This window comes from Pithys albifrons, chromosome 8 (assembly GCF_047495875.1).
Source record: "Pithys albifrons albifrons isolate INPA30051 chromosome 8, PitAlb_v1, whole genome shotgun sequence".
In the NCBI taxonomy this organism is placed as follows: domain Eukaryota; kingdom Metazoa; phylum Chordata; class Aves; order Passeriformes; family Thamnophilidae; genus Pithys; species Pithys albifrons.
Genome location: NC_092465.1, coordinates 31783242 through 32030385, shown reverse-complemented (window position 1 = coordinate 32030385; position 247144 = coordinate 31783242). Strand labels below are relative to the sequence as shown.

General features: G+C 41.6%; 4 protein-coding genes across 13 annotated transcripts; 2 read left to right on the top strand and 2 right to left on the bottom strand.

Moving 5' to 3' along the window:
- Nucleotides 1-22556: 22556 nt before the first annotated feature.
- On the top strand, nt 22557-48613 carry NAB1 (NGFI-A binding protein 1). Of its 5 annotated transcripts, none has more exons than XM_071562183.1 (9): nt 22557-22848; nt 24223-24312; nt 28054-28887; nt 34431-34564; nt 35530-35581; nt 40902-41012; nt 43338-43479; nt 44693-44818; nt 45959-48613. In XM_071562183.1, exons 2-9 carry the CDS (start codon nt 24304-24306, stop codon nt 46045-46047), a joined length of 1497 nt encoding a protein of 498 aa, XP_071418284.1. In that variant the 5' UTR covers nt 22557-22848; nt 24223-24303; the 3' UTR covers nt 46048-48613. The 5 variants fall into 5 exon arrangements, with proteins under 5 accessions (XP_071418284.1, XP_071418279.1, XP_071418280.1 ...); XM_071562178.1 differs by having other exon boundaries at nt 44693-44842; XM_071562179.1 differs by lacking the exon at nt 24223-24312 and having other exon boundaries at nt 44693-44842.
- A 49775-nt stretch (nt 48614-98388) lies between these two features.
- Nucleotides 98389-158665, top strand: GLS (glutaminase). Of its 2 annotated transcripts, XM_071562587.1 has the most exons (18): nt 98390-98759; nt 106915-107011; nt 107489-107610; nt 111560-111689; nt 112402-112481; nt 114073-114236; nt 119828-119886; nt 127260-127292; nt 127547-127605; nt 128735-128801; nt 129347-129397; nt 131807-131983; nt 133045-133176; nt 134526-134618; nt 154442-154503; nt 154771-154847; nt 155005-155068; nt 155408-158665. In XM_071562587.1, the coding sequence occupies exons 1-18, from the start codon at nt 98425-98427 to the stop codon at nt 155562-155564; spliced, it is 1959 nt and encodes a 652-aa protein (XP_071418688.1). In that variant the 5' UTR covers nt 98390-98424; the 3' UTR covers nt 155565-158665. The 2 variants fall into 2 exon arrangements, with proteins under 2 accessions (XP_071418690.1, XP_071418688.1); XM_071562589.1 differs by lacking the exons at nt 154442-154503; nt 154771-154847; nt 155005-155068; nt 155408-158665 and adding an exon at nt 135456-138646 and having other exon boundaries at nt 98389-98759.
- A 464-nt stretch (nt 158666-159129) lies between these two features.
- STAT1 (signal transducer and activator of transcription 1) lies at nt 159130-187273 on the bottom strand. Of its 5 annotated transcripts, none has more exons than XM_071561701.1 (25): nt 187186-187273; nt 186403-186535; nt 183215-183343; nt 182448-182592; nt 181090-181188; nt 179009-179104; nt 178209-178287; nt 177019-177110; nt 176271-176422; nt 175849-176007; nt 174437-174529; nt 173950-174009; nt 172736-172765; nt 172561-172654; nt 171647-171688; nt 171101-171184; nt 170469-170567; nt 169836-169971; nt 167982-168037; nt 166735-166829; nt 164324-164463; nt 163101-163286; nt 162470-162545; nt 161916-162018; nt 159130-161359 (listed from the first exon to the last, which is right to left on the bottom strand). In XM_071561701.1, the coding sequence occupies exons 3-25, from the start codon at nt 183340-183342 to the stop codon at nt 161336-161338; spliced, it is 2268 nt and encodes a 755-aa protein (XP_071417802.1). In that variant the 5' UTR covers nt 183343; nt 186403-186535; nt 187186-187273; the 3' UTR covers nt 159130-161335. The 5 variants fall into 5 exon arrangements, with proteins under 5 accessions (XP_071417802.1, XP_071417801.1, XP_071417806.1 ...); XM_071561700.1 differs by having other exon boundaries at nt 187144-187252; XM_071561705.1 differs by lacking the exon at nt 187186-187273 and adding an exon at nt 187058-187079.
- Nucleotides 187274-188573: 1300 nt separating this feature from the next.
- Nucleotides 188574-230464, bottom strand: STAT4 (signal transducer and activator of transcription 4). The gene is made up of 24 exons (XM_071562909.1): nt 230241-230464; nt 227406-227534; nt 225586-225730; nt 213237-213335; nt 212344-212436; nt 210414-210492; nt 208768-208853; nt 207982-208133; nt 206674-206832; nt 206090-206182; nt 205192-205251; nt 204354-204371; nt 204179-204272; nt 203229-203273; nt 199945-200028; nt 199577-199675; nt 198278-198413; nt 197153-197205; nt 196243-196337; nt 195541-195677; nt 194915-195106; nt 193554-193620; nt 192920-193028; nt 188574-190809 (listed from the first exon to the last, which is right to left on the bottom strand). Exons 2-24 carry the CDS (start codon nt 227531-227533, stop codon nt 190783-190785), a joined length of 2250 nt encoding a protein of 749 aa, XP_071419010.1. The 5' UTR covers nt 227534; nt 230241-230464; the 3' UTR covers nt 188574-190782.
- Between the last annotated feature and the right edge of the window lie 16680 nt (nt 230465-247144).

The window sequence follows — 247144 nt, the reverse complement described above, 5'->3', positions numbered from 1 at the left end:
GCATCACTGTTGTCTATTTTCATACCGAGCCCTGCATTTGGCTTTTCCAACCTATTTGCTTTGCTACAATGTGTTGCCTTCATTCTTCGTAAAACAATGCCATTTATCTGCACGAAGGTTGGTTTCAGTTTTATTTTTTATTGTTTAGGGCTGTATCCAGTTCCTGGGGGTGCCAGGATGGGCTTTTTTAACACCTGCAGGGTGCTGCCCACTGCCTCGCACCTTGTCTCGGCACTTACATCTGCAGGGTGGGCGCTGCGGGGCTGCGGCTCTCCCGCCTCACCTCCCACGCCCGCTTGGCGCTGGCTGGGCTCGCGTCTAACTGTGGATTTTTCCTTACAAGTGCTGAGGAAGTGGAGGATAAGGGCAAAAATAGTTGGGATTTGGTAGCGCGTGCAACATCTGACAAACTTCAATCTCCAAAGGAAGCAGCGATTGATTTATATCTTTGTGTAATTTGGGTGTTGTCTGTATGTAAATTCATGCACTTTCTCTAGCAAAGTTGATGAAGAAAGAAATATTGGTGTTTGTGCTTCTCTGATTCCCTGATAAACCCTTACAAACATGTTACCTCTTGGTTGTGTGTCTACACAAGGGACCATCACAGACAAATTATAAGGGGAATTCCTTTCTCCTTTTCAATTTACAATATTTTTTTGTTATATTAACCTTCTTGACAGTATTTTTTTGGGGAAGGGAGGCATCCCACATTCAGTTCTTGCTCGTATTTTCATTTCTAGAGCTCTTTGCACTTCACTGCTAATTAACTTTCAATAACTGTCGTAGGGTTACAGTCAGTCAGCATGAATCAGACAGAAAATGTAGCTTTAGGGGACTGCACTCTGTCAAAAACTATTAGAAACCTTTGCTTGATTTCCAAGGGGAATATACTCACTCAAGCAGGATACAGCAACTATTAGGCAGTGTTCTACCTCAGTAAGAAAGCCTCACTAAAAGAGACTCCATGGTTTTGGCACAGCCATTCTTTCAGTGTGGCTCTGAGTAATTATGCAGCATTTCTTTTCCATTTGTTTGATTTCTGAAATGGTGGAGGTGCTGCTTGGCCCAAAGTTTGGGTTGTAAGATTAAGGGAAATATTTTTTAAACTGTTTGCTCACAAATATAATTCAAAGTGGGGTAGAAGGGGAGCTCACTTATGGGTGCAGGTCAGCTTGTGGAAGCTCTGCCCTTCTGAGGTTTTTTAGATGAAGAGATCTGAGTGAGAACAGTTTTTGTCTGGCAGTGCTCATGGAAAGACAGGCAGTGGTACTGGTGGCACCAGGATTTGGTGACATTCCTGGGATGCAGCATGCAGAGCTCTCCGGCTCCATGCTTTTGACAAATTGTCAGTTCAGAAATTGGGAAGGAGGCAGAGTAGCAGTGCAGAACCACATCCACAACATGTGTTTTCCTCTCAGGCTTTTGGAGCCCTGTGTTATGCCACCCCATACACTCTGACCCCTAAAACACTCCTTAACATCCTCAGCAATGCCCTTGTCCAGCTGACTGCAATGTTAGATGTGATACCAAATCCTCTTTGTGCTGCTAAATTCTTGTTCTTCCACAGAGACTGCAGGTACTCACTGCTGCAGCCATGGGAATGGGCCACAGCTGTGATGTGGGCACTGATGGGGAGGGAGCTCCTCTGTGCTCCCCAAAGCGCTGCCTGCCTTGTGCCCTGGTGGTGTTGGAGGCAGCCCCTCTACCCTGCAGCATCGGCAAGCCCAGGCTGAGGACAAGGCCCCTGGTTTCCCAGTTCCCACCCCACAAGGTGATGCTTATTGCCCACTTGCAGCCTGCTGTTTACTTTCTAGCTGGAGCTGATAGAGGCTTTCAATTTCCAGGTGTGCTGTTAAAAATCTCAACACGTTCTCTGGATGACTAAAGATACTTCATATGGTTTATTCGATTTTTATTTTCCCTCTTCCTTACCCTCCCTTCCCCCTCCTTGCATCAGCAGTGGGTATAATTTGTTTGCAGAGTTACAGGGTATTTTATCTTTCTTTGGCTGGCCTCAAGTGCATGGGGGTTTGTCAAAGCAATGGCATTCTTGATTTTTTTAGAGCTGGTGTGTGGGTGTTGGATTGTGTCATTCGTAGGAGGTGAACGTCAGAGGAAGTGGGATCAACTGCTGGAGGAGGTGTGTAAGCCAGGTACTTAATATTTGGTTTCCTGGAAAAGCAAGGAAAAATAGCAAAACAGGCAGCCTTTGCATTTTCAATTTTCCGATGTAATCAGAGTAACACAATGCTTGAGCACAGTTTGGGTTGGTTTTGGTTTTGTTGGGTTGCTTTTGTTTGGGTTTTTTTCCCCTTAGTTAACTCAGGATGGGGAATGACTATATTTCCTGTTAAATAGTTTCACATGTTTTGGTGGATTCTGTTGAATGTTTATTGCAGTAACACAAATAATTCATGTTCTGTAAGTGCCCTCACAAATAATGCAATTTATTATCAGGTACATTACGTTGTCTTTTTATTTGATGTAAAATGATGTCTTAGAGTTAAAATTAGACAGAAGAGCCATTTGAGACTATTTTGTTCATCTCCAACTGTTTTCTCAGAAGTGCATTAGTCTAAAGTATTTCATGGGCAAAATACTGAGTTATTCTGGGGGGAGAAAAATTATCTGCCAAAAAGTATAGCTACTTATTTTTACAGTAGTTTTATGGTAATCTTTTTTTTTTTTTGACAAGTATAGGTACTGAGCTAGACCATAGTCTGCTAGGAATATTTCTTTGTCTTAAACTGCTCTAGGTTGTAAGTACCTTTTGGAGTCCTTGTTCAGACTAAGCTTAAAAATATAAATAGGGAATCATTTTTTTTAAAGGCTATCTGTGTCCTATCTTATGGATGAAGCAAAAGGACCATAGCAGCTTTCTTGGCATTTAACTCTATGCTCATTTTCCCATTGTTATCAAAGGGATCTGTAGGTCAGGAAGAAGCAAAGCTCAGCCAGCTGATGGTGAAGTGTTCATGGGAGGGCTTTGCAATTGCTGGAATCACAGTCCTTCCCTCTGGCTTTAGCAAAGTATTCTGGTGTAAATTTATGGATCTCATTGGTACTATTCCTAATTTCACAACAGTAAGCAGTAAGTAAGCACAACAGTAGGTTAAGTAGCAGTGGGCCTTAAATATTTATCTGGTTTATTTTTAGAATAGTAGTTGCAACTATTTATAGAGCAAGGAAGCAGTGATACAAATCTGACTGGATTCCTACTTTGCTTTGAATGTGCAATAGAGAAGCAGTTGGGGTTTTTTGACCATGAGCTCTTATTTATTATGTTAAATTTGCTTTTATTAATATGTTACAGACTTCATTTTTCAAGGGCCTCTTAAGCCCTGCTTGTAAGCGTAAGAGATCTTGTTATTTCTCTGAAGGAGATGCAAACCTAAGAGCAGCTCTGAGACTGCCCTGTGGTGCTGTGGAGGCACCAATACCTTACATGGATTTATCCACAGGGAAAGGTCCCAGGAGAAAGCACACTTATGGCTGATCATTTCCTTGCTAATAAACTCTATAATAGATTATATTCTCCAATGAGAAGTCTTGCTGAATGTAAGACAGGCGGATATGGTTTCTGCTGTAAGTGAGCCTGTTTCTGTGCCAGTGTGGTGGGGAAGGACATTCCCTCTGAAAAACGATGTGAGGGATGAACTAGGCTGGTAGATGGAGATGCCAGAAAAGAGCGTGAGGTTATATGTGCTGACTCAGAAATTATCACTTTGGGCTCTTAGGCCACTGATTTATATGTGGCTTAGCTTAGCAGTTACTTAAATCTATTGTTTTCTTTTGATTCCAGATGGTTTGTGGTAAGTGGATTAGTGATCCTAGCCTGGCCTTTAGCTGTCAAATAACCATATTACTGAAGTCAGGCCCTACCACTAATGTTGGCATCCTGACTGATAGTCTCAGACATGTACCCAGGGCTTCACTGCAGCTGAACAGCCCTCACCACACACAGGCAGGCAGGTCACCACCTTGCAGGACCAGTTCTGCTGCTGCATCCCTCCTATGGAGAAAGATTTGCCCACTGTCATGAACTTTAAAACATCATTAATTTAAAACCAAACCTTGAGAGCCTGGGAAGAAAAGAAAACTAAGAGAAGAAGCCAAACCCCCATGTTTGCCACAAGAAACCACAGGAGGTGGTATGACTTTGTAAGGAGGCCATGGGAGCAATGTTTTCTTTATGGATAAGGGTATGACTGTCTGTCTCGTGCCTTCAGATTTATCTATGTATTGGCTGTTGTTTCTTGTTACTACATATATATAGTAGCCTTTAGTAATTGTCCTGGGATTTGAAGAAGCACTCTTGGAATAATGAAGTGCTAGCAGTGTTAAACAAATGGGAAAAGAAATATTCTTTTTCTAACGTTTCTTGAAATTAAATTTTAGCCCCAATGTGCTCAGCTACATTCAGGATTAATCTCTGTATTGTCAAAGGAGGCTATCAAGCTCTTTTAGATCAAAGGAAGTTGTTTTGTATTAAGACGATTCTGGTAAAGACTTCCAGCTCTTGGATACAACACAAAGGCAACATGTGGCTTTCTACTTCTGTTCAATCCATAAGTTTTTTGATGTCTTGCTACTTCCTATTTTCTTCTCTGTGTGTGCTCTGACAGGTCCTGCTCAGGCAGGTGGCCATTAGCACACCCATAGCCAGGCACTTCCAAATTACCTGAAATACCTCCTTGTTCTCCCATAGCCTCTCTGGTCTGTGTTGTTGATAGTTTCTTCTCACAGCTTGCTGTTGCTTACCAATACATCACTGTACACCAGCACCGGTGTGAAATCCACTGGTGCGCAATTCCTGTCCCTGGCAAAGCATGCCAGCTTGGCATGGATCCCCTCCCTTCCCAGCATGCCTGCCCTTTTTTAATTCCTACTTTTTCTCCTTTCAGACACAGTCCTCCTTCATTATACAGTTTCTGTGCACTTATGAACAGGCTGTGTAATGACTTCTCTTTTTTTTTCCTCATCAATTCAGATTTTTTTGACTGCTGCATTTTTCCTATTTAAATATAAACATGGGAGAGCCTGAGAAATACGTGCTATGGAATAATTAGGTAGAGATATGCCAGTGGCTTTGCTTGATTAATGGATTTACATTGTACATTAGCCATAGGCAGCTTTCCAGTGTCTTTCTCTAAAACAAGGTAATTTGCTTAAAGGGCTATCTTTTTTTGTGAACTACAGTTATGCAACTGATGGATGAATGAACGTCTGGATAGGGAGAGCCAAGATAGGATGTACAGTCATTTTGCCCCTGCTAGTCACAGCCACTCCTGAAGGTACTTGAGGAATGCAGGATGTGCCCCAAATAGGTCTTTACAAATATTCCCTGATGGAGTCATTTCAGCCTTTCCCAACATCTGCATTAGCTCTTGCTGACAACAACAGGATTTTCGTGACGGTGACTGCAGCAGAGTACAAATACTTTTACCCTTTCATGCCAGCCGACAGCTGAAGGCAAAGACTTGGTATGCTGACTCAGACAAAAGCTGAACAAGCCCAGACTCCTGCTTCTGACAGTGGCCAGAGAATTTTCAAGAAACTCAAAGAATAAAACAAGCACTTTTCCCTGCTTCATCCTCTTCATGAAGTGTTTCAGGTCTGGTGTCTACTCTGACAGGATAAGAAAGAATAATTTATAGAAATAGCGTGGCAAGGTGAGGAGAGAGGCATTCTCTTCAAAGCACTAGCAGGGTTTAGTTTTCTTATCCCGTGCCAAATACAACAAAGGTACTTGCCAAATGCCCTTGCAATAGGACTTGTCCAGGGGCTTTACAGCTTTTCACCTCGCTGTCTGTGTCCTGCTGCTCTGCTTCTGCTGGAGTCGGTGGGGTTCCTCTGATGCCGAGGGTGCTGCTGAGCCCATGTGAAAATCTTGCTGCTTCTGATTGCAGAGTACGTCTCCAGAGAGTGAAGTAGCAGGAGAGCCCAGTCCATGCCATTAGCAAACCAAGCCATTAGAGAGAGCTGTAACTTCCTCTTGTCTATTTGAGACTGGGGAAGGACTGCACAGGGCGGTGGCCTGGTTTATCTACTGTCTAGTTTATCACAGTGGTCCCTGGGCTCAGATCATCTTCTGAAAGTTAGGGGAAATGCTGGGCTGATTGCTGTGATTCCTACCATCTCCTCATGACCTACTTTGTATCACATTCCCATTTCCTTGACATGTAGAACTACATTCAGTCTTGTTATAAACCTGCTAAAAGTTGTGGCATCAGTACCAGGCTCCTCTGAGGCACAGGTGCCTGGACAGTCCTGCCAGGATTAGGGATGCTGGACTATGTATACGTATACTGCAGAAAATGCACGAGAGATGGAGGCACAAGAGTGACTCCAGGCTGAAAGCCGAAACTCTGCAGTGCCAGCCTTTTTAACTGTGCAGTGCTCCTCTGGCCTTTCCAGTTCTATAACATGGGTATTTTATACATCTGTCCATTTTTATGTCAAAAGGTTAAAGTTAACTGGAGACTGAGCTTCTGACTTGGACATTTTCTTTCACTTCTGGAAAAAAAAAAAAACTAAACACATTTTTAAGCTTTTAATTTCACAAGCAGCATGATCTGGAAGCATCAGCTTCTCTTCTGTGTCATTAAACCTCAAGTCTGTTCCCAGAACTGTATTTCCAAAGGAAAGCATCCATAGGCAGGTGTTATTTGCCAGCTGACTTGGACCTTTGGCAGTTCCTAGGTCCAAGCAAACTTCCTTGGTGTAGAGACAAGCCACAGAACTGGTAACCTGGCAAATACTGTTCCCTGCTTCAAAGAAGGTTCAAGTACCAAACACACCAGGGGATCCTGCCAGCTGCATAAGCCAAACAGACTGCAGTCTGAGGAGGTCAGAAACAACTTAGACACACCTGGAAATACTCATAAAGTATGTGATCCTCATCACTATTGCTCGAGGTGTCCAGCAGCTCTACAAACATTCAAATGATGTCTGAGCTAAGCAGGTGTGGCTTCAGCATCTTGGATCCCCAAAAAAATTTGGCAGGCTATAATCACATAGCTAACACTTGTCTGTTTCTTAATTTGTTCATGTCTAAGTCTCTATAGTCCTTATAGGGAGATAAGATCTTGCCTTTTCTATGTATCTATGCAGAGAAAGGACAGGACTAAAATTACCCATGGATGTGTTCAAAGATGGGGGGTGGGGGGAAAGCAATGCCTGCTGTCATCAGGTCAAGAGAGGCTCAGAAACCTTCTACTGCACAGGCAGGTGGCCACTGCCGGGGGCACAGCCCTGCCCCTGCCCTTCCCATCCACACTGCTTGTCATCAGCAACTGCATCTAACAGCTCAAAATGCCCATGTTCTCTGAACTGATCTTGTGTGGCCATGAGATGCCTTTAGAAGAATGTTAATTTTAGAGAAAGAGTGCTGCCACTTACTGAGAATTAAGACATTTTAAATCATCTCTGAGTGACCCAAACTTGCAGTGCTCAAAATTGTTGGCCAGCATTATGTAACATACATTGCTCTGTGAATGTTTCCCACTGTTGGTTTAACTTCCAAGCCAGGTGCCATATTAATTTCTTCTGCTGTGAGTCATAGCACTACAGCCCTGAGAGAGATCACTGCTGCATCCACTGAAAATGGAGACTTCAAAGCTTTGAAGAGTAGCAGAAAAACAGGAAGGCTGTGAAGGTGTTGCCTGTTGTATGAATAGACCTTAACAGTGGAGGGAAATGGCAACAGGGAAACTGGACAGGAGCAGTGGCCAGACTGTTCCTCAGCCTCTTCCAGCAGAAGAGTGGAACACATTTGGGTTCACTGCACTCCCTTTATTTGAAGGATAATTAACTGTTGAGCTTTGAAGACCTACCTACATTGCTAATGTGTGATTGGGATGCCCAGCAAAGGGACCAAGCACCAAGATGTCCCACACCATTCTGGGTTTCTGCTGCTATGCTACTGCAGTTGGGACCTGCTTTCAGTGGGGAATTGGACCAGCTGCTGCTACTGCTCTTGTTCGGAGCCCTCATAAGTAGAATTTCCTCCCTCTTGAGAAACACTGATGAGATTTTAATTGTTTTGGTGCAAAGCAATGTATTATAGATGTTATTGACGTAGTAGTATTTATATTTCGAATGTGGCTAGCAGGTAGCCAGTGCAAACCTCACTGTTGTTCCTCAGAAGCTGACGTTTCTTGTTCCCTAATGCTTCAAAACACCATGCTCTTTCCAGTGCAAACACAGCATTCCTCCTTTATTCACTACTGGCATCAGCAGCAAAGAAATTCTTCAGTTCCAGTCTGAAATAATTCCTTCCCTGTGGTACCTGTGTGCTTTCAATGTTTTGGGAGCAGAACATCAGACTAGGAATGGACCTTCTGCAAAACTGGCCTTGCAAGGGGGCTCGTTGGCACTCACCAGTAGCAAAGCTGAATGCCACCTTGGCAAGTGAGCTGTTTCACATTTAAAACTTGTGCTTTTACAACTAGTTCTCTGTAGTGTCACATCCTGAAACACTGGTATTTTGTGGGACACAGCATGTGGATCTGCAGGACCTTGTTTGCATTATAGGCTATTAGAGCATCTTGAAGGTCCTAACTAGGGCAGAGGGAAGCTAATGCCAGAACTAGGCAGAGTGAGGGCAAGGCAATGCAGTACTGCCATGGATGGGATACGAGTGAGTTGGGCCTGAAGAGTCTTATTTTGGCTATTTGTCCTCCCAAGTGAGGGTTGACTATGAAATCGTGAACCTCAGGCAGCAGGGAACTGTGATTTCTTGCTTGGCAATGGTATATTCCCTGCCACAGAAACTGCATTAACTCCTTTAGTGACAGTTTGTAGCACAAATCCTGGCTGTTTAATTGGATTTATCATGGCTATTGGGACCATAAATGTATTTACAGATTTGTTGTGAAAGCTTTTTAGTGTGTTTTTCTCATAGCAAGTCAACTTCCATGTGGTGCAATTATGTTCAAGATGTTCCCTGTAGCACTGGAATAATGTCAGATTATACTGTGTGTGCATGTTGTATTTCAAAGGGATTTTATCTGAGGCGCCATGCACTGTAGCGGAAGGAGAAAAGGAGCTTAGTTTCTATTAAGAGAGGCATACAATGCTTAAAACACAAGAAATTCTGTCAAATCCTGTTTGCTTATTATAGGAAATACTTGCCTCTGTCTAGTGAAATGTGAAGATTTTTCCCCATTAACTTCCTTCCTGCTGCATCCAACTCTGCCAGAACTCCATCCATGCAGCTTGATACTCTTGTGCCACTGCCTTTTCAGCACTGAATGGCTGAAGCAAACACAGCAAGATATTTCATAGGCAAGAGTCTAGAGAAAATAAAAGAAATTACTTTCATTTAGTTTGGAAAGTCTCTTAGTTTTTTTTTTAGTTTATAGTTTTGCCTGAAAACTTGCAGTGTGTTTAATGCAGTGGTACCGGGAGCCCGGGGGAAGCCTGCCCGTATTCCCCGCCACAGGGCTGCCACCGAAGGGATGCTGTGGTACAGCAACCACTGTTGGATGTCAAGGGCTACAGCTCTGCTGGGGATGGAGATGGCTCCTTGTGCTTACTGTCAGATTATTTTTTTTTTTAACTTGGATAACGATGCAATTTAGCAGTGCAATTTCCTGTCTGGTAGCAGTTCAGATATTAAATGTCACATTGCCTAATACTTTTATTCTTAACTATGACAAGTTTTCCCAGCACTTCTGAAAGAGACAGTTGTGATACGTTTCACTCTTTGCTGAATGATAGGAAGCCAAATTTCTTCCATAATTCATTATTATTATTGCTACTAATTGTTATTAGTAAGCCTTGTAGAGGAGTTACTGGGAACAGCAGCAGAGAAACTCTCTCCACCATGGGAAAGGTCAGGGTTTTTAGATGTCATCATTTGCATCCTGTAACATATTACTCTGTGTGTCAGTCACAGCTTTTGTTTTTCGAAGTTGCACTGAAGGACAACTTTCAGGGATGTGCCTCTGCTCTCTCTTGCTGCCTCTGGAGTCCATCCCCTCCCCACAATGCCTCTCCGTCCAAGGGAAAGCTGCTGAGCCCTTGGCCAAGGTTGGCAATGCAGTGTACAATGCAGGCATTTGAAAACTAGAAAGCTCAAAACTCATGTTCCTGTGACCAGAGGGATGGATGGAAAGATCAAAGAGGACACACAGCTTGAGAGGATGTAGTGAGCTCTGGCATCTTTGGAAGTGATCAAAAGTCAGGCTTGGTGCCTGTGATGCACAGAGCATTGCTGCTGTGCCACAAAAATATGTATGGAAAGGCACGAGGAGCTTGCAGCTGTGCTTAGTCTCCAGCAGCTCCAGGCAATGACTCGCCTTTCTGTTAAAAGTTCTAATGAGGTAAGGGAGCAGTAGAAAGGATGCAAGCAGATCAGAGCTCATTAGAAAGGAAATCCATTTGGCAAAATTGCACTCTGGAAATAAAGATGAGTGATCTCTGGCAACCAGATTTCTGGTGGCCCTGTGCAGATTCACACCAGCTGAGAGCCTAACCCCAGAAAGGGAGAGTGGCAGCAGAGCTGAGAGCAGAGTAACTGTGCAAGCTTCAGGTAAGAGTTCTCATTGGCTTAAAAAACCCAATCTGCAGATCTACTTTGCTGATTGAAAATTTGGCCTTGATTTTAAAGAAGGAAAAAAAAAAAAGAGAAAAAAGCCTGAAGCTCTGTGCAGGTATGTAAGAACGTACCCAAGAATGTAGAAACACAACTTTGTGGGCTTGACAGGTAGGTATTTGCCAAATTTTCCAGAATAGTTTGTATGTTCGGAAGCAAATCGCCTTTAAAAATCATAAAGTATACTTTATGGAAACCTGATGTCCAGGCCATTTTACAGAATTTGGGTTTTTACTTCAATCAGGTTAAAAATCTTGAAAGATGAGCTGGTTTAAAGTATTTCACAAGACCCATGAGTCATGCAAAATCCCATCACATTTTTCCCTCTGGTTGAAATCACAGAAGTTACGAATGTTAAAAGAGCTATTAGATCATAAATAAAGAATGCTGCACAATGAGTTGGTAAAAATAAATAAATAACCCCCCCCCTAGTCTTCCTCCAGCTTCTAATTCCCCAGGGAAGAATTTTAGAGGCAAAAGTAGAGTATTGCAGCTTACCCTCAAAAAGGAGTGGCATGCAGCTGTATCGCTTGCAGAGTTGCTATTCCTTCCCTTGGTTTCTTTACTGCTCCAGGCAAATGGAGACTTTATTACCACTCCTTTATTTAGGAGAGTTAATTTCCCCACCCTGTACCAGTTCAACTTCTCCAGCAAGTATGTTGGGGGATGGTGGACCCAAGCTTTCATCTGCTCCAACTCTTCTCCTAACAAATTTGCCCATTTGTGATCCCACAGAACCTGCTCCGTACACGGAGAGACCCAGGCAGGCAGGGTGAAGGTGACACCATGGCCATAGAACTCAGCTTTACCAGTGCTGCTACTTCTGTCACGCTGGGATACCTGTATCCCCTAGGTATTTTTATTAGTAGAGTGAATCCTGCCTGGAACTACTGCTGGGATCTGTGGAAAAATGATAGGCTGGCCTTTCAATTTTTTCCCTCATATTTATTTCTTATGCCACTGTAACTTCTGAAATCCTTCTCTATTTAGTTTCTTTTCACTAAAAAGTGGCAGTCAAGTTTCCCAGGTGTGTTCCTTGTTGACCAGAATTTCTAAGGGCCAAGAAGGAATTGCAGGAAAGCATTAGACAGTGGGTCTTGTGTGACCATAAACCATAAAAGCACTTAACCAGAGGGAAAGTCTCACTTTCTATTTCAGTCACTGTGTTTTGGAGCATGTATTGGAGGTAGAAATTACTTTTGGCATAAATAAAAGCGAATTCAAATAATAGAAGAACTATGTGCCATTTTTGTCAGTATTTTGAGGTAAAAAAACCCAAAGCAAAACTGAAGGGAAACAATTATTTTTAATTGCTTACATGACTGAAATCTGTATAATTAAACTCGTGTTTAGCTGAGGGAAAATAGTGTAGTTCAGTGACTTTGCTTCTGACACAGAGAGGAATAATTCTGTTTCTCAACAAACCCAAAAGGTTCTCACTGTTGAAGAGATTTCTATTGATCTCTCATTCCTTCTTTTTTCAGGTTCCCATTTGCACACTTTTTCTTTCCCACAGTGATTTCATCCTCTCTCTAAACAATTCCCACTGGAGAAAAGACAATGGAAAAAAAAAGAAAGGAAATGCACATCTCTGTAAGTCATGAGGGCAGAACTGCACACTGTTTTTGGTGACATCCCTCAGAGCTTGGTCATTGCCACCAGCCATAAAATGGACAGCAGGGAACCCCAAGCCCCAGTCCTCAGTTGGTATGGTGGGGAGCTCAACAAGTACAGCTGATGGGCTCCTCTTCTAGAATCTTGTAGGAATTTTTCTAGAGCCTGATCCCCTTCTCTGTGCCATGTCAGGGGAGGCAGCAGCAACCTTTGGGCATTCAGCTTCTTCCTTATTCCGATCATCTGCCATCTGATCTTCCCTTTAGCAGTACATGTCAATGGTCAGTAACACCTTGGAACATCCTTCCATGTAAAATTAAGTGTATCCAGTTTTCAGATGGCTGCAAAATTCCACACATTGTAAAGAGTGATGATACTGACTTATTGTAAAATCTTTCGTGCATGTTAACGAGCTAGGTCTGGCCAATGCTAAAAATAAGTCTCCATGTAGAAAAGGCTTACAGAATGAGCAAAATTGCTCATTACCACAAAAATCTCATCTGTTGTCTAAAACATCTGATCATATAACTTCTACAGCTCTCTGTTTCTTGTGGAGTAACACCAGACCTACTTATGCCTGCTCTTGTTGTAGGTCCTAGCAGGTCTAGTGAGCAATTTTTAAATCTATAGTGAGGATGCTGATAAAAGACTTCTGAAAACAGGTATGAAGATGCATTGATTTTAAAAAAGAAATTCAAGGTAAATGCGTGACATAGAAATTTTAATCCAAATTATTAAATATTAGCAAGAAGGTTTCATTACAAAAAATGTTAGGTAAGAGATGAAGCTCCCAGCCCTGCTAGTACTCATTACCTTGAGCTGGATCAGCTCCTTAAGAAGAACATATGTTATTCTGTCTTTGAAAAGCTGGCAGTGAATTTTGAGAATAAAAAAGACATTTACAGTGATTATTGGAGTCAACCTTGCAGGTCTCCACACATTACTCAAAGGTGACCATGTCTTTTCTGCTTAGCAAACCCCTTGGAAGAGGTTCTGCTCTGTGCATATTTTACTTGTGTCCAATACTTGTATGTGACCTTTCTCACTGATGTCAAACTTGCACAGAGCAAGCCACAGGCTTGGCTTTTGCCTGTTTGTTGCTAATCCCCAGGTGTCACATGTCTGTCTCGGCCACCAGTCATTTTCTGACAGATCACACTTTTGTTTCCATTCATCCAGCTGTCACTGGTGCTCTCTGAGGCACCACCACCTGGGTTGTATGTAAGGAAAAAGCAAAATTTGCTGCTCTACCTCAAGGAAGCAGCTAGAAGAAAACAGTGGGAGTCCTTACTCTAGATCCAGTGGAGGTGGCCATGAGAGTGATGGCAACTGTCAGAGCTGTCTCAGAGGGGTTTGTTTTGATGGAAGGATGAGAGGGGATCACACATGTCTCGGTGGATTAGAGGAAGAAAAGCTGTATTTTCTTAATATGTCAGTGGCACTAGGATACCCCAAGCGTGGGTCAGAATCCTGTGGTGCTGGATCCCACTGACAGGACAACCCCAGTTTTAGAAAATGAGAGTATGCTGTGGAAATCAGCAGGTACAGATAGTGGGAATCAGTTGGATGAACAGATACACAGTTTAGAAGGAAAAGTAAGACATTTGTAGGTATTATCTCAGGACTGCCTCAAAAGACAGGAAGATGCCTGCTTTATAGCTTTGGACAGATGTTTTGCCACATGAAAAATGCTCTGTCTGAAATGCAAAGGGCACATTTCTTTGGTTTTGTGCAGTGGACATTCCCTGTGCTGGCTTGTCACCATGGCATTGGACTGGGGAAACTGATGATCAAAAGCTTTAGGGAGCTCTGTGGCTGAATTGTTTCTGCTTTCTTCATCCATTAAAGAAAAAAATCTAAATGGAAGATGAGAACCTGCCTGCTTTAGGTTCATATGGAAGTAATTGTAAGACCAGGCAGCAGCAGGGTACTTTCTCAAAGATGAATAGATGGTTCGGCCTCTTCAGGAAATCTGCAGCAAACAGGTCATTTAAAAAACTTTCTGAGGTTATGGGAAGTGAGTGAAAAGAAATAGCTAATCAAAAGGAGAAAACACTGAGGAAAGGAAGTGTTTTATCTGATATCAGAAACTGTTGGCTTTCATTCTGATCTTGTTTTTTTCTGTATGTAGCTTTTAGAGTGCCCTTATGTCTTCTCAAAAGGTTATTGCTTTTCCAGTGGCATGAGAAAGGCTGAAATGATATTTGCAATGAGGGTAAGTGACTCTCTTGAGGTTTTGGCACCCACAGCTCCAGATTAACTGGAAATGCAGGTGTTTAGTAAATTTGAAAATCTGTCTCTTGGCCCTGTGTGTTCCAGAGAAGCCAACCTAAGTTTTGTGATTAGGACCAGAGCAGGTACACAGGATATGCCACACAAGGGACATGTGTCTGGAAAAAATAAGCCACCCAGAATGAATGCCAGCTCATAAGGTGATGGTTCTGTTCTTTTTGTCCAGACTATCTCATCCATGGGAAGCACTGTTGGTTGCACTGATGGGAACAGCAAGACTTCTCTTTATGGTTGTAGTTTTGGCTGACCAGAGATGAAATATTTACAAATTTCTGTAATTTAAAATCACCTTGGGTTTCCAGTTTCCAAAGTAAAAGAGCTCCATTCAAGGTCTGGTGTAGGTTAAAGCAGCAACTGCTAATCCATAACTGGTTCTTGAGATGGTGCACAAGCAGGGAGGTGGCTTCAACCATGATATGATGAAAGGCCATGGAGGACCCCACAATCAAAAACCAGCATAGGAGAAAAAAGGATAATACCAATGAGGTATATATATATATACTGCCGTATACACAGCTATATCTCAATGGCACTGAAATGTTCTCTGCTTCACCAGCAATTACTAACTCACTGTTTTTCTTCCAGAAAGTAAATCCTTGACAGACTTGAAGTGATGAGTAATGACTCCACTTTCCTCCATTCCAGCTGTCACACAGGCAAGGCTGTTGGTCCCTCGTTGACCCAGCGAATTTGATCATCTTATGCTTTTCTTGCTGTCCCATGTCTGCCCTATCACTTATCGGTTGCTTGCTGTTATGGTATGGTAGGGTCATCTTCTCTCAGTAGGCACTGTAATTTGTTTTTACAAGAAGAAAGAAAATACTCTACTGATAAGCAGTGGTACACATCTAGGGAAAATGTCAGCACTTAAACCTGAGTCTTGCTTTTCCCTCTGAGTTGTCATAGCTGGATCCTCTGCCCTTCCTTACAAGTGGGTTTGAGGAGGTGGTTGTTTTGGCTGGAGTTGGAGAGGCACAGGTGGTACCACCAGCTGTAAATTGGAGGAGGCATTTCCTGATTATGACCACTGCCTACACACAGATCACTGCCAAGAGAGGAGCTGGAAGCCACAGAAGCCTTCTCCTTACTTGGAAAAGGAGGGTAGTCATCACTCCTCTGTCTTGTAGGCTTTCACCTGTAGGCCTCAGGCTTCTTTGTGAGTGCTTGGCTTCCCAAAATGCTGTGATGAGACTAACCCTCTGCCACCAGTGAGAGATGGATAAACCAAGGCATAGAGTATTCAAATTCATGTGTCTAACATTTAGGCACTTGGGTCTGTATAAAGACACTGTCTGCTCAGGAGATGCAAGTGCATGGTGCATTCGAAATCCAGCTTACTCTTTTAAGGGACTTCAGCATAGATTCAGATGTCTCTTTAACCACAGCAAAGTGGTGAATAAATTCCTGACCTCTGCAAGGTCAAGGTTTTGCACTGTGACTTTAAATGTCAGTGTCAGGAGGCTTGTACCGATCTGCAGAGCGAGCATGCAGTAAGCTCACCTGTGAAGAGTTTGGGATGTTGCTCTGGGAGAGGAAGGGAATTTCAGAAGGCAGTGGTGGCTACCTGCAGAGGCAGGACTGTTCTGGTCTCAGCAGCAAGCACACACCACCATTTGCACTTATGTATTTTTATGTCCAGGTTACAATTTTTTAATTATTGTCTGGTGCTCATGTCTCTACCTTCACTGTAATGGAGATCTCTGTTTGCTGGCCATGATTTGCCTTGTCCTCTGGAAAAACGTGGTGCTTTATGTCCTCATGTGTTGAAAGCCCTTTCCCTGGGATGTTCCCTTGGCCCATTGCCACCTCACAGTCTTCGTTTTCATTTCTTGTCCTAAACGTGGGTCCACTGCATGGGGAGCAGCAAGTGGGGGAGACGTGTCAGAGGACTTGCCCACCCGTGTGCTCCTTGCCCACATGCCCGAGGAGAGAGCCAGATTAAAAGATTAAAGTTACAAACTGAAAAACCCCTTAGGTTACCAATGTGATCTGAATGCCTGGCTGTGGAGCCAAACTCCTGCTCTGGAGATGTGTTGCTGTGCACATTGTCACTCACACTGGAGCCACCGGCTCCTGCCACCCCCTCCTGCTGCCAACTCTAGCTGGTTTTACAAACCAGGAATTTAATAATACACCAGTTTTGCCCTGAAGGAGGGTCCTGAGTGATGTCTTGTCAATATCTGGGGTTTAGGGGGTATCTTTATCCTCTCCCTCTTTGCAGATCTGAGCTTTTGGGGTTTGTATCCTTCACTGGCAGCTTATTTGCTCATGCAGTGGTGGCTGGATTGCTTCATTTGGGTGGCAGTTGGTAGACACTGATGGTGGTAACCATATGGAGAGGGTCTTGAGTCTTTTGATGCCTTCTAGTCCCTTCTTAAAGGTGTCCTACAATCCTCACCCTAGCAAACCTACCACTAGGTGTGCTCACAGTTAGTGTCTTTTTTCTCTGTTTTACACACACACACACTTTATCTTCATTAGGACTGGACAAAGTATAGGCTTTTTGGAATTATGGCTGAAAGACACAGAGGTAAAACTATCCCAAAGTACTATTGGTGTCCTTCTGTCTGTATTTTTATTTGACCAAAGCTGTGAATCTGAGCAAAAAGGATGATTCCATCCTCATCACGATATTCAGCATACTGAGCTCTCAAAAGCGTTTTGTCTCTGGTTTTGGCTTTTATTTTTTTAATGTTGTTTTTACATTTTTGGGGTGCTTTTTTATCAGGAACTGGTCATTCCAAAATAAGAAGTTTAGCCCTGCTATTTTGAAAACATTGAAATGGTATATTTTGACTTCTCAGCAGTTGCTCCTCCTTCCCCCCTCCCACCCCGTGCTTTTCAGATAAAGCCCTCTGTCAGACAGCAGCTGAACCTGTGAAGACGTCCAGTTCCTCTGCAGCTCCCTGTTTCAGCACATTTCCCAGCTATGCTTTCCCAGGTGCTTAGCTGCCACCAGAGTGGAGTGTGCACCGGCACCTTCTGGCCCTTGCAAGGAATGGTGTGGGAGATTTGTGGTGGCCACACAACCAGTTGCCAGTCTGACTATGAACTGCCCATCGTGCAGCCCTCCCCACCTGCAGCTGAGGAAACATGTGCCAGTTGGGGCTCTCCCTCGAGGGAGGACAGAGGCAGGACCTGTGTTTTCCAACGGACTGAAATGGGCATGACTAAAATACCTTGCAGGCACAACTTGAAAATGGAGTAATTGCCAGGTCTGTGCCTGTTTTGACAGAGATTAAATGTGAAGTTTTAGCAAAGTCTTGTTTTATGAACTATATGCTCACATAGGTCTTTGTGATGAATCTGTATCCTCCAACTGATTACAATTAGTGCACTGTTTTATTTACATAGGATTAATGTAATTCAAATTACTAGATGAAGTTCTTTGATCTCCAGGGTACAAGAGGTGAGACTATGATGATTTATGATTTTAAACAGTTGCTCCTGGCCATAAAATCTATTCATTTGAAAATCAATAGAAAGATATTACTTGCCATGTTGATGAGATAATTTCCTCTGCTACTAAGCCCTGACCCTGTTCTCCTAGTTTTTACCATCTCATCAAGTTTAAATGCCTTTTTCTTTTTCTGGAAGCCCTGCTCTACCCCATCCTGCACAGTCCTTCTGTGTGTCTAGAGTACCCTCCTTTTCATTTGAAGCCACTTTCTGATTTATATGCTCCAAGCATATAAACTCTTTTTCAAAACTCTTTTCCTAACCATGCACTCAGTCAGGTGCTGTAGTTGCCAAAAATACATCCAGCTCTGTATTTGTTCTTTGTTGCACTGGGTGAATTTTTAGGTCCTGTGTTTGGAGACTCTAAACTTTCTGACCTCTAACAAGTGCTGTTGTCTCTTCAGCAAGTCCTGCCCATTGCACAATGGTATGAATATTTATGATGCTAAATAATAATCCTTGTCTCTGACCCAGCACTCTTCATCAGCAGATCTAGTATTGCTTCACTGAGGAAGCAGTCAAATCATTATCCTAATTTCCAGATGGGGAAACTGAGGTACTGCAAGGTGAAATAACTTGTCCAATGTCGGCAGAGAAGATCTAGAAAGGGAATGCAGCAGCCTCTGAACCCCAGCTACATGCTCCAGCCACGAGACCCTGCAGCCTCCTCAGTGACAGCTAGTGTTTTATGCAATATGTTTTCATCTATTAACAGCAAACAATTCCACTGTTTTCTTTACAGGTATTAATAGCCTCCCTGAGAAATATGTTTTTCAACATGCATTTTCAGCAGTACTCTGTGTGTGTTGTGCCCCAGGTAGCAGCTGTGACCTGCTAGAAGGAGGCAGACTGGGGCAAGGTTGTACCTACGCCTCTGTGCTCTGCTCCACCACCCTTCACTCTTCCAGTGACCACCGGGGAGGTTGGGAACTGACCACAGAGACAGTTCTGCATACCAGCTGCTGAGTTGGCAGCCTTGGAGTTGCCTCTGGGTCTGACTTAGTCTCGTCTCCTTGAATATAATTGCTAGCTGCTGATTTTTTTCTTTCCCTTTTGATTCTGTAGCACTCATATCTTACTCAGATTCCTCATCAGTCTCACAATCTGGGGAGCCTGAGGAAATAGAGAACAGATCATCTGCAGACTTCTTCTGTACATTGTGAAAGTGTCCCTATGCCATGTGTGATTCCAAATAGTATTTTTCTTTAATCAGACAGAACATCAGAGTGTCAGTCTATACCAGTGAGGTTTGTGTGCTGGGTGGGGAGTGAAGGAGATGCTTCTGCAGTTACTCCTTGCTACCGGCTCCACAGAGGTGACAGCACATCTATGCTTCCTCTCCTTCTAACTCTGTGCTTTACCTCTTCATGGCCCACACTGCTCAGCCTTACAGATTTTCCATGGCAGAGCATGTTCTGTCCCTTGCTGAGCCCTCTGGGGCACAGCTGCTCGAGCAGCAATGGCTGCAGGGAGTCCTTGAGGAGCAGCAGAATATGTCTGCCTGGAAATCTGCATGTGCCACAGATGAACCCACTTCTCGGTATTTGTAGGTCTCAAGGAACCAAATCACTTCTTGGAATTGGCCTGAATTTTAAGGATATGCACCCAAGACCTTAGCAGGGAGGTAGAAAAGGTAGAAGTTTGAGTGGCTTTATTTGGGTGCAAGGGTGTGTGTGCTCTTTATACACTAAGCTGAAAGTTCATCACAAGCTATTCAGTACTCTGGAGCGCCTCTGTCGTGAATGTTAGACTAGATAGTCCACACTAGGTAAGGGTCTTAAAATTTGGCATTTTAGGAAAGAAAGGACAGCTAAAATAAAGGTGGTCTGAGCTGAAGTTCTGCTCCCTCCGTCATTTGTTTACTGATTTATTCACTTACTTAGTTTTACAATTTCTTGGTTTCACCTACCTACTCTCAGTACACTACAACCATTTCAATACCAAAATATAAAGGCACAGAGCGGCTATAAAGCTACCATCCCTCCCTTCCCATTTGTGCAGGGAAACATCTGAAAGACACTTTTAGCTTCAGATGTCAGGACAGACTCGGACAGACTCGGTGTTTGTGTGTCCTCTGTGGGATGTAAGCAGAAACAGTACCTAGACAGGAAAGTGTTTGAATGTTAATGATAGGACAGTGGCACTTTAAAAAATACTTTAAAAACACTTCCCTGCTTTTTGCTGGGGAAGTCTCAATTTGTTGGCTGCCTCTGGCTTTTTGCCCAGTATTCTCAGATCTTCTGGTGACAGGAGACAGCAGAGCACGTTTGTCCTATTCCTCTTCCCCACCGTGAGATGCCAGACTGGAGCAGATATGCCACCATTCCTGTTCTTAAGGACACACCACAGAGGGGATTACAGTGGACTCGTCCCTTTCCTATACCTGCCCTGGTATATTCAGGAGCGCAGGGCAGGGCTGAGTTACACCTCATTTACTAGCAGCCATTGGAAGCACAGCTAAGTGGTGTGAGTATCTCCACAAATCCATTTGAGTGCTCCCGAAACAGTGATCTTACTGTCTTGTTCTCTGGGATACACAGGCACAGTCCCAGACGTGCAAAATCCCTTCCCAAGTCCTGGCACAGCATCACCCTGGGTGGACTTCAGAGATGTCCTGGAAGCTTCCTGCAGGAGAAAGGATTTGCATCGAGCATCCCTGGTAAAAAATTTACTTCCTATCTTGACATGCATTGTTCTTGTTCCTTTTTTGTATAGGAGTTGCTGCATTTCCTTTGCACTGGAGGCAAGGTATATAAAGCATTTAGGACAAAAAGTCTATAGAAGCGTGATACTAATAATATTTTACAGCTTTAATTACCATGATTGTAGTGCCTAGAGGCGTATGCAAAAACATTTTGAGTGGGAGGAGAGGAGGCAGTGCTGTGAACATTTTTGTGGTTTTGCTGGGCAATGTGCAATGGAGTTTTCTCATGGGAACCACAGCATGCCAGGGAGAAAAGCTGCCTCTGCCTCCTCATTTGCTCCACTGGGATACTGGATCACACCCCAAAGTCGAGGAGACAACCACGGTCACTCCAGTTTTAGGAAAAAGCTGTGCTGACAAACACTCTGCTTTGCAGAGGGGCTCCCGGTGCAGGTGCTGCCTGTTTCTGCAGGCAACAGGTACTTTTTCTCGGGCAACATCCCTTCTGTATAGTGAGCAGTAACTTCACCTGCGGGATGATTATAGGATTGGGCAAGAGCTGATTTGGGGCACAGATTTGCCAGCAGCCTCGGGAGCAGCATGCCTGTTCTTGGTCAGGGTGTGCAATGCAGACAGAGCTGCTCCCGCCACCCACCCACCCATCCCTGCCGAGCCTGCGTGGGCAGGGGCAGAGGGGAGGGCATGGACAGAGGAGCCTTGTGCCCTACAGCAGGCTCCACTGTCAGCAGGCCTAGAGGAACTGAGGGTCACAGCTGATTGTAAAAAAGGAAAATATCACATGTAGAAATTCAAGTTTTTAGGGGTTTGGGTGTTATAGAATAAAAAGGGTATGAAATAAAACCACTTGCGTTTCCCCAGCTCCAGAATGCAGTCCTGCATCCTTAGAAAACTTTAGCGAACTTTGCTCCTAGATCAGATTAGTTTTTAGATGTATTTATGCAGTTTGGGTGATAGTGATTTGCCATGGGCTCCTTATTAAGATGTTACAAAGCCAGCAGCTTCCTATGGGAAAAACTGAAGGTGAAATTCAGTTTTATCTGACATGGTTACCAAAGAGTGAGTTTATGACTCTGCTTCCTGCCTGGCTGGTCCCTGCTCAGACAAACAGACATGAGCTCCAATGGAGCCTTCTGATAGCCAAGGTAGGGATTGGAAGGCAAGGAAAATGGAAAGTAAACCCTGTGTGAAAGGCATTCCTGGCTCTGGGAATAGATGTTGCTCTGAAAGACAAGCATATTTTATTGAGGGTTTCTTTTTCCCTCTCTTGCGATTCCTCACCACCACCCCAATTTCATTCTTTTTTCTATTGTTATCTGCACTAATTATGACATGACTTACTATTTATCATGTAAGCATTACTTACTGAAAAACCCGTAGTTTAATCAACTCTTCAGCAGTAAAATAAATACATGATATCACTTCTCCCCGCTTGAATTTATACTTGGCACTTTGCACCAGTTTTTGCACAGCTGTGTTTTGCACGCCGGGCCGGGTGCCCGCACCCGCGACAGGTCCCCCCGCCGCTCGGAGGTGCCTGCCCGGGACCGACCGGAAAGTTTGAAGCGGCGTTTTCCCGTAGGGGCGGCGGGCTGGAGGTCCCGGGGCTGTCCCGGGTGGTGTCCTGGGGGAGTCCCGGGCGATGTCCGGGCGGTGTCCCGGGCGGTATCCCGGGGGTGTCCCAGGAGGTGCCGGGCGGTGTCCCGGGCGATATCCCGGGGGGTCCCAGGCGGTATCCCAGGAGGTCCCGGGCGGTGCCCGCGGGGGGCGCTGGCGCTGCCGGGGCCGGTGTCGGGGCCGCCCCCGCGGGTTCTGCGTCACGCGGCGGCCGCGCGTGGGCGGGCGGCGGAGCGCGCGGGCTCTCCCCATGTGACCGCGCGGGAGGGGGCGGCGTGTACGGGGGGCGGGGGCCGCTCCCTCCATCCCTCCCGTCCATCCCTCCTCCCCTCCATCCCTCCCTCCTCCCCTCCATCCCTCCCGGCCCCCGCGCGCGGCGAAGGCGCGGCGAGGTGCGGGTGCGGCGGGGCGGCCGCGCCCCCCCGGCGGCGACGGCGAGGCGGTGGCGGGGACAGGGACAGGCTCGCCCACCCGCCCCGTCGATGGGAAAGGAGGAGCCTGGGCGGGGGGGCCGCGGGCAGGAACTTCGGCGGGGCTGAGTCTGCGGCCCCGGGACGGCGCCGAGGGGAGCCCCGGGCGGCCGGCGGCGGCAGCCCACGGCAGAGTAGGTGCGGGGGGCGCGGGCAGCCCGGCCCCGGCCCGGGCCCCGCGGGGCACGGCCGGAAGGAGCGGGCGGGTCGTGCGTGGGTGATTCCCGGAGAAATCCGGTGCGGGGGGGGCCGGGGGAGTGGGCGGAAAGTACAGGAGCGTCCCTGCCGGGTGTGCTGCGCGGGGGGGGGCGGCGGGGCGGGGGCGGCACGGACGGGCCGGGCGGAGGCAGCGCCCTGGGGGCTGTGCCGCTGTGCGCGGGGCACCGGAGCGGGGCTGTGCGGGGCACCGGAGCGGGGCCGTGCCCAAGCCGTGGCCGCCGCTCCCCGCGTCGGGCGCGGTGCTGCCGGGCGGACCCGCTGCCCTGCGGAGAAGCCGCTCCGCGGAGGTTCCTGTCACCGGGTTCGGCGGCTGCGAACTTAGTGCGGGCACCGCAGCCCCGGCCCATGCCCGCTGTGTGAGTTTCCTTCCCGTGGGCTCCGTCCCCTGCTGGGGGACCCCGTATCCGGGGCCCGGCGGTGGGGGCGACCCTCCTCTGGCCGTGCGGGAATCTTGAGGTATTTGTGCTTTCATTTCGTCCTTTTGCAGTGGCGTTTTTGCACGGTTCAAGTTTCTCGTTAGTTAGCGGCGAGATACGGATCTGTACGTGAACGCGGGGCTCACTCAATCGGCTGTATTTTGGCACATCTCAGAGCTAGACAAGACTATTTAATTTGCGAAGTCTCGCTTCTGCAGCTACATGTAATTTTCTCCTCCTGCTAAAAGTCCTTTGGAAACGCTGCAGAAATGTAATGAATATGCAAAGCAGCCAGCTCTCAAACCCAAATCCGGTTTGTCTTCAGAGACTTTTCAAAACGCCCAAAGTGATCAAGATATAATATGAAATAATCACTTTTGCCTAAAATACAGGGATGTGATGTTTCACACTTTCTCCTTGTGCGTATTCCTAATTTAATTGGTGACAGCTCAAATAGAATTCACCTGAAATAAAAATCTCTAAAAATCGGTTAGAGTTGTTCGGTTGCTTTTACTTTTGGTGCAGCCTTAAAAAGCAGGAAAGCTGCTCATGAAATCCTTGTCCCATTCCTACAGCCCACAGTTCCTGAGTTTTCCTTCTTCCAATACTTCACCCACGTCCACCACCTGCCTACTTCTGCCTGCTATCTTCCTGCCACCTCCGGGAAGTGTGCGGCTTTGAACTCGGAGCGGGCAGAACGGGAAGGAAGGGGTGTTTTCCCGTGGCTGAGGATGTTGAGCCAGGCTGCTGCTGCCGCTGCCCGTTGTCTTGACAGAGGGAGTAGGAATAGGTTGAGATTCCTGCAGTAGTTGTTTACAAATATTTAAGAGTGCTCTGTGGTGCCTCTGTGGTTTTTGTTTTCCTTTTTCCCAGGAGTTATGTTTGTGGTCAGAGCTAAGGTGACATCCAGCGTTCGAGAGGAGGGCATGGCATGTGGGGTGATAGGCTGTGGATATGAATGAGGTAATGTGGAAAATCAGAATGCATGGTTGTGAGTTGCAAAGGCTGAGTGAAAACCTAACTTGTGATTTCCTGGTTCTTCCATGCCTGTAACAGTATGGAGCCTTGCATGTACTTTAAACAGCTTTGTCTGCTATGTGGAGTTTCCTGCCTTCTTTGTTTGTTCTATATGTGAAAAATGTAAGAGACGGCTGTTCTTCCCTGTGTGTTCCCACACTTCTCACTGGCATGGACAGTGATCAAAGAAGGGGGAGAAGTAGCAGCTCAAGTGCCATGGTTGTGTTCATTTATTCCTGTAGATCTCCCTGTGCCAGCTTTACATTCCTGCCTCTTGCTGGAAAATTGAATTTGCAGTTGGCCATACTGTAGATCTGCTTGCTCACTCCTAAGGTGGCAGATCCTTCTGGTTGGCTTCATAAGGGTTGTCAGAGGACATGACCATACTGTTACTTCTGAACCAGGTTAGTTTGGGATCACAGATTAGAAAGCCTAAGAGGTATTGAGCAGGCTGCAGAAGAGGGAGAGCACACATGGTGCCCCAATGAGGAGGATACACAACTCTTCTGGCTGTAAGCTCACCCCATATCTTCTCATTGTGTAACCTCTTCTTGTGCTCACCCTTTAGCCCAGAAGCATGGTCCCTGATGTACAAGAAAATGAGAACAGCAGTATTGGCAAGCAGTACTTTAGGTATCTTAGATGCAGCTTAAAGGTCACCCGAAAGATGTGGGGTGCTGAGACTTGAGTGGGTGTGCTAAGGCTTTGCGTAGGTAAGCAAAGCCAGCAGCAGCAGCAGTGCTGTGTGTCCTTTGGGTTAACGGTCTCCTCTGTGCTACTTTCTCAGCAGACCTTGTTGTGTTGCTTGTCCTCTTCCTAAGGCTCATCTTACTCCTCCATGTCAACTAGCACACCTGCTTTCCTGGCTTTGTAGGCTGTGAGCTGAGCTGAACCAGGGGAATGGACTGGTAATGTATGGAGAAGCAGCATAGCTGGCTGCCTGGTGAGGCCATCTGAGAAAGGGGAGGGAGCTGTCCCCCTGTAAAAGCTTAGGAAAACTTGGGAAGGCATTGAGGTGAGTGCTTGAGGAACTTACTTAAATGCAAGGAGAAAAGAGGTCAAAAGGAAGAGTGTTGAAAATGCCTTCTCTGCAGAAACCGGTAGCAGCTGTACATGGAAAATTTTCTTGTCCCTCTCAGGAGTTACTTTACTGAATTTGAAAAGCAGAATGGGTCTTCAAAGTACAAACCAAAGGGATTTCAGTCTTGCTTTAAATGCAAATCTCAGTGCAGTCTGAACTGTGGACTCACTACTGACGCCTCCATAGTACATATTAATCCAGTTTTATCTGTCATGAGGAGATTTGTTGATTAGAAGCCTCTAGGTAAAGGCTGCTTCTGGACGGTTGCTGCTCTTCCAGCCTGTGGGCTGGAAAAATGAGTTCAGTTCCATGGCTTGCCTGGAGCTCCTGGGCTGTGTAATTTCACTGCCACCGTGCTCCCAGGATTCAATTTAGCTCTCTGCACAAAGTCCATTTATGTAGATTTATGTAGATTTTGTGCTAAGATGAATGGCTTTCTGAGGAAATGGGCCTTTGTTTGAAAATTATGTAAGTTAATTTGTGGTATTGATGGTGAAAACTCAGCATCATTTAAAATGGGAGGGTAGGAACAGTTTACTGTAATGCCACTAAACCATAAACTGCTAGTTTTGTTTGTCTCGTCAAAGTTTTTGTGGAATGGGAAGATTTTTGTAAGAAATTTTGTGAAATAGTAACAATTTTAAAAATACTGAATTATGTGCCCTTTAAAGGGGTACCTTTAAGTGATTTTCATCGTTACTTCTTGTATCTTTGAGTGTAGACAGTATGCAATTGGTTTTCTGTAGTTAACTTATTTTTGAAAGCTAAATTTTATTTCTAAAATACATAGCTCTTAAATGTTTCCAGTTTTACCCTGAGTTCCAAAGTATGTAGTTTATTAGCCCATAAGCTCACCAGCAGCAACTTGAGGTAGCTACTCAGGTCTAAACATTTATTGCTGTCCCTTCTGTTTTACAAATACCAGCATACAAGGAATGATATGTTCAGCTGGTGATTTAGAGGTTTTGTATTTTTGGGGTATTTTTGTTTTGTCTTTGTTTTTTGTTGTTGTTTTTTTTTCCCCAGGGCTTCCATCTTTCTTCCTGAAGAGATTCATTGTAGGTATCCTGTTGCTTCACATACATTTCTGGAAAGTTTCTGTTGGTCTCCTAATTTTATTTTTTCTCTATCAGAGTTTAATCAGAGTTTTCTAGCAAAAACCTGATCTTCCAAATACCTCCTGAATAGAAGTTGAGCTCCATTTGTTGCATCTGTATGTTTGAATTGCTGGTGAAAAGGCGCATGTTGTAAAAAAACAAAACAAAAACCAAACAACAAATCCATATGAAAAAGTACACACTGTAAAAATAATACCTTAGTTATACTTTTGATTACCAATCTCCCGCTGCCACATGGCGTGCGTATTTTCTTGCATCATAGTTTTGGATGGAGGGGAGTTGCACATTATTAAAATAGTCTCCCCCCAGCATGTGCAAATCGTTCCGTAGGTGTTGTTTTTTAGGTTACTACTGTGTGCTTTTTCAAGTGCAATGTGATAGTAGAGCCAGAGCAATGTTAGCAGACCTGCTCAGTGTTTTAGTTCTGTTACTTTCCCAACCAACTATAAATTACAAGCTTTAGACCTTATTGATTGGTGGTTTAGCTTAATACAGTAATACTGGAAATTATCCGCTTGTGGTTGTGAAAGCCATCGTAGAGCGAAGAGGTGTGTATGTGAGAGATCTTAGAATTCTCTGAAGAGTTTATTATTTGTCGTATAACAGGATAACAGGGCTTATGAAGGTGAAACTTGTGCAAATGTTTTTTCCTGCAGCTGTAAGGGTAGAATACTGCTGCGATTTGTCTGCTGGGAGCCCTTAAGTGCAATTGCTGTATTGCTGAGTGGTGTTCATGTCATAAGTGCCAATGACATGCAGCCCTGTTAGCAAGTGGGACGGGAAGGTGAATTCAAAGTAAGGGTTTTAAAGTATATGTGTTGGAATCCATCAGTATTTTTGCTTTGCAGCTGTTGCTGCAATAATTAAGATCAGCAGAGGCATTAGATCCTTTCTGTGTGAAATGGGCAAAACTGTAGAAATACTTGGTTCTGAAATACCCTTTTACTGACCCAGCTTCATTAATCCTCTGGGGTTCTGTGAAGCACTTTTTCTTCTTTGCTTTCCTTTTACAGCCCTCCACACTGCTATGGAGGAGAATGATTTGAGAATTAAGAATTGAAACCAAGGAGCTTTTTTCTTCAGGGAACCAAGTATTCTGTAATTCTTCGGAGTTTGTTTTGTTGATCATTTTGATCTGAAGATAAAAAGAGAGTTGAGTAGAAGCAATGAACAATATTGACTGACATTCTTGGGAACAAACATGAAGTGGGAATGTTGAAAACAAGGTGGCTTCATGTTTGAATCATCTTTTTTGTAGGTGCACCACAACTATCTGCCGATTTGTGTATTCACAAATGTTTCCATTAAGTTAAGTAGTCAAAAAATAGAGCTGTCACTCCTTTTTCATTTCCACATGTGTTGTTACAATGACAGAAAGAAATCCTGTCCTCTGAGTTGGCAGTCTTATGGAAAGATGGGCAGTGGGGGAAGTGCATCTGGATGTTGGGGTTTTGGTGCTCATCTTCCCTCTGTTTTTACTGTTTGCAGGTTCTGTCGTCCGTGATGGCGTCAGCTCTGCCCAGGACCCTTGGGGAACTGCAGCTATATCGAATACTACAAAAAGCAAATCTACTATTCTACTTTGATGCCTTCATTCAGCAGGGTGGTGATGATGTCCAGCAGCTTTGTGAAGCAGGTGAAGAGGAGTTTTTGGAGATAATGGCTCTCGTAGGCATGGCTAGCAAGCCGCTTCATGTCCGAAGGCTGCAGAAGGCTTTGAGGGACTGGGTCACGAATCCTGGTCTGTTTAACCAGCCTCTCACCTCCTTGCCGGTCAGCAGCATTCCCATATATAAGCTGCCAGAAGGGTCTCCTGCGTGGCTGGGGATATCCTGCAGCAGTTATGAAAGGAACAGCAGCACCAGAGAGCCTCACCTGAAGATTCCAAAATGTGCTGCCACAACATGTGTGCAAAGTGTGGGTGCAAGCAAATCCGACGTGGTGGGGAGCTTATCCCTGCAGAGCGGCAGCGAACCGAGGCTCTGGCAAGGACACCACACCACAGAGAGTGAACATAGTCTTTCCCCAGCTGACCTTGGTTCTCCAGCTTCACCAAAGGAAAACAGCGAGACCCTGGATGCTGCTGCTGCTCTCTCAGTTGCTGAGTGCGTAGAACGAATGGTTCCCTCCCTGCCCAAAAGTGACTCGAATGAAGTCAAGGAGTTACTGAAAACAAATAAGAAACTGGCAAAGATGATTGGTCACATCTTTGAGATGAGTGACGATGACCCTCACAAAGAGGAGGAAATCAGAAAGTACAGTGCAATATATGGCAGATTTGACTCGAAAAGAAAGGATGGCAAACATCTCACCCTCCACGAGGTAAAGCACCTTGAGCAACACTGGCCTTCCTTCCCCTATTCCTACACCTTCTCTGAGACGCTGTTCACAGGGTACCCTTTTTGTATGGGCACTTCTTGTGGGATGATGAGAGCTGTGTGTTGATTGCTGCAGGCAGTGCTGCCCTGGCACAGAAGCCTTGGGTGCAGAACAAGTCCCCTTTCGTGGGTGGGTGTGTGCATGTGTGTGCTGATCTCAGTGCGGTGTCATCAGACTGCTCAGTCGCTGCTGCGGCCTGTCAGACAGAGGCTTTGAACAGTTTGGCAGTGAAATAGCAAACCAGTGTTGCACTGAGCATGGCCCTTGGGATTCTAAACATTTGGCACATTCTTCAAGCAGTCCTGTATTTCCTTGCGGCTTTGAGAGTAGACTGGTTCTATGGAAGATCCGTAACTAAAGTGTGTCTGGCGTGGTTACACCCTCTGCTGTCACCCCTCACCTTGAGACCCTGCTTATAGCTTGAGCCCTTGAGGTACAAAGGATTCTGCCAGTGAGGTCCCTAAACCCAGTGTGGAGGGGATTTTTTGGTTTGATTTGGGATGTAGCTCATTTATGTAACCTTTGGGGTTTTTTGTCGCAATGGTCTTAAACTGATCAAGTGAAGTTCCCCCTGTGTGAGGAGGAAGGGAAAGGACTGCCTCCAGTACTGATGGATGGCTGTAATTTAAGAGTTTGTCCTTTAATCCCTGAGTAGCATCTCTTCCCTCTTGTTGAAAGTCCATGCAGGCCTCCTTTGCTTCCCTTCTGGCACTCTTGAGGCTCACACTGCATGTGTTGTAATGCAATAGGTGTGTCTGTGTGGGGAATAGTTTCCTAGCGCCAAAGTACAGTACAAGAGGAGAACAAACATTAATTCAAAGCAGTGCCAAAACACTGTTGATATGAATGCTGCATCAGCATTTTCACAGTTAACACTGATTGCAAAATTTCTGTTGGATTTAAAATTTGGCATGTAAGGCTTAGCTCCCAAAAGGAAAGGCAATGTTTATGTTACAGGAGTGCCAAAAAAACTGTGCTGGCTTTAGCCTTTTTTTTGCTTGAAGAAGTTTTGTAGGTGTGTGATCCATAGCATAAGACTGAGTTCTCTTTATGCTTCTATGTAGAAGAGCAGAAGGAAACAAGGTGTATTTCTTTACATTTTTATTTATATATTTACATTTGTAAGGCAACTGCAGATCACCAGCAGTGACTTAACAAGGGCTTTTACTACAGACTGGGGAGACACTTCCACAGTAGTGAGCCACATTTTTACCACACAATTCTGGTTGTGCAGCTTTCACTTACATGCTTTGTGGCTTTATGTTGAACACTTATAATCTGTGAATTCATCCAGTGTACAGAAGTAGATCTCTTCTTGCTCCCCTAACCTTGTGGAAGTCTCTCTTAGAACAAGTTGTGTATGAGATGGAGGCAGGATTTGAAAGGATTAATTGTGTACATGCCCTGTGTGCATTGCTGCAGATTCAGCATTTGGAGAAAGGGTGATCTCCACACCTGAGGATGAAGGCAGGCGAGGTGTACAACGTGTGCAGCTGTGTGCTTTCAGTCTCTGGGGTTGTTTCTGCAGAAAACACTGAAATCTGGGCAGACTTCTTGTAGGATAATTTCCTGGCATCCAGCAGTGTCATGGGAGGTGGGTTCCAAGGGCAGCTTGGGCAGCTTTTGTGTCAGGTGCATGGAAGGCTCAGGAGTAGCTCTGCAAAGCTGGAGGAATGAATACTGGGGTGGTAGTTTGAAGGAGCAGGGTAGCAATGAACTGGAAGAAAGGGTGACTACTCTGCCTTGTTCAGGTTTTTTTTTTTTAGTGTTGCACTACAGATCTTTACTACATCGTTGTATGTTTTAAAATGGAATGAGAGCATGGTTTGGCTTTAGGAAATATTTCTATCACTATTATGATTAAGGGAACAAGATCAAAGGAGTCTGTGGTTGACTTATGCCTCCCTTACGCATGTGGGGCCTCACTGAACTTGATGGGAACTGCACACAAGCAAGAAGAATTTGCTCATAATTGGTTTACTGTTCGCTTAAAGAGGCCAGATTTCATGAAGTTTTGTCTCGACCAGTTTTCTCTTCGTTTCCATGTTAAAGCAGAAAATATACAAATAGCAACGAGATCCTTTTTTTTTGTTTGTTTAAAATCTGCTAAACCAGAGTTTGCCTTTAATAAACTCAACTTCAGCATGTTTTTGGTTTTGATGGGTTAAAAAATTTGCCACTCAGAAGGAAGACCTTAAACAACCAGGGAGGTAAGTTGCTGCTTGTCCAGAGACTGTGTTTCTGCACGTGTTAATACATTCCAAGGCTGTCATTCTGCCTCACAGTTCAAGGTTTTTCCTTGCAGCTGGCAAGGAACAGCTGAATAAACTTCACTATGAATTTAAAAAGTTTAAATAGTGGTTAGTTTGTTAATGTAAAGATCAGGGTATGTCTGGCTCCTCAAGCACAGTGGAGTTGCATGCAAATTAAAATCAAACCTGCTGGAATTATTAGTGGTAAATTAGTGAGAATATTTCAGTATGAACACTGGGGTGTCTCAGAGGGCTTGAGCAGCCATTAGAGGCCTGAGAGAGCTGCAGACACAGAGCTGGTTTGGAAGTGTGTGCTACTGGTAGGAGTATTTGCATAAAACACTAACCTGACATAAAATCTGGTGCAGAATCTTTCAGAGGTGTTTCAGAACTAATAAACATGCTGTCCTTAATCCATCCCATTGTCTCAGTATTACACAGCTTTTCAAACACGGAGAGCACTTGATGTTTAAAGTTGGACTGAAGGAGGGACGAGTGCGAGGCATGCCCTTGAACTCAATGACCTGAGCGTGTTTGAGTCAGATTTGTAATTTCCGTGTTAATATTTCAGTGCTTGTCTCAGTACCTATAAAACCGAAAAAACCCTGTTCAGTAGTGTGAGAAACAGGAATTAGAAATACAAGTAATGAATTTTGTCTGGTTTGGTCTCTTCCTTTTCTTTTGCTGACTCACCAAAACAGTAGGGTTTGGTATTTAATTATGTGTTTTTAGTGGGGGAATCTGTGAACCCTGTCAGATGGGAATATACCCATCCCTCTTCATAGAGACTGTATGGTTATGTGCTGCTCCATATCTTTAAGGCTTCCAGCAAACAGAATCTTTATTTTTAGGCATGCAAAGCTTTCTGTCGGCAGTGTTATGCCTCCTGAAAAGGCAGGAAGCCATGATGCACTTCAATTCAGTAAATCTGGATGTGACCTGAAAGAGGAAAGCAGGAAAAACAAACAAAAATATTTGGCTTTTCTCACATATTAAGATAAACAGCATTTGCCTACAACTACCCAAAGCATTCTCAGTCATTTCATCTCTTTGCAACCTTTCAGCACTTTGAGAGATAAAAAAATCTTCAAATTATTTTGTAAGCATTAGCCATATTATTCATCCTTGGCAAAGTAATAGCTATCACTGTTATAGAAATTAATGCCTGCTTTGGATGGTAGTTCTTTTCATCAGTGTTGTATTAATCTTTTATTGTATCTTTTCCCCCTCTCTGTTCTTTTTCTGAAAAGACAGACATTGTAGTAGAATTTTCCTGTCTAAGGGGAAATAGTTGTTTTAGTACCTTCTCTTGCAGGAGCATAGTAACCAGTTTCACAGATTAATCCTAAACTTTGTGTCCTTGTACATCAGATCTCTGTATGATTATTCTTTTGGTCTCTGCAGAGACCAAAGGATCAGGCAACGTATCTGGTTTGCCTGTTAAAGACATGTTTGGGCCCTGATTAACATTCAGGTACCATAGGCAATACCCTACTCAGATCAGAAGCTTTTAGGCTAAACACAGGAAAAAGTGCTCATGAAATATGAGGAGCAGCAGTTCCGTGTGAGGTTTTACTAGAAATACTGCATGGGCACAGGGCCCTGAGAGAAACTCAGCTTTTCTCGTACATGTTTTTGTTTCTTTAACCTTCCTGGAGAACAGGTGTCACATTGGGCAAAATATATTTTTTAATTTGGATGCCATCCAGCCCCACAGTGAAGGACAGTGTGGTTGTGTGCTGTTCATGTCTTATGACAGCTTCCATCCTTCAGGGATGGAGCGTGCAGTGTTTCGGATGAGTTGCTGGCCTTTGTGATTTAATTCACAAGTAACATTCTGCAGCGTGGCAGACAGCAGGGTAAAAGAGCAAGTTTCTTAGCCTTCTCCTGGGAGACACCCTTTAACTGCAGATCTGCTGCTCTGTCCTTGGCTTCACCTTTGTCTGCCTCTAGGAAAAGTGCTTGTTGCAGGAGCAGTGTTTTTGCTGTCTGGGGTCACATGTGTGGTCCTGCCCATCCTTGGCCACATCCCTGTGCCCTGGGCTGTGGCTGTTCCTGCACTGCCAGATCAAAGGCTGGGGATGGCACATCTCAATCCGTCGTGAATATGCTGACTGTGTTGTGGAAACCGAGCTGCTCTGTAATATTCACTAGCCTGAGACCGATACAGAACATACTGTTGACAGTAGCACCAAAGCAGCTGTGCTCCTCTGCCAAAAGCCAAGCCCATTCAAAGCAGCTCAATTTCTAGAAATAGAAGAGGAGAAGTGTTGTGGGCACTTTGGTGAAAACACCTGTAGTATTCTGTTGATCTCTTGCTGTTACACCTCATTACATGTGCTGGCTGTTCTTTAGCTGAGGAAAAGGTGAAAATTACCTCTTCAGCCCCTGCTTCCCAGGGAAGGAGCATGGATTCACCTCCAGCATCTCGATTTGTGTCTCTCATTGCATTAATAGTTTTGTTGTGTCCATACTGCTGACCACAGGCTTTTCAGACTGTATTGTTAAGCTGATACAATCCATGACAGTATCATGACTTTCTGTAGGCTTCTGAAGAGCTCTGAGCCTTAATTTAAGAGGGTTTTTTTCCCCAGCTCTTTATGAATCTATTGCCAGCAGCAGAGGCACTAGAAATCTGTCCTGGCAGGCTCAGGAAAACATCCTTGAAACAAGTTACATTTGATTCATGTCTGAAGATAGTCTTCACAAACACGAGGGTGAGAAACATAGCTAAAAAAAGTTTAATCATTTCTTAAACCATCACCTTCTACAGAATTTATTCTGTATTCACCAGGGAAAGCCATCTGTACCCACACTGTCAGGGTGGTTTGTTTTTTTTTTTCCCCAAGTCCTGGGCATATTGCATTTATAAAAATAGTATTCCCTGTAAACCAGGCTTTGGGAGCCAAACACTGTGAATGTTCAGTGCTACTGTTTTGTACTGAGATTTAATTAATGCTGGGAGAGGCACAAGCAGCACACATTGAGACAGTCTTACAACGTTTCACTTCATGTACCAGCTACGTTCATACCCTTTCTCTTCCCAGAGGTTTACATGGTTTAGTAAGGGGTCTAAATAAATTGAAGAAACTCTCCAGGGCTTTATATATAATTATAGGTAATTTTATTTGCAATTGAAATTTTTTATTATTTCAGAAGAAGAGGTGCTTTCACAGGCACAACAGGTGAAAGTATGCAAAATCACGAATCCCTGTCTGTGTGTTTAATTTCCAGCTCACAGTGAATGAAGCAGCTGCTCAGCTGTGTGTGAAAGATAACGCGTTGTTGACCAGGAGAGATGAACTCTTCGCACTAGCTCGGCAAATCTCTCGAGAAGTTACCTACAAGTACACTTACAGGACCACCAAGTAAGGTTTTAATTAACTCAAATGATCTTTACTTCCAGGGAACTAATCAGTCTAATAGCATTTCTTCTGAAGCACTAGAGACACTTTCTTCTTGCTCTTTAGCTAGCAAAGTGCTCTTCTGAGGAAGGTAGGAAAATGCTATTTAAGTCATGAAGCTTTTAAACTAATAGGATTAAGCTGTCTTGAATTACCTTTTTATTTGCTCTTGAGTTTTCCAGATATTTTGATGATAGTGCATGTTGAGATGCATCTGAGAGGCTGGTATGTCAAGCATTTGAGGCTTTTGTGTATTTTAAGGTTAATGTAAATAGGCAGAGTAGCCAGAGATGCTCAGTATGTCAATTGCCTTTTTTTTCCATATACAGATTTGGCGTGTTAGCATAAAAGATAAGGTCATAGGGAGTGGCTTATGAATTTGCTTTAAAGGAGATAAAGCCAAGTCCTAATTTCAGTTGTTACTGTTCTTTTAAATGAACTGCTGTTATGAAACAGTGACAAATGCTCAACAGCTTTTAAATACAATTAAAACCTTAGAATTAGTAAGATTGAAAATCTTGATATTTTAAAATGTTAACTCCCTTGCCTGTAGTGTAATAGCCTTTCAATATACACTTCTAAGTTTTCCTTTGCTTCCCTTCCTTCCATAATGATTAATGTGTATATACATCCATTCTTGGTAAGCAATGCCAAAAGCATTTCTGTATTTCGCTGTGCTGAGGTAGTTTTCCTTTGTCTTTGAAAGAAGGATCCATGAATCTCTTGGCACTTCTGGAAACAACACAAAATGCCTGTATTCCTCTATCCTTGAGTGACGTTCACTGCCATGTCCAAGTGAATTGGAGGCTTCTTAACTGCATCTGACTTGTTCATCCCTGATCTAGTTTTTTCCTTGACTGTTTTTCATTATTATTGATAGTCAGGGTTAATGTGCTGTTTACTGATAATTTATGTGTCTTCTCTCCTAGATCTAAGTGTGGAGAAAGGGATGAGCTGTCACCAAAGAGGATCAAGATGGAGGTACAGTATTTTTACTCCTGTATTTTGACCTATGCATGCTAAAATTCACTTTTGTTTTGAAGGGGTCTGTCTTAAGGACATTTGTCAGAAAAACGTTTGAAAGACAGTTGATGAGTGTGAGAGAGAGAGGGGGAGAACATCACCACTGTCTGAAAATGTAAATGCTTGATGGAGAAACCTGTAGGAGCAGGGGAAAGAGTAGGATTTATTTAATAGTAAAGTTACTCTCAGTGTTTTGCACTCTGAGTAGGAGGGAAGGAATGGGACTGACTGACTTCCTGTGGCGGAATAAGCTCGAGCACTGTAGGAAATGTCTTCCCGTAAGGCCTCCTGCTTTTTTAAGTCAGCGTGAGGTGGGGTTTGCTTAATTCACTTGAGTCAGCTCTTGCTCATGTCCAAAATGCAGAGTTCTGGATAAGGATCTCTGACTACGCCATAAGTTATGACACTCATCATACTGAAAAGTCAAAAACTAACTAAAACCTTTGTGTGTCAACACAAATGGTTGTGCCTGTAGATACTAATTTACAGTTTTTTGGAGTGAGTTTTATGTAAAATGCAGATGTATACATGGATGATGTATACACCTGCACAAGATATTGTTTAGGGAGATTCTGGGAATTTCTTCTTAGGAGTATAGGAACAGCATATATGTAGTTTACCTTCTTCTTTAGCTACCACTGCTGGAAAGTAAATTTGAGGCCTTTTAAAAAGTTACTTTAAATAAAAAGATAAAAAAAAATTTAAATGTATGTTTGTATACCAGTACACCTCATAAGAATAGCAGGTCTTCCTTCTTAGTTTATATTTTAAACAAATTACTGTTTCACTGTTACGCAGGTATCCAATTTATCCGTAGCATTGTGGGTGTTTTTTATTGTATTGTCTGCTCCAAAAACTGTAGGTTAAATGTGCATTATGATGTAAGCTAGACCTGAGCTAGATTTGTGTGTGACACAGATGGGAGATGTACTCTTGAAGTGTAGAGGAAAATTGCAACATATTGTGAAGTGTGTTTCTCGTGTAACTCATTCTATGATAAATGCTGCACTGAATGTAGTAAGGCTTTAATTTTTTTCAGTACTGCAATGCTTTTACCTGTGCAAAGGCTTTTCCTGTGAGGCAAACCCTGGTGACAGCAGTTTGTTCTGAAAAGGCAGTTGTGATTAATAAACAAGTCTATTATTCTGTATCAGTCATAGTTCAAGTTTATATAATGCAAAATGTGCATTGAGGATTTCCTGGCAGCTTTGATAAGTCAGTAATGTCATTGACATGTGTTAGGATTTGCTTTGACGTATGCTGGTTCTTTGACTCACAAAAAAGAGCAGGGAAAAGCTGCATTAAATGATTTTATCCATCTTCACCTTGACCAACACACTGCAGGATGGTTGCTTGAGGTTCCCCTCTTTGGTTTGGTCTAGGCCTAATTTATCTGAGCTGGTGGGGAGCTGCTGCTCCTCTGCTTGAAGTAGTATTGCAGTGACTTAGACTTCAGCATTAGGAAGTTTTTCCTTCATTCAGTAATAACTGATGATGAGCAAGTGTCTGAAATGACACACTGCAAGGGAGGTGCTGTTTTCTACAGGATCTTCCTTGAAAGAAAGTGTAAAATTAAAATCCTGAAAAACAGGCTGAAACTCTGGAAGTCCTACATTTTAGTTTAGTAATTCTGAGAAAAGATGTTTTCTTTTTTATTAAATTACCAGCCACATTTTACAATGATTGTAAAAATTTAATGTCCTAACTGTATAAATTACTATTTCAGAAATAGGACATTTTTCCAGAATAAAAAATTGAAAATGAAACTAAATATTCTTTGATAGTATATCATTATTAATTTTGAAGTGACCATTGTTGTTATCAGCAAAAATGTCTTTTTATCTCACAAGTCTGGAAGTCTTCTAAGGAGTAAACCATTGCTTTAGTGCACTATAATTCTGATGTCCCCTGTAAATCATGGATTTTTCTTCAATGAAACAGAAAAGATGCAGTATTACATTGCAGGTCACTTTTACATATGGTGTTTGGGATTCTTGCATTTTGGGGAAAAAATTTAAAAAATAAAAAAATTTAAAAAAGGTTCTTTCTTCAGTCATATGTTTGGGACTTTTGGGGGGGGCTTTGGGGGCTTTTTTGTTTTGTTTTGTGTTGGAAAGGTGAAGGTAAAAAGGGAAATGCAGCAGATGCTGCAAATTTTCCCTTTCATTCTGGTTAAGAATTCCTTACACTGTTTTTGAAGTTGTAATGCTTCACTGTGGCTCTGTTAGCTCACTGTCTTGCTAATACACAGAGGATCTGAACATGGGCAATTTTTTTGTTGTTGTAAATAAGTCTTTCATTTTTCTTCCCTCTGTCTTTTTTTTTCTTTTTTTTTATAAGGATCATTTTTGCCTTTCTGTTTTAAGCTGAACTCTTGTCTTTTTATTCACCATTCCTTTACCCTTCAGTCATTAATGTCTCTGTAAAGCGTGGCCTAAAATACTAGGGCTTCAGTTTGGAAAGACTTCACAGCCTGTTTGCATAGTGTAAAAGATGACTTTAAAAAAAAAAAGATGAGTTAATTTCCTGAAATATAATAACACTTCCAAAAGCCTCCAGAGAGACTCTGAAGGTCATCCTTGAGCAGAGCTGTGTGTGCAAGCTGCAACTCTGTCAGGCTACAGCCACATTGTAAATTTATCCTTTTCATGAATATGAAACTCGCACAAGCATTACAAAGAAACAATATGCCATGAATTACATCAAATTACCTGTAAAAGCCTCTCTCTCCCCCAGCGAGCTCTCCCCCCTCTTATTCCTAGAGTAGGTGGGTGAGCTGTGGGAGTGAAGTGTAAAGAGGAGAAGGCAAAAAATTCCAGGCAAATGACAGACTAAAGGTGTGGAGTGAGTGAAAAAGGGAATGGAGTGAATTGGGATTTGGGAGCAGATTACAAAACAGGAGTTGTAGTTCCTGAATCTGCTCTGGACAAAGAGCAGGACAGGTGAATAGGGATCGAAACGGCACATCCTCCCACAGAGCAAGGATCTCTCCTGCTTAGGTGTTGCAAGGTGGGGGCACCCCTTGTTTTGTCATCTTCTGTGACTCAGTGCCAGCACTGCTCGAAGCAATGAGCTGTTGTGGCACCAGTTTAGAAAGCAAAACAAGTTACAGGTATATCACACAGAATTTGTGGAGGGGGAGGCTGCTCATCACTGTTGGGGCTGAGCAGGTCCCCCTTCAGAGAACAGCCAAGAGAGCAAAAAGAGAGAGTTTTTAAAATGTTCTTGCTGTCTGTGATATAAAGAAATTGTTGTGTGTGTCAGTGGCTTCATTCAGCTGAAAGAGGGATGGGAAGAGCTTTTAAAACCCAATTTCCTGGTGCTCAGTGGAAGTCGAGGGGCACAGGCAGGGAAACTTGAGTGGGGACTGCAAGGAAGTGTCTTCCCTTGGTGCCAGTGTGGGTGGAGGAAGAGGAGAGAACAGGCCCACCTCCACTATTGCTGAGAAGGTTGAAAAGAAAACCAGTGTGGGATTTGTTTTTTTCACAAAAACAGCAAAAGAAATAGAAGCTACTGTTTTCATAGGAAAAATGTCATTAGAGGGAGCAAAAAAGCACATGTGGGACTGGGAACATCTGCTGCATGAAACTTGAAAAACAACTGAGCAGCAGCATGGCAAAACAAAAATGCTGCCCTGCATGCAGCAGGAACCCCAGGCAACCGTGGGGCAGAGCAGGTTCCCACCTGACCCAATGTGCTCCTCGTCAGCCAGTGGTGGGAAAGGGCTCTGGGAAGGTGATCCAGAACCACGTCATCATCTGAGAGTTACCCACCTGACTGATGGTGACAGACACAGTGACAGGCAGCCAGACCCCCAGTTTTGGCAAACAGCCTTCAGTTTTGTATAGGCAGGGGATCACAAATAGGTTATAAAAACCCCTGTTACCTGTTATGTTGCAAAAATAGGATCCTGAGTGATAGCTTTTTGTGTGTTCAGCTTCTCATCTTCCTACACATGATCATTCTCCTCTCCCAGACAAATTCAGGTCTAACTGTGAAAGTGGTCAGTGCTCATGGAAACGTCCTACAAAGCCTTTGTTTCTGGAGCATGAGGCTTTGTGGCAGTTTACCAGGCCATGAAATTTTTGCATAGCTCTCACATTTGTTTGTTCCATGAAGTAGTATGTTGGGTGGATAAAAGCAATATACAGTGTTCAGACAGATTTTAGGTTTTTCCTGAGCATAAAGAATAGGTCTATTGGCATTATGTTCCCTGAGTCTCTGGCAACCTGCCGTGGGGTCAGAGCACAGCTCTGCAGGTCAGTGGGCAGCCTGCCAATGGTGGGAACCTTGTGTTCCTTCCCCTGTGGTTTTGCTGAAAGATCACTTTTATTGTTCTTCAGCTGTAACGCTTTTTTCCAGCTATTGTCAAAAATGTAATTATTGATGTGTATGTATCTTTGGAATCCACAAGGAAGATACACCTAACTTGGTGTACTTTTGGTACCCAGGTCTGCAGATCCTCAGTGACAGATGTCAGTGTTCTCAGATTCGGGTCTCTCTTAAGATCATTGGCTTCCTCTCACATTTTGACAGTGTTATCTGTACTGTGCTTTTGTAAACATTTCTGGATGTTCCTCTAGTGTACATGAGCTTTCCTTTTATAATACCAAGCTGTATAAATTTCTCATCTTGAACCCTTGCTTCGATGATTAATTTATTTTAATGGAGTCTGGCAGGCTTTCACAGGAACTTTATTTGCTTTATTGGTACATATGCAAGCTGGAGAAGAGATTAGCATGTCATAAGAATTTTACACTGGAAGAATTTTTGAATTATGATTTCCCTTAATATATAAATTTTCTACTGTACTTTTAAAATGGTGATATTTAATTTTGTGATATTAGTGTAGGTTTTGTGTGAAATATGTTGAATTTCAGGAGGTTTTTCTCATTTTCACAAGGTTAGTATATAGTCTTGACTACATATAAACTAGATTTCTCAAGAGTGACAGAAACCACAGGCCTAAATCTGCCTGGAAAGGCTGAATGGGAACTACTTTAATATCAGGACTAACGGTAGTCTGGATTCATGAAAAATGAGAGAGATGAGAGCGTCCGTCTGTGCCATTTTAGATGTACAGCAGTTGTTGTAGAGGGGCTGCTGTGTTTTATGCACAAACTTAAATGAAGTGGACAGCACAAACATAAATTGCAGTCCAGAATTTTCACAGGAGTTCAGGAATGTTTCTTTTTTTTTTTAATTTTGAGTGTACAGAGAGTGTGAAGAAAAATTAATAATATGCCCCTCTTGGTTTGTTTCTTCCTATGCTCAATAGGATGGTTATCCTGATTTCCAGGACACAGTCCAGACGCTCTATCAGCAAGACAAAATGCCACTTGCTTTGGCTAAAGGAAAGAGTGAAGACCCAACACCTCTTAATTCCCAGGTAAACCAACTACACTACACTGTGAATAATACAGGCCATGTCTTTGTGCATTGGTTTTGATGTGTTGTTTTGATGACTAAATTAATTACCATCAGTTTTCAATGCTACTGAGCTTAGCTGGGATTGCATCACTCTTAATTTGAGTTTACCTTCTGAAACTGCTGTGACACAGCTTTGCCCTTGTTAGTTCCAAGGAGATAGGAACTAACATAGTAGGCTTGACAATCTGTGGTTGCCTGTTGGGAGCAAGTAGGGTAGTATTGGTACAGTCTGTGCTGTGTTACTTGCGTTCTTTGCTATAAAGGGAAAGCTCAAGTCTAGAGGAATAGAGTAGGCGATCTTGGAGTCCTCAGTTCTGACATGTCTTCTAAGAAGAAAGACCAGTATGTTTAGGAAATAAGTAAACCTCTGGATCTGAGCGGATAAATTGGCTTTCTAAACAACATCTAGCCTGGTGGAAGCCCAGTGTTCTTGAGCAGCCAGAAAGCTCTGTATAAATGAGATGGGTTTCTGACTCTTTCTTTGTCCTCTCTGTAGTGTATCCCATCCCTGAGGCAAAATACATGTCTCCCACTGCCTGTTGTTGCCAAGAAGGGATTTCTTGCTAAGTTGTGACAAATTTGTTTTGTACAGCTGATTTGGGCAAATGTAATCACTGAATTTGCACATAAGATTACATTTAGGAGTCACCCCCCTGTTTTCTGAGACTAGATGTGTTACCCTTTCATTACCACCTTCTATTGCCAAGCAGTGCTCGGTCATACAAATCTGCTCATTGTGGTACACCAAAAAGCAATTTTGCTACATGTTCTCCGATGCCACAGAATAATTACATGAACTTGATTTTTGGAAGCTTATTTTAGTTTTGCATATGCTTTCAAGTTTGATCTTTGACAAATAACAGTGGACTAGAAATTTAATTCAAGCTTAAATGTATCTACAGCTCTACAGTTTTTTCTATAGTGATCAGAAGCATCATTGCAGTTTAAAATTCTGGGTTTATCACAATTAAACAAAAAAAAGATGGCACGAATGAGAAATATTCTGTTTTAAAATTACTTTACAGTTCAAAAGCTGGTAACAAAAGTGACAGAATAGCAAAGTGAAAGCACACTTGAAAGTAAACAGTTTGAAAATAGCTTCTTTTTTACCTACTTCTCAAGACCAAGCTTGAGCCATCAGTGGTCTCCTGCAGAACCCGATGAGCTCTGAGCCAGAAGTAAGTAAGTACTGGCCATGTCGTTCCCCTGCTGTCAGGGTCATCACTGTGCTGGAAAAGCTCAGGTTTTGTTGGTCTGTTACACCACCATTGTATGTGGAAATTATTGAAGTATGATGAGTAAGCAGACTTTTGTGGGAAGTCAAGACTTTCATCATCTCCCAAGAAAAGTGAAATGCTCTGCAATGAATAAGGCTGTGTACTAGTTGAACCAATTAAGGCATTACCTGAAAGAGAAATCTTTTTTTCTATCAATTGTAAACAATAAATTTATACACTTTCCATTCTTATGTTCATTGTGGCTCTTCTAAATCAACTTTCTTGACTTGTGATTTTCTTTTTATTTTCACAAGATGCTTATTTACATTCTCTCAAGAACAAGATTATAGTGAAAATTAGAATTCTCTTGGCATTAAAGTCAATGACAAACATTCAGACGCCATTTCCTCCCACGTTGCACTGGATTGTTTAGCTCCACTCTCTAGAGGTGTATAGGTCTTGTTCTTCTTCTAGACAGACATTTCACACCTTTATCCCCCACAAACATACTGTCATCCTACACTTTCAGAATGGCAGATTTTTAAGCTTGTGTAGTTCTGTTTCCTAAAATAAAGGTTCCAAGATGTCTGGTGAAATCTTGGCATAAGTTTTTAGCAGATGTTACCATTGCTCTTGGAATACTTTCTGGAATACTTTGAGAAGACATGTATTTGAACAGGGCTAACTGGATAATTAAGACATTCTTTTTTGCTTTTCTTGAGATTCTTTTCACGTAACCTGCAGTCCTAAAGTGCAGAAAGTGTATTTTGTGGTTTTGGAGAACAGAACTTAATGTTGCATTTCTATTTGGATGAACTACAACAGCTTGAATTTTAAGTATTCTTGAGTGACTCAGATGTACATTATGAAAATCTCTATGGGTGTGAAAATATTTTGTTTGCTTCATAGTTTTGAAGAAACCGTAAAACACACATCTGTACATATGAGTCAACAAAAACCTCTATCTAGGCTGTTAGTTTTATCATCTGATATTGTTTTCCCCCTGTGTTTTGACTCACTATATGTGTATATATAGAGAAAGAATTTTTTTTGTGTTTTATTTGCAGTCGGAAAAGGTGATGGCAAAACAGATGGAGTTTCTTTGCAACCAGGCAGCATTAGAGAGACGCCTTTCCACGGGGTGTTACAGACAGAACTCGGAAGAGCACAGCCCCAATGGCATGTCATTAGATAATGCTGATGGACAAGGTATGGTAGCTCCCAGGCACGGCGTTGCCTCCACAAATACATTTGATATTATGCAACCCGTGTCAGTGGTGTTATTTATCTCAAATAGAACCCTGAGCACTGAATGGACAAGACAAGATCTCTGCCCTGAAGTGCTTACAGTGTAAATAATGCAATCAGATGTACACTCAGGTTCTGCTCTGTTACCCGAAGGTACTGGGCAAACTGCTTTCCCTGTGGGTAACATGGGGAGGGGAAGAAGGTAGGGTGCACTGCTATTCCTGAGAGCTGGACTTTGCTCTACCTTTATCCTCAGTTTTGAAAATAGAGCAGAATGTTGCATTTCATTTGTGTTCTTGTCTTGTGGAAACTGAAAGTAAGGCAGATAATGTAGTTGGTACTTCTTTTTGTTTACCTATTTGTGCAGTCTAGGAACAAAACCTGAGGAGCTGGCTATGTAAATTACTTAGAACTAAGCAGATTCTAATGATGTTCTTATTAGCTTGTTACTCTTCAAAAAGCTTACAGTTCTGTGGTTCTCTTTGATTTACCAACTGGCTATTCCTTAGCTTGAATTAATTTTAGGAGTGTTTGCTTTGTTGGAGCAGTTTTTGTTTGGATTTCTTTTTTTACTGTTGTGAAATGAGACAAAATGTTACAAACAGACGAAATACAACCAGAAGTTCTTGTTTCTGTTTTTTAAAAGCTAGTTTGTTCAAGGGAAGGCGAAGAAAAGCAGTAGAGGGAGGAACTAAGGGAATCAATACAAGTAAGCATTAAAACATAGGTTTTCATTTGTGTGTATTTGTCAAGCAATGAGGTACAGAAGTATACAGGGAGATTAATGTGTGTGGATCCAGCTTTCCTTGGCAGAGCAAGCTTCTTTATACCATTTATCCATTGTGCAGGGAAAGTGGGAATTTTCAGGATCTCAGAGGGATTGTGAAGTGGGAGCAGAAATTTTTAGTATCTCAAGGGGGTTTTTGAACAGAATAAAGAGATGTTAAATTTCTTTTTCCTATGGCTGAGTGTCTTTTTCTAGCAGTGCCTGTGGAATAGTCTGCAAAAAGCTATTTACATAAGCCTTGTTTTGCTAGAAAACTTCCCTGAGCAGCTGGAATTTAAGATGAACTTTTGCTGATAGAATGAATTAGTATGTCTTTTAAGTCTCTACCTGTGTTTTACTATTGCTTTTCTTTTAACACATCAATCTTTTACTGTGAACAACTCGCAGGTGAAAGGCCGCTGAATCTCCGAATGTCCAATCTGCCAAGCAGACAGATGCAGCACATTTCACTTGATGGAGAGCAGCATGTTGGGAAACCTCTGTGCGGTGATTTGATCCGGCTCTATCCCAGTGGTGAGGCAAAGTCCCAGTCCTCGGGTTAGTGCTGTCCCTTGGAAATTACCCACCATTTCTTACAAAGCCTGTGATGAATTTGCTAACCTGTGATGTCTCTGAGTGAGGCAGCTGGCAAGGCAGCCTGGCATGTGCTGTGTGGAACCACGCAACCAAAACTTTAGAAAAACTTCAGGAGGAGTGTTACTTGTTAATCTGGGGTCAGATCGAATATGATTTGGGTAAAGCCTAGGCTGTGCAGTAACGAGGTTCAGATAAGCAGGTTTTGGCTTGTGTCACTTCTCAGAGAGTGCTAAACTACTGCTGTTAAATGCTTAAACTGCATTACAATCACAGCAGTATGACCCTGACATTACATCATTCTGTATAATGGAGTCGGACTTTTTATAACAACACCTCTTTATTCTGGTTTATAAGGATCTAGCACTGCCTCCCTACTGTGAACTGCATGTCATGCAGTAAGTCTCTTCTACCTGCATTTCCCATTCAGTGACTTCTGCTCACTGGCAATCTTCTAATTTTCTCTGGCATTGGGAGAAACCCACTTTAAGTTTGATAGAAGAGAGCAAGAAACCTTAGTGAAATCTGTGGGTGGTTTCAGTTTAATACTCCTCAGACTGAGATAGAGACAGGAGTTCTTGAAACTTGTAACTTTAGGAGTAATGATAAAATCCCACCTGAGTTGGAAAGATGCAGTGGGAAAGAGATTATTTGAAAGGCAAGAGGTAAAAGTACTTGTTTTGAAGACTGGACAGAATCTCGCATTTTCCACTTTGGAATATTGCAACCTTGGCTCATGTTTTTTGCAGATTGTCCCAATCCCAGTGATAATTCACCTAGTGGAATCTCCAATTGGGGATTTTTACCAGTTCCCTCTCAAAATGCTAGTGCAGAGTGCATCTCCATTAGTCCTGCTCCTGGAGAGGATTGAAGTAAATCTGTGGTGCCTACTCTGTCATCATTGCAGTGTAACTGAGGTGGTTCTAACCCAGCTGGGTTAAAGCCCAGGATGAGAAGGCAGAATTTATTGCTTCAGCTCTTATTATCCATATGGTTCTTGGACCTTTCTCTTGATTTAAGAACACAATATATTTGTTTCCAAGCAGTGTTTTAACATCTTTCTTTCTTTTCTCGATGCAGAAGGCCTTGGTATTTTAAAGGATTTTCCTCATTCGGCTTTTAACATAGAAAGGAAGGTCATAAAAACAGAACCTGAAGACACAAGATAGTCATTCTGCTCTGGAAAACAGTGTCATAGTAAAGAATGAAACTTCACAAGAGAAAAAAACCAGCCTTAATAACCAGTGTTGCCTCATTCAAATAAGAGATTTCAATAGCCAAAGCCTAAGAACTGGTACAGTAATCTGTGGAAACAGGAAAGCAAGAGACACTGCAAACTAAAACAGTAATACAGGTGGATAAACATTCCTGTAAAAGTGGTTTTATAAAGTGGGAAGATTCACAAATTAATATTGTGGGTCTTCATTATTTAAGAATGTATTATGTATTTGTATAACTTATCAAAGTAAATCTAGATGTCGGGACGTGTATTGAGTCCAGTAGATGTGGCTACAGTTCATTTTACTTGAAATTTCAATGTCTACTTTCAGTGTACCTAGCGTAGATATGGTTGTTAAACATTTGAAATAAAAATCATTGGAGAATTAGAAATGCAAACCTCGTGACACAATTAACAGCAAGTTTGCAACAATATTTGTAGAAAAAGGAAAATGCATAAAATATTTCATGGTTAAAAATGTTATGTGGATATAGCATTTGGTAGACCTAGACCCTGATTCTGTATTATAGCAGATGTACTTGACACTTAACTATTGCTACATCACTTTCAATGGTTTCAGCAGCCTTTGTGTTACACTCTTTTAGCATAATACCTACCTACAGGTCAGGAGTGTAGGAAATGCCAAGTGGAGTATGGAAGAATTGATATGATTAGCTCCCATTTCCTTGGGAAAAACTGTATGTTTGATATACCATACAATTACTGAAATCTCATTTGGCAGGACACTCAAGAGACCAAATAGCATGGACATGGCTGCAAAAATTGTGATTCAGACCATTTTAACTTCTTGGACTTCTCTGTGGATCTTAAAAAAAGAATAAGCATCCTAAGTGTGGCAAGGATGAAATACGATGCAGGATTTATGCATCGGTGTAAAAGGTTGCACTTCATATCCAGAAACCATAAGATTTTTTGGGGAGAGAGATAAGGAGTCATGTCTTTGGCATATGACTCCTTATTAAGTGCTGTCCAGCCCACATGATTCTATGAATATACCGTATACTGCATACAGTATGCCAATACGTTTCTTTATATATGTGATTAATTAACATCTGTATTCTTTATTTATTTGACAGTTTTTATTTTTTGTACATGTTCACTTTTGAAGATGTCATTTTATCTAAGGAGAGGTAGTTGGCATATAACTTTGGAATTGACCATGGTGTGTTTGTGTGCATCCATTTCTCCTCTGTGCTGCTCTGCAGTCAAAATAGTTACACGCCTCAGTTTTTGAACACAGTTTTTGCTTATGAGGGTGTTCTAGAGGGGAAAGGGAGAACTGAAGAAACTCAGTTACCATGCCAGTGAGTAAACTTCCCTATTCAGGTGTGCACTTCATGTCTGCAGTTTGCTCTGTGTCATAAGTGTGTATTAAGAAATCAGTCACAGTCTCTGTTGTACTGAAACGCTCAGCAAAATGTGAGCTGAAATGTCTACACTGCAGTCTCTTATCACTGTAAACATACCTAATTATTTTATCACTTGATTTGTGGAACAAAGCTTTATAGTAGAAACACCAGTAAAACAACTTTTTATACTATTAAAATGTTTGGTTTTTTAAAAAAAAATGTTTCTTGAACTGTATGGTACTGTTTCACTTACTGAAGTATCTTACTTTAAGCAATGGAGTTCACAGCTTTGCTGTTAGGAATAAGAGATTGAATGTGTAGTTATATTTCCTCTTTCCTGTTGTGTGAGCTAGTAGTACGGATGTTTCTTCAGTTTGTAACATTAACCAGTGCCCTGGTTAGTATCTGAGTAGCTTTCATGAGACGTGTATGGAACTTGGTAAAGGACAGCTTAAAGTTTGAACTGTACAGCTTGAGCAATAGAAGGTACCAAGCAACAAACCTTTAGAGATGCAGGAAACATTTGGTTTTCTCCAACATCTGACACCATCAAAAGTTATGTGTGGATCACAGAAGAAGCTCTTAAGCTTGCTGGTCTCATCAATTAAAGTGAGGGGAAGGAAGAAGAACTTGCTAAACAGCACGCTGTTTCAGTTGAGTCCAGATTTTATTTTGTAAACACTAATGTATTAAATTTGCTATAAATTAAAGTATATAACAGTTATATTTTTGAGTTGTAAATACAGTACTTTGTGTCACAACCGGTTGGTTATCTCCAGAATGATATTTCAGTTTATAGTCCAACAGGCCATTTCAGTCTCAATAAGCTGAAAGCAATTTTTTTTACTGGTTTGAAGCTGTATGATTTTTTTTAACCTGGGGGGGAGGTGGGAGGTACATTGTGAGATTGCACATGCATTTGGTAATAGCAAATATTCAAGCATTGGTCTTTCCATGACAAAGGTCTTGGTGGACTGCAACCTGGCTCGCCTCTGGAGTCGCAGGTAAAGGCTTGCCCTCGTTGGCTCGGGAAGGGTTGCTGGATCCAGAGTATTCTGGATCAAAGGCCAGCCCTGCAAATGATGCCTGTTTTATTCACATGTTTATATTGTTGCTTACAAAATAAAATTCACCGTGAGAACTCTATATTTTCCCCAGGGTTTTTTCCTTTTTTTGTTTTGTTTTTTAATTGTATTTTCTAAAAGGAGATGTTAATTTGGGGGGAATAGGGGAGGAGAGAGTACCTCAAAGTGCAGCTCTCACTTGGAGGAAGCTTTTTCCTGCTCTTGTGGTTGAATCCTCATTTGCCTTCTGTGCTCAGCCCAAGAGGCTCAGTGGGCCCAGGCAAGAGGGAGGAACTATAACTCAGGAAGGGTCTGCAGCACCGCACTTGTGAGTCCCTCTCCCATCTCCTGTGCTTTTGTGTGTGCTCATGTTTACACAGGATTGCAAACAGCACAGACCTGCTCGGAGGGAAGGCCAGGCGTGTCTGGTTTTTGGGAATTGAGAGACAGAGCATCACTGTTCAGCCCTATTGCTGCCCTTCACAACTGTCTCATTGATTCACCTTGTTTCAATTTGCTCTCTAAGTAGTCACCCAGATCGCTGCTAAGAGACTGTTGGAGGGCAGAAACTGGATGAGGAATGGGGGTATAAAAAGAGAAGAGAAACAGACCAGGGAGCAAAAACTGCAAAGAAGTTGAGTGTGTGTGAGGGAGAGCCCCTCCAAAAACCTTCAAAACATCCAAGTTGCTGAGCTGACAGAGAAGTCAGCAGTGATTTGAAGCAGAGATGGGGTTAGAGTAGGTGCAATCACCCTGCCTTCTTCCAGCCCAGAGAAGATTAAACGTGGGAGTTCAAAACCAGTGGCTCAACTTTTGCTGTCTTTTGTCTGCACTTCAGTGCAATCTTGCCCCATTCTGGGAGAGGAAAGAGAAGGGAGGAGGCAGGCACTGTTGTGTTGAAGGTGCAGGGATGGGGCAGAACAGCCACAAGTGAGTTACTGATCTCTCAGACTGCACACAAGTATAATCAGAAAACCTTGAGACGTTTATTTTTCTAACTTGACGTGGGCTGAGCAGGGACTGGCCGAAGTTCAGTAGGAACACAGTGGTGCTGCACAGGCACAGTGCTGCCAGAGCCCACAGGCTTGCAGGAGGCCCATCGCATACTGTGTCTCGTCAGGTTGCTGTGAATCTGAGTGCTGCAAGGTCCTGGGGCTGGAAGGCACTGTTGGGTGGAACAACTTACAGAAAGGTCATTAATGTTTGTTTGATGTTTCAGAAGGTGCCTGTTTCTCATGCAGCCAAAAAAAAGGTAATTTAAATTTTTATTCCTGGCTACCTCCCTAGAGCTCCTGTGTCTTTTTTAAATAAGCAACTGATACGAGGGTCAGCCAGGAAAGCCTTTGTTTATGGCTAAGCCTCTACTCATGATGATCCCTTTGCCCGTGATGACAGCTTCAGAACTCATTTCCTCCCCGTTCTCTTCAAAATAAAGAGAACTCAGAACACCAGTTATCAGACCTGGTGGAAGCATATTCATCGGCCCCTAGTTAAAGCACAAAGGCTTGTTACTGTAAGTGGGATTGGTAATACTTTGGCTTGGACCTGGGCTCCTGAGTCCATGGGGAGAGCAGAGTATGCTCAGGGCACCCTGCTCTGCTCCTTCCCTTTAAGTGTGGAGCCATTTTCCACCTGAACAAGCAGCAGAATCCCAGGCACCTTCATGCAGGCATCAGTCAAGCTGGGCTATGTTTTTGGGGTGCCCTCCTAGCCAGCAATATACCACCGGGGCTCAGAGGGCTCCTGCTGTTCCCAGCCTTGAGCTGGGATGCAACTGGGTCACAATGTGGAGCTTGCTGGGTGTCTCCTTAATCAGGAAAATGAGGAGAAATGCCATGAGGCTCTTTGTGCTGTACAGAAGGGTTGAAAAGATGTTGTGCTGCAGTGATTCAGTGGGGAAAGGATAAATCCCTCACATACACCTACGCAGCACCACGAGAAAGAACTCCGTGGGCAGAAAAGGAGCAGAACATGAAATATGAATTTCCTCGAGCTGCTCAGGAGGGATGGCTTTCCAGAGCCCTTCCCCCGGCAACTCTTCTCTCCTGCTGCCCTGCTGTGCTGAGATGAAGGTCGGCCCCTTCCACGAAGGCCCCCAGGTGGGCCTGCTTGCCCTGCACTATCACCTGCACCTGCAGCCTACAAGCATGGGTTTGGGCTGTGGTTCTCAGCCATGGAGAGGGACTGAGGTTGGCTGCCCACCACTGGGTGAGCTGGCAGTGCCAGCAGGCAGCAGTACCAGTGCTGAGGGAGGCAGTGAAAGTGGCTTCCACTGTGGAAAAGCTTGGGAAGCCCTAATGTAGACTACTGCCAAGTCCTTGGGTCATCAGATCATGCCTTGGACACCTGCTCACCTTAAACCTGCCCCTCGGCCAGATTCCTGATGGTCCTTTCTCCCTGTTCTTTGGGTAAGCCCCCTGAGAATACTGCTTTTGCCTGTTTAACAAATTATTCAGATGTCTTCAAAGCATGTTTACTTGAAGAGTGCACCACCTGTGAGGGATGCTGGTGGGGCAGGGGCCATTTGGGCCTGGGACACACGTGAAGTCCCCAGAGGGGCTGTGGCAGCAAATGTAGTTGCTGCTGGTTTGAGTAGATTTAATTTACATTGCAAGAGGTTTTAATCAATTTTATTTGCTTTCTTAAATATTTTATATTACTCCTCAGTAAATTTTAATTCCTCCTGTCTTTGGATTGTATGTGGATGCAGTTAATTTCCTGTTACCTTGGGGATTTCAGACAGCTTCACTCTCACAGCTATTTAGAAAATTATTTAATCACCTTGGAAAATCCTATGTAGCCAAAAATTCTTGTATTTACTTACTACTCGGTTGTAAATTTGTGGTGCAAAACATAGCAGTACTGGGTTGTAAAACTGCACATAAGCCTCCATTGAAATCCAGTGCCAAAAAAACCCCCAAACTTAAAAAACACATTAACTCTCTGAATGCAGTGACATGAATTCAGATGAGTTTTTTCATCAGAAGGTTGGGCAGGAATTTCCGAGGTTTCTGCGGAGCACAGTAACCCCGCAGATGCAGGGTAGCTCAGTGTGACACACCGAATTAGGATGTGATCATATTTACGCATTTTGAAAGCCCATAATGACTCATCCCCACGCCGTTAGAAGTTTGCACGTCGTAAATGTGTGTTTGACTGCTGCGAAGGGGCCATGTGAACGCCCACGGGACCTGGGTAAGGCAGCCCTTCCTCCCGCCGGCCCTGGCGGGCAGGGCACGGGGGCTGGGATGCTGCTTGGTGGTAGGTGTCTGCCTGCGACCTCGGCTTTCCTCCCACTGGTGCCCAGAAAGAGATTGCACAGACACTAAACTGCTACCGGAGAGGCCCGTTGGTTCAGCATTGCCATGCACAGAACTGTGATCTGGTCCCACTCTTAACATGGAAATCCTGAAGGACACATTCTTATGTTTCACGGAGACCTGCTGAAGTCCCCCGTCTCCGTGTTTGGCACCGCAGTTTGCTGGACCCACCAGCACATGTATAAGACCGCCTTGTTTCTACGGGACAAAACCCAGCTTTTTCCCCGCACACAAAATGAAGCTGCCCGGGTGTCTGGCGAACCCTCTGCTGAGCCTGGGAGGGGGCAGAGCCCCAGCCGGGGGTGACGTGGCCGAGGGCTCCCGCTAGTTTTGGTGAAGTGGTGTCAGCCTGACGCCCACACGGCAGCCTCGGGATCCGCCTTGCGCTCATTCAGGAGCTGCAGCTTCGCCGCCACGCATAGACTGAGCTCAGCAGCATCCCTGCCGTATCTCCCCTCCCTGGCTCGCTTCCAGCCGCTCCGCGTGCGCCTGGTTATTACCGTAGCATCCAGCATGTTTTACTTCATATTCATCTCTCTTGCACATACCGGCCCACTCACGTATTAGATCTGAATCTTTTTTTTCCGCCCTTTTTTTTCTTTTTTTTTTCTTTTTTCCTTTTTTTTTTTTTACTTTTTGCTCGACAAAGCAGTGAGGCACGACACGCCGCGTGTTGTGACATATTCTGACAGGTCTCGGCGGCAGGCGTGGTACGGCATGGAGATGAAGCAGCTGTCTCGGCTGCGCCCTCCTGCCTCTCTGGCCGGACCCGCTGGCTCTCGCCTTCGGGGAAGTCAAGGAGAGCTTTGGGTGTTATGGATGGTGATGGCACCAAAGGTGTCCTGTCTTTTAACCTTCCTCTTGCCAAAGCAGGGAGAAGGGGAGGGAAAACTGCAGCCACCCAGTATGCCCAAAGCCTTGTTGCACTCTTCCTGGATAATATTTTCATTCTCACAGGCAAGGTGGACACGTTCACTGAAGGTGACTCCGTAGCACCCGTCAGGGTCTTATTGGGTTCCTTGCTGTATTGCTAGCACTGAGAGGTGACCCTGTGCTTCTCAGAGGCTAAGAAAGCTTTTGAAGCTTGATAGGGACAATGAATTGCAAAGGGAAGCTTGTCTGGCTGAGGAACTGGGGAAGGCAGTGCCAGTGTGTGGCTGCCGTGGGGCCGGAGTGCAGCTCTGTGGCTGCATTTGTCTCTTTTTTCCAGCTTCTGAAATCTCGTTTTTTGCTTTGCTGATTTTCTTTTTCTGAAGTGACCTACTCAAAAGACTAAAAAGCACTTCTGCTGGCTCGTGGAGTCTGGGTTTTATTTAAATCTGTAGAGGAAAAAAATTGGAATAATATTCAAAGTGGCCATTTTAAAGTATGAATCCACTGCAGTAGATCCCTGGTGTAGCTATAGATGTTTTAATTATGAGATAGAGCAGAATTCATGTAAGTACATGAAACCAAGTTTAAATCTCATCCTCATGAAAATGTCTTTCTCTTGGTGTCTGAAACGCCAATCCCCTGGGTGCCCATGGAGTCGGGTCCCACCCCACTGCCCAAAGGCACTTGGTTTCTTCCCTTAAACAGAGCTGAGCTGGTCTGGAGAGCTGCAGACACCATGGAAATCACCTTGCTGGCTCCCCACTCCCCACAGCTGTTTCATTTCATCCTTTGCTGTGCCCAGAAGCAGCTGGACAGTGCTAGGTCTCAGGCCAGACACTGGTTGGGGTGGATTTGGTTTTTTCCTATTTCCAAGCATTTGGGGGAATTCAAAGAGGATTGTTGTGAACTCCACAGCCAAGACAAAGCTGGTGAAGCAGGTGGCGAGCTGGCATTGGATGCAGGGAGGAAAAAACCTGCAAACCAAACTGAAAGGCTTTTAATTAAAACAAAAGATTAGATCAACAAGGTATTACAACAGGTGGTTAAATCCTGCGGCTAAACAGTCCGTGCTTTGTTCTCCAAGTCTGATGCATGAAGAGAAACTTTCTACAGGGCAAATAAGGGATCCTGAATATGTGGCATTAAAAGTTTATTACTGGTAACACAGCAAAACTGGCACCCACCAGTTTTCACAGCAAGAGAGAAGAGACATGTAAATGCACAGCTTACATCGATGGGGCCTCTCGAATGGTGTCAAAAGTTTGCATTCCCATGGGATGGAAAGAAACTGATTTGTTTTGCTTCTCACTGTGTCTGTGCTGGAGCTGCTGGCACCCCTGTGCACCCAGGAGGCATGTGCTGCTGGCAGGGGACACAGGAATGTGGGTCTGATGGTTTCCTTGTGTCTTGTCCCTGGCTGGCAGCGAGGCTGGCACAGCCATCACTCCCCTTGCTATACGCCCTCTTTGTTAAATTAATGTGAACTGGTTTGCTCCTTGTGGGCTGTGGTGTTTGCAAAGCACTTTGATACATGTGTTGTTGGCCAGGCTTCTGGGCAGTTGTGCAGACACACTGGGGAAGAGGTTGGATATGTCACCTGTTGTTGCTGCTGCCCCTGACCTCTGGAGGCGCTGCTAAACTGCCTGCCAGAGGTGCTTTGTTTTATGTGGATGAACTAGATCTTGATTTTCAGAGGTGTTAAGCCGTATTTCAGTCTTCTATTCCTGCACACTTAAACCTCGGGATGTGGACCTGATAACAATGAGTCTAGAGGAGGGCTGTGAAGGTGATTAGAGGTTTGGACAACCTCTCTCGCTGGGAAAGCTGGTCTTGTTCAGCCTGCAGAAGAGGAGGCTTCAGGGGGGCCTTATAGCAGCCTTTCAATACCTAAAGAGGCCTACAAGAGAGCCAGAGAGTGACTTTTGACACAGGCATGCAGTGACAGGACAAAGGGGAATGGCTTCAAACTGACAAGAGGGCAGGTTTAGATTAGATATTGGAAAAAAATTCTTCACTGTGAGGGTGGTGAGACCCTGGCAGAGGTTGCCCAGAGAAGCTGTGGATGCCCCATCCCTGGCAGTGTCCAAGGCTGGCTTGGATGGAGCTCTGAACAACCTGGTCTAGTAGGTGTCCTTGCCCATGGCAGGGCAGTTGGAACCTTCTAACCTAAATCAATCTATGATTCTATGATATACCTAGAGGGAGAGATGATGATGATGATAAGCTGTGTGCACCCAATGGTAGATGTGTCCAGTCTTCCAACATCCATGTAGACGTTGCCTACAGCTTGTTGCTTTTCAAAGCTCAAGATGAGAAGTCTCCTGGATCATGCTGGACAATGTGCTCTGCATAACAGAAGACACCTGGGCCATAACCATGTGCTTCCCCTTGACCATGGCAGTAGGTTGGTACCCTCCTGAAGGACATGTCTGGGTCACATCCTCCTCACTCTGGAGCTGCAAGTCACCTCCATGGCTCAGAGCACAAGTACCTGTCATGGTGAACACAGGCAGAGTGAGGGCAGGTGATTCATGGGGTGTTGACAGCCCCAGGGGATGAGGTCAGTGCAACGGGGACATGCCCTCACTGCAGCTGAGCAGCACAGACCAGCCTGAAGGCATTCCTGCCTGTGAGTCCTCCTCCAATGGTGCCTGAGCTTGAGGACTTAGGAAAACAGGTCAGTGTTCTGCTTGCTCTCACAAACACAAATGATACCAGGAAAAATGATCATTATTGATTATTCAGAATTGTTAAAATTTTCCTTTTAGTTAAGGCTGGAGGGGGAAAAAAAAAAGAAAAAGACCCAGCGCTGAACCGTCTGGTTGCTTTGCTCTGCCGTGTGCATTCAACAGAATTTGGGGGAATGTCTGTCTTTCCAAAAGGCAACCTTTCATCAGAGAAAAGTCCAACCCAAAACCCTCATTAAAATGTTCCAGAAGGAGGAATTGGATTAGCTATGGCTGTGCACTGAGAACTAAAAACCCTAAGCTATCATCTGATGCTTTTAAAGAGTTAGCTAAGACACCATTTTAGGAGTCAGGTAAGTATGGCAGGTCCCATAGCAGGGTTGCAGCTCTCCCATGGAGTGGGTACCAGCAGGCACAGACCCAGCTTGAAGTGTAGCTGCCAGTGCAGGAACACTGAGAAGTGGTACCATTCTGAGGCTTAGCACTGCCTGCTATTTTTCACAGGATGAGGAAAGCGCTCTTGCCTGACCTGGAGGCTCCTTCCCTCTGGGAGAGGACAGATGGTCTCCTGGTGAAGGTGTGGGACTGGAAACTGGGAGCTCTGGATGCCTTTCCCGGCTACATCAGAAACTTGCTATGTGGCACCACCTACTTCTGCGCCCACATTTCCTCCTACTGCTTCCCTCTCACTCATCGCTTTTTCCAGACCTTTCACCTTGCTGCTCGAATGTGGGGTTTTTTTTTTGCTTTCGCAGAGTGCTTTTCACAGACTCAAAAGCCTCCTGGCATGTTGTCACCAGTACCTGGACCAGACACCCACTCCTGCCCAGGCTTCTCCTGCCTCCTCACCCTTCCCATCCATCTCTCCCTTCCCCTTGCAGAGCTGCTGCTGTTCAATGTCTTCTCCAGACACTGCTTGTGGCCAGAACTTCTCCTTGCTCTACTTTGGGTGCATCACTACCAGTTTTCAGCAGATAGTGTGCTCGGGGGCGCGGTGATGCAGGTGCCAAGGGCAGAGCTGCCAGCAGCCAGGCTGTAACCCCACCTTGGACAAACCTGCTGGGAAATCGATGGATGTGACTCACAGCCAAGCAGCCTGACTCAGCTTATGGGTTTTCTGCTCTGGACTAAACAAAACCCTCAGAGCTGGGTCCCGCTTGTCTTCTTGGCTGCATTTGTCCCAGGGCTCTGGGGTTTGTTGTAATTTGCTGCTTCACAGTGATGTTCCCCATTTTTGGCTGGAAGTGTGTGCTTCATGGAGCCTAGCTAATAAGCCTGGGGCACAGGTTTTTTATTCCTCAAAGATAATCTCTATGACATGACACTGTGCCTCCCCATCTCCAAGAGCTCGTTGCAAGGGCTTCACTTTCCGTGTTCCACCCAGGCTGTTGTTGTCAATGTCGATTGATTTTAAGTGACTAATCACAACATGTAGGTTATTTATTGCTGCCTCAAAAGGATGAAATGCCCACTCCAAAGTCAAAATATCTACAGGATTTCTCAAGTTAGGTCCAGTCTGGGCTGCCTGGCACATGCTGCTGATTCTGGCCACCATGGGAACGGATCAAGGTGATGAGCCAAGGTTAGCAGTGCTCAAATGTAAGTGGTGTCAAACCCTCCAGCAGCATCCTGCGCGGTTTCTGTCACAGCTCACTACCCACAGCGACCAACAGGGACAGCTTTGGGCTCAGCTGGAGGTAAGCCATCTTTTCACTGCTGTTTCCATTTGGAATGAGTTTGCAGATGAGACTCGGGCTCACTCCTTCTCAACCCATGTTGAAACTGCTCGTGTCCCTCAGAGCACTCTGTCCTGGCAGCCCCATCCCTCGAGGTCCCACTTGGTCAGTTTCCACTTGAACACACACACAGCAGTGACTTCACCTCTTCAAATCCTGGCAGAAGCCTCCCCTCGATGGAGTGAGCACAACTCTGCTGGGGCAGAGCTACTGCCCAGTTAGTTTGGTATTTTAGTGGAGGAGTATGGGAATGCAATAGATGCTGTAGTCCTTGTCTTCAGCCAGGCTTTTGGTGGGGCCCTACTTGGCAGACTCATAAGGAGCTGGCAGGAGCTGGAGGCAAATGCCATGGGGGTCTGAGAATGCCAGAGCTCCACTCCAGGTAGGATTGTGCTTTGGAGTGGAGACCAGAGGCATTTTCTAGGACCACTGACCCTTCCTCCAAAACACAAGTGTGAGGAAAACTGGCTCCTCTAGTCTGCAGGGAAAAGCTGGTGATAAGGGAAAGAAGTGATGCCAGCGTGATAAGAGGATGCCAGGATACAACTCTTGAGCCTACAGCTCACAGCTTTAGTTTTTCTGGAGCAAGGCAAAGGTGGGATGAGCCTTGTGGTGCTGAGCGTGGGGTCTGCTGCTGGTGGCATCCCCACATGCTGCAGAAAAGCAGGAAGAGTTTGGGAATGTGTGACAGAGCAAAAGGTGAACCACAGGACTGGTTGAAAATACCTCTTCTTTTCATAACCCAGTAATCCATCTTACATGTAAATTAGGTGTCTGATGTGTTCCCACCACCATCAGCAGAATTTTTATCTGCCTGCAAGAAAGGGAGATGGGTAGGAATCTTGTCTTACTGAATAATCCAGCAAGAGGAGAGAATATAAGAAGTAATTAAATGAAATCTTATTTAATACTTGGCTCAGGGTTAGGATGGTAATAAAAGAAGAAAAACTGTTTCCTTGTTGTAATATGGCAGAGAGTTAATTAAAAAAATAAAGGGCCCAAAATGGTTGTGAAGCCAAACTGCATTAATATCCAGCTGTTGTGCTTTGCATCTGCTGGAGTGCTGAGACACTCCTTTAAAATGTGCAGCTTCGAGTTTGCATAAAAAAAGCAACAATCAAAGCTGTAGGACAGCAAACCAAGGGGAAAGTAGAGATGCTCTGCAGTAGAGGAGCAGGAGAGAGTTTCCTGAGGATCTCCAGAGGAGAAAACAGACTCCTAGTCTGCTGGACCTCTCCTGCTGCCACTGCAGCCTTCAGCAAGGAAACACTTCTGCACAGCGGAGCTGATGTGGCTTTTCCTTCCCCTATTCAGCAAAAGAGATGGTCAGTACAGCTGATGAGAAAACTTCATATCTAAACTTGTAATTTTATAATCTAGAAATTGTGGATTCAGGAATGTCTTTTCACCTTTTAAAATTTTTTACTTTATAAAATTCATCCATAAATATTTTCATCAGAATAGTTTGATGATTTATTTTGCCATTTTAATTTATAAACGCATCATAAATTTGAAGGAAAAGCTTAGATTATTTATTTTGGACTTTCTTGAGGAGATTGAAATGTACTTTTGAAATGTTCTGGATTCATTAAATCTTTTTTTTTTCCCCCCTGGAGATCTGCTGGTTCAGAATGACGTCACTAAATTTGTGTGATAATACATTGCTAAACAAATTAGACTTTAGCAGACGTTATTTGAAGATGATGTTTTGGAAAACCAATACATGACATACATAAAGTTCATTGGATTCCAGGATTATTATGAAATATTACAAAAAAAAAATCTGTATCTGCTGATTTAGAACAAACCCAAATATTTTCAGTTTACCATAAATGGGAATTTTGGTGGGTTTGGGTTTTTTTTAGGATTTTACAATTTGTTTGAGGAAAATTTGGTTTGTGTGCATGGATATTTTGCCATTCCATCTTTTCATGTCATCCCTGTGAAGGCAGCATATTATGAGCCTTACAATTACAGACACATCATAGTATGACGTAAGAGCTTCAGCTACTTTTAGTTTCTATTTTTTTAATTAAGAGTGGTTTGGCTTGATACTGATTAATCTCCCTTGCCTTTGTTTCTAGATCAAAGTGCCTCATGTTCATGTTATAACGAAACGGTTTGACGGCTTCACTGGTGCACAAACAGCAGCCACTTTGATCTAGAACAAAGAAAAGATGTCTCGAACAGTACCAGATAAGAGCTGCTCTTTGTGATTGTAATGGCAAATAAAAGGAGAATATTTCAACTATTATTCTTGTCATAATATGACATGATTCAGTAACTACTTCTGACATGTAATTTAATAGGTAAAAATAATATTATTAGAAGGAAACTCCATAAAATAGGAATTTTTTAAATGGAGAATCTTTCTTTTATAAAGTGGTGGTTTTCATTAATATGCACATTTCATCGACAACTGAATTCTGCTGCAAGTTCCTTTGTGATGGAAAAGAGTTAGTTTGACCAAAAATTAAGAAATGGCTGTCATTACCTTGGGGTCTTCAGTGCACAGTCTCCTGAGATGCAGAGATCCTCTTGCAGATGTGCCCTGTGCCAGGGGACAGGACAAGAGCTTTGCTCGCTGGGACCAGAAGGGGGATGCTGACAACCACTGAAAAGTAGGGAAGCCACAGGATTTGTTCCCAAGAGACAGACTTGCTCAGGTTTTTTCCAAAGTTGCATGCAAACAGCCCTTGTGGTTTCAGTATGTGACTTTGTGACTTCACTTTATGGCTCTGACTAACATCTAGACCTCCATGCAGTGGAGAGCCGGTGTGGGAGCAGAGGTTTCCTTGGCCCATCACAGCTGGGGTGTCTCTGTCCTCACTCCAAACTCAAGAACTCCACTTTGTCAACAGCCATTGAACATCCTCCCTTGCCCCCTGACAGGTGCCAGGGTGGCAGAGACTCAACATGGCTCTTCCCCTTGCCCTGCAGCATCCCAGTCCTGCAGCCTACCCACCAACACACCTGGAGGCACAGCAAGGACCAAAGAAGCTTTCTGCGATTTGGGGAGAAAGCCCAAAGTCACAATCTGCTCCCAGTCAGCAGTCAAGGTTTGCTGAAACTCCAGGAGCTGTCAGCAGGGTTTCCGGCCAGCCTTAGCTGCAGGTGCTTCAGTGAGGAGCAGCAAACAAAAACTTAATTATTTTGTGTATGTAAATTGTCTCCTGAAACAGGCATTTGGCAACCCTAATGGTTTTCTGCATGCCGGGGTGTAGCCAGGCACTAAAATAAGTCAGTCTGTAGGAGGGGTGGGAGGTGGGAGGTAGAGAAAACTCTTTTTATATTACTCCCCTTGCTATATTAAGAGGTACTGTTCCCTTTCCTGGCTTGAGAAAAAGCGCTCCCTCGCCTTGCAGACAGTCTCCCATTCTGGTTTAACTGCTCAGAAACCAGGATTTACAGATCCTTGTCCTTGACATTGCTATTTGCATTCCTGTGACCTGCAGGGATGTGAGGAGGTCCTAGGCAAGCCTGGCTGCAGGATAAGGCTGGGGCAGTGCTGATAGCCAATGCCAGGGTTTGGGTTCTGCCCTGTGTCCTGACTTGGTGACTTGTGTCCTGGTAGATGGAGAGAATATGGGGAGCTGGGAGTAAGAGGGAGGTCCTGCTCCCGCTGGAGAAGGGTAGGATGGCCAAGGGGGTTGTTTCTTGATTTTCTCACTTTTTTCCTCCCCTTCTCTTCCCCGCCTCCACTACAAAGCTTGCAGCTGGGTGTTAGTGGGGGTTAGGCTGACAGGGGGTGGATAACCTTGGATGTACGTGTTTTAAATCATGGCGCTGAGCCCAGAGCTTTTGGAAAGGTGCCGTCTCAGTATTGTGGAAATCCAGGGAAATAAATAACATAATTGACTCTGACATGAAGTCTCTGCTCATGGCTGGGTACTATTGGTGAACTTCATCCTGTAACAATGACAATTTGCAACCTCTTCAGGCCCTCTTTAATGCCCGTCCTTGAAAATGAATCAGTAAGATGTTTAATCCGTGACTTCCCCACATCTCTAGAGCTGCATCCGCTCGGCTGACATGACTTCTTGCCTCCTTGGCAGGCCAGCACTGCTGGAAGCCGACAGAAGTGAGGAGGAACTGAGAGCAGGCTGTTTTCTTCCTGGAGTGAGTGGGAGTAGGGAGTGGGCGATGCTGCTCCCCCGCTTGTCACGGCTGTTGTTTTCCTCTCAAGCAAGGGGAAGAGATGCAGACATGGAGAAAGCTGGATTCCACCAAACTGTTGTTTCTCCCCCGCCCCCTCAAAGCCCAAACCCATTCCAACCCATCACGCTGCTCAGAGTAGTAATTAATGAGTGCTACAGTGTTCTCAAAGAGAAAAACTCAGGTGAAAGTGGAGCAGGAACAGCGATTTCCCCAGGTGTCCATGCAGAGCCTGGCATGTTTGGCATGGCTGGCTGGGAGCCAGGGACCGCTAGGCTCCTCCCTGCAGAACAGATGGGAGCAGAGGCTGTGCCTGGGATCAGGGAACGATGGATAACACCCTGCCCTAAACCATTCCACCTAATGTAAAGATTTATTGTTGTTTTTCCACAAAAGCTAAATATGGAGTTTCAGTGAAGGTGACTGTACCTTTTAGTTCACCAGGGCTAAGCATAAAAAGCAAGTCAGGCGAGTGATCCCACAGGGACATGTGCATTCACCCTGCTCATGAGCATTGATATTTGCAGGGTACAGCTTGAACAGAGCAGCTGAAATTACACTCTTTGTCTAGATATCGCTGTTAACATCTACCCATAATGAAAAGTGTCATCATTCCTAAACAAACCTACTTCAGTAGAGAAAATGCAGAGGGTCCCTGCAGTGTAAGGACCAGCTGCTCTGGCAGAGCCAGGTTCTGCATTTCCCAAATGTCCTCCTTTCCTTGAGTCGTGCAAGGGAGTAAAACATTAGGGTCAGGGGGCTCTGCGGTTCATCCTCATACCAGGATGCAGTGGGAATCCTCACCTTTGTTTTTTTTGGCATGTTGTGCTGATAACTGGGCTGTGAGGAGGAAGGAGCAGGATGCTCCAACTCTTTTCCACAGAAGTGAAAGCCCTTTGCTGGGGCTGTCTACTACAATACATCACTCCTGGGGCTGGTGCACACCCAGTCCCTGGTAAACTTCCAGGAGTGCAGGAAACACACCAAGGAGCTTCAATCAAGACTCAGTAATGACAAATTAACTTTGTATAGCAGGGCTTTTCCAATGAGCTGATTCCTCAGTGGTGTTCAGAGAATTTCCTCCTGTGCTCTCATTGTGTAAATGCTGGTTTATTCAGGAAACCCAATGCATATTTCATAGCATAATATAGCATTGTATTGACTTTGAGTCCTAATTCCAGAAATTATCCATCCCCATTGCTGGAACAAAGGCACACCAATTTTTCACCACAGGGACCATGTTTACCTTGTGTTTTGTGTAAGAACAAGGGATCCTGAAGAGCCTCCAGTATTGGGAGACAACTGATCTTTTTTTTTAACAACAGGAATATTTCTACAGGTAGCAAGTAAGCCACTTTTTAGCCATTATATCTATGTGTCTTCCTGTATTGTATTCCATTTTTCTTCCTTCTTACCCCACTCCTTCACTTTCTTTTAAGCTCTTTAGAAACAGCTCCCAATGCTACATGGAGCCCCAGTCTGACAATGTGACTACTGAGTATATCCAAGACTTCTTCCTGCAATATCAGGTGTTCTTTGCAGGTTAGACAGCAGAGTCCTCACCAGATGCCTTTGCTGTAAAGCCTCATGAAATCTGCTCTGATAGGGGCAGGCGATCCCCACACAGAGCCTGCTGACAGGGCTGCCTGCCTTGTGATGCTCAGCTTTATTTTTGGAGCACTTGGAATCTTGAATGTGTTAGGTTCTTAGATGCCATTTTGCTTTCTCCCAAAATAAATTCACAGTCTTTGTGGTTGAGGGCAAAAATGCTAAGTTTATATTTTTATTTCCATTGTTAAACAGAAAACAGAATAACTATCCTTTAAGGCTATTGTTTATATTTAAAAGAACACAAGACATGAGGTCTTTTTATGCTCTGCAGATCACCTTGGATTCCCATTTGCGATTCCCACAACCACCTTTTTGGTCCTGGGTGAAAGGAACCAAAAGTCAGTGATTTTTTTTTTTTTAAATCTCTGGAAGTTGTTAGCAGAAGGTAAAGGCAGGTGACACTGGTTTTTGCTTTGCAGCTTGTGTGAGCTTTGCCTGTGTGAGGCTGATCTTCAAGTCAGCAGGACATCAGCCAACTCAGCTCTGCTTGTGGCAGAGGATTCTCAAAAGGGAGTAGTTCTGCTTTCTGAGCTGAAAAGCCACCTAATTTTTTGTGGGTACAGCTGGGTTGTGAACCATGTCTGCAGGAGATGTTACAAGTTTCCTCGCTGTTGCAACTAGATGGGAATTAAGAAGGTACATGGCACTTAGGGACATGGTTTCATGGAGGACTTGGCAGTGTTAGGTTTATGGTTGGACTCTGTGGCTGCAAGGGTCATTTCCAACCTAAACAGTTCTGCAATTCTAAGGTAGGAGGGAGCATTCAGGTATGAAAGAGGTTGTTTAATACCGAAAACTGTGTAAGCTGCCAGTGGGGTTTAACCTAAAGGACTGACTCAGTGTGGCTGTGCACAGATCGATTGAGGTGTTTAACTTAGGAGTGTTTTACCAGGCTTGCTCTAATCAGGTTTATTAGTGTTGGTGCAAAAACCTTTCTTTTGGCTTTCTTTGTTTAGAAACAGGATTATTGATGTCAATTAAACAGACCAGGATCACATTCAAAGTGAAAATAGCCATTTTCTCAAGGTAAATGTTTGAGACAGGGTTGGGCTAACACAGCAGCGTCTGGGGAGATGCAGGGAGCTGGTGGTGGAGGGACAGCCATAAGCCCCATCCCTACATTGGGTATCTGTGGGCTGCCTTCCCTCTGCAGGGTGATGCTGTGGCCCTTATGGCCTGGGGCTTCACAACAAGTGTGTTTCTGCTCCTCTGAACTGATTTAATTCCTACTGCGAGTGGAGGCAGCAGTGCTGTTAAAGGCTACATTGGCTGGGTTTCTGCATGCTGTACCAGCGTCATTCCTTGCCACACAGCTTTCTCCCTGTGCCATAGTGAGTGGGAACAAATGTTCCCCCATTCAGACACAGCCACGGTGCTTTCAGCAGCTCTGAATGGAGAAGGAGGGCTTGCAGTGAGAGTGGTCGAGTGCCAAGAAGCAGCACCGAGGCAAGGTTGAAAATGAGTGTTTAAAGACCATTGTGGTGTGTGAACCTTCACCAAAGGGAAACAAGTATCTTATCCCATCCCAAGGGATGTTCAGCACCAAGCCACAACAACAGGCATTTTGATCACAAAATTCACAAAGAAAGGATATTTAAGCCAAAAAGTTAATAAACAAACAGGGAGTGTTGTGCAAGCCCCTGGGAATGCTCTGAGTTTGAACATTCACCCTGGCTTGTTCCAAACCTCTTCTCCAACAGGCAAACACCCACCTCTGTGCCTGCCCATGCACGTGGCTGTCACGTTCCTTCCACCTTGTGCATCCCTGGTAGCCTGGGATGCAGGAGATGATTAATGCCAGCAGAGCAGGCATGTGAGTAGTATTTGTCTTGATCTTAAATAAATAAGAGGCATATGGAAATAACTGAATAAACAACCATGTTTTAACTGCAGGTCTTCTGGGATGTATTGTTTAGAGCTGATGTGTTGGGAGTAATGGGGTAAATCAGGTGGTTTCCATGTGTTTTTATGATTCATTTTGATTCTACTAATATATTACATACCCTTTACAAACCTGCAAGACAAAAATTCTCCCTCTTGAACCTTGATTGCCTTACTGCTTCCCACTCAGAAGCACTGCAAGGGATTGCCAAGGGCTGTGTGCCACTTTCTGAGTGTGATGTTCAGCAGTCCTGATGGCCATCAATACCCTAAAAATATTTGAAACTCTTAAGACTTCAGTTGCCATATAATATCTGTTTTCTTGGAACCCCTGGTATCACTAGTGGCAGCTCTGACTATTCAAAATACTTGATTCAACTTCCAGTGAAACTGATGAAAATTTGGGTTAGGCCAAAGGCAGTACTTTTCAGGCTGGAGAAATGTGCTGTTTTCCCAGACTTGCACGCATCACTCCCATCAAGCATAAAAAAAAAGCACAGGGAAAGTGCAATGCAATTCAAATCAAATCACACAATGTTTTTTCTACCTCTTTCTCTTCTTCCTCCCCCGGTTCTCCTGAAAACAAACAAAAACAAAATGAAAGAAAATGAACAAAAACAAGCAGGAGAAAAAAGAGAGAAGGGGTTGTTCAGTTCTGAAGTGCTACATAATTGTAGGCTTCCTGGAAAGAACACCCAGGGAGTGTTACCTCTTGCTGCTGAGCCTTGCTATGCTTCCTGGGACACTTGGCCTATTTTTGACATCTTTTTGAGGTGTCCAGGAATTGGACATAGCTGTATTTTGCAGTAAGGGCTGGTCACCCTCTTGATGTAGATGTTATTCCTGGGACAAATTATCACACTGAAATTCATGCTTCACTAATTCAAGGTGTTTAAAATAATAAGCATCATCCCTCCAGGCCAGATGAGCATTCCCTGTGCTGTGCAGTGCTCACCATGATGAATCACGGGGAGATACAGCACTGCCAGGGAGAGCTGAAACCAGCTGTGCTTGGTTTAAATAAACCTCTGGCTCCCAGAGGTCCTTTACAGCTGGGCTGCATTTTGCAGGGGGAGATGGATGGCCACAGGTTCTCCCCTCTCTGCTGGTGCCAGGCATGATGGCAATGCTGAGACCCATTAAGAGGATAGATGGGGAAAATAAAAGGGTGAGCCCAAACATCAGCCACCAGGAAGCTTTGACTGTGGCAGAAGGATTCAGCATTCAGTTACTCATCTACTGTGCAGAAGGGATTTAATTGGTTTTATACCCAGGGAGCAAAAGGAAGCAATTTGGCCCTGGGTTTCCCATCTCTAATTGCATGCCTGCAGCTCTCTTCTTGCAGAGAGGTGGCAGAAGCTTTGCCACTGACTTCAGGAAGCTCAGGTCTAGACTTCAAGTTTCACATCTTTATTTTTTTCTTAATATTTAATGTTTTAGGCATGTCTTGGAATGATCCTTGTGACAACTTCATGCAACCCATCTGGCTCCTCTATTTTTTTAATTGTTTTTCAAATGCATCTATGCAAATCTAAATAAGCTATCAGCAGTGATACACTCTGTAAAGCGTGAACTCTGTGTGCTCAGAGCTTGTTGCCACCAAGTGCAAATCCACTAAGAAGGTGTTTCTAACGGGGCCTCCTGTCCTTGATAACTCAGGTGGTGTTTGTGCAGATAAATCAGGGCACCAAAGCATTTATTTGCTTTTAGTGACAGGCACCATCTGCTACTTGCTTGTGAAGCATTTAGGAAAGGATGCTGCCTGCCTGCCATGCGCAGAGAGGCTGTGGAATGGGAATAATGCTGGTGGCTGCAGCAGCAGTGCTTGAGGAAGGTATATCTGCAAGGTCAAGTGCCCACACAGCCAGTGGTGCTGGCCGTGGGAGAGGAGGGGCTGGCAGGTAGCTCAGGTGCAGGCTGGCTAACAGTGACCTGGCTAACAGCCCCCGGGGGGAATTGAGCATCTCTGACTATGCACACTCACCCATGACAGCATCCTCCACTCACCATATCATGCTTTGAAGAGATGGCAGGCTTAGAAATGTTCCCCCATGGCTTTTGTGGATCCACCCACAAGTGCTGGATAGATCACCAGGAGAAAATACCCACTTGGGAGGAATTTGGGTATCCCTGGGGCATAGCTCTCAGGGTTTGGGATAATGAGGGACCACGGATCTGCCAGATAGTAGGCGTGAAGTCTTTGATGAGCTCAGCACCTTGGTGGTAGCCTGGGTGTCATTACTGCCTTCCTCTGTGACAACAGCCAAATTGCACTGCCCCGAGGTGCCCAGGACTGATCATCCCTGATGCCTTAATTAAGCTGCGCTGCTGGTGGCAGTCTGGCTCCCACTCCTCCTGAAATGCACCTTAAGGTTTGGCACCACCAAGTTGCCATCTGCAAAACGAGGAGAAGATATCGAACTGGTAGGGGTGGGAAAAGGCTGTGAAGGGATTTGATGGTAAAGGGTTCTGAGCAACACTGTGGCCTTATATCCTAGAATAATGGCATCCTCACTGTAATATGGCATCCTCACTGTATATATATATAGCACAATAGGACTTTTTAATAAGAAATAATTGCTTTTCTTTTTGGATAAATATGCAATTCCCTGCTGGAAGAAGTTCCCAGGAATTTTCTTCTCTCTCATGCCTGTGCATTACAGCAGGGTCAGCTCTCTGTGCAAGTCAAATTCATGCAAAACACCATACATGTAGGCTCTAGTCTACTGGGTTTAGATCAGAGACGGATCAGATGACTCACAGGAATCTATGGAAATAGATCAAAGTAGCAGCACACATTTGAAGGGAGTGCTTGCGTTCGGCGGGGAGCGGGGTTTTGTGAGCACGGCTCGGAGCATGAGTCAGAGCGTGGGCCGCCGTGGGTGGCTGCGTGGGCGGCTGCAGCTGTGGGTGTCGGACCGAGACAGACGCAGATAGATGGCTGCAATTAAGTAGTTAGTGAAATGACTGTAATAGTAAAATGAATTTAAAGGCGCAGATTGCAAACGCGGCACTCCCAGATAGCTCCTTCCCGGCAGCTTGAGGGCTGGTGGGCATTTCCCGTTGGATGCTGTGCTCCAGGACCCAGTTATCCCTGCTGATATGGGAGGTAAATCAGGTAGTTGCTTGTTGGAAATGTGCTGGTTTCTAGCTGTTGTGCATACCTTGACAAGGGAATGGGATGGGTGGTGAATCCCTGCCTGGGGCTGCAGGCTCTGAGTCCATCAGAGTCCTACTGAGAAAGGAGAGCTGAGAGAAGGAAGGAAAGCCAAGCAGAGATGGTAAGGGAACAAGGAGAGGAGAACAGATCTACATTTACCGGGAATAGTTGCAAAACACCCACACACTTCTGTGGGACTAGGATCATGCCCAGAGCTCACAGAAAAGCTAGAGCTGGTGGGGATATTTTTATGGTGCCCATCACTGTCACTTCTAAAGACTGGTGCTGGATCCTACTTGTGATGTGACCCCACTAATCCAGCTCACAAAACCTGCTCTTGGGCTGTCCTGCTGCCTTTGCAGCCAATGCAAATCCCTTGCAACCAAATCCTCCAAGGAACCTGGGTTTGGTTCCTTTGCTGTTGACCTTGATGTCCCTGCAATGGCAACAGCGCCCATATCACACTGTCTGGCCAACTCCATCCCATGGGACCCATCTCTCGGCAGCCCCAGATGGCAGATTCTTGAGAGGAGGGGGAAAGTAGAGCAAGACTCTCTTCCTCGCTCCTATTTTTAGGTATTGCTATTTCATGCCCTGCCACTCAGATTTGATAAGTGTGCATGACATGAGAGAAATTTGATTAAAATACATAAATCAATAAAGCCCTCATTCAATAAGTGATGAAGGAAATTCAAATCTTGTGGCCACAAACCTGCATAACCAGCTATACCTCTGGGTATGTGTGACCTGGGCGAGGGATCAGTGGAATGACACCTGCTTTGGGCTGATGCCTAGGCTTGTGATGTTCAAGGTCTGCTTCCATGTAACAGTGCTGCTGACTTAATTCATAGCATCAATTTACTTGAGTGTCTTAGTAATTTTTGTATATTTTGGGGAGCAAAAATTTAAAAAGTCATTCTCTGAGGCCAGCTTTGCCATTCTATAACAACAAGGAGATAGAGAAATAATTCCCTATATGTTTTCCTGTCACATTTAATGATCAACTGTAACTAGATTTGCTTCCAGTAAGGGCAAACGGCTTTGGCACCTCATGTGCCATGATGATGTTGTGTGCCAAAGCACAGCTCCCAGAAGAGATGTCCTCCCAGGTCCTACAAGTGAGGTCCTGCATGATTCCAGGTCTGCCAGTCTTGGATTGCTTGTATGCTTCAGAAAACATTTTAACTTCTGATGGAAACGGTGTGTTTGTTAGTAGTATTTTAATAAAGTGGCCCTGTGAGGAGACTTGTACAGTAGGAATTTCCTTCTCCATGTAGATGACTGTGAAATTAGGCTTTGTAATGTGTTGGTACTCTTTTTCTTTTTTTTTTTGAGGTGTTTTTTGTTCTGCACAAAGCAGGGACCAAAGGATAACTTTTCACTTTGATTGATAGTCAAAACAGATTTTAGCAGGGAGAAAGGGTGTTATTTTGAATAATTAAGAAAAAACCCCCAAACCTCTTGAGGCAGTGTAAAATTAATGTATTTTTTAAAGTGTCAGTGTAAGTGCTTCTAAATGTGACCACTGCAGCATATACAGTCCATGCAATTGCAGCACTTCCCAGCATGTATGAGCAGCCCTGAACTCTGTCCCTGTACAGAGCTAAGCACTGTCACCACTGACATGGCCACTGCCATTTCCAGCACCCAAATCTCACCTGGTTTATAAATCTAGTCCTTTGTTTTCTACACCAAGTCCTGAGAGCACAATTTGCTTTTTGTAGCTAACCAAGGTCATACTGAAACAACAGCTGGTTATCTCTGCCCGCAGGACTGACAGGCACCTGCTAACGAGTTGGGAGACTTTCAGGCTGGGTAGTGGATGTCCTGTGCAGAGGGGAGGAACTGTATAGAGGTGAGATGAAACTGCCAGTTCTAGCCACCCTGGTGTTCACCTTACTTGCTGCAATTCCTGGGACATTGCCTGCAAGCAGTTTCATGGAATATAAATTACTGGAAATTGCTTAAGTTTACTTATTACATAGTTTTTCATTTCCAACACACTCTGGTCTACAGAGGTATTGCCCATCATAATTTGAAATACTTATATTTCAAACTATGGATTAGAAAGAGAGGAAAATATAAAGCGATATTACTTTTTTTGGAGGCAAATTTCTATTCCTGCCTGTTCTCAGATTGGGGTGCAATTACAGTGTGTTGGAGCTCAGAGTTTCCTTTATCCTCTTTGATTGCCAGGCAGTCAGACCCTCGCCTTTCCCCACCTCCCAGTCCTGTAATTTAGCTGCTGCTCTGCCATGGCACTTGGCTCTGGTATAATTATAATCACTCAGTCTGGAAAACTGTTTCTTGGAGGCTGAGGGCTGGGCACTTAGAGATTCTCCTGCTTGAAGGCTCTCCTGGAGCCATGGCTGCTCCCCAAAGCTCTGCCCAGCAGACCACGCTCTGGCAGCCCTGCACACAGGCAGGATGGTTTTGCATCTCATAGAAGAGTTGTAGGCTTAAACCAGGATGAAGTCACTGCAAAGGTGCCTGATGTGCAGGGTGCAGGAATGAGTCCAGAGCCATTAACCATCATTTTTCTGCTTTCTAGTTTTGTGTAAAATCAGGTCTTTGGTGTTTTTTGTTTTTGATTTTTCCCTGTGGCAATCAGAACCTATACAATCTGCAGGGGCCCCAGGCAGGAGCCCTGTGCCTGCCCACATCCCTGCTCCCCCAGTCCCACTCACAGCCCTCACCCCAACCCACTCACACTGACTCATCCTCCTGCCCTGCTGCACCTTCACATGCTGCTGTTGCTGCTTCTCCGCTCCCTGCATTGCTCTTTCACTTTTTCCTTCTTTTTTTTTTTTTTAAAAGCCTTTTGAAGCACTTAAAAATCAAAACTAATTTTTCTTGCCATTCCCCCTGGCCCCAGAGGATGTCAGTGAACTGCAGCCTCTTGCCATGCTGGTTTGTCACCTTGTACTCCCTGCGGTTCAGTCTGGATGTCAGCCAGCTTGTGGATCTGTCCAGGTGCTTCAGGGGATAGTGCCAAGATTACTGAGATCTTGAAAAATTTGTTCCCCCTGAATACTGGGTGCCACAGCCCAGCAAGGGCAGCACCTCCCTTGCTTTTGTTTTCCTGAAGAATGTGGTGGGACACCAGGTAGGAGTGTAGCAAGTTTTATTTTTATGCTGCTTCTGCTAAATGTCATAACTGCATAGTTGTTGAAATGTTCAACTTTCAATGTTTTCGGAATCGTTGATACCAAACTGCCCTTCTCATCTCTTTTCCTGCATCAAAAGATCTCCTGCTGGGGCTTCCCTGGTGCTACCCTGTCTGTAACTGCAACAGGACCTAGTGGCAGCACAGCTCTGATCACCCCTCACTACCTGTGGTCCCCAGGCAAAGGGACTTTGGGCTAGAGAAAAATATAACTCCAGCTGGAAAGGTTATAATTGAAAGGATTGAAAGGGCTATTGATATGAAGGGAAGAAACAGGATGGGGGATACGCCATGGATGCAAGAGGATAATTCATTCCCACCAGTCACTGTCCCTGTGCCAGCCCTGACACAGTCAAGCAATTTGGCTGCAGCTGCCCTGGGCACATAGCAGACAATGAGTCTGTGAAGAGGGTAAAACTATAAGAATAACAAGGGTTTTTTCACCTAAATGTACAAAAAATGTGGTTTTTAATGATTGCTGTTCCCCACCTGTAAGGGGGAAAGGGGTAAGTCATTTCATGTTCAGCAGCCAGGGACGTGTTTCTGGCAGTTTGAACTTTGGTAAAGAAAGACTAATATGGGGCAAATTGTGATCTGGTCTTTCTACAAGAGAAGGACAATTTGAGGAGCAAACCACAACTGTGCTCCTCCTGGTGCCTTTCCAGTGGCGATTCACAAGGATGGCCAGAATGGAGTTCATTTGGTGCAGCAGCTTCCCAGTGTGGGCCAACCGTGGTGTCCTGCCTTCAGAGCAAGGGCACTTGAGTTTTCCTGGCCCCACTGAGCCCTTCTCTGCCCCCTCTCCCACCCCCATGCTCTCTGAGCAAGAAGAGAGGGGTCCTCTGGGCCCTGGGAAGGGGTAAGTGCTGGGACCTTCACTGATGGTGCTGCACTGGATGGAAAAAGCACAGGGTAACACTCAGCCATTGCACAGATCTGTCAGAGTACTGAGCACAGCTTCAAGGCAAAAAAGCCTGCTTTGCTGTTTGGTGTAACATTAACCTCTGTTCAACACCCATTAATGTGCAGTTGAAAAGATGACATTTCATTTTTGTCTGATTTTTTCCTTTGCCCTCCTTCTTTTACTCCATTCCAGTCACTTTTATCTCTACTCTGTCACGAGGCTTGGCTTTTGCTCCTCAGGGCTCTTCTCTCTGAGAATATATCCTTTATTGACACACTTTGTACCAGCTGTGGAGCAGCTCCGTGTGCCTTGTGAGATCCGGTTTGGTCACAAATAGCATTTACAGAGTGAATTTGTTTATTTAAATAACTTCTGTATTTTCTCTCTACACGAGCATTGGTAGATGTTGGGATGTCAAAGCCAGTTATATTCTGGAAAGGAAGATGGGAACAGCTGAGTTTTTGCTTGCTACCTGTAGCCACTGTAGCAGAAGTGCATGAGGATACGTTCCCTGCCATAAGCCTTCCAGAGCTGCTGGTCCAAGGATGAATGAGGGCTGGAAAGGGAAAGTGGAAACAGTTTGCAGGGAAGTAAATGGATGGTGAGGTGATGTAAATGATGGGGCCATGCAGCACTGGCAATGCCATCAGGGCCATGAAAAAGCTTCTTTTTGTGTGTTTTTGGTCTGCTTCTCTCCCTGTTGAGTGTGTGCATGGGAAATGCCACCCTTCACCCCTGATGGAGAATCTCCATCCTGAGACAACAACTTCAGTTGTGAGCTTGCTTCTTTTCTGACAAAAATGAGTGTGTGTTGTTTCAGTCTCGGTGCTGTGGAGCAGGGCCAGGGCCACGTGTGTTTCTGTGCCACTTGTGCTACTTGAGCTGGGCTGTTTGCTCAAAGCTAGTGAAGCACAAACCTCTTATGTTTTGCTTTCCTGAGCTGTACTGAGTGTGTTGGTCACCCTATTTTATTCTTTAGTTTTAAAGCTTTTCTGAAGCATATAGTTTCAGTAAAACTCGTGCTTTTCTTGGTCTTTTTAAATTTTATTGAAGTCTCCTCTCTTGCTCATAGAAGGGTGATGGAAGCAATGCTTGCCACCAGTTCTTACAAATGACTCATCTCTGTTTCAAGGTATTTCAGGTTAGCATAAGCCCATAGAGCCTGTAAGCAGTAGATGGACTTGAGGATACCTGAAGCTGTGCAGAGGGATGTCAGACATTTGTACTCCCACACTTACACAGAGCTATTGAAAATGGATTTTTATAAAAGCCTCCATCCCCCCCCTTTACATTTGTTCCAGGAGGGGAATAAAGTACAAGGCTGTATGGATTCTGGAAAGGATGCCTGCACTCCTGGCAACAGTTGGGAGCAAAACCTGTCTCCAAAGCAAGGCAGCATGGCATAATTCAAGAAGACTCCTGACTTTATGAACCACAAAAATCAATGTTGATGTTTAGTAGAGTTATAATTGCCTTGATTTGGTTCACTGCTAGTCATGCAGCAGTTGAGACTTTGTGATCCAGCAGCGGCACATGTGGAGGGTTTTCACGGTTAATGCCTCCTTTCTGGGTGTGATGGACGTGAAGCTCAGATCTCCTTTTGGGCTAGCAATGGATGTCACTCCTTACCAGTGGTCCAGCAGAGCCAAAGGCACCCAGGGCCAAATTCCTGTTATCCTGCTGTCCAGCTGAAGATTTCCTCCACAGAGCTGAGGTGTGGCTGTCACCAAGGTGACCCAGGCCCTCTGTGCAAAGCCCCTGCAAGAGGGGATTCTGCAGTGCAAACGGTGGTAGAGGTTTGAGTGAGTTCCTGGTGGTTCCATGACACTTTTCCTCCTGTAGATGATGCTCTGAAAGCAGTGGGGATTAGTGGAGCTGCTATGCAACATTGCTGAGGCCCACAGTGTTTCTGGTGGGCTGATTGAGAAGAGACTTGGGCTCCAGATCCCACTGAGTGAGAGCAGTTGTTGGAGTGTTTTTAAAAATTAACTAGACAGTGTTTTCCTGGAGCTCAGAAATTGCTGTAGGATGAGAAATCACTATTTGCCTGTATTTTTTTGCTTATCATTCACAACTCATATCTTTGAAAGGGATGCTTTGGGAATCTCAGTGCTGCTGAAAAGAAACGTCACTCAAAGGTCTTTGCTTGTCCTGCTCAAATCTTCCGTCTGTGTGTTTATACTGTGCTGGGAAATGGGGCGGTCTGGCATCTGGCAACCTGGAGGACCTGTCTTTTACCCAGTGCAAAGAGCAATGCAGGATGAGGTGGCATAAAATAGTGATAATTCCTGGAAAAAAATAGTTACAAGGCAAATGTAAGGCAAAGTTAGTGCCCCTAATGAAGCATCTAAGGGTCAGTTGTCAGGCATCCTTGCCCTATATCAGTAATTATTTATATGAGGAAGAAGGGTTGTGTGTCCTGTTAGAGAAGTGCCCAGTTAGAACTGGGTCCTGAAATGCTACCCAGGTCCCCTGTGTGGAATGTAAGGTATCTGTGGACGATCCCTGACCTTGTTCAGGTGGAGAACAACTCTTCTATCTCCTGTCCAGGACCATACACCCCAGACACCTTAATCTATATACCGGCTTGTTGGCCTGGGCAGGGGATGCAGTGTCAGCTGAGATGACAGCTTATTTCCATGTGACACCTGCTGGTAAGAAAAGGCACGGCTGCTCTTTGGAAATCTGCTTGTGCCCTTTTTTTTTCCCCCAAAAGCACGCATCTCTTATCCCTTTCCTCTGTGGGGTTTGTCGGTGCTCACGGTTGGTGTTCTCAGCTCTTTGACTGGTTTTGGCAGTTTGGAAAGTATTTCTGCAGGGCACTTATATGTACAGGATGTATCTCTTTAGGTGTTTGATTTCTTCGATTCTGAAGAAAATGGGATTTCAAAAACCCCACCAATCCTAAACTAATATAACTTCAAATTATTTCAGTGGCAACAGAAACTGATCTGAATATGAACCAATACAACGTAGCTTAGTGCCCTTACCACACAGAACACTGACCATACTTTCACATTCAAACAGAGATCTTGAATGTCACCAGATTTGATTTCATGCTTTATTATGTTGCTGTTAAAATGTTGTCAGCTTTGCACAACCCCTGCCCTCTGTGTTACCTTACCTGCCTTCTGTGTTTGTGGGGTGGAGAGCAGGATTGTGGAGAACCTGTGGCGGCGAGTTCCATGGCTCCCAACACAAGCCTGGTGGGCTGCTCAGGTGCAGGAGGGGCCACTTAGTCAAAGTGTGCTTGAACAGTATTTTGCAGAGCCTGGAAGGGCACTGGATCTGCAAGTGTATTTACACACCAGTTTTCTCTCTGGCTGGAGAGGTGAGGCTGGAGTTGAGCATGGATTTCAGGCTGCCAGCGCTGACCTGTAAGCAGTGAGCATCTGGCCTGCAAAGGCTGATTTTACACTGGTCTGTGTCTGATGGGGAAAACTAAATATGTTGGCTGAAAAGAAGATGTTCTGTGTGCAGTACTTGTAAAGTTTGTGGTGAGAACTGCTCCCTCGCTACAGAGCAAATACTGACTTCCTGAAGGCCTCTCTGACTATGCAAATCCCCCATCCTGAGCTTATCCTGAAATCCAGCATCGCCCTGAGAGCACCAGTAAGTTTTGGACATGGCCCCAGGTGCTGCTAAGGTTGTGTAGCCCTCATTTACAGTGTCACTACAATCTTTGGCTGGCTGTTTAAGAAGAATATCTTTCAACAAACAGTAGTTGAATGCATTCATGTCAAGCAAAATCATTCCTTTAAGAGGTTTAGTTGTCAGGTATTCATTAAAGTAGGTTTCACATCAAAATGATAGTCACTAATACAGTGAAAACATCTTTTAGAGCTTTCAGGATTTCTGTGCTGCATTGTATAAATCCTGGATTTCCACTGGTGTGGAAATGTTTTTCTGGGCCTAGGTATGAGACTGCATTCCACTGGTCCCCTTCAGAAGAAAATGAATATAGTGTGTCAGTGTGGCAGAAACAAGACATTCCTGAAAGCCCTTTATGTAAATAGGGTACAGTGCATTGTAGCTAAAACTTTAGCTTAGAATTCCCATCACTTCTGCAAACTGTTTTCCACCTTATAAATACTAAAACTTAGACTTTGTATTTTATTATCTCTGTAGGGTGAAAATTATCATCCTTACTCTTTTTAAAGTAACTGAGCTTAAAGGTAGTTTTGACTTAAGGAACGGAAAGTCAGTGGCAATCTGGTCGTTTCAGACTTTGTTTGTCCGGATGCTGTGGAGAAATTCGCTCATCAGAGAAACTGCTAAATCAGCATTTAGTACAAACCAGTCTCTTTTTGCTACTCTCAGGCTGGAGAAACCCAGAGGACACTGACAAGGCTGCAATGGCAGGGGGTACTGAATTCAGGTTAGTGGGAGCTGCAGCATGCCCAGCTCTCCCTGACAGTCAGGCAGGTGCCTAAATAAGGATTGAGGCATCTCACTTCAGACTAGCTATTTCTGAAGCTCCTGGCCCTGCTGTGTGAATTGATGGCATTTCAGTTGCAAAGAGCAGATGGTACTCGCTAGTGATCCAGGACAGCTTTTTTGCATTAGTGTCAAAAATAGATCGAGTCCCAGCTGTAGCTCTTTTGGGTCAATGGAGGTGAATTCACAGTGATGTGCACAATATTGCAACGAGCAGCAGCAGGCAAAAATCAGGTGTTCATTTCAGTAGCACAGAGTGCTTTTAAATGGCTTAAACTGCTGTTTTTCATGTCTTTTTACACAGATCAATTCCTTGTGCATTTCACTCAGCAGTGAACGAAATTGCCTGATGCCATAAAAGTATTATTCTGTATAGATGAAGCTTTCAGTGTGGTGCAGTGTAGCATTTGCATCCAGTTCCTGGAGGCTGCTTTGGCTGTCCTGCTGATGGGGTACTTCACAGCAGCACAATCCCTTCCCAGCTCCATGAACTGGAGAACTTTCTGTGCTCAGAGGTGCTGAGCAGGGGCTGCAGGACCAGGGAGGAAGGAGGAGCTGCTATGCCTTTGATTGCTTTTCCAGGAAACCTAGTTTTAGAGGTCCTGGAGGGAAGGTTGCCAAGCTGATCCACCTAAGAGCAGGCACCGAAAGGAGGAGTTTGAGACTGTTCCACATTTATTAGAAAACCAGAGTGATTCTGTTTCTTTTTTTACTGCTCATTTTATGTATTGCTGAAGTTTAACTGTACTTTAATAAGAAACTATGGAAAGGTGGTGTATCATCAGTAAAGATGATCCCTTTTTGTTAGTTTAATTGGGCCATAGCCTTTCTTTCTTTCTTTTCTTCCTTTTTTTTTTCTTTTGGGTTGTTTTTTTGGGGGTGGGTTTTGGTTTTTTTTTGTTTGCGGTTTTTTTTTTGTAACTGAGAAAGCTATGATGCATAAAGAGGAGAGTTTGCATCCCTTAAGGCAAAAAATAAGTTGTGTGTGCGTAAGAAAGGTGGTCCACAGGCACACCCTGCTGGTTTGTAGGGAGACTGCAAAGTAAATACTTAGATATACACTTGTAAAAAAGGGCAGTTTTCCTGTTTTTTTATAATCTAAATTAAATTTCCTTTTTTTACATGATATCTTGCTCTTGGTTTTCATTTCTGAAAACACAAGCAGTGATGCATGAGATGATAAGGAGGGACCTAAAGAAGTCAGGGAGGTTGCCTGGCTAGGAGGGCTCCAGCAGCAGATCCCAATGCTTTTGGAAATCTCTGCCTGTTCTGTGTGCCTACCAGAATGACTTCCTTGTGTAGCTGAAACAGCTGCCATCTAAAGTAAGTTGTATGAGACACCCCTGCATGCCCTAAGAGAAGTAAACAACACTCTGAGCTTGACCTTTATTGGGCTTTTTCCACATGAAGAAAATTACTGGAATAGCAACACAGAGAAAAAAACCCTGTTCTTTGATTCTGCTGGGGAATCTCTCCCAGATGCCCATGTGATGATTGCCTCCATATGACTTTCCACCCAAAAAAAGAATGTATGTATGTATGGCCAAATTTCGTGAACGAAGATTTGGGAAGGGCTGTCCCCACGTGGGTGTGCCCTTCCAGCCTGCGCAGTGCATTTTAGGTGAGGCTCAGCGTGTGTGCGCAGAACTGGCCCCACCGTTTAAGTCCTGAGGTTCATCTGCCACGGCCGAGTGAGCTTGGACAGTGCCAGTGAAGTCCTCAGGACTAGAACCTACAGCACCCGGCATTTCCCAGGAGGTCTCTCATCCAAGTACTAATCCGGGGCTGACCCTGCTTAGCTTCCGAGATCTGATGGGATCGGATGTCAGGGAGGCATTTAACTGCCCACAAAAAAAGCATAAAGGGGGAAAAAAAGGAATCACAGAAATAATGCTCCCTTTATCCCTGAGCAAAATGTCTGCAGTGATTTGGAAACAGTTAGTCCAGTTGATTTCCACATGCAGACCTGCTGCAGTTAACAGCATGACTGAATTACCTGGGAGCAGCAAGGGTCTTCAAACTGTAGCTGGCCTTCACAGGGCAAGTATTAAGGCTGGTATTTTGAAGAGTCATAGGCAGTGGTTGACCATCCCATTTGAAATGTTTCCAAGTGGAGCCAATTTAGAAAAATTGCTATGCAGCTGAAAACCAGGGTTTTTTAGAGACGTCAGTCCAGACACCCTTGTTCATTAGTTCTAGGGTGGCTGAATACCTGCATTTTTCAAGACACAAACTGCAGTGTTCATATATTTGGGAATCATAAGGCTGATGGAGAGAAAGCTACCTTGGGAGGGGGGAATTGACAAGACCCTTTTCTTCTGGTGTATGACCCCCAAGGGATCACAGCTGTTTGAGCATCATCACCTGCCAGGGGCTCTCCTGCCCCTGCTCATGATTTGAATAACCTCGGCAACCTGGTGCCAGCACAGCCCTGCATGTGACAGGTGGGTGTCCTCCAGTCTCTTGGCTGCAGCTGGAGTTACGCCTGAACTCACTGACTCTGGGTATGCTGCTGAGACCAGGGGAAACCATTGCCTGGGGATAAAAATTATGTCCTGGGGATGCAGAAATACTGAGTTGGGACTATCACCCTGTGAAATTGTGGCAGGAAAGGGAATGAAGACAGAAGGGGTAGCCAACAGGGTGAGCAGGCTGCCTGCAGAGCTGCTCCAGAAACCCTCTGAAGACCAGGAGCCTCCCCTGGAAGTAAGCCAGCTTTCCTTTTGCCATTTCTCCTCTCTGTATCAGTGTAAATAGTGCCTGCATGGACTGTAAATCTTCCTTACTTGTTGCAGAAAGAGGTGAAACTAATTACAGTGACTAATTCACTTCAAGGACAGAAGAACTTAAAGGAAAAACCATCATTAATCCCATGATTCAACCTTCATTCATTCATTTACTCAGTATCCAGTTCTTGTATTTGTAACAGATTGGCTTTTCCAGCCCCTTGCCCAGAAAGGGTAAGTGCAGGATCTTGCTCTAGGAAGGGAACACTTGGATGCTATGCACTGGGAGCCGTGGAACATGTATCCCTTTCATACCCATTACCATTTTCATCCTGGCAGGAGGGCTTTAGTCCTGCCGGACAGTTTTTCCACAGGCATGAGCCCGGTGGTTGCCCTGCAGCCCAAGGTGCAGTATCAGCTCGTACCTCTAGGCTGTGCCTCTGGACAGCTTTTCCCATCAGCTCCAATTGCTCTCCGAGCCCCGTCCCGGAAAGTGACGCACTTTCTGTCTTACTGGTGGCAGATTATGTTTGTTGGGGAAATTATTAATCACTTGCGTTTGCTAGATTACCTTTGCATCTCTATAAACCTATCATGAGCTTATAATAAATCAGAGCGAGATAGCTGCTGCATGGTAAAATAAGAACAAAAGTAGGAACAGCCTTACTAATAATAATCTATGCAGATATATGCTTGAGTATGTTTTCTGATACTTTCACATGACGTCAGCAGTGCTCTAAGCACTTCAAAGCCGTGGCAGACAGATCTTTGCCCCACAGCACTTTTGGAGCAAACAGCCATTCAAGGGAAGGGCAGTGAGGAAGGGCCTCATTTAGTTGGGATGTTGGAGCAGTAACATTATTTATGTGCATAATGTCAGTGGCATGAGAAAAATGCTGGGGTTGATATGTTTTCTGTGGTCGATGGGAGTTTTTTTGGTTGGTTTGTTTGTTTTTCATGATGAAATATCCCTGTCAGTGACCACGCCTGATAACATGGCGCTCCTCAAACTTTGTGAGATGCAGTGGAAAGCCTGAGCTGATTTTGCTGTTATAGTACAGCAGGGCTATGCCTTGTGTTGCTAAAAGGAGAAGTAGCTTGGATACGGCAGGCGCAGGAGGAAACTGGCAGATTGGCTCAGAACAAGACAAATTTAGTTACAACAGGTTTCATTTTGTTTTGCTTAATGAATCTGTAGAAGAAACAAAAATATCCCTTGTTTCTGCATATCCAGTTTGCATTGTTTTTACAGCATGTTCCTTTCTCAGCTCTCCTCCTCCTCTCACACATAAAAAGATGTTATTTTGGATTAAGCCATCGCTGTGGTATGCATGGTGGTACTACTCAAGGAAGTAAACAAAACTAAGTGCACCACAACTCTTCCTCTTGCACTAGAAACCTACCAGTCTAAAACATTTTGGTTGTTCTCTAGTAACTTTTATGATCTCTCACCTTTATTATGATTGCTGCAGTAGATTTGTAAGATCAGCCATGATGCTTAGTGATCTGCCTGACAGACAAGCCTCCTGTGACAGAGTGGCCCTGGTTGTTATCTACAGCAAAGCACACATTGATGTACAAATCACTTGGATTATTATGAGATTAATTTTGGGTGGAGCAGTAAATCCCCATTGACTCTGCACATGCCTAGGCAGCCATTCAGCAGGTCTCAGTGCCGTGGCCATGGGAGAACAGGGCAGCAGCCACTCTCTCCCCACTGCGAGAGGGAAAAGGATCATGGGGTTCTGGAGGGAGAGCCTGTTACGTGCTGTTTTTGCAAAATGCTCTTTGGTGTCCCTCCAGAAAGGAAACAACACTTAGTAAGGCAATGTTCCATCAGGCAGGTAACAAATAAATTAGGCAGCAGCTACAAGGTGACGAATTTCATCTTCTCACTTCAGCCGACATGACTTTTTCCAGTGACATTATTCCAATTGAATGCTCTTGGGGTTTGAGAAACCACCACGTAACTAATGGCCTTTCAGTTTTTGGAAGTGAGTCATCTGCAGGCTGAGGAGCACACAATGATGCCTTTCAATGGGAGGAGGGTGAGTTGCATTTACAGTTCCAGTTATGAACTGTTATCAAGTAGGGCAATGGTAGTCATATAGGAAAATCAATGGGGACACTGCTAATCACTTAAAAAGAAAAGATAAATTCTGTTGGTTTTCTATCCCAAAGTAATTGCTGTTGCTTAGGAAGAGAAGGCAGACTTTTAAAGATACTCTTGGACACTGACTTGATAATTGGCAGCTCACAGGGCAGTTGAGGATAGCATCTTTCCTGTCACCTTGATTCAATACTTCATTGAATCTGTGCCTGCATCTGGATCTGAAAAATAGATTTGCTTTATGAAAAGCACATTTTTTTAAGCAAACGTGTAAGCCAGTTTATGCAGCAGTGAGGTGTTAATTGCTAAGGCTTTAGGTGTTAGGATGGTTGACACAGAATAACTTTACCCAAGGCACAACAATCATGGTTCAAACTTGCATCTCTGCAGCTCCTTTGAAAATTTAGGACTCAGGATCTGGGCTGACCATTATCAGTTCAAGCACAAACACAACCGGGCTTAAACTTGATTTCCAACTTGAGTGTAGTATAAATACATATATCAGAGTCTGAATATTCTTTAATCCCTTCTGTTCTCTTCTTATGTTTGCTACTGCAGTAACTGAACTGCTTATCATCTTGAAATCGCTTTGCAGTCCCTGGATTTGAGACAATAGCTGTTTTTTTCTGGCTAAGGGCTCAAAAGGGAGTTAGCTGGGCTGGCACGTTTGTTATTACTGACTCTCTGGTACCCTTTGTGAGAGGGCTCCTGGGAGAGATGAGTCATGGCCCAGCGAGTCTCCTGGTAACTCAAGTCATTGTGGGACATTGTTTGATGGGGCTCTCCCTATTTTCTGTAGTGCTTACATGACAGTGATGCCCAGGGATCAGGGATGAGGGGCAGAGTTCTGCGAGTTAAGCACTGTATGAACATGTGATGAAGAGTTTGCAGGCTATTGTTGGTGGGCAAAGCTCATGGTACAAACATTACACATTCTCTGAGCTGATTGTTTTTGGGGGGTGGGGTGGGTTTTTCAAATGGTGAAGTCAGCTGGTATTTAGCAAAGGGAAAAGAGGAATTCTGTTTTCTTCTTTCCTGTATGATACTGGTACAATGGCTATCAGAGTGCAGGACTATTTTTTTGCACTGAAGACTAAAGACTAAGGGAATAGCTAAACCCAGCTGTGTCCAAAGCTTTGCCTTATATGGGAACTGCCAGAAAGCACAGATCTCCAGCAAGCCTCTCCTCGGGAGGGAAATCCAGAAAGCAACACAGCGATGTGTCAGACAGGAGCTTGCAGAAATGGCCAAAAAACCACTCCTCTAAATAACTCTGCAAAATTTCAGCATGAAGGAGGCCACCAGCTTCCTTCTGAGGAGCAGTGTGTGCAGTCATGCCAAAGAAACAGCAACAAGTTTGTCTGAACAAGAACCTCTTTTATAACAGCCAGTGCAGAGTGTCTGTTGCAGGCTGGTGCTTTTTTAATTGCTCATCAGCTGGAAGCTACAAAGATTTTCTGGCCACCAGGCACTTTGAGCAGGATGGAGAGAGATCCTTCCCCTGGTTTAGGAAACAGTCCTGGTTTGTCACCCTGTCTGATCTGTCCTCCCATTCGTGCTGTGGTCTGTAAGAGCCTCACCTATCTGCAGGTGTGCCCAGGCAGCTCACTGGTTCTGAGAGAGGAAATCAGGCCAATGAGTTCTCTTCTTGTGGCTCAGGTCCCTTCCTGAGTTAATGTGCTGTTAGAGAGACAGCAAGGACTGCTGGCTCAGCAACGAAGGTCATACATTTTTTAATTAAAAGGCTAAGTGATTATGAAATGTTCCTGAAACAGGAATGCGGGTAGACATTGACAACACCAGTTTTGTTTGAAGCATAATCAATTTAAATAGATCTGCTAATGTCTGCCATGCAGCCATGTGACTCCCCTGGGTTTCGCTGTCTCAGCTGCGAGACAGTGGTTGCAGAGGGCTCGCTGGAACGGGGTGAATGAAGCACAGCATTGGTGGGAGAGTATAAGGCTTTCTTTGTACAGAAGCCTCCCAAAGCAGAGCAGAGGCAGTGGTCCAGCCCTCGGCGCCGCTTGTGCTGCCCTCGTAGGCTGTTGAAGTGTACTGTCAGATAGAAACTGAATTTGCAAATGAGCAGATGTGGGGAACTTCCCTTCCTCGTTTTAGAAGACAAGGGCCAAACCTGAGAAATCCCCGACAGCTTGCTGTGCACAGGCTGTCATCCAACAGAGAAGTTTCACCTGATCCATGTGCTGTTGAGCCCAGCTTTGCAGATCAGAGCACAGGTCAGGGACCTCCAACACTTTGGGAATTAAGCTTGATCGGATCCCTGCTTTGGAGGTAAATGGATCCTTCCTGAAGGGGAGGGTTACCTCTGAGAAAGGTGTTCAGTGATGTTTGTCAGGAATGCCATGAGCCTGGTTATGACTTCTGGGAGAGCAGGTTCAGCTCCAGAATATACCTTGAGGGCAAGTGCTCATGTGTAACACGTGAAACCTGCGTGTGAGGCCATACACATCATACATCATCCACTGCTATTCCCAGGTATGTGTGATGTGTAGCTGTAAAGCTGGGGTGAGTTTTAGGTGTAAATGGTAAAAAGCTGGTGTTAATAAGTGGAAGCTTCAGGTCCAGTCACTAAAGGATTGACAGTATAAAAGGGTGAAATAAATATGCATACATACACACACACAAACATACTGTGTGAATGGAAAAAATGTTTGTGCAGAAACATCTGATACCCAAGAGCTCAATTAGGCCTTGATAAATGCGTCTGAAGTCACACTTCAAGAGCAGTCTTCAGAAGTTCAAGGATGTTTCCCCACATTAATTATGCACATACATAAGTGGCTCTGTAGAGATCTGAAACATCATCCACTAAGCACAGGTGCAGGAACATTGAATCATGTCCAAAACTCTTGACAGATTTTAGCAAAACCTAAGACCTAGGAATAATTAGGAATAAAAAAATCCTTTCACAACATTGTTTCTATTAGTAATGTTAAAATTAAAATTTCAATGAAACTAATCCCTACCATCTCCCCCTCAGCACACAGTGTGGTGTCCTTTCTCCCAGAGAACCACTTCACTGTGTGCTGGTGCTTCCTCTCCTGCATGGGAGCAAGCCACACCAGAACCAGTCAGATCTAGAAACACAGCAAGGAAAGTTAAACCTGCACACTTTCATCTCAGGCTGGAGTTAATAATTGATCCTCCTCAGATCTAAGCTACATGCTTCTGAGAAAATAAAAACAAACATACATTCCTGCCACAAACAAACATCTCTGTCTGAACGCAAGCTGTTGATGAATAACTTTAGCGTGTATTTCAGGAAACTGGATATACACTCTTCTGTTTAAAACCCTTCTTGGTTAAAATCCTTGGCTTTGCCTCTTGAAAGTACTGCACACCTAGAAAAGTATACTTGAGCATCTTTTTTTTACCCTGTGATTTCTGTGTGTGCTTTCCTTAACCACTGTTCTCCCTCTGGCATCTATCTCTAAATGCATAATGTAGCTTTTTGAAGTGGACAATCATACAGATGTGTTGTTTCAGGTGTACAGTATGACTTGCATTTGACTCATAGACTCATCTGGACTGATTTTTCCACTCAACTCATGCTCTTTCAAACAACATCTGCCAATGTGATGGTGGTGGCCCCTTGTGCTGTCCTCATGAGTGTCACTGCTATGCAGTCCAGCAAAAGGTAACAGCTGATGTACCTCTGGCACCGACCAGAGATGCAAAACACCTTAGGTTGCAAGTTCCTTGGCGTGGTGGTCTCCAAATACTTGGAATGCACTTGGCAGATGGCACTGCCACTTCCAGCAGGCCCAGGGCAGTGATTGCACCAGTGACAGCACTAACCTCAGGACAAGCATGGTCACAGCAGCCACTGAGGTCCTGCTGGTGGCACTGCTCCTGCCACAGGCTTCCAGAACAACCAGAGCTGGTGTGGCTCATGCTGAGCACTGTGGCCAGTAGCCTCGTGGCTCAGAATCTCTCTTAGCTTAGCACAGCTCTCACAGACATGCAGCACCTCTGCAAGGGTCTGGAACAGCTTTGGCACTTTGCAGCACTTCATCCAGTGCTGCAGGATGATAACTTTTAGCTAAACACTGAAATGTAGGTTATATTTTCTTTCACTGCAGAAGAAAAATTCCAGCTTCTCTCAAGGTGGTGTGGGGTCATCATAACCTTTGGAAAAAACACACCTTAGCCTGACAGAAAAACCCCCATTTGACTATCACTTGCTCTGCTTTTCATGAAAAGCAGTTTGTTTAAACACCCAACTCAAACGTCTGGCTGTATAATGAACAGACTGCACAACCATGATGGCTATTCCTTCTTGCATCTGGAAAGATGTACTCTGCATGATCTGTCATAGTTTTCTCATTAGAGCTACCTGCCTATTAACATAATACTTTCCTTGTCATTACAATGACAAATTACATGACAGGTGCTGTTGCACTCTACAGCAAGGCAGTTTTCCTTCCAGACATGGCATTTACTCCTCCAGGAGAACTGTCAGTGCCTGCCTGGAAGGGATGGAGTCACACCTGGCATGCTAGAGTGTCCTATCTCACCACATTTCTGCTGTCTCTTTTCCTGAAATGCAATGTCTTCCCTTTAGTGTATGCATTTTTTTCATTTTTAATTTTAGTCAAAATTCAGGGGTCTCAGGTCTGACTTTAGTCTGAGAAGTATAATTTTTATATGCACAAGACAGGGTTTTTTTGTTGTTATTGTTTTCTTCTTCCCTTTTTCACAAACCCCTTTGCTTCATCTCCTGCCAGAAGATCTACTGCATCTGAGCTTTCTGCCTGCTCTTCTATGTGGTTAATGTACCCTGACACTTTTATGTGTGTCTTTGGTTCCTGCTTGTCCAGCTGACTCCAGCCAGCCCAAGCAGAAACAGTGGTTTTGTTGGAGAACAGTAGATTTGACTGAGAACCTGTTTGATGGAGAGACACTTGGCAGTATCCTAGTGCTGTCAAGGTGCTAGTTGAGTCTCCAGTGCTTTTATAGTTTGGTTGGGGAGTAGACTCAGAGGTGTAACAGTGCAGACTGAGCGAAACCTGTATTACCTGATGGGCCTGACTCCACAAAGCTGTGGAGATCAGGGACCTGTCTTAGTGTTCAGTGAAGAGGACCATTGTTTCAGCATGCTGAAGATCTGCACACATTCTCATATTTTAAGCAGAGACTTCAGAGAAGGTAGATCAATTAATTGACCTGGGCTGTAAATCTTCATTTTTGGTGTGGATGGGTGTATTTTGGCTGTGCTGATACATATTTCATCTAGACAACTTGTAAGTAATGTTTGTGTTATGAATCTTGTCTGGTGCTGCCACTCTAGGAGGTGATGATGACTAACAAAATGGTCAAGTTGCCGTACATCTGTCTTCTGGCAGCTGTACTGTCTTGTATGTTCTGTAGGGCAGCAAGAAAGGAGAAGGAACTTCCCTCGGTGCTGCCAAACCACATGAGTTATGCTGGACACAGGCATTATCAGGGAGTGAATCATAGGATGATATGTCAGCTGTGTGACCTTCTGAGCTGAGGCCTGGAGCCAGCTGGAGAGCACTGACCCGCTCACTCAAGATAACTCGTGCTTTCTTTGTTACTGCCCTGCTGTCTCGTCAATGCTACAGCTGATGTGGCCTGCATGTCCCAAATCAGCTGATGAAGCATTGACAGCTGCTACTCCTCTCAGTCCTCTGGCAGAGCTTGAGTATTGAAATAAATGTGGAGGGATGGGGGTGGGATTCATCTCCAGATGACCCAAAAAGTCTCTTCCACTTACCTTGTGTCAGAGCTCTTGGGATGATTCAGCATATCAAAAAATGCAAATAGTTAAACACCATCCATGCTTTCCAGACAGAAGACTTTGCATTTGTCTAATTATTTGCATAACACTATGACTACAGTATTATTGCCTCTTTTATCCTGCTCCTTTGTTGGGGCACGGAAAGCTTGCTTTGTGCAGTTGTGGCACTATCAGGTTACTGAAAACCCTTGCTTCATTTATCTTCAACTCCTTGGAAGTGCTGACGGCCGCCAGCCAGGCTGTGAAAGATGACTGCAAGGTGAAGGCAATTGCAGCCACCGTTTCCAACAGCAGCTAGGAAGGATGTTTTTGTGAGCTGGGCGTGCAGCACAGGTACATGGACCCTGATTTTGCACACCTGAGAACATGGAGGGAAAGCCTTGCATGCATCTGTATTAATTTTCAGGGTTTAAAGACAAATGACTGCATGCGTTCACAATGAGTGTGTCAGTCCTGCACACGGGAAGGCTGCCCAGAAGCATGGAAATGTGCCAGCAACTATTATTGCAAGTGCTTGGATAGGTCATGGCTGTGCTGTGCTGACTGAGCCGTGCACCCGCTCCCTCCTATATCTTCCCTGTGTCTGACCACACTGCCAGGGGCATTCAGGAAATCCTTTCCACTGAGTCACAGAAGGGATCCTGTTGTGTAACAGGGGTTCACACTCCTTCATGGCTTCAGCACAGGATTAGGACAGCATCTGCACTTTCCCTAAACTAATCTGCAAGTATGCCAGTGGGCCCGTGGCAGCCAGGCTTCACAGGGCTATCCCCAACAGTGTAAAAGCAATTAAAGGGACACCAAAGCCCCACTTTGCTGCGATGAGCAGCAGCCACAGAATTTGCCAGGGAGAGCCAGCAGGCTTCAGCCCACAGCTGCTCCCCATCACTTCCATTTCCTGGATAATGGTGTTCATTTCCTTCCAGATTTTACTTGCCTGAAAACACAATAACATCTGTTCATCCAGGTTTCATGAAAGATGAACTTCCTCATAGCAGAAAAAGCTTTTAAAAGTTTTGTCTTTTTCTTTTCTTTTTTTTTTGTTTTGTTCTCAGAACAATGACTTCAAATGAGGGGTTTTTTCTAAAAGACAATTTTTAAAATAACAAGCTTCCCTTGTCTCTGTGTTTTGCCTTTTGCTAAACAATTTCTGCTCTGACTGGCTCATGACACCAGCTCCAAGTGCCCCTCTTCCTGCTGTTCAGGGCAGCAGGCACCTGTGTCTGTGCCAGGAGCACTGCCTCGTGTCACACAAATGCTGGACAGATTGGTAGTACCACTACCATATACTGTGCTGTAGCCAATTCTACTGAGGCTACATGAAATGCTATGGAGAGAAATCTTTCCCATGCACAGATACGTTCAATCTGGTGCACTAAGGTGAGTTAAAACCAGGAAGGTTCACAATAATGAGAATTAACAGATTATTAGCTTAGTAAAAAATGCCTCTTTAAATGGCCACTTGTCTGTGTAAGCTTGCACTTAGGTTTCTGGATTCTTTTAGTAGAATATGACATAGTTATCTCTATAGGATCACTTATGAAACTTAGACCTTTTTTTACCCCATAAATCCCAAACCAATTAGCTTTGTTAAAAATGCCACGTAACTCATGGTTACCAGTAGCATCATTCCTCATCACTTTTTCTCTTTCCATCACTTTATTAGTATATGGTTAAAAACTATGTAACTCTTTAGGAAGACTGAAGTAGTTAAGCATCATTTTATTCTCATCCAATTCTAAAGCATTTCAAGCACTGAGCCCTCTTACTATTTTCAGTGGACAACTTTGTGACACCTTTGAGGAAGGCATTTATATAAATGACCTCTGTCTCGGGGCATCACTTGGCCTTTGTACACATGCAGACCTGACCCAGTGAACTTAATATTTCCCAAGAGATCCTTTCTGTTACAGATAGAACACATTGACTTCATTCTGCCCACTCTGCTTCAAGATAATGTGTAACAGACTGCCAGCCCATTTGGGAATAATATTCTCCATTCATTTGCAGCTCTGATCTGAAAGCCTCTGAGAGTTGAAGGTTAAACAGTTCAAGTTCAGGCTCGAAGACACAGCTGACTTTATACTTGAACTCTGAAACAGGCACTCAAAGGTTACATCTGTAACTTCCGTGGTACAGCTGCCTCTTACCCACGCCCTTGACCTGAGAGGACCAGTAGGTATGGAAAAACTAGCTCTCTCCTGCTGTGGGCAAGCTGAAGCCAGTCTGCTCTGTTGCTGCTCCTTTTGGAGCACAACATTCCCAACAACACTGAGTTTCAGCAGTACTTAACTTCAAAACTGGTTTGTGACTCTGTGTCTTGGTGACAGCTGCCCGATGACTCTACTGCTTCTACCCTTCCTCTCATGCATATAATGCTCCTCCAATTATTAAGCTGCAAATCTCACTCAATGTGCCAATAAATGTGGCCTAAACATTAGAAGTGTGCAAGGGACAGAAATAAGCAGACAGAAAAGCACTAATAAAGGTGCTCACTGTTTTTCTCCTCCCTGTAATGTTTACATGACAGCATTGGAGCTGATCCCATGCAAACCATTTGGTCATGCAAAAAAAGGCTACCTATCTTTTTTCAGAACTACTGTGTGGGAAGAGCACTTGTTCCTCATGGTTTTCTTTTTCCATACAGTCACTTATCTTGAGCAGGGATGAATGCCATTCAGCTGGGGTGTGCCAGGCATCCAGAACCCAGCCAAAGCCTCAGGAAATGATCAGCAGCATTCCAACACACACATATCTTTCTGCTTCTCCCGAAGTACAGGGTCACTGGACTGAGCCTGTGGATGTTTCAGCTCATTAACCTCATAAGTTAATGGTTCTCGTTACTCAAATTAGTATTTGAGATGTAAATTAACCTTTTCCCTCTTATCTGATAAATAAAGGGTATAATCTCTATATGCAGGATGTTTCTAAAAGATTATTGCTCACTAGCATGTGGTTTTGATTGATTATTTCCAGTTCTAGTAATCATTAACAACTACTGGTAATTTAAGAATTACTTTTTATTTCAAAGGGTGGAATTTTTTTGGCTTTACACCAAGGCAGGTTAAGTAAGCTCTGCTGAGCAGTTATTACCTTTCTCTTCAATCATACTGTTGTGTAAAGAGGCAATACATTCTACTGCTTTTGCTTTTTCAACTCTCAATTTCACCTTTACTGTTAAGAAAACATATTGGCATATCAAACAATGTAACAGGCAAAGCAGAACAAAGTATTTTTTCTCTTAGATTATGCTTTTTCTATTACAGTATATTCATCAAAGGACAGAGATACAACTTAGAAGGAGGATAACCAGAGGAAAAACTTGCACAAATGTACAAGGTGAGATAGGAGAATTACATCAAAGTATACATAATGAAACTTCAAGACATAAAACAAATGTAACTTCTTGATTAAACATGACCAATAGGAAGACATATGCCTGTCTTGAGAGTTTGTAACTCTGCTGCAGCCATGATGCAGTAAGTCAAAGCTGGGGAATAAACAGAAAGGTGGCTGGAAGATGTTTTCCTGACCATAGACACGTGAATAATTACATGTGTCTGTTCTGCTCACCTTCTGGACCAAAATACTCAACATTTTTCATTTGTTGTCTTAAAGTATTTTTAGCCCAAAACATCCTCCCTACCACAGCCAGGTTGCTGGACTGTCACCGTTCTCTGAGGCTGTTTTAGTAGAGCTGAACCCCAAGTGTCCAATGAGACTTTAGTCTAACACAGCATGTGGGTACCTACGAGCCTGAAGACAATACAAAAATTCCTATTGAATGGACTACCAGTAAGGGCTACTAGATTTGTGCTCAAAGTAAGCCCATGATGTCTTGGGTGATTAGGGTAGGGTATTACAAGTTTACTTTATGCACGAGTATGTGGCAGAATAAGGGATGGTCAAGTAATTTCAGAACTGTTTATATTTCCTCCTAAAAATCAATATAACTGTATAATCCAGACAGGCAACTGGTTTAGCTTCATGTTTTATTATAGCGACATCTAATTGCCTGAAGTTCTGGTTGTCGATCAAGGAACCAGATGAAACTTTATCTAAATAGTCCAAATGACCAAGCACTTGGTCATGATTTAAAAATTGCTTATGACAGGAAGGCTGTGAAGTCTGTTTTCTGAAAACATCCCTTTCCTGTGGTACAAGGCCAAATGTACAGAGAGAAACAGAGTTATCAACATTTCTTGGCTGCTGCTCTTTCTTTGAGCCATCCTACAGCATGTCTAATTTGAAGTACCTCAAGACATGTTTTACAGACTCATTATGTGAAACTCCTATTTCTCAAAAAAGAGAATGATGACCTGTCAATTTTTAACGCAGGTTTTTTCACTTATGTGTTTTACAGCGTGATCCAGTTCAATAGTTGTCTCTGGACAACTGTGAGGGAGTGACAAGCCATGGCATGTGTGTGGGAATGAGTGATGTTGCCACCAGAGATCATGTAATGTTAGAAACACTACCAATTTCAATAGCACAACCCAGTCAGCTGAGGTAAAAGCCCAAATAATTGGGTCTAATACTGCTATGGAAACTATGATAAGGGCTAAAAATACTACTTAAAAGTAAGAGTTTCTTTTCTTGTACGTTTTTCCATCAGCTCCTGACTTCCATGAGGGTTGTTTAAAGCCCTGTCTGAAAAGATGGAGCATTATGGAGCAGTTAAAGATTATGTGAAGAAGTTCTTTGCAGCAGTTAACTCTAAAGAAGTATAAATATTGGACTTTCACTAATGTTTCAAATGCACCAAAAATTTTGAATTGTCCTTGGAATTTAGGATGAATATACACATATTTAAGCACTAGACTAGTTATTAGCAGGAACACATGCTCAGTCCAGTATTTTACAACCTTGATTCCTCTACTTCTTAAATCTTTGAATACACTTTTGCAAATCTTCAGTCCCTTGGCCTACTGTTGTGGAACTGTTCAAAAGTCCTTGTCTAAACATTAAATACCCTTGGAGTGAGATGGTACACTGTGTGCTACTGGAAGTCCTGTTGGTCTTACTCCCTTTCACCTCCTTAAGAAAGTTAAATGTTTATAAAGAGAGAATTAGATGTGGGAGGAGGAGGGAAATCTTTCAAGGTTACATCCTTCAAGAATTGAAAAACATTGTCTGTTTTCCCATTAGTCTTTATGGGACTGTTTGTTTTTAAGTCAACAGGAGATTTAAACAGTCTTGCAACTGGCAAGGAGACCTGCAACTCATGACAGTTGCAAAGGAGGGCTGAGCACTAAACCACCTGAAATATACATACCTCTTCCTTTAGTGCAGCAACAGAAATGAGAGGGTGCCAAAAATATCAGGGCAGAAAGAAACCTGGTATTGCTGACTAGTTTGCCATTTCAGAGGCAGTAGGATTTTGGTGGTGCTAGCACTACACCCTGCACCTGATCAGAGTGGTTCCTGTGTACTCCAGAGGAGCTTTCTGGAGGTTGGAGACTTTGAAATGGTTTGGATTGCCACTTACATTGAGACAGTTTCCTTTACAGTCTGACAGCTTGTTTTGCTTGATTGATTTTACCTTGTTTGGTTTTGCTTTTCTCCAGGCTAGGTAGCTCTGCTCCTAAGTCTTGAAGTCCTGTTAAGCTTAAGCTTCTACATGGCCACAAGTCATTTCAACCTGAATCTGTGAAAGGGTAAAACAGGGCTTTTCCTGCATGGGACCATTAAACAGGTTTCAATTAATCCTTTGCCTGAAAGACTGCACTTCCTGAAGTGTCTTCTTACGGTTCTGGAATTTAGAGCTGAAAGCAGCCAGTTTAGGATGAGGGGTGGTTTCAGCACAGACTGCCTTCTCCATCACTTCAGGCCTGGGGTGGCACATGCAGATTGTAGAACGCTTTGAGGTTTGAAGGGATCTTAAATATCATTTAGTTGCAACCCCCCTGGCCATGGGCAGGTACACCTTCCACTACACCAGATTGCTCAGAGCTCCATCCAGCCTGGCCTTGAACATTGACAGGGATGGAACATCCGCAACCTGTGCCAGGGTCTCACCACCCTTACAGTGAAGAATTTTTCTTATTATCTAATGTAAACCTACCTTCTGTCAGCTTGAAGTCATTGCCCTTGTCCTGTCACTGCAGGCCCTTGTAGAAAGTCCCTCCCCATCTGTCCTGTGGGCCCCTTTAGGTACTGAGATGTTAATGGTCAGCCAGTGACTGCCCAGTGCTGTGGAGCTTTGTACATGATGAGCAGCTCATGGTCAGCCCAAGGGCTCTGACCTTTGCTCAATGCAGGCACCAATTTTACATGTCCATTCTCAAGAGCAGCGAGACATGAGTTCATGAGCTCCCCTGAGCTCTCTCATCCATGCTCATCACAGACATCTGGAACATGATGGAGCAAGTCAGATGATGTTGTCACTTGTTTCTATTTGCTTGCACAAGGTTACCAAGGCTAATATTTGAGGACTGGGAACACAAACAGAAGATCCAAATTTACTTCCACTCCATGGCCTCCTGTAGTACCAAGACCTGGACTGCAGTTTGAGAGATGTCATCAGAATTAAGCATTAAATATGACTGTGGGCCGAATGCATGGGGTATGTAACACTATAATTTAGGTGTATTATAGTGCAAATAATGTGCAGTGCGCTGGATGCAGCAGAGGATACATCTCCAGTAGGTAAGCTGTTGGCTTCTGAAGATGAATGTTCTGATGCGCAAGGAATTTTGCATCTGAAAAATGCTATGACTGATAATGAGCATGAGGAATGATGATGCTGTCTCACTGACCAAGATGAAAGGAAAGAAGTTAATAAATACAGTAATAGGAAAAAAATTGTGCCAGACTTCACAGATCATCCTCAATAACCCTACTTCTGTGATTGCTTACTCTGTTATATACACCAAAACATAACATATATTGTCTGTTAACATTGCTAGGAATGACGCAGGTCCTTGAAATCTCTCTTCTTGTCAGACTCAGAAAATCATCCAAATATTCTTCCCTTTGAATTAATTCCTCACTTCCTTTGTTTGCCTGGAATGTGAGTGATGAGAAATGACTTATGAATTCATCAATGCACTGCACACAGGGAGGGCATTATTGATTTTATTTTTTTGCTTGTCACTTGAGGTCACTCCCTCAACTATTACCTTCCAGTTAAAACCTCTGAATGCTTTCCTCCTTGTTGTTTTTCTGAGATGTTATGCCCAGACATTTGAACCTTCATTTTCCTAGATTAAATAGTAACCATTTACTGCTTATGCTTCTGTGTTCAGAGGAAGCTGTTCTGTATCCTCTGTACAACCCAACGGGCACTGTTACTTGTGACTGACCACCTTTCATTTGTTTGTATCAAATGTTACCCAAATGTGCAGCAAGTTAGCCTTACAATAGAAAAATTATTTTTAGGAACTGATAGATAGAATCAGTAGAATGCTCAAATAGATAATGGCAGTATCTGGTCCTTAGTTCTCTTTTGCAAAGCATTACCCAGCAACAAATGAAATGGAGCCAACATAACCATTTAAAATAGCAAAGTAAACAGTTCATGTCGTAGTCAAGATAATCCTTAATTTCTGCTGCTTATCTGAGATCTGCCCTGCTGATCTGATGGGAGGATTTAACCTTCCTGAAAGCTGTATGTGCTTGAACTGGGAAGACCTCCCTCCACCTGCTTTTCAGATCCCTTTCTCCTAGGAGATTAACGCTGCTATGCCTTTTTTAGAAACGAAAATCTTTGAAATATGGATTATTTTTCCAGGGAGGCACTAGGAATATTCTGCCACAGTACAGCTTAAGCAAAATACTTTAAAAATAATGCCTATTTAAAATATCTTTTTTTTTCCTTTACAGAAGAACTTTGCCTTAATTTTTTTGTCTTACATAAGAACATGTATAGTTGTGGAAATTGAAAGAGAATAATTGGCTCATGGTTACTGCTGGTTGTATAACCAACTCAAAAGCTCCAGGGAATTTTAATTTCAAATTTCTTTGCACTATGTTGGAAACCATTTTGTAATTTTCTGTTTCTCTTGGGATACTGTGTGAAACACAGAATGGCAGAGCAGATGGCGTGTCTTCTCTTTCCAAAGAGATAAGTAACATCACTCTGTTCAAGGGGGAGGTCTAAGGGGGGGGGGTTTCACTGGGATATGGGAAAGCCTAGTCTAACATCTGGATCAAAACAAAAATCAGTGTTGGTTTAGCAGGTTTAATGTGTAATACTTTTCACAAGAAAATAGCTCTATTTCTGATGCCATCCATTTTTACTATGATCCTTATGGCTTATTTTCAAATAAAAAACCCCTAGATCCTGTCTTTAGATTAAGACTCTGGTATTTCTGTGCCATTGGGAGGAGGGGAGAGAATCACTGGGCGAAACGTCTCAGGCTTAGTCATAGTAGGAGCAAGGAGTGATGGCCTGAATTATGCAGCAAAAGTTCTCAGAATAGGGAGTGAGTCACTATTGCCCTTGAACTTTGTGGATCTGAAACTATATTTATCATTTCACATTGTTCCCAAGCTGTGTATCTGTAGTCCCACACACAGAGCAACTTGCATCTTCTGCCCTCAAGAGCTAAAACACACACAAGAGAATTTCCAGGGAGAAAAGTTGAGGATTCATTTCTTTAAGTGAGTTTTAAGAAAAGCTTTATTAAATAATACTTGCACTGGAAGACAACTGATGTGAAGGTAATACTCAAAGGTTAAATAAGGGAATAAAGCAATAGCATGCAAAGCAATTAAAAAAAGGAAGTGGGTAAAATTAAAGAGTTCCTGTAGGGTCATGAATGTGTAGCATTGGGTACTGTTACAAGAGGCAAACATTTCTGTGAATGTTCCAGCTTTTTCTTTTCCTTTCCCACCTCCTTATCTGCAATGTTTTGAACACAAATTGGAGCACTAAAATGAAAGATCCAGATAATTACATTTTTCATTCTTTCACTTCTTCCCCCACTTACAGTGTAAGAGATGAATTAAATGAATTTTGAACCACGTTGTGGCTGGCTAAACACCAAGAAAACACCTTGGCACTGAAATTCAGCAGGAAATCTTGTAGTGTCTGCAGAACTGTGTGTTCAATTAGCGACCTGGAATTGGCACATCCTGGAAGCGTGTTTGCTGTCTCTGGTCTTACAGCAGCAGCCTCTGTAGAGAGAATGGAAAAGGTGCTTGAGAGACTTCTATCTTTAGAGTATTTTACATATCAGAATTTTTAAAATGAGAAATATTATTATTGGGTGGCGGGATAAAAGAGGCAGTGTTGGCTTGCCAAAAAAGACTTAGCAAATGGAAATCCAAAATTAGTTCCAGGAAATATAATAGGTAATGTAATAAGTATGTGAGAACTGCAGGTACTTTGCATTTTTGTATGTGAAGTAAGTGCAGCCCAAGATTACACATCCCACACTGGTATTTCAAGTTTTCTTGTTCAGTGGGAAGAAAAATCATTTGTGCGTGGAAGTTCATTTTATAGGCATAGATTATCAGCTATCTTGAAATCTGCTTCCCAAACCCCTCATGGCTGTCGTGACAATATATTAGCATAGGGAACTCCTGTGGGTATTTGTGCTGTGCTGTAAGTATGAGCATAAGCAAAGACTGCTCTCAATGTCTATTTGTGATTCTCAGAGTACATGGAAAACAGGTAACAAACCTCTCTTTTTTATGGGGGCTTTAAGAGCAGTTTGTGATGTCCAGACAGCTGAAACTTTCAATCTAGGACATTTTGGAAAACAAAGTATCAGTATCCTCCAAGTAAAACACTTTCAATAATGTGTGCAGCAAGATCTTTCTAACTCAGAACGATAACTTGTCCACCCCCACCTCTCCCAAACATAATAAACATACCAGAAGAAATAAACCTCATGTATGGGGAAATTGTTCACAAGGATATTTAGCACTAACAGGCTCACAGCTCCATAAGTATTTACGTTTTTGCTCAGAAAGTGAGAAAATCAGGGACAATTTAGAAACTGGTTTGCACATTGGCATTACCGTTGAAGTAGATGATGAGCGATGTCTTCTGCTGTTACCCATAATGGATACAATTTGCTAATATAGAATTGTACTCATCTAGGACAAATTTAGCAAAATTGAGCCAAAGGTTTCACCACGTAACAGCAAAATCTGCTACTTCCCAAATGCTATATACTGGCAGCTGTGACACAAGCTTGAGTGTATATAAGGAGTGACATTTACACCTTGTGCTGAAGCTTTGCAGCTATTTTCTGCTGCTCTTCCCACTTTGCCCTTCAGCATTGCACTCCTATGGGCCATTGCCTCCCAAACTGAGACCTGTAGATGAGCAGCAGCAAAATTTTCACACTGACTAAATGTTTGATGAACAAGATGTGAATGGCCACACCCAGTTCACCTTGGTGTACGGGTGGTTGACTTTCTTTTTTTTAATAAATAAAACCCTTCAGACATTTGACCAAGACTTACAGCCTCCACCATAAGTTTTGGCAAGGAGTTATGGAGTCATATTTTTATTGAATGTACGTGGAAAGCCCTTAGTAGCTCTGCTCACTGCCAGAAGCATTTGGGCCAAAGAATTTGGGAACTTGTGTTCTTCCTGCTGCGGGTATTGCCAACAGGATCCTGTTTTTCGAGCCCTTTCCCAGGGTGCCTGCCGGGCAGGATGGGGTGGCTGATGCTGGCCCTGAGCATCCTTCTCTCTGGTGGCCAGTGACAGGACCCAAGGGAATGGCCGGAAGTTGTCAGGGAAGGCTTAGGTTGGATATTAGGAAAAGGTGCTTCCCCCAGAGAGTGGTTGGGCACTGAACAGACTCCCCAAGGCAGTGGTCACAGGACCAAGCCTGCCAGAGCTCAAGAAGTATTTGGACCATACTCTCAGGCACGTGGTGCGACCCTTGGAGCAGGTCCTGTGCAGGGCCAGGAGTGGGATTCTGATGGTCCTCGCGGGTCCCTCCCAACTCAGAATCTCTGATTCTGAGATCCTGCATTCACGTACGAAGCGCTGCACTTCGTAATCAAAAAAACACACAGTTTAAAAAAAAATGGCCATATCCATGGCAACCTGACCCCGACACGGCGGCAGCGCAGCCTCTCGCAGCTCTCGCAGCGCCTTTACACGTCGCCGAGCGGGGGCAGGAGGAGCGCGGGATGGAGGGAGGGCGCGGCGGCACCGCCCGTGGTGCCCGCTGGGGGCGCTGCTGCTCCCGCCGCGTGCGGCGCACTGGGGCCGGGGGGCGTGGCACTGCCAAGAGTGGCGTCTCCACTGGCCAATGGACGCGCCGACCGCCTGACAGTTATCGGGGCGCAGCCAATGGGACGCGGCGGGGGGCGGGGCCGGCGAGGCGCGAGGCGCGGCCGGGCGGCGCGGCGCGCAGTCGGCGCGGTGGCGCAGGATGATGCGGCTGTGGCGCTCGGCGCTGCTGCGGGAGCTGCTGCTGCTCGGCCCGCCCGGGGCTGCGGGCGGAGGGGCCGCGGCCTCCGCACCCACCGCCGGCACCAGGCGCCTCCCGCCGCCGCTCGCCGCCCTCGGCGCCAGCCCGCCCGCCGCCCGCCGCGGCCCGGCGGCGCTGCCGGCAGCGCGGGGGCTGTGCACCCGCTCCGAGGGAGCCTTGGAGGAGCCGGGCAAGGGGACGCAGGCGCCGGCTCCCGGCGAGCCCCCCGCCGATGGCGGGCACAACAATAACCACGGCGGCGGCAAGGAGGTGGCCGGAGGCGGCGGCGTGGAGAAGTGAGTGCGGAGGGGGCGGCGGCCGCGGGGGATGATGCGGAGGCGCCGCGTGAGCGCCGCCTTCCCTCGCACGCGTGTCCTGCGGGGTCCGGGCCGGGCCGGGCAGGGCAGGTGAGGGGACGGGGCCCAGCGCGGCTCCCCGGGCGGTGCGGGCCTGGCAGGTGCGGGGTCCGGGGTCCGGCGCGGCTCCCCGGGCGGTGCGGGCCCGACTGCGGCGCCGGAGGGAAGAGCAGACCCGGGCGTGGGGACTGTGCGTCCCCGGGCCCCTCGCACCGCTCCGGGGGTTCGGGCGGCCCCCGGTCCCTCCCGCCTGTGCGGGGGGTGCCGCCCTCGCTGAGGATCGGGCCAGGCAGCTTTTCTTTCTAGCGCTGCTGCTTGTCTGAAAATATTTCCCAGGAGAAGCCAAAGCTGTGTCATCTTGCATTAATTATTAAAGGCAGTGTGCGTGGTGCGTAGTGCTTCCTTGGGAGTTTTGCGGCTCTGTCTTCTCCACGTCTGCGTCCACCTGGACGCGTTCCTGTGTCACCTGCTCCAGGTGACCCTGCCGTGGCAGGGGGTTTGGACTGGATGATGTCCAGAGGTCCCTTCCAACCCTAACGATTCTGTGACCTAGCGCAGCCAGGGACAGGTATTGCCACCCTGTCCGTGGGTGCTGCAGGATGTGTGCCTGTGCCAAGAGGTCCTTATTTGTCCCTTAGTGACAAAGGTATGTGCAGGTAATAGAATGATAAGGCTGTATATGTTTATGAAATTAATATTCCTTTACTCAGAACCTGAAACATTCTAAAAAAAAAGGTCAGGCACAGGTGCATCAGCTCCAGATTTTATCCGTGGTAAGGACTGGTAGTGGATACCAGGGATAGAGTATAATGATGAGGTAAATGGATTGCTCTCTTAGTCCTCAGTATTATGCAAGTCTTGAAAGTTACATTCATTTCCTACCACCCCCTGTCTGACGGTTTCCCCGTTACTTATTTGAACCTAGATACCTTTTGTATCTCTGATAACCTTTTAAAAGAAGTTTGACAGCTTAACTGCAAGCCCCTTGAGGACTCATATCCTTTTTTGTGTGTTTGAGACGTGCCCCATGGCTTTCCTGTAGGCATCCTGTGTGGGGGTAACGGGGTGGCGTAATTAAAATGTAACCCCAAACTGCTTTCCCAGGATTTGCTGTGCTTATTACCTCGATGAAAAAAGCAGATGACAGAAGAAATAGAGCCAAGAAAGGAGCACCGTGTTTTACACAGTGCAAAGTCTCTGTTACTCTAATGCTACAAGAAAGTCTGGAAAAGATTCCACAAGGCCTGTCAGGAAGTCTTCAGCCCTTAGCTTATTAATAGTTCTGCTTTTGAGTTGTGGTTTGTGGGATTTTTTTTAGCATGAACTTGCACTCCTTCAACATGGTAGGTGGGGAAGGAGACTGTCCCTTCTTCTTCTCCTCTTTTTCCCACCAAATGCCATAACTTCTCAGCTTGGTTTAATGGGATAGAGCCTTTAGGCATCACTTACAATTTCTGCTGTCAGACACCTTAAAAAAAATGCATGCATGTCACGTTATGTAACCATGTACAATATAATGCACAATCATATGGGTATTATATTTATACTATTGTTCAACAAATATGAAGTCTCCTTTTTTAGTTAGTTTTAGACATAATGTTTTGGAACAAAAAATTATTCAGCTGTGGCTCAGGTAGGTGTGTGGTTTATGAAGGCCACATTTCTGTTTTCAGTAAGAAGTACAGACAGTACCATTAAAAACCTTGGAAAAAACCAGCCTGCCAACTGTGATGGGTTTTTGAGGATGTTGCAAAGGTGATTTGTTAAAGAGGTAACATTTTCTTTAACCAAGCTGTTACCAGCTTCTTGGAGCTACCATCACTTAGGAAAATTCTATAGTTTTTAATAAGTGTGGTAAGGCTGTGTAGTCACAAACCAGTTAAACACTTCTCATCATTTTTGGCTTTTGACAAAAGGGTGTATTTGAAAGTCAGATGCTTGTTCTTTGAGCCTTACTGCAAAAGGAACAAGGAGAAATTCTGTAAAACATCTAGTGTATAGTTAAGAACAAGGAAGAAGCTGGAAACTTTCTTGTCAGTTCAGGCTGTGCAGGAATTCCTGGTGGCACATTAGTCAGGCTGCTGGATTACTTTCATTTTTATTTTTCTTACTGCAGAACTATGAAAATCTTCCTTAAACATTTGTAAATGGTACATTACATGGGGAAATCATTGCTACATTAAGACAGAGTACAGGGTCCAGAAGAAAAGTGAAGTTCTTCAAAAGACAGGTTTCTGGAGTATGTTGTCAGCTGGGCTAAGTCAGTGCAATCTGTATTCTGCTTATTTCAGCACTTTGCCATCTGGAGTATCTAACATTTGAGTTGTGTTTGGCACGTGGTTTGTGGACCCAACTGGAAGGGCAGTAGTCCTTTTTGCACTTTCTTTTTTTGTTTTTTAGTGTTGAGGGATTATTTTTCTCCATTTGGTTGTAAGGTCGTGGTTCCAGGATATTGGTATAACCCATGGTGTCAAAAGGCAGAACTAAGGTTTTCTTACTTGACTAACAGTCCTTGTGTACAGAGAGCAGGGGTTGCAAGTGAAAACCTAAAATGTTTTGTGCAAAACAGGCAGTCAGCAATAGGACAAGGGTTCAAGCTCTGCCAGGGGAAATTTAAGTTGGATATCAAAAAAAAATTCTTTCCAGAGAGAGGAATCAGGCACTGGAATGGCCTGCCCAGAGAGGTGGTGGATTGTCCATCCCTGGAGGTCTTTAAACTGAGATTGGACGTGGCACTGAGTGCCATGATCTGGTAAAGGGACTGGAGTTGGCCCAAGGATTGGACTTGATGATCTTGGAGGTCTTTTCCAACCCAATCCATTCTGTGATTCTGTGACTATACAGAAATTTAGAACAGTTTAATTCCTCATAGAGGGAATAATTTATGAGGTTTGTGGCTTATGAAATAACTAGTATCCCATTGCATAACCAGGTCCCCTTGTGCATTTTTCCTGAACCTCTCCACCACCTCCTCATCCGTGCTATCCAGCCTTCACACTCTGCATCCAACTGAGACTTAGTATATTTTGGAGAGGAAAAATAATTGACCTTAAACTGAGAGTGGTCGTAGACTGGTAAATTTATTTAATGGAGACTCTGGATTCAAATGCAATCATATCTATGCTCATGCCTGAGTTAGTAAAACACTGTAACCTAGTACAGTCCCCAGTTATAGACGTGTATTATAGTTAATAACATTTGCTTCTACTTTCAGTATAACTGTGCATTGTTCACTTTTACTTTCAGTGTAGGTGTGCGTTGTTCATCGTACATCTCAGTAAAAGGATCAAACACTTTACCTTGGTATAAGCTATTTCTAAATTACAAAGGCCTTGATTAAGGTGAGAGGGAGTAGCAAAACATTTAAAAGCTAAATTGTAACATTTTACATCTAACTTGCAATAGTGGCTGTTACCAGTATATGGAATGTGGCAAAATGGTTAATGGAAGTGTTTCATTACTTTCTTAAATGACAAGGGTGTGGTAAAACTCTTTTTTAAGGGCAGAGGTGAATTCTGGAGATACCTTTAAAATATTTTTTTTTTTTGCAGGCAGACCACATTCCAGAGGAATAACTGTAGTAACCAGGCACTGGGTGTCATTTCTCTGGCGCTCCCGTTGGAGTGTGGAATACTCAGAGGTGGAAGTCACTGTTAGAAGTGCACTTTCATTAGAGCTTTCAGAACTTCCGTAGAGCCCAAGGTTTTGAAGCAACAGTTCTTCGTTTTATCATAAACACTTTGAAAATTACTAAACATGTCTATCTTTGTTCTAAGTTTATAAATATATAGTTTTTTCTTGAATCTTGGCAAGTTCTTGGGTAAATAGTTACCCACCACTGTTACCGGATCAGTGTCTCACTACGCAAGTGGATGGAAAGTAGTTCAATGACTTGGCAAGTGTTTGTATCTCTTGGTTGGAGACATTTGTCTGTATATTGTGACAACTTCAAAGTGCCTGTTTTAGACAGAGTCCTACTGACTGTCAGTTGCAGCCCTTACAGCTTGCAGAGAATCACAGAATAGTTTGGGTTGGAAGGGACCATTAAAGGTCACCTAGTCCAGTCTTCTTTGCAATAAGCAGAAACATCTTCAACTAGATCAGGTTGCTCAGAGCCTCGTGCAATCTGACCTTGGATGTTTCCAGGGAAGGGGTGCCTACGACCTCTCTGAGAAACCTCTTCTAGCATTTCATTAGCCTCACCGTAAAATTTCTTCCTTACATGTAATCTAAATCTGCCCTTTTTTAGTTTGAAACCACTATGCCTTGTCCTGTCACAGCACACCCTGTTAAAAAGTCTGTCCCCATCTTTATTTTAGACCCACCTTTAGGTATTGAAAGGCCACAATGAGATCCCCCAGGAGCCTCCTCTTCTCCAGACTGAACAACCCCAACTCACTCAGCCTTTCCTCATAGGAGAGGTGCTCATCCCTCTGGTCACGTCTGTGGCCTTCCTCTGGCCTTGCTCCAGCAGGTCCATGTCCTTCCTGTGCTGTGGAGCCCAGAGCTGGATGCAGCACTGCAGGTGGGGTCTCACCAGAGTGGAGTAGAGGGGCAGAATCCACTCCTTTAACCTGCTGCCCATGCTGCTTTGGATGTGCCCAGGACATGTTTGGCTTTCTGGGCTAAAAGTGCACATGGCTGAGTCAGGTCCAGCCTCTCATCCACCAGCACCCCAAAGTCCTCGGCAGGTCTGCTCTCAGTCCATTCGTGACCCAGCCTGTGTTGATACTGGTGTTTACCCTGACCCAGGTGCAGAACCCTCCACTTGACCTTACTGAACCTCGGGAGGTTCATAGCTGGACAAACTTCTTGAGTTTGTCCAGGTCCCTCTGGATAGTATCCCACCCCGACCCCTGAGGGACCATTGTTTGACTATTGACCTCATATTTTTATGTCTGGTGTTATATGGTTTGATAATGAGTCTGAAACTATTATGAGCAATATCATATCTATCATTTGTTGCTCTGTAAACCCTGGCCTGCATTCTGGCAGTTACATCTGGAAGTAGAAAGTAGGAATGTTTTGCACTATTTGAAATTTAATCTTGCTTCTATTGTAGAAATTATAATTCAGCATTTGTTAAAATGAAATCCTACCTGGAATCTGCTCTTAGAAGAGCTGAAAGAAGGAATGATATGGACTGCAAAGTCCTTGTGCTTGGAATTCCCGTGTTCTTTGTTTTCTGTGTATTTGAAGAGCAGTGTGGACCATCCGCCAGTGTTTTAGTCCACAGTTAAGAATACTGTCAAAGGAGTGTAAGTGTGTAATAGTCTGGTGCTTAATTTTTTTTTAAAGAAGGGAAGTAAGTATCAAAAAGCATTATTCATGAAATTGGGTAAACTGGACTTTCCGCTTAATTTGACTGTGAAAATTGCAAGTTCCCTGACCTGAAAAACAGCTTTTTTACCTGTGCTGGAGAGAATAATCTTGCTAAGTGTGTTCGTGGTGCCAAAACACACATCTTTTAGGTTAAGCAAACATCAGTTACTGACATCACTGATCTGATAAACTGCAGAGCAAGCCTTTTCACCTCTATTTAGCTGATAAACTTTATCAAAAGATGGACTATTTGACAAAGATGAATTTTTCTGTAAATACATTGAATATCATCCTCTTTGCTTTGGTAGTCAGTGCAGATCCATTGTTTAATTCGGCTGAGTGACCCAATATTAAACAGCAGCAGATGTGAAAGATAAGGAAACCATGTCAAGAGATTCTGTGCTGTGTAAAATCTTATCAAGGAGCAACTAAAATCTTGGTCAAATGTGCGAAATTTCTTCCTGCACCTTTCCACATAGAGATTCCATGCTTGGAACAGCTGTAAAAGTCTGAGTAATTGCTCAGAAATGTACAATTAAATAGGCTATCAGTCAAAATTTCTTAATGTGTTTGCCAGCTTTTTTTGCCAGAGTGAAATAGGAGAGTTTCCTCTGCCACCCCTTCAGCAGTTCAGTGTCGAGCTGTGTAGCAGAGACATTCCTTAAAACATGAAATCTTGACACTTTTGGGACCTTGGTTAAATGCTTTCTGTAAATGGTGAAGATGGAGGAGTGAGAATGATGTAACTTAGCATAACTTTTAGAATTAGGTACCTGCAGAGTTAAGGTGCAGAACAGGGCAAAGCTTTAATTGGTATGTTGGGTGGTTCTGGTTCTGTTGGCTTGACTGGACATACAGGTCTCAAAAGGAGACCTGCCTGGAAGGAAAAAAGGGTGTTCAGTAATTTGCTTGAGGTAGTTGCAGGCGTTTGTGTTGGTTGAATTGCCAGCCTGTCTGTGCATTAGTCAGCCAGCATAATTTAAAAAAAATCCAGACAAGGAAAGTTCTGTTGGCTTACAAAGCTGTCTTCTGTTCTTAGTATGTAAGTACAGGGTTTTAAATTGGAAAATGAGAGATGATATTTTTTACTACTGGTTTTCACAGCTAGTTATGAGGGAAGGAGGGAGGCAAGGGCAATCTAGAGGTCTTAAATTTAAAAGTGTATTTGGATATAATCAGATTTTTATTAAAAATTATCATAAATCCACGTTGTTTAAGTATTGGGAGAGGAGAGAGGATTAAGCATCAGTCTCTAAGACTGTGTTGGCCTACCTGGAGTCTGGGCGTAGTTGTAGCATTTTAGTTTTGCAATTATAACCCTCAGTTCTGTTATGCAAAGAATTACTAATCTTGTGAAAACTTCAGTGACTGGAATTTGGACCTGCTTTTTGTACACACATGCATTAATGTATAAAAGCTCATAAATTGCCACTGGGCATTCTAGTTTCAGACAATAACTTCTATTACAATATAGTAACAACGAATTGCCAGTATTATTAGATTATAAGATTGACCTTTGAAATTGATGGCTAAAATAATGTCAGACTGCACACTCTGCATTTTAGGTAATGGCTGCATTTGCTACAGAACTGTTTTGGTTTGGTTTATTTATTTTTGCTTATCAGACATCAGAGCATTGACTTTCTCCAAACTGACTTTGTCTACAAACAAGCCTGAGAACTTCAGGGGACTAAAAGAACTGATCTGAATCCCTTTGTTTTCACTGCCCTTGCAGTTTGGAAGTGTCCATTCCTGCTGTGTGCTACGATGCCATACTTATGGGGGAAGTATAAAGAGCTGAGCACAGACTTTGGCTCCTGCTTGCTGCAGGGTGCTTTGGAACATCCGGGAAAGGTGGAACTTCTTCTAGGTTAAACCTATAAACTCCAAAGGCTTTGAGGGAAAGCTGTCATTATTGCAGCTTTTCTGTCTTTGCAGGAATCTCAGTGCTTAATTGGGTAGGTTTCCTTCGGATTTCACATGAAATGGAGATGTAAGTTACCATTTCCCTGTGCCGGCAGTTTTTTGTATCTCCCAGTGAAACAGCCAACACCTGGTGTGTTTACATTGATAAGCACAGTGACCATTAGAGGGGTATCTGCACCGCACGTTTACTTTGCTAAGTATGTGTGATGAAAATCCTGCTGCTGGTGCCCCAGCTGGTTCAGGGCACTGTGTTGTGCTGCAGATGGCTTTGCTTGCTCTCACGGTAACTGATGCTGCTTACATAAGCTTCCAGGAGCACAAGGGCTTCAGGACTCCTCTGTGGAGTCCTAAAACAGGACTGTTTTGGAGAAAATACTACACAGCTCCTTCTCTTCGCCATCTTCTCTTGCTTGTGAAACAATTGGGTCAGTATGCTCTTATAACTTTATTATGAGGCACGTGGGGCCTCGAATCCTTCAAATAATTTATCCTCTGCAGGGAGTGTGTCCATCCTGTGTAACATCAAGAAGAGGGATACATGATTAATCTGACTCCCCAAAAAAATTAAATATAATCTTAACATTGACTGTATGACAGTAAGTATATGACTGTGTTCAGTTAAGAGTGTTTGCTGTTGTAAAATCTAGGTATGCTACTTTTAATATTACCATTTTTTTCCTACTTAAGGCTGAATTAAGCTTTGTGTTCAGTGATAAAACTGTTCTTTGAAAGTACTGGGAGCAGTTAAGTTGGTACTGAAAATTTGTCTCCCTGAGAATGCAAAAATGTGTATAAATAGGTACTAAAATAATTATACTTTTTTCTTTTTTTGTTTTCTGTTTTCCAGTAAAATGAAGCAAGGTCTCCTTCCTAGCTTAGAAGATCTACTTTTCTATACTATTGCAGAAGGACAAGAAAAAATACCAGTTCATAAATTCATAACTGTAAGTTTGCTGTTCCAGAGTACTGTATGAAAGCTGACTGCTACAAGGTTATTTAACATTTGAAATGCAAGAATGCAAAGCGTAGAATTTCTGCTGTACATGTTTAGCTGTGGGAAGGAATGTAACTACTTTTTTTCCCTTAACACTGTTTCTGTAGTTAACTAATAGAATGAGTGTATTAGTAGTACTACCCACTTCTTTGATATGCAAAAGAGTATGCTTGAAAGCATCCGTGCCTATGGCAGGATTGGATACCATTTGTACTTGTGTAAAACATAGTTGGACCATTGTGGATTTCAAATTACATTAATGCTTTGACATAAAATGCAGCCAAAATGGCCAAAGGATCAATACGATGTCAGAATGTTGATAATGCGGTGACAGATGTCTCTTATTGTGATAAAACACAGAGCAGTAGATAATTTGATTGTAATAGCATATCTTTTCACTTTAGTAATTATTGTTTTATTGTAATAGGCACTCAAATCTACAGGATTGCGTACATCTGACCCTCGATTGAAAGAGTGCATGGATATGTTAAGACTGACTCTACAGACAACTTCAGATGGTGTTATGCTGGACAAAGACCTTTTTAAGAAGTAAATTTTCTGTCAATAATGTAACTGTATGATTCTGAATGAATGTTGTCTGTGTGTTACTGACTGACTGCTGTCTTAAAGAGAGAACTGGGGTATATAAATCAGTGTATAATTGGAAAGGGAGTCAAACGTACACTCCTGATGCTGTTTTCATATGGGTTTGTTCTCAGGTTTCATGTAGCAGACAAGGCTGTGTGATCTCTTTAAGAGTTTAATGTATCAGTGCTCTTTGCTTGTGTGTCTGACCCGGTACTGCAGCTCTTGGTCAGATGCCAAATAAATTAATTGATGCCGCATGGAGTGTTTAGTATGATTACATAAAATTGCTCTCTCTCTGCATCATCAGTCTAATCTGAAGTTCAGGATGCTCCCTCGGTGTGGTGAGATATTCAGAGTACGTATGTAGTTAACTCAAAGTGAGTGTGTGAGAAACAGTAAGGCATGTAGAGGTGAGAGGAGTTAGGGTTGCAGACGCTCCTTTGATCTGTTTTGGGAAAGATTTGTGTGCCATGTCTTAGGGTTGGTTTTTGGTTTTTTTTTTAAGCAAAGTCTGTGGTCAATTGGCTGAACAGTGTAAGCACTGTTCAGGTCGTCTTCTGTTCATTCCAAGCACACTGCTTTGCTCCTCTACTTAGAACTTTTGTGTGCCAAAAGATTGGAAGTTCAGAGGCTCTTCAATCTCAAAATTAAATTTTTAGGCTATTTTTTAGTCTATATTTGTATTCCATTTACATGCTATATCATAAAAAAGATATCAGACACTTGCTTCTTTCATAAAGAGCATACTTTTGTAAAATTGATACATTTTTGTTGATCGGTAGCATTTTTTTGGATTTGTGAACTGATGCTGTTTAATGCCTTTCTCTTAGACAGGAAAAAAGGTGTTCTTTTATCTATGTAGTCAGCCAAAGAATTCTTTGGGATTGGTAGTTAAGACTGTGTTTTTAGCAGGTCTGCATTGTGTAGGGAAGGAGTTAATCAACCCTTTGAGCCAGAAGTTGAAAAATAATGGATAAATGAAACGAGTTGTATGATAAAGGAAACAATGTGATCCTCACTTTCTGATGGACAGAGAAGATGCTGTTTCCAATAAAGGAAACAAAGTGATTCAGACTTTGTATGAGAAAGACCAAAGATACTGTTTCCAAAAACCTCTAAGCTGTGGGAGGTAGGAGCCCCTCTACGGCCACATAGGATGTTTTCAGTGTCCCTGCCGAACACCACTAAAGCCATGTAGGGCATAAGAGCAAAGTTTTTTGTAAAATTTGACCATAGAAAGATTTCTATTTATCAATACATTAATTTACTTAAATTCCTCCCTGTGATCTTCTTCTGCTGCTCCACTTTCTCTGTGTCTGAGGCCAGCCATCTCCGAAGGGTTACCTGGACCATCAAGCAGTTGGATACTCTGGTGGGGAGGAAGTGTCAGTTGCAGAATTTTAGTTTCAGAGGCTATCAAGACTCTTGCCTCTGTTGGCTGAAAATACTATGCCCTGTTAGAGGGAGCATTCTAAGACCGCTCTTACTTTGTCCATGCAGTAATTGCTCTGAATACTCCTGTAGATTACTTGAGCCCTTGCATTTAATTTAGTCTGTGAATTCATATGATTTTCCTGGGTTAAGGAGTACCAGGATAAATAACCAGACAGTGACCTTGGCAGAGTCTGGGAACAACTGGTAAAAATGGGCAATGTCCTTAACCAGCATTGCTGTTTCTGCAGTGAGTTTCAATCTCTAGATTAAAATGATTATTCTACTGAAGTGAGCATCATAGACTTGGTGTGGGTGGTCCCATGGTGTAAAGGAGAGCACTCCGGACTCTGAATCTCAAGGTTCTGAGTTCCAGTCTCAGTGGAACCATTCCCTGGCAGTAAATGCCTCCCTGCCATCCCATCCCTTCAGATCTCGGATGCTGAGCAGGGTCAGCTCCGGTTGGTACCGGGTGCTGTGACGGTCCCGAGGACTTCCCTGTCACTGTCCAAGCTCACTCAGCCAAGGCAGATGGACCTCAGGACTTAAATGGTGGGGCCAGTTCTGCGCACGCTGGGCCTCACCTAAAAACTCACTGCACAGGCTGGAAGGGCACGTGGGGAGAGCCCTGCCCAAATCTGCGTTTGCGAAGTTCGGCCATGCAAGATTTTATGTTAAGTTGTAGGTGTATGGATGCCCTTCCTGTTTCAGAAACATGCTGTGACCTCAGGAAACTGTATTTCAGTGTATACTGCCTTCTCATTGGTTTCCACACTTTATATGGAGTTGTTCTAATTGGTTTAGTTGAACTTCAGATACTACTTTTTTTTTTCTTGTAAGAGTAATCCATGCTGTCCAGGTGGTACAGACAATGTAGAATTGCATCTGGAGTTTAAATCTAGTGCATTTTATGTTACTCCTTTGGCACACTGAGCTGTCATCAGTGTTATTAATTACTTTTAAAAGGGGTGTTGCACCTGGAGTAAGTGGCTGTAGTTGGAAGCTGCTGGGAGCAAAACCAAACAGGATTTTTTGCAAGATACAGAAAGAATATGAGAGATTGGAACAAAACCAACTCAACTGCAATTTTAATGTAAACTAACAAAGCAGCTTATTACAGATAGTGATTTTTAAGGTAGCTGTACAACAGAAACTTCTCTAGCATTTCTCTTTCACTTTTGGAGAGTAGTGCCTGGTAGGATTTGAAATGGCTGTCAGTTGACTTTGTGATAAAGTCATCTAAGTACAAAGTAGTTAAAACTAAAGGTTTAAAAGAAGAGGGGATTCAAAGGGAGGATAACTCTGGCTCTTCCTTGGTCTTTATGCCCCTTCATTTTGAACTGATGATGACACTTAATAATAGGATTATCGGAATATCTGTTCCAAGTGAAAGTATGTTCCTAAAAATTAATTTTTTACTTTTCTGAATAAGTCTTCATTGGAAGAGGATATGTTCTCCTTTATAGCACGTGCCCAGATGTTCTTGACTTTCCATTTGCCTGCTTTAGTAATATGTTTCTGCTTTTGTCAACACTGCCAGAAAGCATCGGTATGAAGGTGTTAACTGGTGTTAAACCTCTTTCTCTTCTTTGCAGTGGGATAGGGCTGTTAATACCCTTTATCAGGTCATATTTCAACTGACAGATACTGGCTCCCAATTCCCACCCCTGTTCCTGCTCACCCTCCCTCACCCATGGACACACCACTTTCAGTATATCTCAGCTTGTGTTTTCATCCTTCCCTTCTTCTGTTTGGCCTAGATAAGTCCTTTCCTTTTTACCTCATCAGTTTTTTAAATGTACCAGATGGCCTGATGTTCAGAGGGTGTGGACGATAGTCTAACTGTGTTCTGGGTTCAAAGGCAGCAAAGATTCCTTCACTGTCGGTAGTTTGAAGCAAGAGACTTGCAGAACTGCTCACTGGTAACTTTTGCTTAGTTAGGAGATGTTATCAAGTCTTTCCACAGGATTTTGTTCTTACTGAAGTGGAATCACATTCCAGTTTGGTCTGTTGGCAGCGTTCTCACTTAGTTCACAGTGAAACAATGAAGTGAGAGAAATCAACCCTGAACCTCCCAAGTCCAATCCAAGTCTGAAATTAGCACTTCTTTGGACAAGGTCTGGGTTAGATAACCTTCACATGGCTTGATCCTGAGAAATGGGTGGCTTAAATCCCTTTTGCAAGCTGAGATGCTGCTTGAAGGGAAAGAGATACAGTACAGCCTCACAGCTGAAACTTCAGAAGAGAGATTTAAGTAGAAAGGAATAAAAATTACTTCAATGAAATGATGGTAAATAATATTAAAAATACAACTTAAACTGGCAAATTTGAAAAATTTTCTAATAAAGACTTGTCCTTGTAAGCATATAACTTCAAGGGACTGACAGTCCTTATTTAAGTAACATGTAATTGCTACGTAAGTAGGCTTTGTGACAGTACATTGTCCAAATACTAATATACTTTTAAAACTTTTTTGCAGGTGTGTGCAAAGTAATATTGTGTTGCTTACTCAAGCTTTCAGGAGGAAGTTTGTCATTCCAGATTTTATGTCGTTTACTTCCCATATTGATGAGCTGTATGAAAGTGCTAAAAAACAGTCTGGAGGAAAGGTAACCTGTTTGTAAATTCAATTTCCAACTTCAGTAGATTCCTTGATATTAACCAAATACATTATTTTCTTAAGTAGAAAGATTTTTCTTAACATTTTTAGAAAAATGTTAGATTGTTACCTTCATTAAAGAGTTTTGGAAGTTCAGTTATGTCTATAACTTGTAAACTGGGTCAGAAATACAGCTTACAACCTCTACCAATCTTGTAGAGTTTTGATGTTAGATATGAGGATAGTATTGTTCTTTATTTTACATAAACTCTAAAGTAGCTGTATAATTTGTCAAACTAAGTCTGTAGAATTATGCAACTCTATATAACTAGCTGGATTGTGTGACAGAAATAATTGTCAACATGGGATCTTTGTTAGTAAATAAAGTGTATTCTAGTGCTTGTTTTCAATAAATTAGTTGAAAAATCTGACTGTTGCAAGCAAAAATTTTACATGATTTGAAAATGCTGAACATGCTGTAATATACAACAAAATTACCTCTTAGAATGTGCTGAAATTTTTAGTTTGAAAAAATGTTTTATTTCATAATGATTTAGTGAGTATAATAATTTGTAATGAAATTTTAGATATACCTGGTGATTATTAGTGGGATAACTCAGTTGTACCTTGAGTATCCTTTCCATTGACATTTATTTTAATTAACATACAGTTAAATATTTCAGATGTTTTAATGTCTCTCTCTTTATTTCACACTGTGACAGGTTGCTGATTATATTCCACAACTGGCCAAGTTCAGCCCTGATTTGTGGGGTGTGTCACTTTGCACCGTTGATGGACAGAGGTATATTGTAACTTCTAGGTTTTGTTGGAATATTTGAAGGACAGGACAGACACAATACTTCTGTAGTATTAATCTTTTGAAAACAGAGCTTTGTCTAACAGTACTTGTGCATCAAGCTGTATTACTTTCTGTGTAGGTCAAGATGTACTTAAGCGTTAGTTCCTTCTCTGCATTTTAATGTCTTTACTGTAGCATTGTTATATAATCTGTATGTGTCACCAAAAAATGCAGATTCATGCTCTTAAAAAGAAAATGTGGAAACTGGACAGAACTAAATATGATTTTGCTTTTCAGGTTTATTAAACTTTCTCCTGTAGGGGTGTATGTAGGTCTTAGATATAGTCAGAGTGATCTTACTTTCATTTCTTTCTTTTAGTAATTCAGGGGAGCAGAGACAGGAGCCTGGATGTAAAGGAGCATCTCACACTGTATGTCTGAGCTGAGTGAGATGAGCTCTGTGTCTAAATTTGGGACTAGACTGTGAGATGCTCATCATCTCATCAGGTGTCCCTGCTGGCCTGCAGTTTGGTCACTGCATGCTCTCAGAACCATAATTTGTAGGTGTTGAGTTTGCAAATGGGACATTTCTGAGAGAGCATCAGACTTCCATATGGTGACAATGGCCTGGAGTTCATTTTAATGTGATCTGTTATGATCTGTATGTTTGTTTCTATTTAGCCCTGTAATCTCTAGGGGAGGAGCTGTACAAGTGAGCTGGAGTGTTTTTTCATCTCCCTGTTCAAGTGTCTGAATTATAATCTATTCATAGTAAAACAACTTTAAAAATAAAAGTGCTCATTCTTTTGAATATATTAACTTGGCATTTTGCTTTATTTTCAATATTATATCATGTACCAGTGAAAGTTTTTATAACATTTATTTTGATAATGTTTAATGTTACGCAGTGCTGGCTTTTATAATGTGAGTTTCTCTGAAGCCTTCTCGTGTTTTCTGCAAAGAAAAGAGTCAAATACACTTCTGATTTTGTCACCAGACAAGTGATTGCTTCAAGCCTTTTGCTCTAGATGTGGCATATGCTGCCTGTGTGAGTCATGCTTTGATGCAGTCTGGCTGATGCTGAAAGTAAACTTTCCCAAAGACAGCATTTAATAATTGCTATAAAATACCTATGCCATTATCAAAGGGGATGTAAATACAGCTATTTAATTATTGTTCTCAAATTCCCTAACCAGATTGTATCTCATCTTTATGTATATATTTGGGTCAGCTGCACCCTGCTGAGTGTATGTGGTTTACAGTTGTGTAGGATAAGTGTGGTACTAGAAATGTGAGGTGATTTTTTTGCTCTGGTTCAGACCCATTTCTGACTTTGCTCTTTCTTTGTTAGATCTGCAGCAATCACTGGCAACTGAGTTTGTTGTGCTTGGCTTATGGAGTCAGTTGTTAAAACCTTTAAATTCCTTTGTTATATTCTTTAAAATGAGACTTAGTAATTATATGCTTTTGGTTTTTTGGGTGTTTTTGTTAATAGTCCTTGTATGTTGAAGAGTAGATGTAGCATATAATAGTCTCCTACCACAGCTGACAAACAGGAAATTTCAAACTACTTCTTCTGTGGTTTTTTTCCCAGGCATTCCATTGGTGATACCAAAGTTCCGTTCTGTCTTCAGTCCTGTGTGAAGCCTTTGAAATATGCCATTGCTGTCAATGATCTTGGCACAGAGTACGTGCACAGATATGTTGGTAAAGAGCCTAGTGGACTAAGGTTCAACAAACTGTTCCTGAATGAAGATGGTAAGAGATATATAATACTTAAGAATGGAAATAATTTTAGAAAATTATAAAAGAAGCAGTACAGTTTTTTCAGTGTTTTCATTTTACTGTACCCTCTTAAATCTTATTACTCAACAGTGTCTCAAAATATTTTGCCACCAGCAAGGTAGACCTAATCTTTGTCAGTCACTTTTGCCACATTTAAAGTGCTTATAAAAGTTGTTTTATTGCTTCTGTTCTCTTTATAAGTAGTTGAGCTGTAGGAAAACCCAAAGAGTTTTGACAATGCAGGTATTTCAAGTCTCTATTTATTCAGTTGAGTTGGTAGCAAGTATTCCTCAGTCATACCTTCTCTAAAATGGTGACAAAAATATCAAAGATGTTAAAATGATTTTAAGAAACATGTACATCACTTCCCTTCTCAGCCTTCTGAGGAGCAGGTGCTGGTGCCAAAGGCCAGCTCTGACTGGTTTCCAGAAGGAGACATCGAACACATCTTCCCACAGATTGTTCTAAACAGAATTTGGCTGCTGATTCAAAACAATGTTTTTTACTCTTTTTCCCTTGGGCAGGAGTGTTTTAGCAAGAATTTCTAATACAGTACTTATCTAGATTTTTTGTTTTTAATATTGTGTTAATTCTCAAGTATGGGTATGGGTATATCATTTTAAAAAACATTATGGCAAAAATCTGAGAAGAATGACTCATGTAGCCTTAGAGGAAATACTGGATGTTATCTCTGAAACACGAATGTTTCTTCTAGCAGATCTGTCTCAGTAAGAGAACAGACAATGTTGCTGTTGCCATGGTATTGCAATTAATATTTAATTAACAGCATAGGACTTGGATGATATTTTTGTCAAGGACTGTATTGAATTCTGACTTAAATATCTTTATTATTAATATATTAATGGCATGTAGTTATATTTAATATATTTACACATATATGAAAATAATTTTTATATATTAATTTATTTATACCTTAAAATAATCTTTCCATACTTAAAATTTATCTGGACAATTTAGTTCTTTTTTATTATGTTAGTAAATGATGATGAAATACTAACATGTGAATATATTGCCAAGAGGAAATTAAGCATTTTGTCAAAGCTTTGTTGTCTTGTTTTTGCTTTCCTTGTTTTTCCAAATACAATGCTGGAACAATGTGAAGAAGGCTTGTCTTTCATATCCTATGAAAGATTAAAAAAGTTTTTATGGTGCTGAAAATTACCCATTTAGTCCTTTGGACTGATATAGATATTCTGGTTTCTTTCTCTTTTTACTAAAATGACAGAAATTATAGTGAATATTTTCTTCTTTTTATTGCTGCTTGTAAAATTGAACTGTAGGAGATAATCTGCTGGGCTGTGGTCTTTTACATTAATGTTATTCTTTAAGAGTGCTTATAAGATTGTTATGCATTGTTATGTTTATTTTGCTGAAGGGTTTTCTTAACCAAAAATGGAATGTTTTCTCAGAGTTGTTTTATCAGACAAACACATTTTCATGTCATTTCACAAGCTTCTGTGATGAACTGTTCTGAGTATTAAACTGCCATATGGTGTATGGGTGGCAACCTCTGCTTGCTGTGCTCAAAAACTGCAGGCCAGTTGTTCAAGAACAGCCTAAGGCCAATGATGCACCAAAAAGGTCAGAAGAACTGGCAGAGGAAAAGTGTTGTTAATTTGAGTTTATTAGGGAAAAGGTCTAGTTTGCATATGTCATAATTGCCTGGCAGGTTGCCAGAGCAGTTGTCTTAATTGTCAGGCAATTTTGAGGTCTTAAATAAATATGTGTTTTTCACCATTCATGATGTCTGGTGGAGAAGTTTCTTAGGTAACTAAATAAATTATATTTTCTTCCATTTAGGTTTAAATATACCTGCTAAAGATATTGCAGTTCTCTGTGTAAAAGTTAAAACCACACTGTATCAGTGAAGATTATATTTGCTGTTAGGTGGGTTGTTTATGCAACAGACATGTTGAATCAGAGCTAGACTTAATTAGGCCACCCCAGTTAAAGACAAAGACTTATTATGACTTGTGCTTTTCATTAAGGATGGAAACATGAATTTACTCTGAAGTATAATGATAGAGCAATATAAGTGACTTGCAGAGAAGCTGCATAAAATTTTTTTTTCAGTCTGAGCTGATGATTGCCTTTGTTATTTGATAAGAGAGTGTGTGTGTATCTGTTTGGTTTTAGTAAAGTGTGTCAGTCAGCTCTGCAGAGTCGGATACCTCTTTCTAAAGATTAAGGGATGAATTTGTTTACCTCTTTGGCAAACTTGCAACTACAGTATCAGTCTTCATGCTCTGTTGTACAATGTGGAGTCCCTTTGCTGATCACACCCACTATGAGGTACATCAGTAGTTGCTGCTGCTTCAGAAGTAGACCTGTGTATGACTTTCCTTAAAAATTCATGTAGTGACAGAACCTGTATATCCCCAAGAGGTGAAAAATTGCCTGGGAATGGAAGTGTTATTGATGGGAGTGGAAGACATCTCTTATTGGAAATTAGCAGGAATCTTTCAGAATGTAAGATTGTATTTAGGCATCCTAGCCCTTAGAAAAGGCCAATGTATCTTAAGTCTGTGGAGAGGTTCTTCGCTGTAGAATAGAATATTTCAGTTGGAAGAGATCTACAGCAATCCTCTATTGAGGGCATTGTCCAAGTGCCTCTAAAACACTGACAGGCTCAGGGCATTGGCCACCTCTCTATTCCGCCTGTAGCTGGTTTGGGGAGATAGAAGGTTTTCTGTCAATTTCAGATATCTTTGTCTGGGAAGCGCTTGGCTGGTATTATCTGTTGCTATGTAGATAATAGGGAAAACTGCTTTCCTGGGACCTGGATACCTTGACAGGGTTTATTCGGCTTAGAAGAGGCAGCAGTGGGTTATTGAAGGTGTCCTGTGGTGTGATGCTATTGGGAAAAGGGAAAGGCCCTCAAAGAACAGCTTTTGTTGGTGTGTGGAGAGCCACACTGCTGAGCCTCCCTCAGCTCTGGGGGCTCCCACAGTGCTGGCCCTTGCTGAGTCGTCAAGAGTGGAACAACACAAAACTTCATTTCAGAAGCACGTTCAGGAAGTCCATGTTTTGTTTTATCAGGAGGTTCTTGCCCTTCACGTTTGTGCAGCACATGGAGATATGTTAGTTGTAAAGTGGCCAGGAGAAACATGTAGCTTGAGATGTTAAGCAGTGAAAGACAAGAATCTGCAGAGTAGAGGAGAATGTAACCAAGAATGCCTTGTGATGTTGAAGGTGGGTGGTGACATCCTCAAAGAAATGAGATGCAGCAGAGTTTCTGAGGGTGTATTCTGTGTGTGCACATATCACACTGATAAGCTTTTGAGTTGCTGAATGCTAAATAAACATTGCACATCCTTTTTATTCAAATATACACATGGTGCAGATATTGGTGGTTTGATTTTTATTTTGTACCGTGTGGCATGTTGAAACTATACTGATGTACAGAAGAATCAAGAGCAAAATAATTCTGAAAAGACTTGTAAAATGGGATGGTAAAGTCATTAGCATGTTTATGGACTTGATAAGAGGAAGCTGTAAAGAAGAGAAGCGTGTCTAGAGCAAGAAATGAGTGTATTCTGATCAGGCATGAGACAGTGCTGTGCTGGACTGTGTGTCCAGAGCTGGGATTCCCAGTTCAAGTAGAACATTGAAGAACTGGGGAGGGCTCCAGTGAAAGGCTGCCAGTGCTGTGCAGTCCAGGGTTCCTGTAACTCCCAAGGAGCAGTTGGAAGGGGAGGACAGGGCGTCCCCTGGAAACATGTTAAACTCTTGAGGAGCAATTGCAAAGATGGAGAGTTCTGTAACTCTTTTAGTAGGGGCAGCTGATGTAACAAGGACCAGCGGCCCCATGCTGTGGCTTGGGAGGTGCAGTTTGGATATCAGGGTAAGCTTGTCCTCTCGAGGGAACAGGATTGCTGGAGAGGTGGAGGATTTGCCACATTTGCAGGTTCTCAGGACTCAGATAAAGGTCTGACTGACTTGATGTAACCTGGGCTATAGCCTTGCATTGAGTGGGAGGGTGGAGGAGATGAGCTCCAGATCTCCGTTCTGACCAGCAGTTTGTGGGGCTGTGAGCGATCATTTGACTTGTAATGTCTTCTACTGGTATTCAGGTTTCTGCTCCCTAAGGAGCTATGAAGTGCCACGTCTTTCCTACTTGCAGTCTGGTTTTAATCAAAACTTAGATATATTTGACCCCAGTTGCTTGCATTAGTAGAGTAGAACAGGATGTTCGATATAGGTGGATCTTAAGTACAATCATATTAAATTGTGCTCACAATTTATGAGTCTGTTTTAGGGAGATAAAGAGTGACAGTAGCAATTTTAAAAGTAGTATCTAGACAATAAGTTTGTATTTTAGGGGAGCTTCACTTTTTTCAACAGAAGGTATTGGTTTTATATTTCCACTAATAAAAAACTTGATATTTGTAAATTCCTTTTAATACTGACTTTCTGAAAAATACTAAAAGGAACTAGATGATTAGTTTTTGAAGGTTATCTGATAGTCATAGATGGCTGAGGGCCATTGACCATGAGCAGTGTAATGTTCCTGGGAAAGTGTGTGAGTGTCTGCTGTGAATATCAGACTGATCTCCAGAAAACCAGTTGTCTCAAGTTCCTTTTAATGTGCATGTGTGTATATCATACATAAACATATCATACACTTTTTGTGTGGTTTTTAAATTAGTAGGTTTTTTTTTTATATGGAGAGAAAGTTAACAGCAAAAAAAGAATCCAGAGACTCGGTTGAGGTTTTCAGACACCAGAACCCTCAAAAGTCAACATTCCAGTTAAAAGGCACAGCAAAAATGTCATTTAAAAAAGGAAAAGGTAACTGTGGGAGGTAGATGTTATATTTGGGAAAAGTACGACAGCTGATAAGGAATGCTTTTTTGGAAAAGATGAAAAAGAAAGTGATTCATTCACATGAGCAGCCAAGAATGACTTGGGAATGCCAAAAGATGTAGATTGGTGATAAAAAGGAAAACTTAAATTTAACAGGTATATGAAAGTCAGCTATGAAGTAAGTTAAGTTCTAGCGAGGATGAGTAAATTGTTATTTGCACTTCAGAAGCTGACAGGAGAAACCCCAGATTCTTACAAACAATCAGGATTTTGTATTCATGTGCAGCAATAAGGGAATTCAAGAACTGTATTTGGTTGTTCTTTAAAGGTCTTGTTTGAACAGTTTTAAAATCACTGAGGTTTTGTAACTTGAGTGAAAAGTTGGAAGGTCCTTTAGGGGTTGTTTCACTTGTTGAATTGATCAAATCCTGCAACACTGGCGGGGATTCATAATTTGCAAGAAAACAAATGATACAAACTGAATAACTTACTGGATTGTTAAGTAGCATAAGGCTTAATGTGTTCTCAGCTACAAAATACTTCGCTCAGAGTTAGAAGAAATTGTGTGTAGTGTTGGATTACAGTATTTAAAAAAAATTAGGATTATATAATAGCTAATCTGTAAGAGCTTCAAGTCATACATGAATGTAGAATAATTTTTCACTTAAACACTTGCCTGGTTTTGTTTGACAAACATGTCTTGAAATATATTTGTAATTGAAAACTTTATTTCACAGACAGGCCTCATAACCCCATGGTGAATGCTGGAGCAATTGTGATCACGTCCTTAATCAAGGTAAAAAGTCAATTTTAGTTTCTCTTGGAGTATCTTAACAGAATGTAGAGAAATTATATTGTACAGATTATGTACTGAATTTTTGTCTGTAATATCTGATGGCAGTTTACTCACTGGCAGGTAAACAAGCTCTGCTATTTTGGAAATAGTGACCCAAACAAATGTAGTGTTAGACTTGTAGTTTTTAAAAAGTAATAGTACAGCTGAAAGCCTCTCTTTTTTTCTTAGTGGTAATGTTTTTGTTTCCTTCTTTAGCTGCACAAGACTTGATATTCTCTTGAGAGTATTGCCTCATACTTGTTAAATGCTGTGGAAGTGTATTCTCAGGAATAGGCTTTATAGCACTCAGAAAGATGTTGCTGAATGTCTAATGCTCTCACATAGCATCAAGTTACAAGAGTATTTCTTGCTGTGCAGAAGAAATGGAAGATACTGTCATTTGTTCAGGAGCAATTTCGCTGTATCTGAATGTCACTTTTAATACTGAATTCGTGTGCTGTTAACATACTGTACAGAATTGTGTTTAGTTTCTGTGTTACACAGTTGCTGCTGGGATGTAAATGTACTTTCTTAAGAATATTTGGAAACAGTTACTCATTTTTCTGAGAAAACCACAGCTGAGTAATGACTTAAAATCTTTAGTCCATGATCTTGAGACTTTTGGAAAGCTGCATTTTATTTTTTCCATAAATAGCTGTATATATGTCTTGAAGTTGTTAATGGTACAAACTCCATACTAATGTTTGCCAGATAATTTACTTATATTTTCTGCTTTTTCGGTAGCCCCAGGTACAAAAAATAGGTTTTTTTATCTAAAGGTACCTGCTTAGAGTTGTGGGGAACATGTCAGTCCCCTGGAGTTTTTAAGTAGTAAACTTAATACTGTTACTGCAGAGGTCTGAAAGTCTTGTTTACTGCTTTTTTCTTGGTTACATTTCAAAATCCATTACTTACAGTGTGTTTCCTACCTCCTATTTCCAAATTGTTGGTTTTAAAATTACATAGATCATGATTTTCTGTTATTTTATATTTAAAGAAGGTGTAAGAACTCCTGCTTAAAGACATTTATCTTTAATAGCTGTAGGTGAAAGAAAATGGCCTTAAGTATGACAGGTAAATTTATTCACATTTAATATTCTTTGAAGGTTGACTGAGCATTGAAATTCACTTGGATAATAGTGAATTTTAAAATATGACTTAACACATGTCTGAAATGTCAAAATGTTAGTTCAGCTACAACATGCCCTACTGATCATAAGGCAGAGCACAAGCATGTGCCTCTTGCAGGAGGCACATAGTTCTTGATAAATGGTGTACTTCTGAACAGATAGCACAGATTTGTTTACTGCATGCAATTGTGATATTTGTTAGAAGGTTGGGGGGTTGGTTTTGCTGTTTTTTTTTTTTCTGTAATGTTCCTATAAAGAGTATTGCATTGCACTAATGTTTTTGCATGTGGTGACTGCACGTCTAGTGGACACATATCTTGCTTATCACACTCCATTATTTGTTTTCAGTGTGATTAAAATGTAGATTATTTTATGTATTGCTGTCACTAAGATACCATTTATCATTTGAATAACTAACCAAGCTAAACATATTCCGAAAAAAATTACATAGAGGGTCATAGGTACAAAATTACTTAATAGTTGTATTTTTTGTGAATTAACTTACTTAAAATCTGCAAGTTACCAGTATTCCACTAACCAGTGATTTAAGTAATTCACCTTTATATTTGACATAATATCAAACTCTTTTCCTGAAAAAGGTGGCTTCATTAACTCGTGTTTTGCACTCAATTCCTCTGCATTTATTCTCTTTATTTAAGATGCTGCTTATATGGCTTGAAGACTGTGTGGCTCTCAGGGTCCAAGAAAGTTAAGAGATTAACATGGTTGAATTCACTATGTATGACAGATTGACCTAATGATGGCATGTTGGTAGCTATGGAGAGATGTGTTGCTGTATTTGATGGTGAAGAATGTTTTATCTCCTTTCAGATTCATTATTTTATCTGAGAAATTGATCTTAGAAGTTTTTCAAAATTCTCATACTGAATTTAGCAGCTGATCTGTCCTAAAAGTCTGACACAGATTATGATTACTTATGGATAAGAGATGATGCTTGGAGTAATCTCTCTGTCACAATATGTTAGCATGTAATATGTTAACGTTGTAGGGATGAAAAGGGCTCTTAGCATCACATACCCAGTTCTGACTGCCAAAGAATTTGCTATGTGGGCCTTGGAACAGAGCTTGGACCTAAATTGTAATGTTACATTTAGTCCTTGCTACTCATAATAATAAATGATTAAGCGTATATTAATGTGCCTGTTAAATTGCACATTTGTTTGAGTTAGGCATGACTGTGTTATACCTCTGCCAGCTTAAATGACTGGGACTGTGATGTGTTTATATTTTGGTGCCTTAACTCATGGCTCTGTTCTAATTCCACTTGCATTACACTCCACAGACTGTCCCACCAGTTTAAAGCATGTATCTGCAATAAAAATGCATTAGCAAAAGTGCATTTTGTGGGTCACTTTTAGTGAAATAACATTAAAAAAAACCCCTATGGACCTTTTCCCCTTGATATTTATGCAGCTATTTGCCTTTATTACTAGTTATATAAATGACATAGTTACAACAGTTCTCAAATAATTGTTATAAAAAGAAAGTTGTATTGATGATTACAGGAGTTTGTGGACGAGTGATATTAGATAAAATAGTAAATTTTTCCATGTCTCCAAGAAAATACAGGTGCTCGAAAGAAGATGATTCAGCTTCTGTGCAGATTTAATACAGATTCAGTGCAGCTTTCTGTACATCACATTGACTGGGAAAAGGCTTTATTGCCTGTAGTATGGATAGATTATACTGCTTTCATCTGCTATATTTTATCTTAAACCTTAAACTCACTTCTCAAGGCTTGTGAACTCCAGGCATGGCAGTGGTTGTGTCAGCGATTGCCAATTCCTCGTTGCTTTTACTGACTGGCACATTAGAGGTGCAGGTGAGATGGAGAGGAAGGGCGTGGAAGAAGGCAGGTGGCTGTGGAAGGAATCACCAGAGGACAAGGGAATAATCTTAAGTAGTTTTTATTGTGTGCTTGAACATTCCATCTGTAGGTAAAAGTTTTCCTAATACAACAGCAAAGTGTCAGGCACATAAAGCATCTGTAACTCCTCAAGTGCTGACAGCCACATGCAGGACCTTACACAGACAGTGTAGACATTGGAATGCTCAGTGAAGGGAAGTGTTCTGAGGTCTTGAATTACCTGGGAGGGCATTTTGGGAGTGGGATAGCAGTGTTCATAGTCCTTAAAAAATTTGGTATATGAGAAAATGAAAGTAATGATTTTGCTGATCCTAAAAAGCCACTTAATTCAGTGGGAGCTTTTTTTTATAAACTATACAGGTGTATGCAATATACTTAAGAACTTCCTACATATGCTGATAAGTCGTAAAATAGAAGAGGCAAAGAGTAGTGGGGAAAAAAAAATCTGTGTAGCTGTGCCAAGGGTCTGTTTGCTGTCAGGATTCAGTTATTAAGAAAGCTATGCAGTTAGTGTAACACTTGAAGAGTGGGAAATTGCATGGTTTATTTGGTTTGACAATAAATTTATTTTTTTATTTACAATAAATAGTATTGATTTAGCTTAATTGCTCTGTGCTACCACTCCAGTTATCCTTCCTGATCGACTGGTGTGTAAATGTATGTACGTACTGTTTTAAGACATGTGTTGGTGTTGTGATCTTCTCTGCCAGATATTTTGCTCATGTGTCCTCTTTTCCTAGGTTATTAATCTTCTTGTAATCTATTTTGGATAAAACATACATCCATGTTGTTCTGCACTTGCTTTTTATTATAAGTCAAGTGTATTGGATGATGATGATTGGTTGTTATTAGACATAGAATATGTGGTAGAGATTCTGTGAAATTACATGTATTCAGTGGTCATATATGACTGTCAGTGAAGGACACAAAAATAATTTGTGTATGTATTGGAAATAGTGGTAGGATTGGCCTTAGGGGATCAAATACTGTCTGTGACAGTGCACTCTCAAGTGTTTTAGTGCTGAAAATGGTACACTAAACAGTCAAGGCACCAGTTCTCACAGAACAGGACCAGATTAAAAAAATAAAAAGTGTATTAAGTACAGAAAGCTAAAATAAAGGCATTAATAATTGAATTTAAAATGCACAAATGTAAAAAAGGTTTTGCGCTCTGACGTAGTATGATTTTCTGTTTGTAGATGTTTTCATCACAGTTTAGAGTTAGATTATAAATTTGGCTTTAAAGACTCCAGAAATTAATTTTTGCATTAGCTTTGCTTAGATTTTAAATAAATTACTGTAAAAAGAGACACATGGTAAGAGCTTATGTGGTCTAATCATGTAAACACTGAATAGTGATCAATGAAAAGTGGCTCATATTAACTACTTTTCTAATAAATACTGCCTAATGTTGTTGTTGCAAGCTCTGATAAGTATCTGTGAGTCTCTTTGCTATCTAGGCAGGCAGCCTGTGCAACTGTTTATATTTTTCTGGTAGAAATACAACTAATACCATACAAGTAGCTTGTTTGAAAAAAAAAGGGGAAGATCACTAAAATCTAACACAGTCAAAAAATTCAAATTTATGATTGACAGCCATAGTGTCCATTGGTGTTTTAAGTGTTCACACAATTGTATTGAGGTGTCCTCTGCAAGGTTTAATTTTCTGCTTATCAAGCTGATTCAATCTTAACATTCTAAATTTAATTTTGTATTCATTCAGCAGTGTTTTCATATGTATATACACACGAGCATGTGTAAGTAAGTGTGTATATGAACATACGTCCCAGCAAATGTACTGAGTGTTTGTGGAGTTAGTGCATGGAATGTTTTCATTGATGTTCTGGACAGGTGAATTGCATCTCAACTTTAAAAATGCTTTTTAAGAAATACTGTCACAGTCCCCCCAACCTCATAAGTTTATGTAGTCAAGCTAAAAATAAGAAGCTCTTGTGGAAGAACGGAAGTTTTCTTGTCTCTCATATTTGTTTAAATTATTCTGGAAAAGTTGCTCAGTGTTCTGAATGTCATGATTTTATATTTGCAATTGAATTTTAATCACAGAATGTGTGTTGCCACTGTGTCTCTTTAGATTTTTAGGAGGAGCAGCAGCTCTCTGTCAGCTGCTGAGGGAGGGTTGCGGTTTTAGTCATCATGTGTGTGGCAGCAGAGTTTTCTATTTCAGTTCCATGTTGTACTAAATCTGTACAGGTGGTGATCATGTGGTTACTTTGGCAACCTCGGTGTGTGATCAGTCTGATTTCAGTAACAATGCTGTTGTGTCTGATATAAGGTACCTATACAAGTGCGTGAAACATCAAGGACTAGGAATGCATCATTTGAGTTAATATACAGATTTTCTTCCAAAATACGACTTCAGTTGTAAATTTTAAAAAAGAACCTTTTTTATAAAAGGTTAATGTGGAAGAAGTTTACATTGAATCTTTTTGCCCACTAATTTTATGTGCTGCTGGTAAAGCCAGGCTTTTGTTGAAGGGATTTTTTTTCATCTGGGCAAAACAAGAAAGTGAAGTATTGTGTATTTATATTTTTGCAGAAAGCATGATCCCTTTCTCCCTCTGTCTTTTTTTTATAGCAAAAGAACTTGTTTCAATTTATTATACATGTCTAACCATACAATTATCAATGCAGCATCCCATAACTAATGCTGACCCACTTTCCCAGAAAAAGATGTTCATTGTGCATTTGAAAGGTTGAAAAGGTTTTTGTGGTTTAAATGTTGTTACATATTTTACAGCATTAGGATCTATGGAATATTTTGACAACTGCAACAGTTCAATGAAGTTGGTAATTTCTTCTTTTAATTATTTTTCATTGAACAGATTTGGAGTTAAATTTTTAAGACTTGTGTTCTGGTATATTATACGGGAACATTTTGATGAAATGTATCGTGATTTTTTTATCTTACTGCAAATTAGCTAGAGTTTATAAGAATAAAGTTATTAGCCTTTAGGCATAAGGTAACCACTGGCACATAATTTTGACAAAACAGTGTGGTGTTCCTTTCACTAGTGATTGTACGTGTATGGCTGCACATCCTTTGGCAGATGAGCTGATGCTTGGGCTTCAAAGATTATCTGCAGCACCCTAATCCACATACAGAGTGGGAAATGAGACTGGCTTTGTGCATTTCATTAAGTAAAACACTGGTTGATTCAAAGCTCCCATTTCTCCACTTCCTTCCCCATCCCCACACCAAACACAGTGCAAGAAGTGTCTTGAATTGTTTGAGATTTGTTAGTTTCATTATGCTAAGTAGAGTATCTTTAATATTAAAATTATGTATTAAAACATCTTCTCCAGATATATTGTCTCCACTTGTGTATGTGATGCCACTATTACTTAAACTTCCTCAAAAAATTCTACTTGGCTACTTAAAGAAATTATGGAGTTCTCCCAGTAGACCATGCACTACTTTTTTACCTCCCACTCCTCTTTCAATCTCTTTCTATAGGAATTTGTGAAAGGTCACCCATCAGAGCCCTCTAAAGAATTAATACATCGTTAACTGGCAGCTGCTAAATTGGAGAATGTTCTTAAATGGTGGGAGGGGGGAAGCAGAAAAAAAGCCCCAAGGTAGTAACACCCCTTACCCTCCCTGAAAAACCAAACCAACCATAAGAATTAAGTTGCACTATCATCCTTAGTAAGTTGGATTTAGATTTTCCTGTACATTGTTAGCACAATGATGTGCCCTATGTTGTGAAATTCTGTTTTTCTGTTTAACAATTTTTAATAGATAAGACATAATTCAGATTTTTTATTACATGCATTTATTTTCTTAGTAAGGAAATTTGAAGTCTTCAATCTAAATTCTTAGCATGGGCACTAGCCATGGAAAGGTTTTAAGTTCAGTAGCCTGAACCTCCCTCTGCTCAGCTCTGCTGGTAGTATAATACCTTTGGATTACTAACCTGTAAAAAGTTAGTGTTTTTACTATAATTAGCTTGATTGTAGTTACTTTTGTGTTTTTTGCTTTAGCTACTGCATTTGCTTATGCTAAGCATATAAAGTTGAATAGAGAGCACTTAAAATAAAGCATACATTTTTCAGTTTAAGTTAATTTCCAACATACAGGTGTTTGATAAGATTCTTATAGGATTATTTAAATGATAATTAAAGATTTACTTATCTAACACTTTAATTTTTTCATTAACATATGAAATCATTGTAGTACCTTATTCTCAAATAGCCTCATACCTTAGTTATATGCATTAAAATCCTAATACTGTTAAGTGAACTAACTTCCTTTATATGTTAACAGTTTTTGTAAATTATTTTTTCTTTTCTTGCAGCAAGGAGCAAATAATGCAGAAAAATTTGACTACGTAAGTTAATGTTACAACATTCCTTTTCTAATTAAATTCTGTGGTAAAAGTTTCAAGATGGTGAAGGAATTGCAAGTGAAATGTTAATATTATATGTTATGTCTTTGCAGCTGTACTTGGTTGTTTAAACGCTGTGGTTTGGATTGCATTTGTAAAATTGTGTTACAAGATTTTAGGGTAAGGCTGGGTTGAAAGTTCATAACTTTTTCATGTGTGAAAATGTTTGCATGTTTTCCCCCTGTTGTCTCTAACAGGTGATGCAGTTCATGAATAAAATGGCTGGTAATGAGTATGTTGGCTTCAGTAATGCTACGTAAGTATTTTTTATTTACTTAATGAAGTTCAGGGGAAGTCTTTCAACTTAAAATTAGTATATTGAGCTTATGGTGAAGTCCAGTTAATTACATTGAAACCAGCATTTTGTCACCAATATTAGAGGGTCTCTTTGGCTTCAAATTTACAACTAAAGTTGTGCATGTCTCTGACATCAGTGTGGCTGAATTTCACCTAAAAGTGTTGGTTACCTCTTTGAAATGTCATTATTCTGTCTTAGTGCTCTGTTGGTGCTATGGCAGTGAGAGCTGTAAGTGCAACTTCTCTTCCTGGCATTGTATTAAAAATTAAACTCTGCATGTTGATGGCTGCGTATCAAATGTTCTAGAAAGCATAGTTCATACAACTGGCCTCGTTCTGATTTTTTATTTTGCATATTTAAATTCTTTTCTCAAACAAACAGTTCCTGTCATCAAATTGGGGTATAGCATTCAAGAAACACTGAAAGCTTTTTAAGGCAACACAGGGAAAATTACAGATTCCATACAGCAGAGTTGGTTCCAGGTTGCCAGCTGGAATGTGTGTGCAGAGGGACAGAATGACATAACTGGTGTTTTTGCTGAGCTTTGTTACTGTAAAAGGTGTGGACCATGGAAGGAACCAGGCAGGAGAGAATTACTTACCCTTGTACTGTATGTATTCCTCCTTTAGGTTTCATCCTTACCTCAATCACCATGATAAAAAGTGCAGCCCTCAGTCTGCTCATTGTCTGACCTGCCTCTTGTTCCTCAGATTCCTCTGGTTTGGTCAGTGTTGTCAGGGAATGGCCCTTTCACTGCATCTCACTGTGGGATGTTTCATTCCACTATGGGCTGTCTAGAGAGGCCTCCAAGAGGAGGATCCTGCCCTTTTTTGCCTTATCTCCTAGTCAGATTATGTGTGTGTAGGTAACCAGTCCTGTGTGTATTTGGATGTCAGAGCTAATTCACTCCAGCTGGGTGAGCTGGGATGAGCCTTCACGGCAACATTAATAGAATATTTGTGTTCAGAAGTGATGTATCCTTTACATGGAGTTTTACTGAATTACATTGTGCATCTCGAGTTCAGCATGTTTTTTTAAAGTTTGACATGTTACCTTGTGGTTTTTTGTTTTGGTTTTTTTCTTTTAGGTTCCAGTCTGAAAGAGAGAGTGGAGATAGAAACTTTGCAATCGGCTATTACTTGAAAGAAAAAAAGGTTAATCTCTTTTTCTGTTAAATATATTTTGAAGACTGTGTGGTCAAGTTTCTCCACAGTCTGTGAAGATTTTTAATTTATTTGATGTACAGTATGGCACAAACTAATACTATATATGTTTTCTCACTGTTACTCAAAATGCTGTAATTTAAAAAGTGAGATTCTTATGCGATTCTAGTGGAACACCTCTAAACTTTTTTTTGTATGATAGCCACAATAATTTGTTTTATTTGTTGTAAAATGCATAATCTGTGCTGTCCAGGTGACTTTATAAAACTCCTAGTTGTATTTTTCAGATTACTGACTTAAAGATCTTGAAAGCTGTACTGAAAAATATTTTAATACCTAGCTTGTTGATTGCACTGCACTGTCATTTTTAAAGCTGATTTGATTAAATATTTTTACTTGTTACATTTAAATATTTATTTAAAGTATGCCTAATGCTTAGTATGCTGACAAAAATATAGCTTAATTTATGTCTTTCTAAAAGCAATATTGTAAAAAGGGTAATAATTTTACATAAAGACTCTGTTTTTCTTCCTCAGTGCTTTCCTGAAGGCACCGATATGGTTGCTATTCTAGACTTCTATTTTCAGGTAACTGACTTTAAAATTGATATTCACTATAGACTTAGAATTGCAATTATTAGCAGTGGAAGCCGATTTGTTCCTAGATATGAAAGTTTTAATGACTTAGAGTTAAACCTGTCAGCTTCTGTCCAACTCTGGAAATAATGAATGGTGTACGTTTGATGTATCCAGATTTACTTTTGTTTAGGGAATGTACTTAAGTGATTTTATTGCTAATGGAAACTACCAACAATCTTTAAAAGACTAGTAGGTAGAAGCTTAAAAGCTCTTGTATTACTTCAGTGACTTTGACAAAGCATTTCTGCTTCTTTGGGTTGTTGCTTCTTATTTGTACTGTGAAGTACCTGAAACTCCACATAACTGAAGAATGCATGCTCTTTTGTAAGCTCAAGGGTAGCATTGCAAGTTAAGTAATAGGAATATCTCCTCATTTTTGTTTATTCAGTCTTTATGAGTAGAAGATTCCAGTCATATATATTCTCCCCTCACCCATTTTTTTTCTTTTTGACTTTCACCAAGTGATTTGCAACTGTCACAAAATGAGAACTCGACAAGTGTGAGATATTTCCTCCATAAGGGTTTCCTAATGTTCAAACGTTCACAGCTCAGTCAGCTCTGCTGTATAGAGTTCTCAAGGGGCAGTTCAGTTTATCTAAATGATTCAGTTCATTTGGGAGAGTTTGGGAAAAAAAAACGGAGTTCTGTTCTGGAAATGAATCTGTTTTTGACTCAGACACTTGCTCTTAATTATGCAAATTATAAACCATTATTTTAAAAATGCAAATTTTATCTGAGTTTTTTCTACTGAGATGCACCTGCTTTTATCTTTAGATCGGGTGACTGTTTATGAAAGAAGATATGTGTGATTAGCCATAGTTGACCTCATGTTGAGTTAGAAATTAGGTACAAGCTAATAGTCTACTCTGAACAATTGTGACAGAACAAAACCCATATTTGAATTTGATATTTGAACTGATACTTATTTGAATTTACTGCTGAAAATGCTTTTTAAATGCTTCATATCCCACTGCCTGAAGTCCTGATACACTTTGAGACAAAGCTATTCATAAGTTAAGAAATGCTAAAGCCAACTTTTCTGATGTGCTTTAATTTGGCCTCATTTTTGTGCATTCTGATCTCTAATTTAATGACTGTGTGTCATTGTTTCTGTCTTCCTTGAAAAGTCAGAAAAAGGGTGGATCATACACTAGTGGCATTTCTGTTTTCTTGTTATGGTACAACACTTACTTTCCAACACTCAGATTCTGTTTAAGTCTAGTTATTTCTTTCTTTGGGTTTTCTGTAATGTTCCTTCCTCCCTGTGTAACTGGGAACTTTCTGACCAGGAATAAACTTAATTTGTGTATTATCTCTGTATAGTGAGGATGGATTATTCTCAGTTTAGAGAAACAAGGTACAAAATGCAGGTGCTTAAACTGAGAACCTAGAAAGAATTTTTTTTCAAAGTAGGTGATATTATGTAATACTTCATATGTTTAAAACACAGTTGCCATTTTAGATGCGTCTCTGACAATCTCTTGATTTGCAACTCCAGTTGATTGGACTAGGATGTATTGAGTTTGGCACCCGGAAAATAAGAATTCCAGGTAGTAACTACTCATGCAAACGTGGCTTAGGTAACTTCATGAAGTATCATGTAATGACTGTTTGGCAAAAGCAAGAATACAAGCAGTAGTTTGTTTACTTTTTAGAGCAGCATTTCAGCTTCAGGTTGAAACCAACTTATCTTTTGGTTTCTGCAGAAATGAGGCAGCATCAGGTGATGGCATCATATCACATTTCCTGATGTGTCACCAAAGTATGTATAGTCTGTACTGAAGCAGGGATCCTGGGAAAAACTATCGTGTGGTTGTATCATTAGCATATAAAAAACTATATATGAGAAAGGTGAAATAAGGCTGCATCAGCAGGAAGTGCTGGCATTAAGACTTGCATGTGCTAGAATTTGCAGCTTTAAAATGTACTTCTGGTAATGTGTGGGATCTTCTAAGGCTTTTGAAAAAAATCCCACACAAAATAAGCTCAAATTGAAAAAACAGTCATTCTGTGGCTTTGCCATTTAAGCAGATGCAAAATACTGAGATTGTTTTACAGACCTCTTCCTCTCAAAGGAACATAAGGGGGGTGGGGGGAGGAATCCAGCAGAGTCACTAACCCATAAAAAATACTGTCCCAAACTTTTTAAGAGGGCTTACAAACACTGTCGCTGGGATCTTTGTAGTAGAAAGATTCAGACTGTAGTAATTGATGCTGTTAGTGTCATCTGTAACAAATGTTATGCTGCAGGTGATTTTGAGATGTTATTTCTGTAGAGTCATATTGTTGATCCTGCAGTAGTTGGCCTTACTGTGCTGGAAGTATCAGTGCTTATAATCTTTATTTCTTTTTCATAAGCTTTGCTCAATAGAAGTAACATGTGAATCAGCAAGTGTGATGGCAGCAACTCTGGCTAATGGTGGCTTTTGCCCAATCACTGGTGAAAGAGTACTGAGTCCTGAAGCAGTCCGGAATACCTTGAGTTTAATGCATTCCTGTGGCATGTATGACTTTTCAGGGCAGTTTGCCTTCCATGTAAGTAGTTTTCAGATACTAATTATAGCTGACCAGGAAGATTAACCTGTGCTACTGTTTTCCGTGTTTATGGGTTGATTCCTTGTTTCTGAGGGAGAGGAGAGGGTGTTGCATGAATTGTTTGGAAAATGAGCACACCATAAGGGAAAATCTCACGGAGGATTCATGGCACTACTACTGTCACATACCTTATAGCACTCTGCCACTTCCATTTGGGAATCCTTCACTTGGAAAGGCTGTTCATGAGAGAAATGGGTCAGGATGCAGGTGTGGCTGAAAACATAAATCCTGCTACATGGGAGTAAAAGGTGGCAGAAAGTCTTTGCAGGCAGTTGTCTTCTTCTTCACTAACTCAGGCTCATAAACTGCCCACGTGTGTCCTGGGTCTATTTTCCAGCAATGTGTTCCTTACATGTAAGTATTTCAGGATGGACTGCATCTTACTTGTGCTCTCAGCTTTTTGTTTTGAGCATTTCTAGTTTTTCCTTACTGCATACATGTAAAATTGATTATGATGCTTTGTGTGACCTAAAAGTTACTGCTTAGACAGCTATGAGGACATTGATTCTTACTGGAAAGAGCTAATGCCTTTGTCCAGATTGTAAATAAGTAGGTTATTGTGTGATTTCATAGACAGACTCCTCAGTTTTCCTGTGGTTTTGTTTTTGACCTTTTCCAGTCAAGATTTTAAAAAATTTACACGGCTTTGTGTTGCTACATTGTTGCAAGCTGCTCATGAGAGATACACTTGTGCACCACTGCTTAGTCATAATTGCTTTTTTATAATAGAATTAAATTATCTTTTTCCATGGTGTTCCTGACTCACTGTATTGCTGAGAGCAAATAGTTTTATGATTGTGTACCTTGGATTGCCACAAGCTGTCCTTCAGGTTATTGTCTATCTAAAAAGAGATAAGTAATAATGCTTTCCCAGCTTAAAGTGCTTTCCAGATCTGTGTCTTACAAATACCTCATAATAATCTTCAGTAAAATGCTGATGCATTGTGTTATAATAGTGCAGAATGTTGGCAGAGGCCAGTAATTCTCTACCTATTCTGTAGGTTGGTCTTCCTGCAAAATCTGGAGTTGCTGGTGGGATCCTTCTGGTTGTTCCGAATGTCATGGGTTTGATGTGCTGGTCACCTCCTTTGGACAAGATGGGCAACAGTGTTAAAGGCATTCACTTTTGTCATGTAAGCTGCATTGCTTTAGATTTTTTTAAAAATTGTTATTTTCTTTTGCCTCCCCCTTTTGCAGCTGATATTTGCTGAGCTTCAGCTGGCATAGCTGAGATTTAAGTGAATTAAATTGTGATTTGTAATTCTTCCCTATATAGCAAATTTCATCTAATTCAAGGGTGAAAGTACAAGAATAGACATTTGCATTTTAGTAATGAATAGTACTTGAATTCAGTGAGCATTAAGAAAATATGCCAAAAATACTGCAGAATTCTGTTGTGGAAAAGCTTTAAAAAGGAACACCATGAAGTAAGGAAGTGCTGGTCTCTTGTATACTGCATTAGAAGCTGTAGAGCTCTATTTATACACTTTTTTCCCTCTCCTATCATAAAGTGAACAATTTTCAAAAAACTGGAAATGCAACTCTTATTTCACTGCAATAAAAGAAAAAGATTGTAATGAAAACTGCCATTTGATGTATTTTTAAACTGATTTTTGTAAACCATCTGACATAAAAGATGTCTTTATGGATCAGTCTCAGCTGTTTGGGCAAGCTCTTCCTGGCTTCATCTCTTGCCAGTGAAAAGGCTGTGGACAGTCTGTTGATAACAGCATTAGAAGCAGGAGAGATTTTGTAGAGTGCTTTGTAATGATTTATAAAGATGTTTTGTGGGAGAGGAGAATGTGAAAATGTTTTCTTTTTTCTTTTCTGCCTAAAACTACCTTGTAATACCAATGACGTAATTATAAATTGGAGGTTGAGCGACAGTTAAAACTTTTCATACTTGTATTTATTTAACATTCATACTAATTAACTTTAAAATTGTAGAACAACAGGTAGGTGAAGGATTTACTGCATTGATTCTGTATGGTAATGAGACCCAAAAACTGATACATGATCATAGAGTACAAGTAACAGGAATGTAACACTCACTTTTAAAATCAGAACAGCATAGCCAAGTTTTGTAATTACAACCCTACATGTTGTAATTCAAACTGAATTGTAATCCATTATGTCACACATTTTCTTTCATCCTTTTTGTTGAAGTTTGATGTATTGAACTAGTCCAGACTATTCTTTCTGTTCCTGAAGTGTTTTGTACAGCTGGAGTAGGAAGTTATTAAAGTAGATATTTTTCAACTTGTTACTTGTTTAAGAAGGATTTTTAAGGTGTAAGTGGAACTCTCTTGTGTAACTGTGCTCAGAGGGCCTTGTGGACATTGATACTGACGTGTTAAATAAACTTCTCTTATTACTGGTTTAAGTAGCTAAGATATCATGGGAAACATAAGTGGCAGTATTACTGTTATCTGATTTGTCTATCATATGCAGATAATAATGTATGTTCTCTAAATATTTGCAGGATCTGGTTTCTTTGTGCAATTTCCATAACTACGATAATTTGAGACACTTTGCAAAAAAGCTTGATCCTCGCAGAGAAGGTGGTGATCAGCGGGTAAGTTACTGTCTGTGTTTGGTGAATATTGCTAGTGGACATCAGGAGAAATACAGGAAGTTCTTCTCTAAATACAAAACTGCTCAATGACATGTATTGCATCAAAGCTTTCAGATAATCTAATTAGTTTACATCATTAGTGGACACTTACCTGGGTGGACCACACTGTCACAGGATTTTATATAGTAGAATTTCATACTAGATTTGTAACTCCATTTCATGCAGTTCATCTTCCCTGCTAGGTTAAGTAGATGGTGTCTGATCTAAGAGTTTTACTGTACTGGTTGCTTTTAATAAAGACTTGACCAGCTGGTGGCCTCAACCTTTCTTTTCTGCGCTGCAACACACGAGATCTGTGTTGAGCTGTATGTTTATGGGGATGTCTCTGACTGCCTGACTTGCTGAGAGTTGCACAGGCAGTGAATTCAGGGGTGAACAGTCCTGTAGACAAGCTCCTGTTACTTAGAAAGCAGCTAAAGCAGTGTCTGGGAATGAACTGAATCCACTCCAGCTACATGTACAAAAGAAAAAATTGTGAAGGTAATTGAGATAAGGAGAAAACTTCTTTGTTTTTGTTACCATTAATGTTTTGACTAAGGCCATGAAGATTTCAGTAGGAGAAAAATGCAGTAGAATGGTTTTTAAAGCGCTTCTATTTGCATGTCTGCATCTAAAAAATTCCCAGTTTTGAATTTGATTTTTTTGTAATTGGAAAAGAGAAAATAACAGTTTATGTGAAGAGCTGAAAAACTTGAGTCTGTTAGCATTGACTGCAAGAATGGATTTTTTTTTCCTTCAAATACACTAATAAATAATGTATGTTGCTTGAACAACTAGCATTCCTTTGGACCAATGGACTATGAGAATCTCCAGCAAGAACTTGCTTTAAAAGAAACAGTATGGAAAAAAGTGTCACCTGAATCAAACGAGGACATCTCCAGAACCGTAGTGTATAGAATGGAAGGTCGGGGAGAGCAGAACTAAACGAATGGGTTCTAGTTTCATTCAATTCTTCATTTTACAAACCCTCAAGCATCTCTAGATTTAACTTTGGTTTGATTATTGTTTGCCTGGTGTTTCATTTATATATACATTTTGTGTAAATTCTGTATGCTATACCAAAAAGACTGTCAAGGTTGAAGAGGGTTGGGAAAAAAGCACGTGCAAACAACAAACCCAAAGCTGTTAACTGACTTTTGTAGTTACTTAGAACACATTTCGTTAGGGGAAAAAAAAGTAACTCCTACTGTGTTCAAAGATATACCATTTCTGTGTATATCTGTTTATTTTTGTTTATATCTCAGAATTTTAAGTAAATGAACTTTAGAGCTAAGCAAGAAGTTATGTGTCTTCTGAGCAGGGTCAGCATGTAAAGATAGGAGAACATTAAATAAAATATAAAATAGTGTCAGCAAAATACAGCAATTTCCTGAACCTCTAAGTAGTTGTATAGTAAGTGGAGATAGGTTCTGAGTCATGTTACTATCATATCCCTTCTTTTTAAGTATGAGCTTTCAAATTGCTTTGAATAGAAATGGACCCTTTGCATATGCCATGCTAGTGAAGATTATTTTTTTTTGCTTTTATTCAGATCATTAATAATTATTAATACTAATATTTAAATAAAAAGAGCAAAAATGGGTCCCAAGGAATGGGAGAAGTGGGGAGGAGGAGGAAGAAACCTGTCTTGTTTGCAAGTTAACTAATGCAGCAGAAAGATTCCTGACCTAACTGTTCTCTGGCTGCTGGTGCTGCCAGCTGGTAGTTATGACTCAAGTCTTCCTTACTAATAGTGCTGTGCTCCACCCTGGAGAGGAATGTAAGCAATCTGGGGTTTAGAGTGCTAACCAGCTGAGCAGTGAGCAGGAAATATGTTCAGAGTAAAGCAGATAGGTAGATCTTACTAAAACTGTTTACAATTAACTTACTTTTCAACCATTAATGTGTGTGCATGTTCATACATGAAGTTCAGAGCTTTCATTTACTTGAACATGAGCAAATTCTTAAGAACTTACAATTAATTGATTTTTTTAAAAATTATTTTGAGTTTGCAGTTCTGTCAGTTTGCTAAGAAACAGGACTTTCATTTTTCTGCAGGTTACATCATCTGTTAAGATGCATAATTTGATAATTTGAGTATCTTGAATAGGGTGTAGCTTGAAATGATATATTTGAGCTTCAGATAGGCCCAATAGGTAGGACTGGACAGACGTCAAAGATTTGTTAAAATTCTTGACACTTGTAGGTATTAAATTCTTAATAATGCTAAAAATCTTAGAAAATTATTCTCTGTATCCCTTTTTTAAGTTTGCAGATAATCTGATACATCCTCAACTCCAGTACACACCATGGAGAGTCCTGGTTTATAGAACTGTGGAAAACTTGTCCAAGCAGTGATAAATGGTATTAGCTGGTTGAGGATTTTAAGAGACACTGCCAGACAATTCCTTAGTAACACCTTCACCTCTTTTCACCTTCCCCAGTCCCACTCCCTTTTTAGTTTATCTAAAAGGTGTGTGTTTTGCTAAAAGGAGAGTTGGATTTTTCGTGCCCCCTTTTTTTTTCCATCTGGATGTTTATGAGTTCAGGAAGATGCATAAGGCAAAGCTGATGTTCTCTGAGAAAGCAAACTTTTCTTAATTACTGTGTTTAGGTAGTTATTTTTGCATAAACATTTGAAAAAAGACTGACTAAACCCTGAATAATCTTCATTTAGCAGAGTATTGTAAAAGTCTGGGCTTCCTGTCTTTGAAGCCTAGAATGAAAATGTTTAAGCAACAATTTTCAATGAAATTGAAACCCTGCTGGGATGAAGAGGTAGATCTGTGGTGCAGATGTCAGTACTAAATGTCAGTTATAAATTGCTGAGAAATAACTGTTTTATAAACTTATCACTGATGATAAGGTTGTTTGTCAGTGCTTATTCTGAAAATAAAGTAAGTGAAGGCCAAGTCTTGAATGACAAAAATGTCTCACCCGTTTGAGGATTTTACAATAAATTAGTAGGTACAGAGACATAACAAGTATTCACATCCTGCAGAACTACATGTCTTTAACTGAAATACCCTCAGTTGCAAGAGGGAATTTAATGTGTCTGTGCTGCTAATGAGAAGTATTTACAGTGATGACATGTTGCTGGTTAAAGTACTGATTCAATTAAAAATGTAAAATGCATGATGCAGGATTTGCTCAGTCTGATTCTACCCATCTTTATTTTTAGTACTATTTGAAGCCACTTCTAAAAATGTGGTTGAAGATGGAAGATTTTTCCATCTGTGTTTCAACTTGAAAATAAAAAGTTTTACCCTATTTATGTTTGTCAGTTGCATAAAAAACTTGTGGTAGAATCAAGTCCTGCATATGAAATACAAAGATAAAGAAACTGCTAGATCTATAATATGCATAATAAGAATATTTAGGGTACAGCTTAAACAATCTTTATATATATATATTTATATATTACAGTTCTGTAATATATGCTTTTGAAGCCTGTCTCAGAATTGAAGGCAGCCTCTAGGTAGGAAGGGTCAGGAGGAGACTCGCTTGAACCAATTATTTTGTAACTTGCCCACACTTGTAGTTTCTTGTCCTGCTCTGCCATGACTGCAGGTGGCTCTTGTTCATGGCAGGGCACCCCGGGGCCAGAGTTGGGTCTGCCCTGGCAACCCAGCCCCTCCTGCCCTGCGTGTGCTGAGCGGGTCCCAAAGGACGAGGGACAGAGGTTGGTCATTCCATGTGTGAAGTCTGCAACGGTTTTAGTGTTCACCTGTGCTACAGTAATAGCAGTTCTTGATATTCAAGCATTTTAGCTGTTTTGTTTGTTTTTCTTTGTCAGCATCATTAACATTTCATTAGAAATGTAAATGCTTTTTATAGTTTTATTTTGGCATTTGTGTTGTACCTTTTGGCTCAGTTGTTAAGTTACCTGTCTCATTTTCCATTTTTCATTTGCATTGTATGTTATTTATGTATCTTGATTTCCAGCATGCTTATTTTTGTATTGTTTAATAAATTTATTTTAAGCTGAATTTTATTGTATTTTTTCTCTCTCAATGGAGAACAGATTTGTTCAAACACATTTTTGAGACTGAAGTTGAGATAGTGAGCACTTCATTCTTAAAAGGATTCTGGAAAAGTAGGTGGAATAAGTAGATTTAGTTAAAACAGTCATTGAAAACCTTCCTAAGATTTCTTAAACATTTTGTACAATAATCTAATTATTTTTCTCTTTGAAGTGTTATCTTAGAAAGTTGAAGCAAAAGTCAAAGTAGCAGAACTTTCTCACTGTGACTTTTTAAATAAAAAAGTCCTGGTGCAGTAGGATATTATAATGTCACTGTGGATTTGTCTGGTTTTGAAGATACGGATTCAGTCACTTGGAAAATATGTGGCTAATGGTACTAGTGCCAGGGTAGTAACTGCTGATCCTGAGCATTATGAGGGGAAAAATACAGCATAATAATCACACGTAGCAATGAAGGTGTTCCAAACCCCAAATTATCTTGGTAGCAACAGTGGGTTCTGCCTATACTGAGGATGGCCGTAATTCTTATTTTAGCTTTTCTGTAGGCTGGTTTATAAACTGAAGTTATTTGTTTAAGGTTGTAAAATTACCTATATGTTCACTGTACATAAAAATACCACATATCAGTAGTTTATTTTTATTACTTTTAGAGAATAATGAAGGGTAGTAGAGTAGTAGATACAAAGAGAGAGCCACAGATGACTTACTGTCTTGGCTCTTACATTTTGGTTTTCATTGTGTATTTGTGTCAGGAGACCAGTGAGTGGGTAGATGAATAAAAAGGCAATGGAGAAGAGGGTGGGTTGGAGGGGGGTCAGAGAATGTTGGTTTTTCATTGCTGTTTTATCTCTTGGTCTTGATACATACATGTCATTGATGCACAGTAGTTAGCTGTGAACAAAGCATTTAATTATGAGCTTCATAATTCATGTATGAATTATTTGTGGGCTTTTACTGTTTAGTGTTTCTTTTTTAATTTAAAAATTGTTTCTGCAGTTTTCTGAAGGGAGTCAGAAGCAGTAACTGCAGTGAAAGAAGGATAGACTTGTTTCAGTAGAGTTCTTACTGGGATGACTAAATACACCTCATAATTTGCCTTCAGTGCAGAGTCTCCTTGAGAATAAGTATTGCAAGTGTTTGTAGTAGTTGCAGGGATGGCAAGAGATCTAACTAAAGCTTAATTTTTTTTTTTTATCATGCTGATGTCTTGTCTGTTCCACAGTTCTTGTCCAGTCTCGAAAGCACATGACTAACTGGTGTGTGTAATGACATGCTTGGGTCATGCACAGCCCCATTTGCTTTCAGGAATTTGTCTCCTAGTATGTTGAATAATTTAAATAGTCTAAATTATTAAACCACCTACCTTGATTCAAATGTGGTTTCCGATCTGCCATTTGCTCCTTCTAGAGGATATTGTGTGCAAAATAAAAATGCCCTGTTTCCTTTTGGTTTTCATGCAAGTAGAAGTTAATTTTATTATCAGTGTCTGATACTGCTTTATGCAGACTTTTGGTATCCTTTGGACACTCAGCACTTAAAAATTTTTTTCACGCTGCAGAGTGACACAGCTCTGCACATAGTTCAGCTACGTCTGGAAATGCAGGTGCATTTCTTCTGTGTGTAGCAGGAGTTCGCAATGGTTACATCTGAGGCTGCAGTTTAATGCCTAGAGTAGAGTTCAGACTGACAGGAGTGTGGTGGGGGCACTAAAGCTGATGAGGAAACAAAGTTGAAGGAAGGACAAGGGGAAAAGGAAGTAATTCTAGAATGCTTTTCTACTCTGAGAAGTGTTCCAGCCAGCCGTACTTCGATGTATTTCATGTGCTGAGCAGGCGTGCGGGGGAGCGTATCTGCTGTAAGGTACCTCTTCCTGTTTCAGCTGCTGCTCTGACCCAGTTCTGACCCAGCTCACACATAGCTGTGCCTTCACGTGTTTTTACAAAATGCACGTGCACTCTGCAGGTTGGAAATTTATATTCATCCTGTATCTCAAATCAGGTCAGTTTTACTTAGCTGGGTGCAATCATCATTACCCATCTGTATGAATTGCAGGGAATTCTAGTAACTAAGCAACCTAAGAAGGAACTCACAAGGTTGCAGAGCTTGGAAGGGATCTCTAGAGATCTTATAGTCCAGCTTCCTGCTCGCAGAATGATCTCCTGTCAGATCGTGTTGCTCAAGGGCTTTTGTCAGTCTAAGTTTTGAAAAGCTCCAGTGATGAGGTTTCTGTAATCTGGCTGAGTGACCTGTCCTAGTGCTTTAACACTTTGACTGAAGGATTTTTTCCTAACCTACAGTTGGAATTTTCCCTTTCTGCAGCTTATAATGGTGACTTCTGTCTCTTCACTGATCATGATGAGCTTATCATCATGCTGTAATCTGTTGGCCTTTAGGGAGTCCTAGAAATGGTGTAGGTAAAAATGGCTTTTGGTCAGCAATAACTAACATTTTGACTTCCTGCTGCATCTTCCTACTGGATTCTAAATATTTTTTCATTAAATCATTGAAAATAAAGTGGTTTAAGGGTTTGAAAAGACCATATTCCCTTTATTTATCTGTTAAAAGTCTAACAGGCTAAATGCCAACATGGAAGTATGTTATTTGCTGAGGGATGGCATGTTACTGCTGGGATCCCTTGTGATCAGAGTGCTTATCAGAACAATGAACTGAGAACACAAGTGGAGTGATAGGAAGAGATAATGTTGCTCGCTTCCCGTTGATGTCATTCACTAGCCCAGCTTTTTCCTTGGGGCAGGCAACTTTATTGTTTGTTCAGGAATTACTCATTCAACATCAGGTTTTTTGGACTGACAGACCTGCTTTTGTTTATATGTGTAGCTTTCGCTTTCTGAATGGGAAATGCATTTCACACTTCTTTTTAAAGGACTTGCTTGCCTTTTGAAGTTCTCCAACCTGTAATTATTGCACATCAAATAATTAAAATGTAATCTTGATGTGAGAATAAACTGATTAAACATGTTTTTTAAAAACCAGTAATGCTATTGCAGAACGGGATTAAAAATAATGTTTGAGGACATAGATAAACAGGCTAAAACAGCTGAATACATTTTGTTCCATATACCAAGGCTGTTGGGAATAATATGACTGTTTGCAAGGTTTGGAGATAAAAGCATGGAGGCAGAAAATTTGCTTAAGCCTATAAATATTTCCAATAAAAAGAGAACTGAATACATAGTCCAAAAATCAGAAGATTTATAGAAACTTGATCCTAATAGTTTAGAAACAACCTTCCCAACAAGTGTAGAGTGCAAATTTCTGGGAAGTGTATCCCATTCTGCTTTCAGCTTGTAGGGTGGAGTCAGCCTATTGCTGGTGCAGTTGCCCTAAATATCTTCTGAGAACAGTACTAAGTCCTGTATTTAAGGGTAAATTGTCATCCATAAATTGTGAAGTAACCTACAGCCTGGAAAGCGGGAGCATTGCTCCACGCTGCTCTGTTGAGTGGATATCAGGCCTGTCAATAGGTCCTTGAAAAGGCAGACATCCTTTTGTCCTGTCTGCTTAACACAGCTAGGTCACTAAAGCACCCATCAGCATTCCACTTTATTCATGTGACTGTCGTTGATCCCAGTCCTTTGGTCCCAAATCTTGCAGTGTTAGTAATGTCTGTATCCACTGCTTCAAAGGCTCTTGTTTTTTTCCTGCATCCAGAACCAATGGCTCAGCGTTCATTCCCCTTGTTAAGGTTTCTTTATGTATTCCCCCTGCTCCTTTGTTGCAGAACTGTTAGCAGGGGGTTAGTTTTTGAAACAGTTGAGCAGGAACTACCAAAGTCTGTAATGTGAGATTCCTGTGGAAGTTTACTGCGAGAATTTTTATTTTACCATTTTGCTACTTCAGGTCATCATAATGAACTGATAAAACATTTCATTGCTGATGAGGAACGCTGAAAAAGTTTGACAGCAGAGTAAACTGAACTTCTTGAGAGGGTCGCTTTTCTTGATAACTTTGATGCTTTGGACATCATGGCAACTTTAATGTATTTCCATCCAAACTACTGATGGCAAATTCATGCCACCCAGAACTGAAACTTTGCCTGGTCTTCATCTTCTCACTTGAAGGGTGGAAGTCTTTATGCTTTAAACCTTTCATTTGATCTAATAAACTTTTTGTTGAAATAATTAGTCTACCTACCATTCCTTTATGTCATACTGTTCAAGGCCAACAGCACAGCTGTAACACCTTTGGTCATCAGGACAGGACCCAGGTTGGATTGTTCTGTCGCTCTCTCTTGTGTGGTTATGGTTCTCTGGAACTGCCTGATCCACTATTAGTCACTATTGCTGTTTTAACTTGGTTTTCTTTATTAGGTATTCAAAAATTTTGCTTACTGGTTCAATTTATGGGTTTGTGCATGCCCATAAAAGGTTTATTGGTTTTGGTTTTTTTTTAATTGTATGGGGAATTATCCAGCTTTAGGTCTAAGTCTAGTGAAAGATGACTAAATCTTCACTTAATATTTTGGGAGTCTTTTCAGTGATACACTTAATTCAGCTGCCTCCAAAAGTAAAAAAGTGTGTTAATTCATTGATGCCAGCACAAGTTGGAAACAGCAGATGGAACCAAGCATGGATGGCCATGTTCATTGTATTCTAATCAAGGCAGTTTTTGGTACTCTTTTCTCTCCTCTTCCCAAGTACTTGCACCTTCTGAAATCAACATAATCATCCCCAAAACACAGGGATGAGGATGGGTATACATGTACCCTACATGGGTATCAAGCAAAGGATAAGGCATCTGTCGGTAATTGTTAGTGAGTAGCACTGCAGATCAGCTCCTCTCCTGCCAGGCTTGCCTGTTAGTCCAGGCACACGTGCACGGGGAGGGAAACAGCATCTGAGCACTGGAGAAGCTGCAGCTTTAGGTACTTGTAAGGCCTTCTGTGCTCAAAAACTTGGGATGAAGTGTTCAAGGGTATCTTTGACATCAGTATTTGTTGTGTCCATCCTAGTACTTGTTCTTAATGCTTTGTACCAGGCATTTTTTCTGGAAATTTCTTCCAACTACAGAAATGTCTGTTCCTGAGATCCTGTAATCTTAATGTTGATGGAATCAATGGCTCTCGAATCTTGAGCTCTGACTTGTGCGGATTTTTTCCTGTGTACCCCTTGAATCACTTCATCTTTATTATTGGTGGTTTTATCTGCTAGAAAGGGGAAAGACAAAAGCAGTAAAATGCAGTTTTCCACAATGTTTCAGGCTGTCCTGCTTCTGGTGATGGTACTGGAAAAGAGAAACTGCCCCATGTACGCACCCTGTTATGATACTGTGCAATATTTTCTAGTAAAATTCTGTTGGAATGCTTGAGAGGAGAGGCTTGTATGAAAGGATTCAACTACACTTTGCTTTGTGTGATTCACTCTTCACCTCTTCAGATCAAGTTCCGGAGCTGGGATTGGTGAGGGGTTGTTTCTTCTGCCTCTATCGGGGGAGGCAGGGGTGGGAGTGGGGGAGTTCAGGGACATGGCTGGCCAGAATAGCCTCTGCTCATCCCAAGGGGTTTGCACATCCTCAGGAGTGGAATAGATGGGGCGTGGTCTTTCTGAAAGAATCTCAATTGCTCAAGGTAAGTAGATGTTTCACTTATTCTAGTAAACGTTTTGTTTAGTTACTTAACTCTTAATTCATCTTAATTAAATAGTCTTATCTGTAATTTAAATAGCACCAATTTACTGTTACTTGAGAATTAATCAATAGTCAGAACTGTAAATAATAAGGCATTGCAGATTCTCGGTGTTTGTTGCCATGAAACAAGGTCTTTGCTACTGTTGCCGTCGTCAGGGGCAGTTCTGTCAGTGCTGTTGTTGCTTTCAGGCACTTGAGCAAAAGCAAACTTAGTATGAAGCAGACTGTTACGGATTCACAAACTATATTTGAAATATTGTTTTAAACTTCATTTGTAAGATGCTAATCTCATTTAGTGTTTAAAAATTAGAATAATTCAATGTGATCAGCTCTGAGCAAGCATTGGCTGAATTAATTGTAGAACTGAGCTCAGCCCTCTGTATGACCCTTGCTGTGTTCTGTATGAGTCAAAGGATATTTTTGTACTCTTAAGAGTTTGCACCTTCTGCCTGTTAGTATTTAAGATTTATTAGCCTTTTCCACATATAGGGAGATGTTTTGAGGAATACGAGTGTTACAAACTCTTTCATTTTATGTCTGCTTGATGGGCCATCTTATGAGGAAGAGGTTGGTTTTGAAGGAGGTGAATTCTGGTTTAGTCTTTCATGGCTCCAAATGTGATTGGAGGAAAAGTACCTTTTGTTCACAGTTACTCCTTCCTGTGTCCTTAAGCTTTTAAAATTTTATGCAAAATAGTTCATTAACAGAGCAGGGAAAAGAGGACAAACAGTTATAGTATTGTGCTTGTTTGTAGCAAGTACGATTTTTAAATGCTTTAAAATACTTAGAATAATTTAAGTATTCTGACAAAAAAGGCCTTCAGGTAGCGATGGGCAAAAAAAGTCCTTTACTGTAACATGTGGTATCAATTAATTATGTGCCATTTTGGGTGGCATAATCTTGTATTTTAGACATTTTAACTAATCTCCAACAGGTTTGAATCATAGGGAAATATGAATGGTAGAAATCCATTTCAAGCCAGTAGGTGATCAGGGGAAGAGGGGAACAAACCATCTCTCTACTCAGCCTTCCCTCCAGGAAGGCTCCACTTCTTCTTTTGCAGCCTTAGCCTGTAGGTTTTCCAGGAAAGCAGATTGACAGTTCTTCTTAGGTTGAAGGAAGGGCCTTATGATGTCTGTTTTCCCTGGTGTCAAGAGAAATGTTTGGTGTATATATTTGGTTTAATTAAATATTTCTTGCATTCAGTTGCATGCACAGCTTCTGTGACAAGTACCAAGACTGAGCTACTGGTACACACTTGTTTGTATGTTCCTGCTCCTGTGTCTGAACTGAACATACCGAAAACTCTTTGCTCAGTTTCTGGATTGTAAACAGACAGTATTAGAACCATTGAAAATATTTTTGTCAGTATGTACCAGCCAGTTCAAAAACAGGAAGTCAGAAGGAGAAAATTACTAACTTTATTCTAATGATTAAATTTGGATTTGAAAATGTTAATAGTTGAATTGCAGTAAGACATTCAAAATCCTATTGGGATTTTGTCCAGCTTTGAAAAAAGATAATAGCTAACTGGCTTGCCAGAAGGTTTTGCAGCTGTAGCAGTACAGTTGCTTTGGGTGTGGATACATGAAAATGCAGCCATTTGTGTGGCTGCAGTCTAGACATCACTCGTGGGAGAAGCAGCTTTTGGTATATGTGTGTATTCTGTTTGAACATGGCTGCTCTAGGAATAAATAAATGTTTTGTGAGTCTTGTTAGTTTTCTATCAAGAGCACAAGCTGTATGAATAAATGCTGTGCAAACGACATTTCAAGTTAATTCCACCAGGGAGACTCCAGAAATAAACTCAGTGGTAGCAGCTTTGAAAGTCGCTTGTGGCAGCTTTGAGTCCAAAAATAAACACTGCACCCACAGCTCGTAAAACTGAAGTGAAGGAGCTGGGTCTCGTCCTCTGGCCACAGCTGTGAAAGAGGACCTTGCACCATCTTGAGGACGAGGAAGGAATAGTCAAAGGGTTAGAAAATGGACTGGGGAAAAGAATTGACAAAATCCTGTTTCCTGTGTTAGTTGCAAAACACAGAAGAGTAAATATTGGCAGATTCTAAAGTTATTTTTGCACTTTCTTCCAATTACGTGAGGGAACAAGGATAGATGGTGCAGCAGGTAGGGAAAAGGCTTGAAGAAAGGAAAAGGTCTATGGAACAGCTAGCCTTGTTTGTGTTTTCAAATATTTCAGTGTTTTACTGGAGGCAGTCAGTGTTGGATTGCTGTAGAGGTACATAGATGGGTTGATCACTCTTACTGAAGCCAAATGCCTTTTGTTTCCTTCAGGAAGTTATTTAGATGAACTACCTGTTCCTATGTAATGTAGCTTTCTGTAGAATAGGGTAGGGTTGAGGCTTAATGCAGAGGCTGCTCTGAGTTCCTTCAAGGACTGTGTAACCTTAGAAATACTCGTGGGCAGAACCAGCAAGCTCTGATGCTGCTTCCGAGCCAGCCCTCACCTGGGTGGGCACTTAAACTAGTCTTTGGTGAAAAGAGCTGGGACTGAAGGCCAGGAGTGGTGTCCTGGCAGGCTGCTGGCACTGCAGTGGGGCAGACAGGCTTCTGTGTGAGGGGTGTTACAGGTGTGAGCTGCTCCCACTCTGACACTGAGGGATATAAATACCACTTTCAGCTCCTCACACACGCTGGGCTTTAGAGATCTGTTTGTGCCAGACTCAACACCAGCAGTTCTAAATGCTGTACCAAACTTCAGTGTGAGGACAGAGCAATACCTACCTGCTTTTGACAAATCCATGTTATTTTGGTTTACAGTTCAGTCTTAGTTTTTACTTTTAAAAGTAAATGCTTTACTTAACCCTTGGGTAGTAAATTCCACTTTATTTTATGGGAAACAGCAGCAGCTCAATTGCACAAACAGACTTTAGACTGGGATTTCTTTCCCCACAAAGTACAACTTATTTTAAAGGAAAATGTGACTATCTCTTTTAGAATTGGGCAGTGATTTTTTTTTCCCCAACACTAGCCTTGCTTTTTTTTTCCCCAACACTAGCTCTCTTTGAAGAGAGTTTCCAGTTTATTGCAAATAGAATATAAATACAAAAATGGCTAATTTTCAAAATAAGTGGTCCTGTCTTGTATGTGAACGAAGAGACATCTGCATCCTCTCTCATATTCATCCCTGGCTTATTTTTGTCCTTTTAGGGACTACTTGCATTCTGTGTTTAATTTCAAAGTTTAAACTTCAAAATTCATTTTGAGCAGGTTTGAAGGTTTTTTTGGTTTGTTTTTCAGTTTGATTTTGAAACCTTACATGCAGGGGAAAAGCCGTTTAAAGGCTGCATTTCAGGATAGTTGAGTTACAAGTTTAGTGCAGAAAAACTGGATGACTAAATTGTTTACTTTTTCTGGTTTCTGTCGGTCGGCACTGCTGTTTCAGAATATATATTGGCATCTTGGATTTCGGGATTTTTATTTTCATTAATAAAATAAGTGTCTACAAATCTGCAGTTCTTCTGGAGAGCAGGAGTGGTTGCTTTTTGCTGCGTACCCGGATGACCCTCGTCAGGGGATCAGCTTTGGGAAAACAGCTGAACAATTCCACTGTGTAGTTGAATTTCTGTTGTGTCTGGAGCTCTTGTTGCTTTTTGCTCGCGGCTCACATAAGCTCTTTGCTCCTGCCTTCCTGGTCCGTACTTGGCCCTTTGCAGAGGCCACGGCAATAGGCAGAGTTGGAGTAGCCGGTGTCTTTCCGCTGGGAAGCCTTAATCCCCGTTCGCTAGACGAGTGCTCACCTTAGACAGCTTAACAGTCTATTTTTTGCGTTTCCGAGTTAATCCCGCGCTGAGCCGGTTTAGCCGAGCCGTGTGCTGTGAACAATGGGTGCAAAGCTGAGCCCATGGGCAGCGGCTGCCGCCAGCCCTGGCTCGTGTGTGCCCTGTGCCAGTCCGGCCCCGCCGCCAAACGGGATGGGTGGCCGCCAGCGGGGCGAGGAGGGAACGTGTGGGAAATCACTCCTCCTTTTCCTCCTGGCTGTAAGGATGTGCTGCCAGGATCTGCAGTGTGGAAGTATGACCTGACAGGCTTTTGGTGAAATGAGGAATGGGGCTGTACCACCCTTGCTGTGGGTGCAGATGCCCCAGGAGGGCAGCCAGGGTGCTGTGCATACAGATTAGCTCATGGGTGGGTGTCGATGGTGTGGGTGAATGTGCCTCAGGACACTCCAGACAGACCCGGCTGATTGCCCAGTTGTGCTCTGTGCTGGTGAAGAGCTGCAGGACTTGATTCTCATTGCCATGCAGCTCTCCTACAGCTGGGAGTGTTGTCAGGAGGGGCTGGGTGTCCTGTACCACAGCCCTGCTCGCCTGGGATCCGCACTGGGATCCCAGTACATCAGGCCCTGGGGTTGGTGTGATGGTTACCTGCCATTAGGGAGGTCCTTTGCTGCAGGAGCTTAAGTTTATATCCCTGACTATCTCTATACCCCTGTGATGTGCAGGGAACATTTGAAACTTTGTTCTTCAAGCCAGTTGGCCGGGAGGTCAGAGTTCCTAAAGGGAAACATTGTGTCCCATTTTAAGCAGAAAAAATGGGACATGAGGGAAGAGTGTGCTGCTCATTTTCTCTCATTTAGTTTTAACTCTCTTTTTTTAACTCCCCATGTTGTATTTGAAGGTCTTCTGTCAGCACACTCAATCGGGTGCATAGTAAAGTTCAGATAGGGCAAAGTTTCTGAGAAACAATTTGCATTTAAACCCATTTTGTCTCAGCATTTTGAACACCTCCTCTGATGGCTAACCTGTGACATCATCCATAGATATTATGGAAAGAGCATTGGAAAGTTTAGGGAAGTTTATTTATCCTTGTTTGTTTTGCCTTGAGCAGCTCTGTTATAAATTATTGGGCTTGACTGTATTGCTCAGCCACCTGGAGAAACAGTAAAGCTGTTAGTACTATTTTTTTTAGAATGTAAACTGTAATGTTTTCAAAGAAACTGGGGGAGGGAGATGTTCTTAGGAAGCAGGACAGAGTAGGAAATTAAAATCTAGATTCAATGACCTTTTTAGCTAAGAGCTTCTCATGGAATTAATCCAGCTTTGAGGTAAATTAATTTTTTCTAAAGGATTTGTTTTCCTTGCCTGCACAGCTGTTTGGCTTTTCTCTCCTGACCCAAGTGCACTGCAGAGCAGAGGCTGTCCCTGCCATGCTGGAGGTGTTGCAGCGATACCAGAGCGGGACAGAGCCCTGTAGAGATGGGGACAGAGCACAGGGCTGGTGCTCAGCTGCTTGGGTTTGGTTCCCACTTGAGCTTTGGTTGTTTTGTATTAATGCTGAAATGTGAGAACCAGTGGGCAGGTGTCAGATCACTCTCCCTTCACCATGAGACTGTAGCCGTTTGTTTCCATTTCTGGGCCTCAGTTTCCCACGTTAGTGCCAAAAATTATGGCAGCGTTCTCTCTTTGAAGTGTTTAGAGTGGTGTTCTGTTGATGGCATTAGAGCCAGGCAGGGACAGACACAATTCAGTAGAAAAAAAAAGACCTCTGACCCAGTCTGTGTAAAGAGAGAAATGATTCCATCTCAGTCTTTCATGGGCATTTGCTGTTAGCGATCAGGCTATTTAAATAAGTCTGGATTTGGGTGTGCAGCTCAAGTAGAAAAGGCTTCTCTTACAAATACTCCTCCAAGGCAATTCACACATTCCAGCCAAGCCTTTCAGATTGGTTAGAGGTGTTGAAATTTCACTTAAAGTAAGTGACTTCAGCATATTGATACTGCAGTTAAAGTATTTTTTTCATTAGGTTTTTCCAGTTGGTACACTGAGAAATCGAAAAACAAAGGAAAAATTGTCATGTCTTGCCCAAGTCCTTTGACAATGTGCTTGCAGAGAAACTGGGAACAGCCGTGCCCTTGCCATGCACTGGGCACGTGCTGAGGCAGCCCTTGTGTTCTCTGTTCCTGTGCAGTCAGTTCACATCTGAGCACTGCTGCTTAGAGGAGACTTCTCTGAAACTTTTAACATAACCAGGCTTAAGATGTATTTAAAATAACTGTAATATGAAGCTTTGGACTAGGAGTCACATTAACACTGAGTTTCTCTTTGCTGTTGTCAGTGCCGTAGAACACTCTGTGCTTTTCGGGTTTTGGGTTGGTGCTTTTTCCTTTTCTTTTTTTGCTTCTTGGCCCCTCATGTTTATCTGAAGTGTCTGCTGCAGCGATGTGACTTCCTGCCGCTCTGAACTCTGGGTGTTTCCTTCCTTTAACGTGACCTCGGTGTAGTTCATGAGCAACAACAGTCTTGATTTTGCTTTATGGTGCTGCTCATGTCCTCACCCACAGACTTGCAGAACTATTAGTTGGAAAGGACCTCTGGAGGTGGTGGTGGTTTGGTCACCTCTGATGTGAAGCAGGACCCGAATCCTTCATAGCTTCATCCAGCCGAGTCAAGACCTCTTAACCTGAAGGTGAAAATACAAGATGTGTTTCTGACCTTCAGCATTGAATGACATAGTATTCCTGAGGAACCTTTCCGTGCTGGTCTCACTGCTGGGATAACCAGGATTATACCCAGCACTGAGGAGTGAGTGTTGTGCAAAGAGGGTTTCATTGTGGCTGAATGAGCAGCGCTCTGTATTGGCATGGTGAGAAGAAAGCTGCTGAGTTCCTCTGCTTTGGTGCGTGCAGGTTTTTCCTTCCATTTGGCAAAGGGAGGAACAGTTTCCACTCTGGGTTTGATCCTGCCATACAGCTGTATGGTGATGTGTGATCCAGCTCATGTATGGCAGAGGATCTCCATCCCCTCTCCTTTTATTAAATTTCCATAGTTAGGGAATTATGTGCAGTAGGAAAAGGTAGTGCATGGCTCTTGGGTTGAAGGTAAACTTTCTGCTTCTAAACATTAGGGAAAATTGTGTGCACCAGTGCAGTTGTAGAAACAGCAGCACTGAATGTGGCACATGGAGGATTGTGAACCACTTGGTGAGAAACCCATTGAGAGTCTCTAAACACATTTTAGTTGCCTTTTGCCCTGCTTAGTTTGGATGGACACACCCCATCTGTAATCTTTATTATTTACAGTTAACCCCCAAAATCTTATGTTTGCCACTCCCACTCTGGAATTCCTTTTGTCTCTTGATTTTTTGCAATGGACCTGTTATTCCAGACTAGTTTGTTGTGAGTTTGGGGGTAAAGAATTTGTACTTGACTTTATGGCAGCTTAAGTGAGATTCTGCACAGATACAAAGCTTCTGGCAGCAAGTGCTGTTCACATAGTAACTTTTTCTCAATGTAAAGAATAGCCTTTTACATGGCATATGCTGCTTGGATTAATATTCTCTTGAAAACTAAGGAGAGATCCTTAAGGTGCTCATGGCATATTCTTACTTTGAATTCAAAATGTGTTTTGTATTTGCAGTTTTCTTAATTTTACTGAGTTCACTTTTTTATGTGAACTCAATAATAACTTCAGTTGTTTATGGATGCCTTTTGAACAATTTAATTTAAAACTTTGTTAAGTTTTTGGCCTGGACTGTGCTGCTGATAGAGTAGGGTTCAGTTACAGCATCCAGGTATGTTTTGTTGCTAGCAAATCCAGCCCAATTCTTCCATGAGATCTTTGAAGTCTCTCTAGCAGCAGGAGGGATCCCCCAAAGGGATTGTTTCAGCTATGATGGCTACACTGATTTTTTTTTTCAGCTTGAGTTCATTCCTGTCCAGCTTTGGATAGTTTCTCTGCTAATAATTATTCTGCTGAATTTGTTGGTTTTCTCCTGCATTTGTCTCCTATTACTTTTACTGTTGTACAGAGAGCAGTTGTGTTCCTATGGAATTTACTTCTGCTGAACTAAACCAACAGATATTTTTTTCTGTTTGTCTAGATTTGTATTTCTTTGTTTTGATTGGTTAAGAAGTTCAGATTTATAATAGTGTAGCCTTGGATTTCACATGCTGTATCTTAAGAAAGGAGCAACTTTAACCTCTCCCAGATTGCCGAGTGACCTGGCCTAAGATGGTTGTGTTAGAAAGCCTCAGGAATCTCCAAATTACATTTTGTCACATCATTATAAAAAACAAAAACGGCTTCTTAGCAAAATGGTCTGCTGAATCCAGAGAGATTTTGAGCCCTGGCAGTACTTGGAAAGCTGTTTTCTGAAGAAAGGAATCTGTGTTATTTTATTTATTACTTTACTACACATTTACATTTCCTGGAAACACCAAGAAGCCCAACCAAAATGTCAGTTACCTCTAAAATGGTTTTTATGAAAGACAAAGGTGTTCTCTGCCCATCCTGGATCCTGAAAAGGGAAAGTATTCAGCACCTGCAGGACCTGAAACGGGGGAGTGCAGCCAGCCTGGGGCCCCAGCAGCAGAGCAGTGCTCAGCCTCTCCTTCCCCAAGGAAAATGCCTGAATCATCCTGATGAAATGTAGAGATTATCAAATGAAATTCCCCTTTCACACCTGTGTTTAAATACAGTTTGCAGCCCAGTGTCTGTAAAAGATGTGCACTCTGTTGGAAGGTTCTGATACTTTGCTGTGGAAAGCCCGGTGGGAGTGTGTTTGGGTGCCCTGGGCTGGACGTACTGATGCAAGTCAGTGCATCTGTGACAGCTGCAAACTCACCCCAGAAAGGTGGAGACCTTGCAGGACGCTGCAGCAGCTCATTCCCATGGTCCTGCAACCCCAGTGCTGAGCCAGGGCTGGAGAGGAGGCAAACTCAGCCATGGGGCAGCTGGAGGGGCTGCCTGCGGGGTGGGTGGGCTCAACCAGGTGCCTGGCTCTGCCCCCGAGCAAAGCCCCCACTGACCTTCTGTGGGAGCCCTCGTCACTGGTTTTTTTTTCACAGAAGCTCTAAACAAAAAAAAAATCTTTATGGAAGGAGTGGAATCACTTGAGGCCTGTCTGCCTTAATGCTGATGAGGAGGGTTTGGGGCAGGATGTCAGGTTTGCCACAGTTCAAGTGATCCAGATGCTGTGGAGTCAAGAGCTGAGAGCCTGACCAGGAGCCCAGCCTGTGCAGCTTGTCTGGTTTGTAGACAGCCCAGGGGTGCTGAGCCCCCTGAGAACAAATGGAGTCCTGCAGATCCTATGCCTAACAAGTCTCTTAATGCGAGCTGAAAAGGAGCAGCAGTAGTTTGTGGGTACTGGAGTGAGGATGGCTCTGTGCCCCTTTGTATTTCTGTCCTGGTCTCTGCTCCTCCTTCTCCTTCCAGTTCAGTCTCTCTTTGCGTCAGTGCATATTTGAGGTGTATAAACCAACAAGCAATTCCACAAGTTTGGTTTATAGGAGGCACAGATGTTGGCTCATCTGTGGCCTTGTGAAAATGTGCCAGTGTTCTTGCAGGAATCTGTGGGAGACTTGCTTGTGGATGGGGATTTTTTGTTCTGTTTGTCTCTCCTCCTGTTATAGGAGGTTGTTGCAGCATCAGTTTCCTCCTTTATCTCTGTTACTTGGCTGGTGGCAGAGACAGAGCTTTGCAGACTCAACTTAAAAAGCAAAGCACCACTGAGAAAGTTTACTGGAAATTACTGTGAAATGGTGCCTAAAAGTGGCTGTGTCAGTTTATGAAAGAAGCTAATGTGGAATGCTTAAAACCCTCCAGCTTGCCATTTTTGGCTCTTGCTAAAACTTGTAGAGTTGTTACAGGCAGGACATACTAAAAATGTGCATGGGACAAGGTTGGTGTAGCCTGACAGTATTCTTTCTTCTCTTCTGTTGACATAGATTTCTCCTGGCATAAGGAATCTACCCGGTTAATTTTAAAAAAAGAAATCTTTGTTTCCAGAATGAGTTTATTTTATGAGGAGTTCATGGTTTTATGAACTGTTAAAGTGATACTCTGTGCAATTCAATACTTCATGTCATGGTGCAATCAAGGAGAGAAATATGGTTTGTCCATACAATAAGGCTCATATTTTTTACCACAGTAGAGCAGAAATTAATGTTTTATAGTTCTTTTACTGTCTTTAATGACATCAGCCTTGGAAAGACAGACCTTACAGCACTGGTAGCAAAGCAAGCTGGAGTGAATTCTTCCAGTGTTCTATGCTGTACTGCAAAATGTGGCCAGGCAAGGGGATGATACAATTAGCAAGTTCATAAGCACTGGACCAACTGGCCATGCTGGGCTTTTCTGGCTTACTTTTTTTGAGGAAAGAAGATAAGTAAATTGGACTTCATCTCTCTTTGTAGGTGAAGTCTGTGATAAATCTGCTGTTCGCTGCCTACACAGGGGATGTGTCTGCACTCCGGAGGTAAAAATCCACAGGGGGCTGGGAATAGGAATGCTGCTTGTTTGGTTCCTGCTGTTGTTTATTTGTGAACATGCACATGCGCTGATTCCGTGTTGGGGACATTGAGCTGCATGAGCCAGAGATTGTGTGTTCACCCAAAACCCAACCAAAAAACTCAAACTTAACCATCAAAAAGGTGCCCTCTGCAGAGGGATATTGTTCCATGGTAGTTTTGTAACTTGCTTTAATTATGTAAGACTTTTCTCTGTAATCCTTTTTTTTTTTTAGATTTGCTCTGTCAGGAATGGATATGGAGCAAAGGGATTATGACTCACGAACAGCCCTGCATGTGGCAGCTGCAGAAGGTAATGTCTCCCCACATGTCATTTGCACGCTCTGTCAGTGGGAGGTGGTCAGCTTGCCTTGGAGTATCTTTGCTCTGCCTGTGTATACCTGCTTGTGTCTGTCTGTACCTGGGTATATGTGTAAGTGCATACACTTACAAGCCTGTATTTCTTATAGGACATGTGGATGTTGTTAAGTTTCTGCTGGAAGCATGCAAAGTGAATCCTTTCCCCAAAGATAGGTGAGTGGTTTTATTGCTCATTTGGAGGAAAGATGCGCCAATAGCATCTCCCTTCTCTCTGTGAGGAGAGATGTCTATCAAGTAAGAGTGAAATATTGAGCCAGTCCAAAGAAGCAGAAAGAACTGGATCCTTTTCTGTAGGTTCTGCAGAGCAAGCAGGAATGAAAACAAACCCTCTCAAACCATTATTTAAAAGGTTATGCTCAGCTAAAGAAGTAATTCCACAGTTGCTGAACTAAGTGTGGTTTGTGTGCTGAATTATTAGCACAGTATGTAAAGAACTAGATTTTTGGTGCTTTCAATGGGCTGATCCTAAAAATACTGTGGTGCTTCTTGTAGGTGGAATAACACTCCTATGGATGAAGCTTTACATTTTGGACACCATGATGTTTTTAAAATTCTTCAAGAATATCAGGTCCAATACACGCCATCAGAGGATTCCAACGACGGGAAGGAGAACCGAACGGTTCATAAAAATCTGGATGGCTTACTATAATCATCTTCAGCTAGATCCTAAGAATCAAATCACTTACCTATTTAATTGTGATATACATAAGTAATGAAGAGCGTGTGTGTTTCTATCTGATAGTGGTATATATTTTACAGAAGTCTCTGTTACTTCAGTGTTACGTTACAGGAGTTTCTATACGCACAGGACAAATCCAATCTCTTCAAAAGAAACAAAACCAACTAAGAATCTCCCTCCATAATGTGAGCAATATTACCTCATGCTGCATATAATTGATGTATAAAAATATTTAGCTGTTGTTGGCTTTACCGTGCACTACTTAATTTATTTTTGTGTTCTGTGTGAACTCTAGTCTGTGGTCAGGAATTTTTCTGCTGAATTTTTGTTTCTCTAGCCCTCTGTTTCCAGTATGGCCAAGATGAGCCAGAGTACTGTCAGGTATGAGCGTCAGTGAGGTTTTTTGAAAGCTGAGGATGCTGATACAGATTTAGGCTGGGTGTGTTAAGTAAGGATCTGCACTTATCTTTTGAAAAAAATAGAAAAAAAAATATTTCCACACAACCTTGTTTACATAATATAAATATCACAAGAGTCTATAGGTGACAGTTGTCAGTGGTCTAGGCTTGTTCTTAGAGGTAGTCTTGTCAGGGAATGTGTTTAAAGGTTTGTTTGACCAAATGGTGTAGGGGAATGTGACTTGTAACACCGGGGTGTAGTGGGGTTTTTGTTTTGGAAGTGTTTCCCTTTGTCTTGCCTCCCTCCTCTCTCTCCATGTTCAGCTGCTAAAGTACTTCCCTGTAACTGGGGAAGGTGGGTGCTTCCACTCTATGCAGGTGTTCCTTGCAGGTCTATTTGCACTATGGCAAGTCTTGGCAAGCTGCAGGTGCCCTTTTGGGCTGCCGGGGGGTGTCCTGGGTGGGTGCCCCAGGAGGCAGTGAGGGGAATGGAAGTACATGAAAGGCAAAGAACTAAACCAAATACTACATGTAAATCTGAATTGATTTAGGCTTGTAATAAGGAACGCGGATGGAGTGAAACAGCTTTAAGGAGCATAGAGCCAATCAAAGCATGAGCAGAGCAGGAGATAAGCCAGGTTTTGGGTATGTTCTCTCCTTGCACTGCCATCAACCAGGGAGCAGGATATTTCATCAGTGGGATTCCAATGCTGGTGTAGAACAGGGGTTCAGCACCAGGAGCACAAGTAGGGTAAATGCCTTTTGTGGTGAGCAGTGGCATTCGTTGTCTTGCCACTGGAGCCAGCATGGCATGTGCCCTCTGGTGGGAAATGTAGATGCAGATATTTGTTGTTTGCAGAAGTACAATGTTACCACAACAACCTGTCCCACATGCAATTGTTTCTGCCAATGCATAAAACCTCAGAAGTGAGCAGTCAAGATATTCACAAAACACAACAGTTGTTGGATATAGGCAAGAATTTTAGCACAAAAATTTTAGGCAAGAATCATTTTAGCACATGGAAAAGGAGATTGTGCTTGAGAATTGTGTGTATGGTGGCTTTTATCCTAGCACGTAGTGTACAAGTCATTAGATCTTAAAGTTCAAATTTTCTGTGTTTTGGCACAAAAATCCTCCTGAAATAATTCCCAGATTTTTTCTAGAATGGCCCAAGCACTTTATAAAGATGATCTGAACCACATTATCCTCCTTTAGCAATGAGTACACTAAGGCTTAGAGAGAAGTAACTTCTCCAGAGCAACTCAGCAGGTCAGTATAGTTGAGAATAAATCCTTTCTAGTTCCTGTACAGTCTCTAGTCGATATGCCCATACTGCCTCCCTGCAGGGAGGACAAATCACATGGAAAAGTGCTTGGTACTCATCACAAGCAGTGACTGTCTTCATGATGATGAAATCTTGGAAGAGTCTGAAAGTCTGAAGCCCTGAAATAGCATTTTGAAGCTGGCTGGCATGGTTATCAAACACTTTTTCTCAAGAGTCTTACTGTTCTTAAGCTGGTTGGATTTGGGGTTTTTTGTCCTTCTGGAGATCAGCTATTTTTCTGAAGGCTTTTAGCCTGTTCTTTTCATGTCCTGCGTCACAGCCACCTCAGTTCTAACCAAGAAATACATGAAACGGCCTCTGGCTCTTTGTTGAGCCACCTTGGTCACTGAGGAGCACAAGGCCTCTTCTCTGCTGCACCAACATGTTTTCTCTGGCAACAGATCTGTTGGCTTTAATGTAAAGGAATCTAGTTTAGTATTCTTAATCTCTGTGCACAATCTGACTTCTCTCATGTTTTTTTCCCTATTAAAACACATCCTGTAGCTTCTCAGAAAAATACCTGATTTTGCTTTATTTAACTGACATTGCATTGTTCTAACTGGCATTTTTAAAAGATAGGTATGTTATACAGTACACATACATGAACAAACCAAAACCAAAAGGATTTTAACTGAGTTAACACTGAAGATCATAGCTGTCCCTAAACTTAATGCTTTCATACCAAGTGCTTTTAGCCAGTCTTAGCTTCAGTGCATTTTTGCTGGTTAGTTTTAGTCTTTTCTCATTGTGAGAAGATGGATTATTTTGTAATGTCCAATTCAGCGATGCAGCTACTTAGACATGGCGTTATTTATAAATATAAATATATGCAGTACATTGGTTTGGCTGTTTATCATTCATGACACTGACATGTAGATTTTACCGTAAATAGCTTTTGGTTATCTTATCCAACGCTGACTTCCTTATGCTCCAAAGAGAATTCCCCCACTCCTTTGTTTTTATGTCATATGTTTCTTCTGTATCACAACCTGAAATCGTTAAGCTAACTTAATGCTTTGTACTCAGAAATATTGTGGTAGTCTTAGCATTAATTAGCCATCTTTGTGAACAAACTGTATTGTACCAGATTTTTTTTGCTTCAGAGCTGGACTATCTGTGACTATACTTACTGGCCGTGTACTTCTGGTCATTGTAACTGACTGGGCTGATCTTGACTTTTAGATTCTGTATTGTGGGGACTAGACAGTGATGAATGTATTTCTAGCAGTTTCCCATGAATGAATCTAAACTTGAGCTGTACTGGTTCTGAAAATGAAAGTTATTTATTTTAAGAAATAAAATCCAGATAGTGTTGCTTTTTACAGCATAATAAATGGAAATACCAAGATGATGATGGTGGGGGTGAGTTTTGTTGGTTATCTGTGTGACTGCCATTGAAATAAGTCTTCAGTCATGGGGAAGACTGTCCAGAAAAACCTACTGTGGTCATTTCCATTGTGCAAAGCTTGCAGGAAATGAGAATGAATTTATCTAATCTAGCTTTTTTCTGATTTTACTATTTACTTTGAAACCTACTCTTCCAGAGCTGTGTCCTTTCACTGGTTACCTTTTGTTTATGCTGTAATTCTTAAGTGAATTGGCCAGATACTCTCAACACCTTTTTGCCTGCTCTTCACTCCTGCTGTCCTTCATCACACCAACAGTTTCTTACCTTTATTATTCTTCTGGCTGTTTGTATAAAAGCCCAACAAGCATGAGTGAGACAGGGGATCCTGTCACTTAATAGCTCCAGGGAAAAGTGATGCAGCAGCAGTCCAGCTTGGTAACTCACAAAGTTTTTGATGACTCAAATTAGAAATTCAAGTTCAGTTTATTGAAGTTTGGGTGGGGAAGAAAACAAATCAGGGAAGTGATACAATCAATAATAAAAAAAGTTAACAGCCACCTTCTAAAAACTAGTGCAGACCAACCTGCTACAATGTAGAGGATTAAGAACATCAATGGCTTTAACTCTTTAGTTCCACAAACAAGTTTAAAATGAGATACAGAGTAGTAAACTACTGGCAGACATATCATCTCTATAATAAAGTAGCCAAAACACAAGAGATAGGTCAAAAGTGTCAACTGACAGTACCACTTCTTTAAAATGGCAAAAGAATATTCCACTGGGGGAAAATTGCTGCTCTAGAATTAGTGGCTGTGGAAGGACCAAGCTATGATATAAGGCCACTGCTTTAAATCTCAGAAGGATGTTTCACTCTGGTTGATAAAACAGAAGTATAAAAGTAATGAAGATAAACTGCTGCATACAGAACATGAGTGGAAGGTGGAGCTCAAGAAACAAATACAGTTTTTGTATTAACAAGATACACATTCAGCTAACTACAATGAAAGCATTAAGTCACCAGTTGTGCTATCCTGTAACACTGTTAACCTCAGTAACCCAATATAAGTCAATTTAGCAATGCTTTCATTAAAATAGACATATAGGTCCTTCAATTTTTCTCCTGAGCTTTGGCAGGCAGCACATAGTTATCTTGGGCACAATACACTAAACAGCTCCAGTCCTTTATTTCCCAAAGAGCAGACAGTGGATCTAGAGAAGGAACTCTGTGAGTCCCATGGGCTGCTGCTGCCCTCCCAGGTGACAGGAGTAGAACAGGCAGCAGTGAGGGGAGAGGCTGCAGTAGCACCTGAGTTGCAGCTGGGCTGAGGTTGGAGGTCACCTTGTCCAAGCCCCTGCTCAAGCAGGGCCACCTATAGCAGCTGCCCTGTTCCTGTTGCTGTTCACCTGAACAGGTGCCATCCAGCACAAGTGCTCAGCTAATAAGTGCTAATTAGCAGTCTGCACTAATAGATACCCCTAGTGCAAGAGACCAGCTGCCTCAGACAGCCTTGTCTCTTAACTGTGTTGTTAATTTCTTCAAACATGCTGGGAAACAAACCTGGTCCTCCTGTGGTGGAAGCACAATTTCATCCTTTAAGTACCACAGATTGCATGTCCTGCAGCCATCGCTCTGTATAAATTTTAAATCCTTCACTTCCCTGTGCCTTATCCCTAACTGCAAAACTTCTCTGTTATCAAAGCCTGTAGGATCTTCTAGCTATTCAAATTAACAGTTAAATAAATGTCCTAGTTCATCATGCATAAGAAAAATGAGTTCCATTCCACCCATTATAACCTAAATGGGGTATGTATTATTGTAAAAGATAGAGCGACCAATCCTCCCTTGGTAGACTAAGCACAGTGAGTAAAAACATACTTCAACTCCTTCTGCACTCTTTTCAGAGTAGGTTCTCCCTTTTTCTGATGCTCTGCTAGACAGCATGACTGCAGTCTGCAGAAGCTTTAGTTGTTAGTCTTGATTGTACACCTTGAGTTGCAAGCTCAGTGTATGCCAATGGAACTTTAAGGTGGTGTCCTAAGAAATGCTCTTTATATGAAGGATTGCGCTAAACATCCTACACAAGGTTATGCCTTATGAAAACTGCAAAAATGAAACACAGGTAACACTTTCTGTTCTCTGAATATACCATGCCTAGAAAAGCTAAAACCACAACAAACTTCAGCAGCACATGGATTTGATGTGCCATGTATCTGTAGAGTGTTTCTCTTTTCCTTTCTGTGATACAGATGAAAATTCAAAGCTATGGAAATTCTTCAGCAGTAGTTACACAGAAGACGCAAGCTTTCTGAGCAAAACTTCTGCAGAAGAACCAGATTTCCTTTGAAGCCTTCTATGTACAGTCCACTGTTTTAAACATTACATTTAACTAATTCCCTTAAACACAAACGCGTGTTTCTTCCATCACTCTCATTGAGGTCCTCCCATTCCTATCCTCCTCTCTTCCTCCACTCTGGCACAGTATCTTGCTAATAAACAAAGAAGTGCCCGTAAGGAGGCTACTCAGACTGCTGCTGTTGATACTTCCATTAGCTAAAAGTTGAGAAACCAAAGAGTGGCAGTGACGCGTTGTCACCAAGGCATGTGCTGCAGCGCGGGACATGTAAGCAAATCAGCCGTGCTAATGATGCAGTAAAAAGCTCAACCAAAGCTCAGAGCTGAATATGTGTACACATCTGCAACAACAGAGGGAAACGTCCATTAAACAACCCAAGTAAAGCCCTAATAATGCTCAAGTCTTTGCTAACCAAAGCATGACCATGTCCTCCCCAAATAACATTAGATTCACAGGTTAGGATCCAACTACCCAGGGTGGGGGAGAAATCCCATACTTTAATTTGCAATTTTTCTGAAGCACACCCTGCAAGGACAACACTGCTCTTTTAACAGGCAGTACCTCGCCAGCATTGGTGGAGCAACACTTCCAAACTTCCCTCCCCACCCACAGCCCACAGAAAGGACTACACCGATACTCCTTCCTCCCTTCCCGTGGTCCCTCCATCTGCAAGGTACACACAGGAAGCTTTGCTCTTCTGTTCTTCACCCCTATCCCCAGACACAAGTGGAAAGCACAACTTATGGGAGTCCCAGGCTAACTCTGGATCCCCAGCTTCCCTACACATGTGAAGGGACATGTTCTGAAGTGTCTGAGGTATGTCTGAAGGAGGGAAAAAGTGGGAAAAGCATGTTCTGGCTCAACCCTCCCGCAAAAGGCTGGTTCATGATACATACCACAGTATCAATCTCTGCTGGGCCCACCATCCGAGACACCTCATCAAACTCCTCAGGAGACATGGGCAGCAGGTTTTCTGGAGACTGGAGCCTGGAAGGGTGGCTAATGGAGAAAAGCAGGGATAAACCCTCACTAAAGAAATCAGGCACAGCTGGGCTGCCATGTCTGACTCCAAGACAAGACGAGCCATAATGAGGTCTCTTGAGAAGACCTCACCTGGGAGCAATAAACCAGGCTTTGCAAAGCCAGCAAAGTGGCTTTAAATGAGAACTGGGACTACTGAGGGATGCACGTCCTAATAGAGGAAGTCCAACAGGTCTTTAAGAACATGCTTTTCAATAAATTATTTGCCAGTACAACTACCTGCAAGTTTCTAGGCTTTTTATCTGAAAAGAGTGTTTTAAACACAGCACTGCATGAATGTGGTGTGGTCAGATCCTCAAAGAGGAATAATTGACAGGGGCACGTACACCTTAAGTACTGTGAAAAGATGAACTACAGCTAAAAGCTTATGATCAGTTCTTATAAATCCAGCATTTTTGTGAAAACTTACACTTCAGATACAGAGATTAACTCAGTCTTGATGTAGCCGTTTCCTTTGGGACCATCTAAATCCATTGGCTCTGGTGCTTCAAGGAGAGGAAGAGAAAACATCTTGGGTTTTTGTTTGGGGTTTTTTTTTAAAGTTTACTTCACATTGTCATCTTTATTGTACCAAAAATAAAGTCTGTGACCCAGATAATGTGCAAGTCTCTCATCATGCATTTTACAGCACTATGGTTAATTTAGTCAATTTTTAGTCAGATTTTCCTCTTTCCTTTTCCTCTATAGAAAATGGGGGAAAAACCCCTCCCATAACCAGTCATGTTCCAGCTGTTAGTGGGCACCTATATTTCTGAAACAGCTCATGGGATCACATGAAAGCTGAATTGGAGGGCCAGTGACAATCAGGTTTTCAGTTTCTGACCTGATTAGATCTCATATTGTGCCTCTCAAAACAGACCTTTCTTTAACCTATAAAGCTAAGGTGCCTCTTCTGACCTTTAAGCTCACCATGGGACAGGCTGCCAAGAAATTCAGGCCAACTGCTTCCTTTCTTTCCATGCCACGGGAATTACGCAGGGCCCAAGGACCTCAGGAACAACCACACAATATACACGGTATGAGCTGTTTATAGCACTCACCCTCCTTAGGCCTGGAGTAATATTTGCCAAAGGCATTGTCTTTGGGTATATCTGGGTACAGAAATCTCAGTGGATTTTCAGGAATGTTTTCAGCTGCCATCACCTTGTAGTTGCGGATGATGTCAGGGAAAGTCACAGCAGAGAGCTCCTTCTTGGTGTAGGGCTCTACTGAGTGGAACTGCAGCTCTGCAGAGGAGAGAAGCAGAAACTCTTAAAGGTGGTTTCAAAGTTATTTCTGAAACTGTCCAGAAAAGCTGCAGCCACTTCTACAAATTCAGGTCACACGAGTAAAAGGCTTACCTGGATGGCACCTACTGTGCAGCAGGTAAATATTTAATGCCTGTCAAAGGGAACATAATTGTTCTGTGGGGTAGGGAGGCATATGGGGGGTAGCACATAGTGGTGGTTCTTAATGTGTTTTGTATTCAGAATGACTGGTCTGACTTGTCCATGGAAATTAACTGCAATATTTCATTAACTAAAATAAGTTGTGCAACCTTTTCAACCTTCTTCCAAATTATGTCATTCAAACTCTACTGCCTGTTAGGAAGCTTGATCCACCACCTGAAGCTCCAATGAATCACAGAGATAGATAAAACCTCCCTGAGTGCTCCAAATACTATCACCCTTCTTTGCTTAACTTTTGCATGTCTCAGGTATGAAGGCAGCAAAGGGAAAGAAGTCATGCAAGTACATTCAGCAGTTTCTCTTCCAGCTGTAGGAGGTTACCAAAGGAGAATGTGGGAAGGAACAAATGTTTGATGGGCCATGAATTAAAGAAAGCAGTTTGAGAAAGGAGTGTTGCACAGATGTGCTGGGAAAGCACAGTAATGCAGGGGGATGAATGTGGCTGTAGTGGCCTTTTCTTAGGAAAGCACTCTCTGACGAAAATGGTGACATGGGTTGGGAAAGAGATGCAGGTGCATATGTGCTAAAGGTGTCTTGCTAGGACAGACCCTAAGGAGGCAGGGGACACAGTCTGGCCAATTTTTCCTGTCAAACCTCCAGGCCAGAAACAGTACCTGGAAGTGTAACTAGTCCTAGCTGAAACCTTGAACACTCCACTGTGTGGCTTGAGCTACACCAAGTATGGCCTGTGCCTGCTATTGCTCGTGGCCTGCTGATGGGGTGGTGTGTTGTGCTGGTCCTCCGTGTGGAGAAGAAGAGCATAAAGACTCCTTGTTCTGATGTAAATAGATCAAAAAAGAAGTTCTCTGACTTACCATTTTGAGATCCCTCTACCCAAGTAAATGTGATTGCTCCCTCTCTGCTGCTTTCACTGAATCTTAGTAAAAATGTTCCTGGATTCTGGTCCTTCAACAGAGCACGTTCTCTCTCTTTGCTGATGAAACCCACAATGCAGCTGTAATGTTGAAAAGAAAAAGCTGAGTTACTCCTCAACATCAAACCCAAGCTGTGCTGGGCTAGCTAGGGAAACTTAAAAGCTTTTGCCATTCAAGAGTTGAAGTACTTGTAAAAGCCTCACAGAAGGCTTTGTCCTGTGAACAGCTGGAGTCAGGTGGTGATTCATGCCCTGTGGAAGCCATGAATCACCACAGCCTCGCTCAGCACTCTCACTTAGGCCTGGTGGCTTATAAAAACATTTTTTTGAACTTGGAGTAAAAGAGATTGTCCTTTTTGCTGTCAAAGCTGGGCTGTGGGAGCAGAAGTGAAGTTGTATGTGCGTAATATGGTCACATCCCAGCTAGCAGATAGTTTTAACTTCAGATATATTAAGGAACAGTTATTTATCCTCTCCAGCTGATGAAACAAAGTTTCCTTGCTACCAGATTGCATTCGTACAAGTGTGGGGCTTGCTTTGTTCCTTGTGCACATTTTCTAGATGAACTGTTAAGTCTGTGTAACTTTACCCCTAAATTCACTATGCTCAGCAAATGTTATTGCCCAGGCAAGGAGGCCAGTGTGGCAATTATAAGAGATTGACTGATCTAAACAGGTACAGTTATTCAGGTCAGTGCTAGGGCAGAATCCTGGCCAAGCCCCAGCTGTTTGGTTTTGGTTGATTTGTTGGTGTTTTCTTTTGCTCTTTTTTTCCCCTCAAAGGTCAAAACATCTGAGCACTGCTTCTTATTCCTCAAAATACTCCATCAATAAAGAAGTTTTGAGTAGCACTACTGTTCTTGTGTGCATTAAGTTAGGGAAAGTGGGTTTTGCACAAAAAATACTAAATAATAATGATTTTGCTTAGAATTTCAGATGCTGTAAGCTGTCCTGTGTTGTGGGGGTTTGCTTCCTGAGTTTTGTTTTATTTGGTTGAATACCATGCTTTAGGTAACAAATGTGGTCAACAGTCAATTTCCTGTGCATAATGAAAGTCTTTTGCCTTCATATGTCTCAAGTAAGAAGAAAGGCAAGTGTTCTTGAGGCTCTAATGCTTACTCTTGTATACAAAGGGGTCTCTGTGCTAATAAATATTATGGATTTGTCTCTTTCCCACTGAAGTATCTTTACAGTTGGACAGTTTTCCCTTTGGTTTCGGTTTCTGCCTTTCTAGGAAAAAATATTTTTGACTATCCAACAAAGCCTGCTGAGAGGAAAAGCTAATAGCATTAATCTCTGTGTTTGATTACACTCAGGATTTAACTTGCACCTCTTTCTGTTAAACCCTAAATTAGGGATTGCTCTTACAACTGAAAGCAGAGAGTGATGCTGCTCAAGCCTGTATCAAAGCCACATGCAAAACCAATCCTGTAAGCAAATCACCACACTGAGGTGGAACACCAAACAGGACAGAACTGCAGTTCTGCTTCAACGATGGTATCAAATGTTCCCACTGCACTACAGCCAACTTAGCAAAGAAATAGGCAGGGTTTGGGCAGTGAAACAAGGCTTGTAGTACAAAGTGCTTTGACAGAACTCATCTGGTGCTGGGGGGTAATAATGTGAAGCCTATTGCTGAATGTGGCAAGACAAAGCATTCCTGCGTTATAGATCCTGAAGACCTGTGGGATACCAGGATGCTCCACTGTGAGTGTGCTGTTTGATGGGGTTTCAAAATGTGGCTAAAGGTAAAATGAAGGATTTTACTCTGGATAAATCTAGTTTTGACAGAAATAACTTTATCAATTGGAAATCCCAGAATCAAAAGTTTACTAAACCAGCATTAAAGAGCTGTGCTTCCATCTGGCAGAGTCCTACTTGGTAATACTCTTAGAATCAGTGAAGACTGCTGTGTTCTGGGTGCAAGTACAGGCATTCAGAGTCTGGCTGCTGCCACCTCCAGGCAGCTCACAGTAGTGTTTGGATAGGAGTGGGGTTTTGTTTTGAAAGATGGGTGATTACTTTATGAATTACCTTTCTTCAGTTTTCCTTGGATCTCCCTCTAGGGTGTGGAAAGAACCAACTGACAGTGGGAGTGAGGGCAAAACAAAATATAATCTAACACAAAAAACTCTGCTCTGTAACTTAAATGGGATAACTTGGTTGTCTGATGTGCCTGCTTTTAGCAGTTGCCTCATCACAGGCTTCCTCACTACTAGAATTCACTTGCTTCAGATTTTTGTGGTTGAAGTTCCACTATCTGCACAACCTCATATCCCGAGGACGCAACTGCCAGCCTAGATATGAGAGGTCTGGGGCAATGACCACATTTTAAACTTCACTCAGGTCTTACCCATCATTCCAGAGACACAGGAGATGTTTCTTAATAAGCTCCAGGATTCCTTCGATCCACAGCCAAAAGGGGAAATTTTTATCGTTTATATTTTCCTGAAATTCAGAATTTGGAAAGGCAGGGGTGGGAGCACAGGGATAATAAGATAAGAGTTTTGTTAAGCAGCAGAGTGGAAAATAAGGTTTCAATCCTGCTAGTATCTACTTGTTCTTGCATTTTTCTCTTCTCTTTCTTATTTTTTCCCACCCTTCCCATATTCTCTTGTGACTATTTTCCTTTTCAGTCTCTCCACTTCAGAAGGACAGGGACTATTGGTAATGAAGCATGCACCGAATTTTAAGGCAAGAAGCAATGAGAGAGAAATGCCTGTCTGAGCCTACAGTACCCGCAGACATGTAATCCATCACCTCTCATGTGCAACAACACTGGTCTAAGAGCAGATAAAGACTCTTGTTCCTGCCTGGGCACTGTTCTTATTGAAGTTCTTGGACATGCAAACCATCCCACGGGGCTTTTGACCAGACTGGCTAGCAGATGAGCTTAGAGATGTTTTCTGTTTCGACTTGGACCTCATTTCTCAGGAGACTTCCATATTAATGAACTTGAGTGCTTGTAGGTCAACAGAGCTTTGCTCTTGCCCTGGAGTCTGCTCCTGTCTCTGTAATCTCTGGCTTATCTATACCAGTTTAGGGTCTAAAGCCGAAGAAAACGTGAAGAGTCCTCCTGCCTTGCTACAGCCAGGGTTTTGAAATCTCATGATGTGGTTTTCGGTCATCATAATGATCCTCCTGGACACCTTGTGCCAATCCTCACCCTAATCCAGTTGCCCCTGGTCTGGGAAATGGCCCTCACTACGACACAGAAGAATCATTCATCTTGCTGGTTGCTTTGCTTACATTTTCTGTTATAATCAAAATGGAGAATTATTCTACTAATAGCCACTCTATTAATAATAATAAAGATGCTGTGTTTGAAAGATGCATTTTTTCCTATAGAATTTACATGGATCTAAGGCAATCTCAAAATCACCTCCTTGCTATTGCAAGCCATTTTTCCTCCCTGTGCTGCTACTTTAACCTCACCACCAAAACCTCCTTACACGACCATATAAGCTTCAGAATAATTAGGGTATGTTACTAAAATAATGGCACCTTGAGAGAAAAGCAAACAAAAAAAGCCCAAACAAAACCCACAACAAACTAAGATGAGCTCCCTTGTCCATCTCAATTTTTGAACTGTGTTCATACCTTGCAGAATCTCGTCCAAGGAATGAGGCCATCTTGAGTTCCTCCACTTGTTTGCCCTGAACACAACAAATTGATTTCAGTCATGTTCCATGAGTTACTTAGTAAGGCTTAAAGTACTTAAAGAACAAGGTTCTGAGTCTTTATGTAAAACTCAACTGTTGCACTAAAAAAGAAAAGGAAGGAGAGGCTACTGTGCTTGCAAGTTCCCCTGCAGTAGCCATGAGAAGTCCCCCCTGATGAGGTTTTCCGATAACCAAATCTGTCTAAGGAGACCTTGCAGAATGGGAACCAATTCACTCTGCCATTTTCTATGCTGTGCTACATGTAACACTTGCCAGTTTCAAAATGCCTCCAGGAAGGAGACTGAATTCTTGCACAGTTCTTTCCAGCAAAGTAACAAGACTGCAGCCCATAAGCCCTTCTGTAGGAGCTCAGCAGACCTTAGAATATCTTTCTGAGATTAAGCACTTTCCTGTCTCTATTCTGGTGCCTTGTAGGCCTTTGCCCCAGAAACTCTTGACTCTAGATCAACCCCAGCTCATTTCATTCCTGTTCCAATCATTTCCCCCAGCCTTGTTTTTATGTCAAGTGTTTCATAACCACATCCAAAACACAAAGAAAAATCCCATGCTGTGACTACAGTAGCTGGAGCTTTGCAGACCCCAACTGTAGTTGGAGCCAAATTTTTTCCATCAGAGATCATGTTACGCCTTTCAATAAATATACTTTTCCCTCTCATCTTTCTAAAAATAAACTGGGTTAGGGAGCTTGTTTCTGATGCTGCTAGTGTTAAGAGATCAAGATTCTGTCAGCTTTCACACTGCAAAAACAGCAGGCAAGTTGTATCCTGGCACCCTGTTAATTCTGTGTTTCCTTGCACTAAGGAACCCTGAATATACAGTGTTCAACTACCAGGATTTTTTTCAGCAATGGGATATTTTTATCTATAGAGATAAATGTAGCATTCCTACTGTTACCAGAGGTTGACAAAGTCTCTGCAGTTCTGAAATGCAAGCTGACCATAGAAATCTGTCATTGGTCTCTTTGTCTCCGTATTTATTAATTAAACAAAAATATTCTCCTTCCATAATTCTGAAAGGTAATATATTAAATCAGTTGCTTTTGTCAGATCTTATGTCTTAGGGAAATTAGAGGGAGTTAGAGATTGGAATGCTCTACTTGCCACCTAGGCACACTAATGTCAAATACCTTTAAATATAAATGCTTTCTGAAATATAAGGTTGCTGGAATATACTGAAGCAACAGTATTTTTATCTAGTCTACTCTACAAAACCAGTAGCAGCATCAACTGCCACACCTATTAGGCAAACTGCACAGAGCCTGCAAACAGAACTCATGGCTGATGAGATTTTACCAAGGTCAGTCATCTGGGAGTTACTCAATTTGATATCCTTCAGCAGTTTCATACTGTTTGCACTTTGATATTGCAACTGGTTTTATGCAGACAGAGTAAACCCCCACTGCAGTTTGGGGCATGCTTGAAGCTAAGATGAATGGAGGTGGATTTAAAAACAAAGCCAAAACGATGCCAAGGAACAGCCACTTCAAAGACTGACTGCACATGAGTGTAAGTTAAAAAGGCAGAAGCAGCCTCAATCTGCCTTGCTGCAACGCATAAAGCTCCTAAGTTAGAACTGCAGATGTTTTTTCATGACCTGATCTCATTTACAAACTCTATCATAATGAAAAGTGGAAAATGCTTCATGGCTACAAAGTGATGTTGTATGAGGGAAAAAGGTGCAGAAACTGTGTGAAAACTTAAAATGGATTGCAGAAAAGATGTAGAATTAGTTTTAATTCAAACAAGCCATCTGTGATGAAAGCTGACCATACCAAGTAGCTTCTCTCCCAGCATGCTCAGCTGATCTGCATTAAGTCCTCTCTTTGTTACAGAAGAAAACTGCCAACTCAGAACCTCAGAGAGTTCTGACCACTTTGCACAAGGTGGACTCAGAAAAAAGGACAAGTTCTAGAATGGAAAAGAAAATACAATGCATAGTTAATAAACATTAATTTCAGAATGCCACTTGAAATTTAGAAGTGTAGTGCCAGAACAAAATACAGATTTAAGAATGGACATCAGCTTGAGACAATTATGCAACAGCAGGCTCCTGTTCTGACAGGCACTCTTTACAAGGAAAAGCAATCTCTGGGGCTCTGCTTTGGACATGTCTTCTCCCAGAGTTGCTGGACTACTCAAATGCACCAAATTTGAGTTCTTGAATGTTTAGTTGGCTTCTCACTGTGTTATACTGAATACATGTATACTACCCTTGTATGTGGGTTTCAAACACTGGCTCTGTTTAGGACAGGGAAGGAAGTCACTGTGCCTCTTTCTCTACACTTGAAAGCCATTAAGAGTCATCTGCAGGGAAAAAAAATGCAGCAGCCCCCTGCATAGGGACAATGATTGAAAATTACATACAGTACATACACTTGATGCAATTTCTTTTTTCTTGCAAATACCTTGGGGTCAGTAGACAGCATGTTGAACCATAAGATGGAAGCCCATCCACTGGGAAGCTGGCTCACGTTTGAGATGACAACAATTGGAAGGGATGTGGTCTGAAAGGGGCACAAAAGGAAACTTGTCAGGCTACCCTGTGTTCTGCTGCAATCTTCCTTGAGATTACACACAAACCCATCTCCATTTTAATTCTCTGCTTGCACAGTCTTAACCTTTTCCATAGAAGTTTGTACGTAGGGGAGAAAACGTCAGTATGATGAAATACTAGAAAGACTTCAGTGATTTTTATCTAATAAAGACTTTAATTTAGTGTCAGTTATGACAGCATGATGATAGTAACAGCAGAGTTCATAGCATATTGCTTCTGAAATAAATGGAAACTGATACCTAGAGGGTTTAAACTACAAGGTTGGTTATCAAACACTTTGCAAAGCACATCTAACTCTTATCTACCCAGAGATCTGACAGCATTTTCACTGTATGTGTCTATACAGAGGTGTGAAGTGACATTTACATACTTTGAAATAACTCAAAGTGCTTGACATCCCAGTACTTGGAAAAAAAAAGTTTACATTGTCAGCATGAGTGACATATAGGAATTCAATCCATCCCTGTTTCATTTAAGACATACCTCTAGGTCTATTACCAAGCCAGGCTGGCACAGCTGTGTCTCAAAACTCAGAGAGTGAAGCTCTTCTGTTACAATGAGAGGACCCTTTAAAAACAAAAAGAAAACTTTTCAGGGACTGCAAATTCCTAGGGTGAAGGTAATGGGGTTTTAGCACCTTTCCTGCCCAACGTTACCTGCTCTAGGCTTCAGTAACAGCTTACAAGGGAAAGTCAAGTGATAATGCTGAATCCCTAAAACTGCCTCTCTAGATACCTTTTTTTTCTGGCTACTACCTAAAAGCCACAGAAAACAATCTGTGCTTACCAGAAAGTCCTGTTAAAGCTAGATGGCAGTAAGAGAGATTCCCTCACTGCCATTCTGGAAGTAGCTCTCACTTGCAGACACCTCCTACATGGCTCACGTTCTAGGAACACTGAACTCCTCCCCTATGATCTGTCATCCTGTGTGTGTCTTCATGGGGCTGAGCAGAGAGCATTGTCTTAAATGCCTGAATGTCTTTTTAGAATTGAGCAAAAACTTTACAAAAAGAAGGTTAGTGCTACTTACCTCATTTGTTCTGGTTCCTGCATTTTTCTGTTCTTTCAGTTGCTGCAAACAAACAAAACCCTTGTCACTCATTTACATCAGCCACAAATGGAAGTGGTACAGAATGGAAATGTTTGCATGCTCTAGTTGCTCAACTGTATGCAAACTTGCTGCACTAGTGTCTGATTCTATTTGGTTCTAAGCTGGGGTAGCCAAAGGATTAAACTGTAGGTAACTACTACTCTTTTATAAACTATTCATCTGTGAAAACAGATATTGCAGTTATGATGCAATGCCTGTATGTTAGAAGTCTTTTAAGAACAGAAGCAGCTGGAAATCAGGATCAGATGCAATACTGGTTTACCTAAGTGCTCCCCTGAACTGGATGATAAACTCTAGACAGTCTCTGTTCTGGACAACGAAGGGAGACTTCACGTTCAGTGGTTCTACACTTGCATTGTTCCTTTCCTGTTTTAATAATGGAACCAATCTGCTATCTCACAATCTGCAGGTCAGAAGTGTTGTATAGTCTGCTGAAGGCACTGACTCCCTTGTAGCTGTGCACTACTAGACGATTTTCATCTTCAGGTTCAGAGCTCTTCAAACCTTCCTGCCAATGGGCCTTTGCCTAATAGGCCCAAACCAACATTTCTGGTTTCTTTTTCCTTCTTCCTCTAAGGAGCCCATTGCAGCATAAGCTGAATGTCAGCAAATGCTCTTGTTTTCATTTCTGTCCCTATTTCAGTGACAAGCAATTGCATTTCTCTTGCAACAGGCCAAATATTTCAGAAAGAACAAAGAAGACAAAATCACAGTTCCTCTTACACAAAAGCAAATAATTACTTCAATAACAAAAGCAATTTGTTTCCTTCCTACCACACTCTCTAGCCACAAAATTAAATGCCTGTATCAATAAAAGAAAAAAAATACCCTACCAAGTGCCTGAATTCTGCTGCTAGACTTCCATTAGTGGATTCTTCCATGTTCATTACTTTTGTGTTTGTTCCCAAAATATTAAATTTCCTGAACCTTCATAGAGAGAGAGAAAAAACCATTAAGTCTCACATTCATTGAAAGAACATTACTATACCAAACTATGATGCCACGTACCCTTTGACTGAGTTCTTCTCAGGTACATCTCTGTCAAGAAAGAAAAAGAAGGCAAATTAAAAATCTCTTAAAGATTCTGCCGCAGATAGAAAATGCATGTGTTTGTTTTAGTAACTGACAGAACTGACTGAGAACTGGTAAAATGCTTTTGTGAAATTTCCATATAAAAGAGGAAGCAATTGGTTCATGCGGTCAAAATAAATCTTGTGTTACAGAGTGTGTTTGTTACCAAGGATTAAATGTTGCTTAAATGGGGCTTTGTAATCAAAGGAAGTTCTTTCACTATGTAGATTTCAAATCTTGCTCTGAGGACAAAAAATACAGTTCTGTCACTCTAAATCTGCTTTTAAATCACCTAACTTGTTGAATAAATTGCTGCATCACTTGAATCAGTTTTTCCACCTCTTGGGATTTTGCTGAGTGGCATTCCATCTGGTGCACTTCTCAAAGCCCCACCTCCCACATTCACATAAGAATTTTTTTCACCTTTTTCCCTATTCCATGTAAGTTTTTGGACCCCAGAGCCACATCAGGAACAAAATTACTTGAATGGGAACATAAAAACCCACTTGCTTTCTTAAAAGCACAGTCGATTCTGTTATTTTGGAGAGCCTGTCACATTTCTTTCCCTGCCCTTAAATGAAGTGCTAAATTCACCCAAACTTCTTATGAAAATACAAAAAATGCTATTAATCTGTTTAGAATGCTGCAATTTTTTTCTTTTCTAATTCAGATCATCTCCTATGATACAGATAGACTGCTTATACTTCTACTCAAGGACAGTTTTAGGATAACTACATTCCTCACCAGATGTTACCCAAAAAGCAAGATATTTTAGAGATATGACCGGAAATGGTGGAGTTCAGTTTGAAGCTTTCATCTTGTGCTAATCCAAGTGAAACACCCACACCAGTTGCCTGGGTACTGCTCTGTGCCCAGCCTGGTTTAGCAGTAGTGAGCTCTCCTTGGTGCACCCGAGTGGAGCCGGTGGCAAGAAGCTGAGGCCACCTGTACTTTGTGACATGTCGCTCATGCAGAGGGAGTTTTAGAGCAAGGGCATGGGTAAGAAAAAGCAAAGGATGTAAAACCTGCTGCCATGGAGAACAGATCTGCTTCTGGCCTACTCAACATTTACAATATGACTACCCTTTGATTTCTGAATGTGGGGATTGTTTACCATTAATGTACAGAGGAATGAAAAAAATGCAACATACTTATCAAATAAAACTTTCACTTTCAAGTTGTAGTTCAATTCCTGCAATTTCACCAGCAATCTGGAAGAGAAACAATTTTTTTTAGTGTCAGCAATTGAACAGGATGGGTTCTCTTCTATTGCATTGCTTATCACAGATATTTAAGCAGCACTCAGGATCACATACAGGCTTCAAGCTTGTTCCACACAAGACAGCATTTAGAGATGAAACTAAACGGGCAAATGAGTTACTCTTAGGCATGACAAAGTGGTCTGCTAGTGCCTTCTGCTGTTTGGCTGTGCTTCTTATACACCCCATTTCTGGTAAAGACTAAAAGCTGATTGTGAGTTAAGCTCTGGTAGAAGAAAGCCCCCTCACAGGGCACTTTCCTCTTTCTGACCTTAGCACTTGTGCTGCAGTGCAAGCTGTGCAACCCTCTCTGCTGTGAGAGGCCAATGACATGAAAGCCTTACCACAAAACAGGAAGAGAGAAGGGGGGGAAACATACCTCAGCTTTACAGTAAACTGTACTCCTGTCTTCAGGACTAGTGGCCTCTGAGGATGTGTTGGCATGCAAGGCTGCCTCTCCACCACAAAGGAGCTATGAATGAACAGATAAAAGGCACTTTATATTCTCAATGTTGTCCTTAAGAAATAAGAAATGATGTAAAAAGTGAACTTTAAACGAATGGTAGTAGTACTATATGCTTTATTCATTCAGTTTCCATCTACAGAGAGGAGTGTGTGTGTCTTTTTCTTTCAAATGTCTCAATGGGGCTAAAAATTTTGCAAGTATGAAGTGATTTCATATGGGTTGGCTTTTCTTAAGTACACTGATGGCTTGAATAGGGAGATTGCTACATCATACTCCTCTGAAATGAACAGCAGGTAAGCATTCTGATGTCATTAGTCCAAGTGAGGAGTGGTACTTTATATGTCATTCCCACAGCTTGCTGAGCTCTTATGGTGACACTGCTATATAACAACACCATGCCCAAGAGAAAGATAATGCTAGCTGGGGATTTGATAAGGGCTAGCTAACCCCACAAAGCAAACTTGTGAGGCTAAACCTGTTCAGATACATCCCCAAACTTGCTGTCTTGGGCATCTTTTGTGTAGCACTGTGTTGTGTAGACATAAGTCTTGGTAGCATGAAGACTTTTCTTTCCACTGTATTCACAGGCAAGAAATGTAAACAGCAGCTGGATTTCTACAGCTCTTCCTCATAGCCTTCACTTCACTGAAAAGCAGCAATGTGTTTTCTAACTGAAGATCAGTGATCAAAGCATCTGAATGGGGCTCTGGAAACCTCATCTAGCCCCAGACAGAGGCTGTTTACTGCATCTCAAACCCTGCTCTTACCTGCTAGATTCAAGTCTTCCGCGGCACTGATTTTCGTCTACTGTATGTTTACAGACTGGGACTCTGGTCTTATGTGGGGCAACTACCAGCTGCAGTAACATGCACCGTAGAGAACGTACAGACAGGGCTGGCCTCCCTGTCCTGAAGGGAAAGAGGATGTATCCAGAGACAAAGGGTTGAAGAATCTAGTGTGTATTTATCTTGGGCATAGCTTGATGTGGATTGTTTCCTGCCTTTCTTTATTTGAACTTTGCAGGGCTGAAGCTTGAAGCAAGTAATGGCCTAACAGATGAGGAGTTTTATTCTGTAAATCAATGCATCCTGTAACAAGGCTCCTGCCAACTTCAGTAATGACTGACCACAAACCCTTTCCATGGGCCTCAACCTCTGGAAACCCTAGACAGCACAAATCTCAAAACCAGTAATTTAATGTTTGTGACAAACTTATGAAACCCTCATAAAATGCCAAGTTAGCAAGCAGGACATACTGAGGGAACAGTAGGGAAGATGCATTCCACCTATTCAAGCAAATACAGAAAGATCCTTCTGGTCTGTTACCTTTGAATGAGTTGTTTGAAAAGACTGTATGTTAGGTCCTGAAGAACTTGTTTATTTTTTGTGATGGGATCAGAGTCATAGGTAAACTTCTGTTCCAGTTCCTCAAGCTTTTTGAGCTGCTGACGAACTTGCTGTAGACTTTCAGCAACAATGGTAAACCTACAATTACACAATCTTATTACTTTTAGCACGTTTTTGTATTGTAATAATGCAGAGACAACAACCAGGTGACTGTCCCTAAGAACAAGACAGAGCACAGAGAACAGTTCATGCTCTTTGGAGATGTGGTGAGGTAATAAAATGAATGAAATGTAGTTATGCTGTGACAGAATGAAAATTCATAATATAAATAATCAGTATGTTTCATAGATCTGGTGTTCCTTCATAACATGCTTTAATGTAGTACCTGACTAGAGACTTACCAGTTCTGAAGTTGGTCAAGACAGGCATTGGGTGGGCCACCAATACACGCTGTTTGTTGCCTGTGCTTCCACTCCACCAGCTCCTCATTAATAAGAGCACTCTGTGTGTGCTCTGTGTTGTGCAGCAGCTGTATTATCTTGTTCACCACTTCCTACAGAAAGTATGAAATTACCCTGTTTATTAAAAATACAAAAACTAGGTACTGTTTTAGTTAGTGCTCATCTGTCTTGCAAAACTCCACAAAGACCTCAATAATATTCTGTCAACAGAGGATATTTTCTGAAAATACCTGGTGGTTTTTTTTAAGCTGGAGCATTTGCTATATTAAGTGGAGAAACAAAGCATATTCAGTATTGCTGAACTCTGAACAGGCCAGTGTCTTACATCCATGTATGTCCCAAGTGTATTTGCGTACACCCAGTGCTTGCTGGAGATTTGAGCACTGCAATGACAGTACATTTAACATAGCTGAAGACTTTCAGTAACTTTTTTCCTCCAGAACATAATTATTGGTATGACACATTTTCCTTCGGATTGTTCTTTCAGCCTTACCCAACAGAGTTTGATAAAGGTTGCTAGAAGAGAAATAAAATTGCTTACAGAGATTCTAAACTTTCAAACAAGATGGAAAGAACGAAATCTCAGTTCAACGTTTTCTACTGCTAGTTTGTTATGTCAGCCCAATGAAAATGAACATGTATTTAAAATGAAGACCTGTTAACTTCTGAAAGAAATTCTGAACACTACCTTTCTCTTGCGGTCAAGTGATAAAAACATCTTCTGGAGATTCATCTGTTCTTTCTTATATTCCTCCTGAGACATACCATTGGACTCATGTTCTGTAAAATAAGTCCAAATTGTGAACATGAAGCTGAAGGAGTGCTGAAGTATGGGTGGAAAGAAATGCTGCAGGGAGAAAGGGATCTGCCTGGCTAATGTCAAGTGAAGTACATTGTTAAAGCTTAATGAAGGAAATGTTTACTGTCTCCCAGATTTTTTTTTGATTCCTCCTTTGCCCCTGCTGAAAGGGCAGAGTCTGCACTTAAAGCATTAATGCAAGGAAAAAACACTATCCCAGTGAAGTAATTGAGATGTGAATTTGCTTGCTTTGCAGAGCAAGAACCTGATTTAAAACAATGATTATACTGTGTAAAGATACATACAGAACAATTTGTTATCATGCTGACTTCAAGCCTGTATCACATCACTTGGCAACAGAAGTTAACTATTATTTCAAGGGAGGATGTTTGCAGCCTCCTGAGCTTGTTCACAGCCCAGGCAGACAGATTCTGTGTAACTGCCCTAGTTACTACTCATGCTTCTACTGACCTTAACTTAGAGGCTCTCATCTAACTCATGGAAGCACCACCTGCCCCCAGGTACAGAGCAAGATCATGGCTCAGTGCTTCCCTCAGTATCTTCTGAACGTGTCCTTCTTCTGAGGGACAGTCAACTGCCAATTTTTGTTGGAAACTGAAGCCTTTTCTAGAACAAAGAACTCAACAACAGAGACAGAGCTGTATAATTAAAGCAGTGTGGACTACAGCTGCACGTGATACCCTCTGTACACAAAAGCCTACATAACCTGAAGCAGGAGGGCATTTCTGAAATACAAGATGGCAAAGAGAAAAATAAACTACACTAATTAGGTGTGTAGTTCAATGGTCAGAGTCTACAGGGTTTAATACTTCTAGTGGCAAAGGGATGTAAAGGACAAAGGAATGCTGTGTTAACAAGGAGGTTCTCCTATTTGTAAGACAGATGCAGAATATGCATTTTCAGAAATTTAGGTTTCAGTGTAAAGGGAAATTTATAAAGGATGGCCATTACCAGTAAGTTTGGCTGTGAACCATTAGGTTTAGTATCCTGACATAAGAGAGCAGAGTTTACTCTGACAAACGATATGCAATAGGGTATGTCCTTCAAAAACTACTCACCTCTATTCTGCAAGGTTTTACATTTAAAGTCATATTCATCTTGCATATCCTCCAATGTTTTGATGTCCTGCTCCACGTCCTATAATGCACAAATGAAGGTGGCCACAATTATTCCACATTTTCAAATAATGCAAGACTACATCTGATTAGGAACTCCCTGTTATCAGCCCTTTACAGACATGAAGTCCAATTTTGCAGCAATGCTTTTTCTTGGAACTCCCTAACAGGAAATATCTCCAAACTTCACCTCCTTCTCAGCTAACTGAAATCTTCTAATTATAAAATATAGAAAAGCCCTTGTTGTCTAGCCATGTAAGTTCAGAGAGTTTAGGAGAACCTAGGGTACGGTGGAAAAACTTGGAACAGCACACAACATTTTAAAGTTTCAAATTTTTAAGTATTGTTCAGAGAAAAGCCTTTTGTTGTGACTGTATTTGTTAAGACAATAAACATCTATATGCTCAAAAAAACCAAAAAGATACAGCTTCTGGTTAATAACAAATAGGTCAGTACATAATTTAGGAGCTTTCCCTCAGTTGCTAGTATTTCAGAGGGGTAAAATGTTTTTGGAAAAATTAGGCACAAGAAATTTGACCTTGTTAAAACAGTTAAATACAAATCAGAATAATGGTGCTACTGACAAATAATTACTTTCAGTCTTTAGACAATCACTGGTCACAGACTTGAAAAACAGACAATTACCTTATTTTTACTTGTCATTTATGAAGTCTTATGTAGTGAAAGCTTTTCAGCATTTGTGAATCAACAAACACTAATACAAAAAGTTACATTATACTTACTGTAACACTGACTTTTACAGCCTTAACTTTGGCATCAAGTTCCTTCTGTTTGTCCAGCATCCCAACCACAGTGTTCTGCACACCCCCCACTTCCATCTGAGGGAAGAAGCGAAACAACAACAAAAGTCAAACCAGAGTAAACCATGACAGCAAACACTTTTTTGTTTATGTAGGTTAGTGGCTTTGCTGGCAAACAACCAGGGTAAGCATGGCTTGTTCTGGCAAACCATACCAAAGTTTTATAGTATAAAATCAAGATTAGGTGAATTTGGAAGAAACAAAACAGGACTAAAATTGCCTGTTGTGGGGTGATGCTGCACTTTTTTCATCACAGCAATATATGGTTTTCCTCTGCACAACCCATTCTTTTGCTTGCTTATCTTCATGAGTCTCCTAAATGTATTTCAAGAAAACCCCCTGAAGGCCGGATGACATCAAGTATTATATTCATCCCTACAGGATATGGGGAGGAATGGGCTAAGAGCAAGAACAAGATAGGTCTGTGTTACTGTTGAAGCGAACAAGATAGGTCTGTGTACAGGCATAAGGGGTAACTTAGTATGCAACTCTCTTCCTTTAGGGTATTCAAGCACACTCTACAACTATGTATAGTTTCTTTGAAAGTTGACCTCAATATAATTCAGGAAGCTTGACATCACTGAGCTGCAGTAATACGAAACACAGGATTTTTCATTAACAGTACTACTGGTGTTAGAAACTTGCTGTTCCTCCAGTGCAGGACAGTCAACTTTGCATTGCTGCTCGGATGAAATCTTCAACTTAGGCTGATGTCATCTACAGTATTTATTTTGGTAAACTGATAAAGGTTTACCCCCTTTAAGTCAGACTATTGCAGCAGTCTTAGCATCCTCTAACATTTGGGGCTCTCCTTTGGGTTTTATGATGCTTATTATTGTGCTTGTTTTGTATTTTAGCTTCTCAGCTTTGGGAAATATGAGCAGTTACAAGAAAGCAGAGGTGTTGTATGGTGTTGTACCTACTGTCAACCACAAACAGTGATGGAAGTGATGGCCAGGCTGGAAGGAGCTAGTGAAAGGTGCCCCTGCCCACGGCAGAGGGGTTGGAAGTAGATGATCTCTAAGGTCCCATCCAATCAAAACCATTCTAAAATTTCCTTTCCCTTTTTGATGACTCAAATTTATTGCATACTGGAAAAGCACTAGCAGGTGCTTCACGTCATGAGGCAGAACTGAGCAGCTGTGCTGCAGCTACCAGGGCTCTGCCAGAGTCACACTCTTAGAGGAGCTGTTTTGGACACTGTTGCACTAGACCCCATGCCTGAGTGCTCCTCCCTCACTACTAATGCACATTCAAAAACTTGATATAAAATGAAGTATTTCAGTATCAGAACTTAATATGCTTGGTCAGTTATCACTTTATTTCTACATAAATGAATGACAACTATCTGTATATTTTGCATGCCTTTCCCAGCTGCAGAATCTTTACTGCAAAACAGTTCTGGCACAGGAAAACAAAAATATAAGTTGGAGAACAGATGAGGAAGGACAACAATATCGCATTACCCATGATGCAGAGGGAAAAAAAGGCCTTAATTAAAAAAACCTAACAAAACACCAAAAATAGAGAGAATCACTTGGAAATAACTGGGAAGGAAAATGATGGATCATTTTCCCAAAGAGACAGTCCAGAGAAGCATCAAGGTTCAGCTGCTTCACTCAGAAGTAAAATGCGAAAGAACAAAGCTAAAATATTGCAGGATAAAGAAGATAAGCACTGATTATTGAAATAAAATCCAATGAGCACATCAGGCTACATCATACTACAGAAGCATTAAAAAAACAGCGCAGCTTTTACATCACTCAAGGAATAAAAATTATTTCCAGGCCATTTCTCCTCCAAATGTTTCATTGAGCAGAAACAAGCCATGCTGTCCAGCTGGTGTGTCCCAGTGTTCTCCAGCCGGTACATATCAGTGCTCACTCTTCTGTCTTTAAGAAACATTATTTGGCATGTTTCCCCTTTCACTCTTCATACACTCCCCCTGTCCCAAACAATAGGGAAGTGTAGATATAATTGCAGAGATGTTTCAAGACTGTTACCTCATTTGACAACTGGGCACTGTTGAGTATTTTCCTCTCTTCTTTCAGACAGTGCTGGATGATCATCGCCATGTGTATTGGGTCTTCTTGGAAGTTATCCTACCATAAGAGACAGTCTACTGTTTAAGTTCTACACATAATTTCATGCCCTTCAAATTGGCAAAAAAACTATGAGTGACCATGTGGTCATACCCTGCTCCAAGACTACAGGGTATGAGAGGTGCAACCAGCGCTAGGAGTGAGTTTCTATTTTAGTTCATTAGGATTCAATGGCATGAGACTGGCACAAAACAACAGGAAAGGGTCAGAGACATTATTGGGAGAAGTGAGGTACTACCCTACAGTCCTAGGGAGTGCTCATCTCTCAGAGCTGCCTTCCATCCTCTGACGTATGGCTGCTGGTTTTGAAGGGCAGCGTGCTAGTCTGGCAGGTACAGCTCTTGCTCAGGGATGTAAAGCAGGAATGTTAGCTCCCACTTATGAACACATGGTCAAGGCTGGATGCAAATTCAACCTTATTGTTTTACATTCACACGAAGTTGAAGCATTCTGTGCATTGACTATTGTCCTGCCTTGCTGAGGATGGTGCTGCCGTGGGGGTTGCTGAGCTGTACCAGCCTTCTTGACTGATCTTTCATTGCTGATCTCTAGTTACCATGGTATAAATACAGTCAGGTCACACTCTGTTCTCCTCTCCTCAGAAAACAGTCCCCTGGTCATCAGCCTGTGGTGAGCAGAAGGTCAGTGTGTGGGAATTAGGCTGAGGTGAAGGTGACACTATGGAAGACCCTCTGGCATAGAGTTCTACAGGGAAGAGCAGAGGACTTACTAATGAAATTAGTAAGTCCACTGGGGATATGTCCTGCACTGCCACTCACTCCCATTTGTTTTGGCCCTTTTCTTTGTCAGTGCAATACAATGCAGAGACCTGTCTAAGGACAAATCCTTTGCTGTTAACTGCAGTTCTGCAGTTTACACCTGAAGGATTTCTTTCCCCGTGTTTCTTCTGCATCAAAAGCTTATTAACACACTGAGGAAACTGGATGGGAAAGGGGTGGGGTAAGTGAAACTGCAGCTGAGTAAGTGCCCCAAACACATGTAGTAAACACCTCACAAACTACAACTTTCTTTTTCCCAGAGCTCTAAGAAATTGTAACCATACCTGTAATTAAACTGTAACTTTCTAACTGTAGCCAATTAAAGCAAAAATGGAGCAACACTTGAATTCTAGCTTTTAAATTAGGATTCTCACACTTTTTTTGTGAAAATCCCTCATGGCAGGGTAGTTTGCTTAGAGGCATCCAACTGCACTACTGAAGCAATGCAAGCAAATGTACAGGTATAGAACCCCAGCATACCTGAAGATTACGTTTGCTTTTCCTTATGTTGTGTTGCAGCAAAAAGTTGTTTTCTATCAAGAATCTACTAAATTGGTCATCAAGCTGTGACAACAGGTCATGGAATAACACCGTAGCAAAAGATACGTTGTTGGCTGCATGTTCCCTAGAATAATTTAAGGCATGCTTGTGTTAAAAACACTTCTAATAAAGCATCCAAGAAATGCATACAGGTGTACTTTATTTCTAACCCCTACCTCCAGCTGTAGAATATGCAAGCAGGAAGAATTACTTTCAAATGTAAGCCAGTTTCATTCTCTTTGACTTTATTTTCCTTTATACAGAAATGTTTTTTAAGTCTGTATTATTCTTGCCACATTCTGTGCAAATTCATTTGCTCACTTCATGTACACCAAGGATCTAAAAATGAACCCGATGCATGTGCATGATGTACCACCCTTCAAATAGAAGATTCTCTACAGAAATCTTATTAGAAGTCCCAAGTGAGAGACCGAGCTACCAAGACAGTAACTGATAGGTCTTAAACCAGCTGCTTTTGTTACAGACCTGCTGAGAGCAATACGAGCCAGGATACTTTTACTGCAGGTGTCAGGCCCCTCTAGAAAGCCCTGAAGAGGGGCAGAAACACGGGCTGTGGCACCCACACAGCTACTGAAACATCCTACCAGCAAAGGTTCAGCTAAGCAGCGTGCCTCCCCAGTATCTTCCTGCTGCCTATAAGAGAATGCTGCTTACCACACAGCCCAAGGGCAAATTTCTAAGCTTACCAATCCTGGTTCTCCAGCCACTGTGCCAGGTACTGCCTAATCTCCATGGGAAAGCTGTCATCATATAGCTGGTGAACTTGCTCCAAAAACTTGGAATCAAGTTGCTGTAGCTGATACCACTGAGTCATCCTGCAGAAGGGGAGAAAAAAAAATCAGTGCAAATGTTTAAGTAGTGTTTGGACTGAACTAGTGAAAAACAGCATCTGTAAGTTTTCATGAGCATTGATAAAACTGGAGGATGTGCTGATTTTGGCTGGGATAAAACTAATTATCTTCACAGTAGCCAGTGTGGGGCGGTGTTTTGGATTTATGCTGGTAAAAGCATTGGTAAAACAGGGATGTTTTTGTTAGTGCTGAGCAGGGCTTACACATCGTCAAGCCCTTTTCTGCTTCTCACCCCACCCCACCAGTGAGGGGGTTGGGGGGTGCACAAGGAACTGGGAGGGGGCACAGCTGGACAGCTGACCCCAACAGACCACAGAGATATTCCACACCATATGGCATCATGGTCAGCCCATAAACGTGGGGGGAGAAAGAAGCATGATGACATCTGTCTTCCCAAGTCACCATTAGGTGTGATGGAGCTCAGCTTTTCCGGGATGCAGTGAATTAATTCCTCGGTTTGTTTTGCTTCTGCACACAACCTCTGCTTTACCTGCTCAACTGTCTTTATATCTCAACCTACAAATTTCCTTTTATTCCTCTGATCCTCCCCCAATCCACTGCATGAGGAGGAGGAGGAAGTGAGCGAGCAGCTGTGTGGTGCTTAGTTGCTGGCTGGGGTAAAAGTATGATGAGGATTAGGAAATGAAAGGTGTCCATCAAACCAAAATATTTTATTTTCAGCTGTATCAGATACAGATGCTAGTCAATAAAACACAATACAACTTTTTCTGGGCTTAACTATAAAAAAAAGATTTAACAAATTACGACAGGGCACTGTTCTGTGAAAAGTAATTCCAAAATAGAATCACTCTTTCCCATGAAAATTTGCCTTTTTCTTTCTTGTGTGAAACTCCCCTTTTCATGGCATTTAGGGTACTGGTAGTGTTACTGCTCTCTTGGTTAGCAGGTGTACGGGAAGGAGGATCTGTGTGTTTGATACCTGTACTCTGCATGACTGACATCCTGCATATGGAGTTTCACCTTCTGTTGGTCGTCCTCATCTAAGAGCATGAGTGAAAAATCAAAGAACACTCTATGCACCCACTTTCAGTTGCTTTTTGTGTCCCCACTTACCTGATGTGAAAATGGGCTAGATCTCAAATCCCTTTAAATGGAGAAGTACTGGAAAGATTTTTTTTTCCTGCTATATGCTTTAGTTCTCATGATCACATTCTCAGGCTAAATTCAGGCAGTCTGTGTAACAAATACACAGTACTTAAATGTATTCTACAGCATGGCTTCTGTTGGCCATACCACTTGTATGACAGAATGTCTTTATATTCTGGTTTATGGTCTCTAGCAGCAGATCAGTTAGTTTTCTCATTAGGCTGCAGGTTATCATCTTGTAGTGGAAATGCCATGTAAAGACGTGTCCAAGAACAGTCCAGGCTGCGAAAACAGGTGGTGAGATGTAAGTCCACTCACATATGCAACCTTTAAAAAAAGGGTGATGGGACCTATCCAAAGAAAAGGGCATCATCAGGGTGAAGGACTACCTTGAATGTGCCCTCCTACTAAATCTGTTAGTGTTTGTATGCTGGTTCCCTCAGCTGCTGAGTGGCATATGCTATGTGAGAGAAGCAAATGAGAGTTAAAAATGCTACTACCTTTTAAGTGAGGCCATTGAGGTTTGTGCTATTCATATTACAGGCAACACAGCATTTACTGCACCAAAGCAAACAGTTACACATGACATGGTTGAGGAAAGCTGGAAGGATTTGTCTAAGTGCGTGAAGTTTGTCTGCTGCTTTCCCCAATGCTTAAATGAAGATGTCCTCCAAACTTCCTGTGTCTTAAAGCAACCGGCCTGAGAAAGGACTTGGGAATGGATCAGAGAACTCTCCAAAGTGGTTACAGAGCAATCTAATAATGTAGCAAACACAACCCTTGGGGGTGCAAGCAGGGAAACACCAAAAATAGGGGTAAGTCAACACCGTTTTGTGGAGAAGGCATCAGAGAGACCCACAGTGGGGTGCACGGCTCAGCCTGCCACTGACAAACTGACAAGTGAGGTGCTGCAGAATGGACAGCCTCTCTTGCTGTTCTAACCTTACCCATGGGAAGGGGAATATGACTGACTGCAGCCCACAGGTGTGTCTGGAGAAAAGGAGCCCTCTTGGAAGCCCCTAAAAGTTTAATGTATTTGCAGCTCTGTGGGTCTGTGTGCCTCATAACACCCATGCTTGAGGGTGCCTTCCACAGCTCAGCTCAGTCACAGAATTGTTAGGGTTGGAAGGGACCTCTGGAGATCACTCAATCCAACCGCCCTACCGAGGCAGGGTCACCTGGAGCAGGTGACACAGCAGTGTGTCCAGGTGGGTTTTGAATGTCTCTAGAGAGGGAGACTCCACACCTTCACGGTGTAGCCTGTTTCATTCCTCTTCCACCCTCAAAGAAATTCTTCCTCACGTTGAGGTGAAACTTCTGTTTGAGTTTATGGCCATTGCTCCTCATCCTATCACTCAGCACCACCAAAAAGAATCTGGCACCATCCTCCTGGCACCCGCCTTTGAGATATTTATATGCATTAATGACGTTCCCTCTCAGTTTTCTCTTCTCTAGGCTGAACAGGCCCAGCTCCCACAGTCTCCCCTCATAACAGAGATGCTCCAGAGCCCTCATTATCTTTGTGGCCTCCACTGGACCCTCTCCAGTAGCTCCTTGTCTTTCTTGTACCAAGGCGCCCAGAACTGGACATGGCACTCCAGATGTGGCCTCACCAGCGCCCAGTGGAGGGGGAGGATCACCTCCCTCGACCTGCTGGCCACACTCTTCCCACTGCGCCCCGGGGCTCCTTCCTGGCCACTCCAACCACTCTCACGCCGTTCCCGGGTGATCGCGGCCGCCCCACGCGGCGCAGCTCGGGAGCCAAGAGGGGCGGACGGGCCGGGCCCGAGGCCGGGCCCTCGCTCGGCTGCGGGGCAAGGTCAGCGCTCCTTCCCCGTGTTTGCCCCGCTCCCCGCCGGGCTCGGCCCCGGCCCCGCGGGCGGCAGCACCGCCCTGTACCCACGGAGGGGTCGCACCTGCTCGGCAGAGGTTGCCCCGGCGCTGCGGACGCGGCAGGAACAGGAGCACCGGCCCGGCACAGGCGGTCGCTCCTGGGGACTCCCGAACGGGCAGCGATGGGAGTCTGAAGACGCGCAGGGGTAGGTGCAGCTGTCAGGAAGGAGAGAAAAGGCGTTCAGACAGTAGGATTTGGAGCAGACGCAACAGGTGACGGAGCAGCAGGGCTGGTGCCCGGGAGGCGGGAGATGCCCTGATGGTGCCCCTGCCAGGAACGAAGACCCCGAGGAGATGCCTCCCGCTGCCACAGCAGGAGCGACACCGACGCGTAAGGCTCGGGGGGCGATGCCCGGGAAGGGGCAGGGGCTGAGGACGCGACAGCTCCAGCCGCCACCCCGTGAGGTGCCAGCACCGCCGCAGGAGCTCCCTCCGCTCACCTCCCGGCTTCGGCTCCTTCCTGGAGGCAGCTCCCTCACCTCCAGGTCTCTCCCAGCCCCTCTCGAAGGCAGCTCCACTCACCTCCTGCTCTCTCCCAGCCCTTCCCGACGGCAGCTCCTTCACCTCCCAGGTCTCTCCCAGCCCCTCTCACCTCCTGCTCTCTCCCAGCCCTTCCTGGAGGCAGCTCCACTCACCTCCTGCTCTCTCCCAGCCCTTCCTGGAGGCAGCTCCACTCACCTCCTGCTCTCTCCCAGCCCTTCCTGGAGGCAGCTCCGCTCACCTCCTGCTCTCTCCCAGCCCTTCCTGGAAGCAGCTCCACTCACCTCCTGCTCTCTCCCAGCCCTTCCCGCAAGCAGCTCCCTCACCTCCTGCTCTCTCCCAGTCCTCCCCGGCTCCGGCCGCCTCGGGATAACCCTCGACGCGCAGTGCGCATGCGCGGCGGCGGGGGGCGGAGCGCGGCAGGAACAGCCTCCCCACGTGAGTTCTGGGAAAGTCTTTGGAACCGGGAAGCCGAAAGCGAAAGCGCAGCGGAAAGGGGGCGGGCACCGCCGGCTGTGCAGTCCCGGCAGCCCGGATCTCCATCCAGGACACCAAGAATGCCTTAGAGTGCTGGTTCAGGCGGCTCGGCGTTGTCAGCCTTCCCATTCCTTTATCCCGCTTTTCGTTCAAGGAATAGAGTAGGGAATAGGAATAGCGGCTCTGTTGCTGCCGCCTCGGACGCGCGCGGTCTGTTTGGGGTTTGTCTGGTGTCTGAGGCGTCGGCACAGACCGGGGTACCAAAGTGCAGCTTTGGAGCGAGTCTCCAGGAGGGTCCTGGGATGTGTTTCGGTGTCCTTTGTGTCCCCCCACCCATTCCTCAGACGGAGGAGGCAGTTCTTACTCCGCGAAAGAAACAAGGAGAAGGTCTGTTTGGCAAACTTTGTGCCATGAGATGCTGTGGAGCAGTGGCTGCAGAAACACGGCTGTAAAATAAAAGCTACAGCAGGAGGTAACTGGTTTTTTCGCTGTTTTTTTTTAATTAGCATCGTCACAGCGATGCACCGAGACCCAAAGCACTCAACAGTCGCGTTATTTTTTAATTTGCTGCTGCAAAACACAGCGGTCGCTGCTTAAGCACAGATAGGAAAAGCTCTTCAAAGCAGATGTTTTGTTTCTTCTGGCAGTGCCTGAGGCTCCCCTTCTGTGTGTTACCCCTTTCCCCATCGTTTTACTAGAGAACCCTATTCTTACTTGCAGTGGCATAAGGACAAAATTCTTACTTTTTTAATGGAAGGAGGCTTAGGCTTTATATATTTATCTCATAGAAAATTGCTCCTTTAAAGCAGTGAAACAAAGTCATACACCTTTCAACGAAATGTTCAACCTACCCCTTGCAAAATCTGTTCCAAAGCAATAGTAGAAACGGTAATGCCAAAACCCGATCCACAGTGCTGCTCAGTGACACCGATTATATCCTGCTGAAGTTAATACTGGAGGGTCTTGAAGGGTTGCATTGCCCGGGGAGCCAGGAGGAGAGAGGAGACTGCTTCACATGTCGAGTTTGGTCCCTTTTCACAATACTTCTCATGTTTAGATGGTCAAAAATACAGGATAAATCCCATTTAATTTGTATTAAGGTTTGAGAAGAGGTTAGAATGAAAACAGCGTGATGCGAGGTGAAGTTACGTTTGCTGCTTTAGAAGTTACTGTTTGTAGTGCAGACTTGAGATCACAAAAAGGCAGCAAGACTATTTTTGTGTGCCTTGAAATAAATTCCACAGAGGTCCAGGTATACAACTTGAAGCCAAAATCTGTTTTTATTCACGCTGGTTATATAAATTACAGATGTTACCAAACTATATACAGAATTGCTCTTGATGTTTTGGAAAATTATTTATACAGGGTTCCTTTTGAGAGAAAATGACTTCTTATGTGCAGTTTGCTTTAAATCACTCCGGTCAATGAACAGATGTGTTTCTTTCTTTGAAATCTACTCCCATGTATCACAGAAATAACTCATTACTCTGTTTCCATTCACTTGCTTTCAGCTAACATAGATAGTATGAGTGAAAGGCGCGAGTAAAAAAGGAGAAATGAAGGTAAAATCTGAGTATTACTGATTCAAGGAGATTCTGTTTTCATCTCAGATGTCTAACTTGTACCAGCTCAAAAAAACAGTAAGGTGCAAGTGTTCAAGGGCTTGCATTTTAAGATCTTTGCATGCATTAACCATGCATTCTGTGGATAAGACTTAAATCTTGATTAGACCTGCAGATGTGTCCTTGGAATTGCCTGTTTATAATTCTATTAACACAGACATCAGAGATAATACCGAGAGGAAAAAAAAGGCAACAACAAAACCAAACAACCCAAACCGAGCACTAAACAGTGACTGGAAAAAAAGAACTAAAAAAAAAAGAGTATTTTAAAAAGGCAATTTGCTGTTTATATAAAAACTAAGTATTCTGCTTTTTAAATGAGCCTCTGACAGATGTGTAATAATCTGTCATGTAGCACAAATTTCCAGTGGTCAGCAAATGCTGCAACTCTTCATTTTTTTAAAACTATGCTTTCCAGTTGGTGTTTACCAGATAGTATCTAAACTGCATCAGATCAGGATTTTTTATTTGTAGACTTTCTGGTAGTACTCGCTGGAGGATCTGAGTGCTTCATGCCCAAACAGATTTACTTTTGCAACTGTTTTGAGAGGGGGGAAGTTTTACTAACTCCCAATGGCAAAATGGAGACAGCCTTTCTGACACCACAAATTTTGTGTCTGCTTCCTTTCTGGAACTCCTTCTCTCCCCAGCTTAGCCTACCTGCCTTCCACAACTTCTGCTGTGGTGTCAGATAAAGATCTGTGCTGAAGGTACTTCTGCTTTGGAGAAAAATGTCCCAAACACCTCTGGGACATTTGAACTCAAGGGAATGAGAATCTGCTTTGAAATAGATCAAAAAGAGCGTGGCCAGCAGGCCCAGGGCAGTGATCCTTCCCCTGTACTCTGCATTGGTGAGGCCACACCTTGAGTATTGTGTTCATTTCGGGGCCCCTCAATTCAGGAAAGATATTGAGGGGCTGGAGCGGGTCCAGAGAAGAGCAACAAGGCTGGTGAAGGGACTGGAGCACAAGCCCTATGGGGAGAGGCTGAGGGAGCTGGGGGTGTTTAGCCTGGAGAAGAGGAGGCTCAGAGGTGACCTCAGCACTGTCTATAACTACCTGAAGGGAAGTTCTGGCCAGGTGGGGGTTGGTCTCTTCTCCCAGGCACTCAGCAATAGGACAAGGGGGCACGGGCTTAAGCTCTGCCAGGGGAAATTTAAGTTGGAGATCAGAAAAAAATTCTTTCCAGAGAGAGTAACCAGGAATTGGAACGGGCTGCCCAGAGAGGTGGTGGATTCACCATCCCTGGAGATTTTTAAACACAGATTGGCTGTGGCACCGAGTGCCATGATCAGGTAAAGGGACTGGAGTTGGCCCAAGGGTTGGACTTGATGATCTCGGAGGTCTTTTCCAACCCAATCGATTCTATGAGTCTATGATTCTAAACCAGTCATGTACAAGATTATGATTAAACAGAAAGTATTTAACATAATAATCCCAATTTCTCCAACCACATTAATGTCTTTAGTTATCTTTATATGTCGTTTTCAGAAGCAAAGCATTTTGTTCTTATGCTCTAATATTTACAGCAATTCTATAGATGTTAGTTAATTCTGCAAGTAAAATTTGTCTCTGCTGGGACCCCACTTTCAAGCCAGAAAGGATTTGGCCTTCTATGACTCACAACAGCAAATCTGACTTGCAGAAAGCTATCTGAATCCCTAGGGAGAAAATTCCTTGTTTACATGTTGATTGATAGCAGAGGCCTAAGAATAACATAATGGTTTCCAGAAAAGCTGATTTACAAAGATGGTGGTAAAAAAATTAAGGCATCTTTAACCCATCCAGTATTCACACAATTACTTATTTTTCCAATACGTGAACTTCAGTCAGTTGAGTAAGGAGAACTCAGCTAGAAGAGAAGAAGGAAAAGATTAGTCTCGTGCACTTAAAGCTGTTCATTCAAGAGTAACTGCAGATGTCTCTGGCTCAAGGTAATGCAGGGTCACCTTGACAATGTAATACAAACTCAGAAGGATCTGCAGATCCTGTTTCTAGTTCTCTACAAAATACAGGAATGCCCATCAGAAAACACTGCATGGGGAACAGTTGCAGTAAATATTCATTTTTATATGAACTTTTGTGGTTCTTGCAGGCTATGGATATGTATAGCAGGGTTCTTCCTGAAGTCTTTTCCTGATGGGTAAGGGAATCTGGAGAGGGAGAAATAAAAGGGAATGCAGCAAGACTGCAGCAAGTATATCTTGCTAAGGCTGAGTTACTGAGTTGTAGGATATTTTGTCCCACTGCAGATTTCCTTCTTGTTTTCTGTATCTCTCACAGTGCTTTTTTTATTGGCATTGGAGAAAAAGTATTGCTTTAATAATGCAGATTGTCTGCTTACTGTACTTAGCCAGCTCTTCACCAGGGTAGACTGTTGTGTGAATTTGGGGGGATATAGAAAAAACTTCCACATTTTCCTCATTTCCATATAGCAAGGTAAATAGAATGGAAGAGGAAGGAATTCTTTTAAAATCTTCTAAAACTATTTTTCTCCTGCAATTTCTAGCAGAACTTGAAAACATTTCTAGTAAGAGTCTACAGAAATATCTCCTACCATCTAGCAGCACTGAACCACTTTTCTTAGTACCTTTAAAAACCACAACTTGATTGTATTTAACTCTTCCAGTTTGCCACCAAACACATTCATTTGGTTTCGGCAAGACCCTAAAAGATGGAGATGGGTCACAGCTTGTCTTGAAACTGTGAACAGAGCTGTTTTGAGATTCACTGTGCGTGACAAAAGAAATGTTTGGAGCCTGATGTTAAACGAAAGTGAAGCCAACTAGTCTCTACACTGCCAAAACTGTGGGAAATGCAAATTCATACGTACTTCACAAGAGCAGTTTTAGAAGGTCAGAACAGTTTTCATGTGTATAAACCAACACAGAAATGAGTGGGGACATGTCTTGGGTTGGGTTTAGTAGGTTTTAATACAGAATTTTAATTCAGGCTGGTTATTTAATTTTCAGCTGAAGAACTAGTTTGTCACAAGTGCTGTCAGAGAAAAAAGTGAAGAAGAAAAAAGAAGATACTTTGCTCTTGAGTAGTTCAGAAACTTGATGCATATTAAAGAACTCATCTATTTGTGTATAAAGTCTAACTGTGCTTCCAATCATCTACAGTCAGGATCCTAATTTAGTTTTGTTCTGTTTGTGGGTGAGAAGGACTGTTTACAGAGACACTGGAAGGGGAGTTGGCAGGCTTTTAAATACATAACTATTTTAAGATCATAAATCATTGGACATACAGGAAACTAAGAGCTGGTATTAAAATAGGATTTTTTTTTTAAACTGCTAAAGCCAAACCACTGCTGTGTTTTCTGAGAGAAATCTACTGGACAAATCCCCAGCTTGGTATACAGCAGTGTGCTAAGGACTCTAAGGCATGATGATTCAGAACAAAATTTCTAGTCAGTAGGTAAAAAACAAATTTTTTTCAAATACAATGTTTATAGAGTATTTTTCCAATCTTTCTATATGCTTAGTTAATATTAATTTTATTTGCTGAAAGTGTTTTAGTTGACTTTTAATTGTGCACTTTGGTACCCCTTGTGAAAACAAGCATCATGAAAAGGTTGTGCAAGTTTGCTGGACTGAACATTTTTTTGTTCCTTGTGCAGCTCCTCTGAGCAAGTCCAGGCCTTTTTGCTATCTACAGAATTAATAGAAATGTCATGTATTTGTCAGTGCAAAGCCTTTGTTTGTGCAAGAACTCTTTGTGTTGTGACATTAATGGTTCGTTGGCCAGTGTGTCAGGCAGTTCCATATCACAGCCCTTCCAAGATACCTGCAGGATCCTGTACCATTTACAATAGAAAACATCTGCACCATTGTTTCAGAATGTAATACAGCAAGTGATAAAAGAGCTCTGATTCCTTCATAATTGTACAGGCAGCCTTTTTATAACCAGAATCTCTGTTCTACTCTGTTTGCTTAGGAATGGAAAACTTCACAACTTACAGCAGTTTCAATGGCTGTGGGACTCAGGTGCTCTCTCAGCACAGCATAAACACTTGGAGACATTGGAAGAAGATCTGATGGAGAATGTGGTTCTATGGAATCATTTAAGCTAAAAAAAAAAAAAGAAAAACAAGGAAAAACAAAATATAAAAAATAATCTTAGAAAAAAATCCTTTTACCTTCATGCATATCAGTGGAGCATGGTGAAGGTTTTTTAAGTTAATTAAGCCTGTACTTGGGCTTGCTGGTGGCCATGTAAGCACATGCCAGCAGCCTGCTATACACTTAAAAATGTAGGAGATAAGAGTCAGGTTTATCCTTTCTTCCCTTGGCCCTAATATCAGCTGCTGGAGATAAAGACAGTGAAAGATAAGTAGGTCAGAGTACCATAAAATCTGCATTCAATTTTTACAAATGCTTTACCACATGAATGGGAAAAGCACTGTACAGGTGAAGTTCTTTACTTCCCTTTCTTGTGTTTAGCAGGCCTTGGCCAAATGAAAACACACTATGTATTTTTGTGCCAAACTATTTTCACATAGTTTGGGGAAAAGAGGCAGGGGAAACTCTGAAAAGGGATGTAAGTTAAATAAAAATAGCAGTTGAAATGTAATATATTTGTAAGGATACTTACATTTTTGAGACCGGAATAAATACAGAAGGAACATAACCTTTGACTCCTCCATCTGAGGGCTTTGAGACTAAAATAAATATTGGAGAAATTAAATATTGTCTAGTAATTTTATTATATTTATATAAATAAATATAAATAAAATATATATAAATAAAATTATTTATTTGAAATTGATTATTTGCTTTAAGGGCTGTAGGCCATAATAAGTTGAAAAGGAAAGTCCATGTATCTACATAAATAAACAGCCATAAAAGTGAGGGGAATTCCTGAGATTAGTCCTTGACTTCAGGTCTTAGTCACATAATTGTCTGTGCTACCTTGATATGAATCACCATCTCAGAGTATAATACCTCAACTGATGAAAGAGATCTCGTTGAGCCTTCAAAAGCAAATACACAATAACTCTATAAATTTGGTCCTCTGAGCCTCTAGATTTCAGTTCTGCAAAGGCTTGCATGGAGCTCTATCTGTACAGATACAGCTTCCGCAATGACTTTGGCATGAAATTAGGCATATAAAATTTTAGAGGATTGGAGTACTAGGCAAAGCCCCCCGAATTATAGCCTGCAAGTATTTTTGAGCTGTGTAAGAATTTAAATTCAAACAGAATGGTAACCCTTGATACTGAAAGTCCAGAAGAATGTGTGTTATTTACTAAAAAATTATGGGTTTGAGGGATTTTTTTTGAGAGAATGAGTTTGATCTAAAACTGATCTGACTTGTAACTTGGACAAAAGAGAGCATGGGCCTGAATGTATTTGGAGCATTCTTGTCTAGCCTTTTTGCATTTTCCAGTGCAGTTGTGGGGGGTTTTCAGGAACATTGTCTGCCATAATAACTTTGCAATTGTGCAGTATATCTGCAAAAGGCCATGCAAATAAATGACCATTTTTGTATGGTTCCACTGAGTGAAATGAAATAAAGTAAGTCTTCCAAGCTTTTTGAAAAATACTGAATTTTCTTCGAATTAAAAAGACAGCTACACCATAAAACAACTATGAAGCCAGTAAGCACAATGACTTTTCATTTTGCTCACCTTTGAGCAGCCAAGCATTGAGCTTTGTAATGCATCAATCAGGAAAAAAACCCTATTTTTTTGTCTCTATCTACCCTAAGATCTATTTATTAGATTCTTTTAGATATTGTTGTCTTCACCTCTACTGTAACCTCTAAGACCAGGGATGTATTTGCAAAATGAAGCTGTCCAAATGATTGACACATGTTAAAACAGTTCTCTTAAAGATGACTATTAGAGAAGGCATCTTAATCTGTCTTTTTCCCCCTCTCCCCACATTCCTCAAATTGCCTCTTGACCGTGCAGCTGCTTTGCAGAAAGGGTAAGTAGAGAAGTGGAGCCCAACCTTCATTTGGCTGACAGCTGTAGTGTTTGCCAAAGGCCTTATCTTTGGGAATATCTGGGTACAGATACTTCAGAGGGTTTTCAGGAACGTTGTCTGCCATAATAACTTTGTAATCGCGCAGTATGTCGGCGAAAGGCAGGGCAGATAAGCGACCTTTGTTGTAGGGTTCCACTGAATGAAATGTTACATCTCCTGTAAAAACAAAAGTACCAGAACCTCTGATAATTAGTAGATCAACATCTGCAGTTGGAACACATCTTTGCCTTCCTTTTTGAAGTTTACACTTGCATGGGGTTTACCTGTTCTTACCAATCTCAGTATGTTTCAATATGTAATTTCTGCACATATGGAAACAAATTTAAAGCCTGCAGTAAGCAGGTGCACCTCCTAAAATGCTGAGTTAATATAAAGAACTGAGGGATAGTCTGCCAGAGTTTTGGTTTTTGTTTGGGAAAATATGATAACTTGTATCTTGCCCAAAACCATATTAAGACATGATACACATGAATTTTACTTTCAAATGAAAGCAAACTTAACTCCTGTATTAAAGGTATATTGCAGAGTTTGGGTTGGTTTGGGGTTTTTTGTTTGTTTGTTTATTTGTGTTTTTTCTTAATTATACTTACCATTTTCTAGTTGATCCACCCAAGTAAACGTAATTCCACCCAGATTGCTCTCACTAAACCTTAATAAAAATGTCCCTGGTGTCTTGTCTTTGAGCAGAATTCGTTCCTTCTCTTTGCTTACAAATCCCATTACGTACCTGAAGTGTAACAGGAGATCATGGGTTTACTTTTGGAAGAAAGTACAGACTTCGATCTGTGTATTGCATAGAATTACAAAAGCACCTGGGTTAGAAGGGATCTTAAAGGCCATGCAGTTCCAACCCCTGTGCCATGGACAGGGACACCTTTCACCAGCCCAGATTGCCCAGAGCTCTAGTCAGTCTAGCCCTGATCTGGCCAGACTTTGTATAGCTGTTCAAAACCTGATTATAAAAGTGTTATAAGGCCTGGAGACTATGACCAAACTTCATGTGATTTATATGTGGAGTATGGCATTGAGCCCAAGGTACTAAGAAGCCTGATGAAATTTATCACAGTTCTTGACTGTATAGACAGAACTGAAGAATAGCTTTAAACCTGCCTTTCTAAGAGATTCAGTGTTGTTCCCCTTTGGCAAAACTTTCCATAAGGTATAAATGGAAGAAGGGAGACAGAAGTATTACATTCGTTGCAAATTCTCTTCTGCACAGCTAAAACTGAGATTAGTAAAGGACAGAGACAAAGTGAGGAGAGATCAATAAACAGCAGTTCCTTGTTGCTCACCCATCAATCCAAAGAGGAAGAATGTGTTTTTTAATTAAGTCCAAGATGGCTTCAAGCCAAACCCAAAAGGTGAAAGACTTTCCAGGCAAATGTTCCTAATGGTTAAAAACAACAAAACACAAACAAAACCAACACACACAAGAAAAGAATTGTGAGAGTGTTGTTACCCAACATCCATGTGACATAGCTATCACAGTTTCTGAGGAATAAGCTAGTTTGTTCAAGTGAGAATGACAATTTGAACTGCAGTTTTGAGTAATGTCTTTCTATCAGCCTGACATAAAACCAACTGCTTTTTAACATATGCATTGGAAGCATCTCATTTATCAAGAAAAAAGAAATCACATTTATTGTTGCTTCCTGGTTATGAAATGACATTTGGAGTGAAATGATAACAAGAAAGCTGAATGTCCTTCCAAGGTTCTATACTTATTTAAATAATGTAGTTAAGATGAATAAAATGGGCTTCCCCTTCTTTGTCAATGAATTCTTTGCTCCTCATAAAATTTATTGCATATATTGACTGTCTTGAAATAATTTAGGTCACAACTAAGCATATGGAAAAATTAGTTACGCTTTATGAAAAAATTAGTTATGCTTTATGAAATTGGATGCTTCGATAAGACAACCTATTGATCATTTACAGAAATATGTAGGGCACACGAGGCGCACTATATTGGCAGTTTCTGTTATCTCTGGCAATATAACTAAGTAGATCTCTTATCCCACGCTTTAAACTTCTGAAGTGTTATTTTCATAGTTAAATTTTTACAAGGGATGTGATTGTGCTGAGCTGCACATCACACATATGGCGAGTGAGAATCTTATCAGTAGCAGCAGGGAAGCAGAGTTAGGCACGTGTGTCGGTGACCAGAAAAATAAGAGTTTAGTTTTACTTTTGGAAGTGTACCTTGCAGAACTTTGCCCAGGATAGTTGATAGTCATTGTAACCGACTTGCTGTCCTGAAAGAAATAAAAAAGGACAAATGGTGCATGTAATTCTTCCTGAAGATTTTAAATAGATAGAGTGTGATAACTGTATAGTTGGATGGAGTGTTCAGAGAGAAGTACAGGACATCCAGACTTGGAGAGGGGCACGCAGATCAATTTTTCTGTATCATTTTGAAGCAGCTGATGGTAGTACTTTTGGGATTATTTGCCTAAAGTGTCTGGGACTTGGCGTCTGCAACACTACGTGCTCAGTTTCAGTTTTAAGCCTGAGTGTTCTCAGCGTTCCCTAAGGCCTCTCCCTTCTGGGACACAATTGGGTCAGGGTATTCAATAGTGCATCTTGCTGAGGTTACAGGGCCTCTTTGCTGTGCTGGCACCAGTGAAGGATGGGCCCCCAGAAGTAAACAGACCCACAAGGACAGATACTTAAAATGAAACCAAACTCAAACCAAATTTCATAACCAAGCAAAAAATATACTTCCTTTTGATTTCAGATGCAAGAGATAATTACTTGCTAACAAAGCAGAATAACATCACAGTTCAGTGCGATTTTGATGCCTTTTTTACAGCCTGGAAGTTCAAAAGTTGAATTACTTTTTGATAAGAACAAGCTGATGCATGCTTTTCTGTAAAGAAAAAAGTGTTATTGTGACACGTTTGACATTAGCTCTAGAAGTGTAGGTCATGCCATGCTGGTTTTGGCTGGGGTAGAGTTCATTTCCTTCACAGTAGCTAGTGTGTTTTGGATTTGTGCTGGAAACAGTGTTGGTAATACAGAGTTGTTTTAGTTCTTGCTGAGCAGGGCTTACTCTGAGCCAAGGCCTTTTCTGCTTCTCACCACACCCCACCAGTGGGGAGTCCCAAGAAGCTGGGAGAGAGATCAACTGGGACAGTTGATCATAGCTGGTCAAAAGAATATTTCAAACCATAAGGAAACATGCTCAGCACATTAACCAGGGGAAAGAAGAAGGAAGGAGGGGATGTTTGGGGTGATGGCATTAGTCTTCCCAAGTAACATGTGAGATGGATCCAGCCCTGATTTCCAGCAAAAACAAATAAAATTGATGTATTTCTACACCCTCACCTGTAAGTTTCTCTGCCAGCATGTTGAGCTGTTCAGAATTGAGCCCACGACCCACGTACGATGAAAATTGCCAGCTCAATACTTCTAAGAGCTGGCTTAAAGCGGCGGCAGGGGGGGAGTTGAAGAAAGACAAATTCTGCAACAGAATTAGTGCTTTGTTTAGACAGTCAGCAATCATGAAATACATTGCAGGCTGTAAAGGGAGTCTGCAGGTACTTGAACAGAATCTGGAGGTGTTAAAAGTGAGCTCTGTCTGCGTGGGAAATATCAGGGCAAATATGCATGGACCCTCCCACCTGCAGCCACCCAGCAAAGTCCACTTGGTGCCTGGGCAGAGCTGTAGGGCAAGAGTGCTTGTGTGCATCTTGGATGATAAAATACCTTGGTATGTTCCTGGGAGTGTTGTGTGTAATGGCAATGAAAATATGCTCAGTTCCTGTCAAAAAATGTAGACCTTCTCACTGTATTTTAATGTTTGGTTACATGCCGATATAGAGATATGTTATTGCATCATTTGGCTTATCTTAGTTTTTCATTTGGTGTCCAGACTGTACACATAATGAACATACTGAAGACTGTGCAAAAAGTTTTTTGAGTATCACAGAGACATAAAGCAGTCCTGACATCATTCTTAGGCACCTTCCATGGTAAACTGTCTGACCACTTCTCTCCTCCCAACATTTATGTGGCTGCCACCGATCCCTGATTGAAAGCCTGAGGGCTGTTGACAGCACTATTCTACAACCTGCAAATACAGTGACCACATCTAAAATACATACTGAGACAGATGCAGCCTGAGAAAGAATGATTCTGCTTTTGTTCAGGGTTAGAGCCACCAGAGGTTGTTACTTAACATTTATAATCTTCTCCTCAGAAAGAAAAAGCCCCTGTAAAATGCATGAGGGAAGTAAATTACATATCCACCTATATGCCTGCTTTGATGGATTTGAATTGTACTGGTAGAATTATTTTGTTACAGGTCTAGTTATGATCATCCACACCCAAAAAGATGAATTCAAGCTAGAGAAGTTGTGGAGAAGGGCTGTCACCTTTCTTAGTTTAAGAACTACTACTTTAGCATGCAAAAAGGAAAGCCAATGATGTGTGTGGTTTTATATCTGGGCAGAGAACAAAAGATAAAGAGAATAACAATAAAGTGTGATGTTGATAACAGTGTATGAGAAGGAGATAAGGCCCATTTAAGAGGAAAACACATATTTTTATAATGAATGTATTTAGTAACCAAATAATAGAAAAGTGAAGAAGCATAAAGTTGGTACTTGCATATTGAAGACCTACCTGAGGATCATTGGTTGACAGATTGTACCAAATAATAGAAGCCCACGCATTGGGAAGTTGGCTGACATTGGAAATCATCACCACAGGCAAAGAGCTGGTCTGGGGGAAAGAATGAATGCAGTATGCAAATGCTGCTGAGGAAAAGTGTTAGTGCTGTGTTATGCTTTGGTTTTGTATCCCCCTCTTCCTTCCCAAAGCTTACACTTCTTTTCCAGAAGTCTGGAAGTCTTGCATCTGTGTGTGGTTACTGCTGAAGATGGGATCTAGGATAGATAGACCTGTGCTCGGGCCCAGCACCGTTGTTCTTCTACAAACTGCTGGAAAATGCATTTTATTTTTGCCCCAAAAAGTCTGTCTAGAATACTCACTTCCAAATTTATAGTCAATCCGTACAGGCAGACCTGTGTTTCAAAGCTGATGGAGTGCAGTTCCTCAGTCACCATGTGAGGGCCCTGAGGGAGTGAGGAGGTTATAAAAACTGAGTTTTGTAACACAGTTGGCATTTAATACTGTTTTAGTGATCCAACTGCTGAGATTACACTTGGAAAGAAAACACATATCAAATATATAAGTAGAAAAGGAAAAGAAGGAAGTGAAGGAAATAGTTTGTTTGTTAAATTCAGATATTAAAGTAGTCCAGAAGTCTGGTATTATTTCCTGATGAAAACTTTTAACTTTTTCTAAAATGGTATTTTTAAATGCAGATTTGCACGCAAAAAGTTAACAGATAATTTTGCCTGTCTGATAAAGATTGTTTCCAACTTTCCTTTTCCTAAAGTTTCTTTACTGATTGACAATTCTACTTTAAACAGAGATGTTAAACATCAAGGAGAAACAAACTGGAAACAAAAGAAAAAGCCACAGCTTTAATGACCAGTAGGCCTTCATCCAGGATCACAGGTTTGTTGTGTGTACTTAGATGGTACTAGTTGAAGAAGTAGAGGTCTAAATCATTAATCCTAAGTAAATCTGGTATTAAACCCCCAAAGCTTTTCTTGGATGGGAAAAAAATCTGTTTGTCATCATTGATTAAAGTTTGTAGTACAAGCGTTTGTTTTGATTACAAACCAGCACAGCTCTGTAAAGATCCAAATCTCTGCCCCTTAGGAAACAGATCTTTTGAAATACATTTTCATCCCCAGAACTCTTAAGTATAAAAATGTTTTTGTCCTTTTCCTCTTTTCTTTGTTGTTGTTCTTTCCCTTCCCATCATGTGTTTGTCAGAGTTTTCTCAAACTTAAAAAAAAAAATTGCGAAACAAAATGCTCTCATTTACTGAAATACTCTGCTTTCAGTCAATGTAAATTAGAACTATTCCTTGGCAGAGTGCCTCGTGCCCTTATCTTTCCCATGGACCATCTCCTCCAGGACATGTACAGGCCAGTGCAGCAAAAGATACTGAATAAATAAGGGATTGAGACCACAGGAGATCCTTAGGCATCTGAATAATAAAAATCTGCCTTTTAGAGGGGAAAATCCAGCTTAAAGCTGAAGGCTTTTACCTGAAATAGTCATCCATCAAATGAGCTCAAATGTTTTAATACAGGTAGAATCAATCCAGCTTAACCTGTATTGCTGACACAGAGTTGAAAAGGGTCAGTGAAATTACCCTTCTTGCCTTACGCCTCTGTCCCATTACAATTTTGCAGAAATTTAGATTTTTCTCCTGGAAAAATAATCTGGGCAAAAAGGTACATCTACATAAAAGGACAAATATAAAATAGAGAACTTCTACTTCAGTTTTTATAAGGCAAGTTGTATTTAACTACACTTTTACTGTACACATCCTATAACAAGCCAAGTCTTAAAATTGTTAGAGTTGCTGTTAATAACCAAACCCCAACCCTTGTTCATGCTAATAATCACTCGACAGACTGACTTGACCAAGGAGAAGCTCTGTTTGAGGAAATCAGCAGCGAACCAGGTCACAACCCAGCTGTCCTAATTTTCCACAGCTTTATATAGTTTTGAAGGCACGATGTGTAGAAGTAGGAGGAAAGTGCTACCAAAAGTAGAGCACCAACATTTTTTAACCTACATTTTTGCAGTTGCTTTTCTTGATGTAAATGACTTTGTAAGTTGCAAAGTAACTGGAAGGCAAGCCTTGAGTTTCAGTCTTGCTAATCGAGTTGTGAGTTACTCAGTTCAGAAACTGTGTGAAATGGGCACAAGTATCTTCTGCTTTAGGTTTTGGTAACATTCTCCATACTGATCACACCTTTGCTTTGTACGTAAAGACTACTTTAAATAACCATTGTGCTTGTGTAACTACAGCTATTTGGGCTGTGATATGAGTGATTTTTTTTTTTAATTTTATTTTTTAAACTTGCCAATACAACCTTACCCTCAGGTATGCTGGTGTAGAAATGCATTAAACCAGTGAAGGTTATTTAACTTTCTAGATAAGTAGGTGGCATTCATAGAAGCAACTTATGACTTTAGTTACCTTGAGAGACAGTAATTGTTCTGGTAGCATTGGCAGAGACTGACTCATTGGCTGCAAGCTTCTGACTCTTGCTTCAGTCACAGATATATCTGCAGATAATTGCTGTTAAATAGCTGTGCCAAATTTACGGTAATGGTCGGTGGCCACCCTAGAGTTTGTGTGCACTCCTGCCTTTCCCCACCCTGCCCCCTGCCTCCAGTTGCTGGATGAGGGTATTGATGCCTGAAAAGTCTGTAAAAAAACTCCAAGCCAAATTTCGGTAGCAGATAAAAATCAAAAATCCTTCCTGCATCAGTATCCTGCCTTTTCCCCTGCCACAGATGTAGAAGGTGAATGGATGGAGACAGTAATTTCCTTGCCTGAGATTCTTCTTTTGTCTGTGACACCTGGGGCACTCAGGGGAATCACAGTTTGTAGGAAGCCAGAGCTGAGAAGGGTAGAGGGTAGAGCTGTGAAGGTAGTGAGGAAGGGGAAGGGGTGAGAGGTTGGGCAGGGGAAAAAGAGAGGGTGGTGGTCTGGATGTGAGGGGTGCTGGAGAGTAGCACAGGTATGGAAGGAGTGTGCTACAGGTGAATGCAGGGCTGGGCTTAGCGCCGATGTTAATATTTGTGTCTTCTCCACAAAGCAAGGATGTAGGGATTTTAAGCTCCTCTGCCAGCAAGCAAGCACCTCTGACACCTTTTCTTAGGGCTGACGTGCCATAATCAGTGCCACCACGAGAGGGGAACCTACGACCGGATTGGGACGAGTGTTGATGAACTAAGCACGCTTTTGGTCCTGGCCGAGTCAAGCAAACTCCTTTGCTGCAAAACTAATGACACCTTTACTTTAGCTGTGAACTTGGCCAACAGAACCCGTATCTAAAGAGCTGTCCCTACAGGAAAAATTGTTTCAACAAAAAAATTTAAAAGCTTGCTATTTTTCAAAATGTAAATGACCAAAAAGTTGACCTTAGAATTTGAATTATTTGTTACTACTTTCTATTATAACTTTTTAATATACAGATTTAAGGCATATAATTAACATTTCTGTGAGTAGTACTGAGCAGTTCTCATTATGCTTCTACCAGCATATGATCATTCGGTCCTGTACTTATTATAAGAATAGTATATATTTCAAAATCTTACAACTCTTTCATTTAATAAAATCAAATCTGAAATACTTCTGAGAGTAATCAAAAACAACATGTAAAATAAATGCACAAACCTCATTTCCTTTGCTTCCAGCACTTGTTTTCATTTCTTTGGGTTGCTGTATAAAACAAAACAATATTTATGTGTCAGAGGAATTATAGAGAAGTACATATAAAGAAAATCATTTGTAACCAGGATGCTCTTGGTATAATAAGGCTTTGTTTGCAATATAAAAATACACTGTAATGAAGGCTCTGACACTGTGCCTCAAAAATTCTATTCAGTGAGGACTCTTGATATTTTTCAAGATTTTTCAAAGAAACTAACTTAATGTAACAAAGCATTAATTAAGGTGCCTGTGAAGTGCATAACAGAAAAAAAACAACACTAAAGGCCACTGATCTCAATCTCCTGTTGCAAAACGACACTCATGCACTGCATCTGTGGTTAAGCCCCAGAAATACCATAGGTGGGGGAGTCTAGTCAGAAAGTAGGACTCCCTGGGCTGTTACAGAAGTTACCAAACCAGAACTGTAGCCTCTCAAAAGCCACTTATCGTAGCTATTAATTTTCACTAGATATAAAGCAATCAATTCTATTTCCCTTAAACAGTGTTGGTGTGGTTTGGTTTTTTTGTTTGTTTGTTTTGTGTGTTGGGTTTTTGGTTTGAGTTTGTTTGGGTTTTTTGGTTTCTTTGTTTTTCATTGATTTTGGTTTGGTTTTGGTGTTTTGGTTTGGGGTTTTTTTAACCAAACTCAGTTTCTGAAAAGCATGATTAGTCTTTCCCTTCTTTAGTATTAACTAGGATTTGCTTTGTAATTTCTGTGAAAATATATAGTCTTATTTTATCAAATGGATGAAGTATGGAGCAGCATAAAGAGGTTCTAGGAGTAAACTTCCTGTATAAACAGAAAGAAAATGAGTGTAGGCTTGACAGTAAGACAGTTCTCCATCCAGAGTTTCAAAAGAATCTTTTATTTCTTTATCAGAAGTGCACACCAATAGAAGAGCAGTCAAACTTACCAAATGTCGAAATTCTACAGACAAGCTTCCATTTGCAGATTCATCCATGTTCATTGCTTTCACGTGTGTCCCACACAGAACAAATCTGCGGTTACTGTGAAGGACATTACACTTACGGACTCAAATACTGCCACATTGGAGAATATTAGAGAAATATGATATTTTATTGTCTTACCTTACAGTTGAAACGTTCCTAAAACAGAAGAGCAACAAGAGGGAAGAAACAGATTGTGAATCAGTAAATATGCAAGTTGTAACTTATACTGAGAAATGTATCTTGAGATGGCAGATTTTTGCCTTGTCAAAGTTAGTGCATATTACCAATACAACTTCAATTTTTAAAATGAAGAAATGATATTCATATTGTCCAGTTTGACTTTTGCATCTGGCCATATGTGAGTAGTGTATCTTATCTCACTATTTACTGTCAGACAGTTCATGGCTTTTGAGAGAAACAATCCTGGCTTCTCCCTTACTCCTTCCTCACTGGGAGTGTTTTCCTTCTTTCTTGTGGGCCAACATCTATGTCCATGCAGTCAAGGTGTTTTCTGGGGGCTTGCAGAAGCACAACAGGCAGAAGAAGGGGGTAGCTGGTGCCTGTGGCTGGGGATGGTGCACAGCATGGGCTTGGAGATAAGTGGAATTTCAAAGTTAACTATCCCATAAATGCAATAGAGTCTGACAAAGTATTTGTGTGATGCTGCTATAGCAGACTGATGAATTTTGTCTCAGTCTTGAGACAAATCTTAAATGGATTTATTGCCTCTAATTTGAAAATATTAATTAGATTGAACAGGTATTTTTAAAAAAGAACAATCTTATGCATTAAAAAAAGTGTTACTCTGATCTTTTAACTGCTTCAGGGGTTTTGCTTGTGTTTGGGTCCTTTTGTTTGGTTGGGTTTTTTCTTTTCCTTTTAAGAGCAACTTTAAAATCAGATAGGGTAGCCATTGAAAAAAACTGTGTTGTCTCTGTAGGGAGAGAGAGAATATATTCACTTTCGAGTTTCTTACTTGTCAATAGTTGCTTTCACTCTGATCTGGTAGTTCAGCTCTGGCAATTTAATTAGCAACCTTCAAAACAGAAAATGAGAAATTGAATATTAACAGAATACATTTTTCACCAGAAAACCTTAGAGACTGGCAACTCCAAACTGAAGTATCAGAAGTTACTATAATCTGAAAATAGATTAGGCATCTAGGATTACAACACAATTTACAGGGTTGAATCCTCAGAAAGAGGAGCTTGGCTGTTCCAGTGGCTGGTGTTCTACTCTCCCTGCAAGTATGTGGGAAAGGTATGTTTGAGGAGTGGCTGGAGAGACATCAAAGAAGTAATAATTAAGACATGGATTTGTACAATCTCTGGCTGCACCACAGATGTATGTGTACTTTCCTTCATGTGCCCTTTTTCACCCTGCCTGATCTCCACTCATTCATTTTGCTGTGAGGTGGAAATGAGTGTTCCTCTCCAATCTTTGCTTTCACAATGTCAGGCAAGGAGCAAGTGGGAGAGAAATAACTTGTCATTATTCACCAGAGACCAACAAAATGCACAAGTTTCTCTTTCCTGTGTGCAGAAGTGGCTCTGAGTATTCTGATGTCAGCTTGTATGATATGGATCATTATTTACTCAGTTTGTAAAGTCATTTAAACAAGAATTCAATACCCACAGAACCCCAAAGGTGCTGACTTGTAGCCACAATCTGCCTTTCTTCCTCATGCTGTTTTACTCTTTATTGCCACTTGTTCTGCATGACAGATTCTGTGGACTTTATATCCCCATTCCAGAAAACCTCCCTGGCATTAAAAGGATCCTTAACACAAGTTGGTCTGCTTTGCTTTGTAGATTCTCCTAGGATAAAATGCTGGACACAAATGAAGGAGTTTATATCAGATTTCCTTTCCTTACCTTAATTTAACAGTGAACTGTATTAACGTTTTAAGAACCAGTGGTCTCTGGGGATGTGTTGGCATGCAAGGCTGCCTTTCAACCACGAATGAACTGTGTGAAAAGAAGTGAAACAAATAGATTTTTAAGAATATATATCCACAAACAGCTGTTTCAGTGGGCAGGGAAAGGGGCCTAGTATCATTTAAAGACTTGTTTTTCTGCAGATGCTGCCATGGAAGATGTGTATTCTAACTCTGAGTTCTCAAAATGAGAATATCTTGCTGGGGAAGAGGAAAGACAAGGAGCACTTACTTTAAAAAAAAAGCAAAAAAAGAACCACAAAACCCCACAACTTTTCGCGGCAGAATGTACATAGATCCTACTAAAATAAGTGGATTTCTGGCATTCCCTTGCAGCCAGAACTTGATCACAAACCCCCGACTGCTGCCCACAAGAAGCTGCTTGGCACCTTCACTTTCTAGGAGTGTTCATGACAGCTGTACATGTTTCTTAATTTTTATTTTTTATTAATTCTTAACAGTATAGTCTCATTGTTGACTCAGTTGAGGTAAAGTTGTGTGCATTGACAGTGGCTTACGCACTTCCGGAAAAGATTGTAGAGCAGAAGGTTGACTTTCTCCAACAGCTGAGGTCTTTGCACGGGAATAGGATCCCCATCATAGGTCAGTCTGGTCAATAGTTCATCCAGTTTTTCTAGTTGCCTTCTAACTTGAAAGAGGCTCTCTGCCAGCAACGTAAAACTACAGCAAGACAAAGAATTAATTTGCAATCTTCTGTGTAAACCATTTCTTAGAACATAAGAACTCATGAAGTTCTTGCTTGGGGAGGTCAACATCAGTATTGATTGGTGTTTTCAAGATTTACCCAAACTCTTTTGTTTTCAGGAGTGTATTAATACATCTGGCAAATTACCTACTTTATTCTCAAATATAAATATTTTTGCAACAACATAACATTGCCTGTGACAATTTGGAAGAAATATGTAGGTGGTCCTAATGTTTTACACGCAGGGCACTTGTGCCAATTTTAATTATTTCCTGCAGCTCAGTAGTTTGCAAAATATATTATTTCAATGTATAATATTTATATAAAAGGAACAAGTTTCCAAGACTGAGGAAGTGTAAAAACAGTAAGGAAAAATAAATCCAAACACACTTTCTAACAGTTCAATAGGGTATATGCGTATAAAATCACATTTTTAAGCTCTTTTTAGCATTTTCATTGGAAAAAAACCTCTTCAGTTAAAAAAAATCAAAAAACACACACACAAAAAGGAAAAAAGAAATTAAAATATCTTTTTTTCTTCAAACCCTAAAAAATTCTTCTTTCCTTTTTAGTTCTTAATTTTTACTTCACTTTTTCCATAAGAGAAGTTTGATGAGCAAGAAAGGACCTGGATGCTGACATTGTCTGACTGCCTTATCCTTTAAATATAATGCTATTTTCTTTTTGTTTGCAAGCCCTTTAGAGTTGCCACCACACAGACTATTGCCATTCAATTCCTGCATAGTTTGAAGTCTGGAGGGGTGATGTACTTAGTGAGTCAAAGCATAAAGTCTGCACCCAGCTTTTGCCTAGACAAAACTCCCACTGTCCTCAATGACGAACTCAGTCAGCACCATTCTTACTCAAGCAAAACTCCCAAGAGAGTATGTATCGTGTATCTGGAACGACGGGCAAACCCAAAATTGAGTGGCTCAGCAGTTCACTGTGAAGTTATTAATTCTGAATAGGAAATATTCACCAAATCAAATTGTACACTTAGTTATTTACTTGCTTAGCTGCTAATAAATTTGCTGCTGTTGCAGCTGCTCTGAAGGACTAATCATTTCCAGTGCAGCAGAATTCCTGTGATTGTCAGAGGAAACAGAAGCTCAAGGCAAGTTTACCAGTTCTGGAGCTGATCGAGCCCACCGTGGAGAGGACCCCCAATGCAGGCAATCTGTTGCCGCCTCTTCCAGTCCAGCAGCTCCTCAGTCAGCATGTTGCTCATAAGCATATCGATTTCATGAATCACACGCCCTATTTTACTGAGTACTTCCTGTAAAATAGGAAAGGTGTCACAAAACTGACCACAGGCCACAGCCACAAATTTCAGCAATTATCATAAAGTGCTGATTACATTTTTTCAATTATTGTGAAAGTAACCATATTTAGTTCCTACTGCTTCAGTAACAGGATTCATCACCCACTGTACTTGGAACTAATCCTGAATCTCTATGAACCCTTCTTCAGTAAAATTTCTATTTTGCAGTGGTGGGAGGGAAGATTGTTGCATTCTTTGTGGGCATAACACCTCTGAGATGTTAACACTTGCAAGCATTTTCAAGTTCAAAGAGTTCTTCTCTTGTTTTGCATCATATACAGTGCATTGGGTTTTTGTGTGCTTGTTTTAACCATAACAAAAGTTCCATGGACTCAAACAAATTGCCTCACTTCTAAAGTGTCCAGAACCATATCCTTGATTGAGCTGTTTTTTTAATTGCCAGTTTCTTAACTGCTAGTCAAAATCACCCATACTCACCCAAACATTTTGTGGATTTTTAAATCCCAAGTAATTTGTCTGTTCTTCTGAGATGAGAATTGAAAAAGACACACATACACATTTGAGTATTTGGTGTGGGAATAAGAGGAGAAAGCAGATGAACCACAAATGACAAAACATTGTCACTAACCTTTCTCTTGTAGTCTAAAGTATTTAGCATCGCCTGCAACACCAACATTTCCTGTTTAATGAGAGCGCTGTTTTTTTCATTCTGCTCTGCAGGGTATGAAAAAATCAGTATAAATATGTGTGTGGGTGCAGGTGCATGTTTATAAGGGGAGGAGAGGAAAAAACCACGACCGGGCTGCAGCATGAACTGGTGAAAAAATAAACTGTGCACATCAGTAGATTATGTAACAGCATATTTAATTTGAAAGTACTAACTTTAGAAGAAGTTTAACATAAGGTTTTTTGGCTTCAGTCTTCACATTTGTATGTGGAACACCAAAAGGCAGAAAAAACATGGATGATACCTAGAAATCTCTAGATTTCTCATTCATGTTCATACTCCTGTTTATTATGCCCATCTAGCTTGGATCAGTGATTGATCTGTACACACAGATATGCTCATGGTGTCAGCAGTTAAAAACTGCTAAAGCTCTTTGGACTTCGTGTGAATTATGATGTCTAGCTAAGAGAATGGAGGTTAGGCATTTGAAACAGAGATAAATGGTCATCCCCATGGGGATTTCAGCAGCCAGGAGTACTGATCATTGGCTATTTTCCTCCTCTGTAACTTGTGTCCTTATCTGGACCATGCACTACTTTCAAGTGTCCCCAAGCTTTACCCCATGCTCTTTCATATGCAGCTCTTCCCCAGCCTCACCTTTCCCAACCTTTTACTCTTCTTACGTCTTTCAAGCTACATTGAACAAAGAAATTGGTGTCAGCTGTGTCTCTGCTAAGCTCTAGATTGATGTCTTCCCTCTTTTTCAGCAGGGGCAGATCAGTAACCAATGGTCAGCTCAGCCACAGTGATTGCTCACACACATTGTAAGCTGGCTGTGTTGGTGTAGAGCAGCTGTGGCACAGTGAAATTTGAAGCCCTGAAAGTCATTTTTGTAAGCACGTTTGATTTTGCGAGTGGGGCAGGCTTCAGCCATCTGTATGGTCAGCAATTACAATTGGTCTGATGATTAACAACTCCTTAAACTGTGGCAACTTGAACTCTTTTGGTTGTTGGGCCATATCCAGCCCAGTATCTTTGCATATTAAAAGGAAGATAACATAAAGATATCTGACCAGAGACAAGCAGACCCCAGTTTCTTTTCTGAAAGAGACCATGCAAGAGCTGTCACCATGTGCAGACCTCAACCATCATAGGCTGCTGAAACATGCAGTCAGAGTGCTCACCAACTGGCTATCCCCACTGTGGCCAAAAGAGAACAGAAAGCCAAGTTAGAGGCTAAAAAGATCAGTTTTGCACAACTCTACTTTGGGAAATAAGAGGCTCTTCCAAATCCTGCCAAGGAAGTGCCATGGCATAGGTAAGGAAATTGAAAAATAGATTATTTAAATGAAGAAATTTATTACTTTTCATGCCCTTATGCAGCTTATCTATAGAAAATAACTATATTTGCTTGACAAGTTCCTCTTTACCCTTTCAACCCTAAAAGAGTCATAATGTTCCAGGATTATAACTTCATGCAAACTAAAGATACGTTTTTGTGTTTACATATACTATTTGGGTAACACACAGAACCACTTGATGTTGGAGTCTAGCTGCAGAATCAGCCATTTCCCAGAGGATCTAAAGATAATTATAATGACTCTTACCTAAGCTTTGTATTGTTTTATACCTGAAGTCAAATTCCTCTTGCAAGTCTTCCAAGTATTTCACATCTTGATCGGTCAACTTTCCCCGGAAAAAGAAATGAACAAACGTATAATGTAGTATTTTTACTTTCCTATCATTTGAAAATCTCTGAACAGTTCTAGGAACTCTGGTTTACTATCTTGTAAATGTTAAAAAAGATGATCAAGTTATAAATTCACATTTATAACTACAGATTTATTTTACTTGTTTAGAAAGTCAAGTATTACCCTCTGTCCTGATACAGCTTTACTCCCTTTATTGTTTACTAGTTCAATGACATCCTGAAAGCAGGAATGATTATGTTTAGCCTGAGATTAACTGAAATTACTATACCAATAATGTTACTCTCTTATTCAAATTTTAAAGCAGGGCAAATGAATAATTTTGAATTGACTTAAATGGAATTTGCAGTGGGGTGTCCAAAGCCGAAAATGGTGGAGGCAGAGACAGGAGCAGAACTCACAGAATTTAGTTACAGAATTACTTAAGAATTTAGGTAAAGAAACAAAATGTTTTTGCTGCTTTGGCATTTTCTAAAAGTTCTTTTTAGAAGGTGTTTTCTAGTAACAAGTCAATGATAATTCAAAAAAGCACATCAATAGAAGGAAAATAAAAATTAGGAAATCTTCTGTTTTACTTTGAAGTTCTATTTCCGTGCTGTTTATAGGAAGCCTTGATTTCGCCAGCAACTCAGAAGCAATCCTTTTTAGTTTCCTGAGACATGCATGTTAAATGTCCATGAAAATACAAAAACTCATTTGCTAAATTAGGACACACACAATTAGCCATTTTGGTTTACTCTTTATTTTGGAGGCTAAAGTTTTAAATTATATGTGTTAAGTATGAAATTACATATACAGGGAGCTGGCTAATTTCTGTGTTCAACTTAGTTACCTATTAAAAAAAATCTTGTATCTAGGAAACATTCTCATTTTCACTGGTCTTTCAGGGGTGGCTTCGATTCCCCACACAGGCAGAAGGAGCAGCATGATAGGCTGCTGCTTTGTCTGCTTCCGCTCTGCAACTCTGATCTTACAACTTTATACATAGATAAAGATCTAGTATTGCATTCTTCTAAAACTAGTTTATCCTTTTAAGGTTTTGATCACCCTAACACTTCCCCACGAAATGAGACACTGATGAGAGAATGCTACTAGCACCTCTTTACAGTATGGCAGAACTGTTGCTCTTAAATGAAATATGAACAGGCTTTTTGAATATAATTTCTACATTGAGACTGCTGCAAAACTGAAAGTGGTGCTGGGATAGCAAAAGCCATAGGTAATACGAGTCCTTCTCCTGCCTTGAACTATGCAGACAGGTGTTTTCTGAGTGAACTTTCAAGGTCCCTGTGGGAAATAGCTACAAATTTGACTAAGCCCAGGTCTGCCCTGCAATGGTATGAGAAACTCCTGGAGAATGGTTACAACCAGCTCCCAATGTTCTTCTCCCCTCACGTCTCCAAACCACATATTTATGTCATGTAGCCTTCAGCTTTACAAAGTTCTTAGTACGTGACTCAGAGGTCATGAAGGTTAGTTACTGCTGACCCAGCTAAAGGAGGTGAAGTTGCAGAAATACTTTTACTGAACCTCACATCTCTTTAGAGACAGTGAGTATGTTCTTGCTGCACTCAGTGCAACTTTCATTGAGAAGAGTGTGATATCTTAAAAATAGGCAGCTCTCACACTGCACCCAGAGCAGCTGTTAACTCCTGAGGGTCCAGGTATGTCCTGGGCAGTTAGTCTGGGTAGAAGTCCTTGCAATAATGGAAGATGGTCAGTGCATCTTGTTAGCAGAATTCTTTGTGGTACCCAGCTTAAAGATAGTTCAGGTATGTCTGTATGAAATCATGTCTGCAGAGATGGCAAGCAGGACAAAAAAAGCTACCTGAGCACTGTTCTTGATGGCTGATACTTTGTGTTCAACATTTCTTTGACGTTCTGAAACCACAGAGTTCTGCAGAGACTTTTCCAGTGGCCCCTGCAACACATTGAACGAATAATTGGTGGATGAGTAATAATAAAGACTGATAGTAACTGTACTGCAAGTTCTAGCATAGAGAAGGAATTCAGAGGCTGGTGTTCAACCAGCTGGAGACTGGTGTAAACACACAGATCTGTTTAGTTCCACAGATTTGAAAAACACAAAGCTTTAACTCTGAAATCCCGAAGGTCAAAGAATGTAGGTACACTGCAGTCATTAAACATCTAGTAAATTAAAGAAACTGAAGCACAGATTATAGGTTTCTGAAAAAGACCTGTGGCACAAGACTCATATAGAAATATGTATTACATCCACAGTTGATTGAAAAGAAGACAATTGCCTTAAAAATTTTTTCTGCGTTATAAACATGTAACAATTTCCCAAAAAGGAAGTTTTAAATGTAGATTTAAAGTTTGGGGTTTTTTTCCTTCAAACAACATAAAAATCATCAATGCCTTTGCAACATATTAGATGGAATGTCTTTTGCATTCCGCAATTAATATAAATTCATGCATTGCATAATGTAAAATACACACATCTGTTTTGCAAAGAATAATCTCTTTATAACCTTTCCCACAGATTAAAGCCTTTGAAGATTAGCTGTGACATAGAAGTCCCTTATAGCAATGTTTGCAGCAATAGAGCTGCTAATGAAGTTCAAACACGAGTTTAAAGGGCAACATTTGGCAACCCCTAGTGCATACAAATCACTCCAGTGGAATGAGGGGGCAGGATTTGGTCTTAAAAGCATATGAGCAGATTAACATGGAGCAGATTAATGAAATGTAATTCATTACCTGTACAGGCATGCTAGCTGCAGCCAGTATTCTTCTCTCCTCTCTTAAGCAGTTTGAGATGATCACTGCTATATGCATGGGATTACCATGATATTTGCCCTGCAAGCACAAGTAAACACAACTTAAAAAAATTCAAAATTGTCCCTGTGGAAGTCACAAGTTGTGTACTTTAGTGTCTGTGAGCTACATCCTGGTGCAGGTGGAAGAGACTCCCCTGTTGTTTTTGGCCTTTGATAGTGCTGATTCAGCCTTGCAGTGCAGCATCAGTCAGTGTCATTATCATAAAATAGTCTTAACAATGTGCTACAGAGATTATAAAGATACAATTCTGAGATGTATATCATTTGAAGATCAAATTGCTCCACTGCTAACACAGCTGTTTTGAAAGGGCTTTCCTGTCAGCCTTTCTGTGCATGATTTTATCACATCTTCGATTTTCAATAGGATGTTGCTGTTTGCATGTAGCACTTCTGCCAACAAAAGTTTGTAAGCATATCAATATGGTAATGATGCAAGCAGAAAAGCTTCCTCAGCATAAAGTAGAAGGCTTAAATTTTAATGTCTATGAACAATTTTTCTCTTTCAAAAAAATAATGTGCCTAAGATGAAGGCATAAGCAACTCTTGTCCCAGGCCAAAGAACCAAAATGTCTGTATTTTTACACCACCAGAAATAAGGTGCAGAATTGCTAATGTGGGACTGAGGACTGGGCACAATATGAACTAGTATTGGTTTATGCTGTATTTATCAAATTGGAATGATTGAGGACTCTCAAGCAGCTTCTTTCATCATGATGCATCACTATCTGTCATCACAGATATCACTGTGTGATCACTGTCTCAGTCCTTCGTGGCTTTCATTCAGTATCGTTCATTCAGGTTCCCTTCATTCAGTGCTCATACAGTTTATGGCCATTCATCAGAATTAGTCCAGTTCATATCTCTTCCTATGCAGTTTATAAAACTGGATTCTAGAACTTCTGTTTCCCCCTCTTTATGATTAGTCTTTACTTTCATATTTTTCTGCCACTCAGAACTTCTGTTACTCTAGCTTTCTCTGAATGTGGCACAGTAAGTTCACACATACTTAAAATGTTGCTGTATCTTCCTTTGCTATCTCAGGCCAGTTGTATTAAAAACAAAGGTGTGAATGCAGCTGATAGAAATGTGAACACACTGCTTCTGTATGCCAACAACTACCAAGGCAGTGAACATATATTTCTAAAGCTTTTTACTAAAAATGTCCATTTATGCGTGCTTCTGCATGCAATCTATGTAATCTGAAAGACTTTTTCATAATATGTTTTGACTTCAATTACAAGATAAAGAAATACTATTTTAAAAATGGTAATTTTGATCATGGCAACTTGGTTTGAGCTGCTTGGTATTAAATACTGTGTGTGGGTTATAGCTGTGTTTCCAGGTATCACAGAATATTCTGAGCTGGACAGGACTCACAAGGATCTTCAAGTCCAGGTCTTCAGTGAGTGGCCCCTGCAGGGACAGAACCCACAGCCTTGGCATTGCTAGTACCAGGCTCTAATCAACTGAGAGGAAGGCTTGGAGAGGGGAGAACAGTTCTGTGTTGTTTCAGCTCCAGTCAGTAGTATTGCTAAGCCTGTCTCATCCATCTGTACCTTGGTTAGAAGGAAAAACAGTCCTATTATTAATAAAGCTTGGAATGAAAGCTGTGGGGAGAAATCTATGACTGGTGTTGATGGGCACATTAATTACTCAGCTAAGGTCTGTTAATTTCTCCTTGTAGCTGTTATATTTTTTTTCTCTTTTGCACTTTGGTAGTAAAACAGGATTCTACCTTCTCCACAGGTGGCCAGTCAATGAGGACCATGCCACAAGTTGGTATGTTAACCTACAATGCTTGAGGAGTGTAGTCCTGGCTCAACACCGTCTGACAGAATACAAGAACTGCAAGAGTTTAAAGGACTCAAACAAAAACTATTTAGCAAAGTCAAGAACAAAAAAAATCCTCTCTTGGAGCTAGAGAAAATACATTTATGTAAAAGAGGCACTTAAAAAATACTCTGACAGTGGGATGTGTTAAAATCCCCCATAAATGATGCCAGTTATTAGGGACTTTCCTAAGCATTTCTTGACACTATTCATATGCAAAACTTTCAAAAACTCTTCCTCTTTCTATTTTTCTTTGTTTCATTAAGAGAAAACCATCTGAATCAAAAGATAAAATGGAAATTCACTCTTTTAAACACTTCTTCCCCCACTAACTCATAAAGCTCTAGTAATAAGCTGCACCTGTAATGATTCCTGTACTTGTGCCTGCCTGTCACTTCTTCAACTTGATTCAGTTTGGGTAGACACCAAGAAGGTCAACAGACAGCCTGTCCTGTTCTCCTGGAGCAGGATCTCCTCAGACAAAGCTGGAATAGTGGTGGATCTGCAGTACAAATGCTTGTGACCAAAGGCTGGGAACAGGCCTTGCCTTCCTGCTGGGGAGATGCTCTGAGCTGTGGACAGCTGGTGTGGAGCTGAGCTGTGTGCACAGCCTGAGTGGGCATCCCCTGCTGCCAGTCCTAGCTCCCTCTACTAGAACAGCTATATTTGTATGATGTAGGCTGTATCAGAAGCTCTTTTTGCAGCAAGCTAGCAGGTGCAACACAACTCAACAGTAATAAATTGAAAAATAATAAATAAACTGTAAGTTTAAATATCACAATAATTGTAACTAATAAATAAAAATAGCTAATAAAAGTCACAATAACCAATGTATTTGTCTCTGTCAAAATAATAACACTAAAGTTTTTCTCTCTGTGTTTTATATTTCTCAGCAGTAATTATTTGGAATGCACCACTTAGTATTCCCTTATTATCCATTTACTGCCAGCTCCTGCTGTTCTGCATGTCCATTTTGTCTTTGTTTAGGGCAGAATTTGCTCAAAATGACCTTGGTTTCTGAATGTCTAGTAGAAAACTCTGTTTTATCATCATAAAAGTAGTAGAAATATGGAAATTAAGGAATTTTAACCAAAAAAAGCTTCAGGTGGAGGAATCCTAACTTAGTGTTACATGAACATTAGCAGCCAGAAGAGGAAGAGTGTGAATTTTGTAGTTAGGCAAAATTATATTATTAAGTTTAAATATTTATAGAGAAAATTGCCTTTTGATAAATACCAACAAAGAGAAACTGAGGATTCACTTTTCATCTGAAGTTTCAAAGAGAAACCTGCTAATATTACTACAATTCTGTTGTTCTTAAAAGATTTCTTTCTCTTTTCTTCTGTTCTGATGAGGTCTTTCATATCATGACTTACAACAAACAACAAATGATTGTATTTGGAGAGGCTTCTTCTCAATAACTACCAGCATGATGCTAAATTGAAACAAATAGGGGAAATTAAACTTTCATTCTGAACAGGTGAAAATTTTCTGTGAATGCTGATGACATTTCCTTGGAGAAAACCTTCCTACCACCACCCAGCATGAACTCTTTCTACTCCAGAGACATCTGTTGTGATAATATCTTACTAGATCATGGGGAAAAACAAAGACATTTGTGCAAAAACAATTTATATGTTATAGCATGCAGAGTTTAAACCCTTTAGCCAAATTTTCAAACAGCTTGAACTAATTGGGGTATGTTAAAATGCATGAAACAGGGGCTCGGGAAATGCAAGATTTGATTCTGTAAGTTGCAAGATCAGGGAGAAACTTTAAAATATATGTGCTTTTAAGAAGAACACCAAACAACTCTCAGTTTTATTATCTGAAATTTACTGCTTTGTCTGAGACAAATGAAAGAAATCTTGGCTAGAGATTAATTCTCTTACTCATCTTTTCTTCCACTTTTTTAATTTTTCAAATTTTAGCTGATTTTCCTGTGGGCAGCTCCATCACAAAGTGGATCACTCCCAATCACACCAACAGTGGCCAGCGTGCTTTCCATGTGTCAAAGGTCTCTGTGCCCTGTACACACCTTTCCATAACATGGGATGTGCAGTACTTGCACAACTGACTCAGTTTTCAGTGGTCAAAGTAAAGGATTAGGTATTAGTGCCTGTTGGTCTCTACTTGCAGAAGGATGTGCTGTGCAACCTTTAGAAAGTCAGTCAGGGGTTTACCTGGTAATCTCCTGGTTTTCAAGGTGACATTAAAAAAGCACTTGAGTAGGTTTTAGTGCTTTCCAATTCTGAAAAGGCACTTCAGAATTTGCTTATTTTTCTTCTGTTTCTGTGGGTTTTTTTAAACTATCAAAAATATCAGCTGTATTATTTTCTCATTTCTGCTAGAAGAATGCTTCTTGATCCTTTTAATTGCATACAGTAGGAGCTTTACTTGGAGGCCTGAAACCGTCAGATAGTATGACCATTCATGTATTTGTTCTTATTGAATGAATATTTAAAGAAGCAGATGGGAGGGAGGTGGGACATGAAGAGATGGGAAACAGGATTATGAAGTCAAGGAAAAATACATTTCCTTCCCTATTTCTCACTTGTGATATGCTTATTTTATGAAGTCTGATACTCAGCATCTTTCTAGATAAGCAAATATCTCAACTTTCATGAAATCATATAACAGGAAGGAAAAAAAAATTTTTGTCTATAATTTTATTTTTGAAAGAAAAAAGATTTGGTTTAGTTGTGTATCTCAAAGAAATGTGTGGGTGGGGAGGCATAACCGTACATACTTATTTCCCGTTTTCACCTTCAAATATGACAAACAACATGTTGCCTTGATTTGTTTTCTACCTCTGTTTATGCATCCAGGCAGAAAGTCTAATGAAGGCAGTAGTAGAATACTAAGAAACAGTCAGTCCTTGTGTTACCCTGATAAAGATGAAGTCCTTGAGAGTTTTTTGAAAGCCTGCATTTAAACAGGTAGTATTCTCACTAAATAACATTTCTATTAGAAAGATGGCTCTATTTTATCTAGGTCTTTCAGAGGAAGTACCTGTGACATTATCTATTTAGACTGCTCTTGTTGTACTTTTATTTTTAGATTTCCCCTGCCCCGTCTTAAAATATGTGAGAGAACTTTAAGGCAACCTCATTGTTTAAGAAAACTCCTATGGTGTATGGGAAGTCCTAAAACATAGGTCTGTAGTCTTGTAATTCTGCTTTTCTCACAGTGTATGATGCATAACTTCCAAAAGATCATAATTTTTGTGCAACCAAATTGCAATAGGCAAAGCTGTCTGATAAAGCAGTGAATGAGCTGCGAAGGAAGAGATCATTTTGTTCACCTCTTCAGTTCCACTGTTGAGTCCCTCCCAGCAGCCACTAAAACCAGGCAAGGAATAGTTTGTAGAAACAGGAGATTTCTAAGCAGGTAGGGTGAGATACAGGTACAGAAACTACTTGTCTGGGAAACTCACCATCAGACAGCATTGCTGTAGAGTCAAGGAGGGATGGATATTGTAGTGATGCTTCTTATTTAAATGAGATTTATTTGAAAATAAATAAAAATACACTGTTCCCTATGCAAAAGGGTAAAACAGCAGAGGACAGAGAGGACTGATCCCCACCTCCCCCTCCCCCTCTGGACTCAAAGCCCTGAGTATTATTAACTAATCTCTCAGGCAGATGTTCAACTGCAACTGGGCTCTTAATACTTCAGAATGAACAAAGCCCACAAGAGGTTATTTAGTTTGTTTCCTTGTATTTTTACTACTGTCTATAAGTTAACTATTATTCATTCTACAAAACTAAACTGAAACATTTTTAAACAGTTAGAGTTGTGTTCCTTAAACAATAGCTAGAAAACCAAAATTATTTGACTTCTAATAAGTAACCTCTTTCAGTGTTGTATCAATCACTTTTATGATCTTTGTTAGCTGACATGCAGTCAGCAGCCTGTGATTGCTGGGAGCAGACAGCTAGCTGCTTTAGCAGACAGACTTCTGTGCGGGGCTTCCCATTTATACGCCAAAATTTTTTGTTAACAGCTTTAATGTTCGAATTGGAAAACTCACTAGGGGCAATCTAACACAATCTCGATTGTGTTATACAGCAGGACACACTGGTTCGAAACACATGTCCTACTTTAACATGTTGAGTTGTTGATCTGGCAGGCTGTGTGAGTACTAAATATATGTAAATAACATTTTGAAATGGATCTTCTGTAGTTTATTAGGAACCTTCTCTATTTTGTTCCATTCTTACCCTTTTGTGAGCTTTAACAGGAAACTGCAACTTAAACATCAATGGCTGTTTCCACTCTTTGCAACTGTTTCTCAGCGCAGAGCTTATTAGAAGTGTTTGTCAAGTACCAACTGGAATGTTCTGTTTCAGCTCTCATGCTACTTTGTCCACTTTCTTTGATGAACTGAAATAAATAATCTCAGGAATCCTCATGCATGTACCTTTCTGATACAGAGGCTTATGAATTAAAACCCTTTATGTATTCATTTTAATTCTATCTGTAGAAGTGCAGTGGTGTTAAGTTCCCATTATAAATGAAAACAACCTGGGCAGTATAACCAAGAATGTGACACAGAATCAGGAATACACTACTATGGTACTGTGTTAAGTAGCATCACATGAAGTAAGATGCTGTTTGTTTGCACTGCATAGAAACAGGGTGAATTTCATATGGAAAGAAGTGCCGTAATGTTAATATATGTAGTTTAAGGTGACAGAAGATACTTTCAGATGCTGTTCCAGATTTTCCTATAAAAATGAAAAAACAGAGCTGTGTAGGAGAAAGTAATGTAATTAAACTGTTGTTTCCCAGTAACTTAGGATAAGTTCCAAAAGCTTGGTTTTGTATAACTGGTTGATGTGAATCATCAGATCTCATGATTCTGCCTGACCTCTCCCTTATGAGCAGACCCCAAGGTGCTAGTGCTGTGTGTATACACAGACCTGCTCATTCAGGCAGAATTCCATTGCTTCTCTCCCCTTCCCTTATCTTAGACTCTAGCAGGGCTGGTGATTGGGTAAAGTTCACCAATACTGGAGAATTTCCTGTATTAAATGAATTTCATGAATATACATAATTTGCAATAAATTGTTCCCCAGAGCACACAATACACTAATTAACTTGAGATTCAATGGTAAATGAGCAGAGCAGCCTCTCTTCTTACTCCTGAAATCTTCCTGCACTTTTATAAAGGAAGATTTATGTAATCAGATAATCCCTCTGAATACCATAAACAGTGATGTGACACAGGTGCATGTTGCCATTAATGAGAAAGGATTGCTTTCACAACTTATCTTGAGACTAGAGCATAAATGAGGGCTTCAATTATGAAATGGATAATTCTAGGAATTTCTGCTCTTTTCCTGATGTGGTTGTCCTGCACCCATTGCAGTGCACAGCACAGAACATGGCTCTTAAGCTTGTGAGAGCTCACCTGAACTCATGGTTCTTGAGCTACTTCTTGTCTAGCAGGTACCTGATGAGTTCCCCAGATTTCCAGCTTGGAGTGTAGAGGGGAAGGTCATCCCTGAGATGAACATCACTGAACATTGCTAGAGACCTACAGGCAATTGCCCACCAGCATCATTCCTAAATGGAATGGTGAGACAATGGTGCAGAGTGACCACCTCTGATTCCCAGCCTACTCCAAGCCTTCCTGCCTTGGCTCCTCTGCTGCACTGCAGGATTTTGGCATGTGAGTTGGGAGTGTGGACAGTGCCTGTTTCACATGAGCATCTCTGCATTTCACCAGTCGTCTTTGTGTACTAAATCTACCCATGTATTGCACAGGAACTTATATCAGGGACAGGTACACTGTCATGTAAAAACATTCCTTTTGAAAACTAGGATGGCCAAGGTCATGCAGACTGTTAGATCTGAAGTTTGTTTCCTAGAAGTGCTAGGCAGTTCTTGTGAGCTTAACATCTGCCCTTTACTATTTGCTGTCATGGCAACAGCACAAACCATCTCCTTGTGACTAATCTGCTTTGCTTTTATCCATCTAGGTTTTAAGAAGGAGAAAGAACCATAGGCATAGTTTTCCCACTCTTTCCTCTGCTCCCTCTGACCATTTTTTCCCTCTACCCTTTCCAGAACCACTGCTGGGCAGAGCAGCAGCTCTGTAGGAAGTTGAACAGAGAATTTGACTTTAGAAAGTGACTGTGCTGTTCAGTCTCCCATTGAGGAGCACAGAAACAAAAGGATGTTCTGCTGTAAAAATGAATCTGATTTACGAACTAGAGAAGTAATAATAATGTAATAGGTAAATATGAAGGATTTTAATATAAAAATGACCCTGATTTTGATGCAGTATATGCATTTATACCAGATTATTGTCAAGAAATGATGTTTCAATGAAAACAAGAAATAGAGAAGCAAATTGCAGAGAGCTAGCAGTAACCACAGCTGCTTAACTATTTTCAAGTGCTTATACCTTTTACAAATTGCATGATTCCTGGTCAGTCTTTCTTTTTGCCATTAAATAATTTTGAAAATGCAAGCATCTGAGCAGAAATGCCACACTCCACCGTTATTTCTCTAATGGTGAGAGAATAGAGATGGTCCCTGTGGCATAAAAGCAAAGGTGCCAGACAGACCCACCTTTCTACTAAGGCTTCTGCTCTTTGCCCTTCACAACACCCAAAATTGCCCAAAATTTTGTATTGCAGTTATGAGGCAGGAAAATTCTCTCTTCTTTCACTAGTTCTATTGTTATTTTCGTGGAAGAACTAACATGTTTATGTAAAGACGATTCAGGTGGTCAGAATAGAACATTTTCTCAATTTTATGACGAAAAGAAATCCCAGGGAGATCTTTCAGGTGAGGTATGCTTGGCTGTGGCACTGGAAGCTCCTAGACACAATTCTCTTTAGATTCAGTAACAGCACCAGGAATCCTAAGGAGTCCTCATCTGTCTGGCAAACAGCTGCACAAGCAATTGTAAAGTGTGCATTGCTTCCTCTTCTAAGGTTGCTCTTCACTAATGCTCTAATTATATTTCTGATTAAACATTAGTCCCTCATTTTGTGTTTTGTCAAGAACGGCAGATTGCTTTTGAATAGCTTCTGTGTGTCCTCTAATTTATTTGTACTTTTTATTATTACTATTGTCATAGTATTTAGGAACCTTTACTATACCTCAGCATGTTATGCTGTGTACATAGTGATAAGTGCTGATTTCCAGCATTATCTCATTTGTCGAGTATTACTCAGTATGGTAACACAAGTTGGCTCCAAATAGTGAACAAAGATTGTACTCAGATCATATATTGAGGTTGAACAGCCTTGTGTGAGTGCTCGCTGTGTGTGTCTCTGTATGTCTCTGTGTGTGGTAGAGAGAGGAAGGAAGAGGAGTGAACTGTGAAATTTCAAAGAAGTGCCTGCACTAGAGAGCAAGGAAGAGATAAAGGTGGGCTCCTGGTAACAAATCTTCAGAGAAAGTCAAACTAACACTGTTCACAGAGTCACCAGAAAGGAAAAGATGTTTACAAAAGCAGCTTCCTCTCCTATTTAGGAACCCAGTCAGTGAAAAATCTCATTAGTTGTGCAGTGTACCCTTCCAGCCTCCCTTTCTCTAGGTGGTATTTTGGCCCAAAAGGAAAACCATGACACTCTGCTGTGTATCAGTCACATTTTTCTGGTGTTATCCCATGAAACTGTTGCAAACTGGCTCAAATTGCAGGAGTGAGGTGTCTGCAAGGGCTTCCAGCTGTGGGTGGGAAGCCAAATGCCCATTTCCAAACTTCTCACATATTCAGCAATAGAATGCAACTGGTGATGCATTAAAAAATTAGACCCATAATTTGCATACTCAAATTTAAGAGCATTGCAGCAGGTACTGTCCATGCTATGTGTCGTGTAGTGTTCATAGTCCATTAATAATACTTGACAGTTAATAACAAGCATAGGCTGTCAGCTGATTTCAACTACTATAGCATTTCCTTCCTGATGTACTTACCTAACCAATGAAGGTACATTTTTATCACCTGAAGCCAGGAGACCTGTGCAGCTCTACAGGACATGCAGCCCATACTTTGACTGAAAATACATTTATCTTTTATGTTCTAAAAATTAAAAGTTGTAACACTGTAGGTTACACAAACATCCAAATTATTGGTGTTATAGATTTCTTAAGACAGTTTAATTTCTTGGTCTTATTGAATAATAATAACAATAATAATAACAACAACAACAACAATAATAATAATAATAATAATAATAATAATAATAATAATAACAACAACAACAACTCTGAAACATTGCAAGAGCCTGGTCCAACTCCAACGTACATAAATTATTCTGGAAATCAGAATGTAGACTGTGGGTGGCAGTGCTAAAGATCAGGAAAAACTCCAACATAAGTATCTGGTGGGTCACGTGTAATTTGAAACTAAGTAGCTTTTTGTGTAACTACAGATTACATGCTGTCCTGATGTAATGGAGAAAGGCCAGCATTATTAGTGATGGGTTTTTTGCTCAGCTGGAAACATTCTACTACAAAGCTCAAGACTAAGATCCTTTTTTATTAAGCAGCATAATTGCAGCATCACACATCCTCTCAAGGAGTTTGCAATGTTTTAGACTGCAAATCTACAGACCTTAGCAAGCCAAGGGAGCAGAGGGCCCTGGATGCTTGAGAAAGCTTGCTAAGGCAGGGCCTTGCAGTGCTATAGGGTGATGGAGAAAAGTTGGTGCATGTGGCACATTGTGGGGCACTACTTTTCAGAGCCAGCAATGAAGTTAAATGATGGGCCAGGCTACTCCACATGGACTTGACTGTTGCTTTGTCCAGGAAAGGAAAAGAGCAGCTCTGGTGGTGCTGCTGCTGTAACTAGTCCATGGTGACTGTAACCTAACTTCAGCATGCCTAAGCATTTTGGGTTCTTCTGGAATTGTGACTCAGACCCTTGCCATCTGAGAAACCAGTTAATCACAAATCACTTAAAACTCCCTCCTTTTGTCTGTCTGGAATAAACCTCCTTTGCTTTGTTCTTCACAAAGCATATCATGAAACAATTTCCAAACATGCCAGGACTTAAAGGACATGGTTTTTTCATTCTGTCCATGTTCACACTGGCTATTATGTGAACTCCCATGTGTAAGACCTGATTGCTTGTCTGGGTGCACCCAATTTCCCAGCACATGCAGAGCTGATGCTTCAAGTTTCGGTAAAAAATTGAGAATAAAATAAATGATGTGAATAGCGGAAGGAATAATGACAGACTTCAATTTTGTAGAGCTTGTCTGTAGGTATACACTGGTCTTTCTACACAGAATCATAAATGTACTATCTTTTAAGCCAGGACTACACCAGTGCAACTGCTTGCCCTGAAATGCTCTTCCCACACATATGCCACTGTGAAAGAACTCCTTAAAAAGGTGAGATGGTTCTGGTGAAATGCGCCGAGACCATGACAGAAATTACAGGGTTAAGCTTTCTGCAACCAATGCCAAAAGCAGTTCAGTAAATTTGGTGGTTGAGTTTTGAGTAGTACTGAAATTATGAAAAGTGCTGCTGCATAAACCAGGAAAGAAATAAAAAGCGACTTTATTTTTAAGCTACAGAAGCTTACTTGCATAACACAGGATGAAAAAGTGGTAGTGATGGAAATATTGTCATGTTTATAAGAGGCTACAATTAGGAATAAAGAAAAGAAAAACATAGCCATAAAGAGAACAAAATAATTGGAAAAGTCATGCTATGATTTTCCAGACCAGTGTGCATGTGTGTGTATATTTATATGTATACATATCACAAATAAAGAAAATGTTTTGCAAGCAGAGAAACTATCACTTAAGTACTTATGGAAAACACCATCAAAGAAGAGGAAAACCCCCAAACTTTCATTAAACTCAGTTGCATATCTGCTTTATGCAGAAGACTGATAGATGTCAGGAAGTAGGTGACTAATGAAGTGGAACCCTGAGAATTCTTGCCTCAGATAAACAATTATTAGAGAAACATTCAGCTAATCAAAATAAATACCATTTTGCAGAAGCCTAGTGGAAAATCTTTTAAGCCATTCATAACAAGTAATCCTAGCTAAGCATAAAACAGGAAACATGCTAATGATTTACAGGGATTCCTACTTCATGATGCTGCCTTAAGCCCCAAATATGTATTTTTATTCCGTAGTTAAATATCTGTATGTGGCTGAAAGGTGTTACAATTGTAATAAACATGAACCTCCATAAGCACTACAGTCTTATTTGTACGAGGTCAGTGAAATGCAGGTACAGAGCTAAGGAGTCACAGCACTTGTATTCAAGCTGCATGCATTAAAATATGAATTATTGTTCCACAAACAAACAATGAAATTATTATTTTGATTTATCTTGTTGAAAGCTCGGTCTTCCCATAGCTCCTTGGAGTCTATGGCATTCAACAGAGGTTGGGCACAACCTCTAGAGACCAGTGAGAGTGTGCAGTGCAATTTGTCATCTGAAATAATGACCCACCTGCAGCAGCTTCCTGATTCTTTTCAGGTTGTGTATCAAGAGGAGATTCTTCTCCTGTGAAACCCGGTCCAGCTGTTCATCCACTTGTATTATCAAATTCTGTAAGAGGATCATTGCCATCGCTTCATTGTTGGCTGCAGCCTCCCTAAAGAATCAAAGAATGAGAACCATACATGTTTAAAATGTGTAATGTGCCAATCTATCAGTACAAAAAACTATAATCTGTTCAGAAATCTAGGCAGAAAAAAAAGGTTTTAAATATATGGTGACCTGCATATAGTTAGAGGTTTGAGAAAATTGATTTTTAAGATTTCATGGCTTTTTATACTCACATAGATATGCATCTATAAAAACAGGGTGAGGTGTTAGCACAGGCAGTCGAGCCAGCTAGAGGAAACAACCAGGGTTTTTTAGTCTCTACTCCAGTGAATATTTAAATACTTCTAGCTCACTTGTCAGAAGAAATAGGGCTTATGCAAACTGTGCCTCTCACTCAGTCAGACAGATATAACTTCTGAATTTGCTGTCCAGTTTCAGACAAAGCTGACAAAAGGCTTGAAGTCCAAAAAGATAGTATGTTCTTTCAAATTTCATGGAAATCTGGCATGTTGGTAGAAGAGAGGAATCCAAATTAGTGCCTCCACTGAGGAAAATGGCAGTAATAACTTGCTCCAGGAGGCAACAGCCAGATGGCCAGTCAGCAGATATATCTCTGCACACCAGGCACCAGATGAGCCTTTGCCTGGCCAAACTATTTGGGGATACAGGAAGACTCTGAAGCTACTGGTGAAGGGTATATAGGGGACGAAGGACACAAACACCGACAAAACCAGACTTTACTGGTTCTGCTGTTCATGGTACAGCTTGGACGTGAAGGACAATAATGTTATAGAGCAAAAAAAGAGGAAAACAGAGGTTTTATCCTTGTCCTTGGGATAGCCTCTTTCCTTGCCCAACAGATGGCAGATGCCTGTTTGAGATATGCCTGATAAGTCTAAGTCTAGCAAAATGGAGATTTTAGTGTTTTCCACATTCCTGCAGTCCCATAAATACTGAGCTATAAACTGTAAGGAAAGATTATACTCCTGAGCAAATTTTTTTGGGTTGCTGGGTTTTGTTTCTTTGTTTTTGTTGTTTTGGGTTTTTGTTTTGTTGGTTTTTGTTTTGTTTAGGGTTTTTTTGTTGTTTCTTTGGGGTTTTTGTGGGATTTCTTTTGGGGTTTTTTGTTGTTTTGTTGTTGTTGTTGTTGTTGTTGTTGTCATTTTTTTGTTGTTGGTTGGTTTTCATGCAATACTCCTCCAATAGTTCTGTGAGTTTAGCTTCAAAAATTGGGATATAAATTTTTTTTTTTTGCATTTAGTTTGGAATTTTCTTACAATAATCATCAAGTGAATTCAATACAAATCTGTGCATAAATTCACATTGTAGAGAAGAGTCTCTGTAAATAGCTGGCTTTCCCCCCAGATTTATCCAGCTTTAAGTGCAGTTTTGGACAAGTGAATAATTTACGCTGCAAGAGGTAATTGTAAAACACTTCCATTGAAAAGTAACTTGCATTTTTTTAAATGAAAAACCTGTAATATCATTAATGTGTTAGACCATCTTTATTGAATTTTGTTTAAGAGTAAGTTCAAATGTGAAACCTTGCCTCCAGATATTCCTTAAGTTTAAACAGCTAAATCCATAACTAGTGGAATACTATTCCTGGAGTGCAGATGTCTGCACAGTTAATAAATGAGCATCTCCCAAACTGCCAGAAATCAAAAGAATTGTTCATAATTGAAATAATACGAAAGGAAAGAAAAGAAATGTAATCCTACCAGTCTTGACTTTCTATCCACTGTGCTAGTAGGTGCCGGATTTCCATGGGGAAGTTATCATCATAGAATTGGTCTACCTGCTCCAAAAACTTTATTTCCAGTTGTTGAACTTGACTCCACTGGGACATACTGCAAAAGAAAAGATGCAACATGTTTGCCCTTGAAAAGTGAATATGAATTACTGATCCAAAGTCCATAAATCACTTTTTTTTCATTGTAGTTTTTATATACTTTAACATTTCTGTCTATTCTGTCTTTCAAAACAGTTGGTACTTGAATAAATTTAGTCAGTTAAGAGGAAGAGGGAGAAAAGTGGGCAAGACCATTAAGAGAACTTCTGGGGTTTACACTTGCCCATTCCTTTCCTTAATGTAAATGTTTTGGGGTACTTTCTGATGCTTATGAAGTGGTGAGATTTACACAGCATCTCTCATCAAGAGAAGTAGTTTAGGATTGTACTTTTCAAATTCAGGTATAACTATTCTAATTGAAGAGTAGTAGAAAGCAAGGAATTTGTTCTCTTGGTGAATACATACCACTCAAGTTTTTCCTAAAGCCATAACTGTTGTGTGCTACTGTACTGTTCCTAAAGCCCCTCATCTTCTGTTTCAAGAATACTGCTTTACAATCTAGATTGTTTATCTAGTACATCTCCATTTTAAATTGCCATAGAATTGTATTTGATGTCACAGAAAGGAAAAAAAAAGGCAAGTATAAAGTTATATGAAAACGGTAAGTCAAGCAAAACTAGCACCACCTGATGACAGGCTCTGAAATTCTTAGTGAAAAAACTATCCCAAGTAAGTTCTGCCTTTTTTACTGAGATCCTGGATGTAGAAGCTTTGTTGTTCCAGATTTTAGGTGGGCTGAATGAATACCTGCCCCTTTCCGTGGTCTAAAGAGATTATTTTGGGTGAGCTGACTCTCCCCATGGACACCCTCAGTGACTCTCTCCACTCATGAGAACATTAATTTTCTGATACCTGCTCTCTAGGGTCGTACCCCATCATCAATAATCCCACTGGTGAAAACACCATTTTCATTGTGATGTTTTCAGTGTGGGACAGACTAAAGATAAAACATTGCTTCGGGGCAGTGTATGCCAGGCTGTAACCCTAGATATGGCATGTGGATAAAAAGCCAGAGGTGGTCTTCCTGTTCATCAGAATGTTTGTTCATGTTAATGAAAGACACAAAAGCCAGTCAGGGGCTAATGGTTACATTACAGTAGGTCAATAAATTAAAGGTCAGTTTGAACATTTTTGATAGAAACTTTTCCTGAAAAAAAAAAGATGAGATTTCATGCAAAATGGATAATTTTGTAGAAAACCAACCTTTTTATAAGCAGCTTTTCTATTTCCAGTTCTGAACTGTAGTTTCAGAATTTCAAGTTTGAAATAGGAAAGACATATTTTTAATGCTGTGGTCTTTCTTTTTGCTTTTTTTCTCAAGTCAGAGTTAAAAAAAAAAGGATTAAATATCTCAAGGTGTGTAATGGAGTCCTGAATACTTACTCATGCAAAAGTAAAAGTGACAGGGTTTAGTTTCTCCTTATCAAAGGCTGATGGGATGATTCAGTGCGTGGCATGAAGGACACTATATAACGTCAGTGGAAATGTGCCCAGGAACATTTCCCTCATCTTTTATTTCTTCCATTCTCAGAGGAGAAAATATTGCCCAAATATTTACTTTGTTTCTTTAAATTGTGGAGGAGGAGTAAAGGCACAGGAGTGTTTCACTGTGTTGCTGTATTGATAGTTACACAGAGTCCCAGATCTTGTTTCTGGAGATACATACAAAGAGCCAAATCATGATGCATTAATAACTTACAGAATAGAATCACAGAATTGTTAAGGCTGAAAAAGACCACCAAGATCACTGAGTCCAACTAACTTTTTGCCTGAACTTACACTAAAGAATAAAAAAATCAGATTTGTAAGGCTGTTCACTTTCAATGGGACTTTTTAGTGCAATTTCTAGTGAATTATGGTGATTATGATATCCTAAAAGAGATTAGTAAGGAAACAAAATTTTTATCTAAAACCAAACCAACCAAACAAAAAACCTCAAAGAAAGGAAAGATTTTGTGCAGCCTGCAACCCCCTTAGGCACTCCGTGTAGTGCAGAGATGCTCACAATGCCTAAGTGCTTACAAAGCACTTGGGTACAGTTTGTTCCTGAGATTTTTGTGACATGCTCGGTACAATACACGTTCCTTTTGTGCAAAAGGAGCTGCAGGGAAAGCTGATCAGCAGATGTAGCTCATTGTGGATGGCCCCTGAAGGGAACTGAAGGGAACTTACAGGATGAAGCAACAGTATTTACAAGAGTGTGTCGTGACAGGACAAGGGGGAACGGGTTCAAATTGAAAGAGAGTAGTTTTAGATTAGATATTAGGAAAAACTTCTTTACTATGACGGTGGTGAAGCACTGAAACAGGTTGCCCAGGGAACTTGTGGCTGCCCCATGTCTTGAAGTGTTGGATGGGGCTCTGGGCAACCTGATCTGGTGGGAGATGTCCCTGTCCATGGCAGGGCGAGGTGCACCGAGATGATCTTTAAGGTGTTCTCCCAACCCATTCCATGATTCCAGGCAGGAGCGGGTGACACGTGACGGCGGGTTTGAAGATGCGTCCAGCTGCTCCCTGGACAGCGCAGACCAGGCACGTCCCGCTTTCCGAGTGCGCTCAGGTGCTCGCCCGGCCGCCGTCGGGTTTGCCCCGGAGCCCCTCTCCAGCGGCCTCGCCTTTGCCGAGAGCCCGGTGCGCCCCCGTCCCGCCCGGCGCTGTGCTGCGCTCCCTCCATCCCTCCATCCCTTTCCCGGCGCCCCACTTGCCTTTCCCGCGGGTCCGGCCGAGCGCTGCTACTGCTGCCCGCGGCTCCCAGTGTCCCGCCGCCCCGCTTTAAGCGGCTGTGTCCGCCCCCGGCCCGGGCTGCGCCTTCCTGTGCGTCAGCCCCGCGGGGCCCGGGCTCTGCCGGGCGCTGCGAGCCCAGGGCGGGGCGGCGAGCCCGGCGCGGCCCCGCTCCGGGTGCTGGGAAACGTGCAGGGACCAGAGTCGTGACAGCTACCTGGGCAAAACTCGGAGCAGGAAGGAAGTTGTTTGTCTTCAGGAGGCTGAAAAATATAAAGATCTTTCCAGTTCGTAGTGTGGCAGAGCGCTGGGCCACGCCACGCTAGGGACCGGGGCATCCCTGGGCAACCGGGCGCCTGCTGCTCCCTTGGGAGCCACGGAGCCACCGGCGTCCCCAGGCAAGCATCCCCTGCCCGACCTCTGCTCAATGAATGCCCCTGAAAAGGCAGAGGACACTCCTTCTCGGAGCTGGGCTGTAGAACACGGAAACAAGTGTCTTGTGGCTTACGATTGTAGAGGTTGGAAAAGACCTCCAAGATTTCATCAAGTCCAACCTTTGACTGAACCCCACCACATCAGCTAAACCATAGCACTATGTTTCTTGAACACCTCTAGGGAGGTGACTCCACCAGTTCCCTGAGGCAGTCTGTTCCAAAGCTGAACCTCTCCCTCCATGAAAAAATTCTTTCTGATGTCCAACCTGAACATCCCTTGGCACAGTTTAAGACAATGTCCTGTCATACTGTCTCTGGTTGCCTGGAAGAAGAGACTGACCCCCCACCACTACAACCTCCTTTCAGGTAGTTGTAGAAAGCATCTTTCTACAGCATTCCAGGTAGTACCTGGGATGCAGGAGCTTCTCTCCAAAAGATTTTCTCTCGGTCCTAAGGGATTAATAATCCAGTATCTTTATCTGTAAATGGGAACAGAGATGTTCCAAATATCTTTTCCCTTAAGTACATTATTAGAAAGAGGATTTCTGTAATAGCAGGTGCAACACTGCTAAAACCAAAGTGAGTGGAAAATGGTAAATTATGCCCATTTCACATCCATCTTACCTTATCAGACTTAGAGCGGTATGTGAAGCAACTGCAATCTGCCCTAAAAGCAAAACCTTTTGACTATTGTTTTATTTGTCATATTTTGTATTTTCTGGAAACCCCAGTTTTTGAGCAAGGCATTTCTGTGCCACACTGTGCAAACCTGGAATAAGAGCCAGGCTCTCAGATCCTGCCAGGGAGCTGACCAAGCAGTATTACACTGTCTGTGCACTGCGAGGAACGTGCAGCCTTGCTCTCGGGAAAAAGCCAGGTGCTGGAGATGCAGTTCAGAGCAAAGTGTGTCACTGCTGATGCACAATTACATTTACTAGGCAGAACAAAGGGAGAACTGAATGTGAGGTGAGACCTTCGATACAAAGGCAACTTTTACAAGATTGCATACAGGTGTCAGCAGCTGACCCATGTCTGAATATTGGCTGGGTAGAAGGAATCATATGTATTGTACAGGTGTTTGAAATGACATTTGGTATTATCTTTAATAGCACTTAGCAAAGTTTCAGGTGCATTTGTATACAGGAAGACAGGATCATACCAGAAGTCTGCAAAAATCCTGATTTATAGATTTGTATGGTTCAATCCATATTTCAGTATCAGCTCTCTAGTTCTGTTACTCTTTTTTTTTCCCTTTTTTTTTTTCTTGTTATTGTGGTGGTGGGAGTTTGGTTGTTGTTTGTTTTTTGTTTGTTTGGGGTTTTATAATGTGAGATGAGGATATAAAGTACTAGATCATTTTCTTCAGCCTCTTATTCTTTTACTAAATTACCACAGTGCAAAATCACATCAGCTTTACAACCCAGAAATGAAAGCTAGATGTATAAGGTTGAAGGAATGATTTGGTTTCTTTTCATGAGCAGAAGCACATCTAGTCCCAAATAGCATTTTGACTTCTCTAAGTGGCTATTTTCAGTTCTGATTTAACCCAGCTGCCACTGGCTCACAAGAGCTGGCACTAGAGCAGAATAACAATATTTTCACTGCTTTTTGTTTGGAATTGTGGACCAGACTCAATATCAGACTTGCTCTTTGTCCAAAGAGGTCAGTCCTCAAATACAACCTGAGTTTTGCAAGTCCCTGCTCAGACATGCTATCTGCCCTTTAGATTTCAGCAAGCACAGAAGTCAATACAGTAAAGTTGCAATTACGTTTCTGTTTTTGCTGATGAATATCCTGGTGTTTCATTTAGAATACATAGACTCACGTTTTATAATCTTTCCGTAGGCCTGTATGCTATTATTAGGCATATGTGATAAATAATCAAATGGATCAACCAAATTTTGTTCTCTACCATTGAGTAAATCTTATTTATTTTCCAAGACAATTGATTTTCATATGGTTTACTGTGCGCTGGTAAGTAGTGGGTACCATGTTAAGACACTGAATTAGTAATTTGAGGACTACCCAGAAATAACATTGATTAGTAATTTGATTTTGGGCTGTCAGTAGGGGGAACTATTGCACTGTATTTCTTTTAAATAAATACTGGTAACTAGTTATTTTCCTTTTTCTATTAAGTACTCGTTCTCTGAGCATCCTTATGTAACTGCTGTCCGTAATTATAAAAAGACAGGTAGTTCATAGCATCCCAATAAAACAAGACAGTAACAAGTTTTCAATCCCCTTTTTGCTTGCTGTTTCTTTGCTTGATATTAAGACAGTACAATACTTCCTATTATCTGATGAAGTATCTATTCAGAGTTGCTTCAAGAGGCCATGAGCAAAATTTCAGTTAGGTGTTCTCAAAATCTAGGGTAAATTCAGAGGTCATTCTTCATCTGAGGCGCAGAGGTCAGTTTCTGGGAAGATGGTTTCTGTTCCCTTCTTTCCTTCTTCTTCCTCCTACTTTCTGATAGGTAGAGCAGAGACAGCAGGTCAGCCGCTGGGATGGAGAGCAGCTGTGGAACCAGCTGTTGGGGGTGCAGGATGCTGGATATGAGCCATGGCTGTGGAGGCAGGAGAACAGGGGCATGATCCTCACAGCAAGGGGTGCAGGAAAATGAATGGAGGTACTTATGGTGAGTTGGGGAACCCTGGGGCTTTACAGAAGCTCATTGGGGAAAGTGGAAGGGAAGGGCACTTTGTCTGGAGAAGGGGAATAAACAGGATTGTGGTCCTAGGGCATTAGAGTTGGATTGTCATAGGCACTGAGGTATGGCTGTGCATGAAAAGGCCTGAGGTGTGCAGGGGGAGGAGGGGACTGTCTGAGGACCACAGGTCAGAGAGGAGGGTGTGGAGCCACAGAGTGTACTGTCAGGGTGGTGAAGGCTAAGGGGTTCCTTTCTGAGGCTGAAGAATAGCTCAGGTCTCTGCTCTAGGAAGAAGGGTCAGAGGGGTGTGTTAGCACACTGTGAAGGATGTGATGGTGCTTGGAGAGGTGAGGGAAAGTGCTGTGGAGCAGGATTGAGATAAGAAGAAAGAGATGGTCTTGGTCAGTTCAGGTAAGCTCTGGAAGAGATCTCTGTGGATGGGATCCTGGAACAGATGGCTCAGGGCATGTGGTGATTACTGCTGTGCTAACACTTGGGGAGGCTGTGAAGGGGGCAGCTGTGTGGGCTGAAAGGAAAGGTTTAGGGGCAAGGAGCTGTGGTTCACACTTAGCAGAGGAGTTCAGTGAGGCACACTGGCAAGGCAGGGCAGGGTGAAACAATGCTTATGAAGCAGGGGGCAAGGAAATAAAGAGCCAAGGGCAGGCCATGAAGGGAAGGTTGTTTCTCCAGCTGCACAGAGTCACACTATTATGATGAGTTTGCAGGTTGCAGCCCTGGATAGTACAGATAGGCATAGGCTAGGAAAGGTTCAAGCCACCCTTTAGCTTGATGGATCAAGGTTAATCTTCACTGAGTAACATTCCATTCCACTTCACCCATGTTTCAGCACTGGTCAAAGCAGGAGGAAAAGAAGCAAGTGTCTAAATTGTGTGAGCTATTTAAAGGCAAGAAAAAGTCTCAAGTGATAGAGAAGGAATTTAAGACATGGTAATCTTCTCATAAGAAGTTCATAAAGTTGTTTCTAGGAACACTGAGCCAATTTTTTACTTTGATCTGTCTGACCAACCTGTAATCAAGATTATCATCTCTCATATTTGGCCTCTAGTCATTATGCTCCTTGACTAACCTTTAATTAGAGAATGTGTCATCTGTCTTTTGCATAAAGGAGACATTTAGCTTGTACATGTTATACATGTGTTATGTCTTGTATCTGAACTATTCATAGCTTTTCTTCTTACATTCAGAACATGGACTTCTGGTCTCAGTGAGACTAGTAAACACTGTAATCATGAGAAATTGTCTTGCTGACAGTGTAGTTCCTTTGAGTCAGCACAGCATAAATCATTTGTTGTGTGTGCAGGTCACATCCCTTACTGTCCTCTGTTTGGAGGAAAAGACAAGAACAGCAATGTTCACCTAAAGTTACATGTTATAACAAGCTATTTATAAATACTGTAAACAACTTGTATCTCTGTGCTTGCATGTATCTAAAAGAGTGACCATCATGCTTAGAAAAGATGGGGGGTTTGGCTGTTTTGTTGTTCTGAATTGCTGAAATACTATTTTCCCCATTCCAGTAATGAATGAACCATATGTGCAGACATATAAATCTATGTGAAGTAAAGATACATATCTCCCCCAAATTCAACATGATAGCAGCTAGAAAAAATTAATTTGCCACATGGAGAATAATGAGAAACAAGGAATTATAGAAAATGAAGCTTTCTCCCCCTGGGCTGGGCTCAGGTCTCTGCTTTCATGGCAGTGTGGCCTTTTGATACTGCAATCTCTAGCTTTGCTTTTTTTTGAGAGGTGCAGGGAGAGTGACCACTCAGCAGTGTAGGAGTGGGTCAGAATGAGTGACTTGTAGGTAGATGACTTCTGTCCTGAGGCTTTTTGCTGCCCAGACCCTAATGGAGTGTTCAAACCCATCCCTACTGCTGGGCTGAGGATCTTCTACACCAGTTCATAACAAGATCAAAGTGGGAGGTTCCGCCAAGCTGGGACATTAGGAATTTTCTTCTTTTATTACCTATTATCTTTGAACAACAGGTGTGTTGTTTTGATGCATGCCTTTTTTATTGCTTTACTTCTTGATGTCATATTTGCAAGGTGATTTAATGCATATCCTGGGAAAACTTGGAGGTATTTGCTCTCAAGAGAAAATATTTGTATACTGTGGAGAGATTTTTTGGAAAGGAGGTACTCCTTTTAAGGAAAAAGAAGTACTTGGATCTTGTAGAAGTTAAGGGCAAGGCCACTTGGGGTCCTACAGTCACCATGCAAACTTATACACAGACAAAATTAAGGTAGGGAGAAATTTTGTGAAAGGCCTTTATTCCACCTGAATGCCAGTTTGTTATTGTTTATGGTAAGGGTTTGTGTGAGAAATGGAGGAATCCTGAAAAAATGTGAGAGCAAATACAGTAGTTTAGAAGAGCAAGGAGAAGGAGAGCGACTCTGTGGACCTTGCATTAATTACCTTGTAGCGTACATGAAACTTCCTCTTGATAATGAAAAGTTGCATATGTGGAACACGGTTGTAAATAAGCTTCGTCTTGAATCCCCGCTCCAGTCACTACTTTTTCAGCCATTTTCAGCATTTGAAATATAGGTGTGATTTAACCCATCCGAATGATATAATGCAAATTTAAGTTTTTCTGAATTACTTTAGAATCAAGTTTCTTTTTTTTTGTGGTTATATAAATTGTTAGGAACGCTAGTAGTGCTATTTTAGTAGTCTTTTCCACTCAGTGAGTCTATGGGTGCTCAGGCAGCTTTTCTCTTATACAACAGCTTCCCTGGCAATTGGTAATGCTCACTTTTTTGTTTGCATAGAACTTGAAGACTTTGCAATTACTGGTTTCCAAAGAAGACTGTGAGAAAGGAATACAAAGTCACTGTGATTTGGTGAATGCTGTGGTTTTTCCTGTATGTTCCTGTGAGGTACAGCCTGGAGGGCAAAATTGAGATCCTTGGTGATGCAACTTGATTAATGTGTAGGTCACTGTTGGCTGGACAAGAGAAAAGAGAGTTTTTCATAGTAAGCTCACCTGGGGTTTGTGCTGTCAATAGTTACTTAAGTTCTTATTGCATTCCTTGCCTAGGATCAAGATGACTATGCATGATGGTAATTTCTGAGCATGCTTAGGAATATTTTCATTTTGCAGTCTCTTAGGTCCTTAGAGGACTCCTTGAGTTTTACTAAGCCTGCTACTATATGCTAATTGCAAAAACCAGTTTGATGCTGAAAAATTACTCCCAAATGAAAGGATCAATAATTTTAGAATTAGTAATGGATTGTGCTCTGAGAAGATAACATGGTAAATTAATTTAATAAAGTATTTTCACAAAGGGAGCAATTAAAACCAAGTCTGATTATCTCTGCTTGAAATACTATGTATTAAAGTTACAGATTTTAACTCTGATGGTACCAAGAGGACCTCTTGATTTATGTTACACTCTGAAACCCTTTGTCTTTTATATTATTTGTATAACAAAGCAAACATCTTCAAAAGTAATGTCAGCTTTTTCCTTGGCTAGGCAATAAGACACCAAGAAATGTGAAGCTGTTGTACAGTTGACTGTTGTTGGATTGTTGGATATCACAAGGAGGTTGGCAATCCCATGCCTGTTATGGACTCACTGTCTTCCTTCTAGGATGCACAAAAAGTAGTATTTGATTGGATCCTTCTGTTCCTCTCCAGCCTCCTATAAGAAACTCCAGGTCAGACGAGGTTTTATTTTTCTTCTGTCAACCAGGTTTTTTTCCTGGATCTCACTGTAGGTAAGAGCCCCTGTGATGGGAAGGTTAGCTGCAAACTGGCATATCCCTCACTCCATGCAATTCACATGGCAGCAGGGAAGGAGAAGTATTATGGATGAGTATAATGATCCTTTATTTATTTTGAAAATCATTATTTCTGAATTTCCAGGTGGGTTTTTATAGTATGTTTCAAAATTTTCAGATGAAGTAATTTTTAGTATGATTGATTCATGCCAGAAAAAAACTGAGGGTTTTTTTACCAGGAGACAATTGGGATGATACGAAGAACTAAGGCTATATGTGGAAATTTAACACTGAAAAATAGTCTGTTGGTGTGAGCAATACTCATGTTGTTCCCTTGTCTTCACAAGGAGAAAAAGAAAGTGATTTTAGAGCTGACTAACATGAGGTGAAATGCCAGTGGTGAAGAAAACAGCTTGTGGCTACAAGAGGACGGCAGTAAAGCCAAAGCTTAATTGTTTTGCCAGTTTTGAAAACCCACTGTCCCTGAAATTGCTCTGGTCCAGAGGCTCCCACAGGGTGGAATGAGCATTCTCCTGTTTCTCCTGGAGAAAGAGATTTGAGGTTCAAGGAGGCAGTTTGCTTGTTCACTGTATCCTGGCCACTCAGGCAGTCCATCATCACAGTCCAAGGATTTTGTGCTTAATATGATGTTATGATGTCTGATATATATGCAGCAGGAATCAAAGCCCAGGCACCTTCCTAGTAAAAGCTTTTTGTGTTTGGGCATAATGATGCTTTCATTCCTGGTCTGGATGAAGTGGTAAAGCTGTCGGAGAAAGTACATCCTCTCTCGATAACACTCCGAAGCCTCCTGCAGCTTCAGGATTGCAGGAGTCTGCTGGGAGAGGGAAGGTGTCTGAGTTCCCTCAAGTCAGGTAAGGAAATTACAGCAGGTCTTTGAGTCCTGATGAGTGCTCTGAATACTGACTTACTGATTTATTTGTGAAACAGTGCATGGATTTGAAGAGGAGGGTGATGTTTGCAGCAGGAATTCCTCCCTGAGACTGGTGCATGTCGTGTGTTGTTTGAGCTTGTGCTCTGGGTTAGAGTGCATTGAAGCTCTTGCCAAATAGGAGAGCCCTGAATCAGAGCTGGGTTGGGGCTGAAATAGGCAGCAGGCTGTTGAACAAACCTGGGTGTGGGCAGCACAACCTCAGTGGCATCACTCAGACACCCACAAATTTTAGGTGTGTAGAAGACTGGACAGCAATTCTGAGGATTGTGTTCCTCAGCTTGGCCCCTAAATACCACCCAGCTTTCATTTAAGGTGCACTTATGATATTGCCTTTAACTAAAAATGAGACTAAGGTTTGTGTTGATATGCTTGGTAGACAACGAACTGCTATGTTGCTGCTGTTCAGTGCACATGGTTGGGTGGGCTTCTTCTCTTCCACCCTAGGTGTATAGTAATGTAAATATTGCTAAAATTTGAAAATGGTAGGTACTATGAAGGTACTATTCCAAAATAAAAGCCATAAATCACTTATTTTCTGATATTATTTCTTATAATTTCCAATACTTAATGACATGTGTTTATCTCAATTCCCAATGCTTTGAACACAGAATAAAGAGTTCTTTTTTGTATTCTTTGTAGCACTGATTTTAAAACCAACATGAGTGAAAATCCCATAGTCTTAATTTTTCTCTTCTGTCCTCTAGTTCAGGATCCCCAGCATCTGCCTACTGAGAATCTGCAAGTCAGATTTTCAGACAGAGAACTTTGATGGTGAGCCCATATAGACCAGTGTTTTCTAAAGGTTTTTTTATGGCCTCCTAAAGTTGTTGGAAAAAAAAAATCTCAGAATTGCCTAACCTCTTTGGGGGTAAAAAATGACTCACAAGTGCACTGTGGAGTGCTGCTACAGTAGTTATTATTTGTAATCAAAATAATGAGGCAAAGCTTTTGAATTATTATCAGTTTTCCAGTGCTGATTTTGCTTAGCTCTTTCCATACCAAGGAATGTACAGATATCTTTTAAAAACATCTTACTTTGTGTGTAGTTTTTTTGCAAACTACTGCATGAAGGTTCATGACCTACTTGTGACCCAGAGCCTGAGAAGTGCTGCTCCAACAGCTACGGCAGCACAGATAACTTACGCCACTAAAATTATCTGTTGTCAAGACAGAAACCACTGGGCTCTCTGAACTCCTGAGAACTGAACAAGAGGTTCTCAGTTAAACTCTTGCGGTATTTTTTTAAACTTTGTTTTACAAAGCCTCTGGTGCTGTTTTTTTAAAGTGCTTTTACTGAGAAGGAAATAACCTAATGCTGTATTTGAACATACAGAGCAGACACAGCACTGGGAGGTGCAGGGCACTGAGTGATGTGGAAAGGTGTGATATTATTGAAGATTATAGTATTTTGTAGTATATGGCCCCATTTGTAGCTTCTTTCCTTGAAGCCCTGGAAAGAAAACAGACAGCTGAGGGGTTTTGCCCAAGCTGTTTGTCATGCCTGCCTTTGCTGGGAGAAGTGGCTGCCCAATGCCTTGATGACTGGCATAGCTATGGGGCCTGAGCCCTGGAGCACCTCAAAAGGGACTTGCACGAACCCTTGAGGGAGGGAGGTACAGCCAGTCTGTGTGCTGTATACTTCAAAGACTACATCTTGTAAAGTGCCATTTCCTTTGTGCACAAACTTCCTTTTTTTTTTTTTAAGTCCTTGAGATTTTTGGAGTCAGGAGTGTAAATGCACTTCTGGAATGAGAGAACTGCCACTGATCTCCACCCCTTGGTGGCTCCTATGTCATCAGCTATGAGCACAAGCCATACATATGAAAATATAAAAATACATCTCTTAGTATTAAAAGAATATTTAGCCACCAGAATTAGTTATACATGCAAACTTAAATGGCCACACTCAGCTGATGAGAAGGACAGTCTTGATGCATAGTGTTAGGTTTTGCATACTTCTCTGCAGTTTGATTTGAATCTCATGTCTTGAGCTCATTGACAGTGTTGTGTAAATCATACCATATGTTAAGTGTCTTCAAAAGAAAACTGAACAAACCATACTGAAATTAAAGTGGGTTTTTTTAGAAAATAAGACTTTTTTGCTTATTTGAAGATTTATTGTTTTGCAGTTCTGCTAACAACAAGTATCTTTACATTGCTTTGTGGACTGCATTTTTTTTCTCAAATGGAGAATCATACTTTTGAATAAATGTGGAATCTATGGTCTTTGTGCCATGCCCATTATCATTAAGAGGGGAAACAACTACGAAGGGAATTCCCAATTACAGCAGATGATAGCTAGGGGACAGCAAAGCCTACTGCCGACTTGAAACTTCCTGTTTTATCAGTCTGATGAGATACAAGTGTTGATAGGTTTAATGAGGTTCTCAAATTACAGGAGGTTGTGTGCTGATGTGAGACTTGTGTGGTGACTCAGAGGCATCCGTATTTGCATGAATGCATTTGTTTTCAAGCAATGTGGTTTTACTGTCGAGTCCACCAAGGTAAACACTGTGTTTTCCATGTGGCTTTCTTTACTAAAACCTAATGCTGTGCAAGGTAGCGAGTAATTAGCAAGAAGGCAGCTATAAAGAGTTATCCTGAGGAAATTACGAAAATGAAAAGAACTGTGTTGCATTCAAAATGATCCTGTTGAGAAAGATGTATGTAAAATTAACCTCTAGCTCATATTATGGAAAGATAATACTGATTGAATATTGACTCATAGTATGGCTTGGGTTGGAAGGGACCTTAAAGATCACCTTGTTCCAACCCCTCTACCATAGGCAGGGACAGCTTCCACTAGACCAGGTTGCTCAGAGCCCCATCCAACCCAGCCTTTAACTCTTTCAGGGATGGGACAGCCACAGGTTCCCCGGGCAACCTGTTCCAGCACCTCACCACCCCTACAGTAAAGAATTTCTTCCTAATGTCTAATCTAAATCTACCCTCTTTCAATTTAAAACCTTTACCCCTCATCCTATCACTACAGTCCTTGATCAAGAGATCCTCCCCATCTTTTTTGTAGTCCCCCCATAAGTACTGGCAGGCTGCTGTAGGCTCTCACTGGAGCCTTCTCTTTGCTAGGCTAAACAAACCCAAATCTGCCTGTTCTCATAGGGACAATACTCCAGACCCTGATCATCTTCATGGCACTCCTGTGGACTCCTTCAATATAGCTTCTTTCAAAACTAGATCTTGCTCCCACAGCTACTTCTACTTGCCTAAACATTGGCTTGGCTTCATACTCTGGCAGCTGGGTGGGATGTGGAGAACCTCTTGAGATTAAGCCAAAGTAACGGGTGTTATGAAGTGTGTTTAATTCCAGAGTGTTGTAAAGCAAGTCATGTCTCGCACTGAGATTCAGACTATTCAAGGAGCTGTTATCCATCAAAACATGAGATTGGTATTTCTTCCATGAGCTGAATATGGGAAATAGGCTAAAGAGAAAGCTGGCTGGAAAAGGTGCTTCAAGCAGTCTAGGAGCAAAGGCAAGATTCAAATTCTAGAAGCCCATTTGTTCTTTCATCAACATTCAGGTTTGCGTGCGTTACAGTAATTGCCAGATCACAGCAGTAAGTTCCTCTTCACTGTAATAAACTATTTCATTTGTCCTAGTATCTGCTTTATAATTTTGGTATTGTCTGAAAAGGGATTTCTCTAATTATGCTTCCTTTTTGGTTTATTTCTAGTGTTTAGATCTTAATCTCTAATAGATACACTTGTTTGACCTGGAGAAAAAAGAAGCATGATGATGTTGATGACACTGGTGCTTTAGACTGGTGAGGTTGTGTATTATTTTTGCAAAACAGAAGCATCAGATTAATATATAATGAGCTTTATTTCACTAAAATTTCCCTCTTGCAATCATTCCTTCCCATCCATCCTATAGCCAGCCTTAGGACTGTTATCATTCTGATTGTGTGTGTAGTGGTGGTGCTTAGAACCCTGACTGTATTTTGCTAAACATGGTATACATCTCTCAACTCAAGTGTGCATTATCTAAAGGTAAATCGGTGTGCAGTTGAATAAACACTGGAAATGTAAAAGGGAGAATAAAAGGTGCAATGATCAGCATTAGAAGCAGCACTCAAGTTGTTCAGCTGACTCTCTAAACTCAAACTTGAGGTAAAACCCCTTAGGGGTAGCATTTTTAGCTTTCAGTGGCTGTTTCCCCATCAGTAAAATGCAAATAGCTAGATTCATCTGGAGAGTGTGTTGACCTTCTTGTAAAGTTCTTGGTTTTGCATAAGAATGCTGTTGTAATGGCACTGGCATTATTTTGGTTAGTAGGGACTTGTAGCATAATTAGAAATGTCTTACCTTTTTTCAAGTAGATAGTGTTATTAAAATCATCACAATATAGATAAATAAGGATATTTTGGTACAGTGTAGGTCACTCGAAAGATCACCTTTGTTATCTGTTAACTTGTGTTCTTTCATTCTTCATTTTATTGTTTGTTTCTCTGTTCCTCTTTTTGGTTGCTTTTGGGAGGGGTACTGTGCAACTCGGTAAGAGGGTCCCCTGAAAATATGGATCCCAAACAGCCAAGATTTCTATGGAGATTCACATGCTGGGATATGATATGCAAAAACCCAAACTGGTGAGATGACACCGGGCAGTGATTATAGGTATAATTTGGCAAGTTTAGTATTAGAAATGTTTAAGGGCATCTTCTTAATTTACCTAAAGGAAAAGTATCCAGATTATTTATTATGATTTCAGTGTTCACACTGCAGTTCCTACTCAGTGATTCTGTCTCTCATGGATTCCAAGATTTCGAGAATCAACAGACTAAAATGCACAAAAAATATGGATTTGAATCCTGCTAAGATTAACATTGAAACAAACTCCTTGCACATAACTTTCTTAATCCTGATGTGAATTTTTAACAATTCATTTTTTCTGATTGCTCCCCACTGACTTTGACTATATGGAATTTATCTTTGAAACATATATTTAAAACAGGAATTCAGAGTCATGAGCAGACACCTATGTGTGTTTATTGTCTGGAATTAGAGTACTTTCTTGACAAAACAGGGTGTAGCATAAATTTGTTTGGATGTAATATTTTAATTGAGCAAGAGTTGCTTGTAGAAACACTGGTCAAGTTGTGTTGGGTTTTTTAATAAAGGAAAAGATGATGCAAGTGCAAATTGTTGTCATGCTGAAATACTGTAGGTGTAGTTTCAGTGGAAAAATAATACAGTCAGGACTAATGTCTCTGGTAGTTATTTGAAGGTAGTGAAATACCACTTCATTCCACATGTTAAAACTTGCCACTGTATTGTTTGTGTGACTACCATTGTATGAATATTTAATTTAAAGGAAATATTAAAAAACCCCAGTGGCTTATTTTTCAGGGCTATATCAAACTATGCCCACCTACAAATGGTGCCTGACTTCCCTTTAATTCTTCTGAAATTCAATAAGAGAAAGTTTGTCAGGATTTTGAGGCTTTCTATGTATTTAGACAGTTCAGCTCACAACTCTCTGACTTTGAGACATACTCAAGTCCATTACCTATCTATGCATTCCTCCTCAGCAAGAATTGATCTAGCCTGGTACACTGGTAAAGCAAAACTTTAATTGCTTCCCAGTACTGCACTTGAATGTACATGCCTTTTTATGAGCAGGTAGTCTTATTTGCAGTAAAATGACTTCTTACAAAGCTGTGCAGTGAAATAATAATGAAGTCACAAATCTGCAAAATGAGAGTAGCAGCAAGCCCTCTACTATAGGTGTGTTTCCTGTATAATATTGAACTTCTCAGTAGGGACTCCCAAATTGGGAAAACTAACATATACAGTATGGTATTCATGAATCTAGGTGATGTCAAACTTAGTGTTGTGCAAGGGGAAGTGCAGGATTTACTAAATCACGTTATTGCTGTGAAGCCTGTTAATCTTTTTCTTGTTTCTTTTCTTTCCTCACTACACTTAATGCCCTAAGCTATCTGTATAATTATTGCAGGCAGCAATCCATATTGTTAGTTTATTTCCCCTGGGTATATTTTGTGAATTTTTGAAAGTAGATTTAAAAATTGCATGGATCCATTTGAAAGGAATACAGCAGTTTCCATTCAATTTTGCCTTACGGGTGTGTGTAGCAGGCTGAATTACCAGAGGCACACAGCTTCCTGGAAACCTAGTGTGGAATGGTAGAGCACAGCCCCACAGGAAAGGTGGTGTAAACACTTCATGGCTCTGGTATTTGATGCTCCGGGTGAAGAATTGCAAGACCGGGAAAAGAAAATCACATATAAGTAATATCTGCACTTAGTCACTGAGTCTGTATAGGCAGGTACCACTGCTACCACTTAATGCATTGCGGGTGATTGAGCAAGACAATGAGCACAGACAGCATCGGTCAGATTTTCATCTGCATCTTCGGCTTTGGAAAAGCTAAATTCACTGAAACTTTAGTTGGGACTGAACCTCTGATTTTCCTTATCACTAAATAAAAGCACCTGGTGGTCAGCAAACTGGATAAAAACTAATTTACTGCTTTTGTATTTTTCAAACCAGATCCAATTGAAATGTTCAGCTCAAATCTGCAAGTATAAGGCTACAGAGTACTCTGAGCTCTGTAAATGGCAACTAAATGGCAGTGGCAACGGGTGAGCAGCCTCCCAGACCTCGCTGTATGCCCGTGGTGTGGCTGCTCTCTCTGCCAAGCAGTCAGCATGACTTGCAGCTAAAAGAGGATCTTGTACGCTACATGTGAACTGGTAGTCAGTGCCCAGTGTTTTCCTATTCCTTAAATGTCACTACAGCTTGTGGAGGATCTGCATTTCCATATCTGAATTTCTAAAGGATTTTGCATGTCTGTTTGGCCATGGTGTTAGTATTTAGTTTGAGTCTTGTGCTTTACCAAAACCAGGAGGACTTCTTGTCAGTTTCTACCAGGGAGAGGCAACTTAATATCAGGCTTTCATTTGTTAATAGATCTTCTGATAGCTGTGGAAATGGTGTTATGCCTGAGCAGGAAAAGTAGGTAAATACATTTGCAGTCTAGAGATGGGTGCTCTGGTGTTCTGCTGTTATTTCAGAAGCCTTGTTCTTATTTTAATTAAACTCCTTGTTCAATTTCAGAAGAAAATGTTTTTCTTTGATCTGTGATATAATTGTTACAGTAAGAAACTGCCTCAATCAATAAGCAAGAGGAGGAATGCAAGTGCTCAGCCCATGTGTATTACAATATGCTAAATGCAAGAAATTGTCCTCTTTACTGGGTTTACATTTCCTGCAGAGACTTCAAGTACAGACCCTCTCACCAGTTTATGAAATCAAGGGTAAAGCACATGTCCTACCAAAGGAAAGAGACGATAAGACTGCACTTTGAAAATAGGTGATCACTTATCTTATAAAAAATATAAACAAGCCTTCTGCTGGCCAGGCATGAGGAACCACATAGAAATGTTGGGTTTGTTTGTGCATGTGATGTAGAAGATATTACCGCTAAAATTGACCTCCAGCTTTCTAGTAAGTTCCTGCACGACTCTGGAAAAAGCTGTGCAGGAACATACAGAGTCAGAGCTAATGGATTGTACAATTAAACATTTTTGCCAACTTACAGAACCCTTGATCAAGATGCATGACATCTCAAATAATGCCACATATCTTGCTGTTTGACAGTCAGATAAACACAGACTTCATATGAATTACTGCTTGGTTTTCATAGTACCTGGCATGTTAGACAGTTGTCCAATCTATGGAGCTTAGGATGCTCTTGAAATTTGCTTCTTTAGTGGTCTGTGTTGCCTTTGAACTTCACAGAAACAAGGTTTCCTTTGCATTCAGGTGGTGTAAAAATTTCACCCACTCACAGGCTTGTACATTTAGCAAAAAATTTAAGTTCTTCATATTTACAAAGATATCTATCTTTAAGATATTTTGTAGAATCAAGAAAACTTTCATGGGAAATATAATTTAATTCAGTAACCCTGTTGAGGGTGGAATGACTCAGGAGTGATAAAGTTTTGGATGTGTCTGATGAAGCGTAATTCAGATAGAGTTGTAATCCAGACTCCTATGATCCCACTGGGACAGAGGTGATGTGATTTCTTCTAGTCAATGAGACATCTAAATGGAGTCTACTTTTAAGGAGTACATAGCACCAGAGGATACTGCAGGTGTGAAGCACACACTCTTGCAGCTCATGCCAAGTAATGCTTCTTAAATGATACACTGGGGCACTATTTTGTGTAACTTGCCATCAGATGACATAAATTCTCTGACAACTCTTAACTACACTGAAACAAGCATTCTTGGAATAGGTTGTGGTACTGGAGCCAAGCAGTTAATCAGGTGTAACATGAGGCTTTGACATGATTTACTGCCTGCTGGTAGCTTGTACTGGGCCTGTATTGTCCTTCTGTATGTTCTGTATAATAGTTTTAAGCTGTCCTTGGACAAGACCCTATTGTAAACAAGCTGTCTGGCTTAACTGGGATGTCCAGTAAAAATATGTTAATAAAAACTGAAGTAATTGTAAAGACCCTATTCCTACTATTTCTGTTTCCCAGACTATTCCCACCAGTAAAGTACAGCCCATGCTCTTAACTCTTGCTGTGCTGATGCTTTGCTAATGCCTGCTAGAGTTCTAATCCTTGTTTCAAATCTGATCAGTCACAGTGAGCTGTCTCAGTTGGCTGTTGGTGTCATGAGTTCCCTTCGGCCTTATCTTACACAGTGCAGAAGTTACCAGAAAAATAAAGCTTATTCTCAAGGGGTCACATAAATTTATTAGCACTTCAATTATTTCATGTCCCTTCATGTCTCAGCTTAGTCAGGTCTATGGAGTGAGTTCTGAGATGGTACTTTATTTAAGTTAAAGGAGTTTTCCAAATGAGGTACATTGTGTTTGGTATTTGTATGTTATGTCAGGCCCTTGTAACCTGGAGCTAGTGGGTCAGCAGGAAACCTTCATGGGTGCAATTTTCAGAAGGATACTCTGAAAAGAACGTGATTCATGGAGAACATGAAAAAAACACGATTCACTGAGGACAACTTTTAGTAGATTTTCTGCCTGGGACAAATATTGCAAATGTGAGTTCTTACAAGATTGAATGTTGTCCCTTTAAATGGAAAGGTG

Coding starts and splice junctions, on each gene's coding strand:
- GLS (XM_071562587.1), top strand. CDS start 98,425: ATGATGCGGCTGTGGCGCTCGGCGCTGCTGCGGGAGCTGCTGCTGCTC. Junction 128,802..129,346: donor ATTACTTGAAAGAAAAAAAG/GTTAATCTCTTT, acceptor TTTCTTCCTCAG/TGCTTTCCTGAAGGCACCGA. Junction 155,069..155,407: donor AATCCTTTCCCCAAAGATAG/GTGAGTGGTTTT, acceptor TGCTTCTTGTAG/GTGGAATAACACTCCTATGG.
- STAT1 (XM_071561701.1), bottom strand. CDS start 183,342: ATGACTCAGTGGTATCAGCTACAGCAACTTGATTCCAAGTTTTTGGAG. Junction 176,008..176,270: donor CTTGACCAACTTCAGAACTG/GTAAGTCTCTAG, acceptor GTGTAATTGTAG/GTTTACCATTGTTGCTGAAA. Junction 174,010..174,436: donor CAGTTTACTGTAAAGCTGAG/GTATGTTTCCCC, acceptor TTTCTCTTCCAG/ATTGCTGGTGAAATTGCAGG.
- NAB1 (XM_071562178.1), top strand. Junction 35,582..40,901: donor CAAAGAGGATCAAGATGGAG/GTACAGTATTTT, acceptor TATGCTCAATAG/GATGGTTATCCTGATTTCCA. Junction 44,843..45,958: donor GGCAAAGTCCCAGTCCTCGG/GTTAGTGCTGTC, acceptor TTCTCGATGCAG/AAGGCCTTGGTATTTTAAAG.
- STAT4 (XM_071562909.1), bottom strand. CDS start 227,533: ATGTCCCAGTGGAGTCAAGTTCAACAACTGGAAATAAAGTTTTTGGAG. Junction 208,854..210,413: donor TAAAACAATACAAAGCTTAG/GTAAGAGTCATT, acceptor CATACCCTGCAG/AGCAGAATGAAAAAAACAGC. Junction 195,107..195,540: donor GGTGGATCAACTAGAAAATG/GTAAGTATAATT, acceptor TTGTTTTTACAG/GAGATGTAACATTTCATTCA.